Genomic DNA, 288,358 nt, shown 5'->3' with positions numbered 1-288,358 from the left:
AGTCTGTTTAACCAGACAAATGGGAGATAAGATCATGTTAATGCTTTGTTTTTGTGGATTTTCTATTTTTCTTTTTATTTTTGTTAGAAGAGCCAGCAACGTACTCACACAAGGAAATATCTCCCCCTCTCCCAACCATGCTTTTTCAGAGAAACCTGAAGAGATTCCTGCAGCTTTTCTCAGTTCTAACACTAATTGTTGCTCTAATTTTGCATGCCTGGAGGCAAAGACCCACCCTCTAAAAGCTTTTAATCCCCAAGCACCTGGAGGCCAAGTGGGGGAAGAGGAATCCAGGCCTGAGTTCAAAATCAAGTCTGATTCAAATTGTGCTGGTCCCTCCCCTCTCCAGACCCCACCCTCTACTCCTCCCATGGCCAAGCCCATTGCTTCCCCTGCCTGGGAAGTCCAGAGAACTGATGTGCATGCTCAACTTTCTCTACCTACATTTGCAGCTTCAGGCTCAGCCCTTCCCCAGCCTGGCTGTGCTTCTGAGACAACCTTAGAAAACCCTTTAAATTCCAGATATGCTCGTTTTGTTCATAATTTTGCTAACCTGCTTTTGCCTTTAATTAGTAATCTTATAAAGCATTTGTATGGTGAAAAGACTGACAGACAATATAGAGGGGTTAAAGAAGAAAAACTTAAGCTGAATAAGAATGACAACCATCAACATAGTTCAAGACTCTGCTTCTTTTGCCATGGAAGGGTATATATTTTACAGAAATGTAGAAGTAAGCAGCAAGGTATTGATATGAGTATTGGGGATTTTAGATATCTGAATCAAAAATGTTCTGAATTCACTCAGAGTAATAGTATCAGTTCAGAGGTTACATAGGATTTCTATGCTATTACATATACATTTTGAAATTAATGGTATGGGTTTATTTTCATAGAGATTTTCATGCTTTTGAGATTGTGTCTTATACTTAGTTTTTAAAACAAGGAGAATATTTGTAAAAGCTTTTTATAGTCATGTGATCAAGTTTATATTTTATAATACTCTTATTAATATTAAGTTCATATTCATTTAGATTTCCCTAGTTTGAATTTCATTGTCTTTTATTGTTCCATGTGTATTTTCTTCTATTCATTTGTCTATCTAATTTTGAAAAAATTGCAAGATGGTTTTGATTTCATAATACAATGTTAATTCTAGGAGTATTGTGCTCCCATATTCTGAGTTTGTTTTTGTTATTTTTTTTTTCTCAACTGATTATTTGATCGAACTCTTTAAAGCATTTCCCTGGCGAATTGGTTGCCATGGCAAGTGTAAAGAAGGATTATTTTTGATAAGTATATTCAAAAAAAAAAAAAGAGGGGAACATTTGTAAAAGTTTTCTTTTTTCAAAAAAAAAGTTTTCTTTGAGATTCTGTTGTGCTTTAACTTTTATTTAAATATGTTCTGATTTTTCACAAAAGTAATTGCATACTAAGTAAAAAAAGGGGTATTATTTGAAATTGTTGCATAATTATATATTGTGTTCTGAGTCAAGATGTATTCACATTTTTTGTAATCATTTATTATCCTCAATTTTTAAATCCATATGAGACTTGGATTATGGGAATTTATCATTTAAGACATTAATTGCCTTTATTCTGAGTTATCAGATGCCAGTTGGCCAAGGTGCCACCCAATCACAAGAGGAATACATGCAAAAGCAGACACTGAACTGTCACATGAGGGGAGACATGCATGAAGTCAAGGTATGGCCAAGGGAACGGCTTTTGACAAATGTTGAGGTTGGATTCTCTTGGTTTAATATTTTATTTTATTTTTCCCCACAATATTGTACAGATGGCTGGAAGTATTGATCCCACCCATCTCACTTCTACACCTGGCTTCTATGCTCCCTCCTATATGCCTGATGCCATGGACATCTCAATCCCATGCATCTGATTAAGTCTGACTCAGTTTCCTCCAATATCTTCAGTGGCATGGACATATATTCCATCCATCTATTTTAAGCCTGGCATACTGTATGGGCAGTACATATTGCTCAAGTGTGGGAATGCTCATATCCCATCATTTCTCTGTTCTTTTATGGTAACCCCCATAATTATCTCAGGTGTCATGATAAATACAGTGTTGAATTTGGCCTTGACACCTGTTACCAATTATATTAGATTTTCTAATTTCTCATAATGGCATGAGGATAATTAGGCAGATGATGCAAAAAGTGATGAAACAAAGATAAAAATTATTTTTAAAAATTAATATCGCAGCAATTGTCTTCTCAATTACCCTCCATAAAGGGGGACTATAATAATAATAATATAATTTTAAAGAATGGTTCAATTTTTGTTTTATTATATGTTTCATGTGTAACAACTAAGATTCTGAATTCCCTTAGACATGTTTTTGAGAACTTTCATTGTTTGATTTGATTATTGATAAAGCTATTTTAAAGTTGTGTTAAGCTCAATTTTGTAGGAAATTTTCCTGGCTGATTTACCAGCATCCACACATCAACCCCTGAAAAGACTTCCATTCTACAATTACACCTAGAGGACATCTGAGAAAAGACTTTCAGAGACTTTAAATGAACAGTTTTGTTTTGTTTTTTTTTTTCTCTTTTCTTTTTCGGTTATAATATACACCATCTGTAATATGTACTCTCTGCAGAGGCCCTCCCTTTGCAAGACCAATGTCAAAGCATCGGTTCATGAGGACAAAAAATCGCCCCTCTGGACAAAACTTTCCTCTCTTCCTTTTCTATATTGTTGTTCACATATTATTAGTTAGCAATAGTTATTATATTCTTTTTACTGTTCCGTCAAGGAAACATTTTGTTTCTTGAGGAACAACAGGGGGGACTGTAACGATTGGAATAACGCCACCTGCTGGATACTTACTGTAGAAGAGTTCTGCCCATGAAGCGAAGGTCTTTGAGGGCAAGACCAGGAGTCTTTTCTTTGGCATCAGGAAGTGATGCAGACTAGTGGGAGGAGGAAGGAAGAGACTGGCGCTCACTCTCGCGCTCTTTCCTTTGGACTCTGGTGGAGAGCAGAGCTAGAAATGTGCTCTCCCTTTAATAGATAGGAATCTAGGCCTTTTCTTCTCTCTTTACCAAATTCTTATTCTCCTTAATAAATGCTTAAAAGTCTAACTCTTGCTAAAGCTTATAATTTATTGGCGACCACTCATTAGATATTTTAGACAGTTTAGCTAGAATTTTAGCCCTTAACAGAATGCAACTATTTTTATCATCTCCCCACAGGAGTAGAATAGATCTCTGTTTTTAGATGCCATTTCCTTTCTGCTAACTTTGTTGTTGTTGGTAGTGAGTCATTACAGTCATGTCAAACTCTCCATAACCCCATTTGTGGTTTTCTTAGCAAAGATAATGGACTAGTTTGCCATTTCCTTCTCCAACTCATTTTACAGATAAGGAAACTGAGGCAAACAGTATTAAGTGACTTCCCCAGGGTTACACAGCTAGTAAGAGGCCTAATTTTACTCAGGTCTTCCTGAATCCAGACTCAGCTCTCTCTATCATGCCACCTTGCTGCCCATAGGGCTGACATCAGGCTCTTCTATTCCTGAATCAGGTAGAGCAAAGCTGTTGTTTCCTCCAAACAAAGCAGTAAGATAAACACAAGAGACTCATAAGCACAAATTGACTTATTTTTTAAATTTTAAACAAGTAGCAATAACATATAATTACTGTCTTACTTTCCAGTAGAGTGATGATTAAAACAGGAAAACATGGAGGCTTTTTCAGGCTTGCTTAATCAGCATTTCACCTCTCCCTTGGCTCTGAATTGTCCAGACAGTTCTTTGCAAGTCCGTGTCATTTGACAAATCAGGCTTGAATGGACCCATCTTGCTGGTACTCATCTTCTCCAAGAAGCCTTGCAGTATTTACTGGCAGCTCCTCCCAAAGTGCAGCTTGTACTGACTACCTAGGAGCCCCCAACATTTTTTAATTCACAAAGGCATCTAAAGCTAGAAATATCCAACTCAGCATTGCTACCCAGTCACATATACTAAGGAAAGAAACAAAAAGCAGAAGAGGTAGCTTGGGCTTTGAGAATCAGTCTCAAGCTCACTTAAACCAGAACATGTGCCATATACAAAATTCATCATTTGTTCCTGTCAGAGACTCAATAAGTCCTGACAATTGGCAGATGTGAAGAGAGAGAGAGACCCGGATGTTGGAGTCAGTACTTTGAAAATTCACAGAGTATGCCATACCTCCTAAGTCACAAGCCAGTGCTCTTCTCTGTAATTTCCCTAATTTTCATTATTGAAGAATGGGGTTGATGAAGGTACCCTCAAGACTTTGCTGCACCATTACAAAATGGCAAGTCCTTCTTTGTTGAACCATATTTTCCTGAAAGTGGTCAAGGTTCAGGCCCAGCACTCCATGAAGAATGTTTTGCTAGATAAGAATGGGGAGTATGCTCTTGATCTTTCCCTTCCTTCCTCATTATGTTGATAACTTTTGTTTTTATATAACAGTATGTTCTGGATTAAACCTTCTACTCCCACCACCCCACCACACACACATTGAGTTAATAAAAAAAAAAATCCAAACTTTTTTTGCATCTGATAGTAAGCTCCTTTTGTCCTAGTTGTCATCCATCTCTCTGCTGAAAAGAGGAAAATATATTATCTGTTCTGTAATATCAAGACTGATCATAAATACAGAGACTAATTTCCCTTCAGGGTTCTTTAAATTTGTGAAATTGAGTTAAATTGAATATAGCCTCTGTATGCCTTATATTCATAATTTCTACTGAATTATAGTATTCATTACATTCACATCATATTATTTGTCTATCAAATATCCAATTGATGTCCATCTACTTTATTCCAGCTTTTTACTACATAAAAATATGTTCTTACATTAATTTGTTGGTATCTTAGATCCAGAGAGTAAAATAGAAGTTGAAAAAATACACTGATCTCCTCCTGAAAGAGATGCCAAGATGAAAACTCCAGGAATATTACAGCAAATGGTTAAAGAAAAAATACTTCAAGCATCCAGAAAGAAACCATTGAAATATCATTGAGCTAAAGTTAGAATTACACAAGAGTTAGCAGTTTTCACATCAAAGGAGTGGAGGGTTTGAAATATTATATTCCAGAAGGCAAAGGAGTTACAATTACAATCATGAATAAATCACTGGCAAAACTGAGTATAATCCTTAAGGGGAAAATGAACATTTAAGATTAGGATTCTGAGGCAAAACGGCCGAGTGAGGAAGCAACCCACTGCATCTCTCCTAGATTTACCCTCTAAAACAACATAAAACTGCTTCTGTTGACCCAGCAATACCACTTTTGGGTCTTTTGCCCAAAGAAATCATGGAAAGGGGAAAGAGACCCACATGTACAAAAATATTTATAGCTGCTCTTTATGTGGTGGCAAGGAATTGGAAGTTGAGGGGATGCCCATCAATTGGGGAATGGCTGGACAAGTTATGGTATATGAGTACAATGGAATACTGTAATACTGTGCTGTAAGAAATGATGAGCAGGAGGAGTTCAGAGAAACCTGGAGGGTCTTGTGTGGGCTGATGATGAATGAGATGAGCAGAACCAGAAGAACCTTGTACACAGTATCATCAACATTGAGTGTTGATCTACTGTGATGGACTATATTCTTCTCACCAATGCAATGGTACAGAAGAGTTCCAGGGAACTCATGATAGAAGAGGATCTCCAAATCCAGGGGAAAAAAAAGAACTGTGGAGTATAGATGCTGAATGAACCATACTATTTCTTTTGTTTTTGGTGCTGATGTTTTTCTATTTTGAAGTTTTTTGTCATTGCTCTGATTTTTCTCTTATAACATGACTAATGCAGAAATATGTTTAATGTTATTATGTATATATATGTATATATGTGTGTGTGTGTATATATGTATATATATGTGTGTGTATATGTGTGTGTATATATATATACATACATATATATATACATATATATATATAAGCTATATCAGATTACCTGCTGTCTAGGGGAGGGGGGGAGGGAGGGGAGGAAGGGAGAAAATCTGAAATTGGAAAGCTTGTATAAACAAAAGTTGAGAACTATCTTTATGTGTAATGGGAACAAAAATAAAATACTTTATTAATTTAAAAAAAAAAAAACTGCCTCTGGACTCTCCAAGGAGCAGGGAAGCAATCTACCAGCCTGGAAGGAAAGTTCTGTCTTACGTGGGTGGGAGGGAGGAGAGGTCCAAGAGCAGCAGCAACAGCAACAGCAACAGCAACAGCTACTGGGCTCACAGCAGGGGCCTACAGCAGACCTCTGAGCCTGCTGAACAGTAGTGAAGCCCTGCCTAAGCAGGTCAACAACAGATTCCCACCCCATGACCTCCCAGCAGAGAGACTATTTCCAGAACAAACTAGCCCCAGGAATTCAGCAGATCTCAACTAAATTACCATTCAAGAGCCTGCTACCAGAGTGACTGTTTACCATAACAACCCAGCAGCCGGTTACCAACCCCAGTTCGTGACAATCAAAGGGATCACTCCTCCAGGACCAACTGTCAACTTTAGCAATTAAGTAAGCAGCTGACACAAAAATGAGTAAAAGAGCAATGAAAAAAAATGGGAAAAGTTTGACTATTGACAGTGTGGTAAAAATTATTTGTGGTATAGGCAGCTTTTGAAGGACCTCCCCTTTGCGGGGAGAAAAGATTGAACGCTCCCTGAAGGGAAGTTAAAGGGCACTTCTGGAACACTAAGCTCTCAGGACAACTTAACTTCTTTCTTGTTTATTTTTTGGTTAGATTTATCTAGTTCTGAGAGGACAAGGTTGAGGTCCCCCACTAGGATAGTTTTATTATCTATTTCCTCCTGTAACTTATTCAATTCAACATATTGTAGGATTTTGCTTTTTGATCCATTCTGCTATCCACTTCCATTTAATGGGTAAGTTCATCCCATTCACATTTCTAGTTATGATAACTAACTGTTTATTTCTCTCCATACTATTTTTCACCTGTTTATCCCCTCCCACACTTACCCTCCCCCCATCCTTTCGCTTCTCACAAGTGTTTTACTTATGAACACTGACTTCCCTTGTATCAGTCCCCCACTGCCCCCTTCTATTATCACCATCCCTTTTTAAACTTCCTTATAGGATAAGGATAGATTATAGGGTAAGATAGATTTCTATATACAACTGAGTCAGCTTTGATGAGAGTAACATTTAATCTTTGCCAATCCCCTCCATCTTCCTCATCATTATTATAGTTCTTTCATGCCTCTTATTTATGTATGTGTGCAACAATTCACTCTATTCAATTTCTCCCTTCCTTCTTCCAAGCAATTTCTTTTTGCCAATTTATTTTATTTTGGGGGGTGTCATCCCATCAATGTCACCCTATAACCACACCCTCTGTCTACACATACTCCTAATTATTCTTATAATGAAGCTCTTAATACTTACAAATATTATCATCCCTTCAATATCACCTTATGACCACATCCTCTCTCTACATATGCTCCTAATTGTTCTAATAATTGCTCTTATAATAAAGTTGTTAAGACTTACAAATATTATCTTATCATATAGAAATATAAACAGTTTAACCTTATTGAATTTCTTACAGTTTCTCTTTGTTTCTTTTTTACCTTTTTATGTTTCTCTTGAGTCTTGTTTTTGGAGATGTGATGTTTAAAAGCTAATGTGTGGTCACCTTATTCCCGTCCCAAGTGTAGGGAAAGCTAGCTAGGGTTTATTTATAAATTAGAAGCTTTAGCACCAGTTTTGGGGCATTAAGCATTTATTAAAGCATACCAAATATTAGTAAAGAGAGAACACATGGAGTTCAGAAAATTAAGAAACCTATCTACCCTAGAGGAGAGATAAGAGTCCAACCTGGCCTGTTTCTTCCAAGAGTCCTCTGCCACCAATAGCCTGTTCAAGAGATGAACTGCCCCAGGATCCTTCTTCTTCATTCTAAGGAGAGGCAGTCCTTCCACCTTGCTTCAAGCTAATTGGCTAGCATCACCCAAATCCATTGGTTCACTGGACCTGAGGGTGGTCCCATGTTGAGGTCAGAGTCGAAGTCTCTGAGAACACACCCTCTTCTGACTCAGGCAGGTGTGGTTTCAATTGAATTAACTTTAAGTACGTTAATCAGCATAGTCAATCAATCTCAGTCAATCCAATCAATCCAAATCAATCCCAGCTGGGGCTTTTAGGCATTGGCAAAGCCCATTATTTTCTTACAGAAGTCAAATTTTTTATTCAACTCTGGCCTTTTAATCAAAAATGCTTAAAAGTGGGGCAGCTAGGTGGCGCAGTGGATAGAGCACCGGCCCTGGAGTCAGGAGTACCTGAGTTCAAATCCGGCCTCAGACACTTAACACACACTTACTAGCTGTGTGACCCTGGGCAAGTCACTTAACCCCAATTGCCTCACTAAAAAAAAAAAAATGCTTAAAAGTTCTCTGTTTCATTAAATGTCCATTCCCCCCTGAAAGAATATATTCACTTTTGCTGGATAGTGGATTCTTGGTTGTAAACCTAACCCCTTTGCCTTCCAGTATATTATATTCCAAGCCCTTCAATTCTTTAATGTGGAAGCTGCCAAATCCTGTGTAATTCTGACTGTAGTTCCACAGTATTTAAATTTTTTCTTTTTGGCTGTTTGCAATACTTTTTCTTTGATCTGTGAGCTTTGAAATTTGGCTATGATGTTCTGGGAAGTTTTCATTTGGGGATCTCTTTCAGACAGTGACCAGTGGATTCTTTCAATTTCTATTTTGCCCTCTGCCCTAAGGGCAGTTTTCTTTGATAATTTCTTGAAAGATATTGTCTATTGTCCAGGCCTCTTTTTTTTTGTTTTTTTTTGGTCATGGCTTTCAGGTAGTCCAATAATTCTTATATTATCTCTCCTGGATCTATTTTCTAGATCAGTTTTTATTTGGTGTCTTATAGAGTCATTAGTTTCCATTTCTTCAATTCTAATTTTTTTAATTCTTAATTTCTTATTTACTTATTTATTTAGAATTTTCCCCACCTTACATGTAAAAAGAAATTGTAACATTGATTTTTATAACTTTGTGTTCCAAATTCTCTTCCTTCCTCCCCACCCCACCCCAAGAACTCAAGCAATTGAACACAAGCTATACATGTGCAGTTGTGCAAAACATATCAGACAAAAAAACCTTTAGAAATAGGAACTAACAACAACAAAATATACTTCCATCTGTACTCAGATACCATCAGTTCTTTCTCAATTCCTTCAGAGTTGTCTTGGATCACGGCACCACTGAAAATAACTAAGTCATTCACAGCAGATCATCCTTTAATATTGCTGTTATTTTGTACACAGTACATTTCACTTTGCTTCAGCTCACATAAGTCTCATCTTTCCAGGTTTTTTCTGATAGCATCCTGCTCATCTTTTTTTTTTTAATAGTAGACTATATTTATATAATACTTTAAAGATAGATTTCCTTACAAAACATCCATGATGTTGATTATTGCAACAATAGCCAACATCTATACAGTACCTTATACTTGACAAAGAATTTTCTTCATATTACCCCAGCAAAGTACCACCACCACCATCATCATCCTTATTGTTCTTGCCTCTGCTTCAAATTTTTTTCCCAGTTACTATTGCTGTTTCCCTCCATCCCCATTCACTCTTCATGATATTCACTCCATTTTCTATCTTCTTTTACCCTATCCCTCCTCAAAAGTGTTTTGCTTCTCATTGCCCCTCCCCCAATCTGCCCTCCCTTCCTTCACTCCTCCTCCATCATTTGCTTCCCCTCCCACTTTTCCACAGGACAAGATGCATTGCTCTACCCACTTGAGTGTATATGTTATTCTCTCTTTGAGCCAATTCTGATGAATTTAAGGCTTATTCACTCCCCTCTCCTACCCCAACTTTCCCTCCACTCCATAAGCTTTTTTGTGCTTCTTTTATGTGGGATATTTTACCCCATTTCATCTCTCCCTTTCCTTTTCTCCCAGTGCAATACTCTCACACCTTAATTTTATTTTAAAGATGTCATCATGGGGCAGCTAGGTGACACAGTGGACAAAGCATCTGCCCTGGACTCAGGAGGACCTGAGCCCAAATCCAGCATCAGACACAAGACACCAGCTGCACAACCCTGGAAATGCCACCCACCTCTGACTTCCCACACACACACACACAAAAAAAAAAGATAAACAAAAGATAAATGATTTACAGATATCATCCCTTCATAATGAATTCCCACCTGTATCCTCTGTCTAAATTTAATCCTAAGGGCAGCTAGGTGGCGCAGTGGATAGAGCACTGGCCCTGGATTCAGGAGGACCTGAGTTCAAATCTGGCCTCAGCCACTTAATGATTACTAGCTGTGTGACCCTGGGCAAGTCACTTAACCCCAAAAGCCTCACCAAAAAAAAAAAAAAAAACCTCATTACTATCATCTGCCTTACTACTAAGAAAGTTCATATGAGTTAGCAGTTTGACCTTTTAACATCCCTATTAATTTCTTTTTCCTGTTTACTTTTTTATGCTTCTCTAGGGTCTTGTATTTGACAGTTAAATTTTCTATTCAGTTTGGTCTTTTCATCATGAATGCCTGAAATTCCTCTTTTTTATTGAAGTCCCATTTTTCCCCCTGAAAGATTATACTTAGTTGTTCTGGGTAGGTGATTCTTGGCTATAAACCTAATTCCTTTGCCCTCCAGAATATCATATTCTATGCCTTTTAATCTTTTAATGCAGAAGCTGATAGATATTGTGCTATCCTGACTGTGGCTCCACAGTACTTGAATTGTTTCTTTCTGGATGTTTGCAATATTTTCTCCTTGACCTGGGAGCTCTGGAATTTGGCTATAATATTCCTGGAGGTTTTCATTTTGGGATTTCTTTCAGGAGGTGATAAGTGGATTTTTTCAATTTCTATTTTACCTTCTGCTTCTAGAATATCAGGGCAATTTTTCCTGACAATTTCTTGGAAGATGATGTCTAGGATCTTCTTTTGATCATGGCTTTCAGGTAGTCCAATAATTTTCAGATTATCTCTCCTGGATCTATTTTCCAGGTCAGCAGTTTTTCCAAAGAGATATTTCACATTGTTCTCTATTTTTTTCGTTCGTTTGGATTTGCTTTATTGTGTCAGTTTCTCATAAAATCACAGGCTTCCATTTGTTCAATCCTAATTCTTAGGCAATTATTTTCTTCAGATAGCTTTTCCATTTGGCTTTTGAAGTTGTTGGGGTTTTTTTTCCACAACTTTCCTGCATCACCCTCATTTCTCTTTCAATTTTTTCCTCTACCTCTTTTACTTTATCTTCTAAGTTCTTTTTGAGCATCTTTATGGCCTGAGACCAATTCATATTTTTCCTGGAAGCTTTAGATGTAGGAGCCCTGACATTACTATTCTCTTCTGAGGGTGTATTTCGATATTCCTTGTCACCAAAGAAACTTTCTATGGTCTACATCTTTTTCTGTCTTCTCATCTTGCCTGTCTATTTCTGGACTTTTAACTCTTTCTTAAAGTGTGCCACTGCTTCCAGGATGCATTGTCCCAAGCTTCAGGGGGGTCCAAGGCAGTACAATTAAGGAGAGGTACGATCTTCTTAACTTGCCTGACCTGTGCTCCAATCTGTAAATAACCCCATGCCTACTTGCTCTTCAACCAGGAAACAAAATTTGATTTTGCTGAGATTGATAGCTCCAGCGAGCCTGTGCCCCTCCCCCAACCTGGGCTGTTGCCACTCAACACTACTTCCTGATTCCTGTGAGCTTAGTTCCAGAAGACACTAGTGCTGCAACCAATGCAGAAGCTCTGGGGGTCTCTTTCTCTGGCATGGCCTGTCTGGGGTTGAAGCTGTGTTGGTGCAGCCTGGGTCTGGGTGGCCAACCTGGGGCTGGATCTGCATGATGCAACCTGGGTCTGGATGGTCAACCTGGGGCCGAATGTGTGTCAGCATGACCACGGGGTTGGGCTCCACTCCTGCTCTGGCACAGAAGACCCCTTTTGCTGACTTTCTAAGCCATCTTTGGCTGAAAAATAATCTCATTCTATCCTTTTGTGGGTTCTGCTGCTCCAGGAATTGTCCTATGGCAATATTTGGAGGTTTTTGGCTTAATACTGTGGGGAGGTCCAAGAGGTTACTGCCTTTTCTCTGCCATCTTGTCTCAAGTCTAATTTTTAAAGAATTATTTTCTTCATTTGACCTTTTGTACTTGTTTTTGCATTTGCCTAAATCTGCTTTTTAGGGAGTTATTTTCCCTGGTAAATTTTTAAATTTCTTTTTCATGGCTCTTTTGCATTACTTTTATTTCTTTCCCCAATTTTCTTCTAATTTTCTAATTTGCTTTTTTGTTTGTTTGTTTTTGTTTTTGTTTGTTTTTGTGGGACAATGGGCATTAAGTGACTTGCCCAGGGTCACACAGCTAGTAAGTGTAAAGTGTCTGAGATCGGATTTGAACTCAGGTGCTTCTGAATCCAGGGCAGGTGCTTTATCCACTGAGCCACCCAGCTGCCCCCTAATTTGCTTTTTAATGTCTTTTTAAAGCTCTTTCAGGAATTCGTTGGGGTTTTTTTTTGGCCTGAGACCAATTTGCATTTTTCTTTGTAACTTTACCAGTAGCCATTTTGTTACTATTGTTCTCCTCTATGTTTATGTCTTGATTTTCCCTATCACTGTAGTAACTGTCAGTAGTCAAGCTTTTTGTTGTTGTTGTTGTTTGCTCATTTTTGTGCCTTTTTTGTGTCTTGATGTTTTTATTTGAGTTGAACTCTATTCCTAAACTGTTCCAAGTTTTTGTGCTGAGGCTTTGGTCTTACTGACGGTTTTCACTGGGCTTCAAGGCTTAGCTGTTTGCTTTTGTTGGATTGCTAAAGTGAACAAAGTCTTTCTGGTGGCTGTACCTGGAGTGATATAGTTGGTCTGTCCCAGGGGTGATGCCCTGCTTCTGGGTTGCTCTGTTAGCAGGCCCTGGAGGAATAATTTTGTTTCCAATCTGCCCAAGTGTTTGTGTGTGTGCATGGAGCAGTGAGGGGTTGGGGGTGGTTCTGACTGCTGGATTGCTATGGTAACTAGTCGTTCTGCTAGCAAGCCCTGGAAGGGTAATTTTGTTGTGATCTACTGAGGGTTTGAGCCCCTTGGTGCTGGTTTGCCCTGGAAACAGTCTCTCTGCTGGGAGGTAGCAGGGTTGGGAACTTGCTGTTGGCCAGTCTTGGGTGGGGCTTCACTACTGGTCAGCAGTGGGGTCAAAGCCTCCTTGATGGTCTCTGTTGCTTTGGGGTGCCTGGTGAGAGTCCCTGCTATGCTGCCCAGCCTGCTTACCTGCCCAGGGAGCTACTGGTTTACAGGTGGGTGGAGCCTCATTGGTGGATTGCCCCAGGCTCAGAGTCCTGCTTCAGGCCCCCTGTTATGAACCCAGAAGCTGCTGCTGCTGGTGCTGCTCCTGTACCTTACTTCCTTCCCATCCAGGTAAGACAGACCTTTCCTGCCTGACTGGTAAGCTGCTTCTCTGCTCCTGGAATGATTCAGAGGCAGTTTTATGTTCGTTTAGAGAGGAAATTTGGGAGAGCTCCAGAGGGTTGCTTCCTCACTCAGCCATCTTGGTACAGGAAGTCAATGGAGATATCTTTAAAATTTGCACATCTCATGTTTCTTTTGAGCTACTGCAGTTCTGCTTTGTTCACAGAGCACAACACGTTCTTTAATGTTGGTATACCATACTGGGCAATCCTTTCCAGTGTTTCCTATATCACTGCCATTGAGTTCAAAGTTTTTCAGAGAGAGCTATAGAGTGTCTTTGTATCACTTCTTCTGACATCCATGTGACCACTTGCCTTGTGTGCGTTCTCTGTAAAATAATATTTTAGGCAAACAAACATATATTTAGCATTTGAACAACATGGCAAATCCATTGGAGTTGTGTGCTTGGCAGCTTAACTCATTAATCAGTCTTAGTGTCTGATATCTCATCTTGCCTTATCTTCAGAATCTTCCTAAGATGATTCGAATGGAAGTCATTCAGTTGCCCTGGCATGGTACTGGTATATTGTCCAGGTTTCACAAACATACAAAAATGAGTTCAGGACAGTAGCTCTGTAGATCTTCAGTTTGGTAGGCAGTCCAATACCTCTTCCCTCTCATACTTTTCTTCAGAGCCTCCCAAACACTGAGCTAGCTCTGGCAATGTGTGTGTGCATGTGTGTGTCAATTTTATCATCTATGTGTATATCCCTGGAAAGGTAAGATAAGTGAACTTATCCACAGCATTCAATATTTCTCCATTTGCTATAATTGATAGTTCTTTGTGTGGATGGTGTGTATTTTCTTACTATTAACTGTGTGGGTTTTTAATTATTTGTGGCTACTATGTTTTCTAAAATTATTGCTATTTCTATATTAATGGCTATTGTACCCATTTTGGCAGTAAGTATTTCTTTTGTTGTTGTTTTTGAACAGAATCAAAGGCATTTTATTGAGGTTTCTTTGGCTGTTGGCCCTTAGGTTTATCATGGTCATTCTCCAGATAACTTTTGTTTTTCAAGTCCTCTTTCTCTCTTTTTTTTTTTTCCAATTACATGTAAGGGTAGTTTTCAACATTCATTTTCATAAGATTTAGAGTTCCAAATTTTTCTCCCTCCCTTCCTTCCTCCCTTTCCCTCCCCCTTCCCAAGATCATAACCATGTACAATCCACAAGTGTTCTTATCATTTTTTCTATGGGGGTAGATAGTAAGCTTCGTCATTAGTCCCTTGGGATTGTCTTGGATCATTGCATTGCTGAAGGTAGTTAAGTCATTCACAATTGTTCATTGAACAATACTGCTGTCACTATGCATAATGTCTTCCCAGCTCTGCTCACTTCACTATATATCAGTTCATGAGTCTTTCCAGGTTTTTCTGGGATCATACTGTTTGTCATTTCCTATAGCACAAGACCATTCCACCACAATCATATAGCACAGCTTCTTCCATCATTCCTCAATTGATGGACATTCCCTTGATTCTCAATTCTTAGCCAGCACAAAGAGTTATTAAAATATATTTTTGTACAATTTTTCCCCCTTTTCTCTTTTTCATGATTACTATTGTTAACTGTTTCCCTTCCATCCTATTCCCTTCCCCATGATATTTATTCTATTATCCATCTTCTTTCATCCTATCCCTCTTCAAAATGCTCCTGTCTGTGCCCTCCTCCAATCTGCCCTTCCTTCTTTTTCCCCTCTCTCTTTATCCCCTTCCCCTCCTGTTTTCCTGCAGGGTTAGAGAGATTACTCCACCCAATTGAGTGTGTATGTTATTCCCTCCTTTAGCCAATTCTAATGAGATTGAAGTCTTTGAGCCAATTCTGATTAGTGTTAGGCTCATTTACTGTCCAGATTAAATACCCAGTTGAGTGTGTGTATTAGTCCTTCCTTGAGGCAGCTCTGATGAGTTTAAGGTCTTTGAGCCTTTTCTGATGAGTGTAAAATTCATTTGCTGCCCTGTTCCTCCCCATCTCTTCCCCTACTCCATAAACCTTTTCCTGTTTCTTTCAGAGGATTTCACCTCTGCCCTTCCCCCTCCCCCAGTGCATTCCCCTCACCCCTCAATTGAACCCTAAGGATGTCATCATGGGGCAGCTAGGTGACACAGTGGACAAAGCACCACCCCTGCACCCAGGGGAATCCCAGTCAAAACCCGGCCTCAGACACAACACAGTTACCCACTGTATGGCCCCAGGTATGTCCCCCAACTCCAATTTTTTATGGTTGTCTAGGGTATTGTATTTGAAAGTCAAATTTGCCATTCAGTTCAGGTCTTTTCATCACAAATATCTGAAACTCTTCTTTTTCATTAAAGTCCCATTTTTTCTGCTGAAAGATAATGCTGAGTTTTGCTGAGTAGGTAATTCTTGGTTGTAATCCTATTTCCTTTGCCTTCTGGAATATCATATTCCATGCCCTCCGGTCCTTTAATGTAGAAGCTGCTAGATCTTGTGCTATCCTGACTGGGGTTCCACAGTACTTGAATTCTTTCTTTTTGGCAGCTTGCAATATTTTCTCCTTGACCTGAGAGCTCTGGAATTTGGCTATAATATTCCTAGGAGTTTTTTGGGGGGGATATCTTTCTGGAGGTGATCGGTGGATTCTTTCAATTTCTATTTTAGCTTCTCCTTCTAGAATTTCAGGGCAATTTTCCCTTAGAATATCTTGGAAGATGGTGTCTAAGCTCTTTCCTTGATCATGGTTTTCAGGTAGACCAATAATTTTCAAATTCTCTCTCCTGGACCTATTTTCCAGGTCAGCAGCTTTTCCCAGAAGATATTTCACATTGCCCTCTCTTTTTTATTCATTTGGATTTGCTTTATTGTGTCTTGGTTTCTCATAAAGTCATTGGCTTCCATTTGTTCAATCCTAATTCTTAGGCAATTATTTTCATTAGAGAGCTTTTGTACCTCCTTTTCCATTTGACTTTTCAAGCTATTGACTTTTTTCTCATGTCTTTCCTGCATCACCCTCATTTCTCTTTCCATTTTTTCCTCTACCTCTCTAACTTTATCTTCAAAGTCCTTTTTGAGCATCTCTATGGCCTGAGACCAATTCGTATTTTTCTTGGAAGCTTTAGATATAGGGGCCCTAATGTTGACATCTTCCTCTGAGGGTGCCCCTTGGTCTTCCTTGTTACTGAAGAAACTTTCTATGGTCCTCACCTTTCTCTGTCTGCTCATCTTGCCTTTCTTTTACTTGACTTTTAGCTCCTTAAAGTGGAGCACTGTTTCCAGGATGTAGTATCCCAAGCTTCAGAAGTCCCAAGTGGTATAATTTTTTTTTTTGCAGGGCAGTGGGGGTTAAGTGACTTGCCCAGGGTCACACAGCTAGTAAGTGTCAAGTGTCTGAGGCCAGATTTGAACTCAGGTACTCCTGAATCCAGGGCCGGTGCTTTATCCACTGCGCCACCTAGCCGCCCCACCAAGTGGTATAATTTAAGGAGAGTCATGTTCTTCACTCACCTGGCCTGTTACCTGGTCCATAGATGACCCCAGAACAACTTGCTAATCAACCAGCTTTGTGTGTTGTGATTGTCAGCTCTGATGAGCCTGTGCCCCTCCCCCACCTGGGCCACTGCTACTCAAGCCTACCTCCTGGTTCCCAGCAGAGTGAAAAACCCAAGTTCTGCCTCAGCACCAGCATAGACCCCTATAGTCACCCCCCTGCCAAGGGCTCAGCCCTCTCACCAGACTGTGAGCTTAGTTCCAGACGACACTGGCGCTTTAGCTGATTCAGAAGCTCTGGGGGTCTCCTTCTCTGGTCAGGCCTTCCTGGGACTGGATCTGTGTCAGGGTGACTGTGGGGTTGGGCTCCACTCCTGTATCACCACAGCAGCTCCCTCCTTCTGACCTTCCAAGCCATTCTTGGTTAGAAGATGATTTCAGGGGCAGCTAGGTGGCGCAGTGGATAGAGCACCAGCCCTGGAATCAGGAGGACCTGAGTTCAAATCTGGCCTCAGACACTTAACACTTACTAGCTGTGTGACCCTGAGCAAGTCACTTAACCCCAATTGCCTCACTAAAAAAAAAAAAGAAGATGATGATGATGATGATGATGATGATGATGATTTCAGTACATTCTGTGGGTTTTTTCTGCTCCAGGTATTGTCCTATGGCATTGTTTGGATGTTTTTTGGAGCAATCATGTCATGAGTTTGAAAGCTCACTGCCTTTCCAGTAAGCATTTTTTTTTTTGCGGGACAATGGAGGTTAAGTGACTTGCCCAGGGTCACACAGCTAGTAAGTGTCAAGTGTCTGAGGCCGCATTTGAACTCAGGTCCTCCTGACTCCAGGGCTGGTGCTTTATCCACTGCACCACCTACCTGCCCCAGTAAGCATTTATTATTAATTAGTATCATGTCTATCAGTAAAGAATTGACCATGTGGCAGTTAGCACAGGCAGGAGAAAGGCCCCAGACCCATTTTTTTCTTTCAGAGAGACAGTACATGGTCTCAAGACCTAAGAAGGAGAGCGTGAACCAAGAGACTGCATTCTGAACCAAGAGAACAAGCCAAGAGAGAGCCAAGATGGTAACCCTTGCATGGTCAAGGTTTTTTATCCTCTTTTGATAGAGGTGGGCCAAAGTTTACTGGTTAGCATCATTCAATTCCATTGGTTGACAGGACTTGAAGGTGGTCCAAATTAAAATGAGCTGTGTGATGATTTAATGGGGAAGTATGCAAAAGACCATCTTGAAGGGCAAGGGCAAAGCCTAGGTGTGGTTTAATCTCATCAGTTCAACTTATCTAGACAAAATAATCAATCTTCATTTCTTTTGTAACCTTGGGCTGACCCTGACAAAATTTGCTAAAGTTCCTGGACTTTCTGGATTGGGGGTGGGGGAGAGAAGGGATCTGTGAGTCCCCAAGAAATTCACTATTAATAATTATTCTTTCACAATTGTTAGGCCAAAATTAACACAAGCAGCATCTAAGCCTCAGAAGTTACATTCAGTACACAGTCATCTATGAACAAAAGATCACACACCAACTCTCCCTCCACTTCAGTCTTGTATTATATGGACTTTCCAAGCATGGGAGCTAGCACACAGCCTTGCTTTACCAGGAAAGTGTGAGAGCATTGTCCATTATCCAGAACCCATGCAAACATGCCATCATGAAGTTGATATGTGATACTGATGAACTTCTTTGGGCAACAACATTTTGCTATAATTTTCCTCGAGCCCTCACAACTGACAGTATCAAAGGCCTTGGTCAGATGAATGAACATTGTGTACAGACATCTGCTCTGCTTCTGGAATTTTTCCTGTAGTTGTTGGGAAGCAAACATCATATTGGTAACCACAGTTTACTAAGAACTGACTGATCCTCACTTATTCCCCATTCTTTTTTTTTTTTAGTGAGGCAATTGGGGTTAAGTGACTTGCCCAGGGTCACACAGCTGGTAAGTGTTAAGTGTCTGAGGCCAGATTTGAACTCAGGTACTCCTGACTCCAGGGCCGGTGCTCTATCCACTGTGCCATCTAGCTGCCCCCACTTATTCCCCATTCTTAGGTGTAACGATTGGAATGACGCCACCTGCTGGATACTTACTGTAGAAGAGTTCTGCCCATGAAGGGAAGGTCTTTGAGGGCAAGACCAGGAGTCAGGAAGTGACGCGGGCTAGTGGGAGGAGGAAGGAAGAGACTGGCGCTCAGGCTCGCGCTCTTTCCTGAGGACGCTGGCGGAGAAGGGAGCTAAAAATGTGCTCTCCCTTTAATAGATAGGAATCTAGGCCTTTCTCTCTCTCTTTACCAAATTCTTATTCTCCTTAATAAATGCTTAAAAGTCTAACTCTTGCTAAAGCTTGTAATTGATTGGCGACCACTCATTAGATATTTTAGACAGACTAGCTAGAATTTTAGCCCTTAACAGATGGCGACCACGAAAGGACAGCTAAACCTCAGTCTTCTGATCTTCTGGTTGGGTAAGAAATTTCCCCTACACTCTCCCTTTAACTGCTAAGTACTGGCGTACTGGCTGTGTTTTCCCTTTAAATTTTTTCAAATGGACCTTTTAAACTCCCTAATTACCCTATTTTTGATTTTAGTCTGTTTAACCAGACAAATGGAAGATAAGATCATGTTAATGCTTTGTTTTTCTGGATTTTCTATTTTTCTTTTTATTTTTGTTAAAAGAGCCAGCAACTTACTCACACAAGGAAATATCTCTCCCTCTCCCAACCATGCTTTTTCAGAGAAACCTGAAGAGATTCCTGCTGCTTTTCCCAGTTCCAACACTAATTGTTGCTCTAATTTTGCATGCCTGGAGGCAATGACCCACCCTCTAGAAGCTTTTAATCTCCTAGCACCTAGAGGCAAAGTGGGGGAAGAGGAATCCAGGCCTGAGTTCAAAATCAAGTCTGATTCAAATTGCTCTGGTCCCTCCCCTCCTCTCCAGACCCCACCCTCTACTCCTCCTATGGCCAAGCCCATTGCTTCCCCTGCCTGGGAAGTCCAGAGATCTGATGTGCATGCTCAACTTTCTCTACCTACATTTGCAGCTTCAGGCTCAGCCCTTCCCCAGCCTGGTTGTGCTTCTGAGACAACCTTAGAAAACCCTTTAAATTCCAGATATGCTCGTTTTGTTCATAATTTTGCTAACCTGCTTTTGTCTTTAATTAGTAATCTTATAAAGCATTTGTATGGTGAAAAGACTGACAGACAATATAGAGGGGTTAAAGAAGAAAAACTTAAGCTGAATAAGAATGACAATCATCACCATAGTTCAAGACTCCGCTTCTTTTGCCATGGAAGTATATATATTTTACAGAAATGTAGAAGTAAACAGCAAGGTATTGATATGAGTATTGGGGATTTTAGATATCGGAATCAAAAGTGTTCTGAATTCATTCAGAGTGATAGTATCAGTTCAGAGGTTACATAGGATTTCTATGCTATTACATATACATTTTGAAATTAATGGTATGGGTTTATTTTCATAGAGATTTTCAGGCTTTTGAGATTGTGTCTTATACTTAGTTTGTAAAACAAGGAGAATATTTGTAAAAGCTTTTTATAGTCATGTGATCAAGTTTATATTTTATAATTAATATTTTATAATTAATATTAAGTTCATATTCATTTAGATTTCCCTAGTTTGAATTTCATTGTCTTATTATTCCACGTGTATTTTCTTCTATTCATTCATCTATCTAATTTTGAAACATGGTTTTGATTTCATAATACAATGTTAATTCTAGGAGTATTGTGCTCCCATATTCTGAGTTGTTTGTTTTTGTTATTTTTTCTCAACTGATTATTTGATCAAACTCTTTAAAGCGTTTCCTTGGCAAATTGGTTGCCATGGCAAGTGTAAATTGATTCTAGAAGTATTATTTTTGATAAGCATATTCCAAAAAAAAAAAAAGAGGGGAACATTTGTAAAAGTTTTCTTTTTTCAAAAAAAAAGTTTTCTTTGAGATTCTGTTGTGCTTTAACTTGTATTTAAATATGTTCAGATTTTTCAAAAAAGTAATTGTATACTAAGTTACAAAGCTATTTTAAAGTTGTATTAAGCTCAATTTTGTAGGAAATTTCCTGGCTGATTACCAGTATCCACACATCAACCCCTGAAAAGACTTCCATTCCACGACTACACCTAGAGGACATCTGAGAAAGACTTTCAGAGACTTTAAATGAACAGTTTTGATTTGTTGTTTTTTTTTCTCTTTCTGTTATAATATACACCATCTGTAACATGTATTCTCTGCAGAGGCCCTCCCTTTGCAAGACTAATGTCAAAGCGTCGGTTCATGAGGACAAAAAATCGCCCCTCTGGACAAAACTTTCCTCTCTTCCTTTTCTATATTGTTGTTCACATATTATTAGTTAGCAATAGTTATTATATTGTTTTTACTGTTCCGTCAAGGAAACATTTTGTTTCTTGAGGAACAACAGGGGGGACTGTAACGATTGGAATGACACCACCTGCTGGATACTTACTGTAGAAGAGTTCTGCCCATGAAGGGAAGGTCTTTGAGGGCAAGACCAGGAGTCAGGAAGTGACGCGGGCTAGTGGGAGGAGGAAGGAAGAGACTGGCGCTCAGGCTCGCGCTCTTTCCTGAGGACGCTGGCAGAGAAGGGAGCTAGAAATGTGCTCTCCCTTTAATAGATAGGAATCTAGGCCTTTCTCTCTCTCTTTACCAAATTCTTATTCTCCTTAATAAATGCTTAAAAGTCTAACTCTTGCTAAAGCTTGTAATTGATTGGCGACCACTCATTAGATATTTTAGACAGACTAGCTAGAATTTTAGCCCTTAACATAGGCCAGTGAATTGCTTTGAGCTAACCAATCTTTGTCAATTCCAGGCTTTTGATTGTTTTATGGATCTCACCCCAAACAAACTATCCCCTTCCAAAGATTCCCCAGCTTACTCCCTGAGCTCTAGGTTATTTAGGATCTATTTACATTAAGTAGTTTCTCTTTAGAGTTAAGTAGCTTCTATACTTAACTTAAGGACAGTGTCATAGCTCCCTTTGCTAAAGGTTCATTTACATTAAGGAGTTTCTATACTTAACTCAAGGGCAGTCTCCTAGTTCCCTTTATTCTGTTACCCAATATAAACCTGTCCTCAGTCCTCATCTTTGGGTATTCCTAGCAATCTGCTTTGCTATACTCTGAGTTATAGCTCCTCTGCCCTGATTAAAGACCTTATTTCTCCTATATTGATTGTTTTATTAATTTTCAGGTTGATATAATCAAGCATGGGGCAGCTAGGTGGCGCAGTGAATGCAGCACCAGCCCTGGATTCAGGAGGACCTGAGTTCAAATCTGGCCTCAGACACTTGACACTTACTAGCTGTGTGACCCTGGGCAAGTCACTTAACCCTATTGCCCCACAAAACAAAACAGACATAATCAACCATTCCTTGGCCCTTTCTGAAACCATACTGGCTCTCAGTAGACAACCATCTTCCAGAGGTAGGGTTAGGTGATGGAAAACTCTGGCAAGAATCTTGTAAGCAATAACTAAAAGAGTGACTCCTTTTCTGGAAACAACCCAGAAAATTTCAGTCAACTTTTGTATAAGCAGTGGACCTCCTGCCTTGTAGATATCATCTGGAATTGAATTAGTACCAGGTACTTTTCCCCAGGAGAGAAGCCTAATGGCAGTTGAAAGTTTGGCAGTTCTTCGGTTGGAAGTTTGGCTAGAGAGATATTAACCTCAACCTGAGGTATATAGTCAATAGTTTTACCATTGATTGATGATGGTCTTTTGAGATCACTATGGAAGTGTTCTGTCCCTTTCTGCAGGATCATGTCCTTATCACTAGTCAATGTGGCCCAATCAGCACTGAGTAATTGAGATGCACCATATGTTTTTGGCCCATAATGTGATGTTTAAAATCCAATGTGTGTCCTTACCTGCCCCCCCCAGTTGGGGGGGGGTGAAACTAGCTAAGATTTGCTGATAAATTCAGCAACAGTTTAGTCTTTTAAACATTTATTAAAGTATATTAGGGGTTATTAAAGAAAGAGAGAGAAAGCTGACTTCACCTAGCTATCCAAGAGAGAACACATGAAGTTCAGAAAGATAGGAAACCTGTCTACCGTGGCTTGCTTCTTCTGCCACCACGAGCCTGTTCCTGAACATCCTGAGTCTCCTCAAGTGGAAGCTCTCTGCCAGACAGGAAGAGGGGCGGTCCCCACACACAGCTCCCAGGTAATTGGCTGGTAGCATTCAAGTCCATTCATTGACATGACCTAAAAGGTAGTCTATGAATAGAGGTAACTTCCAGATGCCAATCTGACCTTCAAAATCTCAGAAAGGTCACCTCATGCTTTCTTGGTTCTCACAATAAATAGCCTTCAGGGTGACATAAAAGTGCTTTGGATCAGTACTATCAGCATAAAATTGAATTTCATCTGCCTTATTAAGCCAAGAATCTTGCATCTCTCCAAACTTCACTTCCACTTGATTTTGATGGAGTTAAAGGCTGCCTTCTTAAAGAGAGATGAACTATTTTGCTGGTAAATCTTGAGGAGTTTTTGGTTTTTTGTTTAGCAGTAAAAAATTGCTAATTAATTTCCCCATCATTCGCATCAAATCAGTCTTGATGTTTGCAAGTGATCTGGCCCAAATGAGTAAATGCAGTGCTAGAAACCAAATGTCTGACAACTGCCCACTCTTCTGCTCCACTCTTGCCAACCATGTTTTGGCTCAGCTTTCCCTCCAAGTTAGCAAGGAACTGTTCCCCTTCAGAGAGGCACTCTAATCTGTTGACATTAAGTCTTCTGGTAGTCATCTTACCTTGGGGACACATCTTTTGTTGAAGGCAAATATTCAGCTTGGGGAGGATAAGTCTATGATCAGTCCAGTACTCTGCACAACACATCTCCTTTGTCATTCTCACATCCTATCTGTCTCTTTTCCTTACAATGACAGTCTATTAAATGTTGATGTTTCCTACCATGAAGTTTTATTGCATTTGGATAAAAAGAAGCCAGTGTTGGTAATGAAGTCATGAGATGAACCAAGAGTTCATTAGTAAGTGACCATTGTTATTTCTGACTCCATTCCTCCCAAGGACTTTGTCATGTATGATAGTCTGTGCCTACTCTTGCATTAAAGTCACCCAGAATTATAAACATGTTCTCTTTTGGTACATTGATGATGAGAGGCTCCAGATCTTCATAAAATTTTTCTTTGACCTTATTAGGACTCATCATGATGGGAACATACACACTGATGATGGTGTCATTGCACTTTCCTTCAAGTGGCAATTGTTATGAGCTTATTGTTCACTCCTTTTGGTAGGCATTCAAGCTTGTTAACTAAATTAATTTTGATTACAAAACCTTTGCCAGCTTCATGACATTCCCCTTCACTGCAGGTACTCCAGAAAAACATGTATCCAGCTCCAACTTTGGTAGCCTGGCCTTCATTCACCAGCCTTGTTTCACTCAGTACTGCTATTCAGATGCGATACCTAAATGCAACACCAGAATTCTCTCTCAGTAAATGCTGTTTATCTTTCAGGTCTACTGGATTTCATGTTTCCATAGGCATGTATACATTCCATGTATGGATAGTGAGTGCAATCATCTTTGCAAACATTTTTGTACATTTTTTTGTATGTTTCAATCACAGAGTGATATTGCTGCCTGACACAGTAAGCAGGCCAGTACTGGGTAAAGCAGACAATTTTAAGGCACCTTTTCTAGCCCCTTCCTCATGCTAGGAGGTGAGCAGTATGGTCCCTAAAAAATACTGTTCAGACACCCAGGGTGTAAACAAATCCCACTGCTGCTTCAGTCCAGTGAAAAGACAACCTATGCATAGAGTTGTGACTACAGCTCTCAGTGTATCCACACTTGCTGCTTTGTCACTTGCCTATTATCCCAGGACTTTGAGGTAAGTAAAAATGGTAAAATGGTATGGGTAATGTCTTTTTATTCATACATAAATTGGATTTAAGTGAAGCAGAGTTGCTTAAAGTCATTGACATTATTCTCTCTACCAGAGTCATTAAAGTTTAGTAGCAAGACTAGTGATGACTCAGGATGCAGTGGATAATTCATTAGAGTCTATTGCAATAGTCTTGGCAAGAAAGCAATGACGGGGGTCTGAACTAACATTGTGGTTCTGTGAGTGGAAATAAAGGAGATGGATTCAAGAGATGTTATAGAGATAGAAATGACAAGTTTAAGATATATGAAAGGCAGTAGATAGTGTGGGGCTTGAGCTTAAGAGAGAGATTAGGGTTGGAAGTTATCTACTTAGAAATGACATTTGAACCCATAGGGACTGATAAGGTCACCAAATTATCATTCGTAGAGAGAGAAAAAAAGAAGAGGATTCAGGAGAGAGACTTAGAGTATTCACTCAACAATTAAGGTGTATTACATGAATAAGGATACTCATAGGATATAGTCATCCAAGAGGGAGGAAAACAAAGAAAGAGTATTGTCATTAAAAATCCAGAGAAGAAAAAAATAAAAATTTAAAATAAATTTTAATAAAATTTTAAAATTTTAAATAATTTTTAAAAATTAAAAATCCAGAGAAGAGAGTTTGAAATGCCTAAAGCACAAATTTTGGTTTGATATCAGGCAAAACAACTGTTAGAGTTGTCTAAAAGTGGATTGGACTACCTTAAAAAGAGGTGAGTTCCAACTCTTTGGAGATCTTTGAACAAAGATTGATGACAATAGGGTATATTATAGTGGAGATTTCTTTCATGTATAAGATATAGATCATGGATAGGATTATAAATCTAAACCTGGAAGGAATCTCAGAGACCACCTAGTCTAATGCCCTCAAAATTCACAAGGTCCTCTGACTGATTAGGTGTTGAATCATTTTTCTTTGTTTTGTAGTATTTATTCTTAGATGCCTGAACTCATTTGTTAGATTGGAAGGCCATACTTTCTTTTACTCTTGATATTTTCCCTGTTGGCTTATATGTCTATATTCATCTGAGTTTTCTTCTTCCCGTGAAATTTCATAGTTTCTGTCATTTCCCCATCTATTGCTCACTTTCTGACTCCCTTGCCTCTAATAGTTTACCTGGAGGCTGAATCTCAAAGTGTCCCAACCTCCTTCCATGCTAGGCAATTTGTATTTTACCAGCCTAGGTCTCTTCCCCAAGTGACTCTTGGGAGTATAGAACTTCACCCTGTAGGATACTGGATACTGAGCTCTTTAGGTAGAGAGAAAGAGAGAGAGAGAGAGAGAGAGAGAGAGAGAGAGAGAGAGAGAGAGAGAGAGAGAGAGAGAGTCTTATCCCATTCCTTCTGTTCCTGTTATCTGGCCAAGTGTACAGTGTGATACCAGGTAACCCAGGAAGCCTTGAAGCCTGGGAAGATTTTGTCATTTGGAATTTTGATTTCCACATTGGGGTGGGCTGAGGTTTGGGGTTGAACTTTAATACAAACTCAGACTTATGAACTGCTCTATTCCCTCTGTTTCTTCACTCCATTGCAGAGCTATGGATGCCACACTGATGCCACACTGGCTATCACAGCTTCAACAAATTTCTTCAATTTGGAGCTTGGAAAGAGGGAATCTAGAGTTATGTTTTGTTGCAAGTGCTTAGGTTGACTATAGTAGCCTTGCTGCTAGAAAAGGGAGTGATGAGTGAGCAACAGTTAAATATTAGTTCATGGAGTTTTTACTTTTGGGGGGATTAGAGTCCTTGACCAGAGTTGTCTTCTGTGCTTGTTTTAGTGTCATGAAATGCCGCAGTTGAGAGAAACATTTTTTGCTCTCTTTTTTGAGGAGAGTTAATTTTACTTCATCCTCATTTTTAATTTCTTTTCTCTTCTAAAACATTGTGGATTCTCATCTTCCAATAATGGGTGTTATGCTTACATTTTATTTTGATCTGTACCTGTGATTTCATTGTAATATTTGCTGTTTGATAGAATAATTGTTGTTTTATTTAACAAAAACATTTTGGTGAATTAAGTTTGAAGTTTCATTGTGTTGACAATTTGTGAATTCTTTTTCTGTCCTTTGCTTTCTGTGTCCTACACAAATTTCTTGTGTTAATTTCTAAAATATAGTAAGTCAGACTCTTTAATTCATTGGGTTTTTATTAGAGACCAGATCATTTAATCATCTTTGTCCTATCATTGAACTCAATTAATTTGACTTGAAAAGATCTAACATTTTTCAAATGTTCTCTTTTATTTCTGTTCAGTCAAATTTTCTTCAATCTCTATACCTTGAATTTCAAATCTCCCATTCTCTTTTTTTTATGGTCTCAAATATGTAGGAGAGATTCTGTTATATATTATAAATTAGGATGTGGGTATCTTATTGATTTCTACTTTGAGAGCTCTTATTCATTTGCTTCTTCCTTTTGATGATTTTATTTTTTATCTGAGCCATTCTGGAGTTTCTTGTTCTTCCAACATTCCTATATCATTCCTATATTTTTTTGCCTTTTTTTCTTTTTCCCTTGGGCCTTTTAAGTAACTCTTCTTCCTTGTATATTATTTATTCATTATGTTATTATTTTATACACTGGATACTATCCCTCTATTTCATTGCTGGTTTATTTGTATAGGGGAAAACGTATACATTTTCTCATGCTTTTTGGCATTTGATTCTTGTTTTTTGTTCCTATAACATAGTAATAGCATCCTGTACTTTCAGCCTCTCCTCCATCCAAGGTCACTTGTTTAGATAATGAGGACTGGATTATTTTAATGACCTCATCAAGATGAAAGGGTGGATAACTATAATGTGAAAAATCCGAGATGAGAAGCCCACAGATGGGCTGACATTTTCTTTTCCCTTCAGCATAGAAGTCCTCTCTCCAATCGATTTTGTACCCCCCTCATTTACAATTCATTACTTTTTAAATGTCAAGTTTGGGGAGAAATCAACTGGTTCCTGTTATTAGGAAGTAAAACAGAAGTCACTGCAGGTAAACTCAAAATGCAGTGAGACAATTTCCTAGGGAGTAGGGTGCACTAGGCACAGCTGGGGGTGTTGGTTTGTACTACAATTTTTATTGGATTTTCTTTCCAAAAAAAACTGCATAGTTTGAAGAAAGTGTTTCTCTCTCTCTCTTTCTGTGTGTGTGTGTGTGTGTGTGTGTGTGTGTGTGTGTGTGTGTGTGTGTGTGTTGTCCCATTCCTTCTGTTCCTCTGTTATCTGGCCCAGTAGTACAGTACTTTGCTGTAAGAAAGATGCAGGGGATGGTTTCAGAATAACCTAGCAAGACTCAGGGGAAGAGGGGGCAGGTGCACCTAGGTGTTACAGTGGATAGAGCACCAGCCCTGGATTCAGGAAGACCTGAGTTCAAATCCTACCTCAGACACTTGACACTTACTAGTTGTATGACCCTGGGCTCAGGAGAAGAATAATGTATACAACAACACCAATATTGTAAAGATAATCAACTGTGAAAGACTCTGATAAGCATAATGACCCACCATAATTCTAAATGACTCATGATGAAACATACTGTCCACTTCAATATTGAAAATTGGTGGACTCAAGAGTGCAGATTGAAGCATTTTTTTCTCTCTTTTCCTTTTTTTTTCTTTCACAACATCTCTCTCTCTCTCTCTCTCTCTCTCTCTCTCAAATGGAATAGTGAGAAAAAGTGCTAGACTTTGAGTCATGAGCCTTGGGTTGACATCTTACTTCTGAAACTTACTAAATGTGTGACCACTCTGGGTAAGCCATTTAAACTTCATATGCTATAGGCAATTTCCTAGGGACTATCTACTACGTTATAGAGAAGTTGCCTTTCACTTTGGTGGAGAGAGTTCTGACACTAGGAGTTTTGAAGTTATTCTGACTAAATCACAAATGCTTCTTGTATTCATATTTAATTATTGTGTTTTGGTGCATATTGTGCTCTTTTGAGGCAGTGAGGGTGGCAGTTAGACTGAAATTGACCACTCTGCCATCTTACTAGAAATATCAGATGTTTCTATTTTTCCAAGTCAATCATTAGAACATGATTACCATGGCTACACAATCATTTGGTAAAAGTAATACATGACTGAAAGCCATATTAACTTAGGCTCTGACATTTCTTTCTCTCTGATAAGTTTTGAATCAAGGTGTCTATTATCATGCTTTGGAAATCACCTTAGCTTCTTCAAGAACCTACTTCTGGTCACAGCAAAACCCCCAGTGACATTTTTTTAACTATAGTAGAAAACAAACTGCTTAGGCTTATAATAAAACATAGCTTGATGATCACTTCGTCAACCTGTGGAATATGTTCTTGTTCTATCAGGTGATAGTAAGAATATCCTCTAAGCTGGCCTTAACATACTAACTAAGAAGATACACCAAAACCTGAAGGTGTTTTAGACAATGCAAAATCTTCTAGGACCTCTTCTCTTTTCTTTATTCACTTGTTTCTTTAGTGATTTCATATGCTTCATAAATTCAATTATCATACCTAAACAAATGACTCTCAAATATGTGTACTCATTTCTAATCTTCTTCCTAACCCCAGCCTTGAATCTCCAAATGGCTATTTGGAATCTCTTGTTGACAACTCATACTCTATATATCCATATCTGGATTCTTCATTTTCCTCTCCTAAACCTGACCCTTCACCAAACTTTCCTTTTTTTATGGTTGTTGATAGCACTACTATTTTCTTAGGCACCCGAAGTTATAACACTGGAGTTTCTATAATACATAGTTATAATAGTTTTGGCAATTCTGACTCCACAGCATTTCTTGCATATATCCCCTCTATTTCATTCATATGACCACCCCCTTATTTTAACATCTCATCACCTTTTATCTAGACTATTTTATTTTTAAAATATGTCTTATTGATGCCCTTTGTCTTTATGTTAGTCATTTCCCAACTCTCTCTCATGATGAAGAAAAACAAACAAAAGTGCTGATAAAGTTTCTTCTGTACTTACCTGTGAGAAGAAAAGTACATTTCATTATCTGTTCCCCAAGATCTTCGCTGGTTTTTTCATTATTCATAATTAAATTTTCTTTTAGTGATATTTTCATTTAAATTGCTAGAGGGATTTTATATATCATTTTCTTGGTTCTGTTTATTTCATATAAACTTTTCCTTATTTCTCTGAATTCCTCATGTATGTTATTTCTTATGGCACAATAATATTCCATTACATTCCTATATAATATTTTTCCTAGCCACTTTGTTTTTAGTTTATTGTGATCCCAAAGAATGTTGCTATTGATATTTAGGTAGATAATGGGTTTTAGTTTCTTCATTTCTGTCTTTGCTTGACTTGTTTGATGGGATCACTGGGTCAAAGAATATGAATAACATGGCCATTTTTCTTGTATAATTTAAAATTAAAATCCATAATCAATAGACCATTTCCTAGTTCCACCAAAAGAAAGTTAATGTGCCTGTTCACATGCAGCCTTTACAACACTATTACCATCTTGTTTTCATTTTTTCCAGTTTGCATGATGTGAAGTAAAATTTCAGTTGTTTTAATTTACGTTTCTCTTACTATTAGTCATTGCAGCATGTTTTCTTGAGCTCATTTGTTGTTTTCAATTCAATTGACCACTTATTTAGGAGAGGGAGGGAATGGTTGTTAGTGTTATATGTGTCAATTTTCCATATCTCTTGGATACAGTTTATTATTTTATGGGAAATTTTATTCCCTACTGTTTCTCTTCTAATTTGTCTTTCCATTTGTTGAGTGGGGTTTTTTGGTTGGTGGTGTTGTTATCCTCTTCTTCTCTTGTCTCAGTATATTGACCCATTCCACTTACCCAGGCAGAAAGTATGGTGATCTCCCTCACCCTTTCCACCAAAGCACATCCACCGTGTGACTGTAATACTAGTCACTTCATCTCTCTTATTTCTCAGTGTTGTTTTTTTTTACCTATACATAGAAAGGATTGAAACAGATAATCTATAAAATCCTTTCTAGTCCCCATGACCCTATGATACCATGAGATGGGGTGCATGGGGTATCTCTGAATCTGTAAAGATAAACTTGTAAATATCTAGACATTTTTATGGTATAAAACATCTGTATTTTGTATCTGGGTGGACTCATAACTCTCTGCTTCATTTAAACTATTTAATTCTGAGGTCTGAGACTTAAGTTAATTAAAGTCTAGGGACAAGTGTCCCTCAGGATATTCACAATAAGGGCCTCCCAACCCTTGGTGGGAAATTGCATAAATGTTTTTAGGCATATTTTAAGCTTGATCCACTAACCTGTATTTAACCTCAATGAAATTATAGAGTCATAGAAATGCCCCAGATCCAAAATACTGTGGTCATGACCAATACTAAGGCAAGCAGTCAAGCATATGATCAGTAGTGGGATCACTAGGTCAAATGATATGAACAATATAGTCATTTTTCTTATATAATTTTAAATTAAAATTCAGAAGTTAGACCACTTCATAGTTCCATCAAAGGTCTAACCACAATACTGTTACCATCTTTTTTCCTTTTTGCCAGTTTGCCAGTCTTTTGAATGGAAAAGTCTGATGTCTCAGAATGGAAAACTACAATAAACTAAGGTAAATACAGAAGAGGTCAGAATTTCCAAGAGATAGTGAATTCTAGACACAAATGAGATTATGGTTATATATTTTCACAGAAATAGTCCTGCCCTTAGTAGGTAATAGGAATTTTATAATTACATGGATATTATCATTAATGATTAATGTTAATTACTATGATAGTATGGTTGTAATTTAGTACATGGGCATAATCATGGAAATGTATTTTAGGGCACTTAGTAGAATAGTATTAGTCAATTATGATCAAGGCAGTGCTTACAAAGCATGACTGTACGTGAAAATTTGGCCATTGTCATATTAATATGATGTGGGTAGAAAGCCAGTCTGGGAGATTCAATGACATAGTAGAGTTGTTTTGGCGGGGGGGGGGGGGGAGGTTGAATTTTAATTATCTACTTTGTTAGTCTACATTAATCTGCTAAAGTAGAGAGTGTCCCAGCATTTTCTATTATAATTCATTCAACAAACATTTAAATACTCTCTATGTTGAGTACTAGACTAGTCACTAAAGGAGATAGAAAGATATATAAAACATTGTCTTTTCTCTGATGGAACTCTGGTGATAGAGAGATGGGTACAGCACAGAAATAAATAGCTAAAGCAAAGCAGAATGTGGTATATGAGAAATAAGAACAAGATATAATGGAATTCCAATGGAGAGAGTGATAACTTCTTCCCTAGAAGATCATTTTCTGTCTATGATATACAACTTCAGTTGGTTTATAGATTTCTTATACAATTATTTTAAGTCATTGTGTCTTAAAGTTATTTGTTTATATGCCATAGGACTGTACTAGCTTTATGAAGTTGGGACTATGTTTGTTCCCACCCTTCCCATCACCATTCCCTAGCATAAACTTCTGTTTTCAGCCAGCAAACATTTATTAAGTGACTACTCTCTACAAAAAGTAGAGTGCCAGAAAGAGGGGAAATTCCAATATTAGATTAAACATAATCCTTTACCTCATGGAGCCCATGTTCAATTAGACAAAAATAGGAAAGTAACATTTGTTGTAAAGATTTGTTGAGATCAAAGATTCTGAGCTCCTTAAAGACAGAAATTATCTTTTGTTATTCCCAGTGCTTTCCACCATGCCCAGCACATAGAAGGTGCTCAATAAATGTTTATTGACCAACTACTATCATCCAGCATAAGCGGGAGAGAGTGCAACAGTTTAGCTGCTCTCCCAATGTTAAGATTATTCATACGCATGATCTTATAAATATAGATAGATACTAGCCAATTGATGGGATCTAATCTTCTATTTCCAATTGATTGGTATGGTTAGACTCAGAAAAAACCTCAATCTATATTGTCAAAATTAAGTATTGAGCTCCATGATTAGGGATACCCTAACTGTCAAAATCCTCTATGAATAAATAAGATAGAAGTTATTCCATTCATCATGTATTCCTCCCTTTGGCCTTCTACTATAGGGCTGAATTGAGCTGTTAGGCCTAGACTGGCTCAGCACAAATCCTAAAGATCATACAATTTCATTGAAGGGAATCTAGTCAAAGGTATATGAAGTTCGTCAAGACTACAGAGGCAGTAAATAGCCAGGTAGATTTGAATGAAAGTCTTCTGACTCCAAATTCAGTGTTCTTTTCACTACTAGATCCCTTGTCCACTGCTCTGGTTCAGAAACTATGGAAGTAGACTCAAAATCAAATATGAACAAATCTTTATTATCTGAATTGAATTATGTATTGTACACCAACGAGATGACCCAGATTTAGTGTATCAGTTGGAAGGTTCTACTAGCTCAGAGCTCCTGTTTTAACAAATGTCCCTAGAGTTTGGTTCTGCTATTATCATATCATCATTTTATTCTGATGAAGCAGTCTACTGTTTAATGAAAAAGAATCCATAGGTTGTTCCAGTAAGCTGCTAAGTCAATAAGGAATTTTTCAATTTGTCTGAAACTTAAATGTGGTCATATTTCATTCAATTTTCTTTATGCTAGTTGGAAAGTCAATTACAGAACTGCTGGATATCGAATTCTCCTTGGCACTGAAGAACATTGTAAATAAAGCCCATCGTATTGCATGCTACAATTTTTAAGTCACTATAAATGATTGATCTGTGTGTATTTATCACACCTTTACCACCTATACTTTGAGAATGAAAACTTTTACAGAAATAAACTCATATACCCATAGATATGAGAAAATTGACTACATAAATGATAGACTTAAGATATTTTGTAAATAGAATTCAAACATACCTACTTGCATTGATTAATAGACATTAATTAACTGATAAGGATACTTTGATTTAAGTTGAAACTGAAAAGTCAAACAATCAACTAAAATAACTGAATGTTAGGGTTTGTTTGGGTTGTTTTGGGTTTTTTTGTGAGGCAATTGGGGTTAAGTAACTTGCCCAGGGTCACACAGCTATTAAGTTCAAGTGTCTGAGGCCACATTTGAACTCAGGTCCTCCTGAATCCAGGGCCAGTGCTCTATCCACTGCTCCACTTAGCTGCTCCAATTTCAGGTAATTTTAAAAAAAATTTGTAAGTATATGCAGCTATCCCAAAAGAGTACAAAATAGAGAAAACAATATGCTATCTGTATAAAAAAATTGTTATAAGAAAAATATGAGGAGTTCTTGTGAATTACTATTGAAAGGCAGCATGGTTCAGAGGATGGTGTGCTAGATTTAGAGTCAAGTAAAACTTCAATTCTGGTACCAAAATTTACTAGTCGTGTGACTTCATTAATCTCTGTGAGATTCCATTTTTTTCATCAATAAAACTAGAGATTAATATTTCTGTAGAATTTACCTCATGGGGCTATTGTGAGGACCAAAACATTTTGCAGTTTAAAGCACTAATGTCAATTATTAACATGGAGAATCTTGATTCATTCACTTTGTCATCAGATACTCTGGAGCATTCTACATGGAGCAGTAAGATAAGGTGGAAAGATAAGTTAGAACCAAAGTATGGCCAGGCCTGAAAACCATGATAAGGAGTTTGGATGTTATTTGACTAACAATGGAGAGTTACTATTTTTGTATATATAAAAAATGTAATCAGTTGTTTATATATTATCTCAATAGATAAAATGTGAACTTCTTAAGGGTAGAAACCATATTTTTTCTTTCATTGTAACCTTCATTTAGTAGGGGCCATGTAGCTGCCTTCTAGTCTGCCTTTTATAGGAGTTTGACAGTGAAAGAAAGAGAAACATAGGATGTGGTAGGTTTTCAAGAATGAGGTATATTTTAAGATCTTGGCATAGTTGTAGGCAGCAGGGGAAGAGCCAATAGATCAAAAGTATATCATTGAGGGGCAGCTAGGTGGCTCAGTGGATAAAGCACTGGCCCATGGATTTGGGATGACCTGAGTTCAAATCTGGCCTCAGACACTTGACACTTACTAGCTATGTGAACTTGGACAAATTACTTAACCCTCATTGCCCTGCAAAAAAAAAAAGAAAGAAAAGAAAAGAAATAGATTTTAGGGGGCAGCTAGGTGGTGCAGTGGATAAAGCACTGCCCTGGATTCAGGAGGACCTGAGTTCAAATCTGGCCTCAGACACTTGACACTAACTAGCTGTGTGACCCTGGTCAAGTCACTTAATCCTCATTGCCCTGCAAATTAAAAAAAAAAAAAGACTATATCATTTTTGGAGAGAGGATGATAAAAAGGGATGAGTTCCTAGGAAATGGGACAGGAGGGAACCAAGGACAGGCTTAACAAGGAGAAGAACCTCCTCTTCCTCAGACACTAGAAGAGAGATTGGGACATAATGTTGAAGGATTTTGAGGTATAGAACTAAGAGGGAGCTCATGACAGATGGCGTCAATTTTCTCAGTAAAGTATGGGGAAAGGTCCTGTGGTAAAGGGGAAAAGGGGATGGTATAGTGACTTGAAAGAAGAAAGTTCAGGCTAGATGCCCTTTGGGAAGTATGATAAGGAGTAAATTAGAGAAGCGTAAATTGGTTAGTATATAGCAACAAGGGCCTAGATGAGATTACATAAAATGAATGTATAGTGGACACAAATAACATAGTTATGTTTTCTTCCAGCTGCATTAGCAACATGCAAGTAAGATAATGGGAGTAATCCGTGTCTGGATTGTGAAAAAGAATGAACAGCAATAGGAAAAGGGAGCAAGGGAATTTGTTAAGGATAGAATAGAGTTCCAAAGGACACAATGGAAAGGGAGGACAGAAAGGGACAGAAACACTGAAGGGGTCAAACTGAGGTGGATGTGAGTGAGGAAATTGAGAATGTTAGTGGGGGGAAAAGAGTTTTTACCTTGACAGCTTTTGACTGCAAATCACAAGGATTTAGAAGGGGAAAGAGAAGGGTTTACTAAGCAGCGAATATATGATTTACCACACCTTTACCAGTTTGATATTATGCCCCAGAGTGTTCATTTGATTATAACCAACTTGCAGTTAATTACTCAGTCAACAAAGTAATTATTAAACTATTGCTATGTGCCAGGCACTGGATCAAGCCCTGGAAATACAAAAAGAAGTAAAAGGCAATCTCTACCCTCAAGGAGCTCACAATCACCATCAGACAACATGCAAATATGTACTAACAAAAATAGATAGGTAGAAAAATAGATAGCTATAGATAATAAACAGGAAAAATGAACAGAGAGAAAACACCAGAATTATGAGGGGTTAGGAAACACTTCTTGGAAAAGACAGGATTTTGTTGTTTGTCCTTTGTTCTCAAAGAGGACCATTACATCAGGAGGTGATGTCATCATTTGCAGTGAAATGGATTTAAGTGAGGGAGGTCTATGAAAAGTTAAGAGTCTCAGGGCAGCGAGGTGGTGCGGTGGATAGAGCACCGGCCCTGGAGTCAGGAGGACCTGAGTTCAAATCCAGCCTCAGACACTTGACACTTACTAGCTGTGTGACCCTGGGCAAGTCACAACTCCAATTGCCTCACAAAAGAAAAAAAAAGTTATCAGTCTCACTCTCTGCTCCAGAGCCATCTGGGTACTGTGGCAAGATATACATCAGGACAACTAGAGATGGTCCCAGATGTTTGGAGGCAATCAGGGTTAGGTGACTTGCTCAGGGTCACACAGCTAGTAAGTGTCTGAGGCTGGATTTGAACTCAGGTTCTCCTGACTCCAGGGCCCATGCTCTATCACTGTGCCACCTAGCTACCCCCAAAAGATGGGATTTTAGTTGGGACTTGAAGGAAGCCTAGAGGCAGAAATGAAGAGGGAAAGCATTCCAGGCATGGGGAACAGTCAGATTCAATGGAACCTAAAGATGGAGTGTCTTATTTGTGGAACAGCAAAGAAGGCAAGTGTCACTAGATCAAAGAGTATGTGGCAGGGAGTAAAGTGTAAGAAGACTGGAAAGGTTATGAAGGACTTTGAATGCCAAAAAGAGGATTTTGTATTTTATATTTGTGTTTTGGTCCTATGAAGGCAAAAAGAAGTCAATAGAGTTTATTGAGTAATTGTGATACCTGTGCTTTAAGAAAAATACTTTGGTAGCTTAACAGAAGATGGTTTGGAGCAGGGAGAGACTTGAGGCAGACTTTTTCTTTTCTCTTTTTTTTTTTTTTTTTTTGGTGAGGCAATTGGGGTTAAGTGATTTGCCCAAGGTCACACAGCTAGTTAAGTGTCAAGTGTCTGAGGCCGGATTTGAACTCAGATCCTCCTGAATCCAGGGCTGGTGCTTTATCCATTGCGCTACCTAGCTGCCCGAGGCAGACTATTTCAATAGTACAAATGTGAGGTGATGAAGGCCTGGACCATAGTGATGACAATGTCAGAGGTGGAAAGGGAGATATTTCAGAGATGTTGCAAAAATAAAATTAATAAGTCGAATATGGAGAGTGAGATAATACTGACGGGTGGAGGATGATACTCAAGTTGTGAGATTAGGAGACTCAGAATATGATGGTGTCCTCAATAGTATTGAAGAAGTGGGGAGATGATGAGTTCTGCTTGGACACATTGAGTTTAAGATGTCAACCTGGCATCCAGTTTGCAATGTTTGAAAGACAATTGGAGGGGCAGCTGGATGGCGCAGTGTTTAAAGCACTGGCCCTGGATTCGGGAGTACCTGGGTTCAGGTCCGGCCTCAGACACTTAACACTTGCTGGCTGTGTGACCCTGGGCAAGTCACTTGACCCCCATTGCCCCACAAAAAAAAAAAAAAAGACAATTGGAGAAGGAAGACTGAAGGTTAGTATAACTTAGGATAGAATAGGTAGATTTGAGAATCATCCATGGGAGCTAATGATATGACCAAATGAAATAGTATAAAATGAAGATTGGCAAGATTTTGCCACTTACATTTAGGGGACATGGCAACAGCAGGAAATGAAAGCTATTGTGTTTAGAGGGGAAGAGAATAAGCATTTATATAGTGCCTGTTCTCTGCTTGAGCACTTTTTAAAAAATATCATTTCATCCAATTCTCACAATCACCCTGCAAGGCAGGTGTTATTATTATCTTCATTTTGCAGTTGAGAGAACTGAGGCAGAAAGGGGTTAAGTGATCTGTCCCAGGTCATATAGCTAGTATCTGAGGCCAGATTTGAACTGAGGTCTTCCTGACTCTAGACCTAGAACTCTATCCACTGTGCCACCAGCTGCCTCAAGGGGATCAGAGGAAGTTGTTCCTCTTCTTCTAGGCTGGTCTAGGAGGTCAGTTGACCTGGTGGTAGGGGACTAGTCTGTGTGACTAGTCCTGGGTCCTTCTTAATTATCAGACAATCTAGAACATATTTGTTAAAAAGTTGCTTGGGTTATCAATCTCTCTTGGGAAGGAAAGAAGGGAGCTTGATTGAGTCATTAGTTCTAGGTAGACCTAGAAGATTAGGTGCCCTGGTAATGAGGAGCCAGTCCAGGTGCCAGATCGTTGTATAGATGGCATAAACAAAGGTCCTGAGTAAGGAAATCATACATGTTTGGGGAGCAGCATCCCATTTAGTTGGAACATATGTTTCTTGTAGTGGAGTTGACCTTTAATGCCAGGAGAAAGGGTCTGAATTCAGTAGGCAAAGGAGAATCATTGCATATTCTGGAGTAGAAGTAGCATGGTGCGACAATCCTGAAATATAAAGTCTTACAACCTGAGTTTTAGACCTAACTTTTATTTTTCTAAGCTTTAACTTCCTTTCCTAAAACAAAGTAATATTAGTTGCCCCAATACCTAGTACCTTGAGTGGATTCCTTGTGATAAACCTATGAGAGGATAGAGAAAAGAATAGAATAGCACAGCTAAGCATGGACAAGTTATAATCTGCATCCTTGAAAGGATCTATGAGATCATAAATCCATTTGATTACTATTCACTTCGAAGGATGAGTATCAAAAGAGAGAACATATCTAAAGCTCCATATGAATGTAAACTATTTACAGAGAAGGATTTATGGTGGCTATCCAATGCCTGAGTATAATCCCTATACAACTATAGGTACTTAAAAATATTTGTTGAATTGAGTTGTAATCACTTCCATGATACTTGACAAGTATAAAAAATAAGAGAAGTACGTTGATATATGTCTAAAGGAATCCAAACAATGTTATGGCATTTTTTTTCTTCCACTAAGTTAGCTGAGTTGACCAATAATTTCAGCAGCATCTAGAAAATTCTTGTAAATGCTACAATTTCTAACCATCAGTAAACAAGTAGAGAAACCTTTGTGATGAGATTGCTACATGTGTGTGGACACACACATAACACTAAAGGAATAAATGGAAATGTTTGGACAACTAAAGAAAATAATAAGTGTTTTATCAATTGTCAAAAAATATATAACCATTAGGCTGCTTATTCTCTTGTTATACTCAAGTGTTTTTCAGGTGGAATGATGAGGGGAGAGAATAAGACATTGGTGGAAGATTTCATTCTCCTGGGACTCTTCCCTGAGTTTAGACATTCTGGCATCTTAATTTCTATTCTCCTCCTGATCTATGTAATTGCCTTTATAGGAAATGCATTCCTTATTATCTTAATCTGGAGGGACTCTCGGCTCCACACTCCTATGTACATACTCCTCAGTCAGTTGTCCTTAATTGATTTGACTTTAACTTCGACCATAGTCCCTAAGATGGCAGCTAACTTTTATTCTGGAATAAAAACTATTTCTTGGATTGGCTGTGGCACCCAGAGCTTCTTCTTTTTGACATTAGGGATGTCTGAGTGTCTTCTTCTAACACTCATGGCCTATGATCGTTATGTGGCTGTCTGCAACCCACTACATTATCACATAATCATGAACTTCAGAGTTTGTCTTCAGATGGCAATTGGATGTTGGGTTGGAGGTTCTCTAAGCTCCCTAGTCCATACAGTCTACCCCATGCATTTCCCCATCTGTGGTTCCCGGGAAATTCACCATTTCTTTTGTGAGGTACCAGTTATCTTGAAGCTCTCTTGTGAGGACACATCAGTCTATGAATTGGTGGTGATGATCACAAGTATAGTGTTGCTTGTTGTGCCTTTTAGTCTCATTACAGCTTCTTACACTGCCATCTTCTTCACTGTCTTCCGGATGAACTCTGTCAAGGGGAGAAGGAAAACCCTGGCCACCTGCTCCTCCCACCTAACTGTAGTGAGTCTCTTTTTTGGACCAAATATCTTTATCTATATGACCCTCAGTTCTTCTCATAGTCCAGAGCAGGACCAGGCTCTTTCTGTTTTTAGCAACATCCTCACTCCTATGTTGAATCCTGTTATCTATAGCCTGAGGAATAAGGAGGTGGTGGCAGCTCTGAAAAAAGTGCTGGGGAAGTGTACATCCTCACAATAAAAACCAAAAAAACCTTTTGTTATGAAAAATGGACACACATATCGTAATTCTGAACACCATATTTTAGAAAGGTAAAGCTGGAGAGTATAAAGAGGACAAGCATGGTGAAAGTTTACTTAATGTGAGTTAAATTGATTCAGCTTAGAGAATTATATTCTTCTGTATTAACTGTCTTAACTGTATTAAACTGGTTTTTTTAAGTAATACACATTTTTATTTATATTTTTGAGTTCCAATTTTTCCCCTCCTTCCCCTCTTCCTGAGGTAGCAAGCAATTAGACATGGGTTATATATGTACAATTGTGTAAAACATTACCATATTAGTCATTTTATATAAGAAAACTTGAATAAAAGAAAAAATGAAAGAAAGTGAAAAAAAATAGCATGCTTCAGCCTGTGTTCCATCAATATCAGTTCTTTCTTTGAAGGTTTCATCAATAGTCCTTTGGTATTGTCTTGGATCTTTGTATTGTTGAGAATAGTTAAGTCATTCACAGTTCTTCGTCAAACAGTATTGCTGTATCTGTGTACAATGTTCTCTTGATTCTGCTCACTTCACTATACATCAGTTCATACAAGTCTTTCCAGGCTTTTCTGAAATCATCTTGCTTGTCATTTCTTATAGCGCAATAATATTCCATCACCGTCATATACCACAGCTTGTTTAGCCATTACCCAAGTGATGGGCATTCCTTTGATTTCCAATTCTTAGCCACTACAAAAAGAGCTGCTATAAATATTTTTGTACAAATAGGTCTTTTTCTCTTTTTGGGGATGTCTTTGGGATATAAATCTAGCAATGGCATTGCTGGATCAAAGGATATGCACAGTTCTATAGCCCTTTGGGCATAGTTCCAAATTGCTCTCCAGAATGGTTAGATCTTTTCACAACTCCATCAAAGCGTCCCAGCATTCCCACATCCACTCCAACACCCAATATTTTCTGTTTTTGTTATATTTGTCACTCTGATAGGTGTGAGGTGATACTTTAGAGTTGTTTTAATTTGCATTTCTCTGATCAATAGTGATCCAGGGCATTTTTTCATATTATACATAGCTTTGATTTCTTTGTCTGTTCATATCCTTTGACCATTTATCAATTGGGGAACGACTTGTATTTTTATAAACTTGACTCAGTTCTCTATATAATTGAGAAATGAGGCCTTTATCAGAGATATTTGTTTAAAAAATTCTTTCCCAGTTTTCTGCTTCCTTTGTAATCTTGGTTACATTAGCTTTGTTTGTAAAAAAGCATTTTAATTTTATATAATTAAATTATATATTTTTAAATTTTGTTTTATTCTCTTCTTTGCTCCTAAATTCTTCCTCTGCCCATAAATCTGAGAGAGAAATGATTCCATACTCTCTTGATGTGCTTATGGTTATCATGTTTTTGTTTGGTTTTTTTTGGTGAGGCAATTGGGGTTAATTGGGGTTTCCCAGGGTCACACAGCTAGTGTCAAGTGTCTGAGGCCGGATTTGAACTCAGGTTCTCCTGACTTCAGGGCCGGTGCTCTATCCACTGCACCACCTAGCTGCCCCAACAGTTATCATCCTTTATGTGTAAATCATGTACCCATCTTGACCTTAGTATATGGTGTGAGATGTTGGTCTATACCTAGTTTCTGCCATACTGTTTTCCAGTTTTTCCAGCAGTTTTTGTCAAATAATGGGTTTTTGTTCCAAAAGCTTGGATCTTTGGGTTTATCATATACTAGATTACTATAGTCATTTACATTTGTACCTATTCTGTTCCACTGATCCACCTCTCTATTTCTTAGCCAGTGCCAGATTGTTTTGATAATTACCACTTTATAATATAGTTTGAGATCTGGTACTGCTAGACTACCTTCTTTTTTTTTCCTTTTAATTGATTCCCATGATATCTAAACTTTTTAAATTTATCTGATGTGTGTGAAGTGATACTTCAGAGTCATTTTAATTTGCCTTTCTCTAATCAATAGTGATTTAGAGAATTTTATTTCATATTACTATTGATAGCTTAGATTTCTTCCTCTGAAAATGACAATTTATCAATTAAAGAATGGTTTAAGGGGCAACTACGTGGTGCAGTGGATAAAGCACTGGCCTTGGATTCAGGAGGACCCGAGTTCAAATACAGGCTCAGACACTTGGCACTTATTAGTTGTGTGACCCTGGGCAAGTCACTTAACCCTCATTGCCCCACAAAAAAAAAAAAGAAAAAAAACCCAAAACAAGCAAAAAGAATGGTTCATATTCTTGTAAATTTAACTCAGTTTTCTATATATTTGAGAAATGAGATCTTTATCAGATATACTTGATTCAAAGATTTCTTCCCAATTTCCTGCTTCTCTTCTCTTCTTTTTTTTTTGGTGAGGCAATTGGGGTTGAGTGACTTGCCCAGGGTCACACAGCTAGTAAATGTTAAGTTTCTGAGGCCTGATTTGAACTCAGGTCCTCCTGAATCCAGGGCCGGTGCTCTATCCACTGTACCACCTAGCTGCCCCCTGCTTCTCTTCTAATTTTCATTACATTGGATTTGTTTATGTAAAAACTTTTCAATTTTACATAATTAAACTGTCCATTTTAACTTCTATGAACCTCTCTAGTTCTTATTTGGTCATGAACTTATCCATAGATCTGACAAGTAATTTTTTTTAATGTTCCTCTAATCTACTTATGATGTTACCCTTTATGTCTAAATCATGTACCCATTTGGTACATGACAGACTGACAAACTGTTTTCTAGTTTTCCCATAAACTTTTGTCAAATAGTGAGTTTTTGCCTTAATAGATGGAATCTTTGACAGTACCTGGATCACAGTATGTTATTAATATTGGTTGATTGGTTGATTATCAAACACTAGGTTACTGAGTAGTGAACAAAGAACTGTGAGACAATTTTCACTGCTACACCCTGAATTCCTGGGATCTCTTCCTGCCTTCATACGTAGCCTTCGTCCTCTTTCGATCATGGACATTATACTGCTCTATGCACAAGTGTACTCCTGTTCAGACCCCATCCCCAGAGTCTACAGACTCTCTAACTTTATCTGGAAAAATTATTATGATTTTTTTTTCTTGGATTTCCTGATCAGGATTTGGTCTGGTGTGCTTTCTAGATTTTTGTGGGGAATTGTGGTGGTGGGGAATTAAGCTATACTTCTTCCTGTTTCTCCTCCATTGTGGCTCTACTCCTTCTTGAATCTTCTTTTGTAAAGTCCTAATTATAAGGAAGTTCTTCCTCATGACTCTCCTGCATTGCTCTCATTTCTCTTTCCATTCTTTCCTCCAGCTCTCTAAATCTTCCTTCTATCTCTCCTATTTTCTCTTCAAAGTCCCTCTTGAGCATTTCCATGGCCTGAGACCAATTCATATTTTTCTTGGAAGCTTTGGATGTAGGGGCCCTGAGGTTGTTATCCTCTTCTGAGAGTGCACCTCAGTCAGGAAGTTCTTCCTTATATCAATTTTAACTTTAACTCTTTGCAGTTTCTACTTAGTGCTTCTCTGGGTCCAAACAGAATAATTCTGATCTTTTTTTTCCCCATGTGGAAGTCAGGAACTTTCAGAGTACATATCAGAATGGTAATCAGCAGTCTTTGACAAAAATCACATCAATCTAGAAATGATAAAAATTTGCAGGTTCCCAGCTTGAGCTGTTCTTGAGGTTCTAGTATAACAAAATACTCAATATCTTAGGAAATAAGCAGAAGGAACAATCAGGACAAAAACACAGTCCAGATATCCCCCCAGAGTTGCACAGGGTCCAGGCCTAATATTAAGTAATAATTAAAGTGACAGAAAAGTTCAAGACAATTCCAGAGGAAGAGGTTCTATGAGCAAAGCCTCAAAGAAAAATGCATATTTAATACAAGCCCAAAAAGAATTATTAGAAAAGTTAGAGATGTTTTAAAATAGCTAAAAAAATTTTTTTTAAAATAAGAGCAGGGGCAGCTAGGTGGCACAGTGGATAGAGCACCAGCCCTGGAGTCAGGAGTACCTGAGTTCAAATCTGGCCTCAGACACTTAACACTTACTAGCTGTGTGACCCTGAGCAAGTCACTTAACCCCAATTGCCTCACTAAAAAAAAAAAAATAAGAGCAGCAGATGAATGAAAAAGAGATTAAAGTGATGCAAGAAAATTATGAAAACATAATTTGTAAAGAATTTTTAAATTTAAAACAATTTTTTTAATTTTGTAAAAAAAAAAAGAGATACAAAGTGTTACTGAAAAAACCAGATCCTTAAAAGTTATAATTGGCCAAGTGGAAGCTAATTAATGCATGAAATATCTAGAAATATTAAAACAAAATTAAGAGTCTGAAAAAATAAGACAAAATGTATTTTTTGTTGAAAACAAAAATTGAAACATTCCCTAAAACTTAATATTACTACCATCCCCCCTTGTGGAAGGTAAATTGAGAAGACAATTGCTGCCATATTAATTTTTTTAAATAATTTTTATCTTTGTTTCATCACTTCTTGCATCATCTGCCTAATTATCCTCATGCCATTATGAGAAATTAAAGAACCTAATATAATTGGTAACAGATGTCAAGGCCAAATCCAACACTGCATTTATCATGACACCTGAGATAATTATGGAGATTACCATAAAAGAACAGAGAAATGATGGGATATGAGCATTCCCACACTTGAGCAATATATACTGCCCATGCAATATGCCAGGCTTAAAATAGTTAGATGGAATATACGTCCATGCCACCGAACATTTTGGAGGAAACTGAGTCAGACTTAATCAGATGCATGGGATTGAGATGTCCATGGCATCAGACATATAGGAGAGGCCAGGTGTAGAATGAGATAGGTGGGATGAAAACTTCCAGCCATCTGTACAATTTTGTAGGGAAAAATTAAACCAAGAGAAACCAATCTCAATGTTTGTCAAAAGCCATTCCCTCAGCCATACCTTGACTTCATGCATGTCTCCCCTCATGTGACAGTTCAATGTCTACTCTTGCATGTATTCCTCTTATGATAAGATGGCATCCTGGCCAAATCACATCTGATAACTCAGAATGAAGGCAATTAATGTCTTAAATGATAAGTTCCCATAATCCAAGTCTCATATGAATTTAAAAATTGAGGATAATAATGATCGCAAAAAATGTGAATACATTATACATTATACAATATACAATTATGCAATAATTTCAAATAATACCCCCCCTTTTTTTACTAAGTATACAATTACTTTTGTGAAAAATCAGGACATATTTAAATACAAATTAAAACACAACACAATCTTAAAGAAAACTTTTTTTAAAAAAGAAAACTTTTACAAATGTTGCCCTCTCTTTTTTTAATATGCTTATCAGAAATAATACTTCTAGAATTGATTTACACTTGCCATGTCAACCAATTTGCCAGGGAAATGCTTTATAGAGTTCGATCAAATAATCAGTTGAGAGGAAAAAATAACAAAAACAACTCAGAATATGGGAGCACAAAACTCCCAGAATTAACATTGTATTATGAAATCAAAACCATCTTGCATTGTTTCAAAATTAGATAGAAGAATGAATAGAAGAAAATACACATGGAAGAATAAAAGAAAGTGAAATTCAAACTAGGGAAATCTAAATTATATGAACTTAATATTAATAAGTATTACAAAATATAAACTTGATCACATGACTATAAAAAGCTTTTACAAATATTCTCCCTTTTTTAAGCTAAGTATAAAACACAATCTCAAAAGCATGAAAATAAACCCATACTGTTAATTTCAAAATGTAGATGTAGGGGCAGCTAGGTGGTGCAGTGGATAGAACACTGGCCCTGGATTCAGGAGGACCTGAGTTCAAATCTGGCTTCAGACACTTAACACTTACTAGCTGTGTGACCCTGGGCAAGTCACCTAATCCTCATTACCTCACCAAAAAAAAATGTAGATGTAATAGCATAGGAATCTTATATAAACTCTGAACTGACATTATTTCTCTGGGTGAATTTAGAACACTTTTAATTCCAATATCTAAAATCCCCAATACTGTTTACTTATACATTTCTGCAAAATATGTCTTCTTGAAATATGATGATGATTGTCATTTTTATTCAGCTTGTTTGTCTTCTTTAATCTGATAAGTGTCAGGTGGCATCTCAGAGTTGTTTTAATTTGCATCTCTCTAATCATTAGAGATTTAGAGCATTTTTTCATATGCAAATAGATAGCTTTGGTTTCTTCATCAGAAAACTACCTGTTCATATCCTTTGACCATTTCTCAATTGAGGAATGACTTGGATTCATATAAATTTGATTTAGTTCCCTATATATTTTAGAAATGAGACCTTTATCAGAAGTACTGGCCGTAAAAATTGTTTCCCAGCTTTCTGCATCCCTTCTAATTTTGGATGCGTTGCTTCTGTTTGTACAAAACCTTTTTAATTTAATGTAATCAAAATCATCCATTTTGCATTTAATAATATTCTCTATCTCTTGTTTGGCCATAAACTGTTCTCCTTTCCAAAGATCTAAAAGATAGACTATTCCTTCCTCTCCTAATTTACCTATGATATCACCTCTTATGTCTAAATCATGTACCCATTTTGACCTTATTTTAGTATAAGGTGTAAGATGTTGGTCTATGCCTAATTTCTGCCATACTATATGCCAGTTTTCCCAGCAGTTTTTGTCAAATACTGAATTCCTATCCAAGAAGCTGGAGTCTTTGGGTTTATCAAACACTGCATTATCATTATCATTTGCTACTGTGTCTCCTGTGCCTAACCTATTCCATTGATCTTCCATTCTATTTCTTAGCCAGTACCAGATAGTTTTGATGACTGCCACTTTATAGCAAAGCTCCAGATTTGGTACAGCTAATCCACCTTCCTGTGCATTTTTTTTTTCATTATTTCCCTTGATATTCTTGACTTTTTGTTTTTCCATATGAATTTCGTTATTATTTTTTTCTAGCTCTATAAAATAATTTTTAGGTAGTCTGATTGGTATGGCGCTGAATAGGTAAATAATTTAGGCAGAATTGTCATTTTTACTATATTAGCTCTGCCTATCCATGAGTAATTGATATCTTTCCAATTATTTAGATCTGATTTGATTTGTGTGAAGTGTTTGGTAATTGTGTTCATAGAGTTCCTGGGTTTGTCTTGGCAAGTAGACTCCTAAGTATTTTATATTATCTACATTACTTTAAATGGAATTTCTCTTTCTATCTCTTGCTGCTGGACTTTGTTGGTCATGTATAGAAATGCTGATGATTTATGTGGATTAATTTTATATCCTGCTACTTGCTAAAGTTGTTAATTGTTTCAAGTAATTTTTGAGTTGATTCTCTAGGATTCTCTAAGTATACCATCATATCATCTGCAAAGAGTGATAGTTTTGTTTCCTCCTTGCCTATTCTGATTCCTTTAATTCTTTTTTCTTATCTGATTGCTAATGCTAACATTTCTATTACAATATTGAATAATAGAGGTGATAATGGACATCCCTGTTTCACCCCTGATCTTATTGGGAAGGCCTCTAACTTATCTCCATTACATATAATGCTTGTGGATGGTTTTAGGTAGATACTGTTTACTATATTTTTTTTTTTGCGGGGCAATGGGGGTTAAGTGACTTGCCCAGGGTCACACAGCTAGTAAGTGTCAAGTGTCTCAGGCCGGATTTGAACTCAGGTACTCCTGAATCCAGGGCCGGTGCTTTATCCACTACTGTTTACTATTTTAAGGAAAGCTCAACCTATTCCTAAGCTCTCTAGTGTTTTTATTAGGAATGGGTGCTGTATTTTGTCAAAAGCTTTCTCTGCATCTATTGAGATAATCATATGATTTTGGTTGGTTTTCTTATTGATGTAGTTGATTATGTTGATAGTTTTCCTAATGTTGAACCAGCCCTGCATTCCTGGTATAAATCCCACCTGGTCATAGTGTATTATCCTGGTGATCACTTGATGTAATCTCCTTGCTAATATCTTGTTTAAGATTTTAGCATCAATATTCATTAGGGAAATTGGTCTATAATTTTCTTTCTTTGTTTTTGCTCTGCCTGGTTTTGGTATCACCACCATACTTGTGTAATAAAACTAATTTGGGAGAACTCCTTCACCTATTTTTCCAAATAATTTGTATAATATTGGAATTAATTGTTCTTTAAATGTTTGGTAAAATTCACCTGTAAACCCATCTGGCCCTGGGGATTTTTTATTAATGGCTTGTTCAATTTCATTTTCTACTATGGGCTTATTTAAGGATTTTATTTCCTGTTCAGTTAACCTGGGTAGTTTGTATTTTTGCAAATATTCATCCATTTCATTTAGATTGTCAAATTTCTTGGCATACAGTGGGGCAAAATAATTCCTAATTATTGATTTAATTTCCACTTCATTGTTGGTAACATCACCCCTTTCATTTTTGATACTGGTAATTTGGTTTTCTTTCTTTTTTTTAAATCAAATTAACCAATATTTTATCTATTTTATTGGTTTTTTCATATAACCAGCTCTTAGTTTTATTGATTAATTCTATAGTTTTCTTGCTTTCAATTTTATTAATTTCTCCTTTAATTTTCAGGATTTCTAGTTTATTATCTAATCAGGGATTTCTAATTTGTTCTCTCTCTAGCTTTTTAAGTTGCATGCCCAATTCATTGATCTCCTCTTTATTTTTTTTATTCATGTAAGCAGTTAGAGCTATAAATTTTCCCCTAAGCACTGCTTTGGCTGCATCCCATAGATTTTGGTATGTTGTCTCATTATTGTCATTCTCTTGGATGTAGTTATTGATTGTTTCTATGATTTGTTGTTTGACCCATTCATTCTTTAGAATGAAATTATTTAGTTTCCAATTGATTTTCAGTCTACCTTTCCATGGTTCTTTATTGCATGTAATTTTTATTGCATCATGATCTGAAAAGGATGCATTTACTATTTCTGCTTTTCTACATTTGACTATGATGTTTTTGTGCATGGTCAATACATGGTCAATTTTTGAAAATATGCCATGTACTGCTGAGAAAAAGGTATATTCCTTTCTATCCCCATTCAGTTTTCTCCAGACATCTATCATGTCTAACTTTTCTAGTATTCTGTTCACCTCTTTCGCTTCTTTCTTATTTACTTTGTGGCTAGATTTATCTAATTCTGAGAGGGGAAGATTCAGATCCCCCACTAGTATAGTATTACTGTCTAATTCTTCTTGTAACTCATTTAACTTCTCCTCTAAGAATTTGGATGCTATACCACTTGGCACATACATATTTAATATTAATATTGCTTTATTATCTATAGTGCCTTTTAGCAAGATGTAGTTTCCTTCCTTTTCTCTTTTAATGAGATCTATTTTTGCCTGTGCTTTGTCTGAGATAAGGATTGCTATCCCTGCTTTTTTTACTTTAGCTGAAGCATAATATATTCTGCTCCAGCCTTTTACCTTTACTCTGTGTGTATCTCTCTGCTTCAACTGTGTTTCTTGTAAACAGCATATTGTAGGATTCTGGTTTATAATCCACTCTGCAATTCACTTCCATTTTATAGCAGAGTTCATCCCATTCACATTCACAGTTATTATTACTGTCTATTCCCCTCCATTCTATTTAACCTCTTTGTACTTCCCTGCTTCTTTCACTCTATTCCTCCTCATGGATGTTTTGCTCCTTACCCCTGCCTCCCCCAATCTGCCCTCCCTTTTTATCATCCCCCTCCCTTTTCTTTACCCTTTTCTCCCTTGCTTTTGCCCTCCCTTCTATCAGTCCCCCCCTTCCCCTTCCCCTTTTATTTCCCTAAAGAATAAGCTAAGTTTCTTTATCCAAATAAATGTATATTCCCTCTTTGAGTCAAATCTAAACACTGTTCACCCCTCCCTTCTTTCCCTCTATTGTAATAGGGTTTTTTTCCACCTCTTCATATGATGTGATTCACCCCATTCCACCTCCCCTTTCCTCTTTTCCCTGTAGGCTCCCTTTTTTAACCCCTTAATTTCCTTTATGTCATCACATCAAAAACAATTTATATTTATACCCTCTGTGTATAATCCCTCTGTCTGTCCAAATACATTTACAAATCTCAAGAGTTATAAGTATTATCTTCCTGTGTAGGGATGTAAACAGTTTAACCTAATTTAGTAACTTTTTTTTCCCCTGTTTACCTTTTTAAGCTTCTCTTGAGTCTTGTATGTTAAGATCGAATTTTCTATTAAGTTTTGGTCTTTTCTTCAGGAAACCTTGAAAGTCCCCAGTGTCATCGAATGTCCATCTTTTCCCCTCAAAGAAAATGCTCAGTTTTGCTGGGTAATAGATTCTTGGCTGCAGTCCAAGCTCCTTTGCCTTTCAGAATATCATATTCCAAGCTTTGCGATCCTTTAATGTTGAAGCTGCTAGGTCCTGAGCAATCCTGACCATTGCTCCATGATATTTAAATTGCTTCTTTCTGGCTGCTTGGAGTATTTTCTCCTTCACCTGATAATTCTGGAATTTGGCTACAATATTCCTTGGAGTTTTCCTTTTGGGGCCTCTTTCAGGAGGTGATCAGTGGATTCTTTCAATGATGATTTTGTCCTCTGATTCTATAATATTAGGGCAGTTCTCCTTGATAATTTCCTGGAATATGGTGTCTAGACTCCTTTTCTGATCATGGCTTTCAGGCAGCCCAATGATTCTCAAATTGTCTCTCCTGGATCTGTTTTCCAGAGCAGTTGTCTTTCCCATGAGGTATTTCACATTTTCTTCTATTTTTTCATTCTTTTGAATCTGCTTGACTGATTCCTGGTGTCTCATGGATTCCTTCTCTTCCAACTGTCCAATTTTAATTTTTAAGGCATTGTTTTCTTCAATGAGATTATATACCTTTTTTTTTTTTCCATTTGACCAAATGATTTTTTTTTTTTTGGTGGGACAATGGGGGTTAAGTGTCTTGCCCAGGGTCACACAGCTAGTAAGTGTCAAATGTCTGAGACCGGACTTGAACTCAGGTACTCCTGAATCCAGGGTTGGTGCTTTATCCACTGCACCACCTAGCCACCCCCCCAAATGAATTTTTTAAGGCATTTTTTTCTTCAGTAAGATTATGCACCTTTTTTTTTCCATTTGGCCAGATGAATTTTTTAAGGAATTGTTTTCTTCAATCAATCTTTGTCTTTCCTTTTCTAAGCTGCTGATTCCTTTTTCATAATTTTCTTATGTTGCTTTCATTTTTCTCAACTGATTTTGTTTTCTTTTTTTAGTGAGGCAATTGGGGTTAAGTGTTTTGCCCAGGGTCACACAGCTAGTAAGTGTTAAGTGTCTGAGGCTGGATTTGAACTCAGGTACTCCTGACTCCAGGGCCGGTGCTCCATCCACTGTGCCATCTAGCTGTCCCCTCAATTGATTTTTAAAATCCTTTTTGAGCTCCTCCCAGAAGGCTTTTTGTTCTTGAGACCAATTCATCTCCCCTCCTGAGTCTTCACATGTAGGCAATTTGGGAGTATTGTCCTCATCTGAATTTGTGTTTGCCTCTTCCCTGTCAACACAGAAACTCTCAATGGTGAGAGTTCTTTTTTGTTTTTTACTCACAATGCAGCTTATTTTATTTTTTATTTTTTTAAAGTTGAGGTCTCCTCTGGGGAACCAGGGTCCCTGTTTCAACCTTCTTGTGCTGGGATATAGGGGCTGTGTCACTGCCCTGGACTTCCTGTTAGAGCGTGCTAGAATCAGTGGACATGGCCCTGGGCTTCCTGTCCAAGTGTGCTGGGATCAGTAGGCCTTCTGGTGCCTGTCTTGTGGGTATCCCTCCAGCTGACAACCTGCCCTCTCAGCTGGTGCAGGTGGGTTTCGCCACTGTTCTGCTGTGCCACCGGCTTGTTGTGCCAGGATCCAAGCGCCTCAGTTGCTCAGCTGTGTCCCACAGCTTCCTACGGACTTGCCCCACCCTTTCCTGCATGCTGCGCTGCAGTGAGCTGAGCCTCCTTTTTGCCCAAGTGAGACCAACCTTTCCTGAAGTCTTCTAAATTATCTCTGGTTTGAAGACTGTGTCTCTCTGTCTCTTTGCAGGTTCTGTAGTTTCAGAATCCATTTAGAGGCTTGATTTAATGTTCTTTTTGAGGGAACAGAAGGAGAGCTCACACAATTTGCTGGCTACTCTCCGCCATCTTGGCTCCACCCCCCTATAAGTTTACTAATTAAAGACAAAAGCAGATTAACAAAATTATGAACAAAACGAGCATATCTGGAATTTAAAGGGTTTTCTAAGGTTGGTTTGGGAGAGCCACAGCAGGTCAAGTCAGAATTACAGCTAGGCTGGGGAAGGGCTGAGCCTGACTGCTCTGGTAACTGAGTAGAAGCTGCAAATGTAGGTAGAGAAAGTCATGCATGCACAAGATCAGGACCTGAGGAGGGTGGCTTAGATCTCTGGACTTCCCAGGCAGGAGAATCAAGGAGCTTAGCCATGGGAGGAGTAGGAGGTGGCGCCAGAGGAGGGGGAGGAGGTGGGGTCCCGAGAGGAGGGTCGGGGACCACCTCTCCCACGTGGTGCACAGGCTTGGTTTCAAACTTAGGCCTGATTTCCCCTCCCCGAACTGCTTCTAGATGCGGTTGGGGCATTGCCTCCAGGCATGCCAAAGAAGAGAAACTATTAGCATTAGAATTTGAAAAAAATGCAGGAGTCAGAGGTTTCTCTGAAAAGGCATGGTTGGGAAAGGGGGGGATATTTATATTCCCTTGTGTGAGCATCTTGCTCGCTCTTCTAACAAAAAGAAAAAGAAAAATAGAAAATCCACAAAAACAAAGCATTAACATGATCTTATCTCCCATTTGTCTGGTTAAACAGACTAAAATCAGAAATAGGGTACTTAGGGAGTTGAAAAAACCCATTTGAAAATTTAAATAGAAAACAACCGGTACTTTAAAGTTTAAAGGGACAGGGTAGGGGAAATGTCTTACCCAACCAGAAGATCAGAAGATGGAGATTCCGCTTTCCTCTTCATGGTCAGCCATCTGTAAGGGGCTAAAATCTAGCTATACTGTCTAAAATATCTAATGAGTGGCCACCAATAAATTATATGCTTTAGCAAAAGTATTTAAGTGTTTAAGTATTTATTTATATATTTAATTTTTTGCAGGGCAATGAGGGTTAAGTGACTTGCCCAGGGTCACACAGCTAGTAAGTGTCCACCTAGCTGCCCCTTAAGTATTTATTAAAGAGCATTAGGATCAGAGAGAAAGGTAAAAATCTAACTATTTCTAAGAGACCCCATCATCCAACCCACCATGGCGAGGTCAGGAACCAAAAGAGCAAGAACCCCTCCACCAGCGTCCACTTCCTACTTCATGTTCTCCTCCCAGAAATGGGAGTGTCCTCAAGTTGATTGGCTGGTAGTTTTGATAGACAGTACCTACAAGCAAACATCACTTCCTGACGCCAAGGACCTGACCGCATGGCTTGCTCAGATGCCTTCTCCTCATGGTGCAGCTTTCCTACAGTAAGTCTCCAGCAGGTGGTGTCATTCCAATCGTTACACCTCCTAAAAGGAATCCCCAAATGAAAACTCCTCAAAATATTATAACAAAAATCCACAACCAACAAGTAAACAAAAAAATACCACAAACAGCCAAAAAGAAAAACAGTAAATATCAAGGAGCCACAATCAGGATCACACAAGATTTAGTAACCACTCTAAAGGTGTACTTAGAACACTGAAATTTCAAAAGGTGAAAGATCTCAACTTACAGCCAACAATAACCAACAAAACTAGTCATAATCCTACAGTGTGAAAAAAATACACCTTTAATTAAATAGATGACTTTGAAGCATTACTGATGAAAATGTCAAAGCTACATAGAAACTTTGACATGGCTTCTTAATGCTTCTCTTGAATCTTTGAATCTCAAATTTTCCATTCAGCTCTAGTCTCTTCATCAGGAATGCTTGAAGAGTGGCTTCTGAGGATGGAGCCAAGATGGTGGAGAAAAGGCAGTGACTTCTCAGAGCTCTCCTCCCAAACTCTGCCAAATTCCTCCAAATAATGCCATAACACAATTCCAAGAGCAGCAGAACCCACAGAAGGATGGGTTGAGATCACTTTCCAGCCTAAGATAGCTCAGAAGGTTAGTGGGAAAGATCTATTGTGCCAGGATGAGAGTGGAGCACAGCCCTGCGGCCATGCCATGCAGATCCAGCCCCAGGCAGGCCACTCTGGAACTCAGCCCGTAGACAGTGAGGGGGTCGATCATTTGGCCAGGGAACGATTACAGGGGTCTATGCTGGCATTGAGGTGAGACTCCATTCTTTTGCCCAAGCTAGAATCCAGGTTGCAGTCTTGAGTGGCAGCCCAGGTTGGTGAGGGGCTCGGGCACACCAGAGCTTGCAGACACAGTGGAAGAGTATCTGAACTGAAAAGTTTCTACATGCTTCAGAAATACTTCGAAGTTGTATGTTTTATTAAATGTTCATTTTTCCCTAGCAATATATTCAGTTTTGTTGGCTAAATTCTTCTTGCTTGTAAGTCTAAGTATTTTGCCTTCTTAAATAATGTATTCCAATCTCTCCACTTCTTCTTCTTCTATTTTTTTTTTTGGTGGGGCAATGAGGGTTAAGTGACTTGCCCAGGGTCACACAGCTAGTAAGTGTCAAGTGACTGAGGCTGGATTTGAACTCAGGTCCTCTTTAATCCAGGGTCACTACACCACCTAACTGCCTACTTAAAATTTGTTTTTACATGTAATTTGGGAAAAATAAAATTCTAAATAAAGAAAAAAACAAAGCAAAAGAAACAAACAAAAAGGAATGCTTAAAAACCTTTTTCCCATTAAATATCCATTCCCCATTCATGCTCTTCCCTCCCAATAGAATTATAGTTAGTTTTGTTGGATAGGTTATTCTTGGCCATAATCCTAGATCTTTTGCATTCCAGAATATCATATTCCAAGCCTTCCTTTTTTTTTAAAGTGGTGATTGCTAAATCTTCTGTAATCTTGATTCTGGTCCTTTAGAATATCAATTCTTTCTTTCTCTCTGCTTGTATTTTTCCCCTTGCATTGGGAATTCTGGATTTTGACTATAATATTCATATTATTCAATAAGGAAGTATGACAGAAAGGGGTTAAGAGAAAAGAGGGGATAAAAAAGAAAGTAGATTAAGGGAAGCAGGGGTCAGAAGCAAAACAGACTCTTGAGGAGGGGGTAGGGTAATAGAAAAGAATAAGAAAATAGAATGGAAAAAAATACATGATTATCAATCATACCTGTGAATGTTAACAGGATAAACTCATCCATAAAATGGAGAATGACAGCAGAATGATTTAGAATCCAGAATCTAACAATAGGTTGAATATAAGAAACACACTAGAAACACACTCAGACTTAAAATAAGGGGCTGGAATAGAATCTATTATGCTCCAAGTGAACTAAAAACAGGGTTAGCAATCATAATTTCAGACAAAGCAAATTAAACTTAATTTTCAAAGATAAACAGGAAAAAAATTTTTTGTGAAAAGGTACCATTGACAATAAATTAATGTCAATACTAATAATAATGTCGATGTTGATGTATATACTAAAGAGTATAAACAAAATTATATTAGTGGGGGACCACAATTTACCTCTCTCAGAGCTAGATAAATCTAATTATAAAAAAGAAAGGAATTAAGGAACTAAATAGAATTTTAGAACATGTTAGTATAGACCTCTGAAGAATATTGAATTGGAATAGAAAGGAATAAATCTGTTTCTCAATAGTGCATGGTACCTTCATGGCCACACAAACAAATGTAGAAGAGCATAAATATTAAATTAATCTTTAAATATAGATTAAAAATTAATTAGAAACTAAATAACCTGATCTAAAGAATGTAGGTCAAAAAACAAATTATAGAAATAATCATTTCATCAAAGATATTAACAATGAGATCACATTTCAAAATTTGTAGGATTAAGCCAAAGCAGTACTTAGAGAGAAAATTATATCTCTAAACATTTGCACCAATAAAAAGAGAGAAAGAACAGATCAATAAAATGGGCATGCAATTAAAGTAAATTCTCATTTTTTGACTAATGTTTGGAAAAACAACTAATGCAAGTATTGCATTAGTTGTTTTTCCAAACAACTAATTAAAACCCTACTATTAAATGTGAAAATAGAAGTCCTAAAATTCAAGGAAGAGATTTAAAAGACTGAAAATAAAAACACATTGAACTAATGAATAAAACTAGGAGGTGAGTTTTTTGAAGAAGAAAAAAAATAACACTAGCTAATATGGTTTGAAGAAAGGAAAGCAAATTACCACTATCGAAAATTAAAAATGTTCATGAAGAAGATAAAGAAATTGTTAGGAACTATTTTGCCCAATTCTGTGCCAATAAAACTGACGATTTAAATGAGGTGGACAAATATTTACAAAAAAAGTATACATCACTCAGATTCATCAGAATAGGACACAGAATACTTAAATAACCCTATTTTAGAAAAAGAATTGATCATTTCACTAGCAAAAGACAAAAAACTGTGATTACTTCAATATTCCTGGGAGTTTTGAGTTTGGTGTCTCAGAAAGTGACCAGTGAATTCTTCTGATTTCTGCTTTGTCCTCTGATTCTAAGATATCTGGGAAGCTTTCCTTTAATTTTTTTTTATATCAATCAACACGCATTTATTAAATGTTTACTCTGTGCTGGACCCTGTGCTAGGCAATGGTAGAAAGACAAGAGTGACACAGTCTTTGCTCACAAGGAGTCTACAATTCAGCCAAAAGAGACATGTACATACATAATAGATACAAGATAATTTGGGATTTCTGGGGAGGACATTAGCAGCTGTTGGGACTAAGAAAGTCTTCCTGTTGTGAGAAAATAATGGGATTTGGAGACTCCCAGAGGCCCAGGCTCAAGGGCCTAGACCCAGAGAGCCTTACCTGAACTTTTAAGACCAGCCCAGAGTCAGTCAAGTTGGACTTTGGACTGTGAATACAGACAATAAAAGTTAACTCACTCAAAACCACACTTACCTGAAGGCCCTCTGAAGGCTCAGTACTCTGACCCTCAAAGCCAGTAAACCAATAGATTTGAATAATGCTAGCCAATTAGCTTTAAGCAGTGTGTGAGGGTGGCCTCTCTCTTGGCCCTGGGACATGGTAGGAGTAGCCACGTGACCCACTCTCAGGGTCTCTTGACTTTTAACACTCAAGGAGGCAGGATGCATTTTTCTCTCTCTCTCCCCTCTATCCTAGGTATGTAGGGCTTCTGATCTTTCTGAGCCACATGCTATCTCTTTATTAATATTTAATATGCTTTAACAAATGCTTAATGCCCCAAACTGGCACAGTAGCCTCTAATTTCTAAGTGGCTACATATTAGAACCCCAGCTAATTTTCCCTAAAACTTGAGATAGTAATAGGGCAACCCCATATAATTTTATACGCCACTCTGTAAAAGTGGTCACTGAACTGAGCCTTGAAGAATATTGTTGGATACTTCAGCAAATGCAGAAATTTTTTTTTAAAAACTATAACAATCCTGTTAGAAATACTAAAAAGCACAGAAATAAACAACTTTCCTTTAAATGGTAATACCTACTTAAAACAAAGAGCAAGTATTATCTGTAATGGGAATAAACTAGAAACCTTCCAAATAGTCTCACATTATTTGTCAAGATAAACAAACTCAAAATGGATACCTGATTTAGACATAAAGGTTGACTATCAAATTATTGGATCATAGAAGAAAACACGTCAGATCTATGAATAAAGACCTAATGATGAAACAAGAGATAGCTTCATGAGAGATAAAGTGTATAATTTTAACTTTAAAATTTTAAAGTGTTTGCACAAGCAAAGCCAATGCAAGTAAAATTGAAGAAAACCTAGAAAGTGGGAGAAAGAAAACCTTTGTAGCATATTCCTCTGATAAAGGTCTCATTTCTCAAATATATAGAAAACTGAGTCACATTTACAAGAATAAGAGCCACTTCCCAAATGATAAATTATCAAGGATATGAACAGGCAGTTTTCAGAGGAAGAAATCAAAGCTAACAATTAGCCTATGAAAAAATTCTCTAAATCACTAATAATTAAAGGCAAATTAAAGCAACTCTAATGTACCATCTCATACCCATCATATTAGCTAAGATGACAAAAAAAAATCAGTAAGAAATGTGGAAAAAACTAATGAATTGTTGATGGAGTTATGCATTGGTTGAACCATTCCAAAGAGTAATTTAGAACTGTATCCAAATTGATGTAGGAGGTGGAAAAAAAAGGGGGAATAGAAAAACCTAAGACCCAAGCTTTAATTCAGATATGAGCTCCAAAAGAGAGTTAGACCCCAGTTAATGGATAACTTAAAAATCAGGATGCTAGGTTCTCACACCCACAGTAATCAGTACCCATGACAGGAACAGACTGTGAAGATCTTAAATAAAATGACAGGCTATAGAAATTCTAATGAAAAATGAAAAATGTGAAACTAGCTATGGGAACCAGAAAGAGACATGCAGAAAAGGCCAAATTTTTCCCCAGATTCACCTTATGACATGTAAACCCCCAAAACACACCTACACAGAAAAAAGGTACCCTCCTCGGGGGTTGGCTTAGGACCCCAGGAACTCCAAATTAGGATAAGCCCTCCCCTGTACCTCCCAAAGGTGGAGATTATTATAATGAGACTGATAAATCAATATATATAACTGTCTTTTCTTTCACTATTCGAGAGATACCTTTCCACTGTTCTGGTTCTCTCCCTGTGTTCACCCATAGTATTGCAATAAAACTTGGGAAACTGAATCACTGAGTCTTGTAATTCTTTTGGGATGACATGATCAATTTGACCCCAAATTCCATCCCACATCAAAATGACTATTAAATTTCGCATATCCTTTGACCTAGGGATACCACTACAAGGTATAACACTAAGGAAATCAGATTAAGAGGAAAAGAACCCATATGAACAAAAATATTTATAGTAGCTCTTTATGTGGAGTAAAAAATTTGGAAATTTAGGGATGCCTAACATTTGGGAAATGGCTGGACAAGTTGTGGTATGTGAATGTGATGAGATACTATTGTGCTATAAGAAATAATAAAGGAAATTGTCTCCTAAGAAACCTGGGAAGTACTTTATGAACTGATGCAGAGTGAAGTGAATAGAACCAGGAGAACAATTTATATAGTACACAATGAACCCCTATAATTCTAGAAGTCTCATAATGAAACATGCTATTCACCTCTGGACCCCAGAAAGTCCACTAAAAAATTAACTGACACAATTACAAAAAACTTCAGCAGAGTTTCATGATATAACAATATAAACCCATAGAATTGCTCATTGGTAGATTGCTTCAATATAACAGAAATGAAAATATTACCTAAATTAATTTGTTTGTTAGGAATGTTGAAGATAGAATTTTTGTTCAGGTATGGGTTAAATTAGCTGACTTTTGAGGTCCTATTCCAATGTTAATTAAGGTTTTGTGATTTTTCTCAATATCTTGTCTCTTTGATCTATTATATTATCGTTTTTAGAGGACTGAGCTTTTAAAGTTAAAGTTTCTCCTTTATACCAATGACACTTTACCCCAGCAAGATCTTGTCATTCTCTATTCATTACTATTATCCCATTCTCAGCCTGTCTAAAACTTAACTCATCCTGGGGCTAGGTGGCGCAGTGTATAGCATAGCAGCCCAGGATTTAGGAGGACCTGAGTTCAAATTCAGCCTCAGACACTTGACACTTACTAGCTGTGTGACCCTGGGCAAGTCACTTAACCCCAATTGCCTCACCAAAAAAAAGAAAAAAAAAACAAGAAAAGAGTTGGTTAGCAATAACTGAAGGATGCCAGTTTTTGAAGGACCGCCCTTTCGGGGAGGAGACTGTGACGAACAGCCATGTGTCTGCTAAGCACTCCACTCCCAGGGTGCGAGCTTAAAAACAAGGAGAGAACGGAAGTGGTCTCTTGCTTGCTCTGCATACACACACACACACACACACACACACACACACACACACACACACACACGCTGACTCAGGTTTGACGCGTGGTCCTTGGTGATCGGCCTGGTCCTCCATAATAGCTTGACACAGTTCTCAGCCTCAGAGGTGGCTTTGGGATTTGGGGAGTTCTATACAGAATATAGACTAAGCTTAGATCTAAGACTATTTATTTGTATTCCTACTTTCCTATTTCTCTAATCAGCATCACCTTGTTTGTTGGCTAATTAATTCCCAAACAATAAAAGCTAAGTAATCCATTTCTAACTAAAGCTCAGAGGTTTCTTTCTCTCACTGGTCTTGGAGATATATAAGGGAAAGGTTAAAGGGGAGTTTAATGCTCTTATATCCAATTTTAAATCTCACACAGGGATTGGAAGAGATTGGAAGTCATAGTTTGGTTGCAGAATAGTATTTAGTATTCCTAGGCAAAGGGACAGGTAGAATGCTAATAGATTGTGATCAGATAAGAAGAATTTCAGAGCTACTGGACATGGAAGTGGTACTTTTGTGTGTGGTGGCAAGATCAAGGATATGACCATCTTTGTATGTGGCTGAGGTGGGATAAGGTGAGGAACTGGTAGGTGAGGGTAATTAAGAGAACATCCATACATGTGTTCAAGTCCCCTGGTATTGGAGGTGGGAATGGGAAGGAGAGAAATCTTGTAAACCAGGTACTGAGACCCACAGTAGAAATGAAGGGGAGGAATAGAGAGGAATGTCCTGGAGGGTCTGTATTCAATAGCTAATAGGATTTTGATTAGGTGATAGTTATGGATTGCATGATGGTGGTGCTTGGAGAATTTCTAAGTGGGAAAGGGGAGCAAGGAGGAGTATTCCAATTGTTTTCCCTTGATCACTGGGTCAGGGAGAATGAGTGTGAGTGCAGCCTGAGTCCTTTCAGAGCCTTGAGCAGGTGAGGGAGCAAAAATTTAGAGCAGAAACAGTAGTGATACTCTCCTTCTCCCAAATCTGAACACTCTGAAAATTCGATTCAATGGCACTCTCTCTCCTCACCTCTGAAGGGGGTAGCTGAAATAATATAATGATCCTTCTCTTCCCACAGGAGGCTAACAAGCAGGCTGAGTGGCTGAGATAAAATGGCCAGAATGGCACCCTCTCTCATACACATAGTATCAGACGTCTGAAATGGTCCTTATCTCCTAAAAAAGACTGGAGAACAGGCAGAAGACTTTTGGAGACCAGGCAGGAGATGGTACTATGGGATGGTAAAGTACTCTCATCTCTTCTTCCCTTCATGATGGTAAGACAGGGTCTTCTCCTCTTCCTACCTCCATTGGAAACTGAAGATCAGGCAGAAAAAATACTGCAAGCAACGAGAAGAAAATTCAATTACCAAGGAACCACTCAGGATCACACAAGGTCTGGCCTCCTTCTACTAAAATGATAGGAAAACTTAGAGCACAATTATTCCCAAGGGCAAAAAATAGAGGCTTATAACCAAGAATAGCTTACCCTGCATAGCTGAGTTTAATCCTAAAACTGAACCTTTAGTGGAATAAAAATTTCAAGAATTTCTCATTGGACTTCCTGTGCCAAGATGGCCAAGTGAGGAAACAACCCTCTGGAGCTCTCCCAAATTTCTCCTCCAAACCAATATAAAACTGCCTCTGAATTGTAACAGGAGCAGGGCAACAGCCTACCAGCCCAGCAGGAAAGGTCTGTCTTATATGAGAGGGAGGGAAGTGAGGTTCAGGAGCAGCAGCAGAAGCAGCAACAATAGTTTCTGGGCTCACAGCAGGGAGCCTGAAGCAGGGTTCTGAACCTGGGGCTCTGCCCCCTTCTGCAAACCAACAGCCCCCTGGGCAGATGAGCAGTCAGGGCAGCATAGCAGGGACCCTCACCAGGTACCCTAAAGCTAGAAAAGACCACCAGGGAAGCTTTGATCCCACTTCAGACCAGTAGTGAAGTTTCACCCAAGACTGGTTCTTGCCCCTGTGACCTCCCAGCAGATAGATTCTTTCCAGGGCAAACCAGCATCAGGAGGCTCCAACCCTCAGCTGATTGAAACAAAATTACTCTCCCAGAGGACCCCTACACTTGGACAGATTGGAAACAGAATGATTCCTCCAGGGCCTACTAACAGAGAGGTCCTGCTAAAAGAAAAACCCAGCGGCAGGGCACCACACCTGGAGAAGGTCAGCCCACACCCAGGGGAGGGCAAAAGGGAGGACTAAACCCCCAATACCAATCAGAAGGGAAGCTTACTCTACAGAGAAAGCAAGCAGTTAAGCCCTGAAGACTAGTGAAAACCACCAGTAGGACCCAGTTTCAGCACAAAAACTTGAGACAGTGCAGCAATAGAGCCCAACTCTCTCATAAAAACATCAAGGCACAAAAATGAGCAAAAAACAAAAAAATCAAAAAAATCTTGACTATTGACAGTGATAGGGAAAATCAAGGCATAAACATAGAGGAGGACAATAGTAACAAAATGGCTATAGGTGAAGCTTCAAAGAAAAATGTAAATTGGTCTCAGGCCCAAAAGGAATTCCTGGAAGAACTTATAAAGGACTTTAAAAATCAATTAGGGGGGGCAGCTGGGTGGTGCAGTGGATGGGGCGCTGGCCTTGGATTCGGGAGGGCCTGGGTTCAGACCCAGCCTCAGACACTTACTGGCTGTGTGACCCTGGGCAAGTCACTTAAAAAAAAAAAAACCCATTGCCCTAAAAAAAAAAAAAATCAATTAGGGGGCAGCTAGGTGGCACAGTGGATAGAGCACCGGCCCTGGATTCAGGAGTACCTGAGTTCAAATCTGGCCTCAGACACTTAACACTTACTAGCTTTGTGACCCTGGGCAAGTCACTTAACCCCAATTGCCTCACCAAAAAAAACAAACAAAAAAAAAAATCAATTAGAGGGTGGGGCAGTTAGGTGGTGCAGTGGATAGAGCACTGGCCCTGGAGTCAGAAGTACCTGAGTTCAAATCCGGCATTGGACACTTAACACTTACTAGCTGTGTGACCCTGGGCAAGTCACTTAACCCCAACTGCCTCACCAAAAAAGCAAAAAAAAAAAAAAAAGTTAGTCAGTGGTACAGATTAGGTAAACAAATCTAGTAACCTATTATTTTTCCTAATATCCAGTTACTAGAGTAAGAATTCACTATTTGACAAAAATTTCTTTTTAAAAAATGTTTATATTTTGTTTTCCAATTACAAACAAATTACAAACAAAACAAAACAAAACAACAAAACAAATAAACCCCAAAAAAAGTAACTGAGGAGGCAGCTAGGTGGTGCAGTGAATAAAACACCTGCCCTGGATTCAGGAGGACCTGAGTTCAAATCCAGCCTCAGACACTTGACACTAGCAGTATGACTCTGGGCAAATCACTTAACTCCAATTTTCCCCACCCCACCCCCCAAAAAAAATCAATTAGAGAAGTAGAAGAAAAATTGGGAAAAGAAATAAAAATAATGCAAGAGAACCATGAAAAAGGAACACAAACATTTACTGAGGAAAATAACTCCCTAAAAAACAGATTTAGCCAAATGGAAAAGGAAGTACAAAGAGTCACTGAAGAAAATAATTCTTTAAAAGTTAAAATTGAACAAATGGAAATTAATGACTCTATAAGACACCAAGATACAATAAGACAAAATCAAAAAAGTAAAAAAAATAGAAGAAAATGTGAAATTTCTCATTGGAAAAACAACTGACCTAGAAAATATATCCAGGAGAGCTAATATAAGAATTATTGGACTACTTCAAAACCATGATCATGTATTATTTTAAATATTGGGGAACTAGGCTGGGTTTAATTAAATTATTGGGAGCCAGACTGGGTTTTTAAAACATGTTGTTACTACTTATAAATGAATGGTTATTGTACCAGTTTGGGGCATTAATCATTTATTATTAAATCATATTAAATGTTAGTAAAGAGTTGATTGAGTGGCATTTAACTGAAGCTGAACAACACCCCACCCCCCAACGCTGCCATATTTCTAAGAGAGAGAGCACATGGCCTCAAGCCCTACATTACCTAATGAGAAGAGCACTCACCAACTGACCTTGGGTCCAGACCAAAAGTGAGTTCCAAGATGGCACTGGCCAGGAGCCTCCTCTGCTCCTGATTTTTATCCTCTTTTGATAGAGGTGTGTCACTACACACTGATCAAAGCTAACTGGTCGGCATCATTCAATTCCATTGATTGGCATGACTTGCAGGTGGCCCATATTAAAATGAGCTGTACCATGATGACATCAGGGTCTAATGGAAGACAGACCCCCTGGGGGCAAAGGCACATTCAAGTAGGTGTGGTTTTAATCCCCTCACTTCACTGGCCCAGACACAAAGAGTCTCTACTATCTTTGGGCTGGCTCTGAAAGAGACTAGCTAACTAAACTTTCAAGTGGTAGTGAGAGAGCGCAATATGACCCAACTCACATATCAAGGAAAAAGTATTGTAAGCAGCCAAAAAGATACCGTGGAGCTACAGTCAGAATTACACAGGATTTGGCAGCTTCCACATTAAAGAATCACAGGGCTTGGAATATAATATACCAGAAGACAAAGAAGTTAGGTTTACAACCAAGAATCAACTATCCAGCAAAACTGGATATATTCTTTTGTGGGGGGGGAAAGGACATTTAAAAGAGAACTTTCAAGCATTTCTGATTAAAATGCTATAGTTGAATTAAAAACTTGACCTCCAAATACAAGACTCAATACAAGACTGCAGCTAGGTGGCACAGTGGATAAAGCACTGGCCCTGGATTCAGGAGTACCTGAGTTCAAATCCAGCCTCAGACACTTGACACTTACTAGCTGTGTGACCCTCGGCAAGTCACATAACCCTCATTGCCCAGCAAAAAAAAAGAAAAAGAAAAGAATTAAAAACTTAACCTCCAAATACAAGACTCAAGGGAAACACAAAAAGGTAAAAAAGAAATAAGAAAGAAAAACTGTAAGAAATTCAATAAGGTTAAACTGTTTATATTTCTATATAAGACAATATTTCGGGGCAGGTAGGTGGCACAGTTGGATAATGTGCCAGCGCTGAATTCAGGAGAACCTGAGTTCAAATTTGACCTGGGCAAGTCACTTAACCTTCATTGCCCCACCAAAAAAAAGATAATATTTGTAAGTCTTAACAACTTTATAAGAACAATTATTAGAGCAATTAGGAGTATATAGAGAGAGGGGATGTGATCATACGGTGATTCTTTTGATTAGTACTTTTTTCTGTGCTTGGAAATTCTGGGCAGTTTATTTTATTTTCTCTTGCATTATGGTGTTCCTATTTTTTTCCCACTTTTTTGGGGGGGAAGACCTGTCTTCCAGATCAATGATTTGTTTGTATAGTTTTCTTTTATCATTATTGCTTTTTAGTTCCTCTTCTTTCAGATTGTCCTTTATTTCTGTGAATGTGTATTCCTTATCAGCTGTATTCATTTATTTCTTTGGTGAGGTTTGCCTCTGTGGATTCAGGTTTTTCTATTCTGATGATTATTTTTGTTTTGTAAGCCATAAATTCTTCTGTCTCACTTCAGCCATTCAGAAACATACTACTGTTATTCCATGACCTATTGAGGATCTGTGGGATCCACTGCCTCATCAAGTGTTGACTCATTTTCCTTTCTTTGTGTTTCAAATTTATTCATAGATGTTCAACTTGTTTAGATGGCCATGTTCTCTTCAGTTATGCTCAAGGTGTTTGATTGACTTTTCTATCTCCTGAGATCTTTGGTAATTTCAGTCTTTTTTCCACTATATTTCCAATCACTCTGAATACTTCCCCTTTGATGGGATATTTTCCCATAGGCTGGGCCTCAAAGTTCTTTCAGCCTCCTCCCACACTGAACAATGCATGTTTCACTAGCTTTGGTCTTTGTCCCAAGTTACTTCTAGGGCAGAGTGGAGAGGAGGATAGAACTGGGAACAGGTGAATGCCAGTCCCCTTTGCTTCAGAAACAATCAATTCATAAACATGCAGGTATCCTGCTCCTGTGACCTGTTTTTTTAGCTCTCTGAGCAAACAATATTGCAGAATAGAGTACTTCTATACTGCCAGCTTTTCCAGAACAGGCTTCAGCCTTTTTTGCTTTCTGAGGTGTAGGAAATGAAGAAAGGACAGGGAAGAGGAGAGTTGAGCTCTGTTGCAAGCCAGTAGAGTTGGCTGGTGCAGTCCTGCTAAAGTAGTGACTAGGGGTAGGAAGTGCTGAGTAGCCTGCTCTGTTGTTAGTTTCTAGTGTTATTCCTTAGTAAGGTTTCTTAATGTCAGACAGTGGGATATAGTGGAAATTGCTTTTATCTCTTGCACATTATTCCTATTTTGGTCCTGATCTTTAGGTCAGCTCTCTATATTGTGAGATGATTTATTAGGACCTCTACTCTATTCCAATAAGTACTAATAAGTTTGATATTTTACATAAATCATATAAGGATAATTAGATAGGATAGGTTCTTATAGTAGGTCTCAAACTTAATGTAACTGTGAGGGAAAAATCCATCCTCTTCTCAATAATTCTCAGGAACTCAGCAGTGAAGTGACAAAGGCTTTATTTTCTTCTCATGAGGAGGCACCCTAGTGTGCAGCTAGTGGGTGCCCAGAAAGGGGGCTCGCAGGCCCTGTTTTATACCCTAGTCCCTAATGCGAATGGACCCTCCCCTTTTTCATCAATGGTCCAATTACAATCTACACGCAAAAACTAGCTAATCCCAACGCAGTATTCCCACCCCTCTTCCTTGTATGGGCATGACTCAGGAGTGGACCTTATACTTCCTTATATTTATATGGACAGAACTCTGGAGAGGACCTAATTGAGACCAGGGCTCCTTGAACCATGTGACCTTGCTAACCTGAGGGGGAGGAGGGGATCTGAGACCTTTGTCCTACAAACAGGTCAGGAGGAGTATGACTGACTTGTTATATCCACATTGAGAGGAGACAACTACCCATTTCTCACAGTAACATTCACTACTTGTTTACCAGTTATGATGCTTACCTGAGCAACCACAAGAATGCTGACAAAGATATCTCCATTCTGTTTACTCAAATTCCACGTCCAAATCCAGCATGGGTGGGATTCTTTGGAAAAGTCCTTCAACTTATTTTTGGGACCTCTGGACCACTATCTCTTGTCCAACATGTGCAGGTGGCCATCTTATGCCCACTTAGTGGAGATGTCCTGTGCTTCACCCAACCTGTGATCCCCACTGCAGATTTTTGGCTGATACATGCCAATTTTGGCTGATACATCATTTTTGGCCCTCAAAACAAGGTCTATCATCCAATGGGATTTTGTATTCTGTATTGCCTCTCCAGAGTGTATAGGTATATCAAACCTAGTACCAAACCCACAAGGTGCTAGGGACCAAGGGTATCTCAGATCATGAGGAATATCTGAGGTCCACTTCATTAGAAGGGGCCATGGACCCTTTAATTGCTATTGACTTGGGGCTCTGCCCCAGTGGGGATTTTTTTCAGATTGGACAATTTCATATCCCACAATATAACATGCTATCTCTCTATAACATCTTTTTTTGGGGTGTGTGGATAGGAAAAAGCGGGGGAGGGAAGAAAGTAAACTTTCTTTGGAAATGGCTTAACATACAGATTTCATCTTTTGATTGAAATTCTAGAGTAAAACAGATAAAAGGGACTCTGGGTAGCAGTAAAATTTCTAAGCCACAAAATATTTTGATGTATTTCAAAGGATAAAATGTTTAGTTTTGACTAAATGGTGTTACCCACTTTTTTCTTTACTATTTCAGCACCATAACTACACTGAACTATATGGAATAAAATGAAATAATAATACAATTTACTTCTTTCAGAACAGCAGACAAGGGGGCAGCTAGGTGGTGTAGTGGATAAAGCACCGGCCTTGGATTCAGGAGGAGCTGAGTTCAAATCCAGCTTCAGACACTTGACACTTACTAGCTGTGTGACCCTGGGTAAGTCACTTAACCCTCATTGCCCCACCAAAAAAAAAAAAAAAGAACAGCAGACATATTTGATTTCTTAAAAATGTATTTATTACTTTTCTCAGATACAGCAAGTATGCAAGGTTCCTCATAAAACAATCAGCAAAGTTTGCAAAACAATTCACCAGTAGGTGCATCAATCTTTCAAATAATTCAAAAGGCCAAAAATCAGTACAGCCTGAACAGCGAACAGAGTATTCTGCCCCTTCAATGTAAATTCACATCACAGACGAGATGCAAAGTGTTTACTATAGAGAAAATCTTTAAAAGGACAGCTAGGTGGGACAGTGGATAGAGGGGCCAGGCCTTAAGTCAAGAAGACTCATCTTCCTGAGTTCAAGTCTGGCCTCAGACACTTACTAGTTGTGTGACTCTGGACAAGTCATTTAAACCTGTTTGTCTCACTTCCTCATCTGTAAAATGAGCTAGAGAAGGAAATGGCAAACCACTGTAGTATCTTTGCCAAGTAAACCTCAAATGCAATCAAGAAGAGTCAGATATGGGGCAGCTAGGTGGCACAGTGGATAGAACACTGGCCCTGGAGTCAGGAGTACCTGAGTTCAAATCCAGCCTCAGACACTTAACACTTACTAGCTGTGTGACCCTGGGCAAGTCACTTAACTTCAATTGCCTCACTAAAAAAAAAAAAAAAAAAAAAAAAAAAGATGAGTCAGATATTACTGAAATGAGTGAACAACAATTTTTAAAAAGTAAAGAACTAGAATAGACAAGAGTTCCTCATGTAAAGACACTAAGATTTCCTTCCACCTTTCCTTAAATTCATCTCACCCAAATCTTAGTGGATTTTTTGTTTTTTACAATATAAATTCAAATTATTATATTTTATTAGTCCATAACCCTGCTTCTCCCCAAACTGTGAGAACAAACTGAGGTTGTCTTTAGGAAGGTCACAGGTAAGTAGTCCAGAATGGTAGTTTGTTTTCTGCTATTGTTGCTGCTTTTCCTTCATGCCCTCTCCATGTCAGTGTAGAGAATCTATGACTCATGAAATTCATTGTTATGTAGCAGAAAGATCAACTTCCATATGATAAAGTCCTAAAAGCTCTTAAAGATTATGTTTTTTCAAATAATAACAAGCAAGTTCTTACAGGGACCATCTTACTATACCCATGTTATATATGTGAAATAAAAGGCAGAAAAATTAATATCTGGCCCAATGCCAGATAAGTTTTCAGACCCCTAATCCTTCAGTCTATGCCACATCTTTCCAGAGACTGTCTTAAGCAACACTGTTTTCTTAATACAACCCTTAGCCTGAGTGTATGTGGTGTGAGATTCTATTTGTGTGTATGTGTGTGTGTACGTGTATGTGTGCAAGCGTACATGTCTAGGGTGTATGGGGGGGCCACAGGGGAGATGCTTAGAAACTTTTCTCCAACTGAGCAGAGCCAGAAAGCCCAATGTGTTATGATAACTGAACAATAAATACGGTGGTAAGTAGGACTTGAGCAACTAGTCAGTCACATTTCAATATCAAATTACATAGTCATCTCTTCAGTAGTCAATATTTTTATGATAGTAACTAATATGGGCTAAATTTAAAGGGGAGAAATAAGTTAGTCTGCACATTACTAAGCAATCTAAAGTGGTTAAAAACCAGGTGAAGAGGATTTTCAAGTAAAAGGATATTTTTGTTTGAGTAAGATGAAAACTCTCAATGTTATTTCTGACAGAATGTAAAAAATAAAACTTTCTACTTGAAGTCAAAGAGTAATTAACTAAATGTAAATGGCAGTTTGCATTTTACTTGCATTTATTGTTTTTAAATACAGGTTAAATACAGCTCTTCTGATTGGATAGATTTAAAAATTCTAATATTTTAAATGATACAAGCTCTTGATAAATGAACCATTGCCATCACTCTCCCCTCTCAAACTTGGCATGCTATCTTATACTTTTGACCATAAGTTCCTTATAAAGACCTATTTCTCGAATGAATTGTGTTCCTTCTCTTTTCCCAGAGTTAGTTTTATTTATCTATCAAATATCTGAACAGAGCTTAAATAAAATACCAGTTCTGTAACCAGAATGAACTTGTACAAAGACAATGAATGTTGTGATGTATGTTGGCCAATATCTAGAAATGTGTCTATTTAGAGGCTCAAATGTATGGTAATTCAAAGCTAATAAAAACGTTATCTCAAACAGGATGGGCAGAAAAAAAAAACAATCTGAAGAATTAATTCCTTCAACTGTACTTAATGTACTTAAGGTTAATTGTTGTGGGTTTTTTTTTCCTGCAGAAAGGCTAAACATTATGTTTATGTGAATAATGGATGAATTTAAATGGGGCTGATATTTTAATTGGTCTTGAATAGCCCTAAAATGGTTGTCCAAATCTGAGTATGGTCATCTAAAAAAACTCACTATGCTTATGCACAAATGTGGATGTTTCTAAATATAGGTCACATTATATACATTGCCCCCCAAAATGGAATGATGTCAGCTGTTCTAGTCACAGGCAGGTATGTTCAGCCCTAGAATTTTTCCTCTGTATTTCTCAAATGAGTGAATAAATAAAATATTCTTTTGTTCCTGATTCATACACTGATAAAAAAATTAAATACTGACAAAATAAAATTCATTGTAAATAAGTGATAGATTAAATAAATATTTGTGTGTATGGTAGTGATTCTCCAGTGTGACAAACACAATTGACTAAGAACTGACCAAACACCATCTAGTTTCATTCCCTGGCCAATGAATTGCCTGAGGCTGACCCAATATTATAATTCCAGCTTCTGATTATTTTATGAACCGCAAACTTAACCCTCTCAATTGTAATCTCATCACTCTCTCAGCTTGCTATGTGAAACTATGAGGTACATAGCCCTCCCAAAGGCAGTCTCTTCACTTTCTCTGTCTTTGTACCCTATATAAACTCTGTTCCCAACCCTACTCTTTGGGTATTCCTAGCACTTGCTATGGCAATATCATGAACTACAACTCCTCTACCCCAATTAAAGACCTTAATTTTGTTATATTGATTGTTTTTATTAATTTTCAGGTTGACAAGTGATATTCCCCACAAAGTAGCTGCTAACATTTCCTTGCACCCATTGGGACCCTTATTTTAAAGAAACACTGGGTCCCCAATGCCATGGTCAGGATTGCAGGTGAAAGAGATGGTGATTGCATACCGAGTACCCCAGTGGACCTTCTCTACACGATGGAGATTTTCTGAACCTGAAGTGAAGAAGGAGACTCGACCTGAAAGAAGCAGAAAGCAAGTATTATTAGTAAAGACAAGGTGATAACACTTGAAAGATAATTGGTTATTTTTTAAATGTTGTCATTTGGACCACTTAAATTATACACTAAGTCCCTAAACTCAGGATTTGGTTGTGTGAGAAAATAATGGGATTTGACAAATGCCCAGAGGCCCTACCTGGAGATTGATTTAGAACTGACTGAATTGAGTGAGACTGATTGAGTACCTACTTAAAGCTAATTAAATTGAAACCACACCTGGCCAGCCCTAAATAGGGTATTGTTCTCAGAAGCAAAGGACTTTGAATTCAACAAGGAGACCACCCTAAGGTCCAGTGAACCAATCTAACCAAATCAGCTTGAAAGACGGCCTCTTCCAAGGAGGAAGCAGGAAATAGGAAGTAAGTCTGGCTCCCTGACTATGTCTTTTTTCAGTGGCTGGAACCTCATGGTGGCGGAAGAAAAGGAGAAGAAGGAGGCCAGGCTGAACCCTAGGATAGATAAGCTTCTTCTTAAACTTTCTGAACTCCATGTGTTCTCTCTTTACTATGCTTTAACAAATGCTTAATGTTGAAAGACTGGTACTAAAAGCTTCTAATTTAAGGTGACCACACATTTAGTTTTACTCATCACAGTTGTATATATGTGTGTATGTTGGGGCTAGAGGGCTACTATAAAAATTCTCTTTCTGTTATAATATACATCATCTGTAACATGTACTCTCTGCAGAGGCCCTCCGTTTGCAAGACTAATGTCAAAGCGCCGGTTCATGAGGACAAAAAAACCCCACCTCTCTTGACAAAACTTTCTTCTCTCCCTTTTCTATACTGTTATTAACATATTGTTAGTTAGCATAGATTATTATATTCTGTTATTTTTGACTGTTTCATCAAGGAAACGCCCCATTTCTTAAAGAAACAAAGCAGGGACTGTAACGACTGGAATGACACCACCTGCTGGAGACTTACTGTAGAAGAGCTCTGCCATGAGGTGAAGGTCTTTGAGGGCAAGACCATGCATCTTTTCTTTGGCGTCAGGAAGTGATGTTTGCTTGTGGGAGGAAGAAGGGGGAACCTGGTGCTCTGACTCGTGCTCTTTCCTGAGGACTCTGGTAGAGAAGGGAGCTACAAATGCGCTCTCCCTTTAATAGATAGATGAATGTAGGCCTTTTCTTCTCTCTTTACCAAATTCTTATTCTCCTTAATAAATGCTTAAAAGTCTAACTTTTGCTAAAGCTTATAATTTATTGGCGACCATTCATTAGATATTTTAGACAATATAGCTAGAATTTTAGCCTTAACAGGGGGTACTAAAAAATGGGTTGATGCATAGATCAAAATGTGTTAATTTTGTACATGAGGAGGTCAAATTAAGGAGTGAGAGGAGAAAACGAACCCAGAGAAATGGGTAGGAACATAATTTTTTTTTCCTTTGGGGGGAATACAAGAGTATTCTAAGTTTTACACTGTGAATTGCCATTTAGAAAATCTAGACTTTGGGAAAATTGTAGGAAGATGGCATTTTGCTGGAATCTAGATGAACCTAGATTTCCTGCAAAACACCATTGTAAAAACTTTAAAGTATACTAGTTAAAAAGAAATAAAGACAGGGCATCCAGGTGGCATAGTGTATAGAATTACCGGCCCTGGATTCAGGAGGACCTGAGTTCAAATCTGGCCTCAAATACTTGACACTTACTAGTTGTGTGACCCTGGGCAAGTCACTTAACCCCAATTGCCTCACACACACACACACACACACAAAGAAATTTAAAAAAAAAAAGAAATAAAGACAATAACCTATAGGTTCTGCCACCTGGATTAAGCAGTACACAGAAGATCACCAGAATCCATGGTGTGAAACAGTCCCAGGGCAAGTCCAGATTTGCCTGAAACCAGAGATGCTCAGTGGAGACAGTGGCCCCAAAACCAGTGGCAGAAGGTCCATAGGCAAAGACCAGCCTGGAGTAACACCTGTGACAATCCCAGACCCTGATAGGAAGGGGAAGAACCTAAGAGATAGTCCAACAGAGAGCATTCCTAGAGCCCTGTAACTAAAAGGAGGCTATAAGCAAAGAAGAGCCCTGGAGTTCCTTGAAGAAAGAGACTATTCTTACCCACCACATCTACTACAGGAGTAGGACCTGACTCAAATACAATCTCCTACCCCACCCAACCTAGACAGTAAGTTTGCTGAAATGAGCAAGCCAAGAAAAACATCTAATACTATGGGGAAAAAAAAAAAAAACTTGTACTTAGAAATGCCTGGGATAAACTTGGACTCACAAGTCCAAGTAAAGCCTCAGAGAAAAAAATAAGTCCTGGCCCTAAAGACTACAAGAGTACCTAGAAGAAATGAAACAAGAGATACTAAATGGAATAGCTAGGGAGGAAAAAGTGGCAAGGAGAATGGCAACAGTGGAAAATTTTAACAAAGTACTAAATAACCTGAAAGTCAGAATATGTCAAAAAAAGAAATCAACAACTAATTATTATGAGAAATATCTTTTAAAAGACTGAAAAAAGAAAATGTAATACTATAACATTAAAATACACACACAAATGACTTGGAAAAGAGATCAAGGAGAGCTAATTTAAGAATTATCAGATTATCTGAACATCATGACCAAAAATTAAAAGAACACAAGATACTACATTTCAAGAAATTATAAATGAAAATTGCCAAGAACTCTTAGAACCAGAGGGGAAAGTAAAAATAGAAAGAAACTATTAGTCACTTCTTGAAAGAAACCCCCTTGGGGCAGCTAGGTGGCGCAGTGGATAAAGCACTGGCCCTGGATTTAGGAGTACCTGAGTTCAAATCTGGCCTCAGACACTTGACACATACTAGCTGTGTGACCCTGGGCAAGTCACTTAACCCCCATTGCCCCGCAAAACAAACAAACAAACAAACAAACAAAAAAACCAACAACAACAAAAAAAGAAAGAAACCCCCTTAATATAAAATTAAATTAAATTAAAACTCCCCAGAATGTCATAGCAAAAATCTAGAGCTTTCAGGTCAAAGAAAAAAATATTACAAACAGCCAAAAGAAAAAGTTCAAGTACCAAGAAGCCATAGTCAAGACTACATAAGACTTAACAGCTGCCACTTTGGAGAGGTGAGCTAAGTAAAATATCTGTTAACAAAAAACTATGTATTTCCCTATGACAGAAGAGATAGGCTAGGTATTATTAAAAGTCCAGTAAAAATTCAAAACTTATCTTGTATCATATCACTTTTTTAAAAGAGACCTACCAGCTCTTGGTTCCACAGTCTTGTTGAGACCTTCTTCCATGAACACAAATCGTCCTCCACCAAAGTCTTCCATATAATCTGAGAGATATAGTAATGAGGTGTAATCAAAGGAACCATATGTTATCTATAAACCAAAAAAAGGTGAATGGAATCAGATTATTTGTTATTTATTTGTGGAAATGAAATCTTAAAAGTCATGTGTAAGATTTTCCTTTTTTTGATTGGTTCTGATTTATCTGAAAGTTAATAAAAAAATAAATAGCCTTCATTTTGGTAATCCTTTCTAAATGTCTTGACAATTTAAAAGAAGGATATATTTGCAAAGTCATTCCCAGGATAGAGAGGAATGGATAGGTTATTATCTGTATTATTGGAGGAACATTCAAATGAGATCACAGCATTATCTGAATATTTGAATAGTTGATATCATTCAAATGCCCTTTTGTCTGGGTTCCCATTTATAGCTAAATTTTGCTTAAATGACTAATATTCAAACCAAACACTTCCAATCTAAATGATTAGAAACCTGAGACTAATAATAAATCAAGACAATAAATTTCTCTATAGTTGATAGTGCAAACAAAATAGAAGCCAAAAGCTTTAGCAGAAAACCTTTCTCCATCTTCACACTTAAAAAGTGAATGCTCTGTGCAACAGTTGAAAGTGACTTCAGAGGTTATCTAGATTAACCCCTTTCATTTGATAGGTTGAGGAAACTGAGGCCCACAAAAGGGATTTAACCAGGGTTAGAAAAGTAAAAAGTAGCAGTGCCAGGATTCAAACCTAGGTCCTCTGACTCCTTCCACCACTATTTCCATAAAAAGTTACAATCATTTCTTTCTTAACAGTTGGGGGAGGGGCAGCTAGGTGGCACAGTGGATAGAGCACCGGCCCTGGATTCAGGAGTACCTGAGTTCAAATCCGGCCTCAGACACTTAACATTTATTAGCTGTGTGACCCTTGGCAAGTCACTTAACCCCAACTGCCTCACTAAAAAAAAAAAAAGAGTTGGGGGAGGGGGCAGGAAGATGGCAAGTGGATAAAGCACCGGCCCTGGATTCAGGAGGACCTGAGTTCAAATCCAGCCTCAGGCACTTGACACTAACTAGCTGTGTGACCCTGGGCAAGTCACTTAACCCTCATTGCCCCACAAAAAATAAAAATAAATAAAATAAAAATAAAAGGGAATTCGATGAAAGAGAGGACTTTGAGGCATTCTTGATGATATACCTGAGCTGAATAGAAAATTTAACTTTCAAATACAAGACCCTAGAGAAGCATAAAAGGGTAAACAGGAAAAAGAAATCATAAGGGATATTAAAAGGTTAAACTGTTTATATTCCTATATGGCAAGATGATACTTGTAACTCATAAGAACTTTCTCATTATCGGGGCAGCTGGATAGAGTATACTTAGAGGGCACAGGTATATGAAGGGATGCTATCTTTAAAAAAATCAAATTAAAGAGTGAGAGGAATATACTGGGAGAAAGGGAAAGGGAGAGGTGGAATGGGTTAAAGTATTTCACATAAAAGAAGCAAGAAAAAACTTATACAGTGGAAAGGGAGATGGGGGGAGGTACAGGGGAGTAAGTGAACCTTATTCTCATCAGTATTGGCTCAAAGAGGGAATAACATACACACTCAATTGGGTATTGTAATCTATCTTACTCTGCAGGAAAGTAGGAGGGGAAGGGGATAAGGGCAGGGAGTGATAAAAGGGAGGGCAGATTGGGGGAGGGGACAATCAGAAGCAAAACACTTTTGAGGAGGGACAGGGTGAAAGATAAAAAATAGAGTAAATGTCATGGGGAGGGAATAGGATGGAGGGAAATACAGTAAGCAATAGTAACTGTGAAAAAAATTTGAAGCAAGTTTGTCTGACAGGCCTCATTTCTCAAACAGAGAACTGTCAAATTTATTAAAATAAGGGCCATTCCCCAATTGATAGATGATCAAAAGATATGAAGTTTTCAAATTAAATAACCAAAGCTATCTATAGTCATATGAAAAAAAATGCTCTCACTATTGATTGGAGAGATGCAGGTCAAAACAATTCTGGAGTACTACCTCAATACCTATTGGACTGGATAATAGGACAGCAGAGGAAAATGACAAATGTAGGGGATATGGGGATAATGAGACATTAATGCACTCTTGGTGAAGTTGTAAAGTGATTCAAACATTCTTTAGAGCAATATTTGGAAGTATGGCCAAAGGGCTATAAAACCATATATACTCTTTGACCTAGTAATACTACTAGATCGGTATCCAAAATAAAGATAAAAAACAAAAAGTTGAATTTGAAATTGAGGAGATGCCCATCAAATGGAGACCTGGGAAAGACTTTAATTTAGAAAGACTATGGTCAACCACTGCAACTAGGACCAATCACCAGTCATCTTGACTTTTGTCTTGCCGCTGGACTTCAATGACTCTGGAGGAGATAGTGAGACTGATGACTCTGAAGTAGCTTCACTTGAAGATAATTCTCTCACAAGTCAAGACATCACCTTCTTGATGTTATTGGTCCTCTTTGAGAATGAAGGACAGCTTTTTTCCTTTGGACTCTGGTGGAGAGCGGAGCTAGAAATGTGCTCTCCTTTTAATTGATAGGAATCTAGGCCTTTCTCTCTCTCTTTACCAAATTCTTATTCTCCTTAATAAACGCTTAAAAGTCTAAAAAAAAAAAAAAGAGAATGAAGGACAAACAACTGGTCATGTCCCATGCTTAGAATATATATCCTTCATATTTGTTTCCTTTAGGATACAGCTCAAGCATCATCTTTTATATGAAGCTGCCATAAAACCCAATATGTACCAGCATTCCTTCTCCCTAATGTCAGTTCTGCACTAGCTACATTCTCTTTCCCTATCTGGACCCCTTGGTGAACCAACTCAATTCTACATTATTCTCTTAAATCCCTTACCCCTTGTCCTATCTCTAATCACACCTTACCAAAACCAAAACCTAGCCATCATCTACCTCCTTTATTCTGATTTGATGTTGTTTGTTCTTCATTTTCAAAGAGGACCATGACATGAGGGTGATGTCATGAATTACACTTAATTAGATTTAAGTGAGAGAGGTCTGTGCAAATTCACCAGCCTCATTCTCTCCTCCATAGCCATCTAGGTCCAAGACATACATATACATATACATATACATATACATATACATATACATATACATATACATATACATATACATATACATATACATATACATATACATATACATATACATATACATATACATATAATATAATATAATATAATATAATATAATATAATATACACATACACATACATATACATATGCATATGCATATACACATACACATACATATACATATACATGTGTGTGTATATGTGTGTGTGTGTGTGTGTGTATATATATATACACACATACGTACATACATATATATATATATATATCAAGACAAATGGAGATGGCCCTGAATGTTTAAGGCAGTTGGAGTTAAGTTAAGCCCAGGGTCACACAGCTAAGTGTCTGAGGTGAAATTTGAACTCAGGTCCTTCCAACACTGCACCACCTAGCTGCCCCATTCTGATTTACATGCTGCTGTAGAAAACTATCATGAAACTATGATTACTGGGCCCATATCCTCCTACTCTTCTGGATGTCAGCTACCTCCAAGAGCTCTGATTCACCTTCTCCTGAGCCTAGATAAGTGGTCTCTCTAAGTACTAGTTCCTTGCAAAAAAATAACCATTTTAAGGTCCCCAACTCCCTTTATATTATATTTATCTTCTCTCATAGAAGCAATCATCAATGGTTCTCCCTCCAATCAGTCAGTCAATCCTCATTCAATAAGCAGTGCCTACTACGTGCCAGGCACTGTCTTAATCTTATTTCCTACTTATGACTTATGACATCATCATGCCCCAGGAACCTCATCATTTGGAAACCTCATCATCCTGCAAGATTTAATCTGCCTTGGTACATCACACTCATCTCAGCTAACTGGAGATCAGGGCCATGAATTCCAAAACCTCTATTTAAGGAGGAGACAGCATAGACATCTCCTTACCAGGTATAAACAAGGCCTTATACATTTTTGCTAAATCAATCAATCAGTAAGTTTAACCTGAATGAGAAAAGTCATTTTAGACCAATTTAGATAGTCACTGGCTAAACTGTCAGTGAAGTCATGATTATAAAGCCTGTACAAAAGTGATATTGGTCACAAGAAGTGATTGAGGTCATAAATGCCCTGTGGGGCCTATACAAAAAGAACAACCTTGTCTGTAATCAGGGATTCAAGAGTCTAACAGATTACTTGCTGATAGAAGCTTTCAACCAAGCCCCTGAGGAAAGGTGGAGCGGGGTGGGAGAGGGAGGCAGTGGACACACTTTGGCTTCATTCCTTACCTCCCCGATTTCATTGAAGGAGGACCTGGTGAGCTTTGAGGGATTTGGAGGATTTTGGAATTCCCATCAGCATTTTGGAAGCACCTCTGAACAGTTAATGACTCTCTCTGTATCAAGAGCCCAAGAATAAACAGAGCATGTTTTTTTTTCTTCTAAAGGAAGATTCAAGGATCCACAAGGAGCCCAGAAGAAACAGGACACTGTGCCTAAGGCAGGAGAGGACTTCTTGAAACAAGGACACAGTGAATTACCCCCTGGCCAAAAAGGCTCTTTAAGTTTGAGGCCACTTTCTCCTGGACTCTGTTTATTCTTGGGAGAGAGTGTTGCTGAATTCTAAGAGAATATTTTGTATCCCCTTTCTTACCATACCACTTTTTTTTTTTTTAGTGAGGCAATTGGGGTTAAGTGACTTGCCCAGGGTCACACAGATAGTAAGTGCTAAGTGTCTGAGGCCAGATTTGAACTCAGGTAATAATAAACATTTTCATTTAAAGTTTTAAGTTCCAAATTCTATTCCTCTTTCCTTCCCTTCCCTCTCTCCTCCCTGACTTGGTAAGCAATCAGATATAGGTTATTGTTGGGCCCAAATTTAATATATGGAGCATTAATTGGGTGACTCACCAAAATACTGGGTCCCAGAAATAATAAGGGACCTCTAGGTTCAAAGCTCCCTCCCCTCTGAACTGCCCTTTTAGATATTTCTCTCAGGCCAATAAGAAAGGAGCCTTATAGCTTCTTTTCCACAAAAGGATCAGATTTTATTACTTGGGAATTAATTAAACAACAAAGGTGAAATTAATAAAAAATCAAAGATAAGGAAATAGGGAAAAAGAAATACAGATAAATTCTCCTAACTCTAACCTAAGTCTATACAATCCCCAGATCGTTTCCAATTAAGCTAATTCAAAGGAATGCAGGGTTTTTGTGTTAACTCACCACACCTGGGACATCTGCTAGTTTTCTCACATCACTGGGAAAAACTGAGAGAGCTCAAGCGTTCTGGAAGCAACTCCAGCCTCCCCTCAGCCAGCGTTCAATCTCCCTCCCCCAAAAGGGGAGGTTCTTCAAAAAACTGCCTATGGAGAGTTTTTTCCTTCTGACCTCAGTAGCATAAGTAACTCCAGGGTGGGCCAGGTGTGGCCCCTCTCAAATGAGTCAGCTAAAACTCCAATAATTTTTCCACATTATACATGTGCAATTATGTAAAACACTATCATATTAGTCATTTTGTATAAGAAAATTTAAATAAAAGAAAAAAGTGAAAGAAAGTGAAAAAGAGCATGCTTCAGTCTGTTAATCAATATCAGTTCTTTCTTTGGAGGTGGATAGAATGCTTCATCCTTAGTCCTTTGGGATTGTGTTGGAACATTGTATTGCTTAGAAGGAATAGTTAAGTCATTTGCAGTTCTTCGTCAAACAATCCTGCTATCACTGTGCACAATGTTGTCTTGGTTCTTATCACTTCACTATCCATCAGTTCTTTCTGAAGTAGTTTTGTTTGTCATTTCTTACAGAACAATAATCACAATCATAAGCCACAGCTTGTTTAGCCATTCTCCAACTGATGGGCATTCCTTTGATTTCCAATTCTTAGACATCACAAAAAGAGCTACTATAAATATTTTTGTACAAATAGGTCTTTTTCTCTTTTTTAGGATGTCTTTGGTATATAAACTTAGTAATGGTATTGCTGGATTCAAGGGATTATACCACTTTCTTACTGTACTACATTAGTAGGGGGCAGCTAGGTGGTGCAGTGGATAAAGCACCAGCCTTGGATTCAGGAGGACCTGAGTTCAAATCCAGCGTCACACACTTGACAGTTACTAGCTGTGTGACCCTGGGCAAGTCACTTAACCCTCATTGCCTTGCAAAAAAACAAACAAAAAACAAAACTATGCTACATTAGTAAATATCCCTAACTAAAATTTAATTAAATCTATCTTCTAAATTGATATCAAAGGATAATCATGGGAAAAAATATGCCAGTGAGGGCTTGTGCAGCCCCTTAAGATTGAATCTAACTCTAGAGCCCTCAGGGGACATAGTACCCACAACCCTCTGGGGACCTAGCCAGTGGGGGTTGAGAGAGTAGGTATAGAGGGTATATACATATGTGTCTGTGTATATATATATATATATATATATATGTATATATATATATATATGTGTGTGTGTATATGTATATGTGTGTATATATATTGTATATACTACTATATGACTACTATATAGAGTAGTCATAGAGCTCGACTACATGACTTAATGCAGAGGAGAGAATGAGGAGATCTAAAGTCTTTTATCTTCATTCTTATCAAAGCCCCAATCAGTTTCTAAAGGGCCTCTATACCTACTCTCTTAGTTCTCAGTTATAACCTTCAAAATTCTGAGAACTGTCACATACAAATGAGCTGATGAACCACAATGCTCTGTGTCACTGCTCTGCCTTAAACAGGTCCTCCACACTTTATATGAGAGGTTAGGTATAAAATATTCAATTATTGGCTGAATGATTACTCAGACATAGTCTTAGAAGGATCCCTCATGGCCACTCCTCTGAAATTCTGTATTTCTATGGTATCTATTACTGATTTATATTCATTCATTCATTTATTTACTCATTCATTGTTTTTTAAAACTTTTATTATTATTTGGCTTTCTATCTACATATGTCTTTCCACCTACATATTCCAAACTGGAATGTAAACCCCAGGGTCAGCTATGATTTCTTATAAGTACTTCTTTATGTCCTCCATAGAAAGTAATTCAGTAATATGTATATATTGCTATATTTAATAAATATTTCACAAATAGTTATGCCCTATTTGTTCCTTTTGATAACACAAGAAGCTAGAACAAATCCCTAAATTGTACAAGATAAAATTCTGAAATATTAAAAAATAAAAGATATAAAGTAGAAAATTAACAATGATAATAAGCAGTTTGCCCATAAAATTCTTCCTTGATCTATCTCATAAAATATCAAAGTATCATTGCCATATGTCATGTACAGGATAATTCAATCAATATATAATTTAAATCCTATGTTCAATATGACTTATAGTCAAAATGTCCTACACACACACAACACACACACACACACACACACACACACACACACACACACATACCATACCTTATCAATATGAGGATGCCAGTATTCATCATGAGTTGTCTTGGCCTCTGTACTATTTATCCGGGAGAAGAAAGTAGGCTTTGTCAGATACATGGATGAAATGTTGATATCAAAAGCTTGACTGATTGTATGTTGAATTCTTTGCCTCACATCACTGTAAAGAAAACAATACTCACTTTAAAAACAAACTCCGCATGCAAAGTAAATATTTTAATGATCCTTAACATGACTCCCAACAAATAATTTCATCAGTGTAGGGAGTTCCTGGTGAAGAAAGTCCCTATACTGATGCAGATATGCAACTTAAGGGTCTTTGATATTCACTTGGGACACTGAGAAATTAAGTGACTTACCAGTCATAGCCGGTATGTCATGTTTTCCTGACCCTGTGGCCAGCCTTATATTACTTTGTCTATCTGCTAGGCATACACTGGATACTAAACACTGACTTACCTCAAGTTATATTCCTAGAAAGTGTGCTACAAGTCAAAATTATGTAAATTGAATCTGATTTTCCCGTAGGATAAAAATACCACAGAGAAGTGGTATGGTATAGTGAAAAGAATACCAGTCTCAGAGTAAAAAGAACAAGATTCCAGACTGGGCTCTATTTCTATAGAAACTATATGGTCTTAAGCAAATAACAACTCCTGACCTCAGTTTCCATATGGGTAAAGTATGGGTACTTGCTGTGAAGAGCAATGAAATAACATATGTAAAAATACTTTTAATAACAAAGTACCTATATCTATAAACTATTATTTATAGTAGAGGTATGTTTTTAAAGATCATTTTATTTATTTTTAATTGATCCCTTTGGTTGTAACATCATACACATTTTAAAAATATATTCTCCTACCATGCCCATTGAGCCACACCTTGTATACAAGGAATGTAAAAGAAGGGGAGAAAGGCCATTCAGCAAAGCCAACCAACATATATAGTGCATGTAATATTTCACACCCATAGATTCTCACCATTGCAAAGGGAGAGAGATGCAATTTCTCATTTCTTCTCCAGAGCCAAGTTTGGCCAGTGTAACTATGTAGTGTCCAGTATTGTTCTTTCTAGTTACACTGCTGAAGTCACTATGTATATTCCTAACTGAAGTTCTGCTAACTTCACTCTGGACCAATTTATCTTTCTGACCCTGCCCACTTGATGCCTATGTCACTTTGGTAAAGTCAATTAACTTCTTAGGGCCTCAGTTTCTTTATCTATGAAAAGAGTGGGATGGCCTTTACGGTCTTTTCCAGATTTAAATCTTTGATGCCTGGATACTATCTGAATTCCTATGTTTCTTTTAACTCTTCATATCTGTCATTTCTTATGGCACAATAATATTCCATTACATTTAGGTAACAATGTTGAACCATTGTCTACTTGAAGATGATGACCATTTTTGTTTGTTTTTTGCGGGGCAATTGGGGTTAAGTGACTTGCCCAGGGTCACAGAGCTAGTAAGTGTCAAGTGTCTGAGACCAGATTTGAACTCAGATCCTCCTGAATCCAGGGCTGGTGCTTTATCCACTGCGCCACCTAGCTGCCCTGATGACCAATTTTTAAAAGAAATTAAAACGAATTTCTATCACTGCAAATGGTATCTCTACATAATAGGAACTTTTCTAACATATATCAATTAAACATGGCAACAAAGTAACCCATCACATAAAATCATACTGGTCTGAATAAAGGACAAACTTTTTTCATAAATCTAGTTTATATGATCAGGGTTACTTTTCATTACCTACATATTCCTTCTTTTCAAAACTATTTCTTTTTATTTTCAAAGAGACTCCATTTAAGGGATTTGGCATATATAGCACCCTGGTGCTTATTTTATTCTGAAAAGCCCACCTTATTTTTATTGCAACAACTCAGAAGGTAAAGCAACATTGTCATCAGAGCTATAGAATTCATGAGGACTTATGAGTTGAAATTTTGAGAAGCATCATTACAGAGATTTAGGGAATTTAATGTTTTGTGGGGGGAAGAAATTGAATTGGGGATATTTGATTTTCTGAGGTGAGTTCATTGCAAATTCCCCTAAAACAAACAAACTAAATAATTAATTAATGCAATAAACATATTAAGCAGGTACTGGTCAGGGGTAAGGGGGCAGGAAAGCAGTCTTGAAGGACTATGTTACATTTATTATGCATCAAGTTCTTGATCATGCTGAGTACTTTAAGACAAAACAATCTAGTCTTTTATGTCATCAACATTTATAACTTCCTGGTACTTAGTCAATATGCATTTATAAAGTATCTACTATGTGACAGGCACTGTGCTAAACACTGATATGGTGCAATATCAATGCATTGATTGTCAATATGGCATTTATAAATATGTGAGAGGGATATATGTAGGTCACATGGCCAATAAGATTCAGGTCTAGACATTTTGTCCTATTCTTGTTGACTCTCAAAAACTTCCCTAAAAGAGGGGGAACTGTGCCTGAGAAAAAAGACATTACAGCGGTCTCTACAGACCAAGACCCCAAGAAGTCCAACAAGGCAACAACTTTATGAAGTAACAGCAGAGAACTTTAATCTCTAAATTATCCACTAAGTATTTTCCACTACTAGCCCTCATGTTGTTGTAGGGCAAGCAAACTCAATATACCAGCTTATGCTCTGGAATATCTTCACCATTGATAATGCATGGCATACATAGTGCAATATATTGATGAAAGTATTTTCCAATAAAAGCAGTGATTGAAAGAATATAAAATCCCTCTAACAGTGAAAGAAATGAGACTTTAAATATCCAGAAGACTATAGTTATACAAGTAGTATTCATGGTACATAATCTGTAGAGTATGTAGTAGAATATTACTTTCTACAATTATTTCTATTTCAAATGTTTTTTAAAATTTCTGATATGTAAATTTAAAGGGAATACTTGTTTTCATTTTCTATTTAATATAAAAGATTAAAAAGTAGTTGGGCTACTTTAATATGTGAAATATGAACTAATAATAAACATTTCATAGACACAAAAATACCCAAACTAGACATACAGCTATAACTGAAAAAAGACAGACTAATATTTGATTACATCTTACTACATCTTACTACAAAATCTCAAGAAGCTAGGAATGTATAATTCCCCTTAGTTAAAGACAGGAAATTTTGAAGGAATTGATAAAACCAATCTATTGGATGGAGAGCTGGGCCTGGAGTCAAGAAGACCTGGGTGCAAAACCAGCCTCAAACAATTAATAGCTCTGTGATCCTGAGCAAGTCACTTAACATCTGTTTGCCTCAACTGTTTGCTCAACTTAAAATGGAGATAACAGCCCCCACATTACGTGGGGCTCTGAAGATCAAATGAGATATTTGTAAAGCACTTAACACAAGTGACTGACATATAGTTTGAGCTTAATAAGCTTGTTTTTTCCCTCTCTCTCCCCTAGGAATCTATTTTCATACTTAAAATTTTATCACATGGGAAGCATTTTTGATACAGGTATAATTTCATATTTTAATTTTTTACAGGGAGAAACAATACCAAAAAAAATCACAATTTCCTATTAGAACCACAACTGACATTATATGGAACATAAGTGATAACTGCTAGGCTAAATCATTAACAGAATACATGGTAGAATTATAGAAGAAAACATGGGATATAAATATCTCAAAAATAATGGATTCAATCCATTAAACTGAACAGATTTTAATATTGATCTTATGCATCTAATAAAACATCTGAATCAAATTGCCTACTCTGAGATTCAAAGTAGAAAAGTATGAATCCATGATGATTTTTCTTCTATCTCACTTTCTCACAATATTAAAAAATATTATTGCTAAACTTAAAAATTTAAAGTTGGGGGGGGTGTGTGTGTGTGAGACAGAGAGATCTCACAGAGATTGGTGCACATTCACAGCTGGGTCTGTGAATGTATATTACCAAAAATAAATTACACAATTTTATTTCTTAAGTAGCTAGATGTAGAAATTCATTAGATTATTAGAGGTAGACAGGAAATTTAGAAAATGTATGAGCTGTCACTAATATCCCTTTTTCTCTGAATCAATTTCCGGTCTCATCAGTGTAATCTAGTATAAATCCACTTTTAGCATCAGGACTTTCTTTTTACAAAAATTACAAAGAAATCATCTTATACTTTATATATGGCAAATTGTCCTCCAAAATGACAAGTATTAAGACACATGCTATATTTCTTGAATAGTTCTAATATAGACAGTGTGAACATTTAAACAAGAAGATTTTTCAAGACCCAACACTAATAAATTCAAGAACGGATTTTGTTTTGACTTCTTTGAATTGTCTTACCGGTATAACTGAAAATCTTCTTTTGAGAAGATATCTTGGATTTTTGCCCCAAAGTATCTGTAAAAAGCAAAACTATCTTAATAAAAAGATATGAATCATCTTTCTTACCTATTTTCCTTACTACCTTTAAAATCACCTTTTTCTCCCCTATTTAACTAATTAATGTGGCAAAAGAAAATTCCTGAAAACCAATCTGCCTTTTGAAAAGAAATTATTTAGTGCAGTGATGAAAAAAAAGATCTCCAAAAAGAACATAAATTTACATTAAGTAATGATATCTTTCATCAGGGTTGAGAAAAATAAATATTGGTTCTCTCACAAAAGCAAAGGCATGGGGCGGCTAGATGGCGCAGTGGATAAAGCACCGGCCCTGGATTCAGGACTCCCTGAGTTCAAATCCAGCCTCAGACACTTGACACTTACTAGCTGTGTGACCCTGGGCAAGTCACTTAACCCCCATTGCCCTGCAAAAAAAAAAAAAAAAGCAAAGGCATCTCAGTTTAGAAAGCAAGTGGAGGGGACAGCTACGTGGCACAGTGGATAGAGCACCAGCCCTGGAGTCAGGATTCAAATCCGGCCTCAGACACTTGACAACTTACTAGCTGTGTGACCCTGAGCAAGTCACTTAATCCTCATTGCCCCACAAAAAAACAAACAAAAGTAAGTGAAATGAATCAGTTTGGTACAGTAAAAAGAACACTGGGCTTTGAGTTGGAGGACCTGGATTCAAATCCTGCCGTTGCCACTCCTTTTTCAGGACCTTGTCCCAGGCACTTATCCTCCCCACACTTCAGCTTCCTCATCTGTAAAATAGGGGACTGGACAAGGGCTCCTCTAAGGGGTCCTCCCAACTCTAAGTCTATAATTTTATGAATTTGTGTCTTTTATTACTGACAGTCACTCAACTAAAAACTGAACAGTGCAAGTCCATCTGGGATGCCTTCCTTTTACCCATCCATCTTACCCAAGGCCCAGGTGAAGAAGCCACTCTAAACTGTTCCAAACCACATCAAGTTCTCCTTTCTGTGAACTGGTATTGTACTTAACACACAGTTTAACTCTTAATTGCTCTCCAGTGCTACATGTGCACACCTTATCTACTCAAGCAGATTATAAATTACTTGAAGTAAAAGGCCAAGTCCTAATTCTTTTTCCAATTCTTCAAAGTAGTTTAAAAAAAATCTGGGAATACTATACTTGTTCGATAAATACCTTATAACCTTGTTCATTCTTTTTCAATCATTCTCAACTCTTCATGACCCCATTTGGAGTTTTCTTGGCAGAGATACTAGAGTGGTTTACCATTTCCTTCTCCAGCTCATTTTGCAGATGAGGAAACTGAAGTGACCTGTCCAAGTCATACAGCTTGTAAGTGTCTGAGGCCAGATTTAAACTCAGGAAGATAAGTCTTCCTGACTCCAGACCCAGCACACTATCCACTATGTCACCGAGCTGCCCACAACCTTAGGAAGTTTATAAATGAAATTAATAGGCTATGAATTTTCCAAATTAATAAAAATGAAGTTCAACCTTAGTAAAGAGGCCATAGGGCTAGGTTGGAATGAAATACCATAGAAGTTATTTTCTGAGCAATATCTACTATAAAAATGAATTCAATCTCATATATTTCTATGTTTTATTATTACCTGTACAGATTTACAAAATGCTTTCCAAAAGAAAGTGCTCCAGAGTGTAAATCCAAGATGGAAGCCTGGAAAAGATTTAGAATGAAATGAAAACTTAGTAATGAAACAGAAGAAAAAACATCAGGTATTGACTTAACTGAGGGATATAAGTAGCATAACTATCTTGTATGCATAAGAAAATAATTGCTTTATACAACTTGATGTACACACTTGTTCATTTACTTATTCACTATTTCCCTATATTTAATACTAGTTGTTTTTTTCCTTTCCTACCTAAATAGTATTTCCTTTAGTTGTTAATATATTATAAAAATCTTGTTATTCCAATCTGCAAGTTAGAAATGGAGGAGACTGAAAGTGGTAGAGTACATACAGGCTGAGAAGCAGATATGAAGGCTACAAGTTGTATAAAAAACTGTAAAGAAACTGTTATACAAATATCATTCCTATTTTGAGCCTAAATTGTATTCCCTAAGTCTTTTCAAAGTTCAAATAATGGGAAAACAAGTTAATTCAAAACTTATAACCCAAAAGCCAATTTTGTATTTATGGCTTATATTTCTCCAGTTAAAATTTTTTTAAAACTGCTGGAAGAGAAGTAGGAATACGAATGTGATGGAATAACATTATGCCATAAAATATTATAAAGGAGGTAGATTCAAAAAAAATCTGGGAAGACTTCTATGAACAGATACAAAGTAAAGTTAGCAGAACCAAGGGAATAATTTACACAGTAACAATAAAATTATAAAGATGATAATTGTGAAAGACAATAACTCTGATGAACACAATGACCTACCACAATTATAAAGGACTCATGGTGAAATATGTTATCCACTTCTAGATAAGAAACTCAGATAGATGATCTCAGAGTACATACTGAAGCATATTTTTTCTCTTTCTTTTTCTTGCTTTTTAAAAAAATTTGGGAACAAATTAAAAATGGTTTTTCATAACTAGATATTTGTAATGAGTTTTCTATTCCTTGCCTTCTCAAAGGGTGGTGGGAAAGAGTGAGGGGAAGAAGAGAATTTGGAACTAAAAATAAAGTGAAACTGAATTTTTAAAATTCACAAAAACTTTCGTGGTAGTAACATATTTGTAGAAAAATGATATTTTCTTTTTTCTCTCAACCTAAAGATATATGAAAAAAGAATTATGTTTTCTCAAAGAAGCTGTTTCATAAATATTTCTGCAATATAGTCAGGAGCTGATACTATTATGCAATTTCATTCAATACCAAAAAATTATGCTAGTAAGTCTTTCAAAGACATTCACACTTCTTAAGGTCTTTTGTGCTTTTGCCAAAAGCTAATTAGCTTTTAATACCTGGGTGTTAGAGAGGATTACTTAGTCAAGGAGTTGCCTAATGCTTTACAACAAAGGTCCTAATCATAAATCATACAATTTTTTTATTCCTGTTTATTTGATATAAAATAACTTTTGAATTCTAGGGGTATGGTCCAAAGAACAGGAAGTCTGTACAGAATTTAAAGGAACAAAATCCACTCCTGTCTTAGTGGACACTCATAAAGTAAAAGGAGAATAGAGAGAAGGGGCGGGGGGAGAGAGAACTAGAGATGAAAGCTTTATGGTATTTCATGACTATGACCACATAGAAATATACATATTCTCAGTACCACATTCACCTTAAAAGAAATAAATCGCAAGTTGGGGCACCAAGAAAAGGCAAAAAATAAAACATTTAAAAGCAGAAATACTAAACCCATTCCTCACAGAACCAAGAGTACAGGCAAAAACACAGAATTAAATAGATACTAATAAACAAAATCATAAAGAATGAATGGGTCAAAAAAAATAATGTATAAACAACAACTCTGTGAAAGATCATGATCATGATCATGACATATAAAAATTTCGGAGATGTAACAAAAGTCTTCGGAGGAAAAATTATATTCCTAAAGACATTAAGTAACAAAAAAGAGGTTTAATGAAATGAATATGACTTTTTTTAAATTAGAAAACAAATAAGTAGGGGCAGCTAGGTGGTGTAGTGGATAAGCACCGGCCCTGGATTCAGGAGTACCTGAGTTCAAATCCGGCCTCAGACACTTGACAATTACTAGCTGTGTGACCCTGGGCAAGTCACTTAACCCCCATTGCCCCGCCAAAAAAAAAAAAAAAACAAATAAGTAAACCCTCACAAAGAACAAGAAAGGAAATATTGAAAACTAGGATAAATAAGATTAAATAGAATACAAAAAAGCTACAGAATAAAACTAAAAAATGTTTTTTAAAAGACTAGAAAAATTTCCAAGTAGAGGGAAATCAAATTAACCCCAAAAATGAATAAAACAAAACCACAATAACAGAAAAGAATTAAAGAGAAACAAAATGTAAAATACCAATGGTGACATAGGGAAATATAAAGACTAAACTGGAAAAAAGACTAAAATTACCAAACATCTCAAGAGGAAGAAAACAATTTAAGAACTTGTGCATCAACAAATAAAATAAATGGGACAATATTAGTATCAGAAGATAATAGCTGGAGATAAGGCAAAAGAATATTAATATATGCACAAATATTTCAAGACAAAGGAAAACATATCAAAACCTAATAAGGCCAAGGACACTGTGGATTCCAAGAGGCAAAGGATATTCCCAATAGGGAACAGTAGGATGTTCCCAAATGTTTAAAATTATTCTTAATAATTAAGAAAGTGCATCACCAGGTGTCTTATACGAGATAAATAGTGCCCTAATGCCCCAAAGAAGTATAATAACAATATCATTAATGAATAAAGATTCAAAAATTTTCAATGAAATCCTATTGGACAGACTACAGTAATTCATCCAAGAAATCATTCATTATCATCAAAATGGATTTATACTAGGTATCATTCAATACTAGGAAAACAATCAAAAGAATCATATTAAAAATAAAAACATCCGAACCCACATGATTATCTCAATAATTGTATAAAAAGTCTTTGACAAAATATAACACCCAATTATGCTAAGGAAAAAAAAATCCTCTAAACCAAAGGCTTCTACAGAAGGATCTTTTTCAGTATCATAGAAAGTACCTAATTCGGTGGGCATTCAGTATAAACTTGCTCAATAAATATAGTAGTAAAGATGCCTTCCCCAGCATTACTGAAATAATTCTACAAATGCTAGCAAGAACAAAAACTTAAAGGTGTAAAAAATAAAAAGGAAATAAAACTATTCCTATTTGATTGCATATTTATCCCTATATGACAGTTTAGAAAATTACCAAAGATACTAATTGATACTTTCAGCAAAGTTGCAGGATCCAATATAAACCCACAAAAACCAAAAGTCAATGATAGAAAGAGCCATGATTCAACATAGTAGGTGGGGTAATTTGGTCTTTGGGTATCCACCAATTCTGAAAAACACTAATCCTACATGGTTGGCACCTTTTATGCCTGGAGGTGACCAGAAATCCATACAAACACAGGCAGAGGCTATCAGGAAGCTATTTAATACATTTATTCAAGCTACAGCTTGAATCTTTCCCAATCCTACCAATTAAGTTCTGCTTTGTCAGCTCAAATTGACATGTTAGATGGCAGGGTCCCTGGTAGATATTGGTCCTATTACACCATGCCAAACTAATATCATTCTTTTTTTAATAGGATTATTTATTTAACTAGTAAATTAAGATTGTGCTGTGGGCATAGTTCACCTGAGTTTTAACAAAGGTAAGGCCTACTTTACTCTTCTCACCAAACTTCCTCTAGAGTATTGTGTTCAGTTCTAAGCACTACATTTTTGTGTGTGTGTGTGTGTGAGGCAATTGGGGTTAAGTGACTTGCCCAGGGTCACACAGCTAGTAAGTGTTAAGTGTCTGAGGCCAGAATTGAATTCAGGTCCTTCTGAATCCAGGGCTGGTGCTCTATCCACTGGGCCACCTAGCTGCCCCTAAGCACTACAATTTAAGAAGGAAGTGGAAAAACTAGAGAGTGTGAAGAGAAGAACCAAGATCATGAAGGACCTTGAATCCAAAATATATGAGGATCAAGTGAAGGAACTGGACATCTTTAGCCTAGAGAATAAAGACTGGAATAAGTCACAATGGCTGTCTTCAAGTCCTCTAAAGATTACACTAAGTGGAAGATGGAAGATAGAAGACAGAAGACTATGTAGAAAATGTGGAAGATTGTTCTGTTTAGTCCCTGAGGCCAGAATTTATATATGAAAGTTAAACTTAGGCTGGCTATCATAAAAAAACATACCTACTAATAATTAGAGCTGTCCAAAAGAGGGATGGTAGATTCCTTCCTCCTTAGAGCTCTTTGGGAAAGGGGATGGATAACACCTTATCAAGTATGTTATAATGGAGATTCTTTTCATATATGAATTACACTAGATGACCACTGAAGTCCACTTCAACTTTTAGATTCTGTAATTCTCTAATTCTAGGAATCATTGTCAGAATAGACCTTGCAGATCATGTAGTACAACTCCTTCATTTACCAAAAGAAAAAAAAAAGAATTAACTTTAAGCAACTGGAAAATATGTAATAAAAAATATTCAATACTCAAAACACCAGCTAGGTGGTTCAGTGGATAGAGTGCTGGGCCTGGAGTTATGAAGACTCATCTTCCTGAGTTCAAATCTGGTCTCAGACAATTACTAGCTTTGTGACAGTGGGCAAGTCACTTAACTTTGTTTGCCTCAGTTTCCTCATCTGTAAAATGAGCTGGAGAAGGAAATGGCAAACCACTCCAGTATCCTTGCCAAGAAAATCCCAAAAAGGGGTCATGAAAAATCATACAAGACTAAAAAACAACAGAAATAACTCAAAAATATAACTTACTAAAACAAAATATAAACACATAATCCCTTTTATACTTACCTACAGCCTTTCATAAAAGTATCTCAAAAAAGTTTACAAATATCACCACTTTCCCAGCTGTCAACAACATTTTTGCTCTCACTATTTACAGAGTACTATGATAGCATCAGAATTCCATGAAGAAGTGGTAAAGGGGCCTCCTAGAGGAGGAAAGGAAGGATAGCAAAAAAATTGAAGAAGCAGTCCCTCTAGGCTTAGGAAGTTTATAATTAGGTTGCTAATATAGATAGTATAATACATGGCAAAGACTTAAGGACATAAAACACGAAAAAACTAAAGTTTTATTAAAGCAAGGCCTTTTAGAAGCTCCTGGGGGAAAGGGGAGAGAGAAACGGTTAGGATTTTTTATATGCCACAGTTATATTTATAGCCTATTTTATCAACTTATACTTCTATGTTATTGTTAGTCATTTTTTAGTCATTTTCTACTCTTCATGGCCCCCTCTAGGATTTTCTTGGCAAAGATACAGTACTGGTTTGCCATTTCCTTCTCCAGGTCATTTTACAGATGAGGAAACTAAGGCAAACAAAGTTAAGTGACTTGCCCACTGTCACAAAGCTAGTAAGTATCTGAACTTGGATTTGAATTTAGGAAGATGAGTCTTCCAGACTCCAGGCCCAGGACTCTATTCACTGCATTACTTAGCTGCCCCTGTACTTCTTTTCTGTACCAGAATACAAAATCTTTTTCACTTGTGGTTCTTTCACTCTTGTAGCAATTATTCTATTACTTACCAGTGATTTATGTGAAGAATAAGTGGCAAGGACTAAGTGAAAAAACAAAATATCTATGTAGAAAAAAATGAAAGGTGAACAAGACACGTATAAGTTTACATGACTAGGTGATAAAAATGATAGATTGGTAAATAAGTATTTCTGTATTTCAAACCTCATGTGGAGACAACCAAAAAAGAAAAATATTCTCTCCTTCCTGGTAGCCTTTCATTTCCTCCCAAGAAATATTTTTTAAATTATTGTCAAACTATTAAAAAAGCAAAACAAATGATAAAGCATACTATCCACCCCCATAGAAAGAACTAATAAAAAGAGCACTTGTAGATTGTACATGTATAACCTATATCATATTGGTTGATGTCTTGTGGAGAGGGGAGGAAAGGGAGGGAGAAAAATTTGAAATCCTAAATCTTATGAAAATGAATGTTGAAAACTACTCTTATATGTAACTGGAAAAAAGAAGAAGAAGAAGGAGGAGGAGAAGGAGGAAGAAGAAGAAGGAAGAAGAAGAAGAAGGAAGAAGAAGAAGAAGAAGAAGGAAGAAGAAGAAGAAGAAGAAGGAAGAAGAAGAAGAAGAAGAAGAAGAAGAAGAAGATGATGATGATGATACCAGGGGCAGCTAGGTGGCGCAATGGATAAAGCACCAGCCCTGAGTTCAAATCTCAGACACTTGACACTTACTAGCTGTGTGACCCTGGGCAAGTCACTTAACCCTCATTGCCCCACAAAAAAGAAAAAACAAAAAGAGAATACCATCACCGTTCAGAGTCATGGGAGATAATGGATAGACAATGTTGCATCATTTGAAAAGCTATTGCCTCCCATTAATGGTGCCAAAGAGAAAATTAACCTATGTGCTACCAGCTGTTAGAGTCTATCACCTGGCTGCTTTAACCGTTCCTCTAATGCTAATGTCTTCCCTCTGAGATTATGCCCAATTCATCCAGTATTTATCTTGTTTGTACATGTTGTTTATATGTTATAGATTATGAGTTTCTTGAGGGTGGGGGCTATTTTTTGCCTGTCTATCCCCAATGTCTGGCACATGGTAAGTGTTTATTGACTGACTGACTAACCTCATACATTCAAAGACCTTGGGAGATAGAAGTTGGTGATGACTTTCACAAAGCCAGCAAACTGCTTTTCCTAAAATTTTCTGTAGTCTTTCTTACCATTTTATGAACTCTGAACTTTAATTTTTTCATCTTAAAATAGAGATAACACTTATGTAAGTGTAATGTCATGTATGTTATATTGTAATAATAACATCTACCCCACAGGAAAAAAAAAAGCAAAACAAAACAGTAATAGTACACAACTTACCCCTCCTTCAGATCCTCCTAGTGATAATCCCTTTTCAGCTATACTATTGAGAAAGAATGTTAGATGAGAATATTTTTTAAATCATCACACTATTATTTCCTACATATGTGTGTCTTTATATACACATGTATATATAGACACAGATATGTACATATATATACATCCGTAAACAAAAAATCAGAATGAGCAACTTGAAGATAACAGATTTTTTTTATTTTATAGTGACATGGGCTTTATCTGTATAGACCTTTGATTAGAGAAGCAAATTAGGAAAAATGAACTGGAAGAAGACTTGGGTTGAAGTGCCAATTATTCCATTTTCCAGCTGTGTGACTTTGAAAAAATAACTCTCTGGAAGTCTCAGGTCTCAGTTATAAAATGGGAATAGTATTCTTGACCTGACTACTTCACATGATTGTTATTAATAAGAATCAAATTAAACAAAGGACATGAAAGCATGCCAAAAATTGTTAAATGCTATACAAATAAAAATATTGGTATTATCATCTTTTTCAACCTAGTCCAAATCTGGCACTTCAATATGGCATGGACATGAACCTTGGCCCAGTCATAGCTTATCCCAATGTAAAATAAGTTCTAGCAGGCACTACCAAATCTTGGGATGGAAAGGTCCAGTTATGGGCCTGGTTGTCCAAGGACTATGCCTTAGTTATTATTTTTGTAACACCAATCAATATGCATTTATTAATAATGTAAAGAATTAATTGTTATTTGAGGTTTTTATGCCTCGGCACGCACTGGCCTGAGGCTCCACATACCACACGGTGTTCCACCCACTGGTTGTAGCTGTTGCCATGGCACTGGCACCTCACATCATCACCACTCACGGACACCTACATTGGCCTGGCAAAATTATGACTGGAAGCCTAGTGAGGGCAGTCATGTGACTGTCAGAGCGGCCAGTCAATTGGCTGGGGGCTGTGTGGGGCTTCTGGGAATGGGGAGGAGATTTTCACCATTCTGGCTGGAAGCTGGAAGGCGACAGGAACTCTGCTGTGTATTCTCAGCTGATTCCTGGGTGGTGGTATTTTTCAGGTTGTATAATTTCCCTTTCCCCATTTTATTTCCTTTCCCTTGATCCTACTGATCCTGTTTGTGTTTGGTTTTTTTTAAGTTCATTCTTGTTAAAATAAATCCTGTTCTGTTTTGAGGGAGGCTGTCGGTCTCCTTCCTTGCCCCAATATTGCAGCGAGTCGCTTAGCTAACACTCCCCAATTAAAAATTGGTCCCCACAAGAGATTACTATGTTGTGGTAGGAGAAATACCTCCCAGAGTTCCCTGACATTTATACTAGGTTAGGTTTTCCTAAACAGATTAGGTTGGTTGTTCCTCAAAAGGCACTGAAATTTTCTTTAAAACATTAAGGTACAGGTCACTGACTTGCCTAAATAAAAAACTCCGCTCATGAAAAATTAAGGGGTTCTTCCTGAGGTTTCTAGTCACAGACCCACAGAATGACCGACAACAAGAAGCACACCTGAATTAAACCAGTATCTTCAATGAATATTCTCCTCATTCTATGGCTAAGAAAACCTTTTATTAATTTTTTAATATTACACGAATACATCAATTCTAAATAATCTTGAAATTGAAGTACCTGCCTCAAGTTGGGTCTGACCAACTACGTAAGAGCTAAGCAGTAGGAATACAAGGACAAAACTGGAGCAATCTTTGTCCTAAAAGAGCTTACATTCTATCAGGGGAAAAAATGTGCATATTTAACAACAAAATATATACAAAGTAAACATAAGGTTATTTTCATGTCAGGAGAGAAAGTGAGAAATCAAGAAATGCCTTATGTAGGAAGTCACTTGAGCTGAGCTTTGAAGGAATCCAGGGATTCTAAAAGGCACCAGTATCCATGGAGGCAGTGTATTCAAGGTAGAGAGGACAAGAGATATAATGCTGTGTGTGAATAACAGCAGGAAGGCCAGTCTGTCTACATTGTAGATTTTATGAATGGGGTAATGTATGATTTGTCTGGAAAGTTAGGCTAGAACCAGATCAAGGAGGGCTGTAAATACCAAACAAAGAAGATAAGTTCTCAGGCTATCTCCCAAAAAACTATTTAGCCCATAGTAAAGTACTATAAAAATAGTATCATAGTGCTAAAATCATCTTCTAACCAAGAATGGCTTGGAAGGTCAGAAGGAGGGAGCTGCTATGCTGAGACAGGAGTGAAGCCCAACCCCACAGTCGCCCTGACACAGATCCAGTCCCAGGAAGGCCTCACCAGAGAAGGAAACCCCCAGAGCCTCTGCATCAGCTAAAGTGCCAGTGTCGTCTAGAACTAAGCTCACAGTCTGGTGAGAAGGCTGAGCCCTTGGCTTACCCCTGCTGAGAACCAGGAGGTAGGCTTGAGTAGCAGTGGCCCAGGTGGGGGAGGGGCACAGGCTCATCAGAGCTGTCAACCACAACACACAAAGCTGGTTGATTAGCAAGTTAGTCTGGGGTCATCTCTGGACCATGGAACAGGCCAGGCGAGTGAAGAACCTGATCCTCTTTAAATTATACCACCTGGGACTTCTGAAGCTTGGGATACTAAGAACATTGGGGAGCTGGTGGGTACTAGTCAGTGGATCTATGTTTTGCCTGGGGCCTGCAGGGTGCTCATGCTTTGCTCCTTTGTGGTGGAGGTAGAAGATAGAGGGGTATGATATTGAGAAAGTGGGAGGCAAGCAGTGGTGCCTTGATCCAGCAGAGGGTACTAGTCAGCTACCTAGGTTTAGCCCTAGGGCCTTCTGGGTAAAGAGCTCTTGCATAGGGAATAAGGGATGGTATGGGAGTTAGTGATGCAGTCCACAACAGAAGTACTGAGGCAGATGAAGTTGGGGAGGGGAGAGTAGAAAGGAGTAATAAATAGAGCAATGAAGCCTATAGCCTTAATCTCTTGTCAGTAACAGCAACAACTACAGTTGTACCTTCCACATCGCAGGGGTTAAGTGTGTGGCACCCCCATAATCTAGAAAATCCACATAAAGTTTTTGGCCCTCTCTTCATACCACAGAAGAAGTCAGAATTTTTGTTTTCTTTTGTGGGGTGTTCACAGAACCTTAGTGCAAAATTTGTGTATTATTTATGGTATTAAAAGAGAAAATATGTTGATATTATACAACATTTTACATATATTTAATGCATTTCTGAATTTCTAAACTTTTCATTGTCATCTACTAGCCTTTGTGTGTCGTCTGTGGCTTCCACAAAAATTCCCATTTAATTTCTTATGCCAACCTACAATATATCAGAACTATGAAGGGGAAAGTTGCAATGTGGAAGGGAGAACTGTATTCAGCTACCTACCTTCTGACAAAGAAGTGATATACTTGTTACAAACTGAGACATGTCCTTTTTGGACATGGCCAATGTGGGAATTTGTTTTGCTTCATTATCTACCTATCTTTTACAAAGGTTTTGTTTTTCTTCCTTTTTAAATGGAGAAGTGGAGGGGGGAAATATTTTGTCAACTGAAAAAAATTAAAATGCTAAAAATTAAATTAAAAAAAACATTCATGGAGGGGGCAGCTAGGTGGCACAGTGGATAAAGCACCGGCCCTGGATTCAGGAGGACCTGAGTTCAAATATGGCTTCAGACACTTGACACTTACTAGCTGTGTGACCCTGGGCAAATCACTTAACCCTCATTGCCCCGCAAAAAACAAACAAACATTCATGGAAAGGGGAATGCAGCTTAAAAATCTGGTACCTTTAAATAAACTACTATAACAAGAACAATGTTAAACTAGTACAATGTTCTTTTACCTTCTGAAATGTGACAAGTCTGCTTTGACTGAGAGAAAACTCAGAACAAGAATCTTATGGAAACTAAAAAAACAAAACGATTTCTAGAAACTAGTGCGAAGTAGGGGTGGGACCATAAGGTCAGTTATTTTCAGAAACAGTTTTACGTCCCAAATATGACAAATCATTCAAACTGAACCCATGACTTCTCTGTCCCAGGATCAAATAGAACATGTTCAAATGTACAAACATAATTACCGACGTAGCTGTTCAGCTTCCTCTCTGGTGATGACTACATCTGTTATGCCTCTGCCACATTTTCTAGGTGTACACCCTAGAAAACAAAAATAAAGATATAGGAAATAAAAACAAGTTTTCAAAACATCTCATGGTTTTCTGATTGAATGAACCAACAAGTTCAGGATATATTGTGTGTCACTGCAGTATCAATAATGATTTATTAGATATTTGCTATGTAAGTGGCATTTTTCCAGGACCTATAGAATTTTATATTATGGAGAAGAAATAAACTCCTTCTATAAATGACCTTACAATCTGAAGTCATTTAGCCCTTCCCCTATCTCTAGGAAATATTTCATCCAAATTATACCACGGGGCAGCTAGGTGGCACAGTGGATAAAGCACCGGCCCTGGATTCAGGAGTACCTGAGTTCAAATCCAGCCTCAGACACTTAATACTTACTAGCTGTATGGCCCAGGCCAAGTCACTTAACCCCAATTGCCTTACCAAAAAATTAATTAATTAATTAAAAAATTATACCAGGAAGATAATGACTTAGAATAATACTAGAATAAAAGAGACTACCACTACTGACCTTGAAAACTTGTCTTGCTAAGTAACCCATTTAATATCAGAAAATATTTCTGATAAATCTAATTTATTAGAAATTAGACCATCTAATAAATCTCTCTTGCTCCCACTTAAATAAATTTTCTCAGATTATATTCAGTGAAAATAGAAATCAGTGGGTAAGCCTGAAGTGACTGTCAATGCTTTGCCCCAGGTATTATAAAGGAAAAGATATGGTATTATCAAATGAAGAAGATTGGGAAATCAACAGAAAGAAATCTGTCAAGCTCTGATAAGGAGATGCCTTAGTAACAGCAGTGCCTGCCTCAGCAACAGATAAATGTTTTCAGTGCCTAGTAACAATGACAAAACATCATCTCCAATCCACCCAGATAGGGCAATAATATTATTATACACCAGACTATTATACATGCCTACCACCTTTTGTGTTCCAATAGTGATGGGATCATGTTATCTCTCTACTTCCCAAGATGTTGACAAAAATAAAACCACACCACAAAAAAAATCTTATCCTACAGATAAAAAGTCAAAGAAAAACTCCTGATACAATTTTTTAAAATTCTACTACAATATAGGAAAATTAAGTGACTAAGCTAAAGAATTACAAACTAATTCAGGAAATAGCAAAAGGATAAAATTAAGTAGATAATAAGCACAGTTAAGGAATTAAATTAAAGCACCCCCCCCTCCCCCCCCAAAAAGAGGGGAGAGGAACAACTTACAAAAACATAAAGCCAGAGAGGAAAATATCCCATCAGTGAAAACAGAATAAAAATATTTTAACTTCCTTTTATGGATTGTCTTTCTTTTTCTTACTTATATCGCCAGAGCTTAGCACAGTGTTAGCACATAACTGAGGCTTTATCTAGGTATTAAGTGTTATATTTTTCAAAGCTATAAGGAGGCAAGGACAGGGCACTGCAAGCTTTCAGTGTGTTCAAAGCAGTTTAATCCTTTGTCAGTCAGCCAGCCAGTTAGATAGCAAGTAAGTATATCATAGGGCCCCAGTTTTATTCATGCATTGGCTAGATCCTATGGCAGATGCCTACAAATTTCTGTCCAACTCCTTATGCCAACCCAAGCTGGAAAAAAAAAAATGACTCATGATTTTCCTTGTATTTCCCAATCATGACTTCAACTAATGCTCTTTCTAGGTGTATGTTGGGACAGGTTTGAGAGAGACCTGGGCTGTATACTATTAAATGTGCACAGATTAAACAATCAAATAAAACGAAATGGAGTGAGAGAATAGAAAAGCAAAACTCCATAATCTCTTCCTTACAAAACGCACATGTAAAAGTAAAAGACTAAAAATGAGAGGCTGGAACAAAATTTACTATGTGTTAAACAAATCCAAAAATCAGGATCTGTAATCATAATATCAAACAATTATAAAAATTCAAAATATAAAAAGAGATAAGCAAATTATGTTATGCTGAAAGGGAGGGAAACTATTTAGAACAGTAGTGTAAAACTCAATAGAAATATGGGCCAATAAATCTATAGATAAGGATTCTTTGTAGGGTTCATTTTGCCTTACTTTTAAGATGTAATATTATCTATGTTTTAGTCTATTTTTATATATTTTGTTAAATATTTCCCAACTGAATTTTAATCTGGCTCAGGCTACAGTAAGTCAAGTTGAAGCAAGAGCTACTTTTTTTTAGTTAAATTTTTTTCATAAATGAAAGAGAACTAAAGGAAGAAACTAGAAATGAAATGAGAGGAATAGAAGAAAAATTAGAAAGGGAACTGATGGATTGACACAAGAGTTGGATACCTCTTTTGGAACCTTCCAATGCATGAATAAAACTGGGGCCCTATGATATACTTACTTGCTATCTAACTGGCTGGCTGACTGACAAAGGATTAAACTGCTTTGGACACACAAGAGGTACTTCAATAAAGCAACAAACTCCCTAAAAATCAGAATAACCCAAACAGAAGCTAATAACTCCATAGACAGCAAGAAATATTAGAAAGAAGTCAAAAGTCTGAAGGCATATCATAGCAAAACCAACTGACTAGTAAAACTGATTAGTTTTCCTAATATAATCATAAAGGAGAGATACTTTAATAGTCTCTAGACTACTTAATAGCCATGAACAGAAAAGAAGAGAGAAGAGAAAAGAAAAGAAACAATGTAGACACTATATTTCAAGAAATCACAAAAGAAAATTGCCCAGATCTCTTAGAAGCAAGAGATGAAGGTTTAAACTGAAAGAATCCATCAATCATATCCTAAAAGAAACCCTAATAACTGGAAAGATGATGGTGTTCTCAGCAGGGAAGTCTGGAGGAAGGATGGTGTTAGAGGGGAAAATTATGCATCTCTAGGGTGGGGGAGAAAAGAAAAAAAAAGTTAAAAATTTTACATGATAACTATTATATATGTAAAAGGAATAACAAGTTGTACATAATAGTTGCAGTTTCAGGTGCAATCATCTTTTTTAGTAAACTATGTTATGGAAATGCTTGTTTTATTCCATAATTAAAAATAAACAAAATATTTTTTTAAAAAGAAACTCCAACATGAAAATTCCTAGGAACAATATAGCCAAAATCCAGAGCTTCTAGACTAAAGAAAAAAAAATACTGTAAGCAACCAGAAAGGAAGATTTCAAGTACCAAGGACCCAGAGTCAGGATCACACAAGATTTAGAAGCCACCAGAGCAGAAAGTGTGGAATACAATATTCCAGGAGACAAAGGATATAGGCTTATAACCAAAAATAACTTATCGGCAAAACTGAGTATAATTCTAAATGGGAAAAAAAAATGAAATGAAATGGAGCACTTCCAAGCATTCAAAATCAAAAGACTAGAGTTACAAAAAAAAAAAAAAAACTTTGAAGTGTAAATGTGGGAGGCAAGAGAAACATAAAAAGGTAATATGAGTGAGCAATAATAAAAAAAAAAACAAAGATAAGCTATTTACATTCTAACAGAGCTCTATCATAATCAAGGGTCAAAAAGAGAGTCTAATTAGGCAGAGATCCTGGAAGTGGTTCTAATGTGTCTTGATGATCTTAAAAGAATAATAAAAGGGCAGGGGAAAGAGAACACAGAAGGGGGAGAAAGGGAGAAGAAAGATTATCTCAAAATTGTAGTGTACATTTGGGACTATTCCCAAAGGGCTATGGGACTACTCATACCCTTTGACCCAGTGGTACCACTGCTAGGTCTGTATCCCAAAGAGATCATAGAAGAGGTAAAAGAACCCACATGTACAAAAATATTTACTGCAGCTCTCTTTGTGGTGGCAAAGAATTGGAAATCGAGGAAGTGCTCATCAATTGGGGAATGGCTAAACAAGTTGTGGTATATGAATGTAATAAAATACTATTGTGCTGTAAGAAATGATGAGCAGGATGAGTTCAGAGAAACCTGGAAAGACTTACATGAACTGATGCTGACTGAGAAGAGCAGAACCAAGAGAACATTGTACACAGTATCAGCAACATTGTGTGATGAACAAAAGTGATAGACTTGGCTCTTCTCAGCAGTGCAATGATCCAAAACAATTTCAAAGAATTCATGATAGAAAATGTTCTCAACATCCAGAAAAAAGAACTGTGGATTATGAATGGAGATTGAACCATACTGTTTCTACTTTGGGGCTGGTTTTTTCCTTCTTTTTTTGAGGTTTTCCCTTGTGCTCTGATTCTTCTTTCACAATATGACTAATGCAGAAATGTTTAATGTGATTGTACATATATAACCTATATCAGATTGCTTTCCATCTTGGGGAGGAGGGAGGGAAGGGAAGGTGGGAGAAAAATTTGGAACTAAAAATCCTATGAAAACAAATGTTGAAAACTATCCTTATGTGTAACTGGAAAATAATAAAATGCTTTTATTTATTTTAAAAAATTGTAATGCACAAGTAAAAGTCTATATAAATAAGAAAAGGGGAAAAAAGAAAGGGGAAAGCAAGGGAAATAAACCTTACTCTCTCCTCCAAAAGCTCATGGAAGTGAAAAATGCACACACACAAACTCACACTCTATCTCTCACATTCACACAGACTTGAGTACAGAAATATATTTCACTTAACAGAGAAACAGGAAGGAGAAAAAAGGGGTCAGGAATAAGAGGTTGGGGAGGTTAAAGAAGTGATTAGTCCTACATAAAATATACTCTAATTTAAGAACGTACAAAAATATTTATAACAGGTCCATTTGTGGTGGCAAAGAATTGGAAACTGAGGGAAATGTCCATCTGTTGGGAAATGACTTGACAAATTAGGTGAATAGATAGAGAAATAGATAGATATAAATGTGATGGAATACTCCTGTGCTATAAGAAATGATGAAGGGATGGCTTCAAAGAAATCTGGAAAGACCTATATGAACTGATATAGAATGAAGTAATTAGGACCAGGAGAATAACTTATAAAATGACAATACTGTAAAGAGAAACAATTTTGAAAGACTTAAGAACTCTGATCAGTTCAATGGTCAATCATGATTCCAAAGAACTCATGATGAGAAACATGCTGTCCACCTCCTGATAGAGAGCAGGACTCAAGAGTGAAGATTAAAACTTTTTTTTTTTGGACATGTCCAATACAGGAATCTGTTTTGGTCAACTATACATGTTTGTAACTGGAGTTTTGTTTTTTCTTTCTTTCTCAATTGTAGAGAGGAGAGGGAGGAGGCATCATGAAGTAGGAAGGATAGAAGGTGATTGAAAAAAATAAAATTCAATTTTAAATAACTATACAATACTAGCAAAGGAGCTATAAGAAATACATTAAAAAGATTGTATACTATGACCAAGATGGATTTATACTAGGAACACAGATTTAAGTTCAAAATTAGGGAAATTATAAACTAGACCATACAGCACCTATTTAAAACACTAAAAAAATATAGGAATGAAAGGATCTTTCCTTAAGATGGTAAAAAGTTGCTCTATAAAACAAACAGCCAACACTAGATATCATGGGGATAGATCTGAAATCTTTCTTGTAAGATCAGGAGTGAAGCAAACATATCTAGTACCAGTATAGTAATGAGAGAAAAAAAACATTTTTGGACTCTTCTCAGAACCCTAAAGATAGAAAGTGAGTTTAGTTTCAAACCCCACATCTTTGTTGTCCGAACTTGCCAGTATGGGGCTGCCCAGCATACAAAGTTCCAAGAAGTCAAGGCCCTGGGACTTAGGCCAAAGCAGGCCTTGGAACAGAACCTATGCTTTGTGGGAACCAAGCTAAACTGGGAATTCACCTTGAGGCACCTGAGGTGATTCCCACATGACCCCAATGTTCAAACCCAACTTAAGTTTTGTTCCTTGAAAAGTTATTTATGTTAACACAGCACTGTTCTAGTGAAGAATGACATTCTTGCCCAGAATAAGGTTAAGGGCAAGTGTTATCACAATCTGATTGGTTGACTGTTACAATGTGATTGGTCGTTAATGAGGCAGGCTGATGGGTCAACTGATTGGTCATTATAGTTACCATATATGGGGGGGGGGTAAATGTGAACTGTAATGTGATTGGTTGGGAGGGACCCTTGGTGGGTATAAATAACGATTCAGGACCTCACTTCAGTCAACTCTTCTTGCCCATTCAGAAGAGTGCCCATCTTCACAAAGATGAACAAAGAAGCCTTCAACCACACTCTGCTGCCTTCTTGGATTCTTTGTGTTGTGAGCTACAAGGTGCAACACTTGAGCTGCTAGCTTCATTTCTAACAGTAATAAAACAAAAAATAGAAATTCAATGAATAAGCACAAAGAGGACACAAACCTACCATTTCCTGTAGGTACCACCTAAAAGATTCTTATTTAAGGGGCAGCTAGGATAAAGCAATGGATAAAGCATCAGCCCTGGATTCAGGAGGACCTGAGTTCAAATCTGGCCTCAGACACTTGACACTTACTACTGCCTCAACTGCCTCACCAAAAAAAAAAAAAGATAAAAGATTCTTATTTAACTAAAAATTAAATGAAACAATAATTTCAAGCAAGGAAGCCAGATATAAAATAAACCTACACAAACCATTAGTCTTTCACTATATCACCAACAAAAGCCAGAAGGAAGAGATGAAAAGAGAAATGCCATTAAAAAAACTACAGTTATAAGTAAAATATTTGGGAGTTTAACTACCGAGGGAACTATATGAATACAACAACAAAACATTATTTATAGAAACAAAAACAGATATGAATAAGAAATGGAGATATTAGTTGCTATATTAAGTCAGACAACATAATAAAAATCCAAATCCAAATCACTAATAATCAGAGAAACACACACTAAAACAACTACGAGGTTCTAACTCACACCTATAGGATTAGTAAATATTACAAAAAATAAACATGACAATATTTAGAACTGTGGAAAGACACTGTTGGTAGATCTGTGAATTGGTACAGACATTATGGAAAGCAATTTGAAACTATATCCATAAAGTCACCAAACAGGACATAACAACAAAAAGATATATAGCATAAATATAGCAATAAATATAGCATGGTAGACAGTTTTTGTGACATGAACAAAAAAATTCCTCTGCTAGAAGTGGTGATTGGCTATTCTTAAGTCAAAGTTGATGTCTAACTGTGGTAAAAATTATTTGTGGTAAAGATTACTATTGGAAGTTTTAGCTGAATCATTTGAGAGATTGTGCATGCTACTGAAGCAGCTTTTGAAGGACCTCCCCTTTTGGGAGGAAAACTCGAGAACTCGAGGAACTTCTGGGACACAAACTTAAAAGTGAAGGCGGGAATGGAAGTTGGCATTCTCTGGCTATTAAATTTAGCCGTGGCAGCGCGGGCGGGAGGAGTTTGGAAACACGTGGTTGGTATTCAGTTTTGGGTGTGCTGGTTCGTGGTAAGTTTAGATCTAAGGCGATTCATCTGTATTTCTACTTCCCTATTTCCCTAATTGGTATCACCTTTTGTTGTCTAATTAATTCCCAAGCAATAAAAACTAATCCCTCACAGATTAAAGCTCAGAGGCTCCTTTTTCTTAGTGGTCTGGGAGATATATACAAAAGAGAAAAGTTAAAAGGGGGAGTTTAATGCTCCGTATATCCAATTTTGAATCTCACATAATCAACATATGCAGACAACTTATGAGCACACCAATATTTAAAACCTTTCTACTTCAGTAGAACCATAACAGCTTGTTATTGTCTAAGAAAACGTGGGGTCAACTACATGCCATAAAGAGGGATTAAAGGAGCCCTGGTAACTGTCATTATAAATATTACCCCCCAAAATTACATTATCAACTGCTATACAAAAATTATATTTAACAAATCCATTATCATGTTTTCACATAACATATTCTATTACAGCAAAATCTCTATCATTAGTAACCCTAAACAAACAATGCTTTCTTTAGTTTCATTATACTTTTCCCTATTTTGCATAAACAATTTTTGCTCTAAATATTGCTTAGAGTCACAATTCTAAAAGAATTCATCTGCTTTCTACCTCCTTGGGTTTTTTCCAACTATTTTTCCCATGTGGAACTCTCTCCTCTTCATTAATTCAAATATACTTTCTTCAAAAGCATATATCATGCACTTGAAAAACGAATAACCTTACATACAACCTTTATGAATATCTAGATATTTCAATGATCTGGTATTCCCTATAATGAATTCCAGTAGCTTCCTACAGGATAGGATTAAATATTAAACTACTCTATTTATATTTTAAAGTCATACATAGTCTGTCCCCCAGCTATCTTTCTAGCCTCAGGGAGCATTACTCCCCCATCACACACTCTATGATGCAGTCTGTTCTTCAAAGCATGTCATTCCATCTCCTATCCCCAAGCCTTTGTACTGACTGTTCCACATGCCTAGAATGCATCCCTACTTACCTAGACCTCAGAGTCCCTCTTTTTTCTTCAAGACCTAGCTCAGGCATCATCTTCTACATGAAGCAAAAAGCTGCTTTTCCTCCCTCCGAAACTATCTTGTATTTAACTACTTTCTATGTATTTGTATTTATTAACTTTATTGCATATATTTTTATTATCTCAACCATTAAAATGTACACTCCTTTCAAGAAAGGAATATTTTGTTCTTCATAATTGTATCCCCAGCACCTAGAGCAGTACTTGGTACTTTATAGTGGCTTAACAACTAAACTTTCACAACAATGAAAGTACCCCTTCCAACACATGCCTCCCATTCCTTCCTATTCATGCCTTCCCATTCAGAGACTCCTGTTTATGCCCTTCTATAAATCCTTCAAATTCTGAAGCTTTTTTAACATTACAGATATAATCACACAAATTTTATTTTTATTATTTTTATTTATTATATATACTGCTTATTAATAATGGTATGTTATATTTGTTATTAATGTTAATAAATATAATAAAGTACATTTATATTATGATTTTAATTCCCTGGTCTGGAATCTGGAACCAACCATGTGTTCCTGGAATAAATCCAACCTCATCAGAGTTTATCTTTCTGATATGTTGTTATACCATCTTTGCTAATATTCTATTACATATCTTTTCATCAAAATTGATTAGGGATGTTGGTCTATAGTTTTCTTTCACTACTTTGTAGTGAAGGGCCTAGTGTAGGTGAAGGAACACTGAAGAGAAACACATGATCAAAACCTCACTCAGATAAATAAATACTAACTATATGACCCAGGGTAAGTCACTTAAACACTCTAAGACTCACCTTCCTCTTCTATAAAATGAAGGGGCTAGAAACACCACCCCCCAAGCCAAAGATTACTTATAGTTCTATATCTGTTATCCTAAGATCATTTGACTTTATCATAGGAAAAAATTGGTAGGAATCCTTCTTTGTCTATTTTGTCAGAACAATTTATATAATATTGGAATTAAAGTGGTATGTGACTTTCTTAGGATAAAGTAAATAATTAAATGTACTCAAATATTCATATACAAGATTTGCAACAAGCCAAGGACTAGGCTAAAAATCCTGGGGATTCAAGGAAAGGCAAAAACACTGACCCCCCCCCTCCCAAGAAACTTATGTTCTTACTGAACAAAAAACCAAGTAAAAGTATATACATACAATATTTAAATAGAGCAGATGAAAGATTATCTCAGAGGGAAGGAATGAGCAATAAGGGGATGATGGGGGACAGGCAAAGACTTGTTGCAAAAGGTGGGACTTAAGCTGAGCCTTTCTCCACCAATATTTAATATTTTGTTTCCCAATTACATGTAAAAAGTATTTTGACATTTGGGTTTTTTTCTTATTTTGAGTTACACATTCCCTCCCTCCCTCCTTTCACTTCTGTCCTTGAAAAGAAAATAATTTGATATAGGTTACACATGTGCAATCATGCAAAACATATCAGTCATGTGGGAAAAAACACAAAAATCAAAAAACAAGAAAAATAATAAAAAGTAAGCTTTGATCTACATTCAGACTTTATCAGTTTTTTGGGGGGGGGGGTTGTTTGTTTGTTTTTAACCATGGATAGCATTTTTCATCATAACTCCATCAGAACTGTCTTGGATCATTATATAGCCAAGTCATGATCATCATATAATATTGTTGTTACTGTGTATAATATTCTCCTGGTTGTGTTCATTTTGCCCTCCAGATATCTGTTCATGTAAGTCTTTCTGAGTTTTTCTGAAAGTATGCTGCTCTTCACTACAGGACAAAAGTATTCCATTACAATCATATAGAACTTGTTTAGCCATTCCCCAACTGATGAGCATCATTTCAATTTCCAATTTTTTGCTACCACGAAAAAGAACTGCTTTAAATATCTTTGTATATATAGGTCCTTTTTCTTTTTATCTCTTTGTTATACATATCTAGGAGTGGTATTGCTGGGTCAAGGGATATTCACGATTTTATAGAGTTTTGGGAATAGTGTTCCAAATTGCTCTTCAGAGTGCTTGAGTCAGTTTTCACAACTCCAGCAACAATGCATCTCAGTTTTCCCACATGCTCTCCAACATTTTTCATTTTCCATTTCTGTTATATTAGCCAATCTTATAAGTATGGGGTAGTACCTCAGAGTTGTTTTAATTTACATTTCTCTAATCAATAGTGATTTAGAACATTTTTTTCTTATGACTCTAGATAGCTTTAATAACTTCCTCTGAAAACTTCCTGTTCATATCCTCTGACCATTTATCATTTGGGAAATGGCTTGCAATCTTAGAAATTTGACTAAGTTCTCTATATATTTGATAAATTAGGCCTTTATCAAAGAAACTTGCTGCAAAAATTTTTCCACCATTATTGGTTACTGTGTATCCATCCTATTTTTTTGTGCTTCTTTTATCATTTGGTTTATTCTGTTATTTAAGGTATTATTTTCTTCAGTATTTGTTTGTGCCTCCTTTACCAAGATGTTGACTCTTTTGTGTGTATGTGTTTATTTTTTTTCATGTTAAACATTTTTATTTATATTTTCTGTTCCAATTTTTATCCCTCCTTCTTTCCCTCACCTCCCCCCTTCCCAAGGAGGCAGACAATTCAATATAGGTTATATATATATGATCAAGCAAAACATCATCATCATATCTGTCACTTAATGAAAGAATGTGAAAAATAGCATGCTTCAGTCTGTTCCATCAATACTAGTTCTTTTTTTGGAGGTGGATAGTATGTTTCATCAATATTCTTTTGGAATTGTCTTGGATTATTGTATTGTTGAGAATGGTCAAGTCATTCACAGTTCTTCATTGAACAATATTGCTGTCTCTGTGTACAGTGTTCTCTTGGTTCTGCTCACTTCCCAATACATCATTTCATATATGTCTTTCCAAGCTTTTTTGAATGCATCCTGTTTGTCATTTCTTACTGCATAGTAACATTCCATTACCATCATATACCACAGTTTGTTTAGCCATTCCCCAATTGATGGACATACCTTTGGTTTCCAATTTTAAGCCACCACAAAAAGAACTGCTATAAATATTTTTGTACAAATAGGTCTTTTTCTCTTTTTGGGGATGTCTTTGGGATATAAACCAAGTAGTGCTATTGCTGGATCAAAGGGTATGCACAATTCTATAGCCCTTTGGGGATAGTTCCAAATTGCTCTCCAGAATGGTTGAATCTTTTCACAACTCCATCAATAGTGGATTAGCATTCCAGTTTTCCCACAATCCCTCCAACAACCAATATTTTCCATTCTTGTTATATTTGCCATTCTAATAGGTGTAAGGCGATATTTCAGAGTTGTTTTTAATTTGCATTTCTCTGCTCAATAATGGTCTAGAACATTTTTTCTTATGATTATTGATAACTTTGATTTCTTTGTCTGAAAACTGACTGTTCAAATCCTTTGACCATTTATCAATTGGGGAATGACTTGTATTTTTAAAAATTTGACACAGTTCTTTATATATTTGAGAAATAAGGCCTTTTTCAGAGATATTTGTTTCAAAAATTCTTTCCCAATTTTCTACTTGCCTTGTAATCTTGGTTACATTAGTTTTGTTTTTGCAAAACTTTTTTTAATTTTATATAATCAAAATGCTCTATTTTACATTTAATCTTATTTTCTATATCTTCTTTGGTCCTAAATTATTCTCCTGTCCATAGATCTGACAGATAGACAATTCCATACTCCTTTAATTTTCTTATGGTATCATCCTTTATTTGTAAATAATGTACCCATTTTGACCTTATTTTAATATACAGTATGAGATGTTGGTCTATACCTAATTTCTGCCATAATGTTTTCCAGTTGTACCAGAAGTTTTTGTTAAATAATGAGTTTTTGTTCCAAAAGCTTGGATCTTTGGGTTTATCATATACTACTTTACTATAGTCATTTACTATAGTGTTGTTTCTATCTATTCTATTCCACTTATCTACCTCTCTTTTTCTTAGCCAGTACCAGATTGTTTTGATAATTACTGCTTTATAGTACATTTTGAGATCTGGTACTGCCAGACCACTTTCTTTTGTATTTTTTTCTCAATGATTCCCATTATATCCTTGAACTTTTGTTTTTCCAGATGAATTTTGTTATTATTTTTTCTAGCTCTATAAAATATTTTTTGATAATTTGATAAGTATAGCACTAAATAAATAATCTTAGATAGGTTTTTTTAATATAATTTTTTTGTTACATTTTAAGTTGTCTCCTTCCCTCTGTTCCTACTCCCACACTATCAAAGGTTATCATTTGATAGATAGATATAGATATATGAAAAATCATACTATACATATGTTCTTTCTCTAGAGATGGATAGCATCTTCCTTTATAGGTCCTTTGTAATTGATTTGAATATTTTTAATACTCAGAATAACTTAGTGTTGGCTCTTTTTTATGATTTTCTTACATTACCCTCATTTCTTTTCCCAATTTTTCCTCTACCTCTTTTATTTGATTTTTAAAATATTTTTTGAGCTTTTCCAGGAATTCATCTTGAGCCTGAGACCAATTCACACTTTTCTTTGAGGCTCTGGATATTACAGTTTTACTTTGTTGTCTTCTTTTGAGTTTGTGTTTTGATTTTCCCTATAACGACAGTAACTTTATTTGGTCAGGTTCTTTTTTTGTTTGCTCATTTTTCCAGCCTATTTCTTGACTTTTAACTTTATGTTAAAGTTGGGCTCTCCTCCCCAGGCAGAGGAGGCACCATCTCAAGCTTTAGGATTTTTGTGGTGTTGTGTTCAGAACTAATGGACATCTGTAAGTTTTTCAGAGTTTTCAGAGTGTTCTGTAAGTGGTCAAAGCTTATGGACATCTATAAGTTTTTAGTTCTTCCAAAGTGCTAAGATCTAAGGAGAGATGCCAGTCTGTCCTGTGCTCTTTTTTCTACCCTGAAACTGTGACCAGGATCCTTGCTCCCCTGTGGCTGCAAGTTATATTCTGTTAGTGTTCCTCCCCACTCTGAGACTGCAACTCAGGACTGTGACCTGGATCTGCATCTGGGCAATGCAATTGTCCTATACCCAGTGCCAGCAAAGGTACCCCTGTAATCTCCTTCTGACCAGTCATCTGACTCCTTTACCATTTGTAGACTGAGAGCATTGGAAACCACTGCTGTTCATTTAGTTGCCCCCAAGGCCTGCTGTTGGCTTGCCAAGACACAACCTGCTGCTGACTTGCTAGAACATTGCCTGCACAGAATTGTGTTCCACTCTTTGCCTGCTGCAAAAGACTTTTCCAGCAGACTTTCTAAGTTGTCTTGTGCTAGAAAATTGTTTCACCCTGTCCTTTTGTTAGTTCTGCTGCTCCAGAATTCATTTTGAGGAATTATTTTATAGTTGTTTAGAAGAGAACTTATGACCTCAAGCAAGTCCCTGCTTTTCTTTGCCATCTTGGCTCTGCCTCCTTAAGCTATGTCTTGAAGGAAGCCAGGGAAACTAAAGAGACAGAGGTGAGTGGGAAAAAAGTCTTTCCATGAGAAATCCAGTTCAAATGCAGTGAGGAAATACAGCGTCATAGGAAAGGACATAGTAGGACAGAGCTGTGCTGGATTAGGGAGTATGTAGAAAGGAAACAATTATAAAATGACTGGAAAGGTAAGAATACCACCAGGCTATAAAGGGCTTTAAATACTAGAAGACTTTTATATTTGATCCTGGAGGGAATTTTTAGTCTCTGATGTTGGAGGAGAAAGATGTACAGTTGTGACAAAGTGAGATACATTTTAGGAAAATAACTTTGGTAGTTGAGTAGAGGATGAAGAAACCACACACATGAAAATCCTGAAGATTCAGCACTATGAACCTCAAAGAAATAGACAAGTCTAACTCTAGGAGGTAGGGATCAGTATAGGAATCAAAAGGATTCATAGACTGCACTTCAAGGCAAAAGTGCAGCAGGTGATAGAAATTAGGCCTGATACAAGGCCCCAAACTAGGATTTAAAGCTAGAGAAATGATTAAATCAAAGAAAACATTAACCCATTATCAAAAATTATTGTAGATCTAGAGATTCCCAAAAAGGAGCCAGTAGCTGCATACAAGTAGAGATTCAAAGGTAAAAATGGATTTTTCACAACAACTACATTAATACCTGGAAGAAATAAAGCAAAAGAAAAAGGATGAAATAAAAGCTCTAGGGGAAAGAACTGGACAGAGAACAAGAAGTCTAAAGGAAAAAGTATGAAACCTCATCCAAGTAAGAGATTCACTGAGAATTAGAATGAACTAAATAAGAATCAATGACTCCATAAGTTAGAAATCCTAGCTATAGCAATAAGGCAAGAAAAATAAATTGAGTGGGGCAGCTAGGTGGCGCAGTGGATAAAGCACCAGCCCTGGATTCAGGAGTTCCTGAGTTCAAATCCGGCCTCAGACACTTGACACTTACTAGCTGTGTGACCCTGGGCAAGTCACTTAACCCCTTTGCCCAGTAAAAAAAAAATAAAAATAAAAATAAAAAAATAAATTGAGTGAATAAGCAAAGTCAAAGAGTAAATAAAATTATCATTTTTGCAGATAATAGGGTAGTTTTCCCAGAGTCAACTAAAAACTTATCTGAAACAATAACTTTTGCAAAGTTGCAGTATATGAAATAAATCCACATAAATTATTAGCAATATTACACAAAAAAAAATCCAATAGGAAGTAATAAAAAAAATTCCAATATATAAGATACTTGGGTATGTAACTACCAAGACAAACAGGAATTATTCAAATACAACTAAAAATAGTCTTTACAGGAACAAAGAAAGACCTAAAATATAGATCAAGCCAATATAATAAAAATAACAATACTATTTAAATTAGTTTAATTCATTCTATGCTATACCAAATTACCAAAGGATTACTTTAGAGACTTAGAAAAAATGTTTACAAAGTTTATTTGGAGGAACAAAAGATCAAGAATCTAACAGATAAGCAGCAATGATCAAAACTACTTGTTACTAATTTAAAAACAGAGGTCAATCAATGGAACAGATAAGCTACAAAATACAGAGATGAAAATGAAAGTTGACTAATGTTCAATAAACCCAGCTACCTGGGTAAAGACTCACTATTTTACAATAACATCTGGAAAAAAACCAGAAAGTAGTATGGAAGAAATCAGATTTAGACTAAAACATATACCACATACCACATGAATTCCAAAATTCTACTTAGCTAGAAAAAAAAGTCATGTCATAAACAAATTAGAAAAAGAATGCAGAAATTACCTTTCATATTTATGAACATGGGAATAGTCTGTGACCAAAAGATAAAGAAAGGGTTACAGAAATTAAAATGAACAATATTGGTTACATAAAATTTAAAAGTTTTTGCAAAAATAAAATCAATGCAGCTAAGTCAGAAGCAGAAAGTTACAGGGAAAAAATCTTTCCAGCAAATTCCTCTGATAAATGTCTCATTTCTCAGATATATGGGAAACTGATTTGCAAATATAAGAGTCATTCCCCAATTGATAAATAATCATAAAGAATATCAAAGGCAATTTTCAAAGGTAGAAATTCAAGCTATCAATAAGACAATGAAAAATGTTCTAATCACTAAGTCAGATAAATGCAAATTAAAACAACTCTGAGATCTCACCTTATATTCATCAGACTAGAAAAGTTGACAAAAAAGAAAAATGACAAATGTTGGAAGGGCTACAGGAAAACAGAAAATGCACTGCTGGGGAAGACATTATGGAAAGCAATTAATAAATTGCTTTTTGAAACCAAAAAGCTACTAAATAGCACACGCTTTTTTATCCAGTGATACTATTACTACTCTTATCCCCTAAAAATAAGTCAAAGGAAAAAAGTGCCCATATGTACAAAAATACTTATAGCAGTTCTTTTTGTGGTGGAGAGCGAGGGATTGTCCATCATTTGAGTAACAGCTGAAAAAATGGTAAATTAATAAAATGGAACACTATTGTTCCATAAGAAATAACAAAAGGGAATTTTCAAAGAATTTCTGAGAAACCTACTAAGACTTCTATAAATTACTGCAAAATGAAGTAAGCAAAACCAGGAAAACAATTTATACAATATTTGTACTATAATTTGTCCTAGACAAGTTTGAAAGGCTTTAGAACTATGATCAACGCAGTAATAAATTATGACTGTAGAGAAATGATGATAAAGAATGCTACCAGGGGCAACTAGGTGGTGCAGTGAATAAAGCACTGAACCTGGATTCAGGAGGACATGAGTTCAAATCTGACCTCAGACACTTTGACACTTAACTAGCTGTGAGACCCTGGGCAAGTCACTTAACCCTCACTGCCCTGAAAAAAAAAAAGAAAAAACAACAACCTGGTTTTCCTCTTCAAGTTCCGGGCCCACGATTGGCAACATGGCTAAACACACCAAGAAGGTCAGAATTGTTGGTAAATATGGAACACGTTATGGTGCATCCCTCAGAAATTAGCCAGCATGCCAAGTATACCTGCTCCTTCTGTGGCAAGACCAAAATGAAGAGACAGGCTGTGGTTATCTGGCATTGTGGATCCTATATGAAAACAGTGGCTGGTGGTGCATGGACCTACAATACCACCTCTGCAGTTACAGTCAAATCCGCCATCAGAAGACTGAAGGAATTGAAAGACCAGTAAAATCTTCTCCCCATCAAATATCTGTAGCCCACAGTCCAACAATAAATGGGTTAATTTATGGAATAAAAAAAAGAATGCTACCAATCTCCTGACAGAAAGGTAATGGACTCAAGATATAGAATGAGAAATAATTTTTTTTTACAAGACCCCATATAGGAATTGTCTTACTTGACTAAAACTTGAGGGTTTTCTTTTTCTTTTATTCTATTGAGAGGGGGCAGGAGAGAAAATAAATGTTTGTTAACTAATTTTTTTAAATATTTTAAATACCTCTATAATAAAAAAAGAAAAGAAAAAAACAATTGCATTAGTTCCATTGAGAAGTGATGAAGGTCTGAACTAGAGTTGTGGTTATATGAGTGGCAAGAAGAGGAGACATATGAGGGATGCTGAGAAAGTAGAAATAACAAAATTGAGCAATTGAATGGATATGGAAAGTGACAGAGAGTGAGTAGTTGAGGATGTCACCAAGGTTATAAGCTTGGGTGATTGGGAGGATTGTGGTGCCCTGATAGGGAAAATTAGAAGAAGGGAGCGTGACGGAGAAGTCAAAGAAGTCCAAAATGATAAGATCAACAAATGAGACAACACAGAAGGAAAATAGAAGGGAGAATAGGACAGAGCTTGGAGGACATCCACAGAGCAAAAACAAACAAAATGAGCTATCAGATATATAGAGGGAGATATAGAGAATAGTGTCACAAAAACCTAGGGAGGAAAGAGTATCCAAAAGGGGATAGTGACTGCCAATGTAAGGTATTGCAGATAGGTAAAAAATGTTCAATACTGAAAAAAGAACATTAGATTTCGCAATTAAGAGAGCGCTGATAATTTTGGAGAGGACAGTTTCATTTGAATGATGAAGTAAAAAGTCAGACTCCAGAAGGTTTAAAAGAGAGGGAGAGAGGCAGCTAGGTGGCACAGTGAATAAAGCACCAGCCCTGGAGTCAGGAGGACCAGAGTTCAAATCCAGCCTCAGACATTTGACAATTACTAGCTGTGTGACCCTGGGCAAGTCACTTAACCCTCACTGGCCTGCAAAAAAACAAACAAACAAACAATAAAAGAGAGGGAGAAGAAAGGAAGAGGAAGCACCATATGTAGTAGACAGCATTGTCAAGGAGTACAATAACAAGGAGGAGAGACATCGGACAATGGCTAGTGGATATATTTAAATCAAGTGAGGGCTTTTTAAGAATGGGAGAGATATACAGAGTTGGGAGCCAAGATGACGGAGGAAAGGCAGTGAGCTCCCAAACTCATGACACAATTGCTCCAAAAAACATCCAAATAACGCCATAAGAAAATGCCCGGAGCAGCAAAACTCACAGAAGAATGTGCTAAAATCATCTTCTAACCAAGAACGGCTAGGAAGGTCAGAAGGAGGGAGCTACTGTGTTGATACAGGAGTCGAGTCCAACCCACAGTCATCCTGACACAGATCCAGTCCCAGGAAGGCCCCACCAGAGAAGGAGACCCCCAAAGCCTCTGAATCAGCTGAAGCACCAGTGTCATCTGGAACTAAGCTCACAGTCTGGTGAGTGGGCTGAGCCCTGGGCAGGAGAGAGACTATAGGGGTCTATGCTGGTGCTAAGCAGAAATTTGATTTTACACCCCTGCTGAGAACCAGGAGGTAGGCTCGAGTAGCAAGGGCCCAGGTGGGGGCGGGGCACAGGCTCATTGGAGCTGACAACCACAATACACAAAGCTGGTTGATCAGCAAGCTGGTCTGGGGTCATCTAGGACCAGGAAACAGGCTGAGCAAGGGAAGAACCTAATTCTCCTTTAAATCATACCACCTGGGACTTCTGAATCTTGGGATACTGCATCCTGGAAACAGTGCCCCACTTTAAGGAGCTAAAAGTCAAGTAAAAGAAAGGCAAGATGAGCAGACAGAGAAAGGTGAGGACCATAGAAAGTTTCTTCAGTAACAAGGAAGACCAAGGGGCACCCTCAGAGGAAGATGTCAACATTAGGGCCCCAACATTAGGGAAAAGCTTCCAAGAAAAACACAAATTGGTCTCAGGCCATAGAGATGCTCAAAAAGGACTTTGAAGATAAAGTTAGAGAGGTAGAGGAAAAAGTGGAAAGAGAAATGAGGGTGATGCAGGAAAGACATGAGAAAAAAGTCAACAGCTTGTAAAGTCAAATGGAAAAGGTGGTACAAAAGTTATTTGATGAAAATAATTGCCTAAGAATGAGGATTGAACAAATGGAAGCCAGTGACTTTATGAGAAACCAAGACACAATAAAGCAAATCCAAATGAATAAAAAAATAGAGGGCAATGTGAAATATCTTCTGGGAAAAACTGCCGACCTGGAAAATAGGTCCAGGAGAGAGAATTTGAAAATTATTGGTCTACCTGAAAACCATGATCAAGGAAAGAGCTTAGACACCATCTTCCAAGATATTCTCAGGGAAAATTGCCCTGAAATTCTAGAAGGAGAAGCTAAAATAGAAATTGAAAGAATCCACCGATCACATCCAGAAAGAGATCCCAAAAAGAAAACTCCTAGGAATATTATAGCCAAATTCCAGAGCTCTCAGGTTAAGGAGAAAATATTGCAAGCTGCCAAAAAGAAAGAATTCAAGTACTGTGGAGCCCCAGTCAGGATAGCACAAGATCTAGCAGCTTCTACATAAAAGGACTGGAGGGCATGGAATATGATATTCCAAAGGGCAAAGGAAATGGGATTACAACCAAGAATCACCTACCCAGCAAAACTCAGCATTATCTTTCAGCAGAAAAAATGGGACTTTAATGAAAAAAGAAGACTTTCAGATATTTGTGATGAAAAGACCTGAACTGAATGGCAAATTTGACTTTCAAATACAAGACCCTAGAGAACCATAAAAAAAAAAAAAATTGGAGCTGGGAGACATACCTGGGGTGGTGCAGTGGGCGACTGTCTTGTGTCTGAGACCAGGTTTTGGCTGGGATCCCCCTGGGTCCAGGGGTGATGATTTGTTCACTGTGTCACTTAGCTAGATGATAACATCTTTAGGGTTAAATTGAGGGGTGAAGGGAATTCACTGGGGGAGGGGGAAGGGCAAAAGTGAAATTCTACATGAAAGTAACAGGAAAAGGCTTATGGAGTGGGGGAAGAGATGGGAGAGGAGCAGGGCAGTAAATGAATTTTACACTCATCAGAAAAGGCTCAAAGACCTTAAACTCATCAGAGCTGCCTTAAGGAGGGACTAACACATACACCCAACTGGGTGGAGTAATCTATTTAATCTGGGCAGTAAATGAGCCTAACACTCATCAGAATTGGCTCAAAGACCTCAATCTCATTAGAATTGGCTCAAGGAGGGAATAATGTATGCACTCAACTGGGTGGAGTAATCTCTCTAACCCTGCAGGAAAATAGGAGGGGAAGGGGATAAAGAGAGAGAGAGAGAAAGAGAGAGAGAGAGAGGCAAAAGAAGGAAGGGCAGAGTTGGGGAGAGGACAGACAGAAGCAAATCCCTTTTGAAGAGGGATAGGATGAAAGAAGATGGATAATAGAATAAATATCATGGGGAAGGGAATAGGATGGAAGGGAAACAGTTAATAATAGTAATCATGAAAAAGAAAAAAGGGGGAAAAATTGTACAAAAATATTTATAGCAACTCTTGGTGGAGGCTAAGAATTGAGAATCAAGGGAATGTCCATCAATTGAGGAATGATGGAAAAAGCTGTGTTATATGATTGTAGTGGAATGGTCTTATGCTACAGGAAATGATAAACAGGATGATCCCCGAAAAACCTGGAAAGACTAATGAACATCGATGTATAGTAAAGTGAGCAGAGCTGAGAGAACATTGTGCGTAGTGACAGCAGTATTGTTTAATGAGCAATTGTGAATGACTTATCTACTCTCAGCAGTGCAATGATCCAAGACAATCCCAAGGAACTAATGAGGAAGCTTACTATGCACCCCCATAGAAAGAACTGATAAAAAGAACACTTGTGGATTGTACATATATAACCTGATTACGATCTTGTGGAGGGGGGTGGAAAGGGAGGGAGAGAGAAAAATTTGGAACTCTAAATCTTATGAAAATGAATGTTGAAAACTACCCTTACATGTAAATGGAAAATAAAATAAATGTTTGTTGCTAAAAAAAAAAAAAGAAGAATGGGGGAGACATGAACATGTTTGTAGACAATAATGAAGGAATCAGAAGATAGGGAGAGACTGAAGATAAGAGAAGGCATATCACAAAACATGAAATGAGGGGCAGCTAGGTGGCACAGTGGATAGAGCATCAGCCCTGGAGTCAGGAGTACCTGAGTTCAAATCCGACCTCAGACACTTAACACTTACTAGCTGTGTGACCCTCGGCAAGTCACTTAACCCCAATTGCCTCACTTAAAAAAAAAAAAAACATGAAATGAATCATCTAAAATCTATACTTTACTCTTCTCAAACATAAAAACAATGTAAAATTTCCACCATTACTGCCTGCCATTGTTACAATGTAAACTCCACCATTTTAACTGGCTTATCCACATGGAGTGGTGATAAGAATATTTTATGCTGAAAATATTACTACTGTTATTGCAGTAGTATTTAATATAAAGTATGCTTATATATCTAAATGTTAAATTAATGATGTGAAGTTTATAATAAAATGCAAGTTTCTAAGAACTGCTTTTTAAATGTTACATATAAACACCAAAGTCAGGGTTATGACCCTAAATCTACTCTCCTTTTCAAGGCTAAAAGATCTTATGCACATTGTAATGAAATTTGTCCAACTAATATTTTATAGCCACCTTTTATGCCAGAGCACCATCCATGAGGGAAAACAGGTAACATCCATGAAGGGAACCAGTACCTTCAAATCTTTTGTGACTGTCATAATCCTCAGAACAAATCACCTCAATAAATCTGTTCTGTAGAATTCATTATGATGAGCCAGAACTTCAGTGACACCATCATCACCATTCAAAAAGCTCCACAATAAAGACTGGCAAGTAGACCAGATGATCCCAAAAATGAAATTTTCAACCATTTCCTCTGGGATTCATGATGGACTCGATTCTTCTTTAGACTAGGGATAGAAAATAAACTAATATCAATTTTCATCCAACATTTAATTGAATATTCCAATAACATCAATGTTAAATTCATATAGAGCTAACTCTTAAAATAGCATTTTAGCTGTCTCACATTATTCCTGCAATAAATACTCCCAGAGTCCATACAGCTGACTGAAATTTAACCAGAGCTTTATGTCAATCAACAAATAATTATCAAGTATCTAACAGACTTTCAGAGAAACATAAAATATAGCACCCTCTCCACAAGGCCATCACAATCAGGATGGACAAAGGTAGGTAAAAATACATATGTAGAAATTAAAGAACAAGGTTATTATCTAACAAAGTTTTAACTGTGCATTGACCTGTGATTTAATTGGTCTTCCGGACTTGAAATAAGGTTCAACTTCACCCCCCAACCCCTCCTCCAAGATCCCTTGAGAGTCAAATACAAATGACAGAAATCACCCCAGCTACAACAGCAGGACTTTGAACATTACACCTAGGAACTAAGGACTGTTCAAAATTTGGGGGGCTGGGCCACAATCCACTATGCCTAGGAGAAATAGTACAGCATCCAGCTAGATCCAGTGGAGTTCTGTCCCCCCAAAAGTCACTTGGGGCAGAGACTTAGGGTGGTGAACTGTGAAATACCATTGTGGGAAGAGGCTGAATCACTTTTAAGATCTACCTCCCAGGGAAACCACCTTCAGAAGAAAAAGAGTTCAAAAGTGAGCAATGACTGTTGGTGGAGTTGTGAATTGATCCAACCATTCTGGAGAGCAATTTAGATCTATGTCCAAAGGGCTATAAAAATGGGCATACCCTTTGATCCAGTAATACTGGATCTATAGGTCTATATCCCAAAGATATACCCCCCAAAAGGGAAAGGGACCTGTTTGTACAAAAATATTTATAGCAGCTCTTTTTGTTGTAGCTAAGAACTGAAATCAAGAGATGCCCATCAGTTGGGGAATGGTTAAACAAGCTGTGATATATGATTGTGACAGAATATTATTGTGCTAAAGAAATAACAAGCAGAATGATTTCACAAAAAACCCAGAAAGACTTACATGAATTGATGCATAGTGAAGTGAACAGAAGCAGAATATTCTACAAAGTAACAAAAATATTGTTCAAATGAAGAACGGTGAATGACTTAGCAATACTTAGAAATACAATGATCCAAGACAATCCCAAAGGACTAATAAAGAAGCATACTATCTGCCTCTAGAGAAAGAACTGATTAAATACAGACTGAAACATACTGTTTTTTACTTTCTTTCTTTTATTTTTTTTATTTGATCTTCTTATACAAAATGACTAATATGGAAATGTTTTACATAATTGCATATTCATAACCTATATCTGATTGCTACCATTTCAAGGAAAAGAGAGGTGAGTAAGGAATAGAATTTGGAACGCAAAACTTTAAATAAAAATGTTTTTTAAATTAGAGGGAGGGGCAGCTAGGTGGCGCAGTGGATAGAGCACCGGCCCTGGAGTCAGGAGGACCTGAGTTCAAATTCGGCCTCAGACACTTGACACTTACTAGCTGTGTGACCCTGGGCAAGTCGCTTAACCCCAACTGCCTCACTAAAAAAACAAAAAAAAAATTAGAGGGAAAAAATTAGAGGAAAAAAAGAAAGTAAGTTAACAAGGGAAAATAAGGAAGGGAAAGACTGAAATTACCAAGATCTCAGAAGGAAGAAAACTCAAAAACCTTAGCCATAAGTGGATAAATTAAGGAGGGGAAAATGTCAACAGCAGAAGAAAACAGGCATCAAGATCTAATAAAAGAGCTTAGGCATCTATAAATAGATAGATTTCCTCTATATAACAGACAGAATATATTTATGTAAAATAAAAGAAAATTACTTAATGCAAGAGACAAAGGACCCCATAAAATTTGGGGAGAACATGGAACCAAAATATGGTATCTCAGTTAGGAATAGAAATCTATCTTGCCCTACAGGAAAGTTGGAAGGGAAGAGGAAAAGAGGAGAGGGAAGGGTAATAGAAGGAGGCAGAGTAGTCAGAAGAAAATGACTTTGAGATGGTAGAGTGTGAAGAGAAAGATAAACAGAAGAAAAAGCAGAATATAGAGAAATAAACAGTAATCATAACTGTGAATATGAATGGGATGAAATTACTCATAAAATGGAAGCAGATAACAGAGTTGGTCAAAAACCAGAATCCTACAAGATTTTTTTTTTTTTACAAGAAACACACTTGAACCAGAGAGACATACACAGAGTTCAGGTAAAGGGTTGGAGCCAAATCTAACGTGCTTCAGCTGAAGGGGAAAAAACAGGGGCAGCAATCATGATCTCAGACAAAGCAAAAACAAAAAGAGATCTAATTAAAAGAGATAAGGAAGGAAACTACATTTGGCTAAAAGGTACCATAGACAATGAAGTAATATCAATACTAAACACATATGGACCAAATGGTGGTATATAGTATCAAAATTCTTAAAGGAAAAGTTAAATGAGTTATTGGATAGAAATAGACAGCCAAAAACCATATTAGTGGGAGACCTCAACTTGTCCCTTTCAGAACTAGATAAATCTAACAAAAAAAACCCAACAACAACAACAAGAAATAGGTTAAGGAAATAAATAGAATTTATAAAAATTAGATATGATAGTACTCTGGAGAAAAATGAATGGGACTAGAAAGGAATATACCTTTTTCTCAGCAGTACATGGTACCTACACAAAAAATGATCACGTATTAGGGCAGAAAAACCTCACAACCAAATGGAGAAAAGCATAAATATTAAATACATCCTTTTCAGTTCCTAATGCAATAGGATAATTACATTGAATAAAGGGTCGTGGAAACACAGATTAAAAATTAATTGGAAACTAAATATTCTTATCCTAAAGTTGGTTGGTGCTGTCTTTCATTCTCAAGAGGACCAAAGTGATATTACTATGTTGGGATCAAGGTACAGTGTGGCTGATCAAACCAATATGAGCTTGGAAGGTTCTAACCACCAGTATATCACAATGGTCCATAAGAACATAGGCTCCTAATTTTGTGCATCTAATGTTTCTTTTAAGATGCTTCAATTCTGCTTTTTCTCATAGAGCACACCATGCTGGGTGGTCCTGTGCCAGTTTCTTCCATGTCTCATAATCAGTTCCAAAGTTCTTACAGCTAAGTCATGCAGATCCAGCCCCAGGCAGGCCACTCCTGAGGAGCCTCTAGGCTGTGGCTGTGGCTGCTTCTGGAACTTGGCCCACAGATGGTGAGGGGGTTGAATGGTTGGCCAAAAGAGATTTCAGGGGTCTCTGCTGATGTTGACGTGGGATTCTGTTATTTTGCTCCGGTTTGGAACCAGGAAGCAGTCTTGAGTGACAAAGGAACTGGGATTAAAACCAAGAATCACATACCCAGCAAAACTGAGCATAATCTTTCAGGGGGAAAATGGGAGTTCAATAAAAGACAGGACTTTCAGGCATTCATGATGAAAAGACCTGAACTGAACAGAAAATTTGACTTTCAAATAGAAGACCCTAGAGAAGCATAAAAAGGTAAACAGGGAAAAGAAATCATGAGGATACTTTACATTCTACATGGGAAGAGGATACTTATAACTCATAAGAAATTTCTCATTATTAGTGAAGCTGAATGGAGTATACTCAGAGAGCACAGGTGTGAGTCGAATATGAAGGGATGATATCTTTAAAGCCTTTATTTTCTTTATTATTTCTTTGTTTTATTGTTGTTGTTTTGTTTTGTTTTTTGGTGGGGTGGTCAGGGTTGGGTAGCTTGCCAAGAGTCACGTAGCTGTTGAGTGTCTGATGTTGAGGCCAGATTTGGGCTCAGGTCCCTCCTGGGTCCAAGGCCTGGGTCCACCGTGCCACCTAACTTGCCCATGTTGATATCTTTAAAAAATAAAATTAAGGGGGAGAGGAATACACCGGGAGAAAGGGAAAGGGAGAGGTGGAATGGGATAAAAGTATCTCACATAAAAGAAGAAAAAGCATATGGAGTGCAGGGGAAGATGGCAGAGGTACAGGGGAGTAAGTGAGCCTTGCTCTCATCAGAACTGGCTCAAAGAAAGAATAACATACACACTCAATTGGGTATAGTAATATATCTTGCCCTGCGGGAAAGTTGGAGGGGAAGGGGATAAGCAGGGAGGGATAAAGGAAGGGAGGGCAGATTGGGGGAAGGGGCAGTCAGAAGTAAAACACTTTTGAGGAGGGGTAGGGTGAAAGAAGATAGGGAGGGAATAGGATAATAGGTAATACAGTTAGCAACAGTAACTGTGAAAAAAATTTGAAGCAAGTTTGTTCAATAGGCCTCGGTTCTCAAACACAGAGAGAATGGAGTCAAATTTATTCAAATGAGAGCCATTCCCCAATTGATAGATGATCAAAAGACATGAAATTTTCAGATGAAATAATAAAAGCCATATAATAATATAGCCATAAGAAAAAATGCTCTAACTCACTATTGATTGATATTTTCTCTACAGAGAAAGAACTGATGGTATCTGAAAACAGATTGAAGTATATTTTTTTTGTTAGTTTCTTCTTTCTAAAGTATTTTTGTCTGTTTCTTTCACAACCTGACTAATGTGGAAATGTTCTCCATGACTGCACATGTATAACTTATATGAATTGCTTGAGTTCTTAAGGGGGGCTGGGAGGGAGGAAGAAGAGAATTTGGACACCAAAGTTTTAAAAATTGATGTGAAAATGTGTTTATACATATAACTTGGGGAAAATTCTAAATAAATAAATGGGAATTAAAAAAAAAAAAAACCTTGAAAGTGTCCTTGTATCACTTCTTTTGACCTCTGTTCAGTACTTGCCTCGTGTAAGTTCTCTATAAAATAGTCTTTTAGACAAATGTACATTTGGCATTTGAACATGCCAGGCCATCGAAATTGCACTCTCTGCAGTAGAGTTTGAATCCTTGACAGTTTAGTTCAAGAAAGGACCTCAGTGTCCAGATATTGTCAAGTTTCATAGCCATACAACAATGCAATGAACACAATGGCTTTATAGACCTTCACTTTGGTAAGCAGTCTAATACCTCTTCTCTCCCCACACTTTCCTTTGGAGTCTCCTGAACACTGAGCTAGCTCTGGCCATGGCATGTACTAGCTTCATCATCAATGTGGACATCCCTGGAAAATATACCGCCTTGAGTAAGTGATCTTATCCATAGCATTCAAAATTTCTCCATTTGTTATAACTGATGGTTCCCGTATGGATGGGTGTGTGCTGACTGTGCAGAACCTGTATTTTCGTGGTAGTGTTAAGTCAAAATTAGCACAAGCAAAAGAGTATCAATCATACCTTCTTGCATATCCGCCTCAGGGGCTGCACTGAGTGTACAATCATCTCCAAACAAAAAAGTCACGCACAAAATCTCCTTCCACTTTAGTCCTTTTTTCCTTTGGGGGGGGGAGCAGGACAATGGGGTTTAAGTGACTTGCCCAGGGTCCACAACAGCTAGTAAGTATCAAATGTCTGAGGCCATATTTGAACTCAGGTCCTCCTGAATCCAAGGCTGGTGTTTTATCTACTGTGCCACCTAGCTGCCCCCTCACTTTAGTCTTGACTTGCAGCCTTTTCAAGTTAAATAATTTATCATCAGTGCAGTAGCTAACCTGGATGCAGTTTTCAACCTCAATGAATGAGTCTGACAACATTGCTGAAAACATCATGCTAAAAAGCATGGGTGGAAGCACACAACTCTGCTTCACTCCATTGGTGACTGGAAAAGCACAAGAGCATCATTCATTATCCAGAACACATGCAAGTATGCCATCATGAAACTGACATATAATACTGATGAACTTCTATAGGCAACCAACTTTTTAAAAAATAAAAGTATTTTATTATTCTCCAGTTACATATAAGGATAGTTTTCAACATTTGTTTTCATAGGATTTTTAGTTCCAAATTTTTCTCCCACCTTCCCTTCCCTCCCTCCTCCCCAAGATAGAAAGCAATCTGATATAGGTTATATATGTGCAATCACATTAAACATATTTCTGCATTAGTCATATTGTGCAAGAAGAATCAGAGCACAAGGGAAAAACCTCAAAAAAAGAAGAAAAAAAATGCCCAAAAGTAGAAACAGTATGGTTCAATCTCCATTCATAATCCACAGTTCTTTTTTCTGGGTGTTGAGAACATTTTCTATCATGAGTTCTTTGAAATTGTTTTGGATCATTGTACTGCTGAGAAGATCAAAGTCTATCACCATTGTTCATCACACAATACTGCTGTTACTGTGTACAATGTTCTGGTTTGCTCTCTCAGTCAGCATCAGTTCATGTAAATCCTTCCAGGTTTCTCTGAACTCCTCCTGCTCATTGTTTCTTTTTTGTTTGTTTGTTTGTTTGTTTTTTAGTGAGGCAATTGGGGTTAAGTGACTTGCCCAGGGTCACACAGCTAGTGAGTGTGTAAAGTGGTCTGAGGCCGGATTTGAACTCAGGTCCTCTGAATCCAGGGCCGGTGCTCTATTCACTGAGCCACCCTAGCTGCCCCCTGCTCATTGTTTCTTTACAAACACAATAGTATTCCATTACATTCATATATCACAACTTGTTAGCCATTCCCCAACTGATGAGCATTCCCCTTGATTTCAATTCTTTGCCACCACAGAGAGCTGCTATAAATATTTTTGTACATGTAGGTCCTAGGCAACCAAATTTTTAATCCTAAAGAATAAGTGAGCCAAAGAACAAATAATAGAAACAGTCAATAATTTCATTAAGATAATGACAGCAATGAGACAGCATACCAAAATTTATGGGATGCAGCCAAAACCAGTACTTAGGGGAAATTTCTTATCTCTAAATGCTTATATCAATAAATAGAGAAAGAACAGATAAATGAATTAGGCACGCAACTAAAAAAGCTAGAAGAAAAAAAATTTAATCCCCAGTTAAACATCAAATTGAAATCAAAAGATATTATGACATTGAAAGTAAGAAAAACCAAAAAAATTTTTAATTAAAAAAATAAAAAGAAAGTAAGAAAAACCATTGAACTATTAAAACTAGAAACTGGTTTTATGAGGGGGGGGGGGAGTCAAATCAATTAACCACTGGTTAATTTGATTTTTAAAAGAGAAGAAAACCAATTACCAGTATCAAAAATAAAAAGGAATGAAGAGGAATTTAAAACAATTATCAGAAGCTATTTTGCCCATTGTGTAATAATAAATCTAACAATCTAAGTGAAATGGATAAATATTTTTTAAATAATAAACATTTTTATTTATAGTTTTGAGTTCCAATTTTTAACCCTCCTTCCTTCCCACGCCCCTCCCCTGAAGCAGTTAAGCAAACAAATATGGGTTATACATGTGATTATGTAAATATTACACTATTAGTCGTTTTGTACCAAAAAAACCTGATTAAAAGGGAAAAAAATCAAAGACAAGTGAAATAGCATGCTCTTCAGTTTGTGTTTAATCTATATCAGTTCTTTCTTTGGTGGTGGACAGTATGTTTCATCAATAGTCCTTTGGGATTGTCTTGGATCATTGTATTGCTGAGAAATGTTAAATCATTCACAGTTCTTCATCAAACAATATTGCTATCTTTGTGTACAATGTTCTCTTGGTTCTGCTCACTTCACATCAGTTCATACAAGTTTTTCCAGACGTTTCTGAAATCATCCTGCTTGTCATTCTTTATACCACAATAATATTCCATCACCATCATATACCACAATTTGTTTAGTCATTCCCCAATTGATGGGCATTACTTTTGATTTTAAATGGATGAATATTTACAAAAATGCAAATTGTCCAGATTAACAGAACAGGAATAGAATACTTAAATAAGCTATCTTAGAAAAAGAAACTGAACAAACCACCAATGAACTCCCTAAGAAAAAATCCCCAGTACCAGATGGATTCACAAATGAACTCTACCAAACACTTAAAGAACAATTAATTCCAATACTATATAAATTATTTGGGAATAGAGGTAAAGAATGAATCCTACTAAATTACTTTTATGACACAAGTATAATGTTAATACCTAAGCCAGGAAGAGCAAATACAGAGAAGAAAACTCTATACCAATTTCCCCTAATGAATATAATGCAAAACATTTTCAATAAAATACTAGGAAGGAGATTACAGCAATAGATCAAAAAAATCATATAGTATATCCAGGTGGGATTTATATCAAGAAGGTAGGGTTGGTGCAATATTAGGGCAACTATAAGCATAATTGACCATATTAATAACAAAATCAACAAAAATCACATGATTATCTCAATAGATACAGAAAAAGCTCTTGACAAAATACAACATTCATAGGAATAAATGGAGCTTTCCTCAAAATAAGTAGTATTATCTAAAACCATAAGCAAGTACTACCTGTAGTGAGGATAAGCTAGAAGCCTTCACAATAAAAACATGAGTTAAGCAAAGATGCCCATTATCAGCACTATTATTCAGTACTGTACTAGAAATTCTAGACAGCAATAAGAAAAGAAACAGAAATTAAAGGAATTAGAATAGGCAATGAGGAAACAAAACTATCACTCTCTCGTTTTTGTTTTTTTTTTTTTTTGGTGAGGCTATTGGGGTTACGTGACTTGACTCAGGATCACACGGCTAGTAAGTGTCAAGTGTCAGAGGTCACATTTGAACTCAGGTCCTCCTGACTCCAGAGCCAGTGCTCTATTCTCTGAGCCACCTACCTGCCCCAAAATTATCACTCTTTACAGATGATATAATGGTGTACTTGGAGAACCCTAGAGTATTACCTAAAAAACTCATCAAACAGGGGGCAGCTAGGTGGCACAGTGGATTAAGCACTGGCCCTGGATTCAGGAATACCTGAGTTCAAATCCAGCCTCAGACACTTGACACTTACTAGCTGTGTGACCCTGGGCAAGTCACTTAACCCCCACTTCCCTGCCCCTCCCCCCAAAAAACTCGTCAGATAAGAACTTAGCAAAGGGATAGCAAATCCAGACCTCAAACTATATAATAAAAACAGTAATCATCAAAAACATCTGGTATTGATTAAAGAATAGAGAGATCAATGGAATAGACTAGACATGGAAGATTCATAAACAACAGAACACAATAACCCAGTGTTTGATAAAGTGAAAAACAAATTACCTTAGGGAAAGACTCCCTACTTGATAAAATCTGCTGGGAGATTCTTGTCGTTTCTATCACTATAACATCTCTATAAAAACTATTCACTCCTGGGGCAGCTTGGTGGCACCATGGACTAGAGCAACCGGCCCTGGAATCAGGAGTACCTGAGTTCAACTCCGGCCTCAGACACTTAACACTTACTAGCTGTGTGACCCTGGGCAAGTCACTTAACCCCAATTGACTCACTAATTAAAAAAAAAAAAAAATTCACTCCTTTCCATTCACACAATCAACATGGTAGTTCAGGGATCTCACACATCTCACCCTGGCTTTATGCCTTTATTTAATTGCTAAGACTCTTCATACTCCAATATACACATCTCCTATCAAATTTTAAAGTTTCCCTATTTCCTCTAAGACCAAACTATAAGGTTCTTTGATTGACATTTAAAACTCTTCATGGGCAGCTAGGTGGCACAGTGGATAGAGCACTGGCCTGGAGTCAGGAGTACCTGAGTTCAAATCCGGCCTCAGACACTTAACACTTACTAGCTGTGTGACCCTGGGCAAGTCACTTAACCCCAATTGCCTCACTTAAAAAAAACAAAAAAACAAAAACCCTCTTCACAACATGGTCCTTTTTCTATTTTTCTAGTGTTCTTACACATTATTTCTCTCTTTGCACTCTACAATTTGGCCACACTAGCTTTACTTTACTGTTCACACAAGACACTCTACATCCCATCTCTAGGCTTTTGCAGTGGAAATCCCCCATGCTTGGAATGTTCTACATCCTCACATCTGATCTTGAAGGAAACCAGGAAAACTAGTAGGCAGAGATGAGAAGAGAGATATTTCAGGCAGGGGAAAATACCTGGAGCAGAGAAAGGAGTGTCTTATCACAAAGCAGCAAGGAGATCAGTGGTACTGGATTGAAGACTATGTGGCAGGGAGGTAAAGGTATAAAATTTGGAAAGTAGTGGAGAAAGGTTATCAAAGAAATAGGATCTGAATTATGGTCATATGTTAAAAGGTGGAGTCAAGGTAGAAAGCTAGCCAGAAGCAATGAAGCAGGCTCTCTCTCCAAACTCCACCAAACATATCTAGAAAGTACTGGACTAAATCCTGAGAGTGAAATGCAGCAAGGAGTCACAGTGAATCATTTTTTCCTACCTAGGACAACTTAGAGAAACATTCGGGCCAGGAAATGCTACACACAGAGCACTACAACATGGGGAAGTGGTTGTGCACCAGGGCAAGCAGAGGTCTCAGATGCATGCCAGGGTACTCCAAATATATAATAGGGCACTTTGGGACAGAGATGGGTGCCACCTGGCAGCTTTGTCTTCTACTGTCCAGCTCTGCAGATCTGAGAAGACTTAGAGGAGACCTATAAGGAGACCCCTTCTCAACCTCTCCTTGGCACACACCCTGTGCTGTGTACTGAGAGGAGCAAGGGGGTGGAGCAAGATAGCAGGTTGAAAACAAGCATTTTTGCTAGAGCTCTTCTAATGTATTCCCTCTATAACAACCTTAAAAAAACATGCCAGGGCAGCTAGGAGACACAGTGAATAAAGCACTGGCCCTGAATTCAGGAGGACCTGAGTTCAACATCCGGCCTCAGACACTTGACACTACTAACTGTGTGACCCTGGGCAAGTCACTTAACCCCTCATTGCCCTGCAAAAAGAAAAAGAAAGAGATCCCAGGAAAACCACAGAATCAGGTGCCATCTGGCAGCTCTGTCACTCATTACCCATTTTGGGGTTGTAATTTCTGGGCAAAGAGGAGTGGTAGCAGTCATGAGGGCCCCTACTCATGTAAGGGACCAGAGCACAGACCTGGAAGGCAGTGACCAGACCTCTTCCCAGATCACACCACATTGAAAGTACCAGATAAAGCCTCAAAGGAAAAATGCAAATTGGGGACACAAGCCCCAACAAGAATTCCTAGAAGAGCTAAAACAAGAATTTTTTTAAATTGGCAAAAAAAATTATTTTAAAAATTAAATAAGTGATAGAAGAAAAATCAGGAAACTCAATAAGAGTAATGCAAAAAACAATGAAAAGAGAAATTACAGCTTGGTAAAAGATACACACAAAAATACTGAAGAAAATAGCTTCTTAAAATTAGAACTGGGTCCAGTGTAAACAAATGTTTCCATGAGGCATAAAGAAAGAATCAAGTCTAAAGACTGAAAAACAATGGAGAGGAACAGGTTCAGAAGTATGCAGCAGCTGTGAGCTCAGATCCAGAACTTGGCAGATTAAATATGAAGCTTAAATTCTGTTACTCTGGGTTTTTTTGGGTGTGGGGGGGAGGCCAATTGGGGTTAAGTGACTTGCCTAGGGTCACACAGCCTAGTAAGTGTAAAGTGTCTGAGGCCTTATTTGAACTCAGGTCCACCTGTATCCAGGGCCAGTGCCTCTATCCACTGCGACACCTAGCTGCCCCTAGTTCTGTCACTCTGAATCAACAGTTATCCTGGATGGTAGAGTAGTTTAAGTTGACAGTGTACTGTGATGCAAACCCAGGTCCTGTCCAGAAGTACACAAAGTCTATACCTAATATCACAGCAAGTGATGATGCTCTTCTTTATTTTGAGCCTGTATTCTTGTTGTTTTCTGTCATTTCAGTCGTATGACCACCCCCCTTTGGGGTTTTCTTGGGCAAAAAAAGCTGGAATGGTTTGCGTTTTTCCTTCTTTTATTGATGAGGAAACTGAGACAAACAGGGTTAATTGCCTTCCCCAGGGTCACACAACTAGTGTCTGAGGCAGAAATTTGAACTCGTGTCTTCCTGACTCCAGGAACAGCACTCCAACCACTGAGCCACCTAGTCACCATTTAAAAATCGTCATTCATCGGGCCGCCTAGGTGGCGCAGTGGATAAAGCACCGGCCCTGGATTCAGGAGGTCCTTGAGTTTCAATCCAGCCTCAGACACTTGAACACTTACTAGCTGTGTGACCCTGGGCAAGTCACTTAACCCCCATTGCCCCGCAAAAAAAAAAAAATTTTTAAAAGGGGGCAGCTAGATGGTGCAGTGGATAGAGCACCGGCCCTGGAGTCAGGAGGACCTGAGTTCAAATCCGGCCTCAGACACTTAACACTTACTAGCTGTGTGACCCTGGGCAAGTCACTTAACCCCAATTGCCCCGCAAAAAAAAAAATCGTCATTCATCAATTAATCAGCAAATCTGTACTAAACGCCCCCTTCCTATGTAAACTCCAGCAGAGATGCTGGAGAAGGAAGCCTGCCCAGCCCAGCTGTCCCACAATCCACTCTAACAAAGATACAGGAAGAGCCCTGAAGAAGAATGAGAGCAAAAACCAGAGTGGGTCCTTTTACCGGTCCTGGTCAGCACAGGGAAGCCCAAGCAGGTGTCGAGCCAGGCCTCCCCCATGGCCGCACCCCCAATTCTCCTCTCTTCTCTCCTTCCTCCCTCCTGTCCTGGCACTGCCACCACATACCTGTCCAGGCGCCGCGATTGTACCAGCTCTACCCCAGCCGAGAGCCGCCTTGGGTCCGCTTTAGCCCCACCGCGGTCGTAAGGTGCCATGGTACAGGCGCCACCGAAGAGGGCCCGGGAACAGGAACTTCAGTCACGCCTCCCAAGGAAGGAGGCCCCGGAGCCCCGCGTACAGTCCCTCTAGACTGAACGCAGAGCGAAGCGATCGGCCATCGGCTCTAAGGCCTGGAGGCCCAGGGCAGAGCAATCTCTGCCGTAGCGGGGACCGAGAGGCTGGGCCGCGGTGGGTCGGCAGACTGCTCGTTGGCAGAGGAGCCGCAGGGCAGCTTTCGGAGCTTTAGACCGCTCCTCTTCCCTCGCGCTCCCGAAGGCCTGGATGGTGGGAGGCTGATGTTGCTCGGGTGAGCAGAGGATAGATAGACTGAGCCGCTGCCCTGAGCTTGGAGTTGCCCCCTCTCACCGCCTTTGGCTTACACTCTACCCCGCCAGTGCAGATCTGCGACCTCTCGGACCCAATGTACGTCGAGCCCTGCCCACGAGCAGCTGTGGGCGCCCCTCCCTTCTCGCTTCTCGGCTGCCTAGGCTCTCTATGTGTGTAACCTTCCCGGGCCGCCGCAGAACTCAGGCCCCCAGGACACGAGCGGAATCACCGAGGTTAATTGCAGAAGCCAGGTTGGAAACTTCAAGTCAAGGTAGTTTTTTCTTCTTTCCTTTCTCGATTGTGTTATAAGGAGATTTTCCCAAATCGTCTGGAAAATCCCTTTCCTGGGATTTTCAAAGACCTTCGTAACCTCCCCACCCCCGCCCCCAGTCTTCTTACACCACATAACTCTTCAATCCGGTGACACCGGCCCCCTTGTCATCCAGGTAGAAAATGGGCGAAGGAGGAGGGGTGAAGGAGCAGTGAAGGGAGGAAGGAGGGGAAAAGCGACTTTTCCTGGGCATACAATTCTTTCTTTCTTTCTTTTTTTTCTAGTGAGGCATTTGGGGTTAAGTGACTTGCCCAGGGTCACACAGCTAGTAAGTGTTAAGTGTCTGAGGTCGGATTTGAACTCAGGTACTCCTGACTCCAGGGCCTGTGCTCTATCCACTGCGCCACCTAGCTGCCCCTCTTGGGCATACAATTCAAATACAGAATTGTACAGAAAACCTGAATGACTGAGGAATTTCCCAGTCCAACCCCGTGAACTTATTTGTAGCCCCTTAAGAAATCCATTACAACAATTAATTGTAAAACTATATTTAATGCTATACTATGGGACTGAGAGGGTGGGTTTTGCCTTTTATGAATACAAGGATAAACTGTGCCTGCTTAATCTCCATTCAGATGCAGACCACTGTCCTTTAATCTTGTGGAGTGAGTTTTGTAGTTTATTGTCCAGTATATCTGCTTATTGTGTTTTCCTATTTCAGTTCAACCTTCTCCTGGACAGGAGTTGACAGGAGTCGGAGTAAATACTACATATCCCAAAAAGGGCCCTTTGTTTTAAGAAATTGATGTATAGCTAATATTCACACAGTTCTTTAAGGTTTGCAAAATGCTTTGCATGTGTCATCTTCCTTGAGCCTTACAACCTTGGGAGGTACATCATTAAGCCCATTTTACAGGAAGGGGGAATGACATGTCCAGGTTTGTACGTCCAGGTTTGTACATCCACGAGATGTCTGGGACAGGATCTGAATTCTGCAAGTCATTAATATGCTAAAATATTTTAAATTGTTTTGCTTAAATGGGTTAAATAAGTCCTTTACAGCTTATTTCCATTATTTCCTTGCTTAGCAAAAAAAATGTTGTCAGTGGCAAAAACTTAGCCTTTTCTACATAACCAGATTCTTATCTTTCTCCCTAAACCCAGAGGGCAACAGCATATTCTCAGTCCATCAGACTCAAAACCCCAGTTGCTTACTATCTCTCACTATCCCCTTATCCAATCTGTTGCCAAGGCCTGTTGATTTCATCTTTGCAACATTTCTTTAATATACCCCCCTTTCTCTTTGCTGACACTGCCACCCCTCTGGTGCAAGTCCTTATTACCTCACTGTTGGATCATTGCAGTAGCCTGATGATGGGTCCCCGCCTGCCTCAAGTTTCTCCTCATTCCAATCCATGCTCCGGTCAGCCACTAAAGTGATTTTCCTAAAACACAGATCTGACAATGTGACTCCCCTAGTCAGTAAACTCCAGGGACTCCCTATCACCTCCAGGTTGTTCAGTTGAATCCAACTCTTCTTGACCCCATGGACTTCCAAGGTAAAGATACTGGAATGGTTTGCTATTTCCCTTTCCAACTCATTTTACAGATGAAGAACAGAAGCAAAAAGAGGTTAAGGGACTTGCCTAGGGTTACACGGCTAGTCTGAGGTCATATTTGAACTCAGGTCTTTCAGATTCCAGACCCAGTGCTCTATCCATTGAGTGGTAGCTGCCTCATCACCTCCAGGATCAAATACAAAATCCTCTGTTTGACATTCAAAGATCTTCATAACCTAGTGTCATTACACACACATACACTCACACACACCCATACCTTCCAGTCACCACATACTCTTCAGTCCAATGACACTGGCCTCTTTGCTGTTCCATTAATAATATATTCCAGGGGCAGCTAGGTGGCTCAGTGGATAAAGTACTGGCCCTGGAGTCAGGAGGGCCTGAGTTCAAATCCAGCCTCAGACACTTAACACTTACTAGCTGTGTGACCCTGGGCAAGTCACTTAACCCCAACTGACTCACTAAAAAAAATTAAATAAAAATTTTTTAAATAATAATATATTCCAACTCTCAGTTCCAGTCATTTTTCCTGACTGTCCCCCATACCTGGGATGTTCTCCCTCTTCCACTCCACCTATTGGCTTTCCTGGCTTCCTTCCACATCCCAGCTAAAATCCCTTCTAGAAGGAAGCCCTCTTAATTCTAGTGTCGCTCTTAATTATTTCCTGTTTATCCTGCATATAACTTGTTTGTACTTATTTGTTTGCATGTTGTCTTCCTCATTACACTGTGAGCTCCTTAAGGGCAGGGACCATCTTGCCTCTTTTTTGGATCCCCAGCACTTACTATCCTCTAGAAGTAACCCAAGAGTAAAGAGCTGGCCTTGGAGCCAGAAAGACTTTATGGCCTTGGGCAAATAAATCAGCATCTCTGTGCTCTAGGCCAGAGCTTCTCAAACTTTTTCCACTCTCCACCACTTTTCCCCTGGAGAGTATACAAAATAGGTATACAAATCAAACATTTACTACCAAATTTCTATATGTCATTTTAAATAGGGTCATTTAAGAAGCTTTGCTATAGGCAACTGTCTAAGACTAAATTGCAAAGAAGGTGCCCACCCTGCTTTGGTTAAAGGAGTTTTCTCCTCTGTGAGTTTTCTGTATCAATGAAATTGTAAAATCATATGTGTATGTATAATAGCAAATTGGAATTTATTAAACACCACACTCTAGGAAGGAATAAGGTGGTCTGAAAATAAGTCAACCTCTGCCCCCTTGGAGAAGATAAATGTGTACATATGTACACATGTACACACACACATATATTACAATGTATAATAGACAAATATGAGAGATATAAAATGTTATGGTAATTTTGAGATGGGAGAGAAAGGTTCCAGCTTGAGGGATCTGGAAATGCTTTATAGAAGAGATCATATTAGACCTATATCTTAAAGAATGGTTAGGAATTAGGTGGTAGGACAAAGGCATTCCAGATGAAGAGGGAAGGCTTCGGCAAAGGCATTGATTATGTTTGGAGAACAGCAAGTACCACAGATTGTCCATTAGAATCTATGAGTATGTAAAGCACTGGCCCTGGATTCAGGAGGACCTGAGTTCAAGTCTGGCTTCAGATACTTGATACTGACTAGCTGTGTGACCCTGGGCAAGTCACTTAACTCTCTTTGCCTTGCAAAAAAAATAAAAAAATTTAAATCTGAGTATGGTTGAGTCCTGCCATAGTAACAAGACTTACTCTTCATTGTTTTCATATAAACTGAATGCATTTACAGATTAATACATTCATTGTGTTTGTTTCCCTATCATTTAGCACAAAATACCTAACACAAAGTACTTCCTAAGTGATTGATTAATAAAAGTTATGATCTTATCAACTTGTGATTTCCTGCCAAAGATGCAACCCATCCCTGGCTGCTCATTCTGTATGATTCTTGTCCAAGTCCTCTTGTAAGTTTACCCCCAGGGGGTCCACAAGCATTTAAGTGTCTGCTATATGCCAAGCACTTTGCTAAGTATAGTAAGGGAAACATAGAAAGGCAAAAGAAGTCCTTGCTCCGAAGATGCTTACAGTCTTATTGGGAAGACAACATGCAAATAGCTAGGACTTGAAGGAAGCTAGGGAGCTCAGGAAGCAGAGATGAGGAAGGAGAGAATTGCAGGTTTGAGGGACAGCCAGTGAAAATGAAGAGTTGGGATTTCTTTACTTGACAGTAGTGTTGGAAAATTAGTAGAAAGAAGTGGTCTTCAGGAAAGCAGGAAACAGGCATTCAGAATGTATACAGACGTTACAATAGAATTTCTGTACTGATGAAAAATGTTCCTTCTCAGAAGTTTTGTTGAGCCTATTCTGTACAAGGTCACAATTAGATGGAAGTAGTTTATAAAGATTTTTTGTTTTGTTTTGGGTTTTGTGAGGCAGTTGGGTTAAGTGACTTGCCCAGGGTCACATGGCTAATAAGTGTTAAGTGTCTGAGGTCATATTTGAATTCAGGTCCTCCTGACTCTAGAGCCAGTGCTTTATCCACCTAGCTGCCCCGTTTATAAGGTTTTAATGAAAGTCAACATTTGAGAGAGCTTCAGTTTCTCAAAGTTGTCTTTACCAAATACTGGTCCATATGTGTTCATACTCACTTCCTGATGTTCATTCTGCTGTTTTACTGCCCTCTGAGGGATTTCATGAGGGAGGGCAGACCTTCTTCCATTGTTTTTAGAAATAAAATGATACAAGCCTAGTAGGATTTTGCTTTCTTTTTCTGTGCAAAATGTATTTGAAGTACAAGAAAACCTTGCCACCACACAAGCCAGATCCTTACTCCAATTTAACACTAGATGTAGTCACTTTATAAACTTGAGATTGTCCACTTCTAAATGATTACTGGTTGTTGTTGTTTTGGCTTTGGCTGTTTGCTAGTTTGTTTTTCCAGACTGCCCAATACAGTATATTCTAGGGCTCCCTCATCCCTGCTTCCTTTCTGGCATAAATTCAAGGAAGGTGAAGTAACTTTGATATTAACCTAAACAAAATATGCATCTTCATGAGTCAGCAGCAAATAAAATAAAAAAACCTTGAAAAGGTAGCATAGTGGATAGAGCACTGGGAAGACCTGAGTTCAGATCCCAGCCTCTCACATGCTTACTAGCTGTGTGATCTGTGCAAATCACTTATCCCCAGTCTGTCTCAATTTCCTCATATGTAAAATGGGGATAATAATAACACCCACCTCCCAAGATTGTTATAAGGACCAAATGAGATAAGACTTGTAAAAAGTGCTTAGCACACAACCTGGTCCATAATAATCACTCTAAAACGCTTATCCTTTTCATAATTTTTCCACACCAAAAAATTAAATTCAACCCCAAACAAACCTATCTTAATGATTTTTACATTCTTTCTCCTGCTTTCATTTAAATGTAATTACTTTTTTTTTACTGGTTGTATTTTATTCCCATCCTATAAGATGATGAGTATCCTTCAGTTTTAAGATGGGAAAGCTGAAACCCATTTATATTGTCTTTGTTGAATCTTTCTCCTAGACAAGCAGTGGACTACCACTGGGTATGCTGAAGTGAAGGAAGGGGATTTCCCAGTAGCCTTTGCATAGCTGTTACTATAATTGTCAGAGTTGGGGTTATAGTATAACTACCCTTAGGGACCTGGCTGGGACTTGATATAGCTGGTAGTTAGGTTGTAATGGGTAACAGATAGGTCTGGTTGTGTTAGAGACATGGCCTGTGATTGGCTGTTGTGGGGAGGGTGGGACATGACCCATCTGCCCACCCCTATTCCACACAACCACAAAAACTCCAGACACTACTGTCCTAGAGAATAAAGTAAAACTATAGCCCATATAAGAACTAAAAGAGATGCCAAGAAGTCTAACTATAACTCCAATTTCTTCTTTTGGTAGAAGGGTCCACACTAGAGATCTTGACTGTTAAAAAAAAAAAAAGAGAGAGAGAGAGAGAGAAAAGCATTAATAAATGCCGAAATGTCAGACTCTTCACCATTCAGAATGCAGCTAGTACACTTGGACCTTAAAGGAGCTCCCCCCAAGGTCTTGTACCTGGCAGAGGTAAGGATTTTATAGGGTTTATTCTTTTACTTTGTGTTAACATCTTAATGTTAGCTTTCCTTAGTCTGCAAAAGTCTGAGTTTAGGACTAATATTGTACTTTCTCTGAATCAGTTCAGTGCCCAAATGCTATATAAGGTTGTATTTATAATCTTTGGGGTAAAAAATGGATTTATCTGATGTCCACCCCATCCTAATAAATTTCATTTATTAAGGATGTTCTTTGATGTATGCTAGACATTGTACCTGAGGAATACTTAAAGACCAGTTATTTTTTTTTATTTAATTTGATTTTTAAAAAATTTTTCCAATTACAGGTAAAGATATTTTTTGAGTTCCAAATTTTTCTCCCATCCTCCCTTCCCCACCTGCTCCCAAAACCAGCAAGCAATCTGATATAGATTGTACATAACAATCATGAAACATATTTCCATATTAGTCATGCTGTAAGAGAAGAATCAGAACAAAAGAAAAAAAAACACAAGAAAGAATAAACAACAACAACAAAGCAATAACAAAAGTGGAAATAGTATCCTTCAGTTTACATTCAGACTCCATAGTTCTTTTTCTGAATGTGGAGAGCATTTTCCACCATAAATCTTTTGGCAATATCTTGGATCATTGCTGAAAAGAGTTAAGTCTGTCACAGTTGATCATTAAAGACCAGTTCTAAGAAAACTGCTCAGGGTAAACTACAAGGATGGTCAAAGAAGGATGAAGAGGGAGCTAAAAGGAACAACTTAAATTTTTTAAAGAAACTATCATGTTTTTTATAATCATAAATTTAGATGTAGAAGGAAATCTTGGAGGTCTAGTCCAACCCCAGCCTTTTACAGGTTTTTACAAACCTGTTTGTAGGTCCATCCAGAGGGTCTAAGGGACTAAGGTGAAAGTCACACAACAATAAAGTGGCACAGCTGGTATTTGGACCTCTCTCCTGAGTCACAATCCAGCACTTTTCCCAATAGATTAGGCTCAGTGTATATTAAATTATGTCTTATTTGTAGCAAACTGTTAATCTGAGGCTGGGTTTCCCCCGCCACTCAATATGCTTTGTGGTCTTCCTGCCAATATCAGTCAACATACAAGGGGAAAACTAGATTTATTATTATTTTGAGCCAGACAATCCAACAAGTCAAACAGTATATGCCAAATATAATTTGGGGATTATTCACTTTTAAAATATCTAAACCCTGGTTCCCCTCCTCTAGTCCAAGTAATCATGAACTAACAGCTATTTCATGTTTGTGATTCTGATGTTAACCTTAAAGAATGTTTAATTAAATAAACATTTCTTAATCTATAAAAGAGGCATTTATAATCTAGAGAGTGTAATATAGTAGTTCAAAGTAAAAGGAAAAGCCCTGAATACCTGTGATAACAAGAAGTTGGAGAGAGCTAAGGAGAATCTAGATGAATAGGCAGGTAGTTAGCACATGTTTCCTTTTCATTCAATCAGCAAGTATTAATTAAATACCTATTACATGCCAGGGCACTGTGGTAGGCACTGGGATACTAAGGCAAAAGTAAAATAGTCCCTGCCCTTGAGGAATTTACATCCTATTGTAGGAAACACATGTACATACATACATATACATATATATGTAAATATATTCAGTGGGGATAATAAAAGTGTGGTGTGTAAAATGACAGGAGCTAAGTGGTTAAGAAAGCTAGAGATTCTTAGAGGCAGAATAAAAGAATACATTCCAAAGTAGATTGTAGAAAGGCAAAGAGATGGGATGTCATGTGAGGGACAGCAAGTAGGCTTGTTTCCTCAGATCTTTCTCTTTCCTCTTCACTCTCACCCCTCAATTACCTGATCTCTAAAGGTCATTCTTATCCCATCCTATTAGCCCCCAAATGTTTCTCAGACTCAACATTTTACTGGGCTCTTTTACTACCCTCAGTAAAGTTATATTTCTAATGCATTTGGGGTATAGGAATTATATAACCATAGATGATAAGTAGGAAGTATATATTAAAAAAACACAAAAAGTAAGTATGTAATCACAGATAATAAGTATGCCTTGTTCCCCAAGGCACACCTACGATGAATCCCTTACCACAGCCCTCTTTCCTAACACAAGTAGGTACTCCTTCCTATGTCATTCAATCCCACCTCAGCTGTCATTCAGTCTCAATGTACAGATATTAACATTCATCATCAAAGCCTCTGCCCTCATCACTGGCCACAAATAAACTTTACCTAGGTGTGATAGATACAAGTCTTCACTATCATCTTTTTCTCTTTCCCTTCTCCAACTCAATCCAGTTTCCCAGGTAACCAGTCATTATAGTGTAACTATGTCACCTACTAGGAAAGGATTGGAAAGTGGGGGCAAAGAGCAGTACTAACAGCTTCCCTTAAGCCACCAAATAAATATATTTGAAAATATATAAATATATCAGACTTTGTGTCCTTAGACCTGAGCTCCATCCTACCTGTTTGCTGGTTTAATTTTCAAGCATTATATACATAGTCAAAAATCTTATTTACATATTGATTTCAACTAAATATTGAATCGATTAAAAGAATTAACCCTAACATGTAAATGATTTCTTATCCCCTTTGTAGGTGGTAGAATACAAATTTCAATTCAAGTCATCTATTTACACCAAGCTATGCTTAGTAATTTATCCTTTTTTTCTTTTTCCAGATCTTCCCTCTCTTCCATGCCCTTGGTGCCAATGGCATCCTCATTGAATATGAAGACATGTTTCCCTATGAGGGCCCTCTACAGCTTCTGAGAGCCAGGCACGCCTACAGGTATCCTGAGGGTTACGGGGTAACCAGGAGGTCTGGGGATGGATTCATCTTAGACTAACAATGACTTGAAAATGGAAAGACGAGGAAATCTACAGAGCAAAAAGAAACTCAATGGGGTGCTTGGAGAATTGAGAATTTAACATTTATGGTTATAGTGATTTTTTGATCAGCTTATTTCTGATCTAGTAGCAATGACATGTTAATATGAGAAAATCAGTAATGCATAGGGACAAGGTCTGGACCTATGATTTCATTAATATAGGAAACCCGCAAATAAGGAAACTATCCCTACCACTGTATGTTGGCACTTTCTCTGTAATTTATAATGTTAATGATCAGCCTACAGCAGAGATGTCAAACCTTTTGGGGAGGGTCAGAAGAAGGATAAACCAGATTAAAATGTTACTGGGAAGCACTTAACAAAATAAGTAAAAATACAATGAAACATGCATGATGTTGATATGTGGTTTTCTAAGTCAGGGGCTCTCAAGAGTCCTTATGTAGCTTTGCTGGCCCTATTTCTGTTTCAATTGTACACCACTGGCCTAGAGAACTGAGATGTTAAGTGACTTGCCCAGGGTCATGCAGTATATGTCAGAGGTTATATCTAGAACCAAGGTCTTCCTTGTTTTGAGACTGGCTCTCTATATGCTAGGCCATCTTGTCTCTGAGGTTTACATAGGTGCCTTTTGTTTGTTTGTTTGTTTGTTTAGTGAGGCAATTGGGGTTAAGTGACTTGCCCAGGGTCACACAGCTAGTAAGTGTTAAGTGTCTGAGGCCGGATTTGAACTCAGGTACTCCTGAATCCAGGGCCAGTGCTCTATGCACTGCACCACCTAGCTACCCCGAGGTGCCGTTAAAAAAAAAAAAAAAGAACTGAAAACCATTCCACATATCAGGATTAAAATAATGTAAGTAATCATGATTCTATATGGTCAGATCAAAATGTTTCAGACCGAAAAGGTAAAAGCTAAAAAGGAATAGGTTGAAAATCTATAAAATTGTGAATGACAGAAAGACAGACTTTGATATATTAGAAGTAACAGGGACTCTTTGAAGTCATAAGGAGGTGCATTTAAGATAAATGAAAGGAAGACCTGCTTTATTTAAAAGATAATACTTGGTAATACTAGTAACTAGGTACACTGCTGATTAACCTAAGATGTGGTATGGACACATACAAAAAAAGTATAAAAAGCTTCCAAAAGGGTTAGATAAATTCATGCATGAAAATCCTAAATGGGTTATTTAAAGAAACTTAGTAAAAGTTTTTTTTAATAATCTTTAAGTTGTTACTTTTTAAACCTAATAGTTTTTTAGTTACTTCTATAACCTCTTGAGGTTATCATCAGAGAGGATAAATGTACCTTCACAAAAACTATTGATACCACCATCGGAAACCAAATGCTGGATCCGCTGTACCACAAGCCTCATTAAATATGACATTTCTTATGTTCTTATTCCTCTGATCTTGACAGCTTACCTTTGAAGTAAAGAAGGACAGTTACTTTAATCTCTGCTTTACAGACACTGAAACTGAGGCACCAAGAGGTTTAATTAGAAAGGTATCTACTCTGTTCAGGGTGCAAGCCAGCACCCTGCCAAAGGCAATACAAGATATCCAATTGCTTACCACCTCAGGGAAATGGAGGGAGGGATAGAACTTGGAACTCAAAACTTTAAATAAAAATGTTTATTACATGACTAATGTGGAAATAAGTTAAAAGTAATTGTACATACATAAGCTATGTCAGATTTCTGTCTTGGAGAGGAGGAGAAAAGGGAGGGAGGGAGAAAAATTTGGAATTCAAAATCTTATAAAAAATTCATGTTGAAAACTATCTTTACATGTAACTGGAAAAAATACTATTAAGGAAAAAATGTTTATAAAAAACAAAAAAAACCCCAATGTTTATGAAAAAAAACAAAACAAAGGAAATAGAAGCATAAGTAAGAGGCAATCCCATGGGCTTGCAAATAAATATGATGCAAAATAGATAGTGAAAGCACATAAGAGGTACAAAGTGCTATGGAAACTCAAACACCAGAAGGATTAATTTTGAATATGAATGTCAGGAATGTGACCGTTTAGAATGGGAATGTTAGGGGGATGGTGGAGATACCAGGAATGTCTGGGGAACTTGGGCAGTTTGGTGACAGTGGTGAAGTGACTTGTCTGTGATCACACAATTAGTAACAGAGCTAAGATTATGATAGAGGTCTCTGACTTTAAGTCAGACCATAGGGCAGCTAGGTAGTGCAGTGGATAAAGCAACAGCCCTGGATTCAGGAGAACCTGAGTTCAAATCCGGCCTGACACTTGACACTTAACTAGCTGTGTGACCCTGGGCAAGTCATTGACCCAAAGGAAAAAAAAAAGTCAGACCATATTACTTCTTCTAGCCTCTATTTCCTTAACTGTAAATACATCTTTAAAATAAATCTTTGAAGAAACAGTTTGACATTATTTCAGGTGCTTCAGAAATTCTGTTTTAAGTGCTTATTTGGACCATCATTTTCATCCAAATCCTGGAGTAAATACTTTCCCCAAACTTTCCTTCAAAGAAGGTTTTGTGATAATGAAAATTTGCTGACTGTTATACAGTTGCCTTAGGAAACTGGTATGGGCTACCATTTCTTGGTGAGGGTATGGGCAATGACTGTATTGACAACATCTTTATTAACTTCCCTCAATTCATTTCTCTAGCCCCTCTGAGATCAAGGAAATTCTTCATCTGGCCAAGCTACATGAGTTAGAGGTTATTCCCCTGGTGCAAACATTTGGACACATGGAAGTAAGTGAGGAACTATTTATTTAATGTGTATAGAAATGAAGTTTCTAGAAATAGAGCTTGAAGGAACTTTATAGATCGTAAAATCTAGTCCCCTCAAATCCACTTCCCACTTGAGCTTCCCTATTTTTGTTGTGTGCTTCACCATCCTTTCAGTCACCCAGGTTTATAATCTTGGTATTATCCTTAATATTTTATCCTCCTCTCCCTCTCTCCCATATAGTCAGTCACCAAATAAATTCTGCTGCCATGATCTCTCTCACACCTGTCCCCTTTTCTCTACCCACACAACCCCTACTCTAAGAGGACCAGAAAGGCCTTACAATTACATTTCCTTCCTAATTAGTCTCCATGCCTTAAGTCTCTTCCCTCTGTAATAATACATTTTCCACACAGTTAATAAAATGATTTTTCCAAAGCTCAGGTTAGATCACAGCAGTCACTACTTAATAAACTCCAGTAGCTCCTTTTGCTTCTAGAATCAATTATAAACACCTCTGTTTAGTTTTGAAAGCCCCATACAATTTGGCCCCAACCTACATTACTCCCCATGGCCCAGTCAGAATGGCTTTTATGCTGCTCCTCACATACACTGCTCAATCTCCCATCTCTCTGCCCTCCCTATGATTTCCCTCTCACTTCTGCCTCTCTTGGAATCTTTTGTTTTCTGTTCATTGGCACCTTTCCCATTAAGCCTTTCTATTTATCCTGCATGTATTTTATATCTTACTTATATGTACGTGTTATATCTCCTGTTAGAACATAAGCTTCCTTATAGGAACTGTTTCATTTTTACACAGGTGTGCCTAGTACCTAGGGAAGCTAGGTGGCACAGTGGATAGAGTGTTGGCCTAGAGTCAGGAAAACTCATCTTCCTAAGTTCAAATACAATCTCAGATACTTACTAGCTGTGTGATCTTGGGCAAGTCACTTAACCCTATTTACTTCAGTTTCCTCATCTGAAAAATGAGTTGGAGAAGAAAAATGGCAAACCAAAGTCTCAAATGGAATCACTAAGAGCTGGACACAAGTGAAACAGCTGAACAACAAAAGTTCAGCATAGGACTAAGTACATGGTAGGCACTTAATAGATGCCGTTTATTCTTATACCACAGTCATTTCTGGAAATATTCCCCATCTTTCCCCCCACTCCCACCCCTCCTAGGAATTAAACCTTCCCTTATAACAAAGAAAAGCAGTTAAGCAAAAATACCCTATACCTTGTATTCTAACTTGTTACTACCTAGTATACATTTATATATATTTATAATATATACCTAGTATACATTTTATACAATATTTCTGTCCTCACAGTCTACTCCTCTTCTAAGAGGCATTCTCTCTCCAGTTTTACTTTGTCTGTCATTGAATAAATTGACTTTCTCTTCCTGCAGTTTGTTCTGAAGCATGAGCAGTTTTCCCACCTCCGGGAAGTAGAGCTGTTTCCAAATGCCTTGAACCCCCACAAGGAAGAATCCCTGGCATTAGTGGGTACAATGATCAATCAAGTAATGGAGCTTCACAGAGGCATTCGATGGTTCCACATAGGATGTGATGAGGTATGACACCTCCCTCCAGTCCTGAAAACTTCCTGAAGTACCTATTCTCACTTATTATAGTCATGTCTGCCTTACTTAAAAAAAAAAAGCAGGATAGACTTGAATTAACTAGGGAATTTTCCCTATGTTCTTCCAAATTACTCCTTGACTTATTTCACTTTCCTCTGCACCCTGGCTTCAAAAGGGAAATGGTAAAAGTATTTACAAAAGGGTTAGCTTAAGAAATTTTTCAGTAGCAGTTAAAGCCTCACTTCTAACCAGTGTTCCCTGAATTTTTTAAAAATTAAATCTTATTTTACTTTCAAAGAAAGACCTGCCTTCTCTCCCTCCCACCTCCCTTTCCCCCACTGAGAAAACAAGAAAAATAAAACACCTTTTAGTATAGTCAAACAAAGCAAAGTCCTTCATCTGCACTCTGAACCCATTACTGAACTATCAGAAGGAACCATGTTTCATCATGAATCCTCTACAATTATGGTTGGTCATTGTGTTGATCAGATTTCTTCCCTGAATCCAATCACAACTATTGATTATAACTACATAAGATTCATGAGCAACAGGCTATAAAGAATGAACATATAAGTACACAGGTTTAGTTAAATGCTAAATGGGTCATAGACCAGCTCACAAGAGCCAACCTGGCCAGATGGGTCTTCCCTAGGAAGTAACTGAGACTAAAGATGGTTTTAGTTTTACCATCACTTGTTATACAGACAAAATCCTTTAGGTCTTTCTGTTCTCAATCATGTCTGCATACATGATCTTTCAAGAGCCCTGGGGTTGTACCTATCTACCTGCCTTCTTTTGAGACTTTTTCAGTCTGACATCTCAGTGTATCTTCAGAGCATGCATTAAGATAAACCAAGAATTGAAGCACTTCAAGGGGGGGGGCCCAGTATCCAGCTTGTAGCCCTCCTGATCCTGAGCAACCTGTCAGAAATACATATTTTTGACAAGCAAAAAGACTTTTGATATGATTTCCTTGAATATATAATCATTATGTAATATATTGCTGTCAGGCTTGGATCAGTTTAGAAGATGCAGCATGATATATGTGAGGTGCTGGACTTTGAGGGAAACCAGTATTTGAATCCTACTGTAAGGGCCAAATTTAATATGGGGAGAGTTAATTGGGTGGCTCGCCATAATACTGGGGTTCTGAAAATAATGAGGGACCTCTAGGTCCAAAGTTTCCTCTCTTCCTAACTGCCTTTTTTAGTTATTTCTCCCAGACTAATAAGAAAGGAGATTAACAGCCTCTTTTCCACAAACAAATCAGGTTTTATTAATGGGAATAAAATACACAACAAAGGTGAAGTTAATAAAGCCAATGACAAGGGAATAGGGGAAGAGAAAAATGGATAAGCTCCCCGGCTCTAGCAAAGACTTACTCAATCCCCAAACTTGCTTCCAGCTCAGCTAATTCGAAGACCTTGCCTCATTTCTATTAACTCACCACCTGGGGTCCGTAGTTTCTATGGGAGTCAGCTGTATAGTCCCTCTCCAGTCTGCTCGGAAGCTCACCAACAGGAAAGAGAGAGCTCCTCTGAGCAAGCATTCCCTTTTCTACTTTTTCTCTCCCTCCCCCAAAAGGGAGGTCCTTCAAGTTGCATGGCTGAGAATGGTCCCCCTGTTGACATCAGCAGTATACATCACTCAGGGCAGGCCAGGTGTGGCCTATATCTAATCATTCCCAAGTAGGTACTTAGTCAGTTTCTCATTCTCATCCAATTCAAACAATTCTAAATCAATCAGGTGGGACCCCTGGGCGTCTGCCAAATTCTATTATTTTATCACACTACCTAAGACACATTTGCTGTGTGACCCTAGACAAATTACTTTATCCCTCTGACCTTTAGTTTCCTCATCTGTAAAAAGGGATAACAATAATTTCTGGCCCACAGGGTTGTTGAAAGGATCAAATGAGATAATCTATGCAGAGCACTTTACAAACGTTTAAAGTGCTGTATAAATATGAGTTTATCAGTAACTGTAAAAAAAATGAATGTAGTCCACCCTGATGGATATTTAATCACATGAAATAATCACTATTAAGACTTAGGCACTTCTGAAACAAGGGCTAAAGTTCATGACCTCAGAAGTCCTATTTAAATCAGAGATGTTATGATTGCTCTTACTTATTTGGCCTACCTTCTCTTCTGTATGGGAATGAAAACAAAAAGCAGAGTTTACTTCTTTCTTCTTCCTTCCGATGCAGGTATATTACCTTGGTGAAGGGGAGATGTCTAAACAGTGGCTGCAACAGGAACAAAACAGTATGGTAAAACTGTGTCTGACCCAGATGAAAGCAGTTGCCAGCCATGTGCTCATCCACCACCCCAATGTGAAGCCCATTGTATGGGATGACATGCTCAGGGGTATTAGTGAAGAATGTCTTACAGGTATTACACAACTTCAAAGTACAGACATTCATTTTCACTCTTATGGGCATAACATTTTATTAATTTCTCATAACAATCAAAGTGTACAAAGTAGCATAGTAGATTGAGGTCTGACTTTGGAGCCAGGAAGACCTGGGTTCACGTCTAGCCTTTGACACATACTAGTTAATACCTATGTGATCATGGGAAAATATTAACTTCTTCATGCACCCAGGCAATTAGCTAAGACTATAAGCTACAAATAGGTTATCAATCCACACCACATAATGAAATTAGATTTGAACGACAAAATCAAAAAGAAGTTAAGGCAGGTTTTTTTACACATATATCACAAGTGTAATTGGTGAATAATAAAGCCTCTTGGTTATTTATTTGCACCAATGTATCTTATCTAGGGAAATGTTTTTCTATGCATATAAAACAAAATTTGAGATTATCCACTAAAAGGCATTGTTTTTTAAAATGCTTTTGCAAAATAGATGAATGAATGAATAAATAGACATAAATAAATGACTGACTAGATAAATAAATAAATGGATGGATGAACAAATAGATAGATAAATAAATAAAATGCTTTTGCAGGATTATTGAAGTGATAAATAATAACTGAGGATCCACCAGAGGTTGCTGCCCTTGGCAGCATTAGTAACTGGAGAAGTAAAGTTTCCAGTTCCAGAGGGAACCCATCTAAAAAAAGGACTATTAACTCTCCAAACATCTCAGCAGCACAAAATACTTGTAGGGCAAAAGTTGCCAAACTTTGCCATTCACAGTAATTTCCTATGGTGCTAGGCAAAAAAAAAAAAAAAATCCATTTATTTATTAAATAATTGTCCAAATGGTTTAATAAGTATTTATGTCCTAACAACTTTATAGCTATTTGGAAAAAGAATACTATAAAATGAAAGGAAAAAATATTTTAAAATTTCATTCTTAAATCTATTTTACTGACTAATGGGAATCAGATTACACTACCACCCTCATTTCTTATTTCACATTGATTTTACTATAATACTTGCTTTTTTATCATAGTAACTACCAAAAGCTCAGCTTTGCAAAGATATAATGTTGCAAACAAGAAAGTTTGAGAAGTTACTGGTCTAACTGAAAGTACAAGTAAACAAAAACACATCTCAGACCTTCAAAAGCATCATTGAAAAGAATGTTAAGAGTGGCAAATATTACAAAAATGGAAAATACTGGATGTTGGAGGTGATGTGGGAAAACTGGGACGCTAATCCACTGTTAGTGGAGTTGTGAAAAGATTCAACCATTCTAGAGAACAATTTGGAGTTATGCCCAAAGGGCTATAGAACTGTGCATACCCTTTGATCCAGCAATACCACTGCTAGGTTTACATCCCAGAGACATCCTGAAAAAGAGGAAAAGACCTATTTGTACAAAAATACTTATAGCAGCTCTTTTTTGTGGTGGCTAAGAATTGGAAATCAAAGGAAAAATAAGCTGCGGTATATGATGGTAATGGAATATTATTGTGCTATGAGAAATGGGAAGCAGGATGATTTCAGAAAGACCTGGAAAGACTTGTATGAACTGATGTATAGTGAAGTGAGCAGAAGCAAGAGAACATTGTGCACAGAGACAGCAATATTGTTTGATGAAGAACTGTGAAAGACTAAACTATTCTCAACAGTACAGTGATCAAAAACAATCCCAAAACTACAAATTAAATTGTTTATTACTTTAAAAAAAAGAATGCTAAAATGTTAAAACTATAAACTACCTTGAGCTAGTAGTTCATTAAAAGTGTTCAAAAGATGTCAAGTATCACTTTCCCTCAAATTTGCAATAGTACACTGTGCCCTCATGAGTTAGTTCCCTGTAGCACTTCAGGGTGATCCAGTGCACAGTTTGGGAAGAGTAACTATAGGGGTTAGCCATGGAATCACTGAGGTACAATTAGTACAATGACTGTTGGAGGAGTCCCCATATAAAATAGTGACAGTTCCCCAACACCCAGTCATACTGGGGAGGCATTTCACATATACAGAAAAAGGATCCAGTTGATCCTATAAACCTATCTCTTCCATCTCTAGACCATTCTACTTATAGGTACCAAAATAATCTGACCATGTTCTTCCCTGTGTAAAAACTTTCACTGATTGTCTGTAAAGCACTTTGCAAACCTTAAAGTGTTTACAAGTAGATTTAAACCTAGCTCCAACCTATCTTTTGAGCCTTATTCCTACTAGTCTTCTGTATTTCATCTAAACTGCACTACTTGCTTCCATTCTCTGCCTACCCTTCCCATATTCCATTATGCCCAGAAAGAACTTTGCCTATTAAAATATTTATTAACATCTTTGCCTATTAAAACCATTACCTTCTTCTAAGATCCATTTCAAGTATCACTCTTTCCAAGAAGTTTTTCCTGATTTTCCCATGTAAAAGGACCCTCTCCTTCTTAAAATTTTCTTATTTTCATATTATTTCTTATATTATATTTGCCTGTGTCTACATTATATTCACTCTTTCACTCCCCCATTAGACTATAAATTCCACAAGAACATACCCTGTGTTTTTTGAATTTTTGTATCCCTAATACACAGCATAGCTACTTGCATATTCTAAATAATTCTTTAACTAAATTGATTGCTAATCCTACATAATAGACATTTGCCCATAATTTGTGTCTATTTCTAGCTTCTTTATAAAGGTTGTTTTAGGGGGCAGCTAGGTGGCGCAGTGGATAAAGTACTGGCCCTGGACGACCTCAGACACTTGACACTTACTAGCTGTGTGACCCTGGGCAAGTCACTTAACCCTCATTGCCCTGCAAAAAAACAAACAAACAAATAAATAAATAAAGATTGTTTTAAAAGTTGAGTAAATCACTCAAGAGTCCCTGGCATTTTGTTAGAAGGGTAGTCTCCAGATTGATTCTGACTAGGTACTTCATTTAATAAGTGAACATTAAACAGGGAGCTTCAAGGAATTTCTAACCTCAAGTCAGATTGAGGCTTATGATTAGAGATACTGCCTATAACAGCATGTCAAAGTTAAAAAGAAAGAGAGAGATTTAAGCCTTTTTGTGTTACAAAAAGTTTGACATCCGGTGTGAGAACTCTTAGGAGAGGAAAAGTGATTTAAAGCTAAGACTCTGAGAACAGACAGACCCCTCTAATACGAGGAAAATCTGCCAAGGTCCCCCATCCCCGCCCAAGTCTCATGTCTTGGTGTGTGAGGACCCTGCATTTCTTTTTCTTTTTTTTTTTTTTTTATGTATGAGGTATTTTATTTTTTCCATTACATGTAAAGATAGTTCTCAACTTTTGTTTATACATGCTTTACAATTTCAGATTTTTCTCCCTCCCACCCCTCCCTCCCCCCTCCCCTAGACAGCAGGTAATCTGATATAGGTTATATCTATATATCTCTATACATATACATATAGATATATATATATATACACATAATAACATTAATCCTATTTCTGCATTAATCCTGTTACAAGAGAAAGAATCAGAGCAGTGATGCAAAACCTCAAAATAGAAAGAAAAAAAAAACCAACAGCACCCAAAACAAAAGAAATAATATGGTTCAATCAGCATCTATACTCCACAGTTCTTTCTTTCTTTTTTTTTCTTGGATTTGGAGATCCTCTTCTATCATGAGTTCCCTGGAACTCTTCTGTACCATTGCATTGGTGAGAAGAATATAGTCCATCACAGTAGGTCAACACTCAATGTTGATGATACTGTGTACAATGTTCTTCTGGTTCTGCTCATCTCACTCATCATCAGCTCACGTAAGACCCTCCAGGTTTCTCTGAACTCTTCCTGCTCATCATTTCTTACAGCACAATAGTATTCCATTGTATTCATATACCACAACTTGTCCAGCCATTCCCCAATTGATGGGCACCCCCTCAACTTCCAATTCCTTGCTACCACGTAAAGAGCAGCTATAAATATTTTTGTACATGTGAGGACCCTGCATTTCTAAAGAGCTTTAACAAGAAGCCTTTGGGTTTTAAATAAAAAGAGAAATTGCATATAGTAAACCAAGCTGACCTGGCCAGTCTGATGCTTTAGGTTCAAGAAAGCTACTTCAGCTACAGGAGGCTTCTTTATTTTCACTATGCCCCTGATGTTTCTGATGCAGCTCATGCTCTTTGTCACTTTTTTTTTTTTAATCAGGAGACTCACTGTGAACTGTGAAGATTTGGCATCTCCCCCCACATGGACAAAATTGTTTAAATCTAGGACTCAGTCCTTCTAAGTGGAGAGAACAAGGTCTATAATTTGTGGTCTTCATTCCCTCATGTTTTGTTACTCCTTCAGGGGACCATTACTTTGCTTATTGTCTTTTGTTTTATTCTTGTTCTCTTCCTGGTTTAGTTTCTCTTATCCAGTGCTGACTATGCCAGGTTTTTCTTATCCCCAAGATTAAGATTAAGGTTGTCCAGTAAATACCCTAAAGCTATTTTAAGTGATGGAAGTGCCCCTTGAATGCCTTTAGTATCTTGCTGGGTGTTAGGTATGGTAACAGAAATATTTATTAATCACCAACAACTTGAGATGGTCTAGTTCATTTTCTTAAAAGGCACTGAGGCAGCATCAACGCTATTACCATGATCATGGCCTGGGTCCTCATTAGTCATACTAAAAGGTTTTTCTACAACTTCAGGACCCAAGAGATTAAGAAAGGGCTTTGAGGGGAAGGACTTGCTATTTCCAAACTATCTTCTTGTTAGAAAGAGGAGAAGCCCTGTGGATGCCAGAGGGGGAAGTCCCAAGAGGCACTTGTGAAGATTCCCTGAATAAAGATACTATGTGAAATCAAACTCATGTCTGATGCCAGGCATTGCATGAGAGCATCATCCCAGAAAAAAATTTTAGAATCCTAATCTCTGGCATTCCAAACTAAGAGCTGTGGAATGTGATCACAATTTAGAAAGACAGTAGAGTAATCCAGAGATATGATTAAGACAAGTAACAATCATTCACAGAAGTACCTTTAAACAAAATTGGTGTATATCAGTATAATTCATTTAGAAGTTTTAGTAGGGAGTCAGTCTCTATTCCATCATTCAGGAAGCCTTTTAGTTACAACCCAGACAGCAAATTCAGTCTATAGAAGAGTTATATGAACACAGTGGATATGGAAAAACTATCTAGAAGATTCAGTGGAGCTAGACATCAGAAAATTCCTATTGGAGAGAAATATTATGAATAAATAAATGTGGAAAAACCTTCAGCCACCGTGTGGCTCATGACAAAACATGAGAGAAGACATACTGGGCTTTTGAAAGTAATGAATGGGAAATCTACAGTGAGAGAGGAACTCTGATCAAACATCAGACAGTTCATACTGGAATGAAACCCTTTTAATGTAATGAATGTGAGAAACCTACAGTGAGCAGAGAAGATTGAAGAAGCATGAGAGAATTCATACATAATATGATAAATGTGCAAAAGCTTTTGGTAAGAAGGAAGTCTTTATTAGCTGTCAGAGAATTCATACTGGAAGGAACCCATTTGATTTTAGTATTAAAATGCAGGTTGTGGTGAAGATCAAATGAGATAATATTTATAAATAATAAATATTTATAAATCACTTAGTATAGTACCTGATACATAATAAGCACTTAATAAATACTTGTTTCTTTTCTAAAATTATAAAATTCTTCAGACACAGGGGAAACTTTATTTAAACAAAATAATTGATGCTAGAGAGAGAATATTTATGTTTTGAATGTGGAAAAGGCTTCAATTTTACCATGCTTGATTTTTCACCAGATTTCCTAAGAAAAACTACACAAAAGAAGTGAATAAATACATAATGTCTTCCTTCAACCGACCCCACCCCCAGTGGAATGTAAGCTTCTTTGGGGAAAGGATTATTTTATGTTTGTCTATGTATTCCCATCATTGTAGTATAATTCTTTTTTTTTTTTTTTTTGCGGGGCAATGGGGGTTAAGTGACTTGCCCAGGGTCACACAGCTAGTAAGTGTCAAGTGTCTGAGGCCGGATTTGAACTCAGGTATTCCTGACTCCAGGGCCAGTGCTCTATCCACTGCACCACCTAGCTGCCCCAGTATAATTCTTAATACACAGATAGCCATTAAATGTTGGAGGGTTTTTTAAGTGTCACCTAGAAAGGATACCTTATTACACATAAGAAAATTTATCCTGATAAGAAACCTTATAATGTGGGAAATGAAGCAGTGAAGTAATATAGATTCTGAATTAACCATGAGAATAATAATGCCTAGCATTTATAAATTGCTTTAAGGTTTACAAAACACTGGTTATATGCTTTTATCATCATAGTGGCTTTGTGAGATAGACACCCATTTTACAAATTAAGAGAGTGAGGCTCAAAGAAATTGAGTGGCTTGCCAAGGGTCACATACCTGGTGAGCTTCTGAGGCAGTATTTGAACTCAGATTTTCCTCACTCCAAATCCAGTGTTCAGTTGTGCTGTGCCACCTAATGTTAAACACATCCTGGACCAGAAGTTAAGAACACCTAGAGTCTATGAACTTATTTTAATATTTTGATAACTATATTTCAATATAATTGCTTTGCTTTTTTATCTATGCATTTTATTTGATGTATTTAAAAACATTATTTTGGGAGGGGATCCATAGGCTTTACCAGACTTTCAGAGGGGTCCATCACACACAAAAAAGTTAAGAATCCTTGTCATAGACTGTTCTAGAGCTTAACGGTGGGCATCTAAGAAAATGGGGAATACTTAATAAAGATTCATTTTTTTTGTTAAATAATAATACTAGAGAATCTGGATTGTAGTGCACAAACCAGATATAATATTTGGTATGCTGAAAAAAAATTTTTAATGTTTTTTTTCTTTGATTATGACCCTTTCTATAACATAAGAGGTGCCATTAGGTGATAATATAATTTATGAATCACCAGTAGTTTTAGCAAAACTATGTGCAGGGGGGCAGCTAGGTGGCGCAGTGGATAGAGCACCGGCTCTGGATTCAGGAGGACCTGAGTTCAAATCCAGCCTCAGACCCTTGACACTTACTTGCTGTGTGACCCTGGGCAAAATGCCTCACAAAAAAAAAAAAAAAATGGGTAGGGAGCTGGGGAGGAGATAGGGCAAAGTCACACTTGCTTTACTTTTTATTCCAAATTTAGTAACTAAACAAAAAGAAATATTCATTTTTTTTTAAATAAGCTTTTGAAAAAGAAGGCATTGAAAATGTCTCAAGACTGAACTGGCTCTAGAAATTAAGGCTCAGGCCTTGACATATCTTCCTGAGACAAAAAGTACTGAGACTGCCTAAGGACAAAAAGCAACTTAGGAGCTCCAGCTGGGTCCTGAGGCTTCAAACTGGCAGAGCAGCAAAAGGACCAGCACCAGGACACTGCTCAACTGAATCAGTTGTATCCTCAGTGTTGTTTGCCAGCTCTTAATGTCTTTCTCCTACTGTGGCTAAGTAAATAGTGCTGACTCTTAGCTGAACTACTGAGCATCTCATTTCATTCCAGTCTCAAACCTGACCTACCACTCTTCTTATGGGAAGAAAACAGCACTTCATCTGAGGACTCTTGCTGAAGTCTTCTGAGTAGAAGCTGAGAAAAGTTCTACATCCTCATGCTCAGCAGAGCTGCCTCTGTCAGTGATCACAAGACCAGGAGAGTAACACCAGGCAGAAGACCTGCAGAGAGCCGTGCCCAGCAGAGGCCCCACGACTAAGGAGCCGCTAAGTACATGTCAAACAGTACCAGCACAGCAGCATGAACAGAGAAGTGACTTGTTGAGGATCACATAAGTAGGCGGCAGAACAAGGATTTGAACCAAGGATTCCAAATCCAGCCCTCCTCCCACTGCACTATATTGCCTCTCATGCCATTTCTAAATATTTGGAATAAGGAATCCATGTATGTAGCCAAAGAAGAAAAGGCATTTCCCTTTGTTGCCATTGGACTGGTCAAGGCCAATTAAGAGGTGAAACTTCAGGGTTTGAGGGTTTAAAGAATTTATCACACTGACAATTACCAAAGACTAGAGATTATATTATTACAAGGAATTATAGATAAAAGATTGCAAACCTAATTGCTGTGATGATTTCCTCTGTGCCATATTATTGGGAAGCCAGAACGATCCTTTATAAAGAAAGATTTCCAAGAATGTAACCTTCTCTTCCATTTCCATTTTATTTAAATTATCATTCTGAATATTTCAAAAGGCCACTCTCAGAAGCCTGATTAGAGGTTACAACCCCCAGTCTTTCTACCCCTCCTTATTTTTTCCTAATTGTAATAAACATTTTTATTTATAGTTTTGGGTTCCAATTTTTATCCCTCTTTCCCTCCCTCCCCCCCCTTACCAAGGTAGCAAACAATCAGCTATGGATTATACTTGTACAATTATGTAAAACATCATATTTGTCATTTGTACAAGAAAACTTGATTGGGGGCAGCGAGGTGGCACAGTGAATAAAGCAGCAGCCCTAGACTCAGGAGGACCTGAGTTCAAAGCCAGCCTCAGACACTTGACACTTACTAGCTGTGTGATCCTGGGCTAGTCACTTAACCCCCATTGCTCCATAAAAAAAAAATTTTTTTTTAATTAAAAAAGAAAAATTAAGAAAACTTGATTAAAAGAAAAATGAAAGAAAGTGAAAAATAGCATGCTTCAGTCTGTTCCATCAATATCAGTTCTTTGGAGGTGGATGGTATGTTTCATCAATAGTCCTTTGGGATTGTCTTGGATCATTGTATTGTTGAGAACAGTCAAGCCATTCACAGTCCCTCCTTATTTTCCAATGCCATTATCCCTGCCCTGGCCTTTCCTCCCTTCAAAATCTTAAACCTTTACTTAACAGTTCAACTTTAGACATCCCATTACCCTTCAATCCTTTCCTCCGGTTGTCCTATTTCAACCTATTCCTTTCTAAACTCCAACTCTGGATCACTCCCACCATATGCCTTCCCTGTTCTCACTTGCCTGATGCAGAAAGCCCCCAGAGGAAGTCAGCTATTCCATCTAGGTCCAGTAGAAGGTATATAATTCAATAGGAACTCTGGCTTCTCTACTGCAAGCTGTTTCTTTTATTCTCTTCCAAATATTTCTGTTCTCAAGATACCTATATCAGCCTCTACAATCCCTTTCTCAGCCATGTACATCATATTTTTTCCAGTCCAATAACCATGTGCCAAGTACCAGGCACTATGCTAGACACCAAAGATACAAAGACAAAAACAAAAGTCTTGCCCTCAAGGAGCTTATATGTTACTGGGGGAAACAACATATGCCAAGTAAGTAAATATGCTACCATGCTTCCAAGTGTCACCTCATACTTTACTGAAAAAACTGAGGTTATCTATCTTGTACTTCCTCTTCCATCAAATTTCACACTTCAAATTTCTTCAAAATCACCCTCATTCTCTCCTTCTTTACTTCAGTCTTGGAGAATAAAATGACCTTGCCAGATCCAACTCCTCTACTTGTGCTCTTAACCCAGTCCCCTGGAGGGATCCTGTCTTCCTCTGACAGCTTGCTCCCTTTGACAGTCTCTCTTACTCCCTAATTTTCAACCTATCTCTATCTAATGGTATCTACATATTTGCCCAGAACTCTCCCATCTATAAAGAATCTTCACATGACCCTGCTATCTCCCCAAAGTATCTTTCCTTTCATAGCCAAGCTCCTAGAAAAAGCATTAACCCTAACTTCTCAGCCCTTACCCATCTGGCTTCCATATCCATCATACAACTGAAATTGCTTTCTTCAAGGTTATCGGTGATCTCTCTTGCTATATCCAGTGGCATTGCCTCAGTTCTCATTCTCCTTGACCTCTCTACAAAACTTGACACTATTGATCCTCCATTCTGGGTTTCTGCCATCGCTCTGACATAGTTGTCCTACCTGTTTGACCCATCCACAGTCTCTTGTAGGATCATTATGTCCTGCCCTCAATACTTGGATGTACTCCAGGCTTCCCTCCTGGGTCCTCTTCTCTCCACTCAGCAGTGTCATCAGCTCCTATTATACAAATGACCCCATATCTATATAACAAGCTCTCACCTCTTTCCTGAAATTCACCATCTCATCTCTACATGTATATCCCATAGGCATCTCAAACTCAACATACCCACAATTCATTTCACCCTAAATCCATCCCTCCTAACTTCAGTATTTCTAGGTGGAGTACCACCATTCTTCTAGTCATGCAGGTTTACAATCTAGAGGTCATCCTCAGCTTTTCACTCATTCACCCAGCATATCCAATCAGTTGCTAAAATCTCTTGCATTTGCCCTCCTCTTTCCATCCATGATTACCATCCCATTTCAGGTCTCATCACCTCTTACTTTGACTACTGCATTAGCTTCCTAATTGGTCTCCCTGTATCCAGCCTTTCCCATCTACAATCCATTCTTCACAGAGTTGCAAAATTAATATTCCTAAATTCCATGTCTAACCATTTAGTTCCTCTGCTCAAGAAGCTGATAGTATCCTGTTACCTCCAGAATAAAATATAGATTCCTCTGGTATTTATAATACCTTCATAATCTGGCTCCAGCCAGTCTTTCCAAGCTAATTAGTCAACCCTGATAACAAATGACCAAAGAGCAACAGCAGCTCAGCAACTGCTGTTAACTCTTTAAAAAAAAAAAGTTTACACAGGTTATCACAGCCACTGTTTAACTCTAAAAACAAACAAACAAAATAAAACCAAAGAGATAGCAGCAGTCATAATCAAAAAGCTTTTTTTATTCTATTGAAGGAGGGAAACTAGACACATGTGCCAGGGCCCCCTCTAGTAGGAGAACCACTTTTGTGTGGACAGAACTCAATACTTATACCAATGGCTACGCAGTGAGCTGTAGCCCTGACAGTGAGCAGGAATGAGACAAGTTTGATTTATAGCAGAACTTCACGATAGGCACACAGGTACTAGAGGTCCTTGTCCAGAGGGACCGCCTGGTGCTGTTGTGAAACAATCTAGGATTTTGCTGTAGCTCATCCAGGTGAGCCACGAAGGTTTGTTAGGCCAAGCGCAGGACAAAGCTTGCTTGCTGAGCCTTAGCTCTGGAAAACAGGGTGTCTCCTAATAGTAAAAAGAGAGGGGTGGTCTTGGCATGGGGTTCCTGACATTACCAATTACTTCTCCTTGTGTACTCTATAGTTCAGCCAAACTTCCATCTCACTGTTCCCCATTCAATCTACTTCCCTTTGTACTTTTGTATAAACTATTCCTCATTTCTAGAATGCTCTCCTTTCCTCACTTCTGTCTGCTTCCCTTCCAGGCTCAGCTCAAGTGTACCAGCCTTTAAGAGGCATTTCCTGATTCCCTTGTTAGTGATTCTCCCCCTGAATTACTTTAAAAATATATTTTGTATAGACATGTTGCATTCCCTCCAGGTAGAATATAGTTAATTTGAAGACAGAAACTGTCCCACTTTTGTATTTTGTATCTCAGAGCCTAGCACAGTACCTGACATATAGTAGTTTTTAAATGAGTATTGATTTGATTCATTTAAATGAATGAATTTAATATGTTGAAAAAACCTGGCCTATTCCCCATGATGAGAAATAAAGAGAAAATAGAAATAGAAAATTAAGGGTTTATGTTCTCAGGCTTTTACCATTTTAAATACTTGATCCTACTATACTATTAAAACATCACTTGTGGATATAGATCAGACCATAAATCCTTGCTCATTTGTCCTTGTAACATTCTTGGTTTTTCCAGAATCTGGAATAGCACAGCTGGTGGAGCCAATGATCTGGGACTACATTGAGGATATGGATGTACATGGAAAGGGTCAGTATTATATGGCTAGGTAACTCACACCTAGATGTTCTTTTTAATTTAAACCTTTAAAGAGTTTATTATGTGGTGGTATAGAGTTTGTGTGTAAATCACTGAAAGAATATTAAATTATCCCTCTATGAGCAAGCCAATTTCTTCCCCTCCCTGATGTTTTATCTCTTTAGTGAAGTACCTCTCGTTATGCAACCTTAATTTTGTTCTTTGGGCAGAATCAACAATGGATGAAAGTGGCAAATTTAGGTTTGATAAATGGAAAAACTTCCTAACAATTATTCAGAAATGGAATAGTCTGCCTTGGGCAGGGAATCTCATTGGAGAATTTTGAAGATTGGATGACCAACCACTTATTGGGTGTGTTGTTGTGGGAATTTTGTGAAGGCTAAGCACCTAATTAATTTGGTTGATGACAGCACAGTGCTGAAAGAGAATAGTGCTGGATATTCTATCCCTACATGTGGATCAGAGAAAGCTGGTATTCACTGGCATAGATTCCATCCACCACTGACTCTCCATGGGAGCTAAGAAATTGAATCCCTTTGTTCTTTTTGTTTCTAGTTCTCCTCATGGATAAGTACAGGAAATGTGGTTTCCCTAAACTGTGGGTAGCCAGTGCTTTTAAAGGTGCCACAGGGGTGAATCAGTCTTTGACCATTATTGGCCATCACCTCAAAAATAACATCCAGTGGTTGAAAGTGGCAGACAGTGGACCTGCTGAGATGCTGCAAGGAATCGTTCTAACTGGTTGGCAAAGGTAAAGGAACTATGAAAGTGAGCTCTGGCTGAATTCTTTCAGTCATTCAGCCTGATATGCAAACAGCACATACCTGAAGATGCTCTCTAGTTATGGAGGGAGTGAAAGTGTCTCAAGCAACTAAATTATAGTTGCCCTAGGAATAAAAACTGCCACCATCTTTATCATTAGCATCTGTCTGGGTTCTAAGTCATTTCCCAGAGAGAAAGTGTCTTATAGATGCTAAAAGGCTAAGGCCTTAATATGGGATTTCTGGGCTCCTTTGCAAAAAATGCTAAATGGACTATACAAAGGTCTTAATACTTAAGCTTTTATATCTTTTTTTTTTATCACAACCTATGATTTCAGCAGTGCAGGGAACTCTTGGTATGAAAACTCCTACCAATACAGAATGACAATTCATCAGAGATTTGCCAACACTCAGCCAGGATGTGTCAGAGGGCAGAATTAAAACCAAAGTGTTCCTTACTCCAAAGTTAGCATTATCCCAACCTGTCTCTGCCTTGCTTTTATAGCTGGGTAACAGAAGCAAAGTTTGGAAGACAGATCTTTTTCAGTATAATGAAGGATCTTTCTATTTATTCAAATAAATGAAATAACATTACTCCTTTTCAGTGAATTGCAACCTATTATTGAACCTGAAACTTTTTACTAGCTCTTGATTTTCAGTCTTCACATCTATTAAGTAGAAAAATGAAAAGACTTATTCTGCCCATTCTACATTCACAAAGTTGGTTGGTGGCATATAAGGAACTGGAATCTAGGTAAACTGAACTCTGATCCAAGGTTCTTTCCACATCATACTTGTGCTTATTTAACAAATAAATATTTAGTAAATAAAAATAGTTTATATTCAATATCTTTTTTAAAAACAGCCATTGCTTTTGATGACATACAAGTGGAATAACACTGGCCTTCCCATAAATTTAAAGGGTTTTTTTCTTTCCACTGGCAAACAGAAATAGATAGGTTCCCTCAAAAGCTTAAGAACCCTAGAGTGTTTCCAGTAGTATGCTAGTAATAAAAAAGTTCAAAAAATGAACTTACAACATACTTTCTCCATCACTTTGAGTCTAGATTACCAACAAGAAAATAAACAGCTCTGATTTCTATTTTTCATCTATTTCCTAGCTTTAAATGATCACCCTGAAAATTAACAATGGACTCTTTCAGAAGCTGGCTCCAGCATAGCACTGAATGTGTCCTACACTCTCCTGGCCTCCCCAATGAGATCTTAAGTTCCTTGCAAGTAGAAATCATGTATTCTTGGGGAAGCTAGGTGGCACAGTAGATAGAGGCCCTGGATTCAGGAGGACCTGAGTTCAAATCTGGCCTCAGACACTTAACACTTACTAGCAAGTCACTTAACCCCAATTGCCTCACACACAAAAAAAAGAAAGAAAAAGAAATCATGTATTCTCATTTCCCTCATAGCAACATGCATAGTGCCAAGCACATAGTAAGCCCTTCATAAATATTTATTGGATTGAATTTGATTGTTTCTTTAAATGATAGCTATACTTTTCATGGACACATGTACACCCCTAAGTCTGTTTCCATATGGAGTGGAGAGATTTATCTGGCCAATAGTAGTGTCCCAAATCTGTTGCAGATAGATATTTTTCTTCATAGCAAGCTCAAAGCAATAACTTCTATCTTACTAGTATCCACAAATATCTTGAGGGAGATGATATGATTTCACTAAATTCACAGAAATCTAGTTTTATTCCTCTTTGTCTAACAAATTATATGCAGTTTTCGTTAGCTGAGGTCTAAGAGTTGAATGATCTTTCTTGAGATATAGAGAGTTCTTCATCCCTAGAGATCTTCATTACAAAGACCAGATGACCACTTGTTAGATACATTGTAGAGGGAATTATTATTCAGGTATAAATTGGCATCAGTGACTTGTGGGCCATTCCAACTCTAAGATTTTATATCTGGGAACTATCATCACCCTTTAGCAAGTTAAAATGTAGAGCTATAAATAGAAACCATGTACTCTAAAACTGGTCAGGGGCAGGGGGAATCACATCTTAGAATCTAACCACTATCCCTTACCTTTACTTGGTCACTTTTGTGACTTTCCTATCCTCCCTTCCCACATTAGAAGTGTTCTGCTCCTCCATCCTCTTCCAAAGGCATATGAACTTTGAGAGACCTTCAAATCAAGCCTTTTAAAAATTGAAATGCCAGGGGCAGCTAGGTGGCTCAGTGGATAGAGCACCGGCCTGGAGTCAGGAGTAACTGAGTTCAAATCTGACCTCAGACACTTAACACTTACTAGCTGTGTGACGCTGGGCAAGTCACTTAACCCCAATTGCCTCACTAAAAAAATTTTTTTTTAATTTTTTAATTTAAAAAAAAAATTGAAATGCCAGCAGGCCATGTTGAAGTAGATTCTGGCATAGCAATGTTTGAAATATCTGAGATTTCTTGAAAAACCCATATTGGCACAAAAAAAAAAACCATTTTCCTCAGGTTGGTTGATTTGTTCATTTTTTTAGGTCATTTTTTTTAACTCAACATCATTCAGATACTATTTTCCACAGAAACCAGATGATCAAGCTTCTACTAGCTATTTCCTCAACTACACTAGGTGGCACTATCCACTTTGGTTGTGAATGAAAAGTGATCCTTCTCATAAATTGCCTTAGTTCAATCATTTCTTTCTTTTTAAAAGACTCCAACATTGTTTTGCCCTCATGGTCAGTCAAGCAAAGATTAAGTTGGGAAAATAAAAAGACATTTCTACTCCCTAAAAATAAGTCAATCTTAAGAATATAAGAGTAATGATCTATGCAAAGCAGGGTTTGAAAAGGGGTAGGACAGGGGCAGCTAGGTGGTGCAGTGGATAGAGCACTGGCCCTGGAGTCAGGAGGACCTGAGTTCAAATCCGACCTCAGACATTTAACACTTACTTACTAGCTGTGTGACCCTGGGCAAGTCACTTAACCCCAATTGCCTCACCAAAAAAAAAAAAAGAAAAAAAGAAAAAGAGGTAGGACAACATGCTGACCATACTCTTTTTCAGGAGAGCCTAAAACTCATTTTATCTGCCATTTCAAATGCTAGAGGGGCAGCACGGTATAATGGGGAAACCAGAAAGATGGAAGTTCAAGCCCTGCCTCAGGCACAAATTGTCCTTTACACCTTTCAGTGTTCTAGGCATCCCTAAATTTCAGAAAAAGTGTTTGCACTGGTGGAAAGAGCTTCTTATCTAAGAATTCTCTTATTTTCTTATCTATTTGTCTCTTCAAATGCTAATGAAAGGTAACTTTAACCATTCCCAAATAAAGCAGCCAAATTGATGGAGTTGGGAAATTTATCAATAACTATAAATCTTTAACCCTGCCAATCGATTATCAATTCTCTAACAGCAATAAGGAACTGTATGAAACAGAAAAGTTGTTTGGGTCAAATGTTCAATTCTAAATAAAAGCTTTAAGTGGTTAAAGATATAACATCTTCTGTACAAAGTCTACATGCTAGAGAAAAATCTAAGAGACAAACAGAAAACTGTTACTGAAGGCTTGGCACAAAGTGAGGTTCCACAATAATATCACATGGAACGATTTTCATCATAATCATATGAGAATCTGTAGTGCAGTAAAGAGCACTATATGAAAGGCAAAAGACCTGGAACTAGATAATCTAATCTGTAAATCATTTCCATTTAGAGCTTTAACTAGTAATTCTGAAACTTAAGAAAAGAATCCAAACCTTGGTACTTAAGGCTCTAAAAGATTAAGGCAATAGCAGAGATCTCAGGGAGTTCTGAGATCACCACTTGGGAGGCCACAGCCAGAGAAGGAAACTAGATAGGACTGAGGGAGGGGAAAAGGTACCTGGTATCCTTTGAAGTCAGGAAGCAAACTGTCATGTAACTGTATTTTAAGGCTTGCTAAATATCTTCTGCTAAATAGGTACCAATCTCAGTTGTTTCTTCCTCCTGAAGTAGTCTCCATCACCTGAATTGCCATACTCTGGAGCAAAGCTCCAGTCAGAACCCTACCCTAGTTACAGCTCTGCTTCCAATTCTATGTTCTAATGATTCTATGAAGCATCCTTTGACTCTTTACAATCAAAAAAAAAAAAAGTACCATCTAACAGAAGAGAAAACCTGGCATCTACTGGCTACTTAGTAATCAAAAAAGATTTGCTTAGTTGAACATGCAGAGGAACAAAGTCATTCCCTTTCCCAAAGACACTTACAATCTAGAGACTAAGGAAGGACATGTAGCAAGTGTTTAAGTATTTATTAAAGAGCATTAGGATCAGAGAGAAAGGTAAAAATCTAACTATTTCTAAGAGACCCCATCATCAGACCTGCCATGGCAAGGTCAGGAACCAAAAAGACCCAATGTTTCCTTTGAAACTGGGAACATCCCGTCCACATGCACACACAGCTCCAAGCTAATTGGCTGGTAGCTTTGATAGTACCCAAAAGCAAACTTCCTGACGCCAAGGACCTGACCCCATGGCTTGCCCTCAGACGCCTTCTCCTCATGGCGGAGCTTTCCTACAGTAACTCTCCAGCAGATGGCATCACTCCAATTGTTACAATGCTATAGGAATTCAGTAAAGGAAGAGAGAGATCACTATTAAGGAAGACTTCTTGAAAGGATAGTCTTGAAGTAAAGTATGGGTAGGCCAGAGGTGATGTAGGAGAACAGTAGGAATACAGGCACACTCAAGGGTCAAGGTTGAGGTAAGTCTGGCCAGATTAAAGTTTTTATATAATGGAAATTAAGGTTGGAAAGTTAGGTTGGGACCAGATTGAATGGCAGACTGCAAACAAATTTTGTACCTTATTTCTGTAGGCAGTGGGGAGTAATTGAAGGCTTTTAAGGCATATTACAAAAAGTAGCAATTTAGGAAGATTAATCTTGTAATACTATTCAGGATAGATCATAAGGGATAGAGAATAGAGGCAGAAAAACTGGTTTAGAGACAATAGCAATAGCCCAAGATCTACTAAGGACCTGAACTATAGTAATCACATATGGGAATGGAAAAAATTGCTGACCTTGTAAAAGATGGAGTCAAAGACGACTGCAAGTCAGTTAGTTTATTAAACACCTACATGCCAGATACTGTGCTAAACACTCAGGATACAAAGAAAGGCAAAATACAGTCCCTGCTCTTGACAAACCAACAATCTGACGGGGAATACAAATATGCAAATAATTATGTTCAAAGAACTATGTACAAAGAAGCTATGTACTAGAAAAATGGGAAATAATCAACAAAGAAGGCATTAATATTAAGAAGGATTGTATAGGATACACAGGAAAGGTGGGATATAATAGAAGGTGGGATTTTGCCTGGGAATTGAAGAAAATCAAGGAAGTCAGAAGGAGATGAGGAGGGAGAACATTCTAGGCATGGAGTAAAATATTCATGGCCATCTTGTTCAAGGAAGAAGTAGACCAGTGTCATGGGATCTATGAGGGCACCGGGAGAATTACGGGGGGTGGGGGGGGATAGAAAAGGAAGGAATGGAATAATCATTTCTATAGCACCCATGTGCCTGACACTGTGCTAAGCACTTTATAAATATTATCTCATTTGATCCTCACAACAGTCCTATGATGTAGGTACTGTTATCCCTATTTTTATAGTTAAGGAAATTGAGGCAAACAGAGGTTAAATGATTTGTTCAGGGTCACACAACTAGTGTCTGAGGTCACATTTGAACTCAGGTCTACCCGACTCCAGGTACAATGCTCTATCCACATGACTGCATCTGACACATAAGTTAAGGAGCTGGGGCCGGGGGGTGGGGGGTGGGGGGGGGCAGTGCCTTAGTTATGAAGGACTTTGAACACCAAACAAGATTTTACATTTAATCCTGAAAATGATAGGGAGCCACTGGATTTATTTAGTAGGGGAGTGGCATAGGAAAAAGATAAATGGAGAATAGACTGGAGTTATAAGAGACTTGTGACAGGCAGACCAACCATCACACTATTGCAATAAACCAGGCTTGAGAAGATAAGGGCCTGCACCAGAGTGATGGCATGAAGGGAAGGGGAAGGGAGTAAGCATTTATATAGCACCTACTATGTGGCAGGCACAGACAGGTAGAATTATTATCCCCATTTTATAGTTGAGAAAATTGAGGCAGAGGTTAAGTGACTTGCCCAGTGGCTGAGGCTGGATTTGTCCTTAGATTTTTCTCTGGCCTGGCACTCTACTGTTTCAACAGCTACTCCTTAAAGACAAGAAGGGGGCATATGCAGGGGATATTGTAAAGGTGAAAAGGTCTTGGCAATAGAATCCATATGGTGGGTAAGCAAGGAATTGAGAGTCTCACCTAGATTGTTACCCTGAAGATGCTGGTGACCTCAACAGTAATTGAGATTGGAAAAAAAGATTGAAAGTGGGGAAGGTTTGGGGGAAAACACGAGTTCAGTTTTAGACATGTTGAACCTAAGATATCTACAAGATACCCAATTTGAGATGTTCAACAGGTAATTAGCAATACAAGACTAGAGTTTAGCAGAGATGTTAGGGCTGGATAAATGGACATGTGCATAGAGATGGTAATGAAAACCAAGGGAGCAGACAAGATCAGAGTGATATAGAGGAAGAAGAGGGCCCAGGACAGAACCCTTTGGGACACCCATTGTTAATGAGTATATCTCGGAGGAAAGATCCAACAAAGGAGGCTGAAGAGTGATCAGATAGATGAGAGAAAAAAGAGGAGAGAGTAATGTTCTTAAACTTAGAAGAGAGTATCAAGGAGAAGAAGGTGGTCATCTGTGTCAAAGGCACTGAGGTCAAAAAGGATGAAGACTGAGAAAAAGCCATTGGATTTGACAATTAAGCGATCATTGGTAACTATGGAAAGAGTAGTTTTGGTGCAATGATGGGGTCAAGAGCTGGATTCTAAGGGGTTACGAAATGAGAAGTAAAAGCACCTGTTGTAGACGGCCTTTTCAAGGAGTTTAGCCACAAAAGGCAGGATAAATACAGAGCAATAGTTAGTGAGGATGAAAGGACCAAGTGAGGGGTTTTTGAGGAGGTAGGCAATATGGGCATGTTTGTAGGCATTAGGCAGCCAATAGACAGGGAGAGGTTGAAAATAAGTGACAGAGGGGGCAGCTAGGTGGTGCAGTGGATAAAGCACCAGCCTTGGATTCAGGAGGACCTGAGTTCAAATCCGGCCTCAGACACTCGACACTTACTAGCTGTGTGACCCTGGGCAAGTCACTTAACCCTCATTGCCCCTCCCCCCCAATGAAAATAAGTGACAGTGGGGATGATAGAGGGAGCATTCTACTAAAGGAGGTGGGATGGCTTGTACAGGTAGAAAGGTTTGTCTTGGTAAGGAGAATGGCCACCTCTTCATATGAGATAGGAATGAAGGAGGCAATAGTGACAGAAGGTATCAGAGTAATAAGAGACAGGGAGGAAAGAGAGATCTCAGCTCATGACCTCAATTTTTTCAACAAAATATGAAGCAAGTTTCACAGCTCAAGGGCAGGGGAGCCATGGGATTAAAAGTTTTTGAAAGGGGCAGCTAAGTGGCACAGTGGATAGAGCATGGGCCCTGGATTCAAGAGGACATGAGTTCAAATCCGGCCTCAGACACTTGACACTTACTAGCTGTGACCCTGGGCAAGTCACTTAACCCCAATTGCCCCACATCCCCCAAAAAAAGGTTTTGGAAGAGGTAATGTAGTGAATGGGATTGTGAGTTGATTTCATGATTTTCTCAACCTTTTTTCAGCAGGACTTGTACAAGCAGAGTCAGCAGATGGTGAAAGTGATATAAGACTGAGGCTCAGCAAGGTACAATCAGTAATATGATATGGGGGCAAGGGACTCAAGAGAAAAGGACATAGACTTGAACTGGTTCGCCAAGTGACCAAGATCAAGAAAGGAAAAAAGAATGGCTACTACAAGGGAGATGGCCTGTGAAAGAACTGTGGGATAAAAGGTTTGGAAGTCAAGGTGTTTGATATGGGAAGGCAGAGGGAGAGGTAGAAAGCCAGTAGAGTGATAAGAGAATTTCAAAGTTCATTAACATGGAGGTGGTACATTTGTGGGTGATGACAAGATCCAAGGATATGACCATCTTTTGAGTGTTGATGAGGTGGAGTGGAGTTGGTCATAGGAAATGAGTAAGCTGAAAAACAGGGAGTTAGAGTGTCTAAGGGAGTACCAATAGGTATGTTAAAATTCCCTAATATGAGGGCAGGAATTGAGGAGAGAAAGATTGTGAGCCAGGTACTAAATTCATTGAGAAGGAAGGGGCATGTCCTGGAGGTCTGTAGACAAGAACTATCAAGATTTTGATTGGATGATAGATGTAAATTATGTGGACCTCAAAGGAGGAGAGTTTATCTAGTGATGGTGAGCAAGTATTCCAACTCCACCACCTCTATCAGTCCTCAATCAAGGGAAATGAGTGAAAGTACAACCAGGGATAGAAAGGGTGGCCAGGGAATCTGTGTTATCGGGAGGAAGCCACATCTAGTGAGTGCAACGTTCCAAGACTTGGGTAACTTGGAGAATCATGATATCACATATAAAAATGGAGAAATCTGAAATGGGAACTGATTTTAGTGAGGAGACACACTGAGTTTGAGATGATATTTTACTATGCTGGTGATAAGACCATGCTCATCACTCTTCCTAGTGCCAACAATTAGCAGCTCATTCATTATATGGTGCTGGAACTCAGAAATCAGGGCTGGAGATGTACATCCTTATAGAGCTGTTAGCTAAAGCAGTAGGAGAGGATAAGATCTCTGAAGGACAAAATATAGACAATGAACTTTGAGTTTGCACATGTGAGCTGCAAGATTTTTTGTTGTTGTTCAGTTGTGTGACCCCCATTTGAGGTTTTCTTGGCAATGATACTAAAGTGGTATGCCATTTCCTTCTCCAGCTTATTTTACAGATGAGGAAACAAGCAAATAGTTAAGCAGCTTACCCAGGATCACACAGCTAGCATCTGAGGCTGGATTTGAACTCAGGTCTTCCTGATTCTAGGCCCAGCACTGTGCCACCTAGCTGCCCTGTGCAAGAAGAGAAGGGAGACCAAAAAAAATAACAGAAGTAAAAGAATCAGGAGAGTGAATTGTCTCTGACAGAAATCAGTTTCAAAAGGGAAAGAGTAGTAGAAGTGTCATACTATAAACAGGTTAAGGAGAAGGCCTGAAAAACCAAGAGCAGTTTTAGTAGAGAGAAGCCAAGGAAGGCAGATTTCAGGGGCCTGAGGAAGACTGAAAAATGGAGTGGTGAGCAAAGATCAATCCTTTCAGAACTTTGCCTGGGAAAGGAAGAAGAAATCTGAAGATACTGGTTACTAGGCAGGAAGCTAATGGAGAGGCAGAATGTAAAGAGACAACACAGAGTAATTAACAACACAGTAATCAAGCAACTTTTCTAAGGAGGGAGAAAAGGGGATCAAGGCCATAGATGGAGTAGTTAAATTTAGAAAGTAAGACCACACTTTTCTGAGAGAAGGAAAGGAGGAGTGGATAATAAATATTTTAAGACAAAGCAAGGTGGAAGGAGTTCTGGGTTTGTCTCAGTGAAATAAGTGAATTTATCTACTGAGAGGGAAAACTGATGAGGAAAGGATTGAAACCACTACTGTGGGGCGTTATTGGGGAATCAGGAAGTTAGAAATAATAAGATTACCAAAAAGTTTAAAAAAAAAAAGCTGATGGAGACATGAATGTGTAGTGGGCCCATTGTGCACAATCTGAAGCCACAGAACAGGATCAGAGAAGATGAAAGGGGGAGGGGAATAGTTACCCCAGACTAGGGATCATAATGTTAGGCAGGGCAAAAAAAATCAAGAGGACAAAAATGTTAATAAGGTGTAATATTAAAGTGGCTGACCACAGACCCCAGGCTGGGTGCTGAGTTAAGTATAGGAAAAGGCTAATGTCCTAGGCAAAGGGGAAAAAGATAAAAGCTTCATCATGTAGTTTTCTCCCAGTATTAAAGATAAATGTTTCTTGAGGAAACAGTAGTTTTCTCAATGAATCAGATGGGGGATTGTGAGAAAAGAATTATCAATGATGGATTTTTAGGGGAGACCCAGAGATCAGTTTCAGTCCCTTCTCTCCCCCACTCCAGAAAGTTCAGCTTTTGCCTGGGATGAGCCCAAGGGAACAAAGAAAATGAAAATACTCTTTTGTCTAGCTCAGTGAAGAACTAGATACTGGACTTTGCCCTTCAGCTATGGTCTTTTGCACTCTTCTCTGATGATACCAGTCTACAGATGCATTTTAATTTACACTACCCTCAAGTCATGTCAATCAATGGAACTGCATGATGCTAAAACCAATTAGCTTAGCTCAATGTATAATGACCCACCTCCATCTAAAGAGTATAAAATCTTTGGCCACACCAGGATCTCTTTTGCCTCCCTCTCTTAGTTCTGGACTCTCTCTTGGAGTGTGCTCTTCCTCTTAGGACTACGTAGGTATGAATGCCTGAGACTATGAGAAGTTAGGGAGACACGTGGTCAATACTTTACTGATAAGTAATATTAATTAATAGTAAATGTTTACTGCCAAATAAATAAATGGGTGTTTCTTCCTTTTGTGGATTCCAGGTATGATCACTTCTCTGTTCTCTGTGAGCTGCTCCCTGTGGGAATCCCATCCCTAGCAGTATGTCTGCAGGCACTGAAACATGGTACAGTGTATTACTTTCCTCTTTTCCTTGAAGCACAAGCCCCAGGATTTTCCTAGAATTTGAGGGGGAAAGTGTGGTGGTTTTTTTCCTTCCAGGAATCTGTTTGTGCAGTCATTCTGCCATATTGGAGTGCTTCCTACACACATCTTGACCTCCTCTTTTCACACAAGAAATACCAATCCACTCCACTACTCTGAATTCTACCAGAAGGGAATTAGGGTGACTGTGGGACCATTTTGTAAATGCTAAGTGACTATGCTGCCTTTCATAGGGAGGGAGGAAAAATCTCACCAAGATTTCTACTGGTTCAATTTCATCACCATGCTCAATGCATGTTGCTAGACTAGATCTTGTCAGTAGGTCTGTGACCTTAAGACCTGACCTTTGGGGGGCCTATAGTCCAAGAAATTAAAACAAATTCTACTTATAGGAAATAGCCCTTGAGAAAGGGGACTGAAATATCAAGATAGTTTTCTTTTTTTTTTCTTTTTTTTTTTTAGTGAGGCAATTGGGGTTAAGTGACTTGCCCAGGGTCACACAGCTAGTAAGTGTTAAGTGTCTGAGGCCAGATTTGAACTCAGGTACTCCTGACTCCAGGACCGGTGCTCTATCCACTGCGCCACCTAGCTGCCCCAAGATAGTTTTCTTAAAGAGAAACAAGCATAGGCTTAGAGAGAGGAATTACCTGATTGAAAAGGTGCCCCCAATAAATTCTCCAAAGCCTTCTTTCACATCCCCAATCCTGAGCAAGGGACTCACAGCTTTCCCAACCAGGTGAATAAACAGGAATAAGTTGTCCTAAAATTGGAGCTTTCTCTGCATACTCTTGTATAAGAGCTCCCTCCCCCCCTTCTCTTTCTCTTCCCTTTACTAAAGAAAATGCTTCTCTTTCAGGAGGTTACACTGACAATGTTAAAAAAATAGTGGAGAAGTACCTAGGGATGCCAAATTTGGAAATCAACTGTTTTATGAGGTAAAACTACCAGTGCCTACTGATCTCATTCTTACTCTATTACCTCATAGCCCTAACCTCCTGATAATTCTCTGAAACTGATGAAGCCTTTCTCTTTGAATAGTGAAAGCTCTGGGACATTCCCTGGCAGTGATGTCTTTGCCCTGGTCACTCAGGTCAGCTTTCACCTAAGGCGCTCTGTGGATGAACTGCTAGAAAGGAACAGGTTAGTTATTAACAAGCAAGAATCAAGTGTAGAATTCCGAAGAAACGAATTCTGCTTCTTTCCTTCATTGTATCCAGCCTCTCTGGGGAACAAAACATAGATGGACGAAGCAGCTTTTGCCAGATGGTTCAGTCTTGTCAGAGGCCTTATAAAGCCAATGCCCTGGTAAAGCCATGGATAATAAGAAATATTACATAGCTGCATGCACACATGACTGTTGAGTACAACCCCAATGCATTTACAGGTATGTGACAGGCTGGTTCAGCCCCTTCCACCGCAAGAGGAAGATGATTCACCCAGTTATGATCCAGCACATCCAGCCAGATGCCATAAGGTAGTAGTGCCAAGTCCCCTGCCAGGCCCAGTACAGCTGGTCGGTTATTTTTCCTGAAATAACTAGACTTTTAATCCTCTGTGCCAAAATCAGCTTTGAGCCAAAAAAATTTTTGAGCCAAAATTTAAACTCGGAGATTAAATAAGATTCTTTAGATGAATTTATTAATTTTTTACTTCACTGTACTAGACACTAACAGCTAACTCCAAGTGCTTCTCACTTTATTTCTTGATTCCCCTTTAAAAAGTTGTTTTCCCATTGTATTTTTTTTTTAACAAGGACTCACATGTCAGTTCCATAGTAAACCTTTTTTCCATTTCCCTTCAGTCTCCTAACCAGGTGGAATACTATCATCCAAGAGCTGCAGGCCGCACTTGAGAGAATTTTCTACCCAGATGCAGTAGAGGAATGGCTGGAAGAAAACACCCATCCCACCATGCAGAAGCTACAGCAGCTGTTGCAAGATCTGCATGCAGCAATAGCAGCTCAGTCTTAACACTTTTGCCATGGAAGTGACCCATCTTATGTGGAAGGCTTAGCCACTGCTAACCCAGTGGGGATTCTTACATATGGCTAAGGCCACTCATTTACCACATGAAAGTAGTGCTGAGGAGAGGGGAACAGAGTTGAGAGTGTTCCTGTGGGTGTGACTGAAAAATCTAATACCAGGACAAAATCTGAAGAAACACTGATATGAAGGCATGATACTGGATCTTGTGTTTAAAACTATTACCATGAGAGGATGAAGCAAAATTTATTATGCCACAAGTGAATCCAAAAAATTAGAGGTGGCAATCATAATAATCTACAAGGCAGCAATAAAAAGATAGCAAAAGCAAAAAAGATATCCAGGGAAATTACATTATGCTTCAAGGCATTATAAATAAATAATGTTAATACTGAAATTATTGCACAAAAATAGTATAGCATTCAAATACTTGAAGAAAAAATAATCGAATTATAGGGTAAAATAGACAATGTACTATAATAGTTAGGGACCTCAATGTGTCCCTTTCCACTCTAGACAAATCTAACAAAAAGATAAACAAGAAAGACCCTGAAAAAAATTAGAAAAATCTAGATGAGAACAGAAAAGAATATTTCTCAATTCTGCATTTCTCTTTCTGGTAACAGAACACTAGGGTTTGGAGTTGGCTTCTTTGTTTCAGAAGCAATTATGTAGCCAATAGAGTTAAAACTAAGCCTCTGGCAAGCTTGTGGAAGTCTACTGACTCTTTCAGCAACTACCCAAGAATATTCATCATTTTTTGTTAGGGAGAAAAGGTAGATTATTTTTAAAAAGCACAACTGCTGGCCAACTTTTTCAGTGTTATAAAGGTAGTCACCAAAGTCAATGAACCATTCCTTCTGAATGTGGCTGCGAAATCACTAAATATATAAGGATAAGCCAACTCCAAATCCAACTGGGGAAAGACTGAAAGCAGAAAGGAACTCTGCAGCTCTCAGCAATCTACACACAATTTGAGAGTTTCACTGAATGGCATGAGAATGTTTAAAACACCAATACCTTTTTTGTCATTTCCATACAAAAGAATACCTGGTCAAGTATAAATCCTTTTGTGTTTCAGTAGCAATAAGATACCATCTAATTAACTGAAAAAGAATACTAAAGATGGTTAAGAAAGAATAACTACAGCAATCATACAGAAATGTCATGATATTGTTGAAAAGCATAATTCAAAGTCAGTCAATAAACATTTATTAAGCACATTTATTATGCACCAGGCATTGTGCTAAGCACTAAGGATACAAAAAAAAAGGCATGACTGTCCCTGCCCTCAAGGAGCTCACAGTCTAATGGGGGAGGATCACACATAAAAAGCAGAAGGTGGAAGGAGGGAATAACCTGGCACAATAATATCATGCAGCTGGGAAGGGAAATGATCTGAGAAGGTATAAGTTTCTGGGTTGATTTCATCTTGCTGAATGAGTTTCTGGAGTGGATGAAGTCCAGGAAAGCAGCTGGGTGGGAAATGAGGAAAATGTCCTGAGTTCAATCCTTAAAAGGTAGAGGATCTAGGCAGAGCTCCCAGAAGTCCACATCCCACTCTCTCCAATCAGAGGAAGGGAAGAGCCCCGGGGCAGGGAATCCTGAGGATGTATAAGGTAATTCCTGACTTTTCCATATGCCTTAAGAAATATGTTTATAGGGAAATTTGAAAATTATTCAGGAAAAAAAAAAAAGAAAATTATTCAGGAAATGTATTCTTGTAAAACCCCCCAAAATAACCATCAGCCTTCAGCACTAGACAAGAAAAAAAAGGTCTATAAGAACTTCAGGGACAGAGGTGAACCACCACAGTTCTGTGTGTGTCCTAGGTAAATCAATGAATAATTAATTCACAGAGTCAATGTCAGGACCCAGTTCACCAAGATATCTACAATGGCAGAGCCCATGGGATTTATCTGAACAAGGGATTCAGGTAAGAAGAAAGTAACTGTCAAACCTCAATTATTTGAGAACTAATTATCCAGCTTATGGATAAAAAAAAGTTCTTTGCCTTTCTTTTTACTATCTACCCTGCCATTGTCAATTACCAAGTGGGCTTAAAAGCAACTGGAGAAGAGCCATTTGACATAGGTATGCACAGGCCGCCGTAAGCAAAAAGGCAAACTGTTGTGAGTTAAATGACTAAAAAGAAGCTTTCAAAATATTTTCTGGATTTCACTTACTTGTCTTGATTAGTAAAATGTAAGTTGCTATCCAATTATTAAAAGACTAATTAATTCACTTCAGCTTTAGCCACTTCACTAATAATTGGCTGTGCCCTTATATGCATGCTCTCATTGTACCTTATGACCAGGAAGTGTATATAAAATAGCTGTTTCATTGTGGCCACAGAGTAGAACAGCTCTCACACAAGTAATGACCTCTTTATATGACTACATAGATTTGTGATGAATCCATTCAAACTCAACCTTCAATATATGCAATCCATCTTTCACTTTAGGAGAATAAGAGGTGCTTCATCTCACATGCAGTAATGAGTTAAGTATCTAGCATGCACAGTGAATTTTCTTCAGTCCTAGAGGCTAATCCCTGCCACATATTATGGAATCTACTATGAATATCTACTATCTACTATGAAATGGGCAGTGAGCCTCACCCACGTAGTGAGGTTTCAATTTAGCAGCTGATTGTTAAGACATGGTGGCTGGCAAAGTTCTAATCCTCAAACATAAAGCAATGCTGAAACTACTGGGGCAGGGATAGAAAGGAAACTAAAGCCCAATCAGTATGTTAAAACAACATCCTACCAGGTCTTCAAAGTTCTCATAAAGTTTGATGACTTCTAAGACTCCTCCCCACACCTGTTTTCTGTGGGAGCCAGACATCTAGCCATTGAGTCAAAGGGGAATGAAGATGCTGAAATTAGAAAGGGGAACAGATTACCAAAGTTCTTTAAGTTCACATCTTTGTAGGCCAAAACTGAGCCTACATTACTCTTCCAGAGGGAGAATACAGGAAAAGAGATTCCCATGAGCTGAAATACTCCTTTCTCAAGAGAATTAGCCAAAGGAAAATTACAAAAGGTATCCATGCTATGTAAACCATGAAGTCAGTTTATGTTACATAGGACTTAGACTGTCCTGGATCAATCTGTCCTGATACAGAAACACACAACCCTTTTCTGAAGAAAAAAATGTAGCACTGAGCCAAACAAAGTAGCTTCCAGGCAGATGCACCAATTCTTCCAAACCAAGTCAGAGGAAACATGGCCTTAATACATCACAACATGCAAGAAAACAGGCTGGGTCTCAGTGAGCGTGGCCTGAGTTTATGCCAGTTCAAGGAATGAATTTTCAAATTCTATTCCCCGGGGGCATCTAGGTGGCACAGTGGAGAAAGCACCAGCCCTGGATTCAGGAGGACCTGAGTTCAAATCTGACCTCAGACACTTAATACTTACTAGCTGTATGACCCTGGGCAAGTCACTAAACCCTCATTGCCCCACCAAAAAAAAAAATCTATTCCCAGAAGCCGCCAGTCTCCTGGTATCTAGTTCATCTAGTTCTTCTGGGCTGGTCAAACAGTTCTATCCCACATATACATTTCCTCAAATAGCTTATTAGAGGGGCAGCTAGGTGGCGCAGTGGATAGAGCACCGGCCCTGGAGTCAGGAGGACCTGAGTTCAAATCCCACCTCAGACACTTAACACTTACTAGCTCTGTGACCCTGGGCAAGTCACTCCCAATTGCCTCACTTAAAAAAAAAAAAAAAGCTTATTAGAAATAGTGAAGGTGAAAAGAAAGGTAACTTGGGAATGAATCTCTAGAATCTGACATGAATTAACAAAGAACAACTTCTCTGTCATTAAATGGCTTCTCCTCTGGACTGACAGTAGTATTTCTTTAGCTGAAAACTCATTTCATAAGCCCTGTAGTTTGGAAGCCCAAAAAGTGAAGAAAGGGCACTTTAAATCTGACTTCAGATTTTACAGTGGGCAAAAAAAAACCATTCTCAAAATGAAGCCTGAGACCTCTTGAATATACTTAAACATGCAACCAGCAGCCAGTGTCTCCCCGTTGAGCACACATCTAACAGGAAGGATTCTACACAATAATCTATCTGTGAGGCCTATTTATAATAAACTGAAACTGGAGGCACTAAGGAGGCCCCTCACAAGATGTTCTGCAAGCTCCAGTTTACACTCTGTTTCTTTGGTTCACCATAGACAGCAAAGAAAGACAGGCTGGTTAGAAAAGGGCAGCTACTCTTCAGAATATGAAGGAGATAGGAAAACACCTTGAGATCTCCGGAAAACTTCCTAGTTTACTCATAATCCTCAAAACATACCTAGTTCTACAGTTAGATACACTCTGCTGCTACACATACCCACCCAAACCTCACTTCAGCCTCTTTGATGAGGTGGGACCTGAGCTGGAGGTATAAAGAGATCTCATTTCTCTGTTGGCCTATTCAGTTCATTTGCAGAGCTTCGTTATCTATGGTTAATATAAAGTGGGATGGGCCTCTCATAAGGCCCTTTAATTTAAGCACTTGTATAGCTGTGCTCTCCAGTTGGAGAGAAACATTAAGGAGACTGGGATACGGCTTCACTTCCTAATGATTTCCAGAGAGAAAACATTTAAAAGGTACACAAAGAACAGAATCTCCAATCAGCAATGGCCACACAAGCACTTCCTTAAAGCCCCTCTCTGAAGGGCTAGTGCTGTCAACTCCCTAAAATTTCATGGAAGCAATTAAATATTTGACAACCAAAGTTACCAACTACCTCACTTGGTCCCATAATGAGGCAGCAATTTTTGTAAATGTGATTTTAAGTACATTCAAATGCTTCTAGACCAATTCTTAAGCATTTTTGTATCATGAACTTCATTGACAGTATAGTGAAATATGCCAGTAAGAACTCCCTTCTTAGAATACTGCTGGGGTTTTTTCATTCATACTTGAAAGAAATGCCAAATTTCAGTTAGAGGGTAGTGAAAATAGATATATAATTTTTTTTTTCCTTCCCCATCTAAGTTCAAATATCCTGTGAAATGTATCCATGGGTTCATGGACACCAGGGTAGGCATTCCTGCTTGGCAGAAATAACTCCGATTGGCTGACATTCACATTCCTCCCCGAATGTCATTCCTCTCAAGTCCTTCCTTCGTTTTGTATTTCTTCATCCTTCTCATCTCTGAAGCTAAATTTCAAAAGATCCTTCTTGCCCAGACCTCTCCAGGTACACTTGATGAGGAAAACTGACCATTCCTAAGAGAATGGTGTAAGGCAACATGGTATAGTGGAAAGGACAAGGAAGTTATATCATGTCCCAGCTCTTCCATTAATTAAGCTGTGCTGACCTTAGGAAAGTCACTTCTCCTCTCTCAGCCTCAGGTTCCTCTTCTGTGAAATGACAGGGTTGGATAGTCTCTAAGATCCCTTTAAGTTCTAAGACTCTACACAACAAGGGGCAACTTAACAAATGGCCACAGTTTAAGGTCCAATCTGGTGAGCTGGGAGCTTTCTCAGAGAAGCAGAAACAAAATACAGACCCCTCTGCAAGCCACGTCAATGTGAAAAGCAAATACAACCAAGCAGGCTGCCCTGGGGGAAGGAAAGAAAGAAGGAAGTATCAAAAGCTGCAGGAAGAATAGGGCAGCCAGACTCAGTAGCTCAGTCCACCCTGTCAAACTTAGTTCTGATGTCTGGGGTCATCCACATCACTGGCCTCAGTGTCACTGCTCTGGGACAAGTCTTTGGGGCTCTCTGGCTGGTGCAGCTCCAGAAAGTTGGTGATAAGCTTGGCAATTACTTCCACATCACTAAGATAAGGAGTGGGAAAAAGAAGGAAGGGGAAGAATTCAAGTTATCAAGGGACATAAGACCATCCCCAAATCCTTTATACACACATGCACATAACAGCCCAGGAAAGCTGAAGCAGCAGATTCATTCTTCATCACCCAATCCCTTCAACAACTCTTTCATTCTAGTTTGCTCCCTTTCTTACTTCCCCTTGCCTCAATGTGTAAGATTAACATCACCACAAATAGTACCCTCAGAAAGTAGGCAAACTTTGAGGGTGGAAATGCTGATAGCTTTGCTTGTGACTTTGGACAAATCACTCTGCTAGACTGTGCTTCAGTTTCCCCATACATAAGAAAGGGGAGAGGATGCAGTATAAATCAAAACTGCTATGAAGTCTTTTGGACTCCTAAAAGAATAAATTTGTCAGATAAAAAGGTTCTTTCAAGCTATGAGTTATTTGACAGAAAGGTTGTAGCCAAAAGTAAACTTCAAAGGAAATCAAGTACCACTACCCATTGATTTCTTCCTTTTGAAAATAGTTTAGAAGCAAATGAAGACTGTACTGTGTGTCAACTTTAGGAACACTGCAGGCCAATGCTAGGACCTGTCTCAAGGAATACAAGGTTTGCAATGAAAAAGAAATCATGAAGTGGAACAAAATCACTATCAATATCTCTCTTGACCCAGAATACCTTCTTGCCCACGCAAACAAAGGCCCTAAAGAGTCAAGAGGTTATCTGGGGGAACATAAAAAGTATATTTGACTTGAAATCACCCAGGAAGATGATTGTGTAACCACACTCTAATTTAGTCTTCAATATAGCTTCCACTTCATGAAAGTATATGAGAATGTAGATTCCTGTTATCATAGGCAGTGCCAAGCCCTTGGCTCATATACAAAGATGATGCTTAAGCACTTCATCATTCCCTGTTTCTTTGCCCAAATGAAAGATTACATACTGTTTAACCAGAGAGCCAGATAGTGTTGAGGCCAATTTTGATCTACTTGATTCAAATGTCTCTACTGCTTGGCTGTCAGTTTCCTTGTCTCTTGTATGTTGATAATTGTCCTTGTTTCCATTCTACTCCTCAGAGACTCAATAAGTAGTAACAAGAAATCACCTAATGGAAAGCCCCAAGGAAAAAAAGCTATTCTAACACTAGCCTTTCTCAGTGGAGTCCATCCTTGGTAGGATCTAAAAGGCACACCCACTGGAATGAATTACAAAGCACAAGAAAAAATGATTCAGGCTTCAGGGGCAGCCAGAAAGTCTAAGTATTACCAGCAACCATTTTAACAAAGCAGTGTGATATATTTAAAAGAGCATCACAATTGGGGTCAAGAAATCAAGATTCAGGTACTGGTTCAGCTATTTACTATGTCACTAGTCACTTTCCCTCTATCAGCCTTCAATTAGTTATAATATGTAAAATTAGGTGGTTGAACCAAATGGTGTCTAGAGTTCCTTCCAATTCTAAATCCTATGGTCCTAGGATGTGAGCATTAATGAGCCAAATGGAATTAAAGGCCATGGAAAACATCTATCAGTAACTTGGAAGAGGATCCAAAATAAAACAGGTCCTAAGCTATTTTAGGTGCCCATATAATCTAAATGTCACTGACAGTGGGGGTGAAGTTCACCACTTGCCCCTATTCACAGCCCATTCCCAAAACAATGCTGTCTTACCTCCGATGACCCATCACTGCACTCTGGGTAAGAGGATGGGAAAAGCCTGTTGCAAACCGAAGTACTACTGTATAGCCCTTCCCAAAATAGCGAACTTTCTCCTCTATGACATTCACATCCTGAATATCATTCAGTCCAACTACCACTGAAAAGATAAGAAGAAGAGTTAATAGCCATGTAAGAATGTCAAATATCAGTAGATATCACAGAATGATAATGGCAGTGATAAAGGCCATGGGTCCTCTCCCAAACCTAAAACAGATGAGCTCTAAATTGAAGCTTATTTTATTCAACACAAGAGACTCAGCAGCACCAAATTCTATTTCTGAACAGACATGAGCTGGATAGAAAGTCTTATGCAAGTTATTTTCCCTCCCTAGACCTCAGTTTCATCAACTGTGGATGAGAAGGTTGGATTATCTGATCTCTAAAGTTTCTTTCAACAATAACATGATGAGATCCTGTGATTTGAAGAAATTCAGTCAGATTGGAAAGTATCCCCAAGAACAACAAGAAATATTCACCAACCTCTGTTTCTCAATCTGTTAAATAATATGCAGTGTTTTCAGGCCAATGTCTTTCAGAGGATTCTGCTTCATATTCTCCCAAACATGGAGTCAAAACAACAGTATTATAGCACAAAGCAAGATCCTCCCTAGAAACCATCATTCATAACCAACCTATTCTCCCACAGGGGAGCAAATCTGGTTGTGGTTTCCAATCACCTATGTACTAGTTAGAGAGCTTTTTTATATGTTTCAATTGTCTCAGCTTCCTCTTTGAATTACAGTGTGGTATAATAGAAAGAACATCACATTTGGAGTCAGAGGACCTGGGTCCAAACACTTTACCCCTCTGGAATTGTATCCTCATTTGTTTCTAAGAATAGTCAGTGAACCTGAATATACTTCACTTGTTCATGATTATCCAAGTTCAGCCTTATAGATGGCTACAGAGAAGGAAAGAAACTTCTAAGCTGGTGGATTTAATGCATATATGTAACAAAGCTGCTTGAAGTGATCCTAAACAAACAACTATTATAGTGGGTTAGCAAAAGACTGGATTCCAAAACAGAGTCTACCTGAAAAAAGACATACAACCAGGAACCAGGACATTCCCTGAGCAAAGGAAAATTATAGCAAGGCTCAGAGTTTCTTTTACAGCAGATGACCAGAAATTAGAGAGTAGATCCCCCTTTCTCATTCACTCTTTTTTTTTTTTTTTTGGCGGGGCAATAGGGGTTAAGTGACTTGCCCAAGGTCACACAGCTAGTAAGTGTTAAGTGTCTGAGGCCGGATTTGAACTCAGGTACTCCTGACTCCAGGGCCGGTGCTCTATCCACTGTGCCACCTAGCCGCCCCCTCATTCACTCTTTAAATTCATAGGGTTGAAAGGAGATAGATGGTAAGCTAGCTGGACCATATAATCATCTCTCCCTCATCCCCCTGCTTCTAAATTCTTGATAGATATTAGGATTCCTAAAGGAAGCTTTAACATGCCAAGTGTCCTCCAAGTCCTGATGCCCCCATGGCATCAGATACTTATCTAGACAATATTTAAAGCCAGGTGTCTGGCACACACAGGTCTTTATAGAATAGGAAAGAAAAAAGATAACTCCTGACTATAGGGTTAATCTACATTATCTTCAAACAGTTTCATTCTTGACTGTAGGATTAATAATATCCAAGCAGTTTCAGTGCTATTACAGTTTGCTCCTAAAAGTAAAAAAGAGACAATAATGGCCAAACCGTGTTTAGAAAATTCATAATGCTGCAGAAGAATTATTTTTCAGATCTTTAGGCCAAATCATAATACCTAAGAACATGGCGGGCCATGTGGTACAGTAGAAAAAGCATATTTGGAGCCAGAAGGCCTGGGCTTGAGTCTTCATTCTGCCATGTACTCCTTATGTGACCTTGGACAAGCCCCTTACTTTTGTGGGCCACAGGTCCCTCATTTCAAAAACTAAGGGGAAGGGGCGGCTAGGTGGCGCAGTGGATAAAGCACCGGCCCTGGATTCAGGAGTACCTGAGTTCAAATCTGGCCTCAGACACTTGACATTTACTAGCTGTGTGACCCTGGGCAAGTCACTTAACCCCCATTGCCCTGCAAAAAAAAAAAAAAAAACTAAGGGGAAAAGACTAGATGAATTTCTAAAGTTCTTTCCAGCTCTAAATCTATGAGCCTAAGGACTCTCATTCACCTTATTCAATAAAAGCTCAATTTGAAAACGCTATATTAGCCAATCAAAAAGACTCTTTAATAAATAAAAGTGGCCTTTTTATATCCCACTCCAATACTTAATTAAACATATGTAATACAACCCTTACCTTGTTCATGCCATGCTCTAGAAGCCGTCAGTATTTTCTTATAGAGGTTGAAAGTTTTCAGAATTACTTTCCCAGTAGTCTTGTCAAACAGGGCTTCCTAGAAAAATGGCAGATCACCACACAAAGTCTTGAGTTCAGGAGACACACTAACTTCACTCAGATCTCCAGAAAAGAAACAAAACTGTCCCCCTCACTGCTTAATGATTATGATTAATAGTTCCCAATCCCATACTAACTCCCTAATTCTTCAAATGTACTAGATTTCCTCATGTCAGATAGTATTTTCAACTCTCAAAGCAAGTATCTCAGAGGGGAATAATTAGGAAAAGAACATGAAAAAGATCATTCATCTAAGCATTGCAGCCAAAATCCCAACACCCTGACTTATCAAAGCCAAACATTCTATTTCCCTTAAGACTGATTCCCTTAGTCTGGAGATGGAAAAGAGAGCCAAAGTCAGCATAATCATTCTTCTTGTAAAAACAACAGAAACTACCAGGATATCAGAGAGCCATGTGGATTTTAGTGGAGAAGATAAGGACAGAATTGCAGCTCTCAGAGGACTATATATTTTAATGATATGAGAGGGAATATTCAGCCCTCTCTGTAGTTCTCTTTTAATATTACATCCACCCTTCCCTTAGGAAGGAGGCAAGCATTCTGGGGAAAGTAATCAGAAGTTGACCAATGGTGATGTTTCAAAAAGAGCACCTTTCCTTGAGATGTAGGAGAAATGTCTCTGGGCACAAAGTCTGATTATTATTGAAATTTATTCTTAGGCTAAAGCAAAAGCTATGCAATAGCACAATATGGATTCTCACAGCCCCAGATTTGTTAATGGACATCCTCTAATCTTAATTCCCTCTAAAAACAGCAAAAAGGATGAAGGAGGATCCTTAATAAGTTACAGGATCCTCAAGCATAATATTTCCTCCAAACTTTTAAAATGCCCAATTCAAACATTACCTCTTTCATGAAATCTTCCATGATGTCCCTCAGTCAATAATGACCTTTCCCCTTGATCCACACAGAACACTTGGCCTTTCTCCTGTCCTGAGGAGCCTCCCACCCCAATTCTTCCATCAACCATCTCTGTTTACTTTAGCCCTTACCTCCCAGTCCTCTAAGTTCTGCACCGCCACAAAGAGACACCCAGTGACATAGAAGAATTTCCAGCCTAGATTATCTAGAAAGCAAATACCCAGAGTAAATAGCTATGAATGGCAAAATGGGGAAGCCAACAATGAACTGAAAGTCAACCAGCATAAAATGACAGAAAAGTTTCCTCTCACCCACCTACCTAAACAGCAATAGCAATTACAATCAATGGGGGAAGAAAACAGGGAGGGGCAGGTGAGGAAAAATTCTCTATATATCTTAAAAGACTAATGTCCAATTCCTAAGCAACTCAGCTACTTTGTATACTAGAGATAACATAGTATATTGTCTAAGTAACTTCCTTTCAACTTCTGAATGTGCTCAGAGGATTTCTAAGAATCCTGGAACCTAAAGCATTGACCTTGTTACTTAAAACCAAAAGAAAAATTTGTAATTGTTTAGTCTTATACATTTCTAGCTCTATGTTTGGGGATGTTAGGGCATAAAAAACAATGTACCAAGTTAAGGAAATAAATAAAATTCCTGAAAAGTTAGATGTGATAGATCTCTGGAGAAAACTGAATAGGAATAGAAAGAAATATACCTTCTTCTCAGCAGTACATGGGACCCACACAAAAACTGACCATGTATTTGGGCATAAAAACCTTACAACCAGATGCAGAAAAGCAGAAATAGTAGACACATCCTTTTCATATAAAAATGCAATAAAAATTACATTCAATAATGGACAACTGAAAGAGAGATTAAAATCAATTAGAAATTAAATAATCTGATCCTAAAAATACAAGTGGGTCAAAGAACAAATCATAGAAATAATCAATGATTTCATTAAAGAAAATGACAATGATGAGAAAACATATCAAAATTTGTGGGATGCAGTCAAAATGGTACTTAGGGAAAAATTTATATCCCTAACTGCTTACATCAATAAAATAGAGAAAAAGTAGATCAATGATTTGGGCATGCAACTAAAAAACTAGAAAATGAACAAATGTTAAAATCCCCAACTAAACATAAATTGGAAATCCTGAAAATCAAAGAAGAGATTAATAAAACTGAAATTGAGAGGGGCAGCTAGGTGGCACAGTGCACCGGCCCTAGATTCAGGAGTACCTGAGTTCAAATCTGGCCTCAGACACTTAACACTTACTAGCTGTGTGACCCTGGGCAAGTCACTTAACCCCCAATTGCCTCACTTTAAAAAAAATTGAAATTAAGAAAACCAGTGAATTAATAAAAAAAATTAGAAGCTGATTTTATGGGGAAAAAACAACAAAATAGATAAACCACTGGTTAATTTGATCAAAAAAAAGAAAGAAGATAACCAAATTACTAATATCAAAAATGAAAGGGGTGAACCAATAAAGAGGAAATTAAGACAATTATTAGGAACTATTTTGCCCAATTATATGCCAATAAATTTGACAATTTAAATGAAATGGATGAATATCTACAAAAATAAAAATTATCCAGATTAACAGAAGAAGAAATAAAATATTTAAATAACTCAATATTAGGAAAGAAATTGAACAAGCCATCAGTGAACTTCCTAAGAAAAAATCCCCAGGACAAGATGGATTCATAAGTGAATTCTACCAAACATTTAAAGAACAATTAATCCCAATACTATATAAATTATTTGAAAAAATAAGTGAAGGAGTCCTACCAAATTCCTTTTTTGAGACAAATATGGTATCAAGATACCCAAACCAGGAAAAGCCAAAACAGAGAAAAGAAAATTATAGGCCAATCTTGCTAATGAATATTGATGCAAAAATTTTAAATAAAATACTAGCAAAAAGATTACAGCAAAGGGCAGCTAGGTGGCACAGTGGATAGAGCACCGGCCCTGGATTCAGGAGTACCTGAGTTCAAATCCGGCCTCAGACACTTAACACTTACTAGCTGTATGACCCTGGGCAAGTCACTTAACCCCAACTGCCTCACTAAAAAAAAAAAAAGATTATAGCAATACATCGCAAGGATCATATACTATAGCCAGGTAGGATTTATACCAGGAATGCAGGGCTGATTCAATATTAGGAAAACCATCAGCTTATGCTGAGAGTTGACCATATTAATAACAAAAGCAACAGAAATCATATGATTATCTCAAAAGATGCAGAAAAGGCCTTTCACAAAATATAGCACCGATTCCTATTAAAAACACTAGAAAGAAAGGCAGCTAGGTGGCGCAGTGGATAGAGCACCAGCCCTGGAGTCAGGAGTACCTGAGTTCAAATCCGACCTCAGACACTTAACACTTACTAGCTGTGTGACCTTGGGCAAGTCACTTAACCCCAATTGCCTCGCTTAAAAAAAAGAAAAAGAAAAAAACACTAGAGCATAGGAATAAAACCATCAGCAAGCATTATCTGTAAGGGGGATAAGCTAGAAGCCTTCCCTGTACAATTGGGGTAAAGCAAGAATGTCCATTATTGCCTCTATTATTTAATATTGTACTAGAAATGTTAGCTATAGCAATAAGAGAAGAAAAAGAAATTAAAGCAATTAGAATAGGTAATGAGGAAATAAAACTATCACTCTTTGCAGATGATATGATGTTATACTTAGAAAATCCTAGAGAATCAACTAAAAAGATACTGGAAATTATTAACAACTTTAGCAAAGTTACAGGAAACAAAATAAACCCACATAAATCATCAGCATTTCTATATATTACCAACAAAGTCCAGCAACAACAGATAGAGAAATTCCATTTAAAATAACTGTGGCCAATATAAAATAGTTGGGAGTCTACCTGCCAAGACAAACACAGGAACTATACGACTAGAACTACAAACACTTTTCACACAAATAAAGTCAGACCTAAGCAACTGGAAAAATATTAATTGCTCATGGGTAGACTGAGCCAATATAATAAAAATAACAATCCAACCTAAGTTAATTTCTTTATTTAAGTGCTATACCAATCAAACTATCAAGAAAATATTTAAAGATCTAGAAAAAATAATAACAAAATTCATCTAGAAAAACAAAAATTCAAGGATATCATGGGAATCAATGCAAAAAAAAAAAAGGGGGGGGGGGAGAAGGTGGTCTAGCAGTACCAGATCTCAAACTGCATTATAAAGCAGTAATTATTAAAACAATCTGGTACTGGCTAAGAAATAGAGAGGTGGATCAGTGGAAGAGAATAGGTACAAATTACACTATAGTAAATGACTATAGTAATCTAGTATATGATAAACCCAAAGATCCAAGCTTTTGGAACAAAAACTCATTATTTGACAAAAACTTGAAAACAGTATGGCAGAAACTAGATATAGACCCACATGTCATATTGTATACTAAAATAAGGTCAAAATGGGTACATGATTTACACATGAAGGATGATACCATATTAAGAGAGTATGGAGAGAGATCTCGGGGGCAGAGCCAAGATGGCAGAGGAATGTGTAATTTAAGATTCTAAATGTGGATTCTAATCTGTTCCCCCAGTTTTGGGGGAAACTGACTAAAATCACTGATAAAACGAGTTTAGGTTTTTAAGGGTTTATTAAAAAATAGAAAGGTAAAGATTGAGAACAGAATTCCAACAGCCTGGCATTCCTATCTTTCCTCAAATTTCCTGCGAAGTCCTCTGCTGCCACCACCACCATCAAGTCAGGAACCCAAAAAGGGCGAGAGCTCTCCGTGCAGGCTCTCTTTCCTCCTTCCTGTCTCCTCCCAGAAAATAGGAGGCTCCTCAAGTTGACTGGCTGGTAGCCTTGATAGACAGCACCCATGAGCAAACGTCATTTCCTGACACCAAGGAAAAGCCACATGGCCTTGCCCTCTGAGGCATTTTCCTCATGGCGGAGCTTTCCCACAGCAAGTCTCCAGTAGGTGGCATCATTCCAATCATTACAGGAAAGGCAGTGAGCTCCCGAACTCATGACATGGTTGTTCCAAAAAACATCCAAATAACGCCATAGGAAAATGCCCAGAGCAACAAAACTCACAGAAGAATGTGCTGAAATCTTCTAACCAAGAACAGCTTGGAAGGTCGGAATGAGGGAGCTGCTGTGCTAATACAGGAGTTGAGTCCAACCCACAGTCATCCTGACACAGATCCAGTCCCAGGAAGGCCCCACCAGAGAAGGAGACCCCCAGAGCCTCTGAATCAGCTGAATCGCCAGTGTTGTCTGGAACTAAGCTCACAGTCTGGTGAGTGGGCTGAGCCCTGGGCAGGGGGGAGACTACAGGGGTCTATGCTGATGCTAAGGCAGAACTTGGATTTTACACCCCTGCTGAGAACCAAGAAGTAGGCTTGAGTAGCAGTGGCCCAGGTGGGGGAGGGGCACAGGCTCGTTGGAGCTAACAACCACAACACACAAAGCTGGTTGATCAGCAAGCTGGTCTGGGGGTCATCTAAGGACCAGGGAAGAGGCCTGGCAAGTGAAGAACCTGATTCTCCTTAAATCATATCACCTGGGACTTCTTAAGCTTGGGATACTGCAGCCTGGAAACAGTGCCCCACTTTAAGGAGCTAAAAGTCAAGTAAAAGAAAGGCAAGATGAGCCGACAGAGAAAGGTAAGGACCAAAGAAAGTTTCTTCAGTAACAAGGAAGACCAAGGGGCACCCTCAAAGGAAGATGTCAACATCAGGGCCCTTATATCTAAAGCTTCCAAGAAAAATACGAATTGATCTCAGGCCATAGAGATGCTCAAAAAGGACTTTGAAAATAAAATTAGAGAGGTAGAAGAAAAAATGGAAAGAGAAATGAGGGTGATGCAGGAAAGACATGAGAAAAAAGTCAACAGCTTGAAAAGTCAAATGGAAAAGGAGGTACAAAAGCTCTCTGATGAAAATAATTGCCTAAGAATTAGGATTGAACAAATTGAAGCCAGTGACTTTATGAGAAACCAAGAGAGTATGGAATCGTTTATCTCTCAGATTTATGGGCAGAGGAAGAATTTAGGACCAAAAAAGGTATAGAGAGTAAAACAAAATTATAAAACAGATCATTTTGGTTATATAAAATTAAAATGCTTTTGTACAAACAAAACTAATGTAACCAAGATTACAAGGGAAACAGAAACCTAGGAAAGAATTTTTTAAACAAATATCTCTGATATAGGCGTCATTTCTCGATTACATAGAGAACTGAGTCAAATTTATAAAAATACAAGTCATTCCCCAATTGATAAATGGTCAAAGGATATGAAGAGGCAGTTTTCAGACAGAGAAATCAAAGCTATCTATAATCATATGAAAAAATGCTCTAAATCACTATTGATCAGAGAAATGCAAATTAAAATAACTCTGAAGTATAAATTGTGGTGAGTAAAACTATATAGGGTCATACTACATTTGTCCCAAGTGTTAGGGAATTTAGCTGGGATTTATAACATATTTGTTACTTAGAAATTAGAGGCTACTGCACCAGTTTGGGGGCATTAAGCATTTATTAAAGCATATTAAATATTAGTAAAGAGAGCACACACGGCTCAGAAAATTAAGAAGCCCTACATACCTAGGATAGAGGGGAAAGAGAGCAGCGTGGGAGAGGGAAAAGCATGCCAAGAGAGCATGAGAGGCCCCTCAACAGGGTTTTTAACCTGTTTCAGGTAGAGGTGGGTCACTCCACCTTGATCCAAGCTAATTGGTCGATAACATTCAAGTCCATTGATTGACAGGACTTGAAGGTGGTCTTAAGTTAGTTAACTTCCTTTAGTTAGTTAAGAAGGTTGATCTACATTTCCTTTGAAATTCTCCTGACTCTGGGCTGGCCCTGCACAAGTTCCTGTGGGGGTGGGGTCTTTGAGTCCCCAAAACACCATTATTTTCTCATATACCTCATACCTATCAGAGTGGGAAATATAACAAAAATGGAAAATATTGGCTGTTGGAGGGGATGTGGGAAAGCTGGGACACTAATCCACTGTTGGTGGAGTTGTAAAACGATCCAACCATTCTGGAGTGCATTTTGGAACTATGCCCAAAGGGTATACATACCCTTTGATCCAGCAATGCCACTGATAGGGTTATATCCCAAAGACATCCCCCAAAAAGAGAAAAAGACCTATTTGTACAAAAATATTATAGCAGCTCTTTTTGTGGTGGCTAAGAATTGGAAATCAAAGGAAAAATAAGCTGTGGTATATGATGGTAATGGAATATTATTGTGCTATAAGAAATGACAGGCAGGATGATTTCAGAAAGGTCTGGAAAGACTTGTGTGAACTGATGTATAGTGAAGTGAGCAGAACCAAGAGAACACTGTGCATTGTAACAAAGAAACAAATAAAAATATAATGATCCAAGACAATTCCAAAGGACTATTGATAAAACTATCCACCTCCAAAGAAAGAACTGATATTGATTAAACACGAACTGAAGCATGCTATTTTTCAATTTCTTTCATTTTTTTCTTTCATTCAAGTTTTCTTATACAAAATGACTAATATGATAATGTTTTACATAATTGTACATGTGTGACCCATATCTGGTTGCTTACCACCTCAGGGAGGGGTGAGGTGAGGGAGGGAAGGACAGATAAAAATTGGAACCCAAAACCATAAATAAAAATGTTTATTACTTTTAAAAAATGTACCAAGAGAAAGATCATGGATTTGACAATGCTAATGTGTCATCCTGAGCAAGTCAATTCCCCTCTCTAGGTCTTATTTTTTTCTGTGCAGGATGAAGTGGTTTCTAGCTCTAGGAATCTTATGATTTTGAGTGGAAATGCCCTTACAGTCTGAGACTTAGGATCCTTGTGGAGATATTTGGACAATTCCAAGGAAAGAAGAAGTTCAAAGCATGCTAAATAGAATTATAATACCAATAGGCCAGTTCCCAGCCAGAAAAAAAGAAAACTAGGCTTCTAATCCTATAAAAATGTGGGTCAAAGGGAGGGAGAAAAGACATCAAAACACATAAACTCACTAAATACCTTCTGGATGGATTAAAATTCATCTTTAAACATCCCCATAACGATGGATGTCACGGATTTTTTTGTTGGGGGTGGGGGGGCGCAAGGCAATGAGGGTTAAGTGATTTGCCCAGGGTCACACAGATTGTAAGTGTCAAGTGTCTGAAACTGGATTTGAACTCAGGTCTTCCTGAATCCAGGGCCGGTGCTTTATCCACTGCACCACCTAGCTACCCCTGTCACGGAATTATTAATGAAAAACGAATTATAATGGCAATGAGCAAAGTCAGTCGCACTCTTAATGATGGACAACAGAAGCAACAAACACACAGCTAGCTCACAGGCTGGATCTGGCTCACAACACTCCTGGGGAATACTTACAACACATTAAAAATGGGAAATACTTAAATAAAAACATAATAAAACATATATAATATTACATTTTTAAACAAGTTAATTTGCAGTCTGTATGAATCCTCACTTACAGATTAATGCCCCTTATTCCCACTTGAGCTTAATGGATGTACAACTAACAACCAAAGGCTGAAGAGTTAGGAACTGGGAAAGTCTGCCCTGCAAGTGCTCAATAAAAACTGGTTGACTGAACTAATGATCTAATTATTAATCCAACCTCAGGGATATGAAGAAGCTGGAGAGATCAGCACAGATAAAGATACAAATTCTAGAAGAACCTCAGTGAAAAGTCAAGAGAGTACAAATTAAAACACACCAAGGACGAAGCAACAACAGGGCCCAAAGGGCTATGGGATCGTACATACCCTTTGACCCAGTAATACCACTACTAGGTCTGTATCCCAAAGAGATCACAGAAAAGCAGAAGGGGGGACAGCTAGGTGGCACAGTGGAGAAAGCACCGGCCCTGGATTCAGAAGGATCTGAGTTCAAATCTGGATTCAGATACTTGACACTTACTAGCTGTGTGACCCTGGGCAAGTCACTTAACCCTCACTGCCCTGGAAAAAAAAAAAAAGGAAAAGGACCCACATGTACGAAAATATTTATAGTAGCTCTCTTTGTAGCAAAGAATTGGAAATCGAGGGAATGCCCATCAATTGAAAAAGTTGTGTTATATGAATGTAATGGAATACTATTGTGCTATTAAGAAATGATGAACAGGCAGATTTCAGAAAAACCTGGAAAAACTTAAGTGGGACTGATGCTGAGTAAAGTGAGAAGAACCAGGAGAACACTGTACACAGTAACAGCAACATTGTGTGATGATCAACTGTGATTGACTCGGTTCTTCTCAGCAATGCAATGACCCAAGATAATTCCAAAGAACTCATGATGGAAAATGTTCTCCACATCCATAAAAAAGAACTGTGGATTCTGAATGCAGATTGAGCCATACTGTTTCTACTTTTTTGTTGTTATTTTTTTCTTTTTTTGAGGTTTTTCCCTTTTGTTCTGATTCTTCTTTCACAACATGACTAATACAGAAATGTGTTTAATGTGATTGTACATATATAGCCTATATCAGATTGTTTTGTCTTGGGGAAAGAGGAGGGAAGGGAAGGTGGGAGCGAGAAAAATTTGGAACTAAAAAATCTTATGAAAACAAATGTTGAAAACAATTTTTACATGTAACTGGAAAATAATAAAATGCTTTTATGATTAAAAAAAAAAAAGAAGCAATAGGGCCACTGTACCTCCACTGTAGTATGCAGCTGCCAAGCCAATGGACAAGATCCCTGAAACAAGAAAAATTTTTAAAACTTTAGTTAGAATGCCCCAGATTGTCTGCAGTCACCTACCAGAAGATTAATATCAGATGGTTCTGTTCCCTCCCCCCACAGAGCTTACAAATAGAAGCTAGGAAGCAACAGCTCTGAACAATTCCTTCTTCCCATTTGTGAGGGGAAGTATGAGTAGAGAAAAGGAAAATAGGTAGAAGAAGAGGAAAAAGGCATCTCCATTTAAGAGCCAGGTATACTGGGCTTACCTACAAGAAGAGACCAGGATCGGATACCAGGAGACCTCTTCAGATGGAGAAGGGAGGCAGTGCGGGTCTCTACCTGCATATACATTCCTGGCTTCTGGAACTACTCTCAAGGTAAGAAAAGGCTGGTAGAGAAGAACACTGAATTAGATGGAAATGATCTAAGAAATATTTAGTCATTCTGGTGAAGTGCTCTCAAATCACTTTACTAGACATTATTATTGGGTGCTAATGAAAAAAGCAGCAAAATACCACTAGTAGTAAGAGGACCTAGGTCCTAGTCCCAGAAGAGCTGATAGCTAGCTATGACTTTGGAGAAGACTTCAGTTTCATTAACTGTAAGATGAAGGAATTGGACTAGATAATCTCCAAGGTATTTTCAGCTCGAATGTCCTACAAGTCTAGGAGATATCACAATGGCATCACCCTTTGCTCTGTATCTTAAAGACAAGAGAGGTATCTTAAAGATATCAACAGATGGGGGCAGCTAGCACTGGCCCTGGATTCAGGAGCAGCTGAGTTCAAATCCGACCTCAGATGACACTTACTAGCTGTGTGACCCTGGGCAAGTCACTTAACCCTCATTGCCCCACCAAAAAAAAAGAAAAAAGATATCAACAGATAATAAATTCAGAGTGGGATAGAAACTGAGAAGTTATCTACCCCATGTCCCTTCATTTTACAGTTGAGGGAATAGGTATAAAGCTGTTATGTTACTTGCCCAAGGTTGCACAAGTAAAAAGTGGCAGAGTTAAGATTTGAACCTGGTTCTTCTGACTAGAAATCAAGCTTTCTTTCCATTGTACTAGAGGGTCCATAAAAATTATTGGGTTAGGGGCAGCTAGGTGGCACAGTGGATAAAGCACCAACTCTGGATTCAGGAGGGCCTGAGTTCAAATCCAGTCTCAGACACTTGACACTTACTAGCTGTGTGACCCTGGGCAAGTCACTTAACCCTCATTGCCCCCCCCCCCAAATTATTGGGTTAATTCAAGATACAACCCATCAAAGCTTTGTAGATTTCCAACTAAGATGGTATCATGAAAAGTCACAGAGAAGCCCATCTGTCCCATATATTAACTAGCAAAGATCTAAAAAGGGCCTTAGGCTGAGTAATGATGATGAAATACAAAAAGAAACAATAGGAACGCCTTTGTTCAGAACAAAAAGTCAATCAAAACCCTGTGAGCATTGGGAAAGGGAATGTCAAGGAAAGCATTGTGAACACAGATCAGTAGGCTAGAAGCCTGCCAACCCTATAACCAAAGATACTCCAGGGGTACCTGAAGTCTGCAGAACTTTGTTCCTGGAGGCCCAGAAGCTCTGCTTGAGTAGGAAGCCCACAGCACTTAAACCACAGGATGATCATTTTGGTCCTCCTTGACTACAAAGGACAACGAACGACCAAGAGGCAAAGCCAAGAGGGTAGAGCTGTAGGAACCCATGTTGCAGAACTGCCTTCTACAAAACTCCTCTTACCAAACCTAGAAAATGTACCAGATCAAATCCTGATGGGGAAAACCAGAAAGAGTCATAGTGAATATTTTGTCCAACCCACCTTGGCAAAGGTAAACAGATAAGAAAGTCTGTTGACAGTGGGGATCAGGCCAGGAAGTAGCACTCCAATCCAGCACCAAGGAAGACGCTGTGCACCAAGGCATTGCAGTGGAAACAGGTATGAACTGGCAGCTTTGTCCCCCCATTATAGTTTCAGGTCACAGATGACGAAGAAGGGGATTTGTACAAGAGGATGGCATTCCTGAATGTAAGGAATCCCTGGGTGGCATACCAAGAAAGAAGGAAGTTCAAAAACCAACAGCAATGTGGCTCAGACTCCAGATACAGAACAGGATCTCTAGCTCAGCCTGCAGAGGAATAAGGAGGGTAGGAATATCAAACCAAAATGGAACCTGCAATTCTGCCACCTAGCTGATAGGGACTAAATCCAGCAGCAGTCCATTCTTATACAGACCCAAAACCAGTTCAAGAACTTGCAGAGCTCAGAACAGGGGAGCAGCAGTGAGACTTGGCCCTGGTTCCAGATACTTTGGGATCACTGAAAGCTTGCAGGTCCCCAGCCTCTCCCTGAGATCCTAAAATAACACAACACTCAATATCCCAAGAAAGAAACCAAAAGGAATAAACAAAACCCTCCCTCAAGAAGTGACAGAAGCCAGTACTGACATTTAGGTCTGAAATCAGAAAGTAAGCTTAAAGAATGGTCAAAAAGAAGAAAAAGAGGGGCGGCTAGGTAGCGCAGTGGATAAAGGACCGGTCCTGGATTCAGGAGGACCTGAGTTCAAATCCGGCCTCAGACACTTGACACTTACTAGCTGTGTGACCCTGGGCAAGTCACTTAACCCCCATTGCCCTGCAAAAAAAAAACACCCAAAAAAAAGAAGCAGCCCACTCTAAAGAGCTATTAAAATGACAAAGACACTCAAGTCACAAATCCAGATGTAGAAAAGACTCCAAAATCTATCATTCTACAAGGAAAGCCTCAAAGAAAAAAACAGCACCGAGCAAAAATTCAACTAGAATTCCTGGAATAGATGAAGCAAGAATTTTAATGTGTGTGTATATACATACATGCACACCAAAATGTGTAAATATGTGCATATGTATATAAACAAACATGTATATATATTCGCACCGTGAATCTATAGGTGCATATATTATATATGCACGTATAGATTGATATTTTTTAAACACTAAACAGAGAAATAGGTATGGTTCCATCATGGTGTGAATGCAGAAAGAATTACTGGTTTGCAAAATGACCTTCCTCCAAAGATGACTGAATGAAAAGAGTGATCAAAATTCAACTACCCAATAGGCTAGAGACATGGAAGGTACACCAGGTACTTTATATGAAGGGAAGAAATTTCTGCTTCTACTTAAATTCAGTAGTCTATATACTTTTGACTCTTCTTATAGGGAGCTATTGGAATTTACTGAACATGACAAGGAAATGGTCCAACTAACACTTTAGGAAAATCACTTTGGTAACTATGTGGAGAATAGATTAGAGTGAGGAGAGATTTGAAGAACAAACCAATTAGAAGCCTACTTCGAAGGGTAATGAAGGCCTGAATTATGGTGGTAGCTGTGAAAGTAGAGAGAAAAGGATATATACAAAACACTGTGAAGGCAGAAAAAAAACAGATTTGACAATTGCTGTGAGGTAATTAAGAGAGAAGAGTCCAGTATGGGAAGATGCCTAGGTTGCAAATCTGGGAGACACCTGAATTCTCTCCCATTTCCCCTAACAAGCCACTCTCTCCTCTTTTCCCCATCTTGACTTCTTGATGAATTAATTCAACTCTACACTGTACTCTCTTGAATCTCTATCTCCTTTATCATATCCCCAATTGTGCCCTATTAGCCTTGGATCATTTCCCTCTTTCACCACCCTTCACTCCCACACTGCAGCAGAACAAAGATGGGGAAAATCACACAACCACTGAGTGGTTCTACTACAGTTTTATTTTGTGCAACCTCTTCTGGGACCTCACTGCTGCTAGACCAACCTACTATACCATCCTTATCAACTCCTTATCCCAATCTCCACAACAGCTCTTCTAAACTTTTTTCATCCCTCCTCAAACCTCTCTTGCCACCATCCCCCTTCACTCACCTCAGCTGAGACCTTTGCCTCATCATTTTACAGAAAAAAAAGTAAGGCCATTTCCTGTGAAGTCCCTCTTCCTCATCTCCTATCACTCAGATGCCTTCTGCCACTTTCTCCTCCTTCACCTGTCTCACATGATGAAGTGGCTTACTCCTTACCAAGCTACTCGTTAAGTGATCTCATTCCATCTCATCTTCTTCAACAGAATAACCTCTCTGTCATTCCCAGTCTTTACTTATTTTTAATCTCTCCCTGTCTACTGGCTACTTCATTACTGCCTACAAACATGCCCACGTTTCCCTCATCCTCAAAAAATCCTTACTTGATCCTTCCATCCCTGCTATCATCTTTTATCTCTTCTGCCCTTTGTAGCTAAACTCCTTGAAAAGGAATCTAGAATAGGTGCCTCCAATTTCTCTCCTCCTTAACTCCTTATAAACAGGTTTCCAACCTTATCATTCCACAGAAACTGTTCTCTCCAAAGTACCAATGATCTCTTAGTTTTCTCAATCCTCATTCTCCTTGACCTCTCTAAAGCTTTAAAAACAATAGCTAACATTTACATAGTGCTTACTATGTGCCAGAAACTGTGCTTAGAACTTTACAATTATTATTTTGTTTGATCCTTACAACAGACTGGGAGATAGGTGCTATTATTACCCCCATTTTACATATGAGGAAACTGAGGCAAAGAGGTTAAAGTGACTTGCCCAGGATTACACAGCCAGTAAGTGTCTGAAGCTGGATATGAACTCAGGTTTTCCTGATTCCAGGCCTAGCACTCTATTCACTTGGCCACCTACCTGCCCTTTTGACATTGTTGGTCACCTTTTCCTTGATACTCTCTTCTCTCTAGGTTTTTTGGGACACAGACACCACTCTACTGGTTCTCTTACCTATCTGCCCACTCTCTCTCAGTCTCTTGCTAGATCGTCATCCAGATCACTCCCTCTGGGGTGGCTAGGTGACATAGTGGTTAAAACACTGGCCCAGAAGTTGGGAGAACCTGAGTTCGAATATCACCTCAGACAATAGCTGTGCAACCCTGAGCAAGTCATTTAACCCCAACTGCCTTAAACTTCCGGGGCCATCTTCAGTCATCCTGATATATATCTTGCCACTTAACCTGGATGTCTCTGGAAGAGAGAGTGAGGTTGGTAACCTTGCACAGCCCTCCCTCACTTAAATCCAATCCACTGTTGGTCATGACACCACTTCCCAAAGTCATGGTCCTCTTCCAGAACAAACAACAATCCAGATCACTCCCTCTAAATGTAAGTGTCCCTTAGGATTCTATCCTGGGCCACCTTCTCTTCTTCCACTACACTACTTTATATAATGACCTCCTCAGCTCCCATGGATTTAATTACCATAATGCCAATGATCCTCAAATCTACCTACTCTGTCCAAAACTCTCAACTGATCTCCAATCTCTCATCTCCAACTGCCTTTCAGACATCTCAAACTGGCCTTCCAATAGAGGTCTTAAACTAAACGTGTCCAAACAGAACTCATGATCTTTTGTCCTAAACCTTCCACCACCACCACCAGCATCTTCCCTATTACTACAGAAGGTAACACCACCATCCCAGTACATCAGGCTTGCAACCTAAGACTTATTCTTGACTTTCCACCACTATCTCTCACCTTCCATATCCCAGCTGTTGCCAAGGCCTATCAATTTTACCTTTGTAACATTTCTTCGATATGCCCCATCTCCTCTGACACTGCCACCATTCTGATACAGCCCTCATCATTTCATGCTTATACTATTCCAGTAGCCTAATAATGGGTCTGCCTGTCTCAAGTCTCTCCCCTTTCCAATCCATCCTCCATTCAGCCACCAGTGATTTTCCTAAAGTTCAGGTCTGACCAGGTCATTCAGTAAATTCCAGGGGCTCCCTAATCCTTCCAGCATCAAATACAAAATCTTCCAGGACTGATTCTTGGAAGACATCCACAATTAAGAGGTAATCAATTAATAAATATGGCATAATGTTGGGCCATGGGGAAACAAACACAAAGCAAGAACAGGTAACTATGGAGAAAGAAGTTTCGGTTGAATGATAAAAAACCATAATGTGGGGCAGCTAGGTGGCACAGTGGATAGAGCACCAGCCCTGGAGTCAGGAGTACCTGAGTTCAAATCCGGCCTCACACACTTAACACTTACTAGCTGTGTGACCCTGGGCAAGTCACTTAACCCCAATTGCCTCACTAAAAAAAAAAACCATAATGCGATAGGTTTAAGTGAGATACAGCATCCTATGCAAACCCTTACAAAAAAATAATCTTGAGATTTTAGATATTTCCTCAAATGTTCATTAAACAAATGAGATGAGTTCTTCTCTTCCTCCATGACTTCAAATTCCAGAAGAAATACACTCAAAAGAAATACACTCAAAACCACCTTTCTCAGAGGTGCTAAAAGTACAAGGATATGGGTCTTTCTAGGCTCAACAGAATTAGTACAATGTCATCTGAAAGCAGGAGCATTTTTATAATTTTCTCCCTCTATTTTAATATTTTGTATGATTTCAAATGAATAATTGATAGCATATTATTTGCCTTATTAGTGGGTGGAGGAGGGGTAGAAGGGAAAATTCAGAACTCAAAATGTAGAAAGAAAAAAATAAAATAAACAAATAATAAATTAAATTAAAAGAGGAAAAAAGGGAAAAAAACCAAAGTGGGGATATTTGGAGAACTTTATGTCTGCTAAGGAACTCTTCTATTTGGATTCTGTGTAGACATCCTTAATGACATTAGTGGACTCCTTAGGTGAGTATACATCTCTGTTTTAGGCCTGCCTTGATGTTGAAACTCAGGTAGCATCTGTCATAGAATCTTGTGTGATTTTAAGATATGTTTGGAAGACACTTCATTTGAGGAGGACCTTCAAGGCTATAATTTTTTCTACAGAATTATGAAGCTACTTACTCGGTCATACTTGTTAACTCATCTATCACAGTTATTAACTGACACTAAGTTATTTATTAGTACAATGGATGTCAAGAAAGAGCAGTATCCTGAAAAAGTCATGGATTAAAGGGACATTTTTCTATTGTGAATTGAGTAGGATTTCCTTGATTCAACTCTGGTTCCTATGAACTATGTGGACTAGACGAAAGCAGCTTTTGGTTTAATACGACACCATTTCTACTGACCTTCAGAGCTAACAGAGCTTGACTATGTTCTATTTCTTGGGGGGATGGAGGGAAAGAGGAAGAGCAGCACTGGCACCTGGAAAGAAGGAAAATTACAAAAGCTAAGTGTAGGGGGCAGCTAGGTGTCACAGTGGATAATGCACCGGCCCTGGATTCAGGAGGATCTGAGTTCAAATCCGACCTCAGAGACTTGACACTTACTAGAGTGTGACACTGGGAAAGTCACTTAACCCTCATTGCCCCACCAAAAAAAAAAAAAAAAGCTAATGTGTAGCACATCCTGGTTCTGACAGTAGCCGTGTGGTCCTTGGCAAATCTCTACTTCTGACCCTACGTTTCCTACTCTGTGAAATGAGAGCTCTTCTAGTTTTAAAAGATTTTATCTTATGGTCACCTGGCTCCCCCCTAAAAAACCTGCAAGAGCTCCTGAGGTCTTGAGGGTTGAGGAGGGGGGTCCTATCCCCAGCAGCCAGCAGAAAGAGGAAGCCCAATCCCCCACGGCTCCCTGAATCGCTGACAAGAGTCCTTCCTTTCTTTTCGCTTTTCTCCAGCTTCCTCCAGCTACTGGAGAGAGAGAGCGGTAAAGAGGAAGATGCCTGCAAATTAGCACTCACTCGCGCCTTCCCGATTACTGCGGCAAAATAAATTCGGTAAGTCCTACCACCCCAAAATGGCATGGAGAGCAGCAGACTAGGTGGGTGGAGAACGCGCCTACCTAGTTGAAGACGGCAGCAGAAACAGTAGGACCAGGAACCAGCACGAAAGCAGTGGTTTGAATGGGGTCTGGGCGGGAAGGTTACTTCCGTATTCATACCGGGAAGGACGAGGGATCATAGAGTTGACCAGATGGTCCCCTTCCGCTACAAAAGAGGAACAGAGGGCGGACAGATCTCGCAACGTGCAGTGATTCCTCCGAAGAAGGGATAGCCATCTTGCATGCTGGCAAAAATTGGGTTACGGACGCCAGGTATAGAAGAAATGCCAAGGCTGGCAAAACAAAAATTTACAGGAGCGATAAAAACAACCTTTCGACTTTCGGGAGGTTCAGTAAGCGAAACAGAAAAAGGTGCCCTTTCAATAGTCAGAAACCCTACGCCAGCCCCGAGAACCCGGTGGATCGGAAACTTTGCCAGATTCCAAGATGGCTTTGCCGACTTTGCAGGAAATAGGCCGGAAGCCGTGGAAATGGCAGTTGAGTAGTCGTGGAAGATGCTAATGATCATAGTTAACATGGTCGGCCCACCAGCTCCTCCTGTGCTCTAGCACAGCGCAGGGGAAGAGAAAGGAGTAGGGTGGAATGACGTCGTCCTATATCATAGTAATGCCTTCAGATCCCTCTTTCTCCTGAGCAAAAATACCATTTTTTAATGGAATGGTGTAGAAGGAACATTAGAGACTCAGAAGTTAGCTTCAAGCAGTGTGGCCTTCGGCCAAGTTACAGTCCTTCTCTGATCCTCTTCTCTCATTTTTAATAAAAGGATATTCCCTGTCCACTTCATATTATGGGAAAGGAATCAAGGTAATGTGTATAAAAACTTTTTGAAAATAGTAAAATACCATAAAAATGTAAGATGAGATCTTTATAGTAGTTATTAAGCATTTATTTGTTCAACAAACATTTGTTAAGTTCCTCAGTGTCGAGAGCCCCAAAAACAGGTTCTAAAAGAGACAGATAGTTGAGATTAAACAAAGTTCCTGTTCCTGGAACTTAGTCTAGTTGCAGGTCGAAATTAATCAAGGAAGGTGGTTTTTTAAAAACCTAGAAGATGTCATGGGGTGAAGTTCTCTGGGGGCACATCAAGGAGACTTCTCCTTGAGAAACTAAACCAGAGGACAGATAAAGCCTAGAGAGATAAGCTGAACCAAATTGGACTGAGCTAGCATGGGATTCCTACCCTTCATTCTGGTCTCCCTTACCCTGGGGCGATAAGTTTGAGTGTGGCTGCAGCCTTTGTGTTCTGAAGAGGGATCCCTAGCCACCCCTCACCCAATTCCCCCAGCTACCAGCAGTGGGGGATGGTCCTCTCTCACTAAAGGAACTTTTCACAGGCAGATGGTCCACCCCCATCAGTCCTCTATAAAAGTACCTTCCAGTCTCCTGTTCCTCGAGATTTGGTACCTCTGAGCCATGTGCTTTATGCCAAATCTCCCCATGAAAGTCCAAGGATTTCTTTCATGGTTTCCCTCCCCCCACACCCTTCCCTTCCCTTGCTCCTAAATAAACTATCACCTTATTCTAACTAAGTTTTGTGTGCAAGAGGGTGTAATTCTTTAAAGGGGAATTCCAAGAACCCCAACCCGTACCCCATTTTCACACCATATCAAAGAAAAAGCATAATGTTAATAATACTGACACTTCACAGTAGTGCATGAATTATCAATACACTTAAGCTTCTTGAAGGCAAATTTGATCTAGCTTGGTTAACAGAAGGCATCAAATACCAATAACCAAAAGATGAGAACATGAATGATCCTTCTGTCATGGGGTGCAGAGCACCCTAGAAGTTCTCTGGGGCACATCAAGGAAGCTTCTCCTTGAGAAACTAAACCAGAGGACAGATAAGGCCTAGCTAGAGAGATAAGCTGAACCAAATCGGACTGAGCTAGCTTCGGAATCCTACCCTTCATTCTGGTCTCCCTTACCCTGGGGAGATAAATTTGGGTGTGGCTGCGGCCTTTGTGTTCTGAAGAGGGATCTGTAGCCACCCCTCACCCAATTCCCTTAGTCACTACCAGTGGGGGATGGTCCTCCACTCCTCACCCAATTCCCCCAGCTACCACCAGTGGGGGATGGTCCACCTTCACAAAAGGAACTTTCCACAGGCAGATGGTCCACCCCCATCAGGCCTCTATAAAAGTACTTTCCAGTCTCCTGTTCGAGGAGATTTGGTACCTCTGAGCCACGTGCTTTATGCCAATCTCCCCATGAAAGTCTAAGGATTTCTTTCATGGTTTCCCTCCCCCCCACCCTTCCCTTCCCTTGCTCCTAAATAAACTATCACCTTATTCTAAGTTTTGTGTGTAAGAGGGTATAATTCTTTAAAGAGGAATTCCTAAGAACCCCATCCCCTATCCCAACCCATACCCCATTTCCCACCATTACACTTCCAAATGTGAGCCATATATTGGATCACCCCCAAATTTTGTAAACACAAAAAGACAGTATACTAGCCAAGGAGGAAAAGGGTATTTAAAGGACAGTTCAGTATTGATCCAGTAATTGTTGATTAAGCCACTTCAAAAGTCTGCATAATATTTATTTTATTGATTATTGCAAAGCTTTTGATTCATTTCCACACTCAATGGCTTAGTCATATATTACAAATATATAAAATAGAACTAAATGAGATAGCCTAAAAGCTGTTATGGTTCTGTCTCCCTTTAAACCTATTATCATTTTTCCTCAATAGAAATGATCAGTCAAGAAGCAGCTAGGTCCTAGCCTAAGCTTCACTTGCTCATTCTTTGGGTTTTGAAGGTTCAGAGTGAGTGTAAATAGCAATTTTTTCTGTTCTAGCCAGAAATTCTAAGGGTTTTCCCCTCCCAGATTGATTATTTTGAGAAGTCAAACTAGACCTTTTTTTGCCTCAGTCATTACCTAGCCTTTAATCACTGAATAGATGTTGCCTCAGTCAAACTGAGACCTGGGAAAGGCCTCAGCTTAAAAAGGCTGAGAAAAATTAATGATGTGTTCTCCTCAGATTAGGCAGGCCAAATTGTTCAAATCCCAGGGGCTTCCTTCCCTCCACTTCTCTTCTTTTTCCTGCTGAGTTAGCAGTTAGTATTCTAAAGTGAGATAACAGGAAAACTGTAAAATCCTTGTCCAGAAATTGGCCTACATGTGGGGGGTACATGTTTAGGAGTGTCAGGAAGAGTGTGCATCCAGAGTAGCCAGTCAATGGTCAGCCATGGCAAAACGGTCAGCCATGATGCAATAAAGGGCCCCTGCAACCACAATGCACAACTTCTTTGAAAGTGTGTGCCCTTTCTTGCAATATCATAATAAAATGGCACCAAACTGCGAGTCCTGCCTCAGTTAACCTGTTTCTTACTATGTCATCAGATTCTGATGACTCTGGAGGAGAGAGTGAGGTTGATGACTTTGTACAACTATGCCTCACTTCACTTGCAAATCAAGACATCACCCTCTTCATATCATTGGTCCTCTTCAAGAATGAAGGACAAACAACAATTAAGCAGTTACTAAGTGCTAGACACAGTGCTGGCAGACAGCAATTTGTAACATTGCAATGGCATATGTTCTTATGCTCAGTAGAACATGGTGTTGCGACTCTCACATGTGGGAATACAAAGACAAAAATTAAACATTTCCCTTCCTTCAAGGAGCTGATATTCATTCAGGGGAGACAATAGGTGAACATAAAAAATATATAAGCTAATTGTTATAGGGAAGGCACTTGCAGTTCTAGAGACCAAGGACAGCATCATGTAGAAGGTGGTGTTTGAACTGAATTTTTAAGGAAACAGAATTTAAAGAGCTGAAAGTAAGGAAGGAGTGTATTCCAAGTTTAGAGGCTGGCCACTGAAAAAGCATGATGTTGCATGTGAGAAACAGTAACAAAGGAAACAAGGGCCTACTATGTGCCAGTAACTGTACTGAGTGCTTTACAAATATTATCTCATTTGAACCTCACAACAACCCTGGAAAGGAAATGCTATTAGTAGCTTCATTTTAGAGTTGAAGAAACTGAGGGAGAGTGGTAGCAAGGAGCAGAGAATGACACTTAGGTTGCAAAGCCTGAAGGAATGGGTTGATAGTGTTCACCTTTACATTAATAGGGAAGGTAGGAGTGGAGGAAGAAAGGAGGAAATGATAATAAGTTCAATTTTGGACATGTAGAGTTTCAGATGTCTCCTTTAGTAGATGTCCAGTTTGAGATGTCTGAAAGACAGTTGGAAATAGGAGATTAAAGATCAGCAGAGAGGGAGATAGGATTAAATCCATGGGAACTGATGAGATCACCAAGTTAATATAGAGGGAGAAAAGAAGAGAGCCAAAAATAGAACTGTGAAGGACTCCTATGCTTAGAGGGTGTGATCTAAATCAAAGATTCTTAAACTGTGGGTTGGGACCTCACATGACAGTAAATGCTTGATTAGTATATCTATTTGCTATACCTATATACCCAGTATACATAACTTTTTACTGTTACCAAATTTTTCATGACCCCATATGGGGTCAAGACCCACAATTTAAGAAGCTTTGATCTAGATGAGGATCCAGCAAAGGAGAATGAAATGGAGCAGTCTAATAGGTAGAAGGAGAACCAGGAAAAAGTGATCTCCGAAAAACCTAGAGAAAAGAAAAGTCAAGAAGAATGAAGATTGAGAAAAGGCCATTGAATTTGGCTATTTAGAGATTATTGATAACTTTGGAGAGAGCAATTTCAGTAGAATTATGAGGTTGGAAATCAGATTGTAAGGAGTTGAAAGTGAGAGGAGAGAAAGTAAGGGCACCTGTTTTGTAGATAACCTTTTCAAGGAGTTTAAGCCACAAAAGAAATATAATATGATGGAAGAAATAGAAGGTTCAAAGGAGGTTTTTTGGAGGATGAAAAATGGGTATGTTTGTAGGCAACAGGGAAGTAACTAGTAGACAAATGACAATAAGTGATAGAATGGGAGTGACAGAAGGGGCTATCTTTTGTAGGAGAAGGGATAGAATGGGATTGCTTGAACAGGTAGAGAGGGAGGTTAGCCTTGGTAAGGACAGGAGTGAAGGATAGTGGTAGAAGGTATCTAAGTGATAAGAGATAAGAAAGGGGAGAAGAGAGAGCTCACCGCAAATGGCCTCAATCTTTTCTGTGAAGCAAAGTTTGAAGCAAAGTTCTCAATTGTGAAGGTGGAAGAGAAGCTATGGGATTGAGGAGGGGTGAAAAGATTTGGAAGAGCCACTGTGGAAAATGGAATTGTGAATTGAAGAGGGAGTTATAGTAGCATTGTCTAGTGAGGGTACATTTGAGGTTGTATTTCATAAATTTATAATAAAAGTCACCAACCTCACTCTCCTCCAGAGCCATTTGGATCCAGTGGCAAGATAGACATCAGGAAGACTGGAGATGGCCCCGGATGTTTGAAGCAATCAGGATTAAGTGACTTTCCCAGGGTCACACAGCTATTAAGTGTCAAGTGTCTGAGGCTGGCTTTGAGCTCATGTCCTCCTGACTCCAGGGCCAATACTATATCCACTATGTCACTGCTCCATGGAAAGCCAATCTATTGTCAGATATAAGAGGATTTGTGGATTCTTTTACATGGAAGTGGTGCATTTGTGAGTGATGGCAAGATCAACGGTAAGACCATCTGTGTGTGACTGAGGTGGGATGAACAAGTAGGTCATGAGAAGTGAATAGGTTGAGGAAAAGAGTTGTTAGGGAGTTTTAAGAAGAGTTTTATATATATATATATACTCTTCTTAAAACTATATATATGTATGTATATGTATGTATATGTATGTATGTATGTATTATGTTAAAATTCCCAATATGAGGTCAGGAACTGGGGAGAAGAGAAAAACTGTGAACCTTTTCTTCATTGAGGAAGGCAGGAGAATAATCTGGAGATCTGTCAAGTAAAAGATAAGGGCCCCACCCCTTTAAAAGAAATTAGGAAAATGGCTTTTGTTTAAACCTTCCTAAGATTCTACATCCCCAGATCAGAAAACTTGGGGGAAAGCAGATTAAGAAAAATCTAGTCTCTTGGAGATACGTTCTCAGAAGGAGCAAGCACCCAGACATGGCCTGCTCACATCAAGGCAGAAATCACAGTCTCTTTTGAATGTGGTGGGCCAGATCCTATATATTCCACTCTTGAACCATACATCTATATGTTTAGGTAATGTGTGGACATATATAACTTATATTGACTCATATAATCTTACACTGGAAAATATGTAACTCCCCTTTATGGGACTAGAATATATGAGAATCCCTAGCCCAATGGCACCAATCATTAGGAACCATATCAGACATGCTCAATTGATGCATTGGTATGCCAAAGTGGATGCACAGATATGATCCATCATTGAAGACCTTGCTAAAATATATTCAAGGGCATCTGGAACAGTCTCCACATATGGATGAAAATGCTGTGCTCCACTGAGTGTAAGAACATATGATATTCCTGTCTAAAGATGATATGGCCACTTCCACAGCATGATATATGATCTGCCAAAAAAGCCAATCCAGCCTGACCCTTATACACTGCCTACTCCTACAGGGGAGCCAGGCAATGCAACACTAGCAGGCAGACTTACCAGTTCTTAGTCAGTCAATATGCATTTATTAAGCACCTACTATGTGCCAGGCACTGTATTAACTGCTGGAGATATAAATACAAGAAAGAAAACCCCTGCCTTCAAGCAGCTTACAACTTAGTGGAAGAAGACAAGATATAAAAGAAAGCCAAAAAGTAGAGGGTTAAGAAGGAGAGAAAGGGGGCAGCTAGGTGGCGCAGTGGATGGAGCACCGGCCCTGGATTCAGGAGTACCTGAGTTCAGATCCGGCCTCAGACACTTAACACTTACTAGCTGTGTGACCCTGGGCAAGTCGCTTAACCCCAATTGCCTTACCGAAAAAAAAAAACAAAAAAACAAAACAAGAAGGAGAGAAAGAAGGTAACTAGTGATGGGGCATGATAAAGAAGTTACAAAAGAGTGCAGGTGAATGAGAAATTAAATTGCTGTCCTAGGGGCCCTCCTTAAATGGAGGTTTTAGAGTTCATGGCTCTACCCTCCAATTAAAGAGGCAGATGGTATTGATGAAGTATGAATACCAAAGTTGATCTTGTAGATTAATAGGATTTCCCAATAATGAAATTCCCGCAGCATAATGGAGAAGTCCAAAGAAGTCCAACATACAAGGGAGATGATTTGCCCTGATGGTGGTAGACATTCTCAGGATATAGTTGTGTTCCAATAATTCAAGCCCTGGAATATCTACTATTGATGCAACAACAGAGTACACTGATACATTTAGGTATCTGGAATCCATTATTTCTGTCACAGAACTTGAGTAGAAAGAGACTTCAGAGGTGATGTAGTCCAATTTATATGCCAAAGGAATTGCCACCATAGCAACCAACAAATGTTCATCCAGCCTCTGCTTAAAGACCTCCTAGCTTGTTTTGCATGACTGGTCATGTATAACTTATATTGAATTGCTTGAGTTCTTAGTCGGGGGGAGGAGGGAGGGAGGAAGAGAATTTAGAACACAAAGTTTTAAAAAAAATTTTGATGTCAAAATTATATTTACATGTAATTTGGGGAAAATAAAATTCTAAATAAGACATAATTTTTTTAAAAAATGAAGACCTCCTAGGTGAGAAAATCTACCACCTCTCTAGACATCTCATTCCACTTTTGGAAACTTCTAACAGGAAATTTGTTTTTCCTCCTTGACATCAAACCTCTCTCTGGATCTTTGCAACTTCGACCCTTTTATTCTGCTTCTGACCTTTGGGGCCAAAAAGAACAAGTCCCTATTCCACATCATAATCCTTCAGATATTTGAAAGCAGCTTTTACATCCCCCCTCAGTCTTCTCTATCCAGCTTTCTATCCACTAGTTTGGTAGTCCTATCCAAAAAGGAAATAATGTTCATCTGCCATGACTTGTTGATGTAGCCATGCTTGCTTTTTGAAATCATCACATCCTTTTTTTTGATGTTCACCAGCTATCTCTTTGATAATTCTTTCCAGAATTTTCTCCAGAATTGAAGAAAGGCTTATTGATCTATGGTTTGCCAACTCTAGCCTCTTTTCAAAAAATATTTTAAATTAAGAAAACATTTGCTCATCTCCAAATTTGTGGTACCTCTTTCATTTTACATAATCTTTTAAATGTTACTGACTGTGGTTCAGCAATCACATCTTCCAGTTTATTCAGCACCTAGTGGTGTAATTCATCTGGGCCAGCTGACTTGAATTCATCAACGTTAACAATGTATTCTCTTCTTATCTTTTCACTTACCTTGATTATCACATATCTGTAAGTTATTTTTATTGTCATTTCCAATGTAAAAGTAATTCTCCTTTCCCAATTAATTTTAAATTTATGCTTCAAAGGCCCTTTATTGAATGTGATTTTAATTGCATTATGGTTCCCAAAAAGTATATTTAATATTTCTGCTTTTCTGCATTTGTTTTCTTCATGAGGTTTTTCTTCCCTAATATATAGTCATTTTTTGTGAAGGTGCCATATACAGCTGAGAAATAGGTATACCCCTTTCTATTCCTATTTAATATTCTCAAGAGTTTTATCAAGTCTAACTTTTCTAAAATTCTATTCGTCTCAACTTCTTTCTTGTTTATTTTATGACTAGTCTTTATCTAAGTCCGAGAGGGGCAAATTGAGGCCCCCCACTATGTAATTTTACTGTTTCTTTCCTCCTGTAACTCATTTAACTTTTCTGTCAAGAATTTGGATGCTATGTCATTTTGTGCACATATGTTCAGTACTGATATTAATTCATTGTCTATAGTACCTTTTAGCAAAATGTAGTTTCCTTGTGGATAGAGCACTGGCCCTGGAGTCAGGAGTACCTGAGTTCAAATCCAGCCTCAGACACTTAACACTTACTAGCTGTGTGACCCTGGGCAAGTCACTTAACCCCAATTGCCTCACAAAAAAAAAAAAGTAGTTTCCTTAATTATTTCTTTTAGGTCTATTTTTGCTTTGGGGGCAGCTAGGTGGTGCAGTGGATAAAGCACTGGCCTTGGATTCAGGAGGACATAAAAAAAAAGAATATATTTTTGCTTTTGCTTTGTCTGAGATCATGATTGCCAACCCTGACATTTTTTACTTCAGCTAAAGCATAATAGATTCTGCTTCAGTCCCTTATTTTAATTCTGTGTGTATCTTTCTGTTTCAAGCCTGTCTCTTGTAGACAACATATTTTTGGATTGGGGTTTCTATTTCATTCTGCTATCTTCTTCCATTTTATGGGTGATTTCATCCCATTCATATTCACAGTTATGATTGAGAGCTTTGTATTCCCTCCATACTATTCTCTTATATGTATTCTTTTCTTTTCTACCCTGTCCCCTCCTTAAAAGTCTTTTCTGCTTCTGAATACTGCCTCCCTTAATCTTATCCCCCCTCTACCTTTTTCTTAGTTCCTTCTCTCTATTAAATAAGATGAATTTCCATACCAAACTGTGTGTATATATATATGCGTGTATAGATATAGATATAGATATAGATATATAGATATATAGATATATCTCTATCTAGCCATCTATTTTCTTCCCTCCTTGAACCAGTTCAGATGAGAGTGAGGTTCAAGCATTGCCTGATTACCTCCCATCCCCATCACTTCCCCTTCCATCATATAAACTCTTCATTGTGTGACTCTTTTATGTGAGATTATTTTCCCATTCTTCTTCTCCTTTACTCTTTCTCCTAGTGCATCCCTTTTTCTCACCATTCCATTCCTCTTTTGAGATCATCCCAACATAATAGACCTCTAAGGACTCCTAACTGCCCTAATGACAATAATTAAGGATTATATATACCATCTTCCCATATAGGAATGTAAAGAATTTAACTTAATTGTGTTTAGTCCCTAATAATTTCTCGCTCGTGTTTATCTTTTATGCTTCTCTTGATTCTTGCATTTGAATGTCACATTTTCTATTCAGCCCTAGTCTTTTCATCAGGAAAGTTCTTCACTCCGAAACTGGGACCCAGAACTGGGTAATGAGTGACAAAGTGGCCAAATGGCACCCAATCTTTCACCCAGTGCTAAGACCTGAGTTGCCTGGTATCTCTTTTTGCCCAAGTTGTCATTCTCTTTGCCATCTCTGGACAGTTATCAAGGAGTTCTTTCCTAATCAATTTATGTTTTCTGGCATATATCAAACACTGGATTACTGAGATCTATTTTTCCATTCTCCCTTGTCTAGTTTTTTCCATTGATCTACCTCTCTATTTTTTAACCAATACCAGATGTCTTTGAAGACTACTGCTTTATAACATAGTTTGAGGATGAGAAGTGCTATTTCCTCTTTCATCCCTACCTCTTCTCATTGGAGCAGCTAAGTGGCACAGTGGATAGAGCACTGGTCCTGAAGTTGGGAAGATCATTCCATAAAAAATTTAGAAGAGAAACAAATCATCTCTTCCACAGCTAGAGGTAAATATATTAATAACCAAATAAGAGACAGAGGCCCAGAAGATTATTTTCTTTCTCCACATAATGAAATATATTTACATTTAAATTTGTGGCTTGAATGCCATTAGTGAATTCAAATTGTTTTTTATAAAAACTCAGTACCTGGGCAGCTAGGTGGCGAAGAAGATAAAGCACTGGCCCTGAATTCAGGAGGACCTAAGTTGAAATCCAGTCTCAGACACTTGACACTTACTAGCTGTGTGACCCTGGGCAAGTCACTTAACCCTCATTGCCCCACAAAGAAACAAAAACCAACAACAACAAAATTCAGTACCTGTGCCAGGCACTGGGAATATAAAGGCAAAAGAGTCCCTACTCTTTTTTTTTAAATCTTAATAGTATTTTATTTTTTTTCTAGTTACATGTAAAGATAGTTTTCAACACTCATTTTTATAAGATTTTGAGTTCCAAATTTTTCTTCTTCCCTTCCTTCCCTCCCCAAGATGGTAAGAATTCAGATATAGGTTACATATGTACAATCACATTAAACATTTCCACATTAGTCGTGTTATAAAAGAAGAATCAGAACAAAAAGGAAAAATCTCAAGAAAGAAAAAACACACAAAAAGAAGTAAAAATAGTATGGTTCAATCTGCATTCAGAATCCACAGTTCTTTTTTATGGATGTGGAGAACATTTTCCATCATGAGTCCTTAGGAATTGTTTTGGATCATTATATTGCTGAAAAGACCTAAGTCTATCACAGCTGATCATCACACAATGTTGCTGTTACTGTGTACAATATTCTCCTGGTTCTGCTCACTTCACTTAGCATCAGTCCATTTAAGTTTTTCCAGGTTTTTATGAAATCTGCCTACTCATCATTTCTTATAGCACAATAGTATTCCATTACATTCATATACCACAACTTATTCATCCATTCCCCAATTGATGGGCATCCCCTAAATTTCCAGCTCTTTGCTACCACAAAGAGAGCTGCTGTATTTTTGTACATATGGGTCATTTTCCTTTTTTTATGATCTCCTTGGGATATAATGTAATGTTATTACTGGGTCAAAGGGTATGCACAGCCCCATAGCCCTTTGGACATAGTTCCAAATTACTCTCCAGAATGGATGTATCAGTTTACAACTCCACCAACAATGTATTAGTGTTCCATTTTTTCCCACATCTTTTATAACATTTATTCTTTTCCTTTTTTGTCATATTAGCCAATCTGATAGGTGTGAGGTGGTACCTCAAAGTTGTTTTAATTTGCATTTCTCTAATTAATACTGATTTAGAGCATTTTTTCATATGGCAACAGATAGCTTTGATTTCTTCATCTGAAAACTGCCTGTTTATATCCTTTGACCATTTCTCAACTGGGGAATGGACGGTTCCTGCTCTTGAGTTCACAATCTAATGGGGAAAGCAAAACATTAAAAGAAGCTGAAAAACAGAGAGCAAGAGGGTACCCAGTGAAAATGCATGATGAAGTTTTCAGTCAAGTGATTGAGGTATCTGCCTTGGACCCCCTCCTTGAATAGAGGATCTTGGATATCTCTGATATCCACCCTCCACACTCTCCAGTCAGAGACTGGAGGTGCCCAAGGGGCAGAGAGAACTGAGGAGGTATGTTTCAGACTTGATATCATCTTGCAGGAAGATGAGTTTCTGGAGACAGTAATACAGCCCAAAAGTGCATACCCTTTGTCTCAGCGATACCCCTATTAGGTGCATACCTCAAAGAAATTAAAAGAAAAGAGGAAGGATTCACATGTTAAATATATATGTAGTAAAACGTTTTGTCATAGCAAGAACTGGAAACAAAATTGGGGGTGGGGCAGGCTGCCCATCAATTGGGAAATACTGAAAAAGTTATAGTTTATAAACATAATGGAATATTATTGTGCCATAAAAATTATAAAAGTACTGAATTCAGAAAAATCAGGAAATATATTAACTGATTTCAGGGTGAAGTGAGCAGAACCAATTCAGCTTCAAGAAACCTAAAATATCTGATCAATGCATTGACCAATTAGCAATCATGCTTCTTGGCAGATGTGATGGGAGTAGAAGTGCAGAATCAGATATGGCTAATATGTGGACTTCTTTTGTTGGACTATATTTGTCTATGATAAGGGAGAGGAGTGCCTTATAGGCACAGCATCATTCACCAAGACTAGCCATGTCTTATTTCTTTCCAGGCTGCTCTACACTTCCTCTCCCATGCTCTTCATCCTGAGGCTCACTCCAGTTTTGGAATGCCTGTCTCACTTTTTCTCCAGGATGCACTCTGGACTTTGTCTATCATGCACCCCTCCCCTGCCCTTCTCAGCTTCCTTTTATGTGGATTTATGTGTATTCATTAGAATATATGTTTCTTGAGGGCAGGGACTGTTTTTCCACTTGTATTTGCACTCAGTACTTAATAGTGTCTGTTGTATATAGTAAATGCTTAAAAAAAGTTTTTGTTAACTATGTAAACCAAGGCAAATACTTTAAAAATAGAATTTATATCTCTCTTTCCCCAAAGGGGAAGACTGGAGAATGCTCAGGCCAGTTCTTGAGATTTAAATCTCCTTAAGCCATAAAAGGGAAGGAAAGACAGAGAAAGACAATGCCTGAAAAAATTAAAATAAAGGTTTTGTTAAGCAGGGAAGAAAATCTAACATGATCATGTGTGCTATTCAGCCTGTTGCTGAATAGGAAGCCATGCAATAGAGTGCAAAGGTTTATATACAGTTTAAACAAAGGCAAGGAAGGAATTTGGAGGAAAGATGGGCCCACTCCTAAAGGGAGGATGTGTAGGTGATGAATTCCAGGGGTGGAGAATGTGGCCTTTGATAACACAAATCAGAAGGCACTTTTAGTGATACTTTTTGGTTCAGTTCAAGACCTAAATGAAGAAATCTCTTCAAAAAGAAAAAGGATTATTCCAAAGTTGGGAAATAGTTGAAGATAAGGTCCATATCCATAGTCACATATGCTGCAGTCACATAAGTCTTTGATTGGCTTCAGGGTTACTGATTCCCTGTTCATCCAGCTGGGTTTACTCTTGGTCACACATAGGATTGTTGGTGTGTTAGGCAATGAAGTTCTGGTTACCTGGATAATTGTGTGTGTGTGTGTATACGGGTGGGGAGAGATGGGTGTTCCAAGCAAATCAAGGTATCCATTTTCATACCTGATTGATAATAAGGAAGGTAAGTAAGTGATAATGATGCCCCAAATTGGAGAGAAAAAAGAAAAGAGTGATAATGAAACATTTAAAAATACACAAAAGAGAACAAAATGTTTATAAAGGAACATAGAAAAACAGTGCAGTATTGGTACTATTATGTAAAACAATCTATTGTTCTTTATTGTTCAGTTGTGCCCAATTTTTTTGTGACCCCATTTGAGGTTTTCTTGGCAAAAATATTGGAGTAGTTTGCCATTTCCTTCTCCAGCTCATTTTACCGATGGAGAACTGAGGCAAACAGGGTTAAGTGACTTGCCCAGGGTCATGCAGCTAGTAAGTGTCATTGCACCACCTAACTGACCTAAAACAATTAGGCATAATAGATATTTCTGGTTTCACAATTCTCTTTTTCTGTTCTTTTCGTTCATGGAAATGTTTACATTTGATATTTGTCATACTTGTAATTTTTAAAAAAGAAAAAAATCTACTTTATATCTTCTCTTCTAGATATGTCTTTTCTCCATTCCCAGTCTTACAAAGTCAAATCAAGTCATCAAACATTTATTAAAGCACCTACAAGTAAGCAGAATTGGCACAGAGTTGAATATTCACTAGATTTGAATAGTCATACAAGTACTGAGAATCACTTACAATTTCTTTATAGAAATAGTAGTTTTTAAAAGTTGTGGCCAAAGTCTATACCAGCCTTGTATTGTTAACTTTTAATGTGCATACACATATGCATGTGTTTATGTGTAAATATATATGTCTATTCATCACCAGGATGGGGAAGAGAGGCAAGAGCCTTCTCTAGAACAGTTGGCTTCCCTTTGTTAGGGAACAGGTGAAGAAAGGGAGGAAAAATGGGCAGTTAGCAGGGGAATGGGCCTCAGTCCACTGTGGGAAATACAGGGAAAAGCCTCCAAGGCAATTTCTCTAAAGGCTTATTCTTATGCCTCAGATAGTTATTCTTGAATTCTGTCCTAGTTCCCAGTGACTTGTCCCTGCAAAACCTGATAATGTTCACCTCATCCTGCGATGGCCAAGTCTAGAATAAAAATTCTGTCGGGGATGTTCTGGCTCCCATTTCCACTATTCTTGAGCATTCACCAAAGCCAAAGTTTCTCATTCTCTCCATGTCTTGTTTGATTGACTTGGTTTCTATCTCTTCTACCCAGAAACCCCTTCAAAATCAGGTTCCAAAAGTATTTGAGGTAATTTTTCCTTCAATAAAAGCTGAAATTTTCTCAAAAGAGAATACTGGAGAGGGGATTGACTTCTGTCTACTTTTACTCTATGTCCAAGGCCTTTTGATAGAGTTCCAAGAGTGAGCTATACCTAATTAATAAACTATCTTTTCCTCATGATGAAGTATGCTCTGATTGGTCATTTTAAGACATGGAACAATATTTCTTGCTTTCCAGTTGCTTTCTATGTTCTTTAATTTTTTGCATTAATTAAGTAATCTGTTGTTGTTTAGTCATGTCTGAACTCGTGTGTGACTCCCCCTTGGGGTTTTGTTGGCAGATACTGGAATGACTTGCCATTTCCTTCTTCAGCTCATTTTACAGATGAGGAACTGAAGCAAACAAGGTTAAATGACTTGCACAGGGTCACACAGCTAGTAAGTGTCTGGGGCCAGATTTGAATTCAGTAAGATGAGTCTTCCTGACTCTAAGCCTGGCACTCTATCCCCTGTGCCATCTAGCTGCCCACATTGAGTAGTCTAGTATAGTTCAAACTGGAGCTTATTCTTCCGGCACTTAGCATATTGGGAAGGGAGGGGAAGAGATATAAATAATAAGCATTTATATAGCACCTACTATGTGCCAGGTACTATGCTAAGCATTTTACAAATATTATTTCATTAGAGTATCATAACAACCCTGGGAGGTAAGCATGGTTATTATTTCCACTTAACAGTTAGGGAAACTGAGGCAAAAAAAGGTTTGGTTTTTTTTTAAGTCATTGCCAAGTGTCACAGCTAGAGTCTGAGCTCTCAGGTCTTCCTGGCTCCAGGCCCAACATTCCATCCATGGCATGACCTAGCTGCACAGTACCTGGCACTTAATAAATACTTGTTTAATTGCATAAATATAAATTTATGTCTTCTGGCTGTTCAAAAGATTCTCCCTTTAATATTTAAGTTCTACCCCTTGAGGACTATGCCTCTGCATCTTTGTTCTGGGGAGTCTATCATTTTGGACTATCTTCTCTGGTTCTAATGCTTCCAGGCAATTATCTTGTATACTTTCCTGAAATATTGTATTTAAATTCTTTGGTTATTTTTTAAAAATATTTTTCTGGAATACTAGTAATTCTCAGGTTGTCTAGATCAAAGCTTCATAAACTGTGGATTGCGACCCCATATGGGGTCATGAACAATTTGTCAACAGTAAAAGGTTATACTTGCCTATTTTATATACCTATATACCCATGGTCACATAAAAATTTCTCAGGTGAAAAGTGGAAAAAGTTTAAGAAGCCCTTGTCTAGATGGCCTCTGTCTTATAGGTCTGTTGTTTGGGTTTCTGGAAAGCTAAAATTTCCCAGTTTTGCATTTTAAAAATTTCTCCAGGGGCTGCTAGGTGGCGCAGTGGATAGAGCACCAACCCTGGAGTCAGGAGTACCTGGGTTCAAATCCGGCCTCAGACACTTAACACTTACTAGCTGTGTGACCCTGGGCAAGTCAATTAACCCCAATTGCCTCACTAAAAAAAAAAAATTTCTCCGTTGTTTCTTCTTTCTTCTCTGAATTTATTTCATTCTATCCAAGTCACTGTTCTCTGAGTTCATTGCCTCACTGAGACTTTCTGCCAACTTTTCTTTATTATTAATTCTCTAGACTATATGGGCACTCTGAGATTTATGCTGTCCTGATTACTGAATACCTTCCTTAACCCATTATATCTAGCTGGTTTCAGCCATGTTTTACTTTACACCCTGGCTGTACGCCACATGCATCTTTCTCCCTAGTTCTCTTTTTTTTTTTGGCGGGGGGGAGAGCAGGGAGGGAATGAGGGTTAAGTGACTTGCCCAGAGTCATACTGTTAGTAAGTGTCAAGTGTCTGAGGTCAGATTTGAACTCAGGTCCTCCTGAATCCAGGGCCAGTGCCTTCTCCACTGCACCACCTAGCTGCCCTGCTAGTTCTCTTTTCAGATTGCCATTGCTACCAGAAAGGGATTGTCAATCTACTTTCCTATGGCTCATGCTTGGTTTTATACTTGTATCCCTAACATTTAGCACAGTGGTTGTTGACATATTGTTGTTTACTTGTGTCCAACTCTTCATGATTCCATGTACTATACTGTCCATGGGGTTTTCTTGGCAAAGATACTGGAATGGCTTGCCATTTCCTTCTCCAGTGGAGAAGCGGACTTGCCAGGGTCATATAGCTAGTAAATGTCTGAGACTAGATTTGAATTTAGCTCTTTCTGACTCCAGGCCCAACACTCCTATCCACTGAGCCCTGAGCTGCCCTATTTGTTTTTTAATTCATTCATTCTTTTTTTTTTTTGGTGGGGCAGTGAGGGTAAAGTGACTTGCCTAAGGTCACACAGCTAGTGTCAAGTGTCTGAGGCTGGATTTGAACTGAGGTCCTCCTGAATCCAGGGCTGGTGCTTTGTCCACTGTGGACAAAGTGGAGAAGGCTGCCCCTAATTCATTCATTCTTATGTTTGTCTTCTTGATTTTTGATCTTATAGATGACAGACCTTTTTTTTAGCCTTTATTGTGATTCTAAACCAAATTGTAGATTATTCATTCTCTTTTCTGAAGAGTTTTTATTATTTCAGTCTTATTCTTTCCTTTTAACGATCCCTCCTAGTTTTCTTTATCTTTCTTATTTTTCTTCCCAAACTGATTTTTTCCTAACTTTCCTTTTTTCTTCTAAGTATACTTGCAATCCTTGTAGTCACACAAATTCATGATCTGAGCCATCTTTGTTTTTTGTTTTTTAGTGAGGCAATTGGGGTTAAGTGACTTGCCCAGGGTCACACAGCTAGTAAGTGTGTGTTAAATGTCTGAGGCCGGATTTGAACTCAGGTACTCCTGACTCCAGGGCTGGTGCTCTATCCACTGTGCCACCTAGCTGCCCCCTGAGTCATCTTTGAATCCTAACTTTCTCACACTTCAAATATTCAGCCAATTGCCACATCTCATTGATTGTACCATCACATTTCTTGCTCTTGTCTTCTTTTCTCTGATTACATGGCTGCTACCCTACACCAACTCCTTATCATCTGCTAATGGCTAAAATTCTAGCTAAACTGTCTAAAATATCTAATGAGTGGTCGCCAATAAATTATAAGCTTTAGCAAGAGTTAGACTTTTAAGCATTTATTAAGGAGAATAAGAATTTGGTAAAGAGAGAGAGAAAGGCCTACATTCATCTATCTATTAAAGGGAGAGCACATTTCTAGCTCTGCTCTCCACCAGAGTCCAAAGGAAAGAGAGCCCCAGTCAGAGCGCCAGGTTCCTCCTTCACTAGCAAACATCACTTCCTGACGCCAAAGAAAAGACGCATGTTCTTGCCCTGAAAGACCTTCCTTTCATGGTGGAACTTTTCTACAGTCAGGTGGCGTCATTCCAATTGTTACACACCACTAACCTGGACTCTCAAAATAGAACAGTTTGTCTCCTTGCTCATCTCTTACCCTTCCAATGTGTTCTTTATATAGCTTCCAAAGTGATGTTCCTAATGTACAGATTAACCATTTCAGTCATTAAGTTTCTTATTAAAGTCCTATAGCTTCTTATTATTTCTAAGCTCAAAAATAGACTCTTCTGCTTGGCATTTAAAGTCTTTTGCAACCTGGTTCTGACCTGCCTTATTATATGTTATTCTCCATCACACATTCTTAGTTCCAGCCAAACTCTCCTTCTTGCTTTTCCTTACATACATTGTTGGACATGACCAATATGGGAATTCGTTTTGCTTGACTCTGCATATTTATTACAAAGGTCTTGTTTTTGTTTTTCCAGAGGGGTGGCACGGGAGGGAAAGAAAATAAATAAAAAATTTAATTTTTAAAATGTAATTTTAAAAAATGATACTGGCCTATCAATAAGAGGCTATTTTAATGTAATATAGGTTTTATTTAATGGATCACCTCTTACTGCAATTGATATAGTAGCTTGTGGTTTTGTTGGAAAAGTGTGTTGTACTGTATTTATTTGGTAGATGATGTTATGTGTACCGAAATAACTAAAGTACAAGATAACATATGGACCATGGGAAGTTAGGACTTTAAGATTAAAGAGAGGGGAAAATGATGGTGAGAAGCCTGATTTACCAGTTTTATTTTCTAGACTTAATAATAATAAAGATTGGGGGAAGCTAGGTGGCACAGTGGATAGAGCACCAGCCCTGGATTCAGGAGTACCTGAGTTCAAATCCGGCCTCAGACACTTAACACTTACTAGCTGTGTGATCCTGGGCAAGTCACTTAACCCCAAGTGCTCAGCAAATAATAATAATAATAATAATGATGATGATGATAATGATAATGATAATGATAATAATAATTATGATAATAACTAAAATTTTTAAAATATTTATTTACATCATAAAAATGAGAGATACACACAAAGATAAAATAAAGGGTAGGGGTAGAATTTATTACATAAAAAACAACAGGAATAGTAATCATGATCTCAGACAAAGTTAAAGTTAAAATAGATTTTTTTAAAAAGAGAAAAATAGAGAAAATACATTATATGTTAGTAATAGTATTCAATATTGTTTTAAACCATTTAAAATAACTTGACAGTATAAAATATCTGGGTGTATACCTGCCAAAATAGACACAGGAACTATTCCAAGATAAACATAAAATACTTTTTATACAACTAAACTCAGATCCAAATAATTGAAGTAATATTTATTGTTCATGGGTAGGTAAAACCAATATAATTTTTTTTTGCAGGGCAATGAGGGTTAAGTGACTTGCCCAGGGTCACACAGCTAGTAAGTATTAAGTGTCTGGGGCTGGATTTGAACTCAGGTACTCCTGAATCCAGGGCCAGTGCTTTATCCACTGCACCACCTAGCTGCCCCTAATATAATTTTTAAATGACAATTTTACCTAACTAATTACAAACTCAAAGTCATCCCAATCCAATTACTAAAAATGTATTAGAAAAAATAATAACAAAGTTAATTTAGAATAACAAAAGGTTAGGAACTTCAAATAAACCAGGAAAAAAAGATGTATAGGAAATAGTTTCAGCAGTATCAGACCTTAAACTATATTATATGTTGAAATATAAAATGAATAATAATTTTGATTATCATAAATTAATTTTTTCTTTTATAAATAAAACCTATGTAGTCAAGAGTAGAAGGAATGCAAAAAAATTGGGGAAAAACATTCATGGACAATCTCTCAGACAGAATATAATTGGGTTGGAATATTGCTGTGATGTAGGAGATGATGAACTGGTTGACTTGGAAAGGCATGGAAAGACTTGGACTTCTGCTGTGCACCTTCAGAGAGACAGATAATAAGTGGAAATAAGCATAGTACACAGTCTTATGTATATGTGTATGAGTGTGTATGTATGTATATATATATATATATATATATATATATGTATATATATATATATATATATATATATCCACACAATTGCAACCTTCTTTAGGGTGGGGGAAGGAGAAATAATAAAGTAAAAAATACACAGCAGAGAATACAAGAAAACCAACAAGGAAACAAAAGCTGGGCAGATTTGAAAATAATGTGTAAAATTTATTATGTAGGTTTCTTTGAAATGAAAATGTATTGTTTTATATTGAATCCTCGCCTATGTTCTGCTATGTACATGGCAAGTTTTTTTTCTTTTCTCATTTTGTATTTAAGTTTAAAATTTCAAAAAATTATTTGTTTTTGTTAGTTCTTCTTCCTACTCCTCTGCCTTCCCCAATGAATATTTTTTTAAATCCTCATAATAAATATATACATATATAGTTCAGCAAAACAAATCTCCATGTTGGACATATCCACAAATGTATCTCATTCTGGATTTTAAGTCTATCACGTCTCTGATAGGTAGTGAGTCTTTTTGATTGCAATAATCAGAATTCTAAAGTCTTTCAAAATTGTTTTTCTCTATAATGTCACTTTTGCTTACTTAATTTTCCAAGTTTTGCTTACTTAATTCTGCATTAGAACCGAGGTTTTCCTGTTTGAAAATGCCCATTTTGTAATTCCAATAACATTCCATCACATTTATATACTTAAATTTGTAAACAAAGAGTAGAAAGGAACTATTTGGGGTTTTCTTGGCAAAGATACTGAAGTTGTTTGCCATTTCCTTCTCCAGCTCATTTTACAGATGAGGAACTGAGGCAAACAGGGTTAAATGACTTGCCCAGGACCACACAGCTAGTAGTATGTGTCTGAGGTCAAATTTGAACTCAATAAAGATGAGTCTTCCTGACTTCAGGCCAAGCACTCAATCCACTGCCACCTTGTTCCATCAGTTTCTTTAGCCATTCCCTAGTAAGTTAAATCATTTGTGTCTTGTGTTGTGGTTCTTGCATTTGTAATTTTAGTTCCTAGATCTCCCTCAATTCATAAACCACCCCACCCCCACCCTAGCGCCCCCCTCCCCACTTCGCCCCCATTCAGCAGGAAGTAGATACAGAAGAAATGATAGTCGTCCTTTTTCCTGGGGTATATGAAAAGGGGGGAATGATATAGGAGATGAGAAAAGGGTTAACAGAAAAACCTAAGACCCAAGCTTTAATTCAGATATGAGCTCGAAAAAGGAGTTAGACCCCAGTTAATGGATAACTTACAAGTTAGCATGCTAGGTTCTCCTACAGACAGAAATCAGTACCCATAACGGGAACAGAGGGAACTGGGCCATGAAGACCTTAAATAAAACAACAGCCTGTAGAAATAAATGAAAAATGAATATGTTTTGAAACTAGCCATGGGAACCAGAAAGAGACAATATGCAGAAAAAAGGCCAAATTTGTCCCCAGATTCACCTTATAATGTGTAAACCCCAAAAACACACCTCACAGAAAAAGGTACCCACCTGAGGGGGGGGGTTGGTTTAGGACCCCAGAAACTCCAAATTAGGATAAGCCCTCCCCTGTACCTCCCCAAAGTGGAAATTACTATAATGAGACTGATAATCAATTTATCCGTACTATAAATATAACTGTCTTTTCTTTCACTATTTGAGGGAAACCTTTCCACTATTCTGGTTCTCTCCCTGTGGTCACCCACTCTATTGCAATAAAACTTGGAAAACTCAGTCACTGAGTCTTGTAATTCTTTTGGGACAACTCATGATCAATTTGACCCAAATTTCAGCCCACATCAGACACTCCCTTAATTTACAGGGTTGGTTTTTTCAGTTGCTTTACATATTTAACATGCTCTGGCCCCATATTCTGAGGATCACATCTCTTACTTTCCTCCTCTTCTTCCTTTAAAGGCTAGCACCCCAGCTCCAGTTAATTGGAATTATGATTAGCTTTTACAAAGCAATATTTATTTACTTCAAAGGTATAACAAGATCAAATATACAAACATTTTCCCTCCGAACACCTAGGGAACATAATCTACTCTACCCCAGCCAGGACTTTAAGAGGGGATTCAGCTCACAGTTTAACTAATTTCCCATGTAGTATTAGAACCAACAAGTTCAAATTCAAAGCTACTGGATTAGCATCCAGAATCATCGTTCTTCAAGTCTGGGCTTTTTCTTTGCAACTTCTTTCCTGGGTTCTTAAGATCTCCATGGCTTGAGCTCCTAGGCAGGTCAGAAAATTCTATTCCCTACACCTACTCCCTACACCTTTCAAGGACAAATGGAAAATGGAAAAGGACTAAGACAGATTCTCCGGGCTACCAGGGAAAAGGGGTTGTAAGAGAACTAGTTTCACATTCTGCAGCAAGGAGGCACTGCGGCTCTTTAGCAAAATCTAGCTTGCGCGTACGTGACACCTGTCAGGTTTACTATGAATATTTTTCGAGCAGGAAGCACAAATGTATGGTGTGTTTTTTTTTAATAGTGAAAACGGTAATTTTAGAAAATTGTTACATGTTTGTGCGTGCGAAGATATGTTTTTTAAGTGAAGATGATATGAAAGGAAAATGAATTTTGTAAGCCTCGTGTTTTTGTTGTTTCTATCAAGGCTGTCATTTATTGTGATTTAAATGAAGTAAACTTCAAAGTAGTAACTCCACCCCGTCCCAGGCTTAATAATTTATCTGCCCTCTGGTTATTTGGTCATCTACATGCTTATTACGTCACTCAACAATAGTGCCCGCCTCTCCTCCTCCAACCCGCCCTTCCCAGTTACCCAAATACATCTTACCAACGTAACGAAATTTGGAAATGGGATCTTAATTACCCTCTTTTCAGCAGAATTTTGGAGGAATTGCCCGTGATGAGAGTGAGAGAGGATTTTTACAAATGATAACGATACAAGGATTGAATCGACTAGTTTCTAATAATAATTGGGGTAAAGAAAATTTTGAGGGGATGAAAAAATTATATAGATTCTAAGAACCTCAGTTTAAGAACTGCTTAAACATGTCTCAATCTTAATCCTATGGCCTGATTGTCTTTATTTTCATTAAAGTCTGAGCTAAGAGCCCTGACCTTTCCGAGATCTCTCTTATCTTGAGTTTCCTCATTTAAAAAAAACATCCATTAAAGACCCACCCCGTTCCTTCTTTCCCGGAGAGATTAAACTGTAAAACGAGAGGGTGGGTGCACTAGATAATCTCCAAAATCCTCCCCAGCTCTAAATTCTAAAGTGCTTTCCGTTTCTAAGGCCCCTCCCAACTCCTCATTTTAATGATTTTTGTGCTCGGTGTTCCTCTTCTGCTAGGTTTGAATTTTTGCAACAATCGAAGTAAAAACGAACAAACAAAAAAACCCTGCTTTCTGCAACTCATGGTTTCCTTATAGGGTCAAACTTTACTGGTTTTCTACATAAGGATTAAATTAAAATCTTACAACTCCTAAAGTTATAAACAAAATGATCCTCTTCCTGTCTTCATTTTTTACATTTGCACGGAGACGTGTATATTTTTTTTAACATTTTTCACCTATAACGCATAGGACGGAGGTGAGGAATAATTTGTATTTAAGAATTATTGAAAATTAGAACGCAATAACCACTAACAACTTTTATCTCCTACCACAGCTGAAGGACATAGAGCTGGAAGAGCTGCCTCTTGGAAATTTTGATTGGTTCTTGTGTTTCTACTCCTCCCACTCTTTGAATACTCATTGGCGATTAAAAAGTGCCAATCAAGGAAGAGCCTACTGTCGAAAGGGGAGCTGGGCAATGCTAACAAAGGGCAGCAGGAACTGAAATTCATTTGAGTAAGCTTGAAGAACTGGTGTGATATATACGTTCTTTGTGAGGCATTATTTCTGAGAGCAGAAAAATACACTTCCTTAATACGTCTCTTTTCTTCATTCTTCCTAATCAGTCTGTACCGAAGCACAAAGACCAGACTCTGAACCTACCTTTCCGATATTTGTACTAAAACGGCAATTAAAAACAACTCTCCAAATGAAGTGTGAAAATTGCACAAAGAAGGTGAGTGTTTAAATGATTTTCTATTTGACTTGTCAGTATTACAGAACCTGCGATGTCATGGATTTCTTGTTTATAAAGGTGTCCATTTTTCATAAGCACACTGCACAGCCGCAGAAGGAAGGATAGATGAGTCGACTAGATAGTGGGTTGTTGAGAAACTTTAGTATTTGTTTTGTGGCTTTGAACTTTAAATGGTTTTGGATCAGTGGATCTAGGAATGAAACACCAGTAATAAAAGAATGTCTTCGTCAAAATAGATTAATGACAGCTAAACCAAGGATCAAGATTGCTCTTCTGTTCCCAATGTAGCCTATTAATTTGAAAAAACGTGGTTGTTTTTTTTTCAGCACGCTTTTCTATTTTTAGTACAGTTATTTGTTTTTATTCTTTTGTGTCATACCCATTAAGGTGTAACCTCATTGCAAGTCGGAATTTTTCATTCTTTTTATTTGTGTCTCCAAATAAATAAATGTTTGTTGATTGCTTGCTTGACTGATTTTTTTTTTGCTAGAGATGATATTAAATTAAGTACTATAAACAAATTGCACTGAGTCTAATTAATTTGTGTGCCTGCAAACAAATTATTTGGTGTTATTGAGTTTTTAAATTTTTATATCATTTAGAGTTAATTTTATGGTATTTTGGGATGGCTAGTTTTTGTAGAAGTTCATTTGTTTGACATTTAAGACTGAAAGGCTTGATGTGAGACTCAAATGAGAATATATGTTTATAAAACTTTTCAGATCTTAAAGTACTATGTAACTTATCACTTCCTTTGAAACAAAAATATTTTTTGGAGCTGTCATAGGCAAAATAACAAAATTTCCCTTGAGTCACCACCCCACAAATATAAGTTAGCTTTCTGATCTGTGTGATGGCATTAATGTTGTTGACACTTATTTCTCTTCTTTTTTTCCTTTTTTAAAGGAATGTATTAAAAAAACAAAAATTGATGACCAACAAAGTATTTCTATTGATACACCAAACTTTAACAGTGAACATGAAGAGGTGAGTGTATTTTAAAACTTTTTGTTTCTCCCAAGCATAATGCTTTTCTCCTCATTGCAAATCCATGTCAGGTGCATCATACAAATGAAAATTCTAAGGGTTGAAGAAATAGCTTTCATAAATGACTGCTTTTTTGTATGCCCAAGATAGTCAACTCTCTAAAAGGTCCTCAAATAAAATATATGAGTATAATTTTAAAAATAAAGTAAAATGCATAAAAATTTAGCTATCCCAGAATCACAAGTTAGGACAGGTGCTACTGAAATTATTCCAAATAAGTAGCAGCTCCCATTTCTATAGTCCTCTATTATACTTTTTGAGCCATGGGTTTGATGTTTGATGTGGGAAGTTTCCTCAGTGGCAATTGAGCATTGAACTAGTTATCCTTTTTATTTCAAAGATTCTTTGAAAAAAGTTTTTCTTACCCTGATTTTGTTACAAAAGTTTCTTCTCCAATTTATCTATTAACTTTGTTCTCTGTAAGCCATTTCTCTATTATACATTTCTAAATATGATTTGTAACTAGAGAAATGGGTAATACAGGGAAAGCAAATGAGGGACTTTGGGACTAAGGGGCTTTTTGAGTGTCAAAACCCTTACCAGAATTCTACATACTAATTTGAAAAGGGTTCTCTTCTACTGTGTGTTGAGGAATATTCCAAAAATTATTGATAATAAATTAATTGATAGATGAAGTTTCCTTAAATTGTCAGTCATCACACTAAAATGATTCTAGTTAGCTTTCACTTGGAGGCAGAAGTCAGAGAACTTGAGTTTAAGTTCTGTTTCTTTGGGACCTTAGGCAAGTTATTCAACCTCTCTCACTGTTTCCTCATCTAGAAAATTAGTATAATGCCTCTAACTACCCACTTTACAAAGTAAATTCAAAGTGATTTTGTTGTAGAAGTTTGGTTACTACAGTTGTAATTTATTTCTTTACTTTTACAGAAAAGTGAATTCCATAAGTTGGCTGATGCTAAAATATTTCTCAGTGATTGTCTGGCCTCTGACAGTTGTGTGACAGTGGAAGAAGGAATAAAAGTTTTCCAGCAGAATCAGAAGGAGTTTTTTCGTGTACTGAACCTTAATAAGGTAGTATGCCTCCAAAGTATATGGGGCAGATGAAATAGAATACCCCAGACATCTAAAGCCCATCTGATTAAAGTGGGTCCATATAATATAGGGAATTGAATGAAACCAGTAACATCTCTGTGAGGCTATAACCCTTACAGTAAAGTTAAGGGAAAAGAGAAAAGGGAAAAGTTAAGACAGATTTTACTCTTTAAGCATTTTCAGGAAACTTTCAGGAAGTTCTTTTCTTTTCATTAATCAGTTTGGGCAAAACATTTTGGCATTCACAATTCTGTTTATATCAAGTTTTACTAGCCCTATCACTCAGGAAAAAACATATCTGATTTTGGTTGTAATTTAAGTTACCTAAGTTGACCTTCCCTGGGGATAAACTGCTGAAAGCTGAACTTGGTCTTGTATGTTGAGAAAGCAATGTGAAATCTATTTTGACTCATAATTCCTGTGCTATACTAATCAATGGATAAATAGAATCCTTCAGCTTCAAAGGCCTCTTGCCTGTGTCTCCTCTGACCCCAATCATTCTGCCTTAGAGATAAAAATCACTAAAAAAGACCTCACTTCTGTCATGAAACCTTTCCAAAAATAGCTAGAATTGAGGTGGTAATTTCCTCCTCTCTCCCATTTTATCTGAATGTAAAACTCACCCAATATAAAAATGTCAATATCAATATAAAACCTTTCTCATTAACCTCATGTGTTTAGTGAAAGAATAGGTGAGCGTAAATATCTGCATAGTTTGTCATGCTAGTGTAGTGTTTTTGTAATATTAACTCTTGAACTAACCTCAAGAGTCGTCACTTTCAGTATGCCTTTCTCCACCTGCCCTTAATCACACATATGCCTATATCATATGGACATGTAAAGGATTTCTTGGAATCAAAATGAGGTAACATATATATAGCACTTTTCAAATGTTAAAGTGCTATGCATAAATGATAGCTAATATTATCATTATTACTGTTATTATTACATGTCAGTTCTCATTCTTGACCTCTCCTGTACATTTTATGCTACTGATTACCTTCTTCTTGATATTCTTCTCCTTTGGTTTTTCACAATTTATACTTTTCAGGTTTTCCTTTCTCTGACTTCTCCTTCTTTTTCTTCCCCAGTTAGATTCTCTTCTTGCTTCTTCTTGCTCTTCTTGCTGGGATCTTATCTCACTCATCTCATCTCATAGCTTTAAGTATTCATTCTACGTTCATGATACACAAATCTTTATCTCTACCTCTCACTACTCATGAGAGTTCTAGTCCCAAATCCTCACCATCTGCAGTCAGTTAAAAAGGGTTTTACTAAGTGCTTATATACCAGGCACTGTGCTAAGCCCTGAGTATACAAAGAAAAGCAAAAATAACCCTTACCCTCAAGGAGTTCACATTCCAAGGAAAATCAACCTGTAAATAACTAAGCCACATACTGGATATATACAGGGTAGATGGAAGGTAGCATTAGAGAGAAAAGTGGAGGTAGGGGGAGGACTGGGAAAGATCTTGTACAGAAAGTAGAATTTGAGCTGAGTATTGATGGAAACCAGAAAAACTAAAAGGCAGAAATAAGGAGGGAAAGCATTCCAGCTATGTTGGATAGCAAAGGCAGAGAGATGGAATGTGGAATTCCATGTGGAAGAAAAGCATATAGGCCAGTATAGCTGGATGATAGAGCATGTGGAAGAGAGTATAAAATATAATGTATAAAGAAGACTGAAAAGGTCAGAAAGGGCCAAGTTATGAAGAGCTTTACCTCCTAAATGGAGTACTTATTATTTGGTCCTAGAGGTCATAGGGAACCACTAGTGTTTATTGACTATGGAGATTTCATGATCAAAACTCTACTTTAGGATAGTCGTTTTGGGAGCCAAGTAGAAGATGGATTGATAGGGAGAGACAAAGCAAGGTGACTAATAATTAGAAGGCTATTCTACTAGTTCAGGTAAGAGGAGATAAAGGCCAGAAGTAGAGTAGTGGCAATTTCAGTGGAGAGAAGATGATATGTGTGAGTTATGTTGTGAAAGAAGTCTTACAATTTGTCAATAGATTGGGAATATGGAGTGACTGAGAAAGTGGAATGAGAATGACATTTAGGTTGCAAGCTTGGATTTCTGGAAAGTTATTGGTACCCTTGAGCATACTGAGAAAATTGAGAAGAGCAAAGATTTTTTGGGGAAAGATAATGAGTTCTGTTTTGTACAGTGTCATCTTCAACTCCTCGTACTCTCTAACCCACCCCATATCCAATCAGTTGCCATGTCCTTTCTTTTCTTCCTTTATATATAAGATCTCTTGTTTATGCCCCTCTCTCCTTTGAAACTGCCATCACCCTGGTGCTCGTCTTCCTCACCTTATACTGGGACAATTGCAATAGCCTGGTGGTTGATCTCCCTGCCTCATGTCTTTCCTTACTGCATTCTATTCTCCACTCAGCCGTCAAAATGTTCTTCCTAAATTACAAGCACATCACTCAATAAATCAATTCAGTAAATCCCAATGGCTCTTCCTATTCCCTCCTGGAACAAATATAAAATCCCTTTGTTTGACTTTTCAAACCTTCTATTATCTGAATCCTTCTTACCTTTCCAGTCTTCTTGACCCTTTCTGCCCTCCACGTACTCTGTGATCCAGTGACACTGCTCTCCTTTCACATAACATGTCTCCCTACCTTGAACATTTTTGCTGCCCTGGAACTCTCCCTCTTCATCTCTACCTCCTAGATGCTTTGGCTTTCTCAAGGCATATCTTAAATCTCATCTTCTGCAAGAAGCCATTCCCAGTCCTCTTTAAATCTTAATACTTTCCCTCTGAAGCTACTCCCAATTTATTCTGTATATATCTTATTTGTACATGTTTTTTTGAACTATTATTAGTTCTATTAGTCTGAACTTCTTGAGCAGGAATCGTTGTCTTTGTATCCCTAGCATTTAGCATAGTGCTTGGCATGTAGTAGTCATTTAATAAATGCTAGTTGACTGCCTTACTATAGGTAATTAGTTAAAGACATCTAAAAGGTAGAGTTGGTGATGCATGACACTATAAGTTGAGGGAGAGCCTGGGGCTGAATGTGTAGCCCTGAGAATCATCTGTATAAAGATGACAGTTGAACTCATGGCAGCTGATAATATCACCAAGTGAGATATTGTAGAGGGAATAGAGAAGAAGGCCTACTCTCACCCAAAAGGAATTCTCCAAAGTCTCTAGGGAACTAAGGCAGAAATAAGGGACATGTTGAGGAGCCAGCTGTTCCCCTCTGTGTCTAACGCTTCCCAAATCTCTCTCTTCACACATCTTTCTCCTGAAAAAAATTTCTGGAACTACATATTTCTCTCGTGAAAGAAGCTCTGGTACCAATGCTATGTTGCCCCCACCTCCCATTCAAGAAACTTCAGTGACTCCCTCTTGCCTCCAGGATCAAATATAAAATTCTGTGTTAAGCTTTTAAAGCCATTCATAATCTGATCCCTTCCTACCTTTCCAATCTTCTTACACCTTACTCCCCTACGTACTTCTCTGTTTAGTGACACTGGCCTCCTTGCTGTTCCTTGTACACAGCAATCAATCTTTTACATTCAGGCATTTTCACTGGCTGTCCCTCATGCCTGGTACTCTCTTCCTAATTTCTGCCTTCTGGCTTCCTTCAAGTCTCAGCTAAAATCCCACTTTCTGCAAGAATCCTTTTCCAGTACTCCTTAATCCTAGTGCCTTCCCTCTGAGATTATCTCCAATTTATCTTGTATATATCTTGCATGTACATTGTTGTTTTCCCATTAGACTGTGAGCTCCTTGAGAATGAAAACTTTTTCCCCTTTCTTTATATTCCTAGCACTTTTCACAGTCCCTGGAAGCATTGTAGACTGGCCTATTTCCACACTGATCTCTTTACCACCAGATAACTCTCCTTGTTGGCACTCAGACCCCTTCCGGTGAGAAATTTCCTCTCTAATACAAGTACTAGAAGCTTTTCTGAGCCTGTCCAATGTTTTCTTTTTTCTTTTTTTTTTTTCTGTCCCATGTTTTCTTGTCCTCTTCTCTAGTTTTTCTTCTGGGTCATTTCCTTCCTGTTTTTCAGTGAGGAGCTGAAGGGATTATGTTCTTAGCTGTACTCCTCCCATCCTTCTCTTGTTCTGTCCTAATACACTCAGCCATCTCCACAGGGTTGAGAAGAGAAATCCCAAGTCCTGCTTGTGGTATTATTCCCTAAAATATGGGTCTGACTATATCATCGCCTCCTCCTCAGTAAACTCTAATAGCTCCTTATCACCTCCAGGATCAAATTCAAAATCCTCTGTTTATCATTCAAAGCCTTTCATAATTTAGTCCCTTCTATGTTTCTTACTTACCTTACTACCTACTTACCTTACCTACTTACATACTTTTCACAGTTTCAGGCCTACTGAGAGAGGTAGAGAGACCCTGGAAAGAGAGAGGAGGAAGTTAAAAAGTCCGGAACTGCAATGTAGTTTAGACCCCATGTGCAGAGGAGGGCCTTATTTCCAGCATCTATCCCAGCATACAAAGGAGCAGGGCAGGAATCTTAGACCAATAGGGAACCTGCAGTTCTGCCACTCTGAACCAATAGTTTTCTAGCTGACTGATAGGGACTGAGTCCAGCATCAGTTTATTCTTGTACAGATCTAAACCCAGGTCAGGAACTTGCAGAGATCAGAAAAGGGGGGCAACAATTAGACTATGCCCTTTGGGGATACTGAAAGCTTGCAGATTCCCTGATTCTCCAGGCAGGTTTCCTGTCTGTCCTTAAGGAATAACACAACACTCAAGATCCCAAGGAAGAAGCCCAGACCTCCCCCCCCCCCCCAGAAGTACAATAGATCCCAACTCTATCACCAAATCCAAAGTCAGGAATTAGGCTGGAAAAAAAGAGCAAACAAAAAAGAATACCCCTATTGTAGTGATAGGGAAATGTTTTCATAGGCATAATATCCAGATTCTTTAAAGAAAAGATAAGTGAGTTACAGGAAGAAATAGACAGTAAAACTATACTAGTAGGGGACCTCAACTTTCCCCTTTAAGAACTAGATAAATCTAACCAAAAAATCAACAAGAAGTTAAGGAGACAGTAATTAGGGGAAAATTTATATCTCTAAATGCTTACATCAATAAAATAGAGAAAAAGCAGATCAATGAACTGGGCATACAAATAAAAAAAAAAAGAAAAACAAATTTTAAAATCCCCAATTAAACACCTAATTGGAAATCCTAAAAATTAAAGGAAAGATTAATAAAATTGAAAGTAAGAAAACAATTGAACTAATAAAAATAAAACTAGGAGCTAGTTTTTATATTTTAAAAAACCTAATAAAATAGATTAACTATTGGTTAAATTGATTTTTTTAAAAAATGACAGAAGAAAACCAAATTACCAGTATCAAAAATGAAAAGGTTGAATTTACCACCAATGAAGAATAAATTTAAAAAATTATTAGGAATTATTTTAACCAATTATATGACAATAAATTGGAAACTCTAAGTGAAATGGATGAATATTTACAAAAAAATAAATTGCCCAGATGTACAGAAGAAGAAACAGAATACTTAACCCCATTTTAGAAAAAGAAATTGAACAAGCCATCAATGAGCTCTCAAAGAAAAAAATCCTCCAAACCAGATGGGTTCTCAAGTGAATTCATCCAAATAATTTCAATAGTATATAAATTATTTGGAAAAATAGGCAAAGGAGTCCTACCAAATTTCTTTTTACAACACAAATATCACCATATTTGGTGATATCTAAATCAGGAAGACCAAAAACAGAGAAAGGAAACTGTAGACCAATTTCCCTAATGAATGTTGATGCAACATTTTCCAATAAAATACTAGCAAGGAGATTATAGCAATATATCACAAAGATCATGTACTATGACTAGGTGGTATTTATACCAGGGAGACAGGGCTGATTCAATATTTGGAAAACTATCAGCCTAATTGACCATATCAATAAGAAAAACAACAAAAATCAGATGATTATCTCAAAAGATGCAGAAAAAGCTTTTGACAAAATCCTCTTAAAAACAATAGAAAACATAGGAAGAAAAGGAGATTGCCTTAAGAAGATTATAAGTAGTATCTACCTAAAACTATCAGCAAGCATTGTCTGTAATGGGGATGAGCTGGAAGTCTTCCCAATAACATGAGGTTAGGTAAAGCAAGCATGCCCATTATCACCACTCATTCAATATGGCACTATAAATGTTATCTATTGTAATAAGAGAAGAAAAAGAACTTGAAGCAATTAGAATAGGCAATGAGAAAACAAAACTATCACTCTTTGAAGTTGATATGATAGTATACTTAAAGAATCCTAGAGAATCAACTAAAAAACTCCTTGAAATAATTAATAGCTTCAGCAAAGTTGCAGGTTATAAAATAAAATCACATAAATCATAAGCATTTCTAGATATTACTAGCAAAGTTCAGCAAGAAGAGATAGGAAAAACAACAACAACAACAAAACAAAAAAAGGGGCAGCTAGGTGGCGCAGTGGATAGAGCACTGGCCCTGGATTCAGAAGGACCTGAGTTCAAATCTGGCCTCAGACACTTGACACTTACTAGCTGTGTGACCCTGGGCAAGTCGCTTAACCCCAATTGCCTCACCACCACCACCACCACCACCAACAACAACAACAACAAGAAGAGATAGAAAGAGAAATTCCTTTTAAAATAACTTTAGACAACTTGGGAGTCTACCTGCCAATACAAACTCAGTAACTATATGAACACAATTACAAAACAACTTTTCACACAAATAGTCAGATCTGAACAGTTGGAAAAATATTAATTGCTCATAGGTAGGTTGAACCCATGTAATAAAAATGACAGTCCTACCTAAATTATTTTACTTATTCAGTGTCATAATAATGAAATTACTAAATTATTATATAGAGCTAGAAAAAATAATAACAAAATTCATCTGGAAAAACAAAAGGTCAAAAATATCAAGGGAATTAATGAAACAAAAATGTGGAAGAAGGTGGCCTCATAGCACCACATCTCAAACTATTACAAAATAGTAGTAATCATCAAAACAGTCTGGTACTGGCAAAGAGAGAGAGGAACATTTATGGTTGATGACAAGATGAATACTTCTACTCTCTCTCTGTGTAGCTGAGATCGAGTAGAGGAGGTCATGGGAAATGAACAAGTTTAGAAACTAGGAGGTAAGGATGGTTGCTGGAGTATCAGTAATTGCCCGAGTATTAGGCTAGATGTTGGGATAGAGAGACTATGTTAAGTACTGAACTTATTGAGGAAAAAAAGGAAAATATCCTTGGGGTTTATAATTAACAACCACTAGAACTTTAACCTTGAAGAGTGACCAGCTTAGTTTAATTAGTTTTAATTAATTGATATAACCCCTAAGATTATAACATTTGTCAATATGATGTTATTGTTTAATTGCAAAGAATCATGGATTTATTGAAAATCCAAGATAGTCTGAAATTTGTACATAAAATGACATTTATCCATTGCTTTTTGCTTATCTGGTTTTCTTCTTAAATTAAGGATCTAATTTGGCAATCATTTTAGGTTTTATAGGAAATCTTGAATAGATAGTGAAAGAAAGAAGTGCAAACTTGGGCCCCAGTTTTTGGTACATTTGGTATATTTTTAAAAAGCTAATATTAATTATTAGGTATATAATTCTTCTGCCTCTTCTTTTAGAGTATCTTTAATTTCTTTCATTGACAAAATTGGTATTTATTTTTTTCTATTTTGGTGTTCTGTTATATCATTGGTCTCTTTTGATATTCTGTTGTACACATTGTCTATCTGCATAATATGTAAGCAACCTGAAATGTGGTGAAATGTGGATGTTGACACTGACTAGGGAACATTTCATGATTCTAGCAGCTTTGAACTCTGTTCCTGAGCTTATAATTATGAAGAATTTTTATATGGGTCTTTTTAATTTTCATTACTGCAGTAGCATTAACAAACACATATAAGTATTTAGTATGTACAAATTCTAGAATAATTAAATAAGATTTTTAGTGGAGTTGAGCAAATTATAGTGTGAATATTTTAAGATTTTTAATGTTTTGATGTAGAAAAAAAATAGAAATAAAGTCCAATATGATTCTGAGTCTACCTCTCCCATAAGGACTTTTACTTTAAAATCCAATTCGACACATGTATATCAAATTAAATCAAATGTTCTGTAAAGTAATTTAGTAATGGTGCATTCTAAGGTGGATTTCTTTTGAAGATGAAGAAAGTAAATATGGGGAAGAGAAAAAAGGAAAAGAAAAAAAAGATTTCTGACTTAACTAAATTCTTATATAGGACATATTTTTATATCATCTCTGTTTATAAGTTAAATAGGTTTAAAGCACATAGGGAGTTTTGTACAATGCTTAATGCTTCCATTATTGCTCTAAACCTAGCAAATATAATGAGACCAAATTTCTCTAGACCTGAGTCTGAGTATACTCTTCTTTTCACAACAGTTCTTTAAAAAGAATCACTCTCCACTGTTTGCTTTTTTTGGCCATGAATGAATCTTCAGAGGGCTTCCATGAGCATAGAAGAATGCATGAGTATTCTCTAATAATTCCAATACTAAGACCAAACTTTGTAACCCATTTTTAACTCTGGGGGAATTTAGTGTTATAAACACACCTGTGAAACTGGCTTATATGACAGAATTGTTGATAGGCTTATAAAGTTATGATTTCTTTTGAATAGCTATTGAAAACTTGAACACTTTATCACCGTCTTACACAAAAGGTGGTCTCATCCCTTACCAAGGCAAACCCCTTTACCTACATAAGCAATCCCATTCCATCCCATCTCCTCTAATAGATTGTCCCCTCTGTCATCCCCACTCTTTCACTTATCTTCAATCTCTCCCTGTCTACTGGCTTCTCCCCATTACAAACATACCCATGTCTCCCCCATCTTTAAAAAAACCTCACTTTATCCTTCTATCTCAGCTACCTATATCATTCTTTTTTGAGGGGGAGGGGGGAGGCGGGACAATGAGGGTTAAGTGACTTGCCCAGGGTCACAGAGCTAGTAAGTGTCAAGTGTCTGAGGCCGGATTTGAACTCAGGTACTCCTGACTCCAGGGAGTGCTCTATCCACTGTGCCACCTAGCTGCCCTACCTATATCATTCTTTTTTTCTTTTTTTTTGGCTACCACTTCTTTTTTTTTTATTGAATAGAATTTTATTTTCCAAAATATATGTAAAAACAAATTTTAACATCAATTTTTTAAAAATTTGTGTTCCAACTTCTCTTCCTCCTCCATTCCCACCCCCCACCCACTAGAACTCAAGCATTTCAAAATAAGTTATATATGAGTAGTCATGGAAAACATTCCCACATTGGCTAGGTTATGAGAGAAAACAATGAAAAAAACCCCAAAACTTCAGATTGAGGAATTGTCAAAGAGGAAAAAAAAATTTTTTTTAATGTGTTTCCATCTATATCATTCTTTATCTCTACTGCCCTTTGTGGCTAAACTCCTTGAAAAGGCCATTTATAAAAATAGGTGCCTCCACTTCCTCTCCTCTCATTTCTTAAGGCCTTACAGTTCTGCTTCCAACCTTATGATTTTACTGAAACTTCTCTCTCAGAATCGTCTCTTAATTGCCAAACCTAAAGGCTTTTTATCAATCCTCAGTTTTCTTGTCCTCTCTACAGTGCTAGACACTGTCAATTACTCTGTCCTCCTTGATACTCTTCTCTAGGTTTTTGGAATACCATTCTCTCCAGGTTCAATTCGTACCCATCTTACTGCTCCTTCTCAGTCACCTTTGTTGAATCCAGGTCATGCCTTCTAACCATAGGTGCCCCGACAGGGTTTTGTCCTGAGGCCTTTTTTCCCTCTGTATTACTTCCCTTGGTGATCTCAATCTGCTCCCAGGAATTTAATCACTATCTCTATGCTGGTGATTCTCCAATCTAATTTACCTAATCCTAGCCTAACCACTGCACTGACCTCCAATCTTGCATTTCCAATTGCCTTTCAGATATAATAACAATATCTAACATTTATATAGCTCTTACTATGTGCTAGGCATATCAATATAATTTCTTTCTTTGGAGGTGGATAATATGCTTTATCATTAGTCCTTTGGGATTGTATTGTTGAGAATACTTCAGTCATTCACAGTTCTTGATCAAACAATATTGCTATCTCTGTGCACAATGTCTCCTGGTTCTGCTCACTTCACTATATATCAGTTCTTCATACAAGACTTTCGAGGCCTTTCTGAAATTATCCTGCTTGTCATTTTTTATAGAATAATAATATTCCATCACAATCATATACCACAGCTTGTTTAGCCATTCTCCAATTGATGGACATTCCTGTGATTTCCAATTCTTAGCCACCACAAAAAGAGTTGCTATAAATATTTTTGCACAAATAGGTCTTTTTCTCTTTTGGGGGATGTCTTTAGGATATAACTCTAGCAGTGGTATTGCTGGATTAGAAGGTATACACAGTTCATAGCCCTTTGGGCATAGTTCCAAATTGCTCTCCAGAATCGTTGGTTCTTTTTACAACTTCACCAAAAGTGGATTAGAAACCCAGTTTTCCACATCCCCCCCCCCAACATCCAATATTTTCCTTTTTTGTCACATTTGCCACTCTGAGAGGTATGAGGTGATACATCAGAGTTGTTTTAATTTGCATTTCTCTGATCAATAGTGATCTCTAGCATTTTTTTATATGATTATAAATAGCTTTGATTTCTCTGTCTGAAAACTGCCTGTTCATATCCTTTGACCATTTATCAATTGGGGAATGACTTACATCGAGAACTGCATCAAATTTATAAAAATATATTTGCGAAATGAGGCCTTTATCATAGATACTTGTTTCAAAAATTCTTTCCCAGTTTTCTGTTTCTCTTATAATCTTGGTCACATTAGTTTTGTTTGTGCAAAACTTTTTTTTTAATTAATAAAGTATTTTTTTCCATTACACGTAAAGATAGTTCTCAACCTTTGTTTATACAAGCTTTACAATTTCAGATTTTTTTCCCTTCCTCCCCTCCCTCCCCCCTCCCCTAAACAGCAGGTAATCTAATATAGGTGTTTTATATATATATATACATACACATAATAACATTAATCCTATTTCTGCATTAATCATGTTATAAGAGAAAAAAATCAGAGCAATGATGGAAAACCTCAAAATAGAAAAAAAAACAACAGCATCAAAAACAAAAGAAATAGTATGGTTCATTTAGCATCTATACTCCGCAGTTCTTTTTTTTTTTTTTCCTGGATTTGGAGATCCTCTTCCATCATGAGTTCCCTGGAACTCTTCTGTGCCATTGCATTGGTGAGAAGTGTGCAAAACTTTTTAATTTAATATATACAAAATTATGTTTTACTCTAATTCTTATTTGGTCCTAAATTCTTCCTCTTTCCATAAATCTGACAGATAAACGATTCCATGCTCTCTTATTTTGCTTATTTACATGACATTTTAAGGCTTGCAAAGCACTTTCCAAACATCTCATTTGATTTTCATAATAACCTTATGGAGATAATTGCTATAATCCTCATCTTACAGATATATGTGTGTGTGTGTGTGTGTGTGTGTATGTATGGATATAGGCAATCATATTTAAACTCAAGTCTCTCCTGAGTACAATCCAGAATTTTTTCTGCTAGCTTGTGCTGCCTCTCTGAAGTTTTCTATGTCATTATAATTTCCCCTTCAGTATTAGTCAGTGTACCTATTATTTAATCAAATGAGGGTTTTAGAGTAAAATGAGATGGTTAATAATGCTAAGAACTTACTCAGGAATATAAAAGAGTATGTCTTAGATAGACAAGATGATTATCTTGTAGAAATGATTATTTGCCCACAGCATAGAAAGACTATTTTTTTTTTTTTGGTGGGGCAATGAGGATTAAGTGACTTGCCCAAGGTCACACAGCTAGTGTTAAGTGTCTGAGGCTGGATTTGAACTCAGGTCGTCCTGAATCCAGGGCCAGTGCTTTATCCACTGCACCACCTAGCTGCCCCAGAAAGACTATTAGAAATAAAGTTAACAGCTTTATAAAAATTTTGGGTTGATCTATGGCATTGCAGATTGTTGGTTGACATTTTGGGTGGAGGTTCTTTTCCCAGTTCTTCCACTGTTTGGCCAAATCACTGACTCACTTCTTTCTTTCGAAAAGTGGAAATAATAGGACTTGTTTTCTCAATTATGTAGTCTGAAGATTTAATGGGTAGTGAAACATTCTTGAAGCTCTTTGGAGAGACATTTTACATAAATATAAGATACTGTTGTTTACATTTGGTCTATTTTTCTTTTTAGAAATGTGATACCTCAGCCCACAAAGTGTTGGCCGTGTCTATATGCCCTCAGTCTTTGCCTTATTTTGCTGCTAAATTCAATCTCAGTGTAACTGATGCATCAAAAAGACTCTGTGGTTTCCTAAAAAGTCTCGGTAAGTTGGTTTTCACAGTTACATTTTTTTAGGGAGAAGGAAAGATACATTTGCCATTTAATTATAATCTTTTTCCCTTAGCCTCCTTGTCATGATTCTGCCTACATATATGTTAAGCCTATAGGGCTACTTAGAGACTGAATTGTGCTTTACTTCTTTTTTCTCTTAAGCATTCTTTTAAATAACAGCAGAGTAGATAAGGGACATGAACACCAGATCCTCTTATGCTTAAACTATATAAGGAGCCCTATTCAACTCTTGTCTCCTAGATAATAAAATTGAGGTGGATTTTTTTTGATGTTTCAAATTAAAACCTAAGTGTTAAGCTGGCTTATACTGTTTCACATTCATAGGATGTTTTTTTTTTTAATTTGTTTTTTAAGTGAGGCAATTGGGGTTAAGTGACTTGCCCAAGGTCACACAGCTAGTAAGTGTTAAGTGTCTGAGGTCGGATTTGAACTCAGGTACTCCTGACTCCAGGGCCGGTGCTCTATCCACTGCGCCACCTAGCTGCTCCCATAGGATGGTTTTTGTTATTGTTACTGTAGTGGTCTACAGTGCCCACATTGTGCTTCATTGTTCTCCCTAGAGCAGAGAAATGAAGTTACCAGTTATATGAGTGCAGTGTAATGTATTGTATCAGTGGAGGTACTTGTGGATTAGATGGCAATGAGAAAGGCTGTAAAGGAGTCCATTTCTCCCATAATTTCTCCAACAAAGATCTAAAAAGGGTACTATGTTGAATAATGATAAGGAAATCCAAAGAGAAACATTGGCAATCACCTCCATCCAGCCCAGCTCTACACAAAAAGACAAGAGACACTTAGAGAGGAGTTCTTCTAGGAAGCTAGTGCAAACTCAGGTAAAGAGATCTGAAACCTTTGCTCTGACAAGGGATATTTTAGAAGGCCTGGAAACTCTCAAGGCTCTAGAGGGCCAGGGATACCCCGAGACAGGGGTTTACTGGAGCTAACTTATACCGACTCCCAGAAAGTCAATTGTTAAATTTTCAAAGTGAGCATTTATACCCTGGAAATCAGAAAATGCTATAAGCTAGGGTTCTAATTATTGTTTTGAGGATTTTCTAGACTTAAAAAACTGAGAGAGAAAATGTTAATAATACAAATAAATAAACTTAAAAGTGTATTGTGCCTATTTTTTATGAGAAGTTGTGGTTATACATTTACTAGTATAGTCTTTCCCTAGGAGAGCTTGAAGCCAGTAGCACTCAGACCAGGGACTCTACAAAGGATCTGATACAAAGGGGTGTTCTAAGAAGGACTAGAACCTCCTAAGACTGAGCACAGATGTGGAAGGGGAGGTGGAAGCTAACAGGAGGAGCAACAGAAATCCAAACAGGACCAAACATAGACTGACCATTCTTTTAAAGAGAATAATGGGTAGAGCCTGGCACTGGAGCACAAAATATCAAATCAGGAACTGAAACTGTAGAAAAGTTTAAAAAAAAAAAAAGCATGAGCACAATGAAGAAATTCTGTATATTAAGAGATTCCGAAGAGGCAAATCCATAAGAAGAGAATAATCAAATGAAATAAGCTATGAAAGAAAAAAAATAGAAGGAAAATAAATGGCTTAGAACAGAAGATAGAAAACCTTGCCCCAGTAGTTGATTCTCTGAAAAGTAGAAAAAAGAAGAATCTGTGACTCTGGAGAAAAAGAAGTAGTATTAGGGGGGAAATCAAGATTGGAAAAAAAAAAGTATAAGGTTGTTATTGTTCAATTGTTTTAGTCATATCTGACTTTTTTTTCATGTAAATATTTTATTATTTTCCAGTTACATTTAGAGATAGTTTTCAACATTTGTTTTTATAAGATTTCTAGTTTCAAATTTATCTCCCTCCCTCCCCCCTCCCCAAGACAGCAAGTAATCTATTAGTCATGTTATGATAGAAGAATCGGAGCAGAAAGGAAAAACCTCAAAAAAGAAAAACAACAACAAAAACCAATAGAAATAGTATGGTTCAGTCTGCATCTGGATTCCACAGTTCTTTTTTTTTTCTGGATTTGGAGAACATTTTCCCATCAAAAGGAATGGAGTAGTTTTTTGTTTTTGTTTTTCTGTTTATTGTTTGTTTTGCACAGGACAATGAGGGTTAAGTGACTTACCCAGGGGCACACAGCTAGTAAGTGTCAAGTGTCTGAGGTCAGATTTGAACTCAGGTCCTCCTGAATCCAGGGTCAGTGCTTTATCCACTGCGCCACCTAGCTGCCCCCCATATCTGACTCTTTCTGACCCTAATTGGTGTTTACTTGGCAAACACTCGAGTAGTTTGCCATTTCTTTCTCCAGCTCATTTTAAAGATGAAGAAACTGAAGCAAACAGGGTTAAGTGACTTGCCCAGTATCACACAGCTAATAAATATCTGAGGCCAGATTTGAACTTAGGAAGATGAGTCTTCCTGACTCCAGGCTGGCACTCTATCCACTCTGTCACCTAGCTGTCCCTAAATATAAGGTATCTAACATGACCAAACAAAAATCTGGATAATGTATTTCAAAAAATCATAAAAGAAAATTGCCCAAACATATTAGAACCAGAAAGAAAAGTGGAAAATAAAATCTACTGGTAACCAGCTAAAAGAAATTCTAAATTGAAAACATTCATGTCATAGGAAAAATCCAGACTTTGCAAGAAAAAGTATTGTAAGGAGGCAGAAAGAGTTTGAATGCCAAGGAAACACAATTAGGATCACAAAAAAACTATGCTGCAACTAACTACCTAAAGGAGTTTCCTCTCCTCTCCTCCCCTCCCCTCCTCTCCTCTTCTCAAAGGCAACAGACAAAGATTTAACCTGCAAGACAGAGTATAAACCTATAGAGCAGGGTATGGCAGTGAAATGGATGCTCAATACAGTAGAGGACTTTCAGGCAATCCTGATAAAAAGACCAGTGCTAAGCAGAAACTTTGAAACACAAAAATAAGAGTCAAGAGAAACTACAAATGCAAATCCATTAGAGTAAATAAAAGGTAATAAATGTTGTTGAATTGCTGATGGGGGAGAAGAGACAATTGTTCACAAAAGAAATTACACAAAACGAACCAGAGATGTGGAGGTTGCTTTGCTTAGAGTGGGGGACGGAGGGGTGGTGGCAGCTTTCCTATTGAACATGGGTTTTTGGCTGACTTTTTCTGTAGTTCAGAGATGAAAAAAGTTGACGCAGTTTCTTACTGGATTTCTTTGGCATTATTCAGTCTCATATGAACTTCAGGATTTTGCCAGAGTTTGGGGGAGCTTGGCAGCCTGCCTTCAGTTTAGGTGGAAAACAGGAATTTTTCTACTATAAGTATTTTAAAGAAATTCTTGATAGAAATTATTTGAGCAACAATAATGCCAGTGTGTCCTAGGAATAATTACCTCATAATTTGTTTTTTTTTTGGGGGGGAGGAGCAAAGTAATGAGGGTTAAGTGACTTTCCCAGGGTCACACAGCTAATAAGTGTCAAGTGTCTGAATCCGGATTTGAACTCAGGCCCTCCTGAATCCAGGGCTGGTGTTTATCCACTGCATCACCTAACTGCCCCCAATCATCTCATAATTTGAAAGTGATACTTTTATTATATTTTCCTTGCAGGTGTACATTATGTATTTGATTCAACAATAGCTGTTGATTTCAGTATCCTAGAAAGTCAGAAAGAATTTGTACATCGATATCGCCAGCAGAAGCAAGAGGAACATTCTTTACCTATGTTTGCCTCTGCCTGCCCAGGTCAGTATCCCAAATGTCAATTTGAATGATAGTCCAAAGATGTACAAAATTCTATTATTAACTGAATATTGGGTTGAATGTTGCAATAAGTTCCTGGAGGAAATGAAATTAAGGACACAAATAGAGTGGTTGACTTGGACATGAAGAAAGGCCATCTATTTCTCTAGTGGAACAAAGCAGGGACTTTGGAGGGGCAGATGAAGATGTATAGTTAGTTTTGAGGCAATATAGTAGGGGATATGAGGGAATTTATGATGGATGTACATAATTCTTCAGTGGAGTAGAAGATGAGGTCATATGCTAAAAGATAGGGGGTTGGAAAATGTTTAGGGGAGCTTGTGGGATAAAGTTTTAGAAAAGTTACTGAGGTAAGCATGATAGAGAGTTAATAAGGAGGAATAAAAAGATTATCATACTGAATTAGGGCCCAATTGAGATTAGATATTATTTATAGTTTATGTGGTGTCTTTTTATCATTAATTGTTACTTCAAAACTTTTTCTACAACTTAGGGGCGTTTCTGCATCTCTTGTATATTCTCAGCTTCATAATCCTCTACTGGCCATTTCTTTCCATTTTGAAAAATAATGACATTGATGGCTTTTATTTTCACATTAGTCATTTTTCTTTTTAACAGTCTATTCATGTGGATAAAGCACCGGCCCTAGATTCAGGAATACCCGAGTTCAAATTCGGCCTCAGACACTTGACACTTACTAGCTGTGTGACCCTGGGCAAGTCACTTAACCCCCATTGCTCTGCAAAAAAAAAAAAAAAAAGTCTATTCATAAAATGTTTATTCCACTTGGATCAGCTTAATACATATTTTCTTAACAATCATAAGACATTAAGCAAAGCCAGCTATCATCTCAACTTATTTCCCCATTAACTTTTTTTGGGGGGTGGGGTAATGAGGGTTAAGTGACTCGCCCAGGGTCACACAGCTAGTAAGTTTCAAGGGTCTGAGGTCAGAATTGAACTCAGGTCCTCCTGAATCCAGGGCTGGCACTTTATCCACTGTGCCACCTAGCTTCCCTCCCCATTAACTGTTTTTACAGCACATGCATGTCAGACAGATATAAAAAAATCACCAAAAAGCTATGGAACAAAGATACAGAGAGAGAATTAATAGCTTGGAACAAAAGGTACAAAAGCTTAAAAAATAGTCAAAAGATTGAAGAAAAAAAATAAAAGGTCTTTCATAGGAAAAACAACTGACTTGGGCCACAGATCAAAGAGATGTCATTCAAGAATCATTAGAATACCTGAAAGCTGGCCAAAAAGAATGTATAAACATCATTTTTCAAGAAATTACAAAAGGAAAATACCCAGATCTCTTAGAATCAGAAAACAAAGAAAAAAATGAAAGGTTCCACTGATCAACACCTAAAAGAAATGCCTAAATTAAATTGCCTAGGAACATTATAGCCAATATCTAAAACTTCCAGTTCAAATAAAAAAATACTATAAGTAGCTAGAAAGAATACAAGTACCAAGGTACCACAGTTAAGATTACACAAGATTTAACAGCCACTGTTCTAATGGAGTAGAGAGCTTGGCATGTGATATTCCAGAAGGCAGAAAAATCTAGGCTTACAGCCAAGAATAACTTAACCAGCAAAATGGAGCATAATACCTAAAGTAGAAAAAATGAATCTTTAATGAAATAGATTTCCAAGTATTCCTGATGAAAAACTAGGACCATGTAAAAACTTTGAAATATAAACACATTACTCATGAGAAAACATAAAAAGGAAAACATGAACCAAAAAAAGACAAACAAGGTTAAACTGTTTCCATTCTACTATAGGGAGATGATACATGTATCTCCTCAGAACTCTATCATTAAGGGTCATAGAGGGAGTTTAATTAGAAGACTTTGAAGAGATTATGCTATGCTTATATGATCTTAAAATAATAATGGAAAAGGAGGGAAAGAGGAATACTTTAGGGAGAGGGAAGGGAAAAGGATGGGGAAATTTTTTTCACATGATAGGGGTGTACTTGTAAAAGTCTCTACAAACACAGAAAAAGAGGTGGGAGTGGGACATAGGTAACACTTAAACCTCACTCTTATTTGGTCACAAAAGGGAAGAATACACATACATATTTGAGTACAGAAAGAGGTAAAGGAAATAAGAGAAAGGACAGAATAAAAGGGAGGTTAATTAAACAAAACTTTTAAGAGGTGACAAGAAAAAAAAGGGAAAGAATAAGAAAATAGAGTGGAATGAAACCTAAAATTAACAATGATTAACTGTGCCTGTGAACAAGATAAAATAACCCATAAAACAGAAGAAAATAATAGTGGATTAGAAATCAGAATTCAGCAATATACTGGTAACCCGAAAAATAACACATTGTTAAAATAAGGAACTGGAGTTGAAATAAAAAAGTAGAAATCATGATCTCAGACAAAGCAATAGCAAAAATAGACTTAATTAAAAGAGTTAAGCTATAAGAAAGCTACATTTTTGTGAAAAGAAAATGAATTAATATCTATACTAAACATGTGCACCAACTGACATAGCATCTAAATTATTTTTTTAAATTTTATTTAAAATTTTTAAAATTTTAAACTAATACAAAATGAGAAAAAAAATTGTCACGTACACAGCAGAACATAGGAGAGAATTAAATATAAAACAATAAATTTCCATTTCAAGAAAACCTACATAATAAATACAAACTGTTTTTAATCCGTCCAGTTTATCTTTGCTTCCTTTGTGGTTTTCTTTTGTTCTTTGTTGTATATTTTTTCTTTATTATTTTTCCTGCCCCTTTTCCCCACAGAAGGTTGTAATTAAGTATGGATATATATACATATACATGGATACCTATACATATACATTTATACACATATATGTAAGACAGTACTATGCTTATTTCCACTCATCATCTGTTTCTCTGAAAGTAGATAGTATTTTCCTTCATAAGTCCAAGTCTTTCCATGCCTTTCCAAGTCAACCAGGTCATCATCTCCTACACCACAGCAATGTTTCAACTCAATCACATTCTATCAGAGAAAGTGTTCTTCAGAGTTTTTTCCCAATTTTCTGCATTTCTTCTATTTTTGGCTACATAGGTTTTATTTACACAAGAAAAATTTAATTTAAAATAATCAAAATTATCCATTTTACACTTCAGCAATGTTTTCACCTTATAATATAGTTTAAGGTCTGATACTGCTGAAACTATTTCATTTACATCTTTTTTCCTGATTTCTTTGAAGTTCATAGACTTTTGTTATTTCAAATGAACTTTATTATTTTTTTCAAATATAGTTAAATAATTTAAAGATAATTTAATTGGGATGACATTGAGTTCATAGATTAGTTAGGTAAAATTGTCATTTTAAAAATTATTTTGGCTCTACCTACCCATGAATAATTAATATTACTCCAAGTATTTGGATTCAAAGTTTTTTTGTTTTTTTTTTTTCTTTCTTTCTTTCTTTTTTTTTTTTTGCAGGGCAATGAGGGTTAAGTGATTTTCCCAGGGTCACACAGCTAATAAGGGTCAAGTGTCTGAGGTCGGGTTTGAACTCGGGTCTTTTTCCACTGCACCACCCAGCTGCCCCCTACCAGAGTTTATTTGTATAAAGTTTCTAAAGGTTGAGGCTGCCTTTCAACCCAGCTGCCGCCAGGGCTTGTTATTTGTTGATTTGGCAGAGTAAGCCTTGGAGGTGTTAGCCTGGAAGTTGGGTCTTTCCTGGGGTCTTATCAAAATGTCTTAGAAATATATCTACTGGGGGAAGCTAGGTGGTACAGTGGATGGAGCACTGGCCCTGGATTCAGGGGGACCTGAGTTCAAATCTGGCCTCAGACACTTAACACTTACTGGCTGTGTGACCCTGGGCAAGTCACTTAACCCCAACTGCCTCACCAAAAAAAAAAAAAGAAATATATCTACTTTATCCTGCATTAATTTCTGCTGTTATGAGGTGGTGCTTTGTCTTTTTTTTTGTGGTTGAAGTTTGAAGAGCCAAAAATTTTCTGAGTTACTCCACCATCTTTCCAGAATCCCTTCCACATCTAAATTCTTAAGGGAAGAGTTAAATGATTTACATGAAGAAATAGAAAGTAAAACTTTAATAGTGGAGGACCTCCGTTTACCCCTCCCCCCCAGCCAAAAAGTAAACTAGAAAGAAATTTAAGGGATGAATAGAATTTTAGAAAAGAAAGGAATTTACCTATATCTCTGTTGTACATGGCAACTTTACAAAAGTTTAAAACCTCACAAACACAGAAAAGTGGAAATATTTTAATATTGTATCTTCTACCTACTCCAATGCAATAAAATTATATTCAATAAAGGGCCTTTGAAGTATAGAAACTAAACAACAATTTTAAAGAATGAGTATGTCAGCAACTCATAGAAACAATCATTTCACTAAAGATAATGACAACAATGAGATTATTGAAATTTCTATAACCAGACATAGCAAAACTTGTGGGATATAGCAAAAACAGTTTTAAGGGGAAATATTTTTTTTAATATCTGTAAAGGCTTTAATCAATAAAAGAGAGAAAGAGTAAATCAAAACTAGGAAACCAATAAATTTAAAACCACTAATTAAAGACCAAAATAAAAATCATGAAAATCAAGGAGATTTAAAAAATTGAAAGCAACAAAACAAAACTGCAAACAACCACACCCAAAATCCCAACCCACCAAAAAACCCAGTAACCCCCACAAAAAAAATCATGGAATTAATAAAACAAGAACTATAAATTGGTCCAGACATTCCGAAAAGCAATTTGGAACTATGGTCAGTCCTCAATATTCATGAGTTTGACCCACAATTTTTGTGATTTTATTAGTCAAATCAATGTTGTTTCTCTCTGCTACATTTTATGGACAGTTTTATGGCTACTGTTGTTAGGAAAAGTAAATATTATCAGAATTAATGTTTTGTCATAAAGAATTCTATGCAGAGAAGTCTTTCCAGCAATCTCTAACACAAGATTACAGTGTTTGGTGGTCACAGCAACTTAACCTCCTATTTCTCATAGGTTCAATGTATCAACATTTGTGTTTTTTACTTTCCCACCATTTTTAAAGGAACATTTGAAAGCTGAGAATTGACTGTATTCTCAAAAAGCTACTAAATTGTTCATTCCCTTTCACCCAACAATCTTGCTACTAGGAAACCCCAAGGAGACCAAAGAAACATGAAAAGGTCCCATATGTACAAAAATATTTGTAGCACCTCCTTTTCTGGTGCCAAATAATTGGAAACTGAAGTGTTGGCAATTAATTCATCAATTGGATATTGACTGAACAAAATATTGTATATGAATACTATTTTTTTTGTAAGTAAAGATTAAGAGAAACCTGGCAAAACCTGAACTGATAAAAAGTAAGGGAATACAAAAGGAGAGTAATTTATACAATAACAGTACAGTAAAGATAGCTTTCAAAGATATGGGAACTCTGATCAATACAATGGCCAGTCAGAATTCCAGAAGACTCATGATGAAGCATACTACCCACTTATTTATAGAGATATGATGACCTCTGAGACTTTTTTTTTCTTTTTCTTTTTCTTTTCCTTTCTTTCTTTTTTTTGGTGAGGCAATTAGGGTTAAGTGACTTGCCCAGGGTCACACAGCTGGTAATTGTTAAGTGTCAGAGGTCGGATTTGAACTCAGGTACTCCTGAGTCCAGGGCCGGTGCTCTATCCACTGTGCCACCTAGCTGCCCCCCTCTGAGACTTTTAAAAAAATAATTTTGAACTTAAATACATAAAGCCAAAAGAAAAAGAATATTTCCATGTACAAAGCTAGCTCAACAATATAAAACCATGGATTTCCATTTTACACTGTTGACCTAAAAAACCACTACATAATAAATACTATACATTTTCAAAGGTACTCTGTGGGTCTGTGCTTCCTTTTACATTTTCTTTCATTCTCTGCTGTGCACCTTTTTCCCCTGCCTTCTCTACCCCATCTAAGAGAAGGCTACTACAAATGTGTGTGTGTATTTACATATATGTAAAACCATGTTCTATTTATCAGTTCTTTCTCTGGATGTGGGTAACATCTTCCTTCATAGTTTATTTGAGTATTTGTAAGTTATTATGTATCATATGGTATTATATTATATATTATTATGCATATTTATTTCAAAATTACTTAGTCATTTAAAGTTCTTAGAACAATATTGCTGTTACCGTGTACAACATTCTCTTGGTCCTGCACATTTCACTCTTTGTCATGCAAATTTATCACTTTTAATCATGCAAAGTCTATGTTTTTCTAAAATCAACCAGCTCATCATTTCTTATAGCACAGTATCACAACCATATACCACAACATATTTAACCATTCCCCAATTGATGGGCATCCCCTCTATTTCCAGTTCTTTGCTACCACAAACAAAGCTGCTATAAATATTTTAGAGCATATAAGTTCTTTTCCTGTTTCTCTAACCATCTTGGGAAAGAGACCTAGTAATAGTATTCCTGAGTCAAATGGTATAGGCAGTTTAATAACTCTTCAGGCATAATTCCATAATGATTGAATCAGTTACATTTCTACCAACAGTGAATTAGTGTCCCAATTTTTCCACATCTCCATCAAATTCTTTCATTTTCTCCTTCAGTCATTTTAGCCAATCTGATAGAAGTAAGGTGATATCTCAAGGCTGTTTTAAAAACATTTTTCTAATCAATAATTATTTAGAGCGATTTCTTCATCAGCAAACTGTTCATATCCTTTGGTCATTTATCAGTTGGAGAATGACTTGTATTCTTATAGATTTGACAAAGTTCTTTATATTTTTAACATATGAGGCCTTTATCTGAAAAACTAGAAAAATTTTCTCCCAATTTTCTGTTTTCCTTCTAATCTTGCTAAATTGGTTTTATTTGTACAAAACCCTTTTAATTTAATGTGATCAAAATTATCCATTTTATACCCCACTGCTCTGTCTCTTGTTTATTCAAAAATTTTTCTATCCATAAGTCTGATAGGTAATATGTTTCATGTTCTTATAATTTTTCATATCATCTCCTTTTATATGTAAGTCATGTATCCATTTGACCTTATCTTGGTAAGTGGCATAAGATAATTCATCTATGCCCAATTTCTACCAGACTGCTTTCCAGTTTTCCCTGACAAATTATGGTAAACCACATAATGAATTCTTATCCCCAAAACTTAAATCTTTACATTTGTCACATACAAGGTTACTGTAATCATTTGCTATTAAATATTTATGTCTACTCTGTTCCACTCATCTACCTTCCTATTTTTTATCCAGTACCAGATAGTTTGATAATTACTGCTAAACTTCCTTCCTTTACATTTTTTCATTAATTCATTTGATATTTTCTTGACCTTTTGTTCTTCCAAATTAAATTGTTATTATATTTTCTAACTCAGTAAAATAATTTTTTGGTAATTTAATTAGGATGGCAATGAATAAATAGATTAATTTAGGTAAAATTGTCATTTTTATTATATTGGTCCTGCCTACTCATAAACAATACTTTTGGGGGGCAGCTGGGTGGTACAGTGAATTAAAGCACTGGCCCTGGAGTCAGGAGGACCTGAGTTCAAATATGACCTCAGACACTTGACACTTACTAGCTGTGTGACCTTGGTCAAGTCACTTAACCCTCACTGCCCCACAAAAAACAAAACAAAAATCAGTACTTTTCCAATTATTTAAATCTAACTTTATTTGTGTAAAAATGTTTTATATATAATTATGCTCGTGTAGTTCTTGGATTTGTTTTGGAAGGTTTACTTCAAGGTATTTTATAGTGTCTCCAGTTATTTTAAATGGGGTATCTCTTACTACCTCTTCCTGCAGGGTTTGCTGGTGATATATAGAAATGCTGATAACTTATATGGATTTATTTTATATCCTGCTACTTTGCTAAAATTATTATTTCCACTAACTTTTTAGTTGAAATCTTTAGGATCTCCCAAGTATATCATTATATTGTCTGCAAAGAGTGATAGTTTTATTACCTCATTTCCCATTCTCATTCCTTCAATTTTTTCTTCCTTTATTGTTATTGCTAGCATTTCTAATACAATACTAAACAATATTGGTGACAATGGTCATTCATTTTTTTCACTCCCGATCTTATTGGGAAGGCTTTTAGCTTATCTCTATTACAAATAATGCTTGCTAATGGGTTTAGGTAGATGCTTCTTATCAATTTAAGGGAAAATCCCTTTATACCTATGCTTTTGAATGTTGTTTTTTAAATAGGAATGAGTTTTATATTTTCTCCAAAAGCTTTTTCTGCTTCTATTGATATAATAATTTTATTTTTGTTACTTATTGATATAACCAATTATGCTAATAGTTTCCCTTATGTTAAACCATCCCTGCACTCTTGGAATAAATCCCACTTGGTCACTATGTATAATCTTTGTAATATATTGTTATATTTTCATGGCTAGTATTTTATTTACAACTTTTGCCTCCATATTTAATAATGAAATTAGTCTAAACTTTTTTTTTTCCTGTTTTTGCTCTTCCTGGTTATCACTACTACATTTGTTTCATAAAAGGAGTTTGGTAGGACTCCTTCCTTGCCTGTTATTCCAAATAATTTATTTAATATTGAAATTAATTAATATTTAAATGTTCAGTAGAATTCACTTGTAAATCCATCTGGTCCTGATGCTTTTTTCTTAGAGGTCATTTATGGCCTTTACACTTCCTTTTTCCAAAATAGGTTTATTTAGATATTGTTTGCTTTTCTGCTAACTTAGGCATTTTATATTTTTGTAAATATTCTTCATTTCATTTAAACTGTTCAATTTATTGGCTTATAATTGGGCAAAAAAACCCCTTATAATTGCTTTGATTTCATCTTATTTAGTGTTATGTTCACCCTTTTCATTTCAATACTAGTGATTATTTCCAATTTCTCCTTTACATAGCTTGTTTCTATATATTTGTTTGGATGTTGTCTCCCCCTTAGATTGTGAGCTTCTTTAGGGTAAGGAATGACTTTTGCTTCTTTTTGTATTGCCAGCACTTAGCATAGTGCTTGGCATATAGTAGGTGCTTAATAAATATTGATTGATTGATTGAATGACTACTAAAATGCTTAGCAATTTCCTTGGGGGGGAGGGGTGGAAGTCTGATAATAGAATCTATTGATACTACTTTTTACCTGAGAGTGGGGTTCAGGAACAGGCCTGAAAGTCTGCTTTATGTGAAAGATGGATGTTATCCTTTGGGTGAGCACAAGTCGCTATCAAAAATTCCAATTTTACTTGCTCTTCAAAAAAGTCTCTTGATAATTTTTATAGTTAAGATGGTTTATAGTTTAGATGATTGAAGTGAAGGATATGATGTGATGTCCTTTTATCTCTAAAAGCCCATTCTGTATCCAGAGTATGGACATACACATAGTTTGTTCTTACCATGTAAATTTATAGTTAAAATATGGGCTCACTATTACTAATGAGAAATTTTGAATAAAGGAGTCTGATTTTAGCTCGTTTAGAATAACAGAGAAAGGGGCAGCTAGGTGGCGCAGTGGATAGAGCACCGGCCCTGGAGTCAGGAGTACTTGAGTTCAAATCCGGCCTTAGACACTGAACACTTACTAGTTGTGTGACCCTGGGCAAGTCACTTAACCCCAATTGCCTCACTTAAAAAAAAACAACCAAAAAAACAGAATAACAGAGAAAGAATTTTTAAGTTTATAACATTCTTCTTTACATCAAAAGGGAAAACAGCCCCTATTTATGTGAATAAGAAATTTAAAAGATTAGGAATGGAGAAGAGGAAGCATTAAAGGTTACCTTAGCAGTAACTTAACATCACTAAATAAACCTTGTGGTCATTTTAGGTTGGATCCGGTATGCAGAAAGGGTGCTGGGTAACCCAATTACACCACATATATGTACTGCAAAATCCCCCCAGCAGATCATGGGATCACTGGTGAAGGATTACTTTGCCAGACAGCAGGTAATTTCATTTTCTTTCTATGTCTCTTATTTACGTGATTGTTTCCAGCTAGCTGTCTGCTTGTAACAGTTCACAGTCTAAAGTCAGCTTCATGTTTCAGACCATTGATGCTCAGTTTCTCACAATGATTCCAGGTTATATGGCCCCCCTCTATGGTTATAGAGCAAGAGTTAGCAGCAATAACTAGGACAGCTAGCTATTTATGGAACTCTGCCAATAACAACCATTTGCATATTTTTTGTTTTCTTCTTTTCTTTCACTCCTGCTCTTTTTTCTTCTTTTTCCCCTTCCCAGCTACTGACAAGAGTCATACTGCTACTATTCTATAACAGTTGACGGATCCAAAGAATCTATGGCCACTTTTTCCAGTAGTATGACATATATGTATGTTATATAATAATCATGATAGCATTTATATAGAGTTTTAAGGTTTGCAATCATCTCTGTAAGACTGGTGCTATTAATATCCCCATTTTGTAGTTGAAGAAACTGAGGCTTAGTAAGGTTAAGGGACTTGCCCAGGGTCGCACATTTATTAAGTGTTCAAGGCAGGCTTTGAAAAACTGCCTTCCAAGTACAACACTCTATCCACTACTACATGCTTCAATAAATCAAATCAGTATGCCTTTATTTAGTGCTTATTGTGTGCCAGGCATTGTGCTAAGCACTGGTATTACAAAGAAACACATAAACAGTCCTTGCCTTCAAAGAGATCACAATCTAATAGGAGGAGACAACATGTAAGAAATCATGTACAAACAAGATATATTCTTGTGTGTGTGTGTGTGTGTGTGTGTGTGTGTGTGTGTGTGTGTGTATGTATACACACACACCTCACCCTCATTTCTTCACCTATAAAATAGGAATGAAAATACTTGAAGTCACTATCTAACAGGGTAGTTGTCATGTGGTTGTGTAAGCTCTTATAGTGCTTTAGAGATCTGAGTTAAATTTTGAGATAATGAATGGCACAATATATATTATTGCGTATATAATAATATATAATTGAGTGCTGAATTGTGTTGTTTCCTTGCTATAGAAGTTCAACAAAGGGTAAGGCTGGTGTGGGCTGGAGTAACTAAGAAAAACTTCCATTTCTGTTTCTTTCTGTGTCCATTTCCATTTCCTTTTCTATCTATTTCTGCTTCTTTGAAGCAAAAGGATTGTGAAAAGAGCATGAACAAAGGCACAGAAGTAGGAATAAATGTGGCATCTTTGAAGATAGGTGTTAATTGAAGGATAGGATTTCATGATAAGGGTAGGTTAACTGTCCATGAGGAGAACTATAACTTTGGCATTCCTTTTGTGGACTTCTAAGGGAACTTCAGGGTTTCTCTCAGTTTCTTGTACTTTCACATTCAGAGATTCATTTTTTTGGAAGTGGCAGTGTTCCACCATATGTCCTTTTAATGATCTTCTTGTGAAGTATACATTTCTTGTAGAGTGTTCTGGGATCAATCTCCCAACCCCTACTTGGACTGGCAGGTCTGGTTTCCAGATCTCAACTACTATTCCCCTTATGATTCAAGGGGTAAACCTGAAGCGTTAGGGTGTTTTCTCAGATTAACATTCTTGCTCTCATGAGCACTCTACTACAGTAGATGGCTATAAATAGCCAGCTTCAATAATCAATTAACCAATTAACATCATTTAGCTTTTACAAAGGGATATTTACTAAAAAAGTATAACAAGGACAGAAGTACAAATACATCATCTCTCTCCTCTGCATATTCACTTGGTTCCTGGGACAGTGGGCTAAAACATAATAAAGTGATTGAGAAATCATACCCATCCCAATCAAGTTTACTTCTGAGTTGGAATATTCAGTGGATAAGATGCTCCCTTGTTTGCAGGACATAATGCCTGAGTCAAGCAAATTGTTTCTCATAGCTGATTACTGGAAGAATCTTTAATGGACTCCATTTTCTTGACCTCTGATGTCTCTTCCAACTTTCAAAGCTCTCAAAGTTATAATGTGCTTAGTTTCATCTCTGATACTCATTCACCTAAGATCAGGAAAGAATAGAGACAGAAACTGAGGCAGCACCATTCATTCACAGCCACATGGTAACCGAATGGGGAGAGTTGTCAGCAGGCAGCATCAAGCCTTGCTAGTTGGAGCCTTACAGCATTTTTTTCCTCCTGAGAAAAAGAAAATGCTGTCATCTGTTAAGCTTTTTTTTTTTTTTGAGGCAATTTTTTTTTAGTGAGGCAATTGGGGTTAAGTAACTTGCCCAGGGTCACACAGCTAGTAAGTGTCAAGTGTCTGAGGCCGGATTTGAACTCAGGTATTCCTGACTCCAGGGCCAATGCTCTATCCACTGCGCCACCTAGCTGCCCCTTGTTAAGCTTTTTTATACATACCTAGTTCTAGCTCAGCAACCAATTTTAAATCTTTTCGTCACTGCATAGTAAGCAAACAGAAAACAGAATACTTATGTCTATTTTCTAGCAGGGAGAGGGCCTTTCCATTATATATGTGTCCTGAAGCAGACTCATTAGGCTGCTAGTGGATTTGGCAAGAGGTAGATCATATTGTGCATGCTATGAGGACCAGGCGCTTGTTGGCTAATTTCCCCCTTATGCCAGATTTGCCAGATTTCTGTTAGTTGTAAAAGAAATGATTTGAATTGAGTTGGGTGGCAGGACAGAAGTAAGTAGGCTGCATTTCTGTGGTGTAGTCATCATCACCTTTTGTTTTTACATGGATACAAGTTCTCTTTTTTTCTTAACTCTCAGTTCTAAGGTCTTACTGTTGGTTCTAAGCCAGCCCTAACATAATGATTTACTTTTTCTCTGCAGAACTTGTCTCCAGATAAAATTTTCCATGTCATTGTCGCCCCTTGTTATGACAAGAAGCTGGAAGCCCTCAGAGAAGATTTTTACACTGCTTCATATAATTCTCATGATGTTGATTGTGTGTTAACATCAGGTAAAATGGTTTCTGTTTACCTCATCATAATTTTTGCTAGCATAAAAAGGTTTGGGGGTTTTTTTGGCCAGGTTTTTTGGTGATTAGTGCTAAGAAATGTGTACAGTATTGGATAGTATAAAAGAGACATTATCTTTATTTTAAATTGTTTATAAGAAGCAGACCTTCACTTGAGAATGCTAACTCTGCAAAGTTTTTATGCTAAACCCGTTGTTCCTACCCTAGGATGGTGCTTTTACATCCCAGACTATATGAATGTTAATATACATTCAAAATGAAAACAGCATATGAATGCATGTGCACTCATCTCAGAACAATTCATTTAAGTCATACCAAATTGGAAACTTCCCCAGAAAATGACAAAAACGAGATAGATTTGTGTCCTTTAATTTTAGATTGAATTGTGAAGATTGTGTAGCTCCAGCACTTCCTTCAGTAAACTAGTAGAAAGATAGCTTGTTACTAAAATAATTATCCAACAAAGGAATTTAATTAACTAGGGGCAATATCTGAGTTGTTCACCAGGTGGTACATTATTTAAGTTGTCAGGCTAACCACCTTTTTATTTTTTTAATCATAAAAGTATTTCATTATTTTCCAGTTACATGAAAAGGTAGTTTTCTACATTTGTTTTCTTAAGATTTTTAGTTCCAAATTTTTCTCCCTTCCCTCCCCCCTCCCCAAGACAGAAAGCAATCTGATATAGGTTATATACGTACAATCACATTAAACATATTTCTGCATCAGTCATGTTGTGAAAGAAGAATCAGAACACAAGCTCAAAAAACAGAAAGCAAAAATTAAAAAAGTAGAAACATCATGGTTCAATCTGCATTCAGAATCCACAGTTCTTTTTTTCTGAATGTGGAGAACATTTTTCATCATGAGTTCTTTGGCATTGTCTTGGATCATTGCACTTCTGAGAAGAGCCAAGTCTATCACACAATGTTGCTGTTACTCTGTACAATGTTCTCCTGGTTCTGCTCACTTCACTCAGCATCAGTCTACTTAAGTCTTTTCCAGGTTTTTCTGAAATCTGCCTTCTCATCATTTCTTTTAGCACAGTAGTATTCCATGACATTCATATACCAGAACTTGTTCAGCCATTCCCCCCAACTGATGGGCATTCCCTCAATTTCCAATTCTTTGCCACCTCAAAGAGAGCTGCTATGTTTTTGTATATGTGGGTCCTTTTCCATTTTTTATGATCTTTTTGGGTTTCAGACCTAGTAGTGGTATTACTGGGTCAAAGGGTATAAATTGCTCTCCAGAATGGTCGGATCATTTCACAATTCCACCAACAATGCATTAGTGTTCCACTTTTCCCACAGCTTCTCCAACATTTATTATTTTCCTTTTTTTGTCATATTTCCAGGCTAACCTTCTAAATTACTTTATCTGATGCCTATATAAAATAGCCTTTTCCTAAAAGGCTACAATATGCCCTGTGCTTTCGCCATTACAGTCTCACTGCAACCTTGTTGCTAAGTACCCTTTATTAACCCTTCCTTGGCTAATTCCAAAATTAATTTAGAAAGTGAAATAGAATATTACTGAAATAATAAATACCAAATCTTCTGCTCATCAGCCTTTACCTCCTCCTGACTCTATTCATTTCAGTGTGTACTGCATTTCATAGATTAAGAGACTTATCATGTAAGGATCACATACTTTACTGTATATAGAATAAAATGCAAAGGGAAATAGATCAAACAGTGTTGTATACTTGTTGAGATACTTGTCTCCAGCTATCTCATAGTCTTCATTCCTGTTGTCCTTTCAAGTCTGTGGACATAGCTAAGGGAAATCCTAAGTACATTCACCGTTTCTTGTTATTTAGTCATTTCAGTTGTGTCAGACTCTTTGTGACCAAATTTTAGGGTTTTCTTGGTAAATTTACTAGAGCAATTTGCCATTTCCTTCTCCAGTTCATTTTATAGATGAGGAACTGAGGCAAAGAGGGTTAAGTCACTTGCCCAGGATCACACAGCTAGTGAGTGTCTCAGGCTGGATTTGAAATTAGGAAGATAAGTCTTCCTGATTCCCAACCCAATACTTTGTCACCTAACACTGCACCAGGATCCTTCCTTCACTTCCTGTCTCAGGAGCATGAACTAAAAATAAGAAAAAGCAAGGAAGGTACTGAGGGAAATAAATTTCTCCAGCTTACCTTCTGAACAGAATTCACTATATATGTTGCTCTGGGCAGCTCTTGATCATTTCTTCTTGTGGCTTCTGGCCACTCTCTGCTTCAGGCTTAAAATCACTCAAAGCTACACTGCCTTTTGGTTGCCTCTCATTGTGCAGAGGCATCTATTGCTCAGTGTGGTATCTGTACCTCTCCCTGGGCTCCAGTAATTATCTGCTGTTCCACCTTCTCTCTCAGAAGTCTAAATCTCAAGAGCCACAGAAAAAGGACAGGAAGTTAAAAGGGGACACAATAGAACATGTTCTTATCCTATCAAAGTGACTTTTGATCATGATCCTTGGATGAAGGAGGGGGTTTGGAGTGGGATGGAATAATTAACTTAAGGTATCAAGATCATCACAAATTTCTCTGGGAATCATTTCCTGAATCTAGGTGAAAACAATTTTAGGAGATAAATAGAGCAAACAGAATCATTAGTTACATAAGGTATCTTTGAATGGTTGGTTTGTTTTTTTAAGCTGCGGTTTAGGAATATAAAAACTATTCATGATCCTTTTCCACTTATTGTTTCACATTTTATTTATTCTAAAGTTCTGAGGATTCCAATTATCCAAGGTTTTTTGTTTTGTTTTTATTTTTGTTTTTCCCAGACTTCCCAGAGCCTGTTCTCTTTTGTTATTTATTTGGGGGTAATGAAAACCCAGATAGACATTCTTTGGAGAAAAGAGAGAGATAGATGAACTAAATTGGTGAAGTTAAAGCAGAAAAGTCAGCAATATTAACTTAAAATGTTTGCTTGTCTACTGTTCTTTTACACTAGTAGTCTCCAAACTTTTTTGATTATGCATTCTATCAGTAAAATGTTTTTTTTTTTAAGTGAGGCAATTGGGGTTAAGTGACTTGCCCAGGGTCACACAGCTAGTGTCTGTTAAGTGTCTGAGGTCGGATTTGAACTCAGGTACTCCTGACTCCAGGGCTGGTGCTCTATCCACTGCACCACCTAGCTGCCCCAGTAAAATATTTTTGAGCATGCTTTCTTGGAGATGGGTAAAACTAAATTTACTAACTATAAATTATATACATGTACTACTAAACTAACATTAATATACATAATAAAACAGATCTGCAAAAATATACATTTTTAAAAGTTTAATTAATGTTTAAGTAATATTTGATCTTAGAGTTGATAAAGATCCATAGGAATTTATTGAATAGGATGGTTAGACGAGCATTTTAGGAAAATCATTTTTGTAGTTGTGCAGCGAATGGATTGGAAAAGGGAGAGACTAGAGGCAAGAAAACCTACAATTCTCTAATTGTTAGTGATAGGGAGCATTTTTTATGTGATTATAATACCTAACCAATTTTTTCCTTTAGAAACTACATATTTATATTCTTTGAACAGCTATCCAATGGGGAATGGCTCTTATCTTTTTTATAAACTTAAATCAGTTTCTTATCAATCTTGGAAATGAGACTTATCAGACATGAATGTTTACAAAAGTATAGATTGCCTGGAATAACAGAAGAAATTGAATACTTAAATAACCCTATCTTAGAAAAAGAAATTGAACAAGCCATCAATTAAGAAAAAATCCCCAAGTCCAGATGGATTCACAATTCTAACAAACATTTAAAGGACAATTAATATAAACTTTTTAGGAAAATAGGCAAAGGAGGAGTCCTACCAAATTCCCTTTATGATACAAATATGGTGCTTTTTACCTAAACTAGGAAGAATGAAAACAGAGAAAGAAAATTATAGACTAATCTCCCTAATGAATACTGATGCAAAAATTTTAAATAAATTACTAGCAAGGAGATTAAAGGATTTCACAAGGATATCATAAGGATCATACACTATGACCAGGTGGGATAAATACCAGGAATTCCAGGCTGGTTTGATATTAGGAAAACTATCAGCATAATTGACCGTATCAATAACAAAGCCAACAGTAGTCATATTATTATCTCAATAGATGCAGAAGACATCTTTGACAAATTATAATGCCCATTTCTATTAAAAACACTAGAGGGGCAGCTAGGTGGCGCAGTGGATAGAGCACTGGCCCTGGAGTCAGGAGTACCTGAGTTCAAATCCGGCCTCAGACACTTAACACTTACTAGCTGTGTGACTCTGGGCAAGTCACTTAACCCCAATTGCCTCACTAAAAAAACAAAAAAACACTAGACAGCAAAGATTTTTATCCTTGCAATTAACTGTTTCCTTCATAATTTTGGCTGCATTATTTTTGTTTTTGCAAAACTTTTAAAATTTTATAAATCAAAAGTCCACATTTTATCTGTGTCCCTTGTTTGGTCATAAACTTTCCCTCACCTATAAATCCCAAAGGAAATTTCTTCCTTCTCTAATTTGTTTATGATGTAACTTTTTAACTCTGTCATATATCCATTTGGACTTACCTTGGTATCTTGATGTGAAGATTTTATTTAAATCTAATTGTTTCAACTGCTTTCCAATTTTTGCAGGAGCTTTAATCAAATCAAAGTATGGCCTTATCCCAATAGACAAAGTCTTTGGGTTTATTAAACACTGTTACAAGGTTAATTTTCTTTTATATATTGTATAACTAATCTGTCCCACGGATGTACTGCTCCATTTTTTAACCAATACAATTTTAAAATTATAATGACTACTTTGAAATCAGTCAGCAAGCTTTTATTAAATGTTTATTATGTGGGAAACATTGTATTACACACTGGAGATACAAAAGAAAGGCAGAAGCATGACGAGCTCGAAGAGGTCACATTTTAAAGGGGGAAATAACAATTGTAACAACTATATACAAGATATATACAGAGTACATGGGAAGTAATTTCAGAGGGAAGGGACTAGGAGAAAGGGGAAGGAGGGTTAACCAAGAGTTTAAAATCTGGTACTACTAAGTTCCCTTCATTTTTACCCATTTTCATTATTTTCCTTTAGATTCTTAACCTTTTGTTCTTCCAGACAAGTTTTTTAATTATTTTTTTTCTAGCTCTATAAAGTAATCCCATGGTACTTTGATGGCTATAGCAATAAATACATAAATCAATTTAGGTAATATTGTCATTTTTATTTTATTGGTTCAGCCTAATTTGTTGGGTTTTCCATTTATTTTAGTCACAAGTCCTATTCATTGATCTACCATTTCTCTTGGTGAAGTGTTGAGGTATAAATTTTCTCCTAAGCATTACTATGACTGTAAAGTGATGTAATCTCTAGTTTATTTTTAATCTCTCTTCTTTAATGGGCCTTTATTGAACACAATTTTTATTGCATTTTTGTCAGTAAAGAATATGTTTATTATTTCTTCTCTTCTACATTTGTTCGTTAGATTATTATGTGATGATAGTTTGTGTAAAGGTGTAGTTAGGCAAAATAAATAAATAAATATATATATATTCCTTTCTATTCCCATTCAGTAGTTACCAGAGATTTATCATATCTAACTTTTATAAAATTCTATTCATGTCCTTAAGTTTGAAAGTGGGAGGGGGTGTTAGATTTGACACAGTCTAAAAGGAAATTTAAATCCCCACTATTATATTTATACTGTCTATTTTTCCTGGTAACTCATTTAGCTTTTCCTTTAAGTATTTAGATGCTATGCCATTCAGTGCATATATGTTAAGTATTGAATTAGTTCATTTGTCTATGGCATCTTTTGGTTGCCTTGTTTATCTCTTTTAATAAAGTCTGTTTTTGTTTTTGCCTTCTTTGAGGTCATGATTGTTACCCTTGCTTTTCTAAGTTTATCTAAAGCATAATAGATTTGGTCTGGTCCTTTATTTTTAAACTGTGTGATTCATTATATTTAGAGTGTATTTCTTGTAAGCAAGATTCTGTTCTAATACAGTTCGCTATTCTCTTTCATTTTATGAATAAGTTCATCTTTTTCAAATCCACAGTTAGTAAGATTTTAAATTCCTTAATGTGTATTCATGTCCATCTTATTCTCTTAATATTGTTTCCCTCTCTTTTCCCCTTGTGCCACTCCCTTCCCTCCCCTATAAGAAGATTGTGAGAGAGAATGCTGAGCACCAGTGCTTTCTACTTGATGTAATCTGATTCTATTCCCCTGCCCTCCTTTACTTTCCTTTACCCAAAACCCCAATCACAGCTTCATACTCTTTTTTTTTTCTTTCCTTTTAAACCCTTCTTTATGATACACTTGCTGAGTTTAGGTCTTGTTCTCCTTCTCAATAATCCCTCCTTGAATGTACTCTCCCTTTTATTCCTACCTACCCATCCCTTGCTGTTTTCATGTTGAGTTGAATGAATGTATACCCATACCAAATTTTTGCGCGCGAGTGTGTGTGTGTGTGTGTGTGTGTGTATGTATGTGTGTGTGTGTGCGTGTGTGTTTCTGTCCTCCTTTGATGATTCAGGTAAAAGTGATTCAAGGGACACTACTCCTCCTCTTCTTCCTTTTTATTTCTATAGTCCTTTACTTGTATGTCCCAATTATGTGAAATAATAATTTCTTCTACCTTTGCTCACCCTTTCTTCTCTTGTGTATTCCTTTTCTTCCTGTCTTTCTAAAAGATCATTAAAACATAAGAAAACCACTCCCAGACCATCTATTATATTTAACTGCCTCTGTGACTGCTGATAACATCAGAGTCTGGAGGGGAACCCTTGTATCATCTCACAATATTAAAATATAAATACTTCATCTTTGTATATTCCCTTTCTTTTCTTTTTTTTTTTTGCAGGGCAATGGGGGTTGAGTGACTTGCCCAGAGTCACACAGCTAGTGTCAAGTGTCTGAGGCTGGATTTGAACTCAGGTACTCCTGAATCCAGGGCCAGTGCTCTATCCACTGTGCCACCTAGCTGCCCCCTCCCCCCCGTATATTCCCTTTCAATTGTTCCTTCATATTTACTTTTTTATATTTGTCAACTCTTGTATTTGTATTTTAACAATTTCTATTGAGCTCCATGGTGGGTGAAAGATGAATTGACTGAGGAAACAAACTTTTGAACTTCCAAGCATATCAGTTTATTAAACAATCCATTCTAATTGCTCAACAAACCTGGGACCAGACCTCCTCAGCTTTGGCACTAGACCTTGAAAACAGGCGGAGACAGATTTTTATATGTTAAAAACAACCAATAAGACCAATTAATTATAAGAAAACAATTAACCAGGATACAAATTAGGTAATCTGATTTCTAATTGGAAGAAAGATATGGAACTTTCCATGTTGGGAGGGGCAGAGCAAACAGATGTAATTCCTTGAAATCAGAAAAAGGGGGGGTGTCCCACTCCCCCCCAAGTATCTGTATTCAATCAAAGGAACATGGAAATAATGATTGATCAATATAGAGTCAATTTTCAGGTTTGCTTGAGATTTACAAATGTGAGAAAACCTATATCAGTCTTTGGATCTGACTGGGTTTCTGCTCATCATAACCTCTAAGCAGGAGGTAGAAGTAGTCCATTTTCCCAGCTATACAGGGGTAGGTTCAAGCAAAGTCCTACAATTGAAAAAAGTTTTCTCACAAGACAGAAATTGGACCAGACACATAGTTGAATAGAAAAGGAACTGAGATAAATCCAGAACTGAGTCACAGGCTGGAGTAAGTAGGTGGTTCACTCAGTTCCCTCTACCTCTTGCTGTTCTAATTCCCTCATCTCTAGTTTCTTCATTAAGAGTGCTTCCTTAGAAGTCCTCTGTTTCATTACAGATCCATTTTCCCCTTGTAGAAGAATCATATTTAGTTTTTGCCTGGCAAGTTATTCTTTCTTTTTTTTTTTTTTTTTAAGCATCATATTCCAACCTCTTTGCTCTTTTGGACTGGTACCTACCAGATCTTGTGTGATTCTGACTGTGGCTCCTCAATACTTGAACACTTTCTTTGTGGCTGCTTGCATTATTTTTTCTTTGACTGAGATCTGTGGGTTTTGGCTATAATATTCCTGGAAGTGTTCATTTTGGGGTTTCTTTCAGAAGGTAATCAGTGGGTTGTTTTGTCTAGTTTTACTTTGTCTTCTAGTTCAAGTTAAGTCTGGGCAGGCTACTTTCTTAAAATATGATATGCTAGGATCTCTTTTTGGTTACGGCTTTTTAGAAGTCTGGTCATTCTCAAGTTCTCTTTCCTTGGTATATTTCCCAGGTCAATTGTCTCTGTGTAGTGGTGATGGGGTGTGTGTGTGTGTGTGTGTGTGTGTGTGTGTGTGTGTGTGTTTTCAGTCTTTTGACTTTGTTTTAATGTTTCTTACTGCTTTGTATCATGAACTTCAGTTTGGTCCATTCTAGTTTTTAGGGAGTTTGTTACTTGGTTAAGGTTTTACACTTCAAGCTAAGCTGTTCTCTTTAAAGTCTTTCCTCCAAAACTCTCATTTTTCCCTACTTCTTTCCTCTCATGCTTTTATTTCATTTATAATATCTCTTGTTTGACTCTTTATTTCTTCCATGAATTCTAGTTAACCTTGTAGCCAAGTTGTGTTTTTCTTTGATGCTTTGCTTATAAATATTTTGGAATTATTCTTTTCTCCTAGATCTGTGTCCTGAGACTTTGTCATTAGGAACTTTGTCATGAGATTTAACTTGGGAGACAAAGAGATCAGCTCTTTGTCATTGGAGTCTGTTTTTAAACTCATTCATCCAGTTTTACTTCTTAAATTGGAGGTTTGTGTTAGGGCCAAGCTCTGGGTACTTTTAGAGGGAATGTCAAGACCTTGTTTGGTCCTTATTTTTATTCTCTGGGGTCCTGCTTCTGTGTTCTCCAGGTATTTCATATTGTCTTCATCAAGGATCTCAGTCTGGAGATCTGCAGCCTTTCAGTATTCCCTCAGTACTCTGATCTAGGCAGAATTTGATCACTTCCCCCCTGTTCTGTTTTGTATATTCTTGAGCCTAGTTTGAGTTTGGGCATCACAGCTGCAAACTTATCTAATAAACTGTTGCTAACCCTCGATCCTGTCAGCTAACTAGAAGGCTGACTTTAAAGGTTCAATGTGTCATAATTTCAGGCTCTCCTGTGGCCTGAACTTCCTGTCCCATTTAACTTCAAGACTCAGCACTGGTCTGTGGACTGGGTCTATGAACCCATTCCATAATGGGTTAAAGCTCTATAACTCCTTTTTCCCTTTGTTCTTTCTCTTTGCCTGTTACTCTGCCACATTTCCAAATTACAGTCTTTCTCCTTGCCACAGCTCCCTGCTTCCTCAGTCCACACTGCATTTGTGATCCAGCTTTGGAATCCAAATGACATCTGCCAGCTTGCTTTTATTCTTGCTCTCTCCATGGGGCATAGCTTTGGTATCTATCCTTATTGGGTCCATGACCATTTCTTGTTCTGGTACACAGGTGTAGGCCCAGTCCATGTGGAGCCTTTTTGGCCAGACATCTCCCTCACTGCTTCCAGGCCTCTGAATGTCTCCTTTTGTTGATCTGGTCTAGAAAAATAACTCCCCGTGGTTTTGCCTTTGATTTCCCAGTCTACTCAGTCTGGTGTTCTTCCCAGATATTTGTTAGAATAGTTGTAGGGGAGTGATAGATAGCAGGGCTATCCTCACTCCCTGCCCCCACCCCCACCCCCATTTTTTTCCAGGCTGGCCATTGAGTCTTTAAAAAAACACAAATATCTGATTAAATAAAATAATTCTGCTTAAATTCACTATCCCTGGTTATGTTGATTTTTTTTTTTTTTTAAGAATCCTCATCTGGCAGAAAGAATTGTTCAGCAAGTATTTATTGAATATTTTCAGTGGCTAGGCATGCTTAGAAATACAAAAGAATTAGAATTCAATCTCTTCTACATCAGATAGTGTGAATTATTGTGTTCCACCTAATACCTAAAATCAACCATGGAAGGCATAGAAATTATGTGACTGAGATGGAAGGACAGGTAATTTTAGAACATGAGGAAAGAGAAGAAAGAACAGACCTTGATGGGTCAAGTATATGACTCTGGAGTAGATAAAAAAGAGTTGGGCCCCCAAAATACTTTATATTTTCTTTTCAGTTTTGCCTAGGGCCAGCTCTGCCTCCTCTTGCCTTCCCATCATCAAACGGAGCTTTCCACTCTTGAGAAAATTGGAGATTCATGTTCTGGCCCCTTGCTAAAGAGTTTGTATGAGCAGAGGCTCCTGGTTGGTCCCTTAATCATTTGTGAGGGTTGGGTGTTCACTGAGGATAAAGTTGTGTGAAAGATGAACCAGGAAGATCCATTCCCACAGTGGGCTAAATAAATGGCTTTTTGCTCTTTACACACTCTCTTGAGGGTTATGGTCAATGCCAAGACACTGAAGTTGTGGACACCCACACCCCAAGGGCTTTCTGGAGAGTCCCTGAAGGGACAAGAAATTCTGGTGGTGGAGGACAAGAAATTCTGGTGGTGGAATGTAGGAAACCTTAAACTTCTCTAGCCCTGGGACATAAATCTTCCTGTATGCAGAGGGATAGCTTTCAAGGGTGAGAATGGTAGTTCACCTCATGAAATAGAGGGTAGGCTACCCTTTTACCTTCCTCTCTCACATATCTTCTATGATTTCACTTTAGTTGCTTTCCCCCTTCCTGATCAGTAAGGTGACTCTATGATAAAGTGTATAGGAATTTATAAACAAGAATTGTATGAAGGGTTATTTTGTTTTTATTCTCGTCTACATGTGTGCAATTTAGGGAAAGTGTTTCCTTTTTATTCTTAGAAAAATGTTTTATTGATCTCCCCCTTTTTAACATGGTTTCTTACAATTGCTTCTTACTCCCCTTACTCCTCAGCCCCAAGAAATAGAGCCTTCCCTCATAACACCCAAGTATAGTCAAGCAAAATAAACACTTTGATCATGTCTGAAAATCCATGCTTCATTCTTTACTTCCACCACTTCTCTGCAAGAGGCAAGAGATGCGATTCATTAGACAATCAACAAACATTATTAAGCATCCACTATGTATTAGGCACTGGGGGTACAAAGACAAAAGTGAAATAATCACTTCCTCAGGAGCTTGTGGGAAAAAATTCTGTAATATATATATTAGGCATAAACTAGCCAGAAACAAATTTGGTAAATTTTGATTAATTAAGCATTTCTACTTAGAGAGGAGGCACCAGTGGCAGGGCTCTGAAAAATCTCTACCACATGCAATTTCAGAGTTATAGTTATGGCATTTTTTGAAAACAGACAAAATTCCACAAGGAGATAAAATTGAAGTTATAGCACTCAGGGCAAAGTTCAGTTAACAAAAAGAGCAATAAGTAGTAACCACTTTTTCCATCATTTTTCTAAAATCCTTCAATCTTTCTTTGACCTTTCCCCTTTAAGGATTGGCCTTTCTAGTTGATCAGAGATGTTCTCAAGAGATTCTTATTCTGATCATTACCCAGATTCATTCAAGGTAGATCGGTCTTGGGCCCCTTGCCTTTGTTCTGTCACTGCTTACTTTAGGGAGAAATCTTTTAGAACCAACTGTTAAAGAAAAACTGATAACTTCTTAATATTTCTAAAAGATGAAGCAAAGAGAACTTTTCTGAGTTTATATTCTATTGGAAAAGGGGATGGGCACGTGTGTGTGTGTGTGTGTGTGTGTGTGTGTGTGTGTGTGTGTGTGTGTGTGTGTGAGAGAGAGAGAGATTGGGAACTGGTCTTTTACACAGAAAAGAAATTGAATAACAAAGTGTTAAAGCAATTTTAAAAAATGAAGTCAAAGCAAGTTAACCTTTTTTGAAATAGAAATAAGTCTCTTGAGTGAAGGATGAAGAATTATAGACCACACCTCCTGGTGACTTTTTTTGGGGGGGCAGGGCTATGGGGGTTAAGTGACTTGCCCAAGGTCACACAGCTTGTAAGTGTCAAGTGTCTGAGACCGGATTTGAACTCAGGTATTCCTGAATCCAGGGCTGGTGTTTTATCCACTGCACCACCTAGCTGCCCTCTCTCCTGGTGATTTAAAAAAAAAAGTTATCTTTATTTTGTTTTCTCATTTAATTTTTACTTTTTTCTTAGTACATGTACAATTTTTTTAATGTTCTTTTTTTTTTTTTAATTTTGAGTTCTGGGGGCAGCTAGGTGGTGCAGTGGATAGAGCACCGGCCCTGGAGTCAGGAATACCTGAGTTCAAATCCGGACTCAGACACTTGACACTTACTAGCTGTGTGACCCTGGGCAAGTCACATAACCCCAATTGCCTCACTAAAAAAATAAATAAATAAATTAATTAATTAATTAATTAATTAAATTTTGAGTTCCACAAATGTTGAAAACTATCTTTACATGTAACTGCAAAAAAAAACTGTTAAGATTGAAAAAAAAAGTTTGTATGAACTGACAGAATGAAGTAAAATAACTCTTAACACAAATGAGTACAATAATGTAAATAAAAACACCAAAAACTAAAAAATAAAATAAAATTTTGAGTTCTAAAATTCTTTCCCTTCCTCTCTTCTCTCCTTGAGAAGGCAAGCAATTTGATATAGATTATATATGTGTGAGTCATATAAAACATTCCCATATTAACCATGTTTCAAAAGAAAACATAGACCAAAAATAAACCAAGAATAATAAAGCTTTAAAAAAAAAAAGTATGCTTTAATCTGCACTATCAGTTCTTTCTCTGGAGACAGCATTTTTCATCATGAGTCCTTTCAGATTGTCTTGGATCTTTGTATTGCTGAGAAAATAGATAAGTCATTCACAAGTGATCATCATATAATATTGCTGTTACAGTATACAATGTTCTCCTGTTTCTGCTCTTTTCACTTTGCATCAGTTCATGTAAGTTTTCCCAGGTTTTAGGAGCAGCTAGGTGGCACAGTGCATGGAGCACTGACCCTGGATTCAGGAGGACCTGAGTTCAAATCCAGCATCAGACACGTGACACTTATTAGCTGTGTGACCCTGGACAAGTCCCTTGACCCTCATTGCCTCACCAAAAACAAAAAAAAGTTTTCCCAAGTTTTTCTGAAAGCAGGATATCCTGCTCTTCATTTCTTATAGCACAATAGTATTTCATCACAATCATATATAACTTGTTCAGTCATTCCCCAACTGATGGACATGCCCTCAATTTCCAATTTTTTGCCACCACAAAAAGAGCTGCTATAAATATTTTTGTACATATAAGTCCTTTACCTTTTTCTTTTATGTCTTTGGCTTCCAGATGTAGTAGTATTGCTGAGTCAAAGTGTATGCACTTTGGGCATATTTCCAAATTGCTCTCCAGAATTGGTGCATCAGTTCACATCTCCACCAACAGTGCATTAGTGTCCTAATTCTTCCACATCCCCATCCCCATTAATTTTCCTTTTCTGTCATTAGCCAATCTGAGAGGTTTGGGGTATACCTCAGAGTTGTTTTAATTTGCATTTCTCTAATCAGTAGTGATTTAGAGAATTTTTCATCTGGCTATAGATAGCTTTGATTTCTTCTGAAAACTGCCTGTTCATATTCTTTGACCATTTATCACTAGGAGAATGGCTTGTATTCTTAAAAATTTGAGTCCTTTATCAGAGACATTGCTGTAAAAATTTTTTCCCTACTAATTTTGGCTGCACTGGTTTTGTTTTATGTAAAACCTTTTAAATTTGATGTAAGCAAAATTATTCTTTTTATATCCTTTTTACATGCTCTCTATATCTTTTTTTGGTCCTAAATTCTTCCCTTATCCATAGATCTGACAGGCAAACTATTCCATGCTCCCCTAATTTCCCTTTAATGTCCAAATTGTGTACCTATTTTGACTTAATTTGGTATACAGTGTGAGATTTTAGTTTACACCTACTTTTTGCCATCCTGCTTTCCCTGCAATTTCTGTCAAATAGTGATTTCTTGACCCAAAATCTTGGATCTTTAGATCTGTCAAGAGACCTTTAAAGTTCAGTTTAGTAAGTCCTGAAAAGGAACCCCAATTATATGACACATGGAGCTGGAGGCAAGGGAGACTCAGAAACCATCAGGAGCTTGGAGAACCAAAGCTTGTTCAGAGGAAGCTGCCACAAAGAAAGGGACCAGGATTCTATGAGCAATTCTTCTTGGGCAGATGAGGCACAAAGAGTGTCAGAAACAGGAACTGGGTTCCTCAACTTAATATTACCTCTGAAGTCCCTGGTGCAAAAGTAGTGTTGCCTAAAAATATCTCTAGTCTTTGGACCTTCAAGGCAGTAATCTTATATCTCCTTTTCCCCCTTGGGTTCCCTTGAAGAAGCCTAAAACTTTCCCTCTGGGTACTTACCTTTCTTTGTTTTTAAATATTTATTTTATCTTTAAAATCATAATAGCCATAAGCTTTTGTTAGTATGGGTATACATATTGAAAATGAGAAGGAAATTTAAGGGGAAACATCTCCAGACAAGAGGGAGAGAGAGATCTAACAAGTATTTTATCAGCAGTGTGTGTGTGGGGGGAGGTAGGGTTAGAAAGAGAGAGAATTATAGATCCTTTGGTGTAACTTCCCAGAACAGAAAAAGAACATTTATACAGTATAGTGACTATACCCTGGCTTTACTCTCCTAGAGCCAAACTTAACCTGAAGGGATTTTTCTTTTACAAAGTGATAATTAATGCAAAGATATAGCAAGAACATTTTCCCCAATACATATTCTCCCCTGTATACTATCATGGTCTGGGTGGGGTGGGGCAGGAGAATTAGACATAATTTAACTTATTCCTGTATCCCATTGGTCCCATCAAGTTCATGTTGATGAATAGCATAACTACTGGATGAATGTTGTCCCAGCTTCTGCTGAATTCTCCTTGAGGAATGTTGCATTACTTGCAACCTCTGAAACTCAGGGATGCCAGTGCATCCTCTTGAACCTACGTGGGAGATGCCAGAGACCTGCTTCTAGGGGAAGACAATTTTCATTCTCCTACTACATGGAGGAAGTAGCCTGTTTTCATTGGCTCTGTATCCAAAAATTGCTATATATTTAAATCTATGTGACAGAGGCATAGTTACTCTCTTTTTCCTGTGGCATCGAGGGTTACTTAGGGCAGCGCCCTTTTAGTTTAGATTCAATGTTGTGGTGAAATGAGGCTCACAAGAGACAGTTCAGCAGTTAACAAAAGGAAGAAGTTTAGTTAGCTATAACATAGAAAGGATAGGGGGCAGCTAGGTGGCACAGTGAATAAAGCACCGGCCTTAGATTCAGGAAGACCTCAGTTCAAATCTGACCTCAGACACTTGACACTAGCTGTGTGACCCTGAGCAAGTCACTTAATCCTCATTACTCCCCGCACCCCCCCACCTCCCCCCAGAAATGGTACAGTGACATGATTTATCCTGTAGCCATTATTTCAGGAGCAAAAAGTAAGACCAGAACCTGATTAGATGCAACTGTCTTGTACTTGTAGCTGTGGTGTGCATACTCCATACCCTATAAGAAAATGCCTTTTGTTATAAAGTATTCAGAGTTGCCTCTAGTTGGAATATTGTGTGAATGAATCTCCCAATAAAACATAAGTTCTTTGAGGGCAGAGACTGTTTCATTTTTGTTTTTGTATCTCTAAAGCCTATCATAGTTTATTAATATGAACGAGTGAACATGCTCATGCAGGAGAAAAATGTGTTTAACTCTTTGCTTTGTCACAGTTATTGTTTTAAGTGTCTATCCATTTTGTCTACAGGTGAAATTATCCAGATTATGGAACAAAAAAAAGAATTAATGAAAGAAGCTGTAGTAGACACTCTGTGAGTAACTTTGATTTTGAGGTGCAGGGGGTGCAGTGCATAAAGTGCTGGGCCTACAGTTAAGAAGCCCTGAGTTCAAATGTGGCTTCATACCCTTACTAGCTGTATGATCCTGGGCAAGTCACTTAACCTCTATTTGTCTGTTTCCTCATATGCAAAATGAGGGTAATAATAGCACCTACCTCCCAGGGTCGTTGTGAGGATCAAATGAGATTATAATTATAAAGTGATTAGCATACTGCCTAGCACATAGTAAGGGCTATATTAGTTATCATAATCATCAATTGACCATATTAAACATAGACTTATTTAAGAAATAATGAGGTAACTTGAAGCCTGGGATTGAACACTTAACAGAGGGAAAGAGGATTGTCTGGCTGTGATTCTCCCCCCTTTTGGGGGAATATTTATTTCCTAGGGTATCCCTAGTGATTCCAGCATGATACTCAGCAGTTTCACAGAGTGGAAAATCAAAAACTGGATCTGAATGCAACTAGGTTGGAATGCCAAGATGAAATTTTCATGAGGTCAGCTGAAGGATAATGATAGCTGATATAGTATAGCTGTATTAGCCCAGCCAAATGTAGGTCTGAGGAACTTCCTTCAAGCAGCAGAAGACCATACAACATCAGGTATACAAAAGGAAGTCTCACTTTTGTAGCCTTTGAGACTTAAAGCTAGTTCAAGCCAGGCTATTCTCATATTATTAGGGATAGCATTGCTATTCACTTTGGACACCACCCTGGTTAGTAAGGATTTTAGACATTGTTATTTCCTACCCAACTTCTAGAGGAAGAAAAACAAAAAAAGTAGGCTATTTTCAGAAATTACAGGGAATAATGTACCGCCTTTGAAAATGGACGTTTTCTCTCTCATTTCTAGAACTTCTTTACTCCCATCTCTGATCACAGACCTTCAGCAGTTGAAAGACTAATTCTTTCTGTCATGTCAATAAAGGATGGAAAATTAAAATGTAAAACTATGCTGGGGCTATAAGTTCTAACATAGTAGTTCTTTGGTCCAGTGTTGGCAGACAGTCATTGTATCAGGTTGCCCCTAGATATTGATGGCATTATTTATTCTGACTCCTCTTAACAGTATACAGATGGCTATAGTTTGGCAAGTTTCAATTCTGTAAATTATATGGAGGCTGACAATGTTTTTCATCTGTAAAGCTTTCAGTAGATGATATTTTGCTATGTGGTTTCCCTTTCTACAAAAACAGCTTGCAGAAAACCCAAGTAAAGGAAGCAATGCCTTTATAAGGTCAAAACAGAAAATTCAGTCATGAGACTTTTCTTCTTTATTTCCCTGGAAGAAGGTCCATTTTCCCATAGTTAATAAAAACAACTGTAATAAGAAAAAGAACAGCAAGCTACAACCATTTGTGCTTTCTTACTTTTAGAGTTAAGCAATCATAAATACTTAATGTTGGGGAAACTAAGAGTGTTTTCAAAGAACCTGATATGTTCTTCTGTGCTTTTGTAAATGATATGGTACAGGACTTGGGCATAGTGGAAAGAGCCCAAGTATCTAGTTTTGGCCTTGTCATAACTATCTATACAACCTTGACTGATTTGGCTTTTTTTTTTTTTTTAAACCTATCTGGATCCTGTCCTGAATTCTAAGGTCCCTTTTACCTCTAAATGTCTGTGCTTCTTTAGGTCTCATAATTATTTGTGGTAGGAAGCATGAGAATTATTCCTGTAAATAAAAGGAGGTTCAAAATAGACTATCATAATATAAAGACCCACCTTGACTAGTTAAAACTAATAACATGGGGCAGCTAGGTGGCACAGTGGATAGAGCACTGGCCCTGGATTCAGGAGTACCTGAGTTCAAATCCAGCCTCAGACACTTAACACTTACTAGCTGTGTGACCCTGGGCAAGTCACTTAACCCCAATTGCCTCACTAAAAAAAAAAAAAAAAACTAATAACATGAGAGTCTCCCCCAAAATAATGACAGTAATGTTTGGGCTATAATTCTTAAACTGATTTCTTTCAGAAATAAAAAAGAGACCACATGTTATCTGAACATTATTGAACTTGATTTTTTGCCATCAATTGCCTTTTTTTGGATAAGTTGTAAGAGGGATTGTTAGTGACCTCATTTTAGAACTCTTTATTTCTATATGTTTTTCAAGGATTGGTGAGATAAAGGAAGGAGACACAGTGAGTGATGGTGTGACTAGGTCAGATGGTTACCTGGAGCACATCTTTAAATATGCAGCCAAAGAACTATTTGACATGGACATCAAGGAAATCACATACAGAGCATTGAAGTAAGTGCAGTTTGGGTAGATAAGGAATTCCCCAGATTAACGTTTCCCACAGAACTCTTGGTAGTAACTAACTGACTGGGAGAATAAAAACTGTTGTTTTTGCAAGACAACTGATATTGAAATGTGAAGCCCTTGGTCACCCCAAAGACAGATTATTTTTAGTATGAAGTCATAGTGTAAAGACCTATTTCTTGTACTTCCTGTAATAATTTGAGATTTTTTTCCTTTGATAGGAACCATAAAATAAAATGGCAAAACCACTGTTATACTTCCTTCTCTTCTGCCTGCTATACAAGAAGCAATTTTCTTCCGAAAAGGCCCAGTGCTAGCCAATTTGGCCACATGTTTTGGCCAAAAAATGTTTTGTTTTTTAAATAAGCCACCCCATATGAACCCAATTAGACCTAACCACCAGCCCACTGCTACTCTTAGATAACTACCCTTATGTTTTGTAATTAGTACACATCTCATTTAACATGCATTGTATTGGCATCTCATCCCTCTGCTACACTAAGCCCTTGAAGGTAGACATTGTGCCTCTCCCAGCATAGAAGTAACTCATTCTTGGTTTTAGCTTGCTGCAGAGTGTGGGATTTGTATGCTGCATGTATTTAATAAATGTTTGTTGTATGCTAGTAGGCTCAGGTCAGTCAATAGTTGTAATTATGCAACCGTGTCCAATACCATGTAAATTTCTTCTTGTGTGGCCCACTACTGGGGTAAAAAATTGAATAACCTGATGTCTCCAAATCTATTCTGTTTTATAGAAACAAAGACTTCCAGGAGATCACTTTGGAAAAAAATGGGGAAATAGTGCTACATTTTGCTGCTGCTTATGGCTTTCGAAACATCCAGAACATGGTCCTGAAACTTAAAAAGGGCAAGTTCCCATATCACTTTGTAGAGGTCCTGGCCTGTCCTGGAGGTAAGAATGAAATAAAATGGGATAAGCTCTACCTACCTTTTTGATATGACTGGGTCAATTGCCCAGATCCTTGACATTTACATTTTTTTTCTTTCAACATTTTTTGGGGGGAGAGGAGCAGGGCAATGAGGGTTAAGTGACTTGCCCAGGGTCACACAGCTAGTAAATGTTAAGTGTCTGAGGCCAGATTTGAACTCAGGTTCTCCTGAATCCAGGGCCTGTGTTCTATCCACTGTGTCACCTAGCTGCCCTGATCCTTGACATTTTTAAAAATATATTTTTATTTTACTTATTGTTGCACTGTATCCTTCCCCTCACCTTTCCCAAGAGACATCTTTTGTAATAGAATTTAGAAAGAAAAATGAAGCTCCACAAACTAACCAGGCCATCCCAAAATCTGGGGTGGCATCTGTCACCCTACCTGGTAGTCTTTGACTTCTAGAAACAGGCAGGGACAGGTGTCTTCTCATGTCTCTCCTTTTTGGAATCCAGTTTGGACATTATCAATTCACAACAATCAGTTTTGATTGTTTTGTTTGTCTTTCCATTTACATATGGGTAGTTGCTGTCCATTGTTTTTCTCCTTCTGCTTCTGCTTCATTTTGTATCAGTTCATATAAGTCTTTCCATGTTTTTCTCTGCATTCATGTTCATCATTTTTTACAGCATTACTTACATTACATTCATGTACAACAATTTGTTTGGTCAATTGATGAGCGTCTACATCTCCAGTTCCTCACTACCACAAAAAAGTGCTACTATAAATATTTTTATATGTGAAGGCTCCTTTCCTTATATCTGATAAAGCAACTTCTTTAGGTTGACAGGACCAATATGTAGGAGTATTTTGCTCTACAGCAGGGGCTTTCAACCCTGGGTTTGAGAAATTTTGGTTTTTAAAAAATATATATTTTTGTTAATGGCATTTTAATATAATTGGTTTCCTTTATCTTAAGTAGTTTATTTTATGCATTTTTAAACATTCTGTGAAGGGGTCCATAGGTTTCACAAGACTGCCAAAGAAGTCTGTGACTAAAAACATTGAGCACCTCCTCTGTTGAATAGACATGTTCAAGAAATAGTTTATCTAGAACCATCGCTTATGTTCAATCAGACACTGCTTGTAGTCCCTTTGATTTCTTTACCTTCTCACCAGATATCTTTCCACCCTGGAGAAATTTTTGCCGTGATGCTGACTCTCCTAATTGGTAACTTCCTAGCCTAGACTTCCATTTCATGAGGGGGCCCCAGCCATGCTCACTTCACTCTCTGCTACTTGCTCTATTCACTGGACTTCTCTATTTCCTCACCCTGTCCAAGTACTTTCCTTCCACTTCTAGTTCCTCATTATGCATTATCTTTTCCAATTAGAATTTTTTTTGTTCTTGCAGAAGCTTTTTTATTCTTTTTTTTTTTTTTCAAATTCTCTTCTTTCCCTTCACCCACCCATTGAAAAGTCAAGAAAAAACAAAACCCATTACAAATATGTATGGTCATACAAAATAAATTTCCACCTTAACCATTTTTTTTTTAAAGGGAAGAAAAAGAGAAAGTAAATACATTTCAGTTTGCACTTTGAGTCCATCAGCTCTCAGTCTAGGGGTAGATAGCATATTTCATCATGAGGACTTTGGAATTGTGAGTTATTGTGTTGATCAGAGTTACTAGGTCTTTCAGGGTTCATTATCATTACAATACTACTGTTACTGCATATACTGTTGCTCACTTAGCATCAGTTTTTACAAGTCTTGCCAGTTTTTCTGAAACCATCCCCTTTATCATTTCTTTTTGATGGATTCTTTATGAACACATTAGTATTCCATCACATTCATATCCAATTGAGTATATACCATATACCCAATTGATGGGCATCCCCATAGTTTCCAATTCTTCACTACCACAAAACAGATGTTATAAACATTTTTGTACCCATGTGTCCTTTTTCTCTTTGATCTCTTTGGGGTATAAAATCTAATAGAAGTATTGTGGAGTAAAAAGGGATATCAAGTTAATAGCTTTTTGGTTGTAGTTCTAAATTTCCTTCCAGAATGGTTGGACTAGTTCACACCACCACCACAATCCCTCCAGCATTTGTCATCTTAGACAATCTGATGGATGTGAGGTACCACCATAAAAGTTGTTTTAATTTGCATTTTTCTGATTATTAATGATTTAGAACATTTTTTAATATGGCTATTGATAGCTTGGATTTTAACATTTATCAATTGAGCAGTGGTTCTTGTTCTTGCAAATTTTAAACATTGATTAGAAAAAATTCCTATGGAAAATTTTCCCCAGTTTCCTGCTTTTCTTCTAATTTTAACAGCATTGATTTTGTTTGTGCAAAAACTTTTAATTTTATGTAATCAAAATTATCCATTTTACCTCCTGTGAACTTCTTGTATCTTGTTTGGTCATGAACTCTTTCCCTAGCCACAGATCTGACAGGTAATATCCCTTATTAGAATTTAAGTTCCTTGAAAGAAGGCACTGTCTTATTTGCTTTTATATGTATCCTCAGTATTTAGCACAGTACTTGGCAAAGAATAAACAATAAATGTTCTATCTGTCCATTTCATCCATCCATCTATCATCTATCTATCTAATAAAGTCACTAAAGGATGAACAATGGCCTCACAATAACCCCTTCTCCTGTTCTGTGGCACTCAGCCCTTATGCCTTCCTTTGGGAAAAAAGATATGAGATGTTCTCATGTAGTTTGTAAAGGTATAACTTGAGGGGACCGAATTTACCCAATTTTTTTGAAACAGTCCAAATTCCAAGAAAATAAAATAAAATTTATTTTAATTAAAAATTTATATTTTCCACACAAACTCTCTAACAAACAACATGAAGGGAGGGCTATGTCCTTTAACTGTGACAGTATAGTATTTTTTAATATTTTCTTTTTTTTCTTTTTTGTTTGTTTAGTTGGTTTTATTTGTTTGGAGTTTTTGCAGGGCAGTGAGGGTTAAGTGACTTGCCCAGGGTCACACAGCTAGACTGTATAGTATTAATGTCAACTTTTGTATTTGACCAGAGTTGTTCCTTTCAATGCTGATTTTATTTACATTTTGTTGTTGTGTTTATTGTTATTTTGGTGCTACTTTCTTTATCCTACATCAACTTCATATCATGCTTCTCATAAGACAGTAATATCCCCTGTCAGACCACCTGGTTCAGGAAATATAGTTACCACAACTATCGAACCTATGAATGCACTTTGTGGTTTGGGGTTCCTATATCCCAGTTGAAAGGCACTTCCAACACCCACTTAACTTTTAAGGTGACCAGAAAAAAATGTGAGCAACAGTAGTCTGAGAATTTAGTGATATCTACTGTTGTGTAGTCATTTCCAGAACACCAAGGCATATTTTGTGACCTCCAGGTACTGCCTGTGTCTCCTTTTATGTGTTGAACTAACTACTGTGCCTTGCTGATTTAGCAGTCACTTAGCATCAGGCCAGTGTAGTATAGTTTAATAACCAATTAATAACCAACTGACAGCTCAGTCAGTTATTGACACTGGTAGAAAAAGAAAGAAGGAATGGCCTTCTTCTACATTTGATGTGTCCCAGTAGAGAATAATTCCTGCATTTAGCGTGATGGCACCCAACTTTGACTATGATGGAGTTGTCATGTCACTGTGGTGTGAGTATTCCCTCCATCTCTGAAGATTTTAGCTTCCCTATTTAACCTTTTTATTCTGTGTAATTCTTATCTGTGTATTTCTATAAATTCTTCAAAGAGGATTGATTCCACATGCTGACAGCCTTCTAATGTTTCTTTTAATGTTACATAGATACCACTTTGACTGATTGTTATTCCTTGCTTTTATTTTATGAACAGTCACTTTGTCTTTGATGCAAAATCACGGTTGTCAGTATATTATAGGCCAGCTTGCAATTACCTTTCCATTATCTTTTACAACCTTTGTTTATATAAATTACTTTTGATACTTAATAATTAACTTTGGAATTATCACATGGAAAATGGATCAAATTTACCCAACTTAAACTCCAAGAATGAACCTAGGAAGTTAGGACATAAATGTTTAGGAGATAGATTCCTGCTAATTAGGATGATCTTCCTCCAAAGTGAAGAGGGTTGCCTCAGGAAGTAATAAGTTTCATATCACTGGCAGTCTTCACATACAGGCAGGAATAAGAAAATAATCCCATAAGAAAATGGGATTCCATAAAACTGAATATCTGTATCTATATTTACGTTAGGGTACAGGAGTGAGGGGTACTACATCCTTCACCTAGCCTGGCAAGTAGTCTTCCCTTTATAAGCTAAAACAGTTAATTTTTTTAAAAACAAAGTATGCCTCTACCTGACTTTATTTTGTGTGTGTGTGTGTGTGTGTGTGTGTTGTGTTGTGTGTGTGTGTGTCTGTTTGTGGTGTGTGTGTCTGTGTATGCATGCACATGTGTGGGCTTGTGTTCTAAAGGATGCTTAAATGGCAAAGGTCAAACTCAAACCGAAGATGGAAAGCCAGATAAGGCACTGCTGAGACGAATGGAAGAAGTGTATGCTGAAATCCCTGTGCAGCTTCCAGAAACTAACACACATGTTCAGAGACTATACCAAGAGTGGCTAGATGGTACAGACTCTCCAAAGGTCCTGGAAGCCCTGCACACCACTTACAGTGCTGCTGAACCCTCCACAGGCAACATGGATATCAAGTGGTGACAGCAAAGTTGGTAAAAAGGACTTATTTCATAGGACATGTGTAAATGACACTGGAAACATTCTATGCAATCAGGAACACTTTCTTTGGGCTTTAATTATGAAGAAGTTGTGTTTTTTTTTTTCCCCTTAAATTCCAAATATTTTTTTCACCCTGAAAAACCCTCTTGCGTCTTAGGTCTCTTAGGTCTTCTGTTTTCTCACTCACTTAGCTCGGTGCTGTCCTCATAATTTGTATTTGAACAGTACCTTTTGTCAAGGTATCCTGAATTCTCTAAATTAAAAAAAAAATTATTTGTCCTAAGGATAATTTTAAAGATCCAAGATATAAGAACAGCGAATGGTGCTCCCTTAGTCAAGACCAACATTTAAAGAAAAAAAATTAACTTACAGTTTATAATATGTTAAAGAGAGATGATTGAAAAAGCTTCATGTAGGGGCAGCTAGGTGGCGCAGTGGATAGAGCACCGGCCCTGGAGTCAGGAGTACCTGAGTTCAAATCCGGCCTCAGACACTTAACACTTACTAGCTGTGTGACCCTGGGCAAGTCACTTAACCCCAACTGCCTCACTAAAAAACCAAAAAAACAACAACAACGAAAAAGCTTCATGTAATCCCCTCCAAAATGTATCCAGGAACTCAAAGATAAGTAGTCTAATATAATTCCAGGAGTAAAAGGGGTGGTTTAATATCAAATGGAATGGATTTTTAGATCCAAACATGCATCATAAACCATTTCAAGGTCAGGAATTCTCTTATTGGGGGAAGAGGCAGGAGTGGGAACAGGATGTGAATTCAGGGGCCCAAAGTCTTTTTGAAGAATCAAGGGCCAGAGGGAATAAAGAGGTGGAGGTCACCATGAGGGCCTCCGGGAATAAGGCCAGAGGTTAGGAATCCAGGGTGTATGGGATGGAGCAGTGTGGATCTTCTGAAGTCACATGTGTGAAAAAGGGAAGAGGTACAGCTTTGGTAGAAGGCATCATGGGTCAGACAGAAAAGGAAGAGGGGTAGCTGAGCCAAGAACCCACAGTAAAATATTTTTTGAGGGACAGGTAGTAAGGGAAAGAATTTTCATAAATAGTGAGGTTTGGGGATGTTTGGGCTCTTGGATCCTAGGAGCAAAGCATAGGTGGCATAAAGCAGGAACATGAAGACCACATAGACGTAGAGAAAGTCATCTAGGCTAGAAGAGTACAGGGGGTTGGGGCCCTCCCTTCCACCATATTTTACAACCTCCATTGTGGCACATATCCCCTGTATGGTACCCTGGAGGATCAGGGAAAAGCATGGTGCCAATTAATAATTCACCAAACCAGTCAGCAAAATTAACATTGCATTTGACTACGATTATGAAAGAAATGGGAGATGTAAACAACAATGCTATACTTTATGAAGAATAACCTTGATGTTACTATAATCCTTGAAACACTTAAGCAAATGTCCTCAGTATTTCCATAGAAGACAATGGAGGTGGAATTAAAGAATACATAGAGATTTAAGGCAGATGTTGACTACCTTTTAGCAGAGACCTGCATCTCCAAAGTATTTGGACAAAGTTTTGTCATTAGAATTGGTGACAAAATAGAAAATACATAATAACTTAGAGTTCTATATAAATAGAACTATAAAAATATCAAAAATAACATTTTCTGCTTAGAAATTTTTTCCAATTTTATGTTTTCAATAAAGTTCTCTATAAGTGTTCCCAAAGAAATGCCTATCAGGACTCAAGTCATTCTAGGAAGCAATTGTTGAGAATGGAAAATAGCATTTGTCTCAGAGTAAGGAAACCTTGGTCCTAATTCTGACTGCCCTTATTACCTGTATGACCACAAGCAAATAATTTTCACCTCAGTTTTGTTATCTATAAAATGATGGAATAAAACTAGTTGATCTCAAAAATCCTTTTCAATTCCAATATTTCTGATTCCTTTTCACAACCCTACCTTTTTTAGTCCCATTTTTTACTTTCCTTCTCTTCCACTCTTCTGTTGGCTGCTTCCAAATCAAAAGGGTTTTTGTCTCTTTCATGCAAAGGAAATTAATTTATCTACTCATGCTCTATAAACCACTTGTATAGCATAGTCTTCCTCTCGTCCACTGCAAATGCTGGGGGTTGTGACCTTTCTCTTCCTAAACAGAAATAGGAATTTGGGAGGGTGGAGGGAGAGAATATATGTAAGGAGTTAGTTGCAGGAAAGTAGTCTGGAAATACACAGTTCAAAACAACCAGATCCAGTAAATTTTGTGAAAAAAACAAACCTATAAGTAAACTCAAATTTTGTTGAACAAGCTTTTGGAAACTGTCAAAATAACTTTGGTTTCAACCCTCAAATTTAAGATGATTCTGTAGCCCCTCAATGTTAACTACAACCTTGTATGATTAGATTAGATGTTAGATTAATAGTATGTTTTAAGCACCTGTGTTTCTTCATATGATGGATGATTATGTATATTGTGATAAATTATATATTTTGGACCTGTTATATGCATGTTTTTTGTTTTGTCCTATTTTTTTTCCTCTGAAAGCAATTCTACAAGTAATAAAGCTTAAGGGATAATTGTGGAGAACTAATTGAATTTAGGTATAATTCTCCCCAGCAGGGTTTGGAACTTGGAACCAGATTCAATAAACAAATCAACATTATAAAGTACCTACTTTTTGCCATGCACTTTGCTAAGCTCTGAGGATACAAAGAAAAAGAAAAGCAAAATCAGGTCTGGGTTATTTCACCATCTTTTAAGTCCACATGCCCAAATGACCTCTCCTTGTGCTATAGTCTGGAAACAAGGTGAAAAGGACTAGCAGACAAAAGCCTTTTGTTCAGTGTCTTCTCAGCAGGCCTGGAACATCAAGACTTGGCACTGGGTACACATGACAATATATTCACATTGTTCCTAATGCTATTGTTTTAAAACTGAAATCAAGGAAGCTATTTTTAATAATGAATGTCAATGGATGAAAATAGGACTGACTTAGAATAAAACTTCTATACAATGGCTAGCACATACTCTAATTTCCTACTCCACGAAAAGGTGCCTGAGGCAAAGGTAAATTGTGATCCATTGGGTTGAGAAGCTCTCCATTTTAATCTCTCAAGGGGCATGTTTTCCTTTTTTTGCAATCTTTGCCACATGACTGATAATCCCATCTGTACAAAGGAGGAAGTACAAATGGAGTTTTCCTAGTCTTTTGGTTAGAATTCAAATTCTAGATGGAATTTAGTGATCCTATATCTTACAATGTGTTCATGGTAGTGCTGCTTTTAACCTATACTGTGATCATCTCATAAAGAGGTAGGGTAAAGATATTGATGAGATGGCACCATTCTTAGAGAGGAGTGGTGGTAACTTCCTACAGACTCCTCAACCTGTATACGTTTTGGTGTTTTGTAGTATACTGTACAAAAAGGCAAAATAAATTCAGACCTGTGATATCAGACATTTCTAGTAACCTCTGTTGGGTGTTATATTTGAAGGCTGTTCTCTGAATTCTGCTGCTATGTATCTCAAATATATAATGGATACATTGAATAATACATTTAATTGTGACTGGCATCCTATTAAATCACCTAACCCAGGGTATGGCCCCATGGGCACTTTAGTAATACCCAACATTTATAATTACATATCCTTTCACATTCACTATTTTAGTTGGGGCACCAAGGTAACACAGTAGACAGAGCACTCTGCTTGGAATCAGAAAGACTCATCTTCATGAGTTCAAATTCAGCCTTAGACACTTATTAGCCATGTGACCCTTTGCAAGTCACTTAACCCTGTTTGCCTCAGTTCCTTGTCTATAAAATAAGGTGGAGGAGGAAATGGCAAATCACTCCAGTATATTTGCCCAGATCATCTCAAATAGGGTCACAAAGAGTCCGATGTAATTGATCAACAACAATCTTAGTTGACTCTTGTTAGCCATGGCCAAGATGTTAAGCTTGGCATCAATCTTGTGAGAAAGGAGAATGCCTCCTGTGGGTAGCCTTGTTTTATACTGTACAGTAAAGGACAGAGCTAAAGCATAGAACTCAATTCCTGGTTCTAGTTAATGTCTCTCCAATCCTACTTTATACCTTGTGTCTATTAATTATAAAGGAGGCCCTTTCATCACCTATCTTGAGAGGTGATATCACAAGGCTTGACTACTTGACTACCATAGGTTAGAATTTCATAGCTGAATCTCAGTAGTCTCTCTGTGGGTAGTATGTAAGCAGCATATAATCAGACTTCACTATACAGCAGTTCATGAGTCTTTGCAGGTTTTTCTGGGATCATCCTGTTTGTCATTTCCTATAGCACAATACCATTCCACCACAATCATATACCACAGCTTCTTCAAAACAATACAATGAGTCCAAAAAAGTGGCTGACAGATTTGGATCAACATTGTCCAGCATTCCTCTCTCTGAGTTCCAGTTAATTCCACCTTTGATTATGAGACAATCTTCTGGAAACAAGCTGAAGATGGCAGCCAGGGTCATGTAACACAACTGTAGGGTGGGTCTCCAGTGAAGCAGCATAGCAATGACAGGAAGAAGGTGTCCAGATAAAGGACTGTGCTGATTGGGCACTAGTAAGAGGAGTGGGCCAGTGACCAGCAGCTCTTGGAGTGGTAAGAAATGTTCCTAGATTAATGGAAACTAGTTCTCCTCCCCCTACTAGCTACTTTCCTGGGTGCTGGTAAACCATTCTACCTTTTAGAGAAAAGTCATAAAGCCACTAGTAAATTAGTAGAAATGGCCAACATGTTTCCGCTTTCTTTATCTGCTGCTTCTATTTACCTGTTATTAAAAATAACAACACTGGGGCAGCTAGGTGGTACACTGGATAAAGCACCGACCCTGGATTCAGGAGTACCTGAGTTCAAATCCGGCCTCAGACACTTTTGCTCTGCAAAAAAAAAAAATAAATAAAAATAACAACACTGAACAATGATTCTGACCCTGCTTTTTTAGTATTCCTATTGATTATAGAAATATTATGCCACCCCATCCATTTAGTATTTCCTATAGTAGAACAGGAGTTGAACTCTGGGAAGAAGGCAGAGAAATTTAGGAAGTTATAGAAAGCTGCTAGTATTTCTGAATCTTGATATAATGTATTCAGGATTCATATGTGCACCTTTATTAAATTACCATATCCTAAAGGAAAGAGCCAGCTGTTCACTGGAGCAGCTGCTAAGTATTGGCAATTCAGTCTCCTCCCAATAACCTCAAACCCAATACTTGCTCTTATGAGAAGGAAAGAAAATGACAGTAGTCAAGGTTGGTGACTCCAACTTACAATACACAGTTGGTCTAGCTGTGCCTCCATGCAACCTAGCAATGGTACTAGGCCTTGTGGTGGTAGATCACTTGTGATCTCTGTCCCCCCTCTACCTCTCACAGGTAGTTAGCAGAACTGAGAAAGCTAAACAACAAACATTTTTGGTGTTAACTTTCTGGAAGTGTTTATGCCTCGTGGATAGCAGACAATTCTTTTACAGAGTAGCTTCAGATAATAGATCCAGAACTGTTATTAGACTAGGCTGACCCAAGGAGGGCCCTGGCAGCTGGAGTTCAAGATATTGCTCTGCCATTCATTCCATGCACAGATAAGATGAAATGTGTGCTTTTTTGAAGACTCCTAATCTTAGAGACCAAATCATTACATTTTTTTTCTATCTTGTGGGTTAGGGAATTAAGATTGAGGGAACAAAAATCTACCATTCCCTTTGGACTTTTAGGAGGTATAATAGAATGTGAACAGAACTTGAAATCAGAAGATAATCGTTTTGATCCTGGCTCTTCCATTTTCTCTGATTGCTAATGCCAGAAATTCCCTTTACCAGCTAATTGAAACAAATGCTATCTAAATTGAGTGGCCCACTGGAAGATTTACCACCCCAACCTGAGTACTCCATTCTATTTCTGTCTACCTTCTCTGGTTATTGTGACCTATACCATCCTGTGGGTTGAAGGCTATGAGCTCAAAAATAGAGAGGAAGGGGGCAGCTAGATGGTGCAGTGGATAGAGCACCGGCCCTGGAGTCAGGAGTACCTGAGTTCAAATCCGGCCTCAGACACTTAACACTTACTAGCTGTGTGACCCTGGGCAAGTCACTTAACCCCAATTGCCTCACTTAAAAAAAAAAAAGAGAGAGGAAGGGGAAGTCTCAGTTCACATGACCAGGAAGATGGCAGATTATTCACTTTTTCCAGGCCTTTAAATCTCAAACCCTCAAAAAACAAATGCACCAGATATAGAATAATTGCTGGGAATCCACAGAACAAAGGAGAGAAACCTATAAGGTAAAATCAGCAGATATTAACACCAGAGAACTCTATTAAAGTGTACACTTAAATAAATAAATAAATTTAATAATTTTTTTTTTAAGTGTACACTTAACAACCTTCCTCAACCATACTTCAGGCTTCTGGCATGGACATGAAGCTGGCAGGTGCATCTTGATATGCACCCTGCTGCAGAGATCTGCTAATACACCTTACCCATAACCCCTAAAACAAAGGGCTTTAGGAGCTCTGAGTTACCCCTTTGCCACACCTGCTACAAGATTGAGGCCATTTCCCTCTGGACTCTAGGTAGTTGTGGGAGAGTGTTTCAAAGACTTGAAAGGGGATGTTTTGTACTAACACTAACACACTATACTACCTTAGTAAATAACCCTTACGAAGAGTGAATTACATCTGGCCAACTAATTAATATCAACTAATAATCATGAGGGAAAGCACACCAGTGAGGACTTTTGATCTATAATATTGAGGGGAGAAATCCCCAGCCCCTTAGCAATATCCCTAGAAAAGTCAGAGTAAACATAGTTGTCCTCTGGGGACCTAGTCTATAGAGTTGGGTCTGGAAAAGCCTGTGCTACAATGAAGGGAAAAAACACAATTATCAATCATGACCATGAATGTGAATGGAATAAATTCACTTTGGGGAAATTACATTAGGCTTAAAGGCAACATAGACAACAAAATAATAACATTATGTATTTCTTACAGCCTTAGACTAATCTAGCAAAAAGATGAAGACCCACATAGAATTCTAGAAAAGTTTAATATGATAGACCTCTGACAGTTATTGAATGAGAATTAAAGATATAAAGGCTTAATAAATAACTACAGAAAAGCAGATATATAAGAAAAATTATAAATAATTTTAAAAATTATAAATAATAAAGGACCTTTGAAGAAAGGATCCAACTTAAATGGAGACTGGATAATTCCTATTGAATTGGAAGGTCAAAATGCAAATATAAGAGACAAAAGATAATTTCATCTAAAAACAACATTAAGAAGGCAACACCATATCAAAACTTTTGGGATGCAGCCAAAGCAGTTTTTTTTGTTTTGTTTTGTTTTTTGTTTGTTTGTTTATTTTTGTGGGGCAATGAGGGTTAAGTGACTTGCCCAGGGTCACACAGCTAG

General features: G+C 37.7%; 5 protein-coding genes and 1 pseudogene across 18 annotated transcripts; 4 read left to right on the top strand and 2 right to left on the bottom strand.

Moving 5' to 3' along the window:
• The first annotated feature begins 39,253 nt into the window (after positions 1–39,253).
• LOC122754879 (olfactory receptor 2T27-like) lies at positions 39,254–40,192 on the top strand. Its single transcript, XM_044003317.1, has one exon. The coding sequence runs from the start codon at positions 39,254–39,256 to the stop codon at positions 40,190–40,192; it is 939 nt and encodes a 312-aa protein (XP_043859252.1).
• A 30,865-nt stretch (positions 40,193–71,057) lies between these two features.
• On the bottom strand, positions 71,058–126,396 carry OGFOD3 (2-oxoglutarate and iron dependent oxygenase domain containing 3). Its single transcript, XM_044003316.1, is given in 12 exon segments — positions 71,058–71,294; positions 74,553–74,676; positions 82,081–82,234; positions 86,386–86,442; positions 88,032–88,096; positions 94,940–94,982; positions 98,957–99,032; positions 120,826–120,891; positions 120,894–120,956; positions 120,959–121,041; positions 121,161–121,201; positions 126,352–126,396. Coding segments are annotated over 12 exon segments (954 nt in total). The 3' UTR covers positions 71,058–71,157.
• On the top strand, positions 115,741–116,033 carry LOC122754136 (annotated as a pseudogene).
• A 7,670-nt stretch (positions 126,397–134,066) lies between the features above and the next one.
• On the top strand, positions 134,067–175,891 carry HEXD (hexosaminidase D). 2 transcript variants are annotated; one of them, XM_044002203.1, is made up of 13 exons: positions 134,067–134,298; positions 139,747–139,911; positions 142,571–142,680; positions 145,388–145,475; positions 146,867–147,031; positions 149,250–149,433; positions 161,134–161,205; positions 161,770–161,965; positions 172,551–172,633; positions 173,528–173,606; positions 173,710–173,811; positions 174,056–174,145; positions 174,473–175,891. In XM_044002203.1, exons 2-13 carry the CDS (start codon positions 139,828–139,830, stop codon positions 174,639–174,641), a joined length of 1,422 nt encoding a protein of 473 aa, XP_043858138.1. In that variant the 5' UTR covers positions 134,067–134,298; positions 139,747–139,827; the 3' UTR covers positions 174,642–175,891. The 2 variants fall into 2 exon arrangements, with proteins under 2 accessions (XP_043858138.1, XP_043858140.1); XM_044002205.1 differs by lacking the exon at positions 139,747–139,911.
• On the bottom strand, positions 175,806–202,314 carry LOC122754135 (cytochrome b-245 chaperone 1). Of its 11 annotated transcripts, none has more exons than XR_006356336.1 (7): positions 201,918–202,311; positions 194,115–194,156; positions 185,557–185,630; positions 184,445–184,541; positions 182,115–182,259; positions 177,425–177,533; positions 175,806–176,296 (listed from the first exon to the last, which is right to left on the bottom strand). XR_006356336.1 is itself a non-coding variant. In XM_044002210.1 (7 exons), the coding sequence occupies exons 2-7, from the start codon at positions 194,490–194,492 to the stop codon at positions 180,314–180,316; spliced, it is 573 nt and encodes a 190-aa protein (XP_043858145.1). In that variant the 5' UTR covers positions 194,493–194,529; positions 201,918–202,066; the 3' UTR covers positions 175,806–180,313. The 11 variants fall into 11 exon arrangements, 7 of the variants coding, with proteins under 7 accessions (XP_043858145.1, XP_043858147.1, XP_043858151.1 ...); XR_006356335.1 differs by having other exon boundaries at positions 175,806–176,257; XR_006356333.1 differs by having other exon boundaries at positions 177,425–180,443; positions 201,918–202,300.
• A 23,406-nt stretch (positions 202,315–225,720) lies between these two features.
• NARF (nuclear prelamin A recognition factor) lies at positions 225,721–284,365 on the top strand. 3 transcript variants are annotated; one of them, XM_044002206.1, is made up of 12 exons: positions 225,721–225,878; positions 225,989–226,098; positions 227,026–227,106; positions 228,055–228,198; positions 240,496–240,628; positions 244,222–244,356; positions 254,188–254,306; positions 257,109–257,238; positions 272,961–273,024; positions 275,171–275,308; positions 276,076–276,233; positions 280,687–284,365. In XM_044002206.1, exons 2-12 carry the CDS (start codon positions 226,072–226,074, stop codon positions 280,926–280,928), a joined length of 1,371 nt encoding a protein of 456 aa, XP_043858141.1. In that variant the 5' UTR covers positions 225,721–225,878; positions 225,989–226,071; the 3' UTR covers positions 280,929–284,365. The 3 variants fall into 3 exon arrangements, with proteins under 3 accessions (XP_043858141.1, XP_043858143.1, XP_043858142.1); XM_044002207.1 differs by having other exon boundaries at positions 225,849–225,895; XM_044002208.1 differs by lacking the exon at positions 280,687–284,365 and adding an exon at positions 279,165–280,634 and having other exon boundaries at positions 225,835–226,098.
• Positions 284,366–288,358: the final 3,993 nt, after the last annotated feature.

The sequence above is a fragment of the Dromiciops gliroides genome, chromosome 4 (genome assembly GCF_019393635.1).
Source record: "Dromiciops gliroides isolate mDroGli1 chromosome 4, mDroGli1.pri, whole genome shotgun sequence".
NCBI classification, from domain to species: domain Eukaryota; kingdom Metazoa; phylum Chordata; class Mammalia; order Microbiotheria; family Microbiotheriidae; genus Dromiciops; species Dromiciops gliroides.
This window is presented reverse-complemented; position numbering and strand designations above follow the sequence as displayed.

What these genes read in the sequence shown, in the direction of transcription:
- NARF (XM_044002206.1), top strand. Translation starts at nt 226,072, where the DNA reads ATGAAGTGTGAAAATTGCACAAAGAAG. An exon ending in GTGTACTGAACCTTAATAAG is followed by an intron (nt 228,199 to 240,495) that starts GTAGTATGCCTC and finishes TTTTCTTTTTAG; the next exon opens with AAATGTGATACCTCAGCCCA. An exon ending in GGTCCTGGCCTGTCCTGGAG is followed by an intron (nt 276,234 to 280,686) that starts GTAAGAATGAAA and finishes TGTGTTCTAAAG; the next exon opens with GATGCTTAAATGGCAAAGGT.
- HEXD (XM_044002203.1), top strand. Translation starts at nt 139,828, where the DNA reads ATGTCAGACTCTTCACCATTCAGAATGCAGCTAGTACACTTGGACCTT. An exon ending in AAACATTTGGACACATGGAA is followed by an intron (nt 145,476 to 146,866) that starts GTAAGTGAGGAA and finishes CTCTTCCTGCAG; the next exon opens with TTTGTTCTGAAGCATGAGCA. An exon ending in TCTGCAGGCACTGAAACATG is followed by an intron (nt 172,634 to 173,527) that starts GTACAGTGTATT and finishes CTTCTCTTTCAG; the next exon opens with GAGGTTACACTGACAATGTT.
- LOC122754879 (XM_044003317.1), top strand. Translation starts at nt 39,254, where the DNA reads ATGAGGGGAGAGAATAAGACATTGGTGGAAGATTTCATTCTCCTGGGA.
- LOC122754135 (XM_044002209.1), bottom strand. Translation starts at nt 202,014, where the DNA reads ATGAATACGGAAGTAACCTTCCCGCCCAGACCCCATTCAAACCACTGC. An exon ending in AGCTGCATACTACAGTGGAG is followed by an intron (nt 185,631 to 194,114) that starts GTACAGTGGCCC and finishes TTTGCTTTCTAG; the next exon opens with ATAATCTAGGCTGGAAATTC. An exon ending in GCAGTGATGGGTCATCGGAG is followed by an intron (nt 180,444 to 182,114) that starts GTAAGACAGCAT and finishes TCCTTATCTTAG; the next exon opens with TGATGTGGAAGTAATTGCCA.